This window comes from Dryobates pubescens, chromosome 12 (assembly GCF_014839835.1).
Source record: "Dryobates pubescens isolate bDryPub1 chromosome 12, bDryPub1.pri, whole genome shotgun sequence".
Taxonomy (NCBI): Eukaryota; Metazoa; Chordata; class Aves; order Piciformes; family Picidae; genus Dryobates; species Dryobates pubescens.
In genome coordinates, this window is record NC_071623.1 from 4,947,083 (window position 1) to 5,221,959 (window position 274,877).

The 274,877-nt window shown below is 56.1% G+C and overlaps 4 protein-coding genes across 6 annotated transcripts in view; all 4 read left to right on the top strand.

The window, feature by feature from the left end:
- The first annotated feature begins 13,873 nt into the window (after window positions 1–13,873).
- On the top strand, window positions 13,874–114,820 carry REPS2 (RALBP1 associated Eps domain containing 2). 3 transcript variants are annotated; one of them, XM_054165988.1, is made up of 18 exons: window positions 13,874–14,101; window positions 51,346–51,469; window positions 52,459–52,607; window positions 56,037–56,160; window positions 60,002–60,093; window positions 62,834–62,972; window positions 64,402–64,465; window positions 66,723–66,865; window positions 69,908–70,002; window positions 71,047–71,116; window positions 72,561–72,626; window positions 78,452–78,494; window positions 80,493–80,629; window positions 93,420–93,484; window positions 105,741–105,824; window positions 107,801–107,946; window positions 112,481–112,586; window positions 114,731–114,820. In XM_054165988.1, exons 1-18 carry the CDS (start codon window positions 13,889–13,891, stop codon window positions 114,797–114,799), a joined length of 1,929 nt encoding a protein of 642 aa, XP_054021963.1. In that variant the 5' UTR covers window positions 13,874–13,888; the 3' UTR covers window positions 114,800–114,820. The 3 variants fall into 3 exon arrangements, with proteins under 3 accessions (XP_054021963.1, XP_054021964.1, XP_054021965.1); XM_054165989.1 differs by having other exon boundaries at window positions 71,050–71,116; XM_054165990.1 differs by lacking the exon at window positions 105,741–105,824.
- A 47,090-nt stretch (window positions 114,821–161,910) lies between these two features.
- LOC128897632 (basic salivary proline-rich protein 2-like) lies at window positions 161,911–163,426 on the top strand. The gene is made up of 2 exons (XM_054166148.1): window positions 161,911–161,966; window positions 162,139–163,426. The coding sequence occupies exons 1-2, from the start codon at window positions 161,911–161,913 to the stop codon at window positions 163,424–163,426; spliced, it is 1,344 nt and encodes a 447-aa protein (XP_054022123.1).
- A 24,014-nt stretch (window positions 163,427–187,440) lies between these two features.
- On the top strand, window positions 187,441–188,826 carry LOC128897633 (actin remodeling regulator NHS-like). The gene is made up of 2 exons (XM_054166149.1): window positions 187,441–188,085; window positions 188,627–188,826. The coding sequence occupies exons 1-2, from the start codon at window positions 187,683–187,685 to the stop codon at window positions 188,824–188,826; spliced, it is 603 nt and encodes a 200-aa protein (XP_054022124.1). The 5' UTR covers window positions 187,441–187,682.
- A 1,846-nt stretch (window positions 188,827–190,672) lies between these two features.
- The window catches only part of LOC104304755 (actin remodeling regulator NHS), a 145,132-nt gene continuing 60,927 nt past the window's right edge, over window positions 190,673–274,877 (top strand). The window contains 1 exon segment of the mRNA XM_054166150.1: window positions 190,673–190,757. Coding sequence (XP_054022125.1) covers window positions 190,673–190,757 — 85 coding nt within the window.

The window sequence follows — 274,877 nt, forward strand, 5'->3', positions numbered from 1 at the left end:
AGCTCTGTGATTCTAAATCCTGATGGTTGATAGAATGCCAGGCTGGAAGGGAGCCCAGGCCTCAGCTGCTCATCATCTCCTTCTAAAATCTAGGCTTCATTCTTTCCTCCTAACCTGAAGAACACAAAGTTTTGAGCCTTTTTTTCCAGTTCTTCCATGCTCCTGACCCTCTCAAACAGCTCTGAACACTCAATTCCAATTCATGTAAGCCCCAAGACAGGAGCTGCCAGTACAACACTGGTCTCTCTCTCTTGTTAGTAGCAGTTAGGTTCTGATTTCTTTGCCTGGAAAACACTTTCTCACCTGGAATCTGGAACTTGTCAGCCTGGCCTCAATCCCTGCAGTGGAGCTCTGCCTCCTGCAAGTGCCTCTGGCCAAGCCATGAGAGAGTGTGGAGCCAAAAGGGAGCACTTGTCCCTTGATGGCTCTTCTAACTAATTGGTTCATTTGATGAGGTTCATTGGAGTGGCTTGCAAGCAGGTAGGAGCCTCTAGCATGACGCAGCACTGAAGCACAGGTTGGTGCTGCCACTGACCTGGTGCTCAGCTGCAGAGCTGCACCCTGCATTGCTTCCCTTTGGTGGTGTAGCTCAGGTCTCAGACCCACTTGCAGGCAAGAAATAGCTGCAACAGTACAGATTGTTAGCAGCCAAGCTGTTGTTGTTGCTGTGCTGCTGCCAGAGGTGAGCACAGCCACGTTTCCCACCTCCTCTTCTGCTGAATCAGCCAAGCAAAATGGGGCTTTAGCCAGGCTGCTGCAGTGCAGTAACAGAGCTGAAATCATAGACTCACAGAAGGGGCAGGGCTGGAAGGGACCTCAAGGAGCAGCCAGTCCCAACCCCCCTGCCATGGCCAGGGACACCTCACACTGCAGCAGGTTGCTCACAGCCACAGCCAGCCTGGCTGCAAACACCTCCAGGCAGGAGGCTTCCACCACCTCCCTGGGCAACCTCTGCCAGGCTCTCACCACCCTCATGGGCAACAACTTCTTCCTCACATCCAAGCTCAATCTCCCCACTTCTAGTTTTGCTCCATCCCCCCCAGTCCTATCCCTCCCTGACCCCCTCAAAAGTCCCTCCCCAGCTTTCTTGGAGCCCCCTTCAGATCCTGGAAGGCCACAGGAAGGTCTCCTGGGAGCCTTCTCCTCTCCAGCCTGCACAACCCCAACTCCCTCAGTCTGTCCTCACAGCAGAGCAGCTCCAGCCCTCTGCTCCTCCTCGTGGCCCTTCTCTGGACACCTTCCAGCACCTCCAGAGCCTTCCTGGCACAGAGGCTCCAGACCTGGCCCCAGAGCTCCAGCTGTGGTCTCAGCAGAGTGGAGCAGAGGGGCAGAATCCCCTCCCTGGCCCTGCTGGCCACACTTCTCTTGCTGCAGCCCAGGCTCTGCTTGGCTCTCTGGGCTGCAAGTGCTCCCTGCTGGCTCCTGTGGAGCTTCTCCTCCCCCAGCACCCCCAAGGCCTTTTCTTCAGGGCTGCCCTCAAAGGACTGTGGGGATCAGTTGATGCTGAGCTGCCAGACTTTGTGTGATGCTGGCTTAGGGATACTTAAACTTGTATGAGGTCATGAGATCACCCAGTGCACCCTCAGCAAGTTTGCCAATGACACCAAGCTGAGTGGTTCCATGGACTCACTGGAGAGAAGGGATCCACCCAGAAGGATCTTGACAGGCTTGAGAAGTGGGACAATGACAGCTGCATGAGGCTCAACAAGTCACAGTGTAAGGTCCTGCAGCTGGGTCAGGCTAGGCTCTTCTCCAGGCTGAACACCCCCAGCTCCCTCAGCCTGTCCTCAGAGCAGAGCTGCTCCAACCTTATCATCTTCATCTTCATTCTACAGCAGGTTCTGAGAATAGGATAGGATAGGAAAGGATAGGATGGGATAGGATAGAATAGAATAGAATAGAATTAACCAGGTTGGAAAACACCTTAGAGATCATCCAGTCCAACCTATCACCCAGCACCATCTGATCAACTCAACCATGGCACCAAGTGCCTCAGCCAGGCTCTTCCTAAACACCTCCAGGGATGGTGACTCCACCACCTCCCTGGGCAGCACATTCCCATGGCCAATCTCTCTTGCTGGGAAGAACTTCTTCCTCACCTCCAGCCTAAACCTCCCCTGGCACAACTTGAGACTGTGTCCTCTTGTTCTGGGGCTGGGTGCCTGGCAGAAGAGACCAGCCCCCACCTGGCTCCAACCTCCCTTCAGGGAGTTGCAGAGAGCAAGAAGGTCTCCCCTGAGCCTCCTCTTCTCCAGGCTCAGCAACCCCAGCTCCCTCAGCCTCTCCTCCCAGGGCTGTGCTCCAGACCCCTCCCCAGCTTTGTTGCCCTTCTCTGGACACCTTCCAGCAGCTCAACATCTTTCCTGACCTGAGGGGCCCAGAACTGGACACAGGACTCAAGGGGTGGCCTGAGCAGTGCTGAGCACAGGGCACAAGGACTTCCCTGCTCCTGCTGGCCACACTCTTCCTGATGCAGGCCAGGATGCCCTTGGCCTTCTTGGCCCCCTGGGCACACTGCTGGCTCCTGTTCAGCCTACTCTCACCCTGTCCCCCCAGGTCCCTCTCTGCCTGGCTGCTCTCAGCCACTCTGCCCCCAGCCTGCAGCACTGCCTGGGGTTGCTGTGGCCAATGTGTAGAACCTGGCACTTGGCTGTGTTCAATCTCCTGCCCTTGGCCTCTGCCCATCTGCCCAGCCTGGCAAGGTCCCTCTGCAGAGCTCTCCTGCCCTCTAACAGATCAACTCCTGCCCCCAGCTTGCTGTCATCTGCAAACTTACTTAGTTCTTCCCAGAGAGAGTTGTTGGCCATTGGGATGTGCTGCCCAGGGAGGTGGTGGAGTCCCCCTTCCTGGAGGTGTTTAGGAGGATACCTGATAGGGTGCTTGGTGCCATGGTTTAGTTGATTAGATGGTGTTGGGTGATAGGTTGGACTGGATGATCTCTGAGGTCTTTTCCAACCTGGTTAATTCTATTCTATTCCATTCTATTCTACTCTACTCTATTCTGGGTGCAACCTCAGGCCACTGGCAGGCCCTCCCCAGGTGCCCCTCAGTAGCACTTGTGAGGGCTTCCAGCACTACCTTGTACTACAAAAAGGGTAAAAGCCCCTGAACACTGCAGCAGGGGCTTGGAGCCATCTGTGTAAACAGCCACGGTCTGTTCTCTCCCACCAGCCAGAAGCATTTGTTACCTGCAGTCCTGCTGGAGTGGTATTGCTCTTTTGTTACTTTCCAGAGTACAAAACCTGAGTGATTTTTGTATTGAAGTTAGCTAAAGGGCAGTGATAAACAAAGAGCTGCACAATTAGGCAGACAGTAGTTTTCCACCTTGCCACCAACTGTCATTATCATGGAATCACAGAAGGGCTCAGGCTGGAAGGGAGCTCAGAGCTCAGCTCCCCCAAGCTCCCCACCGTGCCCCAGCTCCCTCGGCCTGTGCTCACAGCAGAGCTGCTCCAGCCCTGGGAGCATCTTGGTGGCCTCCTCTGGCCTCCCTCCAGCAGCTCTGTGTCCTTCTCCTGCTGGGGACCCCAGAGCTGGAGGCAGGATTGGAGGTGAGGTCTGAGCAGAGCAGAGCCCAGGGGCAGAATCCCCTCTGCTGCCCTGCTGCCCACACTGCTCTGGCTGCAGCCCAGGTTCCCGTTATTATCGGGGGTCTCAAGTGCAAACAACTTCACCTTCCTCCCCAAGCCCTCTCCCTGCCTTTGAGAGGCTGCAGATTACTTTAATGAAGACAGCTGACAGCCACACTTCAGCATAAAGGTGTCAGGTGAATTATTCATGAGCTCCTTTCTCTCCAAAGCATTCCAGCTGCTTTGCCTCCTTGTCAAAGGGGCAAAAGAAAGTCGCAGTGTTGTGTGGCAGTGCAGCTGTTGCTTTGGACAGCAGCTGTTTACCCCCTCACACTGGCAGCCAGGAAGATCCCCCAGCCCCTGCAGTCCAGTGGCAGAAGCAAAAGACCACCAGGACTGGGCAAAGAGCCACCCTGGAGGAAACAGAGGTAAGTGATACCATCAGCACTGTGAGGAAGTCAAGATTCAGATCTTTGTAGGTGCCTCACTTTCTGCAGTCAATGTCTTGGGGCAGCAGTGAGCAGATTGGGCAAGTTGAGCTTCCCTCACCACCACCACCACTGAATTCTCCTTCCTTTAACCCTTGGCTGGCCTTTGCTGGGCCTGCTTGCAGAGCAGCCCTGTCACTGGTGTCCTGTGTTGACACCCCTGCAGGCAGCACTGCTGCAGTGAGCACACCAGGCTGCACTGGAGCTTGTTTCAGAGCCCAGATCATAGAATGCTTTAGCTTAGAAGGGACCTTGAAGGTCTTCCAGTTCCAACCCCCCTGCCATGGGCAGGGACACCTCCCACCAGCCCAGGCTGCTCAAGGCCTCATCCAGCCTGGCCTTGAAGACCCCCAGGGAGGAGGCAGCCACAGCCTCCCTGGGCAACCTGTGCCAGAGTCTCCCCAGCCTCACTGGGAAGAATTTCTTCCTCCTCTCCAGTCTCCATCTGCCCTCCTCAAGCCTCAATCCATTCCCTCTCATCCTATCACTCCCAGCCCTTGGCAAAAGTCTCTTCCTGGCTTCCCTGTATCTCCCTTCAGGTCCTGGCAGGCTGCTCTGAGGTCTCCCTGCAGCCTTCTCTTCTCCAGGCTGAGCACCCTCAGCCCTTTGATCATCTTGGTGTCCCTCCTCTGGACTTGCTCCATCAGGTCCATGTCCCCCCTGTGCTGAGGGCTCCAGAGCAGGGTGCAGCCCTGCAGGTGAGCTCTCAGCAGTGCAGAGCAGAGGGGCAGGATCCCCTCCATTCCCTCACTATTTGGCAAGCCCAGATGAATGTGAAATAATTCACCTTACCTTTGATTTCTCAGCCTTTGTGCCCATCACTCTGTGGGCTGTCTTACCTGTGCCCTCAGTGGGCAGCACTTCACTGCAGATCTCAGTACCTATTTTGGGGGGGGCAGGCTGTTTTATCTGCAGCAGCCCTGACACACTGACCTCTGGCCTCAGCTACCCTCCTCAGCTATCAAAGCAAAGGATCCTTTAACCATGTGATCACAATCTTTAAGGCTGAAGCAGAAAGATGAGAAGATACATGATCATTAAAATATATGTATAAAATACTCTCTTCAGTGCAGAAGTAGATTGCAATTAGTCCTAATTAATTCTGGTGCTGCTGAGATTGGGCTCTGCTTCAATATAGCTCTGCCTTGCCAACTCGATGCTAATTTCTTCCTCCTGAGCATGAGAAGGTTTTGCTGAGTTTTGATTTACTGACACAGGACTGAGCTGATCACTGCTTGAGCAGCTGCAGTGATTCTGCTCTGCTGTGAGCACAGGCTGAGGGAGCTGGGGCTGTGCAGCCTGCAGGAGAGAAGGCTCCAGGGGCAGCTCAGAGCTGCCTGCCAGGAGCTGAAGGCATCCTGCAGGAAGGCTGCAGAGAGACTTTGGCTGAGGGGGGCTGGAGCCAGGCCCAGGGGGAATGGTTTGGAGCTGAGGCAGAGCAGGGGCAGAGTGGAGCTGAGGCAGAAGTTGTTGAGGGTGAGGGTGGTGAGAGTGTGGCACAGGCTGCCCAGGGAGGCTGTGGCTGCCTCCTGCCTGGGGGTGCTGAAGGCCAGGCTGGATGAGGCCTTGAGCAGCTGAGTGGAGCTGAGAGGTGTCCCTGGGCATGGTGGGGAGCTGAGCTCTGAGCTCCTTTCCAACCTGAGCCCTTCTGTGATTCCATGATTATGCTTGGTGCTAAACTCCATAGGTGATCTGAGGTCACAAGTGAGTGCTTCTTCAACTGGAGCAATACTTAGCTGCCCAGTTGGGAAGACAGTGCTTCAGGAAAGACAGACAGACAGATTCTGTTCCATCAGTAATCACTGGGCTACAGAGAACAGGACAAAGAAATTATGGAGCTACCAAGGAAGGAGAAGCCTCCTCTGGAGCTATCCACTCTGACCCCAGCCTGCAGCACTGCCTGGGGTTGCTGTGGCCAATGTGCAGAACCTGGCACTTGGATGTGTTCAATCTCCTGCCCTTGGCCTCTGCCCATCTGCCCAGCCTGGCAAGGTCCCTCTGCAGAGCTCTCCTGCCCTCTAACAGATCAACTCCTGCCCCCAGCTTGCTGTCAGCTGCAAACTTACTGCTGATGGACTCCATCCCCTCCTCCAGATCATCAATCAAGATATTGACCAGGCTGGGGCCCAGCACTGCTCCCTGGGGCACACCACTGGTGCCTGGCTGCCAGCTGGCTGTGGCACCATTCACCACCACTCTCTGGGCTCAGCCTGTTAAGCCCTGTAAAGCCTTTGGTCTCCAGCTGGGCTCTTTTAGGACAGACTAATCCTGAGTTTGACTGCAGTGTTCTTGCCCCTGAAGGAGGGGATTGCAGCTCTCAAGTCCTGAGCAGGAGGGGAGTGGTGGTGTCAGGAATATTTGCACACCACCCAGCTGCCCAAGCCCTGCAGAGTAGCTGCACATCCTCGTGGCCCAGCTCCAGCTGTTTTCCTCATGCTGGGGCCAGGAGCAGCTGATGTACCACACCCATGGGAGTAAACAGGAAAGGCTGCATCTCCAGCTTTGTTCTGCAGCCCTGCCTGACCAGGGGAGACACAGGACACCACCAGGCAGATCCATGCAGGCAGCTTCAGCTTCTCAGGGCTCCGCTCAGCGCTGACCAAGACAGCAGGCAGGAGAATCAGAATGGTCTGGGTTGGAAGGCACCTCCAAAGCTCCTCCTTTCCAACCCCCCTGCAGTCAGCAGGGACATCCTCCACTAGATCAGGCTGCCCAGAGCTCTGTCCAGCCTCACCTTGAATATCTTGTAGCAGGGCACCTGGGCAAGTTCCTGCTGACAACTACTTGTGTCCAGCTAACCTGAGGGGATTCCAGACCTTAACTCTGCCTGCTCCTCCATACATAGCCTGAGTGACTTCCTTTCTCATTCTCCTTCTTTCTCTCCTTCACTTATCTCTCTTTTCCTTTCTCTCCTGCCCTGGCTGATACCCAGTGTTAGAAATGTGCAGCAATTTAGAGCTGAACCTTGAGAAGTGGCACCTGTCTTAGGTTCCATGTGCCATGGGTTCCAAGTGCCATGGGTTCCAAGTGCCTTAGGTTCCATCTGCCTTAGGTTCCATCTGCCATAGGTTCCATCTGCCTTAGGTTCCATGTGCCATAGGTTCCATCTGTCTTAGGTTCCATGTGCCATAGGTTCCATCTGCCATAGGTTCCATCTGCCTTAGGTTCCATGTGCCATAGGTTCCATCTGTCTTAGGTTCCAAGTGCCATGGGTTCCAAGTGCCTTAGGTTCCAAGTGCCATGGGTTACATGTGCCTTAGGTTCCAAGTGCCATGGGTTCCAAGTGCCTTAGGTTCCATCTGCCATAGGTTCCATCTGCCTTAGGTTCCATGTGCCATAGGTTCCATCTGTCTTAGGTTCCAAGTGCCATGGGTTCCAAGTGCCTTAGGTTCCAAGTGCCATGGGTTCCATGTGCCTTAGGTTCCAAGTGCCATGGGTTCCAAGTGCCTTAGGTTCCATCTGCCATAGGTTCCATCTGCCTTAGGTTCCATGTGCCATAGGTTCCATCTGTCTTAGGTTCCATGTGCCATAGGTTCCATCTGCCATAGGTTCCATCTGCCTTAGGTTCCATGTGCCATAGGTTCCATCTGTCTTGGGTTCCAAGTGCCTTAGGTTCCAAGTGCCATGGGTTCCATGTGCCTTAGGTTCCAAGTGCCATGGGTTCCAAGTGCCTTAGGTTCCAAGTGCCATAGGTTCCAAGTGACTTAGGTTCCATCTGCCATAGGTTCCATCTGCCTTACGTTCCATGTGCCATAGGTTCCATCAGTCTTAGGTTCCATCAGTCTTAGGTTCCATGTGCCATAGGTTCCATCTGTCTTAGGTTGCAGGTGCCTTAGGTTCCATCTGCCTTAGGTTCCATCTGCCTTAGGTTCCATCTGATGTGCTCAGGCACAAGAAATGAGATTTTTTTAACCTAAGTGGTCTTGTCCTCTGATAGAATGAAGAGAATCTAGCAAAGAGAAGGAAGAAGAGGGAAGGTACCTGGCAGGAGGAGGTCCAGCAAGGGAAGACAGGGAACACAGTGGTGAGTCACTGGCAAGAAGGATAATAGAGGGATGGTAGGAAAAGCCCCTGGTCACACACAGGTTAGGGCAGGGAAGAGTGAGATCACTCAAAGAAAAGATTAAACAGGGCAGGGGCAGTTTGGGGAGAGCCTTTTCATCTCTTTTATTTGGAAGCAGCTTCTGAAACCTGACCTTTGCTTTTTACTGTGCCAGTGATCATTTTTCTCTCTAGAGCTCTCCTTCTGGGGATTATGTTAGAATCAGAGAATCACAGAATTGTCAGGGCTGGGAGGGACCTCAAGGCTCAGCCAGCCCCAACCCCCCTGCCATGGCCAGGGACACCTCACACTGCAGCAGGTTGCTCACAGCCACAGCCAGCCTGGCTGCAAACACCTCCAGGCAGGAGGCTTCCACCACCTCCCTGGGCAGCCTCTGCCAGGCTCTCACCACCCTCCTGGGCAACAACTTCTTCCTCACAGCCAAGATGAATCCACCCATTTCTAGGTTTTTTCCCATTCCCCTGTTCCCATGTTTCTCCAAGGGAAGATTCTCCCATGTGCAAACCACTCCTGATGCACATCTGTGTGACACTGCTGAGCTACTCTGCAAATCCTGGAGCCAATACCAAAGAGCAGAGAACTCATACAATCATAGAATCAACCAGGCTGGAAAAGACCTCAGAGATCATCAAGTGCAACCTATTACCTGATACCTAACACCTCCTGACAACTAAACCATGGCACCAAGTGCCACATCCAATCCCCTCTTGAACACCTCCAGGGATGGGGACTCCACCACCTCCTTGGGCAGCACATCCCAGTGGCCAATCTCTCTTGTTGGGAAGAACTTCTTCCTCACATCCAGCCTGAACCTCCCCTGGCACAGCTTGAGACTGTGTCCTCTTGTTCTGGTGCTGCTTGCCTGGGAGAAGAGACCAACCCCCACCTGGCTCCGACCTCCTTCCAGGGAGTTGTAGAGAGCAAGAAGGTCTCCCCTGAGCTTCCTCTTCTGCAGGCTAAGCAACCCCAGCTCCCTCAGCCTCTCCCCCCAGGGCTGTGCTCCAGACCCCTCCCCAGCTTTCTTGCAGCCCCCTTCAGGTACTAGAAGGCTGTTCTAAAGTCTCCTTGGAGTCTTAGTTGGTGAAGGCTTTGTGCAATTCCTGAGTTAAAGCCAAGTGACAGAGGAACCCTGCTGTCTCATCTTGAAGCCCAGCTGACAGGGGAACCCTGTTGTCTGATCTTGGTTTGTTGGCTTTTTGCAGCCATGTCATATAAAAGCAAAGGCAGAGTCTTGCTTCAGACCTAAGAGAGATAACAAATGAGCACATCCATTCTTTTCAAACTCCACAGGAAGCTGTTATTTCAGATGAAACACTGCCAGGGACTTTGATAGAACTTCATGGAAACCACCCTGGAAAATTCCCTTCCTGGTCACAGTGGAGTTGTGATCCTCATAGAATCATCATAGAATCAACCAGGGCGGAAAAGACCTCAGAGATCATCCAGTCCAACCTATTAGCTAACACCTAACACCTCCTTGACAACTAAACCATGGCTCCAAGTGCCACATCCAAGCCTTTCTTGAACACCTCCAGGGATGGGGACTCCACCACCTCCCTGGGCAGCACATTCCCATGGCCAATCTCTCTTGCTGGGAAGAACTTTCTCCATTACAGGTTAGGAAAGTTCTCTCTGACCAAGACATGCTGCACATCAGAAAGGAGAACAATTCAAGGATTTATTGTTTGCTGGGGGGAAACCAACAACAACAAGAAGTAATGTAAACTGTACTGAGATCTGACTTATCAGAGTGTGGTGGGGAATCTGTGTGTGGTCCTCCTGCCCTCCCCTCCCAAATAAGGCAGTGATTTACTCTCGAGCCAGGCAGCAGCAGTCCTGCAGACAATTGTGTGAGCCTGTGTGGGAGCAAGGCTGAAGCCCTTGGTGCAAGATATACTGTTTGCAGAGATGTGCCAGAAGGAACCACAGCATCATAGAGTGCCAGGGGTTGGAAGGGAGCTGCAGAGAGCAGGCAGCCCCAGCCCCCTGCCAGAGCAGCAGCCCCCAGGGCAGCTCCCACAGCAACACATCCAGCTGGCTTTGCAATGCCTCCACACAAGGAGACTCCACAGCCTCTCTGGCCAGCCTGCTCCAGCCCTCTGCCACCCTCCCAGCCAAAAAGCTTTCCCTCCTCTTCCCCTGCCACCTCCTCTGCTCCAGCTGCCACCCAGTGCCCCTTGGGCTGTCCTTGGCCATCCCTGATGGCCTGTGTTACCATGAAGTGCCCCCCAGGCCTGAGCTCACACTCCCTCACATGCACTGTGAAGGATGCAAGGACTGGCAGTGCCACTGCACCAGGCACCCTGCACTGCATGAAGAGGCTCTGGCACCTAGGGTGGATCTAAAGCCCCTCTTGTTCTGGGGTGGGCAGTGTAACTCGGTGTAGCTGGCACTGCTGCAGGACTCCTGCCATTCAGAGGTGGCCAGCAAGCACCTGAGCACCCTTGCCCCCCACAAAAGTCCACTCATGCCCACGGGCTGTTCAGCTCACCCCATTAATAAGCTCATATCACTTGGCAGAAATAAGAGGCATGGATTTCCCCTGCCCTCCTTCAGCTCGTGGGGCTTCACTTCTGTGGTGTCTTGAGGGGACAGAATGGGGGTGGACTGTGCAGACCACAGCCTCTGGGCTGTTTCAGAGGAGAGGGGGGTGTCCCTGGAGGTGTTTAGGAAGAGACTGGGATGAGGCACTCAGTGCCGTGGTCTAGCTGATTAGATGGGGCTGGGTGATGTGTTGGACTTGATGATCTTGGAGGGCTCTTCCCAACCTGGTTGATTCTGTGTGATTCTGAGAAAGGAGTGCAAGCTTTGCGTTTCCCAACCCCAAAGCAGATGGTTTTGTTTGCAGGAAGGTGTGGCTGGTAAACCAGATCAGTCTGTTCTGGGACACTGGGTGTTTCCAGGGTCTTCCTGCCATGCTTCACCCTGGGAGCACTTAGCGAGGGGGAAAGAGGATGCTGGAGAAAGGAGAATTGGTTGTGATGAGGCATTAGCATCCTAAGTACTGAGCTGGTCGGTTACTGATGAGCGTATTGATGGCCAGCTGCAGCAGAGGGGGTGCCAGGGGAAGAGGAGGGAAAACCTTCTCCCTGGGAGGGTGGCAGAGGGCTGGAGCAGGCTGCCCAGAGAGGCTGTGGAGTCTCCTTGTGTGGAGGCATTGCAAAGCCAGCTGGATGTGTTGCTGTGGGAGCTGCCCTGGGGGCTCCTGCTCTGGCAGGGGGCTTGGCCTGGCTGCTCTCTGGAGCTCCCTTCCAGCCCCTGACAACTCTGCAGTTGCTGCTGGAACTTTTCTGCTTTGTGCTGCTCTGTCCTGGTGTTTTAGATCAGTCCTGTGTTCAGGGAACTGCTTGGGAGAGTGGATCCCAGAGCCCCCAAGCTGCTGCAGGCAGTGGAAGATGTCCCTGTGAGGCCAGGCTGAGGCAGCTGGGGCTTGGAGCTTGGAGCAGAGGAGCCTGAGGGCTGCCCTCAGTGCTGGGGCTGAAGATGTGCAGGGCAGTGTGGGGAGGAGGCAGCCAGGCTCTGCTCAGGGCTGTGCAAGGCCAGCCCAAGGGGCACTGGGTGGCAGCTGGAGCAGAGGAGGTGGCAGGGGAAGAGGAGGGAAAGCTTTTTGGCTGGGAGGGTGGCAGAGGGCTGGAGCAGGCTGGCCAGAGAGGCTGTGGAGTCTCCTTGTGTGGAGGCATTGCAAAGCCAGCTGGATGTGTTGCTGTGGGAGCTGCCCTGGGGGCTGCTGCTCTGGCAGGGGGCTTGGCCTGGCTGCTCTCTGGAGCTCCCTTCCAGCCCCTCTCACCCTGTGGTGCTGTGTGAAGGTGCTGCAGAGCTGTGTTTTAAGGCAGCCTGCTCAAATCCTGCTGTTTGAGGACCGGGTGAGATCACACACAGCCCTGACCCCGCAGCTTCTCATCCTTCTCTGACAGCTGTTGTGTTTTTTCTCCCCATGATGTTGTGTGAAATGAACTTCTTCTTCCTTAACTGGCAGATGACCTGTGTAATTGTTTCACACCAGTGCTTAGTCCTTGCAGCAAATTTAGACTTGGGTTTGCTCCACTTTCCATCATGTCCTTGCCTTGGGGGGTTGGTCTCTTCTGCCAGGCACACAGCACCAGAACAAGAGGACACAGTCTCAAGCTGTGCCAGGGGAGGTTTAGGCTGGATGTTAGGAGAAAGTTCTTCCCAGAGAGAAAGAGATTGGCCATTGGGATGTGCTGCCCAGGGAGGTGGTGGAGTCCCCAGCCCTGGAGGTGTTCAAGAGATGTGGCACTTGGAGCCATGGTTTAGTTAGTCATGAGGTGTTGGGTGACAGGTTGGACTTGATGATCTCTGAGGTCTTTTCCAACCTTACTGATTCTATGATGTACCCAGCCCTCCCACCTTGGCTGATGAGCTGGCTGTTAAGGAAGTACTCAGCCTCCAAGGGGAAGATTCACAGTGTGATTCACTGCTGCCAGAGGAGTGAAAAAGAGGAGTCTTGTCTGCAGAAACAAGGGACTCTGTCCTCTCCCTGTTGAAGCACAAACTAGAGAGAACACAGGCAGATGCTTCTGTCTTAAACCAAGGTGGCTGACCCATTAGGACTCAATCCACAGGCGTCACACCGCTGCAGCATCCACCCTCCCCCTTGTATCTGGGGGGGAAATGGGTTCTGCCTCTGCACAGCCCCCAGAGAGGGGCAGGCTGGCAATCCCGGGAGGGCTGAGAGCGGCACGGCAAAGATGAGATGGGTGGCACCCACCTGGCTGAGAGCTTGCCATGCTGTCTCTGTGGTGCTGGGTGTCTGGGTGCCCATGGGTCTGCCCCGTGGCACAGTGGCACTGTGTCGCCACCCCGCAGCCAATGGTGGCAAGTGCAGGTGGTCCAGGCTGAAGCTTAGAACCGCATCACAGGATGCTAGGGGTTGGAGGGGACCTCCAAAGATCATCGAGTCCAACCCCCTGCCACAGCAGGACCAGAGAATCACGGAATTGTCAGGGTTGGAAAGCACCTCAAGGAGCTTCCAACCCCCCTGCCATGGCCAGGGACACCTCACACTGCAGCAAGTTGCTCACAGCCACAGCCAGCCTGGCCTTAAACATCCCCAGGGATGAGGCTTCCACCACCTCCCTGGGCAACCTCTGCCAGGCTCTCACCACGCTCCTGGACAACAACTTCTTCCTCACATCCAATCTCAATCTCCCCACTTTTAGTTTTGCTCCATTCCCCCCAGTCCTATCCCTCCCTGATCCCCTCAGAAGTCCCTCCCCAGCTTTCTTGGAGCCCCCTTCAGACACTGGAAGGCCACAAGAAAGTCTCCTTGGAGCCTTCTTCTCTGCAGACTGAATAGCTCGGACTCCCTCAGTCTGTCTCCTTAACAGAGGAGCTCCAGCCCTCTGCTCATCCCCGTGGCCCTTCTCTGGACAGGCTCCAGCAGGTCGCACAGGAATCAGCTGAAGAGGGAAAGGAGGGAGGGGAAAAAAAGAAGAAGAAAAGAACAAAACTAAAAAAAGACGACAAACACAACCGGCGAGGGCGCGGGGGAGCCGCGGCCGGCGGGGAGCCCGGGCAGGGCCGCTGGGTGCGGGGCGAGCAGGGGGCTGAGCAGGGCAGGCTGCGGGAGCGTCTCCCGGCGGCGGCGGCGGCGGCGCGGGGCCCGCACCGGCTGGGAGGTGGCGCCTGCACCTTCCCCGCCGCAGCGCGGTCCCGCCTCTCGCCCGCCCGCCCGTCCGCCGCCACCTCCCACCCCCCTCACCGGCGGCCGCTGCCCCGCTGCGCGGCTCTGCCTGCAGCACCCCGCCATGGAGCAGGGGCCGGCCGGGGGGGCCGGCGGCGGCGCCGCCAGCAGCGGCGGCAGCGGCGGAGTGCTCCTGGCGCTGAGCGAGAGCGAGCAGCAGCGCTACTCCGAGCTCTTCTCGCGGTGCTGCCCGCCCCCCGAGGCGGCGGCGGCGGGGGGCAGCAGCGTGGGCGAGCTGTTCCGGGCCTCCCAGCTGCCCCCGGACACGCTGCACCAGGTGGGGCAGGGGGCGGCCGGCCGCGCTTGCGGGGTGCGGAGGGTTGGGGCACGGAGGCGGGCCGGGAGCCGCTCCCTCACAGCCCCGAGGGGAGAGGGGCTGCGCCGGAAAGTTGGGGGCTGCGCGGCGGGCCGGGGCTCCGGCGCCCCCTGCGCTGCCCGCGGGGCCGGGACGAGCGGCGGCTCCGGGCGTAGTGCGGCGGCGTGCGGGCGGCGGAGCGGAGCGGGGCAGCGGCTCCTCACCGCGGCAGCCTGCATGGCGGTGCCTGGGGCCGCTTTGTGTCCGCTTGCCGTTGGCGAACAAGCTCCTAAGACCTACCGGCAGCGTTCGGTAGCCGCGCTCCTGCTTCCTGCCCCACCGCGCTGTCCGGGACCGGCGGCGTGCCGTTCGGGCAGGCTTCGACACCGGAGTCACCGGAGCGGGCGTGAGGCGGTGCGGCTGGATTGCGGTCTCCTGGGTCAGATGGGTAATGTCATTAACTTCCTCCAAAGGATCCCGGAATGCCGTGAAGGCAGCGGTGCTGGTGGAGAACGGGGGATGCCTATCGCTCCTGGCTTAGCACTGCTCACTGGGGAGGGGGCGCGGGGGTTGCTGGTGTATTTTTTCGGTGGAAAAACAACCCCGAAACGACCCAACCCTGTAGGTGAAATGACTCTGGGGCCTGTGGATGTCTGTGCTTGGGAGCAAAGCCGCTGGGGTACGAAAGGAGGAGGCTCTGGCACAGGCAGAGCAGCTGGGTAGTGTCAGAGGTGCGCGACGCAGGCTGCGAGGCTTGGCTCTGAGGAAGTGCTTGGTCAGGGTAAGGAGAAGGCTTTGTGCCGTCCAGGGCAGAACCGGATCTGTGGTCTGGGCTTCTCCACCTGTGGATTAGCAATGTGACTAACGTGCCGTAGTTGCATAATGCTTCAGACAATAAGCTACAGAGAAGGAGGCTGGCCCCAAGTTTACTTTTATTTGCAGGGATTCTGTCCTCCAGTAGTCTGCTTAATGAGGGAGGAAAAAAGTGAACCTCAAAAATTGGACCAAAGTTAGAGTTAAACCCAGGCGCTGCCCCAAGGTACTAAACTCTTCTCCTGCTTTTGTGATAGCTGCCAGGTCATATGGTCGGGATTTCTACATTCCCAGGTGACTGTGAGGGAAAGTAAGGCTATTCCAAGACCGTTTTACCTCTCTTGTGCTGTTTTACCCAGCCTGTGTTACCAAAAGTGTTAATGAGCACTGCAGCGCTGCTTCCTTTGGAGCCCCACTTGGGGCTGGGGCTTGCAGTTCGCTTGGGTGGTGGAAGCAGAGATTCCACACAGATCTGGCACCAAGAGTAGGTCTCTTGTGGAAACTGGGCACTTAACTTCAGGTAAAAAGGCATATTTAAGAAACTTGTTAAAAGCCTGGTTAGGAGCTGCCCTGCTGGAAAGCAGCTCCCTGGAGAAAGACCTTGGAGTGCTGGTGGGCAGCAAGTTCTGCATGGGACAGCAATGTGCCCTGGGGGCCAAGAAGACCAATGGGGTCCTGGGGAGCATCAAGATCAGTGTGGCCAGCAGGGTTAGGGAGGTTCTTCTCCCCCTCTGCTCTGCCCTGCTGAGACCTCACCTGCAATGCTATGTCCAGTTTGGGGCTCCCCAGGTCAAGAGAGACAGAGACCTGCTGGAGAGAGTCCAACAGAGGCTATGAGGGTGATTAGGGGACTTGATCATCTCTGCTGCAGAGAGAGGCTTGATGCTTTACTGACCTTGTGATTTCAGCTGGAAGCTCCCCAGCCGTTTCAGGGCAGCAGTCTTACCCAGCAGTGCTCCTCAAAAGCTTAACAACTCCCTACCTGTCTCTGATGGACTAAGGGGAAGTGGACAGCAAAGTCCTGAGTTGAAACAAACCTGCTGGAGAGGGTCCAAGGGAGAGCCATGAGGATGATCAGGGGACTTGAGCACCTCCCCTGTGAAGAGAGACTGAGAGCCCTGGGGCTGTTTAGTGTGGAGAAGGCTGAGAGGGGATCTGATCAATGCCTGTCAATATCTGAGGGGTGGGGGTCAAGTGGAGGGGGCCAAGCTCTTTTCAGTGGTGCACAATAATAAGGAACAAGAGGTTCAAGCTTGAACAAAGATTTCACCTCAACATGAGGAGAAACTTCTTGACAGTGAGGGTGGCAGAGGGCTGGAGCAGGCTGGCCAGAGAGGCTGTGGAGTCTCCTTGTGTGGAGGCATTGCAAAGCCAGCTGGATGTGTTGCTGTGGGAGCTGCCCTGGGGGCTGCTGCTCTGGCAGGGGGCTGGGGCTGGCTGCTCTCTGGAGCTCCCTTCCAAGCTCTAATGCACTGTGATGCTGTAATGTGTGTGACTTTGCTGTAAGTTACTTCATTCTCCAAAGAAATATGAACCAAAAACCCCCCTCCTTATTTTCACTGTGTAGTTCCTTACCCTCTCATTCAAGTGAAACTTATTATCATGCTGCTGTCACAGCCTCTTGGGATCATTTTGATGGTAATGTTTGACCTCAAGCCTGGAAGTGTTGGGTGGGTTCAGTGCTCATGCTGGGATTATTTTGGCTCTTGTGGATTATTTCCAGGTATATTTAGGCTGTGAGGAGAATGCTCCTGGGAGCCAAACCTGTCATTGGCTTCAGGAGTATTCAGGCTGTAAGGCCTGTGGGAGCTGGGGCTGTTTCTTTTCCTCCTTCCTGCCTTCCCTCTCTTGTCTATATGGCATTAAACTCAGTTGCATTCTCTTCTGTGGGCTGCAGTGCCTGTCCTCAAAGCCCACTGCTGACAGATGTTGTTCTATGGCTACAGTGCCTGTCTCTTCTCCCAGGCACCCAGCACCAGAACAAGAGGACACAGTCTCAAGCTGTGCCAGGGGAGGTTTAGGCTGGAGGGTAGGAAGAAGTTCTTCAGAGACAGAGAGATTGGCCATTGGAATGTGCTGCCCAGGGGGGTGGTGGAGTCACCATCCCTGGAGGTGTTTAGGAGGAGACTTGATAGGGTGCTTGGTGCCATGGTTTAGTTGATTAGATGGTGTTGGGTGATGGGTTGCACTTGATGATCTTGAAGGTCTCTTCCAACCTGGTTTATTCTATTCTATTCCTATTCTATTCTATTCTATTGTATTCTATTGTATTCTATTCTATTCTATTCTATTCTATTCTGTTCTGTTCTGTTCTGTTCTGTTCTAATCTGTTCTCTTCTGTTCTATTCTATTCTAATCTGTTCTCTTCTGTTCTCTGCTATTCCTCACAGCCCACTGCTGACAGATGTTCTTCTGTGGCTGCAGTGCCTGTCCTCACAGCCCACTGCTGACAGATGTTCTTGCTAACAGTGACTAGGACTTAAGAAGAGGGGAAAAACAGAGTGTGAATGTGTTTAAAACCCAAATGGGCAGTGTGGCTCTTCTGCTAGGGAAGCCCTGCAAGGTTGTTGGAGATATTTGCTGATGTTTTGTGTTTTATCCTCCCCCAGAAATGCAGTCTAATAGTTTCTGGTTAACCCTTTCCCCCCACCCACCCCCCATTCTAACAATCCTGGGAACAAGGCAGAGATTCACAGTCACAGGCTGCATTGGGTTGGAAGGCATCCTCCAAGGACATCTTGTCCACCCCCCCTGCAGGCAGCAGGGACACCTCCAGCCAGAGCAGGCTGCCCAGGCTGAGCTTGAGTGTCTCCAGGGGCCTCAAGCGCCTCCCTAGGCAGCCTGTTCCAGTATTTCACCACTCTCATAGTAAAGAACTTCCTCTTGATGTCCAACCTAAATGCCCTCTGCTCCAGTTTCAAGCCACTGCCCCTTGTTCTCTCCCTCCAAGCCCTTCTAAGCAGTCCCTCCCCAGCCTTCCTCTAGGTCCCTTTCAAATACTGAAATGTGGTCCCAGCTCTCTCAGCCTGTCCCCACAGGGGAGGTTCTTCAGCCCTCTGATCACTTGGGTGGCCTCCTCTGGACCCCTCTCCAGCATCTCATGTCCTTCTTCTGCTGGGGGGCAGCAGAACAGGAGGCAGTGCTGTAGGCTGGGTCTCAGGAGAGCAGAGTGCCTGCACACCTGGCAGTGAGTGCTTCCTGTACAGGCATCCCTACTGCCTGGCTGAGATGTGGTCATGCTGAGCTTTGCCATGCCACAGACAGGGAGATTTGGACACACATCAGTGTGCTTCCAGGACTGGCATTCAGTGCCATGGCAAAGTCTTGAACCTTCTGCTGTTGTACTTGTGCAATGGGTGGGATAAATCTTTGGGAAAGGAGGAGCCTTCCCTTTAAATGTTCTTGGAGATTTCTGGTTGATCAGGAGGACGCTTCCAAGCATCACAGGACACTTCCAAGCATCACAGGACATCTTCCATCCCCCTTAACTATAATGGCAGGGTTTGCAGTCTAGACTGAAGTCATGGGATCCTAGACTGGCTCAGGTTGGAAGGGAGCTCAGAGCTCATCCCCTCCAAGCTCCCCACCATGCCCAGGGACACCTCTCAGCTCCACTCAGCTGCTCAAGGCCTCAGCCAGCCTGGCCTTCAACACCCCCAGGCAGGAGGCAGCCACAGCCTCCCTGGGCAGCCTGTGCCACACTCTCACCAGCCTCACCCTCAACAACTCCTTCCCCAGCACCACTCTGACTGTGCTCTGCCTCAGCTCCAAACCATTCCCCCTGGGCCTGGCTCCAGCCCCCCTCAGCCAAAGTCTCTCTGCAGCCTTCCTGCAGGATGCCTTCAGCTCCTGGCAGGCAGCTCTGAGCTGCCCCTGGAGCCTTCTCTCCTGCAGGCTGCACAGCCCCAGCTCCCTCAGCCTGTGCTCACAGCAGAGCTGCTCCAGCCCTGGGAGCATCTTGGTGGCCTCCTCTGGCCTCCCTCCAGCAGCTCTGTGTCCTTCTCCTGCTGGGGACCCCAGAGCTGGAATCCACTCTGCACCCAGCCTGTATCTGTGCCTGGGACTGGCCAGACCCAGATGCAGGACCTTGCACTTCAGATACTGAAGGACAGGTCCTAAAGCAAATATCTCTGAGTCCCTCTGCAGTGGGTCCCTCCCTGCTGGAGGTCTGCTGTGGACTCTGTGAGTTCCTGGGGGAGCAGCAGTGCCCTGAGGAGCAAAGAAGCAAGGTTTAGGTTTGGTTTAAAGGCTGCCTGGCTTGGCCCAAGAGGTTCCTCACATGAAAGAGGCTAGGTGAGAGAGAGCAGAGAGGGAATGTGAGAGCCTGTGCCAGAGGAGGAAGTGCTGGGATCAGTGGAAGACATCCAAGAGCAGCCAGGTCAGTGGCAGCAGATGGTGTGCACCCGAGGGTCCTGGGTCTTGCTGAAGGATGCAGTGCTTGAAGACAGATTGCTCCCAGCCAGGCTCCTGAAGGCCTGCTCCAGCTTTTCTGCTGGGCAGCAGGCTGCAGCAGAGCTTGGACCTCTTCCATTTCCCTTAAAGAAGGGCTCAGAGAGTGAGCTCAGCAGGAGCTATCTGGAAAATGGCTGGAGTTAGCACTGAGGTTAAGAATGTCAGACACTTCAGAGCCTGCCAGGGAAGGGCCTGGCAGGGGCAGGGCAGGATGGTTGCTGATGGCTGTGGGGCCAGTTCCTCCCCTGTGCACTGAAAGCCTCTGACAAGCCCCAGAGCCTGATTAAAGGCAGAACCAAGCAGGTTTTGTTTAGCCTTGCACAAGGCCTGTGGCAGATTCAGTATTCAGTATCACTAAGGTTGGAAGAGACCTCAAAGAGTCCAACCTGATCTTTCACCAGGGGCTTTTGAAGACCCTTTTCAGAGGTCTGTAATCTCTTGCCTGAAAGATTTGTGCCAGGCTTTGGGTTTGCTTCCCTTTTCCTTAGTGTTTCTGACACAGAAGGAGCAGACTAGGCATGTGCCATGCACTTCACAGGTTCAGAGGGTGGTTTAGGTTGGAAGGGACCTTGAAGGTCATCCAGTTCCAACCTCCACCTCTCAGCTCCACTCAGCTGCTCAAGGCCTCATCCAGCCTGGCCTTGAACACTTCCAGGGAGGAGGCAGCCACAGCCTCCCTGGGCAACCTGTGCCAGAGTCTCCCCAGCCTCACTGGGAAGAGTAGACTAGACTAGACTAGAAAAGACCTTTGAGATCATCAAGTCCAACCTATCATCCCTTCTGGCATCAGCCAGATTCATGTTTACCTCTGCTGGGCAAGCTAAAAAGGGTGATCCCAGTGCTTTGGCTCCTAATAAAGGGAGTAGGGGGGAGGGAATAGGCATTTAAGGGTGGCAGAGCTCTGGAAGAGGTTGCCCAGAGGAGTTGAAGAGGTTGCCCAGAGGGGTTGAACAGGTTACTCAGAGGGGTTGAAGAGGATGCCCAGAGGGGTTGAGAAGGATGCCCAGAGGGGTTGAACAGGTTACTCAGAGGGGTTGAAGAGGTTGCCCAGAGGGGTTGAAGAGGTTGCCCAGAGGGGTTGAAGAGGATGCCCAGAGGGGTTGAACAGGTTACTCAGAGGGGTTGAAGAGGTTGCCCAGAGGGGTTGAACAGGTTACTCAGAGGGGTTGAAGAGGTTGCCCAGAGGGGTTGAAGAGGATGCCCAGAGGGGTTGAAGAGGTTGCCCAGAGGGGTTGAACAGGTTACTCAGAGGGGTTGAAGAGGTTGCCCAGAGGGGTTGAAGAGGATGCCCAGAGGGGTTGAAGAGGTTGCCCAGAGGGGTTGAAGAGGTTGCCCAGAGCGGTTGAAGAGGTTGCCCAGAGGGGTTGAAGAGGATGCCCAGAGGGGTTGAACAGGTTACTCAGAGGGGTTGAAGAGGTTGCCCAGAGGGGTTGAAGAGGATGCCCAGAGGGGTTGAAGAGGTTGCCCAGAGGGTTTGAAGAGGATGCCCAGAGGGGTTGAAGAGGATGCCCAGAGGGGTTGAACAGGTTACTCAGAGGGGTTGAAGAGGTTGCCCAGAGGGGTTGAAGAGGATGCCCAGAGGGGTTGAAGAGGTTGCCCAGAGGGGTTGAAGAGGTTGCCCAGAGGGGTTGAAGAGGATGCCCAGAGGGGTTGAAGAGGTTGCCCAGAGGGGTTGAAGAGGTTACTCAGAGGGGTTGAAGAGGATGCCCAGAGGGGTTGAAGAGGATGCCCAGAGGGGTTGAACAGGTTACTCAGAGGGGTTGAAGAGGTTGCCCAGAGGGGTTGAAGAGGATGCCCAGAGGGGTTGAAGAGGATGCCCAGAGGGGTTGAACAGGTTACTCAGAGGGGTTGAAGAGGTTGCCCAGAGGGGTTGAAGAGGATGCCCAGAGGGGTTGAAGAGGATGCCCAGAGGGGTTGAAGAGGTTGCCCAGAGGGGTTGAAGAGGTTGCCCAGAGGGGTTGAAGAGGTTGCCCAGAGGGTTTGAAGAGGATGCCCAGAGGGGTTGAAGAGGTTACTCAGAGGGGTTGAAGAGGTTGCCCAGAAGGGTTGAAGAGGTTGCCCAGAGGGGTTGAAGAGGTTGCCCAGAGGGGTTGAACAGGTTACTCAGAGGGGTTGAAGAGGTTGCCCAGAGGGGTTGAAGAGGTTGCCCAGAGGGGTTGAACAGGTTACTCAGAGGGGTTGAAGAGGTTGCCCAGAGGGGTTGAAGAGATTGCCCAGAGGGGTTGAAGAGGATGCCCAGAGGGGTTGAAGAGGATGCCCAGAGGGGTTGAACAGGTTACTCAGAGGGGTTGAAGAGGTTGCCCAGAGGGCTTGAAGAGGTTACTCAGAGGGGTTGCCCCAGGTGTTGACAGGGGCTGCTTTGCCTTGTCCCATTGTGGGCAATCAACTCGTGACTTCATTTTGAAGCCGGCCCCCAGCCAGCACAGCCTCTGCTCCTTGAGGAGGGGACTCCAGAGGGCATTCCTGGTGGGTGCCAGTCCCAGTGGGCTGCTGTCTGTGTGGATTGAGAGAGTCATCATCCACTGCCCAGCAAAGCAGAGGTCCCTACTGCTGCTTTTCAGCGTTGGTTGGCGTTGCTGTGCCCTCTGGAGAAGAGATTTCCTTCGCCTGGAGAAATTGGAGAGCAGGATTACCCTCAAGGTTTGCACTGCAGTGCTTGGCTCTTCTTTTATTCTTAGTGCCTTGATTAATTTTCACTTGATGTCACCTTTAATCCCCAGCTTTCCCAACCTTAAGGCTTACTTGTGGGGCTGGAGCTCTCAGCACAGGGATCCGGTTGGCTTGAGGAAACTCATCCTTCCCCCCGCCGACGAGCACACTGCCTTCATTCTGAAGGGGGGGACAAGCACTAATTGTGTGGTGCTGGAGCTGCACAGGCCCTGCATTGATTTAATTAATGAATTAATTAATGAATGTGAAGCTGGGACTCTCCTCCCAGCTCTGTGTGGAGGAGCAGAGCCATCCTGCTTTCCTTTCCCCGGGCTTCGTGAGTTCCGTCGTGCGTGTCGTGACTTTGTCTCTATAGTTACAACTCTGCAGCTGAGCTGGGGGCTTTGTGTGGAGCAGCCAGAGGTACTGAGAGGGGATGAAAACCAAGAATTGCTCAGTTGATGCTTCCCTGGAAAAGAACCAATGCTCCCTCTCTCTTGCTTTTAATCCCAGGAGCACAAATTAGTACCTGCGTGGTAGCTGGGGAGGGAAGATGCTCCCTGCCTGGCACAGGCTGAAGAGGTAGCTGGGGAGGGAAGATGCTCCCTGCCTGGCACAGGCAGAAAAGGTAGCTGGGGAGGGAAGATTCTCCCTGCCTGGCACAGGCAGAAAAGGTAGCTGGGGAGGGAAGGTTCTCCCTGCCTGGCACAAGCAGAAGAGTTAGCTGGGGAGGGAAGGTTCTCCCTGCCTGGCACAGGCAGAAGAGGTAGCTGGGGAGGGAAGATGCTCCCTGCCTGGCACAGGCAGAAGAGGTAGCTGGGGAGGGAAGATGCTCCCTGCCTGGCACAGGCAGAAGAGGTAGCTGGGGAGGGAAGATGCTCCCTGCCTGGCACAGGCAGAAGAGGTAGCTGGGGAGGGAAGATGCTCCCTGCCTGGCACAGGCAGAAAAGGTAGCTGGGGAGGGAAGGTTCTCCCTGCCTGGCACAGGCAGAAGAGGTAGCTGGGGAGGGAAGATGCTCCCTGCCTGGCACAGGCTGAAAAGGTAGCTGGGGAGGGAAGGTTCTCCCTGCCTGGCACAGGCAGAAAAGGTAGCTGGGGAGGGAAGGTTCTCCCTGCCTGGCACAGGCAGAAGAGGTAGCTGGGGAGGGAAGGTTCTCCCTGCCTGGCACAGGCAGAAGAGGTAGCTGGGGAGGGAAGATTCTCCCTGCCTGGCACAGGCAGAAGAGGTAGCTGGGGAGGGAAGATTCTCCCTGCCTGGCACAGGCAGAAGAGGTAGCTGGGGAGGGAAGATTCTCCCTGCCTGGCACAGGCAGAAGAGGTAGCTGGGGAGGGAAGATTCTCCCTGCCTGGCACAGGCAGAAGAGGTAGCTGGGGAGGGAAGGTTCTCCCTGCTTGGCACAGGCAGAAAAGGTAGCTGGGGAGGGAAGGTTCTCCCTGCCTGGCACAGGCAGAAAAGGTAGCTGGGGAGGGAAGGTTCTCCCTGCCTGGCACAGGCAGAAAAGGTAGCTGGGGAGGGAAGGTTCTCCCTGCCTGGCACAAGCAGAAGAGTTAGCTGGGGAGGGAAGGTTCTCCCTGCCTGGCAGAGGCAGAAAAGGTAGCTGGGGAGGGAAGATTCTCCCTGCCTGCAACAGGCTGTTGCAGTTCAGATGGTAACTTCTGCTGTGAGGAATCTGGCCTTGCATTGCTGAAGATCAGATTGGCTCAGTGGTGCCCTTTGGCTGAATTTGGCACTGTGCAGCTGCTGGCAGTATCACTTAGCTGGCTGCCTAACAGGAAGCCCAGCAAAAAGTGATCCCAGAATGGTTTGGGGTGGAAGGGATTGGCAAAGGGCATCCAGTCTGCAGTCAGCAGGGACATCCTCCACTAGGTCAGGCTGCCAACTGCCTTCTCCAGCCTCACCTTGACTAACTGCAGGCATGGAGCCTCAAGCACCTCCCTGGGCAAGCTGCTGCAGTGTTCCAGCACCCTCATGGTGCAGAACTTGTTCCTCACATCCAGTCTCCATCTGCTCTGCTCTTATTTGAAGCCATTGCCCCTGGTGCTGTCCCTGCAGGCCTTTGGGAACAGTCTCTCTGCAGCCTTCTTGTAGCCCCTTCAGGTACTGGAAGGCTGCTCTAGGGCCTTCTCTTCTCCAGGCTGAAGACCCCCAGCTCCCTCAGCCTGTGCTCACAGCAGAGCTGCTCCAACCCCCTCATCATTTCCCTGCCCTGGACCTGCTCCATCAGGTCCATCTCCTTCCTATGCTGAGGGCTCCAGAGCTGTACCCAGTGCTCCAGGTGAGGTCTCACCAGATCAAAGTGGCAGAATCACCTCTCTGGATCTGGATTTTTTTTGCAGTGATACTCTCTTAGAGTACCTATGGAGAGGTTACAACCTACTGACCTCTTTGAGTCAGGAAGGAACAAACCTGGGGATATGACTTAGTCCAGAGCAGGCCCCAAAGATGCTCCCAGGGCTGGAGCAGCTCTGCTGTGGGGACAGGCTGAGGGAGCTGGGCTCCAGTCTCACCATGTTGTGCAAGATCATACAACCATAGGGTGGTTTGGGTTGGAAGGGACCTTTACAGGTGATCCAGTGCAGCCCCCCTGCAGTCAGCAGGGGCATCCTCCACTGGAGCAGGTTGCTGAGGAAGTGGGGTAAGGAACCTCTTTGAATTGGAAATCTTGTGAGTTGAGAACTGTTCCTGTTGCAGTATGTGTAAAGCAAGCTGCTTTGATGTGCTAACATCTGAACACACAAAACAGGATGGCAAAAGAAAGCACTAATGAGCAGGGTCTGCTGGTTCCACTTCTGAAGGCACTCAAGCAGCTGAGCAGCTGAGTTAGTGGATAATTAACTTAGCAGAGATTGCTGGAGTAGAAACCCAACTGTGCTCAAGCAGCAATCTCCTCTGGAGAGGTAGAGGCTCTGAGGAGACCTTCTGGTGGCCTCCCAGGGTCTGAAGGGGGCTCCAGGAAAGCTGGGGAGGGACTTTTGAGGGGGTCAGGGAGGGATAGGACTGGGGGGGATGGAGCAAAACTAGAAGTGGGGAGATTGAGCTTGGATGTGAGGAAGAAGTTGCTGCCCAGGAGGGTGGTGAGAGCCTGGCAGAGGTTGCCCAGGGAGGTGGTGGAAGCCTCCTGCCTGGAGGTGTTTGCAGCCAGGCTGGCTGTGGCTGTGAGCAACCTGCTGCAGTGTGAGGTGTCCCTGGCCATGGCAGGGGGGTTGGGGCTGGCTGAGCCTTGAGGTCCCTTCCAGCCCTGACCATTCTATGGCTCTAATTCCCCTTCCTTAGCACAGGGAAGGTTTTTCTCTTTCCAGTGTGCTCAGGAGTGCTGTTTGGTGACCACTGTAGACAACTGGGGGATCTGCAGAGGGACCTTGCCAGGCTGGGCAGATGGGCAGAGGCCAAGGGCAGGAGATTAAACACATCCAAATGCCAGGTTCTGCACTTTGGCCACAGCAACCCCAGGCAGTGCTACAGGCTGGGGTCAGAGGGGCTGAGAGCAGCCAGGCAGAAAGGGACCTGGGGGGACTGGTTGAGAGTAGGCTGAACAGGAGCCTGCAGTGTGCTCAGGGGGCCAAGAAGGCCAAGGGCATCCTGGCCTGCATCAGGCAGAGTGTGGCCAGCAGGAGCAGGGAAGTCCTTGTGCCCTGTGCTCAGCACTGCTGAGGCCACCCCTTGAGTCCTGTGTCCAGTTCTGGGCCCCTCAGGTTAGGAAAGATGTTGAGCTGCTGGAAGGTGTCCAGAGAAGGGCAACAAAGCTGGGGAGGGGTCTGGAGCACAGCCTCTGGGAGGAGAGGCTGAGGGAGCTGGGGTTGCTTAGCCTGGCAGAAGAGGAGGCTCAGGGGAGACCTTCTTGCTCTCTGCAACTCCCTGAAGGGAGGTTGGAGCCAGGTGGGGGTTGGGCTCTGCTCCCAGGCACCCAGCCCCAGAACAAGAGGACACAGTCTCAAGCTGTGCCAGGGGAGGTTCAGGCTGGATGTTGGGAAGAAGTTCTTCCCAGAGAGAGAGATTGGCCATTGGAATGTGCTGCCCAGGGAGGTGGTGGAGTCCCCATCCCTGGAGGTGTTTAGGAGGGGGCTTGATAGGGTGCTTGGTGCCATGGTTGAGTTGATCAGATGGTGTTGGGTGATAGGTTGGACTCAATGATCTCAAAGGTCTCTTCCAACCTGGTTCCTCTTCTCTTCCTCTTCTCTTCCTCTTCTCTTCCTCTTCTCTTCCCTCTTCTCTTCCCTCTTCTCTTCCCTCTTCTCTTCCCTCTTCTCTTCCCTCTTCTCTTCCCTCTTCTCTTCCCTCTTCTCTTCCCTCTTCTCTTCCCTCTTCTCTTCCCTCTTCTCTTCCCTCTTCTCTTCCCTCTTCTCTTCCCTCTTCTCTTCCCTCTTCTCTTCCCTCTTCTCTTCCCTCTTCTCTTCCCTCTTCTCTTCCCTCTTCTCTTCCCTCTTCTCTTCCCTCTTCTCTTCCCTCTTCTCTTCCCTCTTCTCTTCTCTCTTCTCTTCTCTCTTCTCCTCTCTTCTCTCCTCTCTTCTCTCCTCTCTTCTCTCCTCTCTTCTCTCCTCTCTTCTCTCCTCTCTTCTCTCCTCTCTTCTCTCCTCTCTTCTCTCCTCTCTTCTCTCCTCTCTTCTCTCCTCTCTTCTCTCCTCTCTTCTCTCCTCTCTTCTCTCCTCTCTTCTCTCCTCTCTTCTCTCCTCTCTTCTCTCCTCTCTTCTCTCCTCTCTTCTCTCCTCTCTTCTCTCCTCTCTTCTCTCCTCTCTTCTCTCCTCTCTTCTCTCCTCTCTTCTCTCCTCTCTTCTCTCCTCTCTTCTCTCCTCTCTTCTCTCCTCTCTTCTCTCCTCTCTTCTCTCCTCTCTTCTCTCCTCTCTTCTCTCCTCTCTTCTCTCCTCTCTTCTCTCCTCTCTTCTCTCCTCTCTTCTCTCCTCTCTTCTCTCCTCTCTTCTCTTCTCTCTTCTCTTCTCTTCTCTCTTCTCTTCTCTCTTCTCTTCTCTCTTCTCTTCTCTCTTCTCTTCTCTCTTCTCTTCTCTCTTCTCTTCTTTCTCTTCCCTCTTCTCTTCCCTCTTCTCTTCCCTCTTCTCTTCCCTCTTCTCTTCCCTCTTCTCTTCCCTCTTCTCTTCCCTCTTCTCTTCCCTCTTCTCTTCCCTCTTCTCTTCCCTCTTCTCTTCCCTCTTCTCTTCCCTCTTCTCTTCCCTCTTCTCTTCCCTCTTCTCTTCCCTCTTCTCTTCCCTCTTCTCTTCCCATTCCATTCCAACTTGCTCCTCACAGCCAATCTCCATCTGCTCTGCTCTCCTTTCAACCCCTTGCCCCTGCTGCTGTCCCTGCAGGCCTTTGGGCACAGTGCTTGCAGGCCCCTGGTGTCTGCTGGCTCGCCATGCTGTCAGTCACAGAGCTGATTTCTCCCTTCCACAGCAAATGTCTGTGGCATTACTTACCATTATTACTATTCTTAATGCTGCTGCTGTTGTTACAAATTTCAAGTGGGTTTTGGCAGGAGCCTGCCAAATCCATCTACCTTGGGGGTTGGGTTTTTTTTGGCTTAATCCTTTTCCTTGAAGCCTCCCTTTCCCCAGCAGGAGAGGATGAGCTCAGCTTCGGCCCAGGTAGCATTGCACATCCTCCTGCATTATTTGCTCCTGCCATAACCTCTCCAACAAAGTCCTGGGGAAGCCAGGATGAGGGCCTTTCAGAGTGCAACCTTGTCTCATCATCTGCAGAGAGGATGGGGAGCTGTGGGCTGGCAGATGCAGGCAGAATGGGTTTGTTGCCCGCAGCAACAGCAGCGCAGCCCCGGAAAGGTGGAAGCCCCTGGAGATGACAAATGCCAGCAGTTAAAAGAAGTGGTGAGGGAAGCCCAACCATTTGACATGATTGGCTTCATGTGCTTTTGATTGACTTGTTTGAGGGTTTGTTGTTTTTTTTCTGTCCCCTCCACTTTGCCTCCCCTGAAAATGGCTGCCCTGGGGAGCACATCTGGATGGCTGAACGGCCACGGGCTGCTCTTCGCTCCGCTGCGTGCAGCTGGAAAGGCCAACCAAGTCAGGATGCCCACTGGGCTAGCACATGCTGCCATGCTGTGAGTGGGCACTGCAGACACTGTTGTCCTGCAGCCTGTCTGCTGCTGCTGTCAAGCCCTTTGGCTGAACTGAGGAGGAACACTTGGTTTGACTGCAGACAAGTTGGGGAATCACTGCCTGAATGATGCATTGGGATGTGCTGCCCAGGGAGGTGGTGGAGTCCCCATCCCTGGAGGTGTTCAAGAGGGGATTGGATGTGGCACTTGGAGCCATGGTGTAGTCATGGGGTCTGTGGTGACAGGTTGCATTGGTGATCTTTCAGGTCTCTTCCAACCTTGGTGGTTCTGTGACTCTGTGCTTTCAATGTGAGGTGCAAACATGTTGGGTCCAGGCTCTGGGGAGCCCAGCATAAGAGGGACATGGAGCTGCTAGAACAGATCCAGAGGAGGTCACCAAGATGACCAGAGGGCTGCAGATGGGGGACAGGCTGAGAGAGTTGGGGGTGTTCAGCCTGGAGAAGAGAAGGCTCCAGGGAGACCTCAGAGCAGCCTCCCAGTACCTGGAGAGGGCTGCAGGAAAGCCAGGAAGGGACTTTTGCCAAGGGCTGGGAGTGATAGGATGAGAGGGAATGGATTGAAGCTTGAGGAGGGCAGATTGAGACTGGAGAGGAGGAAGAAATTCTTCCCAGTGAGGCTGGGGAGACTCTGGCACAGGTTGCCCAGGGAGGCTGTGGCTACCTCCTGCCTGGAGGTGTTCAGCACCAGGCTGGATGAGGCCTTGAGCAAGCTGGGCTGGTGGGAGGTGTCCCTGCCCATGGCAGGAGGGTTGGAACTGGATGAGCTTTGAGGCCCTTTCCAACCTAAACCAATTTATGAATCAGTGAATTCTTGTGGAGATACCTTAAAAAATAACAGAGCTTGAAGTCAGGCCTGTGAAAGTGAGTTTGGAGTGTTGTGAGAGGAGTGGGGAGCATGGAGGTGATGATGTCCAGTTCTGGAGCCTCTGTTCCAGGCAGGATCTGGAGGTGCTGGAAGGTGTCCAGAGAAGGGCCAGGAGGATGAGCAGAGGGTTGGAGCTGCTCTGCTGTGAGGACAGACTGAGGGAGTTGGGGTTGTGCAGGCTGGAGAGGAGAAGGCTCCCAGGAGACCTTCTGGTGGCCTTCCAGGATCTGCAGGGGGCTCCAAGAAAGCTGGGGAGGGACTTTTGAGGGGGTCAGGGAGGGATAGGACTGGGGGGGATGGAGCACAACTAGAAGAGGGGAGATTGAGCTTGGATGTGAGGAAGAAGTTGTTGCCCAGGAGGGTGGTGAGAGCCTGGCAGAGGTTGCCCAGGGAGGTGGTGGAAGCCTCCTGCCTGGAGGTGTTTGCAGCCAGGCTGGCTGTGGCTGTGAGCAACCTGCTGCAGTGTGAGATGTCCCTGGCCATGGCAGGGGGGTTGGCACTGGCTGCTCCTTCCAGCTCTGACCATTCTGTGAGTCTGTGGTTTAGGCTCTGTTCTTGCACTGCAGCAGCCTGGCTAAAGGCTGTGACTCTATGTTAGACTACCTGGTACCAGGCAGTGTGACAGGTGCCAGGCTCAGTGGCCAGAGCAAACACTGCAGCACTCAGCAGTGCTGCTGCCAGCAGGGTAATAATGCTTCATGTCACATCAAGTTAGGAGTCCCTTCCTTCCCTCCTCTCCCTGCCCATCAATCTGCCCCAGCTATAGTGCAGTCATTACATCTTTTATTTGATGTGATCTAAATCAGGGCTGTCCTTGAGGAGGATATTCTTCAAAGGGATGGGTTGTTTTTTTCTCCTTGAGGATGTATTCATTAGCTGCTTTTGGACTGCATCATTTACTATGTACATATTTGAGTGCAGGGGAAGTGTTGCAAGAAGCAAAGCTTTATGTTAAGCCCAGCAAGGCTATTTCAGTGCAGCTGCTGAGCTCCAGCCCTGCAACAAAGCATCAGGCCTTCTGGAATTGGAGTGAAGGTCATAGATCAGAGAATGGCTCAGGCTGGAAGGGAGCTCAGAGCTCAGCTCCCCCAAGCTCCCCACCGTGCCCAGGGACACCTCTCAGCTCCACTCAGCTGCTCAAGGCCTCATCCAGCCTGGCCTTCAACACCCCCAGGCAGGAGGCAGCCACAGCCTCCCTGGGCAGCCTGTGCCACACTCTCACCAGCCTCACCCTCAACAACTTCTGCCTCAGCTCCTCTCTGCCCCTGCTCTGCCTCAGCTCCAAACCATTCCCCCTGGGCCTGGCTCCAGCCCCCCTCAGCCAAAGTCTCTCTGCAGCCTTCCTGCAGGATGCCTTCAGCTCCTGGCAGGCAGCTCTGAGCTGCCCCTGGAGCCTTCTCTCCTGCAGGCTGCACAGCCCCAGCTCCCTCAGCCTGTGCTCACAGCAGAGCTGCTCCAGCCCTGGGAGCATCTCTGGAGCCTCCTCTGGCCTCCCTCCAGCAGCTCTGTGTCCTTCTCCTGCTGGGGACCCCAGAGCTGGAATCCACTCTGCACCCAGCCTGTATCTGTGCCTGGGACTGGCCAGACTCAGATGCAGGACCTTGCACTTCAGATACTGGAGGACAGGTCCTAAAGCAAATATCTCTGAGTGCTGGAAACATCCCAGAGGGCAAAAGCAGAAGATAAGTTTTCAAGTCTACATACTTTAAATTATTTGGCAGTATCTAAGTGCAAATATTAGTGACAGGCAAATTAAGACATTCTTTGCAGTGAGGCTGGGGAGACTCTGGCACAGGTTGCCCAGGGAGGCTGTGGCTGCCTCCTGCCTGGGGGTGTTCAGCACCAGGCTGGATGAGGCCTTGAGCAAGCTGGGCTGGTGGGAGGTGTCCCTGCCCATGGCAGGGGGGTTGGAACTGGATGATCTTTAGGGTCTCTGCTGCAGTTTCAAACCCTTGTCCCGCATCCTATCCCCACAGGCCCTTCTGAACAGTCCCTCCCAGTCCCTCCCCAGCCTTCCTGTAGGTCCCCTTCAGATACTGAAATGCAGCTCTGAGGCCTGCCTGGAGCCTTCTCTTCTGCAGGCTGCATAGCCCCAGCTCCCTCAGCCTGGCCTCACAGCAGAGATTCTCCAACCCCTGATCATCTCTGTGTCCCTCCTCTGGAGCCTCTCCACCAGGTCCATGTCCTTCCTGTGCTGAGGGCTCCAGAGCTGGCCCCAGCCCTGCAGCTGAGGTCTCCCCAGAGCAGAGCAGAGGGGCAGGATCCTCTCTCTCCAGCTCTGGCCACACTGCTTTGGATGCAGCCCAGGCTGCCCTTGGCCTTCTGTGCTGCCAGTGCCCCTTGCTGCCTCCTGCCCAGCTTCTCCCCCACCAGCACCCCCAGGTCCTTCTCTGCAAGGGCTGCTCTCAGTCTCCTCATCCCCAGCCTGGGTTATGCTCATGGCATTCCTGTTTCCTTCATTGCTGTGTACATCCAGCTGATAGATGAGCACTAAACTGAGCTGGTCTCCCTTTAATAGTGGTTATTCCACTTCAGCTTTCATAATTTGATGTCAAATTAGCTAATTTCCTGTGTGACAGCTTGGGGGTTTCTTGTTGTGGCCTGGGTTTCAGAAGAAATGGGGCTTGTGCAATGCTGCTGTTAGCTCAGGCCAGGGATAACTTCTGAATCTCTTAACTGTTTCCACAGCATTTCAAGGAGATGGAAGCTTAGACTAGAAGTGGATTTAGGATGGAAGCTTAGACTAGAAGTGGATTTAGGCTGGAGATGAGGATGGGCTTCAAGGTCCATTATAATCCAACCCACTCCCTAGGGGAAAGCAGTGGCATAAAAGGAGCCCCAGTAGTGCAAGAGGCAGCAAATTGTCTTCAGCCTCCTGTGGAGGCAGAGGGAAATCAACAGGCCAGAGGCCAAAGGGTCCCAGGGCCCTGCAGTGGCCAAGTGTGAGCTGCAGCTCCCTGCAGGTCTGCAGGTGCAGGACACACTGCAACCTGTGCCTGGCAAGCCTCTGGGGGAACTCCCATCAAAGCTCTCCGAGGGCAGTGGCACCTTTACCAGCTGCATGAAGCAGAATCCACCTCCAGCACACCCTGAGGGAAGCAAGGGAGCCCCAGGATTCAGCTCCAGCTCTGAGGAAGGAGCCTGACTCCCCCAGGAGGACATTTGGGTAGGGTGTTTGAAAAGCCCTAAGTAAAGCTGACAGAGAGTGGTGGTGAATGGTGCCACAGCCAGCTGGCAGCCAGGCACCAGTGGTGTCCCCCAGGGATCAGTGCTGGGCCCCAGCCTGGTCAATATCTTCATTGATGATCTGGAGGAGGACATTGAGTCAGTCATCAGCAAGTTTGCAGATGACACCAAGTTAGGAGCAGCTGTTGGTCAGTTAGAGAGCAGAAGGGCTCTGCAGAGGGACCTTGACTGACTGGACAGATGGGCAGAGGCCAACAGGATGGCATTTAACAAGTCCAAGTGCCAGGGGCTGCACTTTGGCCACAGCAACCCCAGGCAGAGCTACAGGCTGGGGTCAGAGTGGCTGAGAGCAGCCAGGCAGAGAGGGACCTGGGGGGGCTGGTTGAGAGTAGGCTGAACAGGAGCCAGCAGTGTGCCCAGGGGGCCAAGAAGGCCAGTGGCATCCTGGCCACCCAGGAAGTGTGGCCAGCAGGAGCAGGGAGCTCATTGTGCCCTGTACTCTGCATTGGTCAGGCCACTCCTTGAGTCCTGTGTCCAGTTCTGGGCCCCTCAGGTCAGGAAAGAGGTTGAGCTGCTGGAAGGTGTCCAGAGAAGGGCAACAAAGCTGGGGAGGGGTCTGGAGCACAGCCCTGGGAGGAGAGGCTGAGGGAGCTGGGGTTGCTTAGCCTGGAGAAGAGGAGGCTCAGGGGAGACCTCCTTGCTCTCTGCAACTCCCTGAAGGTAGGTTGGAGCCAGGTGGGGGTTGGCCTCTGCTCCCAGGCACCCAGCCCCAGAACAAGAGGACACAGTCTCAAGCTGTGCCAGGGGAGGTTTAGGCTGGAGGTGAGGAGAAAGTTCTTCCCAGAGAGAGTTGTTAGCCATTGGGATGTGCTGCCCAGGGAGGTGGTGGAGTCCCCATCCCTGGAGGTGTTCAAGAGGGGATTGGATGTGGCACTTGGTGCCATGGTGTAGCCATGAGGTCTGAGGTGCCAGGTTGGACTCGATGATCCTTGGGGTCTCTTCCAACCTTAGTGATACTGTGACACTGTGAAGAGAGCAGCAGCAGCAGCACATCCCTTCCTCTGCTCTTCCCACTGGTTATTTATTTCCTGGCAGATGCAGAAGTGCTTCACCAGCAGCTTTCTTGGCTGGTGGAAGTGGCCAGCTGGGAGCAAGGGGAACAAAGAGCAGTGCAGGTGGAGCTGCGTGGGAAGAGGCGCGGAGGGGAGCGCAGGGAGGGGGCACAAAAATAGCCACACAGAGCAGAGAGGGAGAGGCTCAGCTTCCTCCCTAGCTCCTCTGCACTCCCTGCCAGGCTGCCTTTTCTCTCATGCCCATAGCACTGTTCACTAACTGCATCACTCCCAACAGGAAGCTGGCTTTGGGCAGCACAGCTGCCGGCAAATCCCAGCCCCCTCTGCACCTTTGCTTGGAGCTGAAGCTCCTCAGTGAATACTTCAATGTTTGACTCAGGCCAAGGGCCCTTTGGGTCCTTTCAGCAGGACAAGGGACAGCACTGCCTTTTACCACAGAGGCTTTCACATCACTCCTAAGAACCCTTCAGAGTCTCTCAGTTTTTCATAGATTCAGAGAAAGGTTTAAGGTTGGAAGGGACCTGGAAGGTCATCCAGCTCCAACTCCCCTGCCATGGGCAGGGACACCTCCCACCAGCCCAGCTTGCTCAAGGCCTCATCCAGCCTGGTGCTGAACACCCCCAGGCAGGAGGCAGCCACAGCCTCCCTGGGCAACCTGTGCCAGAGTCTCCCCAGCCTCACTCCAAAGAATTTCTTCCTCCTCTCCAGTCTCAATCTGCCTTCCTCAAGCTCCAATCCATTCCCTCTCATCCTATCACTCCCAGCCCTTGCCAAAAGTCCCTTCCTGGCTTTCCTGCAGCCCGCTCCAGGTACTGGGAGGCTGCTCTGAGGTCTCCCTGGAGCCTTTTCTTCTCCAGGCTGAACAGCCCCAACTCTCTCAGCCTGTCCCCTGTCTCCAGACCTCTGATCACCTTTGTGGCCTCCTCTGGAGCCTCTCCAGCAGCTCCAGGTCCCTCTTGTGCTGGGGGCCCCAGAGCTGGAGGCAGTGCTGCAGGTGGGGGCTGAGCAGAGCAGAGCAGAGGGGCAGAATCCCCTCCCTGTGCTGCTGCTCTCCCTGCTCTGGCTGCAGCCCTGCATGTCTGAGGTTTTTGCAGTGTCAGGGTCAGTCCAAGTGACTGTTTCTGTAGTGTTTTCATGCAGCAGCAACAGAAGCAGGGAGCAGTGCACACAGCCTTGTCTTACAGTTCTTAGGACTCTTAAGAGTGTCCCCTGAGGTGCTGTCCCTCCTTCCCTCCCTCCTGGGCTCTCACACAGCTTTTGTCAGCAGAGAAAGGCCAAGGGGCAGCATGAGCCCTGTGCAGCCCTATTCCTGGGCCCATGGTAGCATGAAGATGCACTGGCTGGGAAGCAGCCCATGGGCTGAGTGCTCCCTGCCTGCTGGGCCAGCATGGAGAAGAGGCTGGGCTGGGCCAGCAGTGCTGGTAAGACCTGGCAGAAATCAGAGGCTGGGAAGTGAAGCTCTCTGACACCTCTGCTCTGCTTCCCCACCACAGTGACACCAAAGCTAAGGGGCTATGAAGAGTACAGGGGAGAGGGCTTGGTGTGGTATGGTCACATCAGCCTCATCTTTACAGGAGTGGAGAGGACCTTAGAGCATGCCCAGGCATCCTCTCCTCTCCACAGCAAAATCCCAATGCAATTTGTTAATCCCTGGGGATAATGAGGCTGCAGCCAGAGGAGTGTGGGCAGCAGGGCAGCAGAGGGGATCCTGCCCCTGGGCTCTGCTCTGCTCAGACCTTACCTCCAATCCTGCCTCCAGCTCTGGGGTCCCCAGCAGGAGAAGGACACAGAGCTGCTGGAGGGAGGCCAGAGGAGGCCACAGAGATGCTCCCAGGGCTGGAGCAGCTCTGCTGTGAGCACAGGCTGAGGGAGCTGGGGGTGTGCAGCCTGCAGAAGAGAAGGCTCCAGGGGCAGCTCAGAGCTGCCTGCCAGGAGCTGAAGGCATCCTGCAGGAAGGCTGCAGAGAGACTTTGGCTGAGGGGGGCTGGAGCCAGGCCCAGGGGGAATGGTTTGGAGCTGAGGCAGAGCAGGGGCAGAGTGGAGCTGAGGCAGAAGTTGTTGAGGGTGAGGCTGGTGAGAGTGTGGCACAGGCTGCCCAGGGAGGCTGTGGCTGCCTCCTGCCTGGGGGTGCTGAAGGCCAGGCTGGCTGAGGCCTTGAGCAGCTGAGTGGAGCTGAGAGGTGTCCCTGGGCATGGTGGGGAGCTTGGGGGAGCTGAGCTCTGAGCTGCCTTCCAGCCTGAGGCAGGCTGTGAGAACTCATAACTTTTACAGGCACTGCTCCCTCCTGCTGCATTATCTTTAGATTTCAGAAGGTTGGGTTTCAGCCTTCTGTTGTTTATGGCCTGTCTGCAGAGCATATGAGGAACAGATTATTCCTCTCCCTTTTCAAGCCCACTCCTACCATGCCTCTTAATGCTGCAAGCTGTCACTTAAACGTTTCTGCTGCAAGCCTTGGGTAAATGAAAGATGAGACAAATTACCTTCAGGAGTCTGTGGGAGCATTTACTGCTGGGTTGGACTTGATCTGAAAGGTCTTTTCCAACCAGAGAAACTCTGTGACAAGGTAGAGAGCCATGCAAATGATGCATTGGACAAAGAATAAAGCCATATGGAGTGATTCTTAGGCAAGGGGGAGAAAAACTGTGTAAAGTCCAACAAGGCCAAGAGTCTGGCAGCTGGGAAAGAGCAACCCCATGGAGCAGGATGGGTTGGGGGCTGAGCTGCTGGAGAGCAGCACAGGGGAAAGGGAGCTGGGGGTGCTGGTGGGCAGGAGGATGCCCCTGAGCCAGCAAGGTGCCCTGCTGGCCAAGAAGCCCAAGGGCATCCTGGGCTGCATTAGAAGGGCTGTGGGCAGGAGGTCAGAGAGGTTCTCCTGCCCCTCTGCTCTGCCCTGGGGAGGCCACAGCTGGAATCTTGTGGCCAGGTCTGGGCCCCTCAGCTCAAGAAGGAGCTGAGGGAAGGGCTGGAGAGAGTCGATGGCAGAGCCCCCAGGCTGCTGCAGGCAGTGGAAGATGTCCCTGTGAGGCCAGGCTGAGGCAGCTGGGGCTTGGAGCTTGGAGCAGAGGAGCCTGAGGGCTGCCCTCAGTGCTGGGGCTGAAGATGTGCAGGGCAGTGTGGGGAGGAGGCAGCCAGGCTCTGCTGAGGGCTGTGCAAGGCCAGCCCAAGGGGCACTGGGTGGCAGCTGGAGCAGAGGAGGTGGCAGGGGAAGAGGAGGGAAAGCTTTTTGGCTGGGAGGGTGGCAGAGGGCTGGAGCAGGCTGGCCAGAGAGGCTGTGGAGTCTCCTTGTGTGGAGGCATTGCAAAGCCAGCTGGATGTGTTGCTGTGGGAGCTGCCCTGGGGGCTCCTGCTCTGGCAGGGGGCTGGGGCTGGCTGCTCTCTGGAGCTCCCTTCCAGCCCCTCACACTCAGATTTTGTGACCTGTTGGCTCCACTCTCTTCAAAACAACCAACCCCAACCCCCCCCAACCCAGCCCCTCTCCAAGGGAATGATTTCAGTCCATGTCTTGCTGAGGAGAAAGTGTTTCTTACTCCCTGAGCCACAGATGAAGGCCATGGGGGCAGGATGGTTGTGTGGTTGCCATGCTGCTGCCTGTCTGGGGCTGCAGGGGATCAGCACTTAACCTTGAGCACAATTTCATTACAGAATGCTTCATCAGGAGGCAAAGAGAGAAGTTGGACTCTTGAATGGCTGCTTCTGTCCTCTGGGACTTCCCCAGCTGCCCTTTGACTGCAGCCTGCTCAGTGTGCTGTGGCTTGGGCTCTGAGTGCCTGCAGCTAGCCCTGCACAGGAACCCCTCTCCAATCTTTGCCAGGGTTTTTACACAGAAAATCAATTTCCTATGGGCAGTGGCAAAAATGTGAAGGTTAATAGTCCATGCAGATGTCTCTCATCATTTTTAGCAAGCTGGGGGCAAAAAAACCAAACCTAACCTTCTTGTGGGAGCTGAAGTGAATCTGTCCTCTTGGTGTGCAGAAAGTACAGTTAGTTACCTCTGCAAAAGGCCAAAAGGGTTTAGAATCACAGAATTGTCAGGGCTGGAAGGGACCTCAAGGAGCAGCCAGTTCCAAGCCCCCTGCCATGGCCAGGGACAACTCACACTGCAGCAGGTTGCTCACAGCCACAGCCAGCCTGGCTGCAAACACCTCCAGGCAGGAGGCTTCCACCACCTCCCTGGGCAACCTCTGCCAGCCTCTCACCACCCTCCTGGGCAACAACTTCTTCCTAATGTCTAATCTCAACCTCCCCTCCTCTGGCTTGGATCCATCCCTCCCCCAGTCCTATCACTCCCTGACACCCTCAAAAGTCTGCACTGCACCCCAGGCTGCTTTTACAGCATTGAGCCTACCCATGGCTGCAGCCCCTCAGCAGCATCATCATCAGGAACAACAAAGAACCAACACAGAACCACAGAGTTGTCAGGGTTGGAAGGGAGCTCAAGCAGCAGCCAGTCCCAACCCCCTGCCATGGCCAGGGACACCTCACACTGCAGCAGGTTGCTCACAGCCACATCCAGCCTGGCTGCAAACACCTCCAGGCAGGAGGCTGCCACCACCTCCCTGGGCAACCTGAAGGTTCCCTGGGGAACCCTCTGTTCTTGCAAGGCTTAACTCACAGTGCCTCTGTGGGATCAAGTTGGTTGCAGGGGTCAAACACAGGGGATGCTGAAGCTCTCTGGGGAGGCTGTGGCTGCCTCCTCCCTGGGGGTGTTCAGGGCCAGGCTGGATGAGGCCTTGGGCAAGCTGGGCTGGTGGGAGGTGTCCCTGCCCATGGCAGGGGGGGTGTTGGACCTGGCTGCTCTTCAAGGTGCCTTCCAGCCCAACCCATTCCATGACTCTGTGAACTAAGAGTGAGGCACAGGGTGTTTTAAAAGTCATTTTTCCTTGCTGTAGCACTGCCTATAAAACCTGAGAGAGAGTCTGATAGATGATGTCAGAGAGCAGGAGCTCTCTGCTTTGGGTGAGGAATGAAATGTGCCTGTGGGTAAGCACTGAGCTTTCTTTCTCTCTCTCTCCAAACTATTTCTGTTTCCAGGGGCTGAAAATAATTTCTCTGTGTGTTACAGAACAATTTTCTTACAAGTCAGCAAGGCTAAGAAGTTGAAGAAACAGAGAAAGGAAAACCATCTGTGCTCATCAGCTGTGAGCCCACAGCAGTGCTGAGAAGCAGCTCACTGCTGGAGGGATTCTTTTAGTTACCTTGCACCATGGTGAGCCAGCAGACACCAGGGGCCTGCAAGGAGCCTGCAGAGGGACTGTGCCCAAAGGCCTGCAGGGACAGCAGCAGGGGCAAGGGTTTGAAAGGAGAGCAGAGCAGATGGAGATTGGAATAAAGGTATATGAAAATATGTCCCTGAAATACCTGGGTTGGAGCAGTCCTCATGATCAGTCCAGCCTGGGGATGAAGAGATTGAGAGCAGCCCTTGCAGAGAAGGACTTGGGGGTGCTGGTGGGGGAGAAGCTGGGCAGGAGGCAGCAAGGGGCACTGGCAGCACAGAAGGCCAAGGGCAGCCTGGGCTGCATCCAAAGCAGTGTGGCCAGAGCTGGAGAGAGAGGATCCTGCCCCTCTGCTCTGCTCTGGGGAGACCTCAGCTGCAGGGCTGGGGCCAGCTCTGGAGCCCTCAGCACAGCAAGGACATGGACCTGATGGAGCAGGTCCAGAGGAGGTCATGAAGATGATCCAAGGGCTGAAGAACCTCTGCTGTGAGGTCAGGCTGAGGGAGCTGGGGGTGTGCAGCCTGCAGAAGAGAAGGCTCCAGGCAGACCTCAGTGCAGCCTGCCAGGACCTGAAGGGGCTCCAAGAAGGCTGCAGAGGGACTGTGCCCAAAGGCCTGCAGGGACAGCAGCAGGGGCAAGGGTTTGAAAGGAGAGCAGAGCAGATGGAGATTGGCTGTGAGGAACAAGTTCTGCCCCAGGAGGCTGCTGCCACACTGCCACAGGTTGCCCAGGGAGGGAGCTGAGGCTCCATGGCTGGAGCTGTTGAAGGTGAGGCTGGAGAAGGCTGTGAGCAAGCTGCTCTGGTGGAGGATGTCCCTGCTGGGTGCAGGGGGTTGGACTGGATGCCCTTTGGAGCTCCCTTCCAACCCAACCCATTGCATGGTTGTGCTTGGTGGATGGGTCAGGCATGGCAGCAGACCTCAGACTGGTATCTTCCCCCTGCAGCTGTGCAAACCCCAGCAACATGGGAAGGAAAACTGAGTAAAATAAGCAGTATCTTAGCTCAACTCCCCTTTTGCCTCCCCTCTTGCCTCCCCTCTTGCCTCCCCTCTTGCCTCCCCTCTTGCCTCCCCTCTTGCCTCCCCTCTTGCCTCCCCTCTTGCCTCCCCTCTTGCCTCCCCTCTTGCCTCCCCTCTTGCCTCCCCTCTTGCCTCCCCTCTTGCCTCCCCTCTTGCCTCCCCTCTTGCCTCCCCTCTTGCCTCCCCTCTTGCCTCCCCTCAGCCAAGCCCAAAAGCAGGGCTGCAGTGCCACCTAAATAAGGCCTCAGACACATGAAACAAACACTGCTGCTTTTTGACTGAAGACCTGATTTCCACAGCCCCCTGGACCTGAGCCCCAGAGCAGAAGCACAGCAATAATGCCTCTTCTGTCTTAAATATTCCCCTGTTGGATTTCCTCATGCTTGTTTTGTCAGCTGTCAGTGAGAAGAGCAACTGAAATGCAGCTTTCTGCTGTGAAGTGAAGCTGAAGGCACCCCAAGCTGCCAGGGGTTTGTGTGGCAGCACCCTTGGCAGGTAGGGCACTGTTTGTTAGGTGGGACTGCAGGGGAGCACTGGGGACAGGGCTTCCCTTCTTACCTTGCTGCTTAGGCTTCACAAAGTGGCTGCTGCAAAGCTGCTAAGCCAACAGAGTCCTGTGCAGGAGCACTGAGGGAATTAAAAGCTTAAGGGTTTCTTGCACTCTTAGAGGTTTACATGATGGAGGCAAGGAAAATGGGGGAAAGACTCTCTAGTTAAGTACTCTTCTTCTTAGTTAGGCTCCAAGCTACCACAGGAGTTAAACCTGGGAGCTCTCAGCTTGTGAGCTTGCCTGCTGCATCTGCCTGGGGCTGCAGGATGTGAAGCTCAGAGAGAGAAACCTTTCTGAACCCTGCAGCTCTTGGACAGCATTTCCAGCTCAGCCATGCAAGGAGTCATAGAACTGTCAGGGTTGGGAGGGACCTCAAGGAGCAGCCAGTGCCAACCCCCCTGCCATGGCCAGGGACACCTCACACTGCAGCAGGTTGCTCACAGCCACAGCCAGCCTGGCTGCAAACACCTCCAGGCAGGAGGCTTCCACCACCTCCCTGGGCAACCTCTGCCAGGCTCTCACCACCCTCCTGGGCAACAACTTCTTCCTCACATCCAAGCTCAATCTCCCCCCTTCTAGTTCTGCTCCATGCCCCCCAGTCCTATCCCTCCCTGACCCCCTCAAAAGTCCCTCCCCAGCTTTCTTGGAGCCCCCTGCAGATCCTGGAAGGCCACCAGAAGGTCTCCTGGGAGCCTTCTCCTCTCCAGCCTGCACAACCCCAACTCCCTCAGTCTGTCCTCACAGCAGAGCAGCTCCAGCCCTCTGCTCCTCCTCGGGGCCCTTCTCTGGACACCTTCCAGCACCTCCAGACCCTTCCTGGCACAGAGGCTCCAGAGCTGGCCCCAGAGCTCCAGCTGTGGTCTCAGCAGAGTGGAGCAGAGGGGCAGAATCCCCTCCCTGCTGGCCACACTTCTCTTGCTGCAGCCCAGGCTCTGCTTGGCTCTCTGGGCTGCAAGTGCTCCCTGCTGGCTCCTGTGGAGCTTCTCCTCCCCCAGCACCCCCAAGGCCTTTCCTTCAGGGCTGCTCTCCAGCCAGTCCCTGCCCAGCCTGGATCAGTGCCTGGGATTGCCCTGAGCCAGCTGCAGGACCTTGCCCTCGGTCTTGCTGAACCTCCTGAGGTTGTCCTGGGCTCCAGCCTGTCAGTGATTCAGAGTTTCCTATTTCTTGGCTGTTAATGCCCCAACTCAGAGGCTGCTTCTTTTACTGCACCTCCATTATTAGGACAGCTCTCACAGCAGGCAAGGTGCTCCCAGATGTCAGCTGCAAGGCTTCTGTGACTTTCAGAGGACTTGGTGGAGTTACTGTAGCCAAAACCAGACAGACATCTGGGCACATTGCTACATGGGAGAGTGAAAAGGATCTGTAAGAGCTTGGCCCATGCAGCTTTGCTGCAGGATCTGCTCATTTCCAGCTGCAGTGCTGCCAATGGAGCCTGGGCACCAGGGCAGTGAAGGAACCCTTCAGCAGTCCCCTTTTTTATGTCCTTCTAAAGTGCTTGGTTTGCTTTCCTGTTCTGCTGCTCTGGTTAAGCTTTATATGGAGGCAGAAGCCTTGAAGTGAATGATTGCTTACAGTAAATGAAAGCAGGATAGCAAAAACTGAGCCTGTGTTGCATGTCAGCTCATGCCTTGGAGCCAGCAGCCTCTCTCTCTTCTCCAAGCTCCCTCTGCCTTATACACTGCACAGTGAGTCCTTGCAGAGCAAGGGTAGGTTGGCTTGAAAGGGACCTTAAAGATCATCCAGTTCCAACCCCCCTGCCATGGGCAGGGACACCTCCCACCAGCCCAGCTTGCTCAAGGCCTCATCCAGCCTGGTGCTGAACACCCCCAGGCAGGAGGCAGCCACAGCCTCCCTGGGCAATGTTTCTAGACAGCTTTAGGCATCCCCTGTGTTTGTCCTCCCCACCTGCAGCACTGCCTCCAGCTCTGGGGCCCCCAGCACAAGAGGGACCTGGAAGCTGCTGGAGAGGCTCCAGAGGAGGCCACAAAGGTGATCAGAGGGCTGCAGAACCTCCCCTGTGGGGACAGGCTGAGAGAGTTGGGGCTGTTGAGCCTGGAGAAGAGAAGGCTGCAGGGAGACCTCAGAGCAGCCTCCCAGTACCTGAAGGAGGCTACAAGAAAGCCTGGAAGGGACTTTTGCCAAGGGCTGGGAGTGATAGGATGAGAGGGAATGGATTGAAGCTTGAGGAGGGCAGACTGAGACTGGAGAGGGGGAAGAAATTCTTCCCAGTGAGGCTTGGGCAGACTCTGGCACAGGCTGCCCAGGGAGGCTGTGGCTGCCTCCTGCCTGGGGGTGTTCAGCACCAGGCTGGATGAGGCCTTGAGCAGCCTGGGCTGGTGGGAGGTGTCCCTGCCCATGGCAGGGGGGTTGGAACTGAGGCACTTGGAGCCATGGCTTAGTTGTCAGGAGGTGTTAGGTGTTAGGTCACAGGTTGGACTTGATGATCTCTGAGGTCTTTTCCAACCTGGTTGATTCTGTGATTCAGTTTGATCCCACAGATGCTCTGTGAGTTAAACCCTGGTCTGTGGGGCTCAGCATCTGAATGTCTCTGGGCAGCCTGATCCAGCTGAGGATGTCCTTGCTGACTGCAAGATGGGGTTGGGCTGGATGACCTTTGGGGGTCCCTTCCAGCCCAGTCCAGCCCATTCTGTGGCTGTGTGATTCTGTGTCTTGTCTCTGGCTGCTTATCATCTGAGATGAAGACCTGGTTCATGCCTAATTGGGCAGAGATGTGTGAGTGCAGGCAGTGCTGGCTGCAGGGCTTGCACCCCCTTAACAAGCTGCAGGGCACTTGCTGAGAAGGGGGGAAAAAAAGAAGTAGAGAAATGAGTGGTTTGGGGGGTTTTGTGACATGAATTGTCCTGAGGTTTGCTGTTTTGGGCACCCTTGGTGTGCTTTCAGCTGTGAAAATGCCTGCAAATGGGACAGGTCATGAAGTTCTGCTGGCACAGCATCTGAGAGTGAAGCTCCTGCACTGTTTCCTTCTTGTGGGTGCAGAGAAATGTGAAAATAATAAAGCAGCTGGTGTGGAGGCAGCAGCAGCCTGCTGCAGTCCTGGCTGTGGGCCCTCCTGGGGGCCTCTCAGTGGTGCCAGCAAGTGAGGATGGCCTTGGTTTGCCTGCTGCTCCCCCAGCCACGCAGTGTCCTGGGGCAGGGCCATCGAGTGAGAGCAGCCTTGCTTCAGGGCAGAGCTGGTCCGTGCCCCCAGTCACCCCCACAGCTCTCTGGTGGGCTCTGCAGCAGACCCCTGACTCTCTTAGAATCAGAGAGTCATCAACCAGGCTGGAAAAGACCTCAGGGATCATCAAGTCCAACCTTTTACCTAATACCAAACACCCCCTGACAACTAAACCATGGCACCAAGTGCCACATCCAATCCCCTCTTGAACACCTCCAGGGATGGGGACTCCACCACCTCCCTGGGCAGCACATCCCAATGGCCAATCTCTCTTGCTGGGAAGAACTTTCTCCTCACCTCCAGCCTAAATCTCCCCTGGCACAGCTTGAGACTGTGTCCTCTTGTTCTGGGGCTGGGTGCCTGGGAGCAGAGCCCAACCCCCACCTGGCTACAGCCTCCCTTCAGGGAGTTGCAGAGAGCAAGAAGGTCTCCCCTGAGCCTCCTCTTCTGCAGGCTAAGCAACCCCAGCTCCCTCAGCCTCTCCTCCCAGGGCTGTGCTCCAGACCCCTCCCCAGCTTTGTTGCCCTTCTCTGGACACCTTCCAGCAGCTCAACATCTTTCCTAACCTGAGGGGCCCAGAACTGGACACAGGACTCCAGGGGTGGCCTCAGCAGTGCTGAGCACAGGGCACAAGGACTTCCCTGCTCCTGCTGGCCACACTCTTCCTGCTGCAGGCCAGGATGCCCTTGGCCTTCTTGGCCCCCTGGGCACACTGCAGGCTCATGTTCAGCCTCCTGTCAACTCCTGTCCTAAGCTGGGGAGCCCAGGAAGAAGCTACCATGAGGCTGGAAGGCTCTTGCAGCTCAGCTGCCTCTGTGCTTTCAGGAGCATGTGGAGCAGCAGTGCCCTCAGCCAGTGCTCTCCTTGCCCAGCACTCTCTGGAGGACCATCAGCCCTCACACCACGCCTCAGACCTCAACCCCAGAGCAGCCTCAGGCACCCTTCTCCATCAGCTGAGCTCTCCTAACTGTTCCAGAGGCAAACACTTGCAGCAGAGGCTTTTATCAGCAGCTTATCTCAAGCCTGTCAAACACCTGACCCTCTTCACCCTGTGCTGTGTTGGGGGTTTTGTTTTCACCTGGTGTTTGCAGACTCTTTGATCTGCTGGCTGCAGACAAGTTCTGCTGCATTCCTGACCAGGTATTTCTGAGTGGATCGCTGTTCACAGGCCCTGTAACCCTACCTGGAGCCCAGGGCTCCCTGCCTATCCATTATTTAAAGAGAAGGAAGGCACAACATAGCCTGGATGCAGGAGGATTGCTGCCTGGGGGCGCAGCAGGAGGAGGAATGTGCTGGAGCTGCTATGTCCCAGCTGTGCAGAGCAAGAGGCTCTGCTATGGGTTGGGTTCTTCAGCTCTGCTCCTTCACACCAGTGGCAATTCCCAGAACCACAGAATGTTAGGGCTAGGGAGGACCTTGAGAGATCATCCAGTCCAACCCAGCTTTCTTGTAGCCTCCTGCAGGTACTGGCAGGCTGCTCTGAGGTCTCCCTGGAGCCTTCTCTCCTCCAGGCTGAGCATCCCCAGCTCTCCCAGCCTGGCCCCACAGGGGAGGTTCTCCAGAACCAGGAGAGAGGAGCTGCTCTCCTACTGACTGCTCCAAGCAGGTGGTGTGAAAGGCTGTCAGGAAGGACCCCAAGACCCTCTCCTGTAGCTGTACAAGGAAAGTGATCAGAGAAAAGGTCTGTGCCTGCAATTAATCTGCATTCCTAGATTCATAGGATGGGTTGGAAAGGATCTTAAACAGCCTCCAGTTCCAACCCCCTGCCATGGGCAGGGACACCTCCCACCAGCCCAGCTTGCTCAAGGCCTCATCCAGCCTGGTGCTGAACACCTCCAGGCAGGAGGCAGCCACAGCCTCCCTGGGCAACCTGTGCCAGAGTCTCCCCAGCCTCACTGGGAAGAATTTCTTCCTCCTCTCCAGCCTCAATCTGCCCTCCTCAAGCTTCAATCCATTCCCTCTCATCCTCTCACTCCCAGCCCTTGGCAAAAGTCACTCCCCAACTCCCCTGCAGCCCCTTCAGGCACTGGGAGGCTGCTCTGAGGTCTCCCTGGAGACTTCTCCAGGCAGAACAGCCCCCACTCTCTCAGCCTGTCCCCACAGGGGAGGTTCTGCAGCCCTCTGAGCATCTTGGTGGCCTCCTCTGGAGCCTCTCCAGCAGCTCCAGGTCCCTCTTGTGCTGGGGGCCCCAGAGCTGGAGGCAGTGCTGCAGGTGGGGTCTAGCAGCAGTAATAGCTAAATAAAAAAGCAGAAATGGCAGCTGTCTTTATCCCACAGCTGAGAACCTTCCCCCTGAGGCTGCAGAATGGTCATCTCAGCCCATCCAGAGGGTCACTGAATGGTTGTTTCTGATTTTACCTCTTTTTCTGCTTATGGGAAACAAACCAACTGTAGCTTTAGGGAGTGCTGCAGGCTGGGGGCAGAGTGGCTGAGAGCAGCCAGGCAGAAAGGGACCTGGGGGGACTGGGTGAGAGTAGGCTGAACAGGAGCCAGCAGTGTGCCCAGGGGGCCAAGAAGGCCAATGGCATCCTGGCCTGCATCAGGCAGAGTGTGGCCAGCAGGAGCAGGGAAGTCCTTGTGCCCTGTGCTCAGCACTGGTTAGGCCACCCCTTGAGTCCTGTGTCCAGTTCTGGGCCCCTCAGGTTAGGAAAGATGTTGAGCTGCTGGAAGGTGTCCAGAGAAGGGCAACAAAGCTGGGGAGGGGTCTGGAGCACAGCCCTGGGAGGAGAGGCTGAGGGAGCTGGGGTTGCTTAGCCTGCAGAAGAGGAGGCTCAGGGGAGACCTTCTTGCTCTCTGCAACTCCCTGAAGGGAGGTTGGAGCCAGCTGGGGGTTGGTCTCTTCTGCCAGGCACCCAGCCCCAGAACAAGAGGACACAGACTCAAGCTGTGCCAGGGGAGGTTTAGGCTGGAGGTGAGGAAGAAGTTCTTCCCAGCAAGAGAGATTGGCCATGGGAATGTGCTGCCCAGGGAGGTGGTGGAGTCCCCATCCCTGGAGGTGTTTAGGAAGAGCCTGGCTGAGGCACTTGGTGCCATGGTTGAGTTGATCAGATGGTGCTGGGTGATAGGTTGGACTGGATGATCTCTGAGGTCTCTTCCAGCCTGGTTTAGTTCCATTCTTTTTAATCAGGCACTAGCTCTGTGTTCAGTTCCTACACTTGCATTCTTGCAATGGAAATGAGACCTGCCCATGGTGTCTGAGAGGTCATTGCTCTTGGAGACTGCAGTGGAAACTTGTTTGGAGCGAGCTAGGGAGGGCTGGAACAAGGTCAGACTGTGCTGGGAAAAACTGCTTCATGTTGGGATGTCATGAAGGAGCAGGGACAAAAATAACACTGAGTGTCAGTCCACAGAGCAGAGCCTGGAGAATGAGCTCCAGGGTCTGCTTGGTGCTGCAGCATCTCCAGATGCAAAGCCTTTGTGCCTGGAGTTCACTGGGAGAGTGGGAATTGAAGCCAGGCAGTCCTCTGAACAATCCACATCTCCAGTGTTCAGTTGCAATGCTGCTGAGTTGGGGATCTGTTTGTTCTGCTGCTTGGGTTTGGGGGTTTGGGGTTGTTTGGGGTTAGTTGGTGGTTGGGTTTTTTAAAGCATCTATTTTTACAGTCAGAGAAAAACTTCTGGCCCTTCAGAAGGCTGAGCAGGCGTCTGGGGCTTGCTCTTTCTCCCTTTCTTGGGGAGATAAGGTTGACCTGTTGGGGAGCAGCACAGGGGAAAGGGACCTGGGGGTGCTGGGGGGCAGGAGGATGCCCCTGAGCCAGCAAGGTGCCCTGGTGGCCAAGCAGGCCAAGGGCAGCCTGGGCTGCATCAGAAGGGCTGTGGGCAGGAGGTCAGAGAGGTTCTCCTGCCCCTCTGCTCTGCCCTGGGGAGGCCACAGCTGGAATCTTGTGTCCAGGTCTGGGCCCCTCAGGTCAAGAAGGAGCTGAGGGAAGGGCTGGAGAGAGTCGATGGCAGAGCCCCCAGGCTGCTGCAGGCAGTGGAAGATGTCCCTGTGAGGCCAGGCTGAGGCAGCTGGGGCTTGGAGCTTGGAGCAGAGGAGCCTGAGGGCTGCCCTCAGTGCTGGGGCTGAAGATGTGCAGGGCAGTGTGGGGAGGAGGCAGCCAGGCTCTGCTCAGGGCTGTGCAAGGCCAGCCCAAGGGGCACTGGGTGGCAGCTGGAGCAGAGGAGGTGGCAGGGGAAGAGGAGGGAAAGCTTTTTGGCTGGGAGGGTGGCAGAGGGCTGGAGCAGGCTGGCCAGAGAGGCTGTGGAGTCTCCTTGTGTGGAGGCATTGCAAAGCCAGCTGGATGTGTTGCTGTGGGAGCTGCCCTGGGGGCTCCTGCTCTGGCAGGGGGCTGGGGCTGGCTGCTCTCTGGAGCTCCCTCCCAGCCCCTCTCACCCTGTGGTGCTGGGTGAAGGTGCTGCAGAGCTGTGTTTTAAGGCAGCCTGCTCAAATCCTGCTGTTTGAGGACCGGGTGAGATCACACACAGCCCTGACCCCGCAGCTTCTCATCCTTCTCTGACAGCTGTTGTGTTTTTTCTCCCCATGATGTTGTGTGAAATGAACTTCTTCTTCCTTAACTGGCAGATGACCTGTGTAATTGTTTCACACCAGTGCTTAGTCCTTGCAGCAAATTTAGACTTGGGTTTGCTCCACTTTCCATCATGTCCTTGCCTTGCAAGCTGTTAGCACATCCCATTTCTGCTAGCTCTGGTGCTCATCCTGAGGCTCCTCTTGGCAAGCAGGATCTGCAGCCTGCCACCACGAAGGCAATCCTTTCCAAGATGTTCTTCATCAGACTTCCCTCCTCTCTGTGGCTGTCCCTGGGGGGTTGCAGTTTGTCTGCTGAAGTATTGCAGTGGCAATTGAGTGTGAGGAGCTCTGGCTTCAAATCCCTGCAAGCTGTTTTGGTTTGCCTAGCAGTGTGTGAGCTGGAAGAAAAAGCCACAGCTCTTTCCTTGCCAGTCTGCTGACTGGGGTGAGACCCACACTGACAGCAGAGGACAGAAAGGATTTGGTTTCAAGCAGCAGTTGAATGAAAGCAGACCTGGTGGTTCCTCTACATTTCATGGGATGTTTTCATTTAACCTCCTTCCTGAGTGCTCTTTGTTGTATCAGAGAGACTCTAGTTTCAGTGTGAACAAATATCATAGGATCATGGAGTGGTCTGGGCTGGAAGGGAGCTCCAAAGGGCATCCCTGCCCCCAGCAGGGACATCCTCCACCAGAGCAGGCTGCTCACAGCCTTCTCCAGCCTCACCTTCAACAGCTCCAGCCATGGAGCCTCAGCTCCCTCCCTGGGCAACCTGTGGCAGTGTGGCAGCAGCCTCCTGGGGCAGAACTTGTTCCTCACAGCCAATCTCCATCTGCTCTGCTCTCCTTTCAAACCCTTGCCCCTGCTGCTGTCCCTGCAGGCCTTTGGGCACAGTCCCTCTGCAGCCTTCTTGGAGCCCCTTCAGGTCCTGGCAGGCTGCTGTGAGGTCTGCCTGGAGCCTTCTCTTCTGCAGGCTGCACACCCCCAGCTCCCTCAGCCTGTGCTCACAGCAGAGCTGCTCCAGCCCTTGGATCATCTTCATGACCTCCTCTGGAGCCTCTCCATCAGGTCCATGTCCTTGCCTTGCTGAGGGCTCCAGAGCTGGCCCCAGCCCTGCAGCTGAGGTCTCCCCAGAGCAGAGCAGAGGGGCAGGATCCTCTCTCTCCAGCTCTGGCCACACTGCTTTGGATGCAGCCCAGGCTGCCCTTGGCCTTCTGTGCTGCCAGTGCCCCTTGCTGCCTCCTGCCCAGCTTCTCCCCCACCAGCACCCCCAAGTCCTTCTCTGCAAGGGCTGCTCTCAATCTCCTCATCCCCCAGGCTGGACTGATACTGAGGACTGCTCCAACCCAGGTATTTCAGGGACATATTTTCATACAGCTTTCTTCCAAAGTGCTCTTTGTTGTATGAGATAAACAGTCCAGTTTCAGGCTGATCAAATACCCTGTCACAGGCAATGCCTTGAATTCAGATGGAGCTTGGAGACTTGATGGTGCAAGCTAGCTCCATTTCATCCCTGCATATCAGTGCCTGGAATCTGCCTGGGGGCAGGCTGTGTGCACTGACCCTGTGGAAAGCAAGCCCAGGCACCAGAACCAGGATACAGCATTCAGCTGAAGCTGCTGTGGAAGTCTGAGCAGGCAGCATGCTGTGGGGATTTCATTTTGGATAAAGCCTAATCTGCCACCTCCTTCTGTGCTTGCTGGAGAGAGGAGCTGCTCCTGCTGACAGCTCCAAGCAGGTGGTGTGAAAGGCTGTCAGGAAGGACCCCAAGACCCTCTCCTGTAGCTGTACAAGGGAAATGATCAGAGAAAAGGTCTGTGCCTGCAATTAATCTGCATTCACAGATTCATAGGATGGGTTGGAGAGGATCTTAAACACCCAGCAGTTCCCCCACCCCTGCCATGGGCAGGGACACCTCCCACCAGCCCAGCTTGCTCAAGGCCTCATCCAGCCTGGTGCTGAACACCTCCAGGCAGGATGCAGCCACAGCCTCCCTGGGCAGCCTGTGCCAGAGTCTCCCCAGCCTCACTGGGAAGAATTTCTTCCTCCTCTCCAGTCTCCATCTGCCCTCCTCAAGCTTCAATCCATTCCCTCTCATCCTATCACTCCCAGCCCTTGCCAAAAGTCAGTCACCAAAGCTTCTGCAGCCTCTTCAGGTACTGGGAGGCCGCTCTGAGGTCTCCCTGGAGCCTTCTCTTCTCCAGGCTGAACAGCCCCAACTCTCTCAGCCTGTCCCCACAGGGGAGGTCCTGCAGCCCTCTGATCATCTTTATGGCCTCCTCTCCAGCAGCTGCAGGTCCCTCTTGTGCTGGGGGCCCCAGAACTGGAGGCAGTGCTGCAGGTGGGGTACTGCCTGAACTGCCATTGTAAGGGCTCTTAGTAAGCACAGTTCCCTGTGAGTCCATAACCTCTGCTCCAGGCATGTTTTCCTTGATGCTCTACTGACCTTGTGATTTCAGCTGGAAGCTCCCCAGCCGTTTCAGGGCAGCAGTCTTGCCCAGCAGTGCTCCTCAAAAGCTTAACAACTCCCTACCTGTCTCTGATGGACTAAGGGGAAGTGGACAGCAAAGTCCTGAGTTGAAACAAACCTACTGGAGAGAGTCCAAGGGAGAGCCATGAGGATGATCAGGGGACTTGAGCATCTCCCCTGTGAAGAGAGACTGAGAGCCCTGGGGCTGTTTAGTGTGGAGAAGGCTGAGAGGGGATCTGATCAATGCCTGTCAATAGCTGAGGGCTGGGGGTCAAGTGGAGGGGGCCAAGCTCTTTTGGGTGGTGTGCAGTTACAGGACAAGGAACAACAGGTTCAAACTTGAACAGAGAAGCTTTCAGCTGAACATGAGGAGAAACTTTCCTGTGAGGGTGGCAGAGGGCTGGAGCAGGCTGGCCAGAGAGGCTGTGGAGTCTCCTTGTGTGGAGGCATTGCAAAGCCAGCTGGATGTGTTGCTGTGGGAGCTGCCCTGGGGGCTGCTGCTCTGGCAGGGGGCTGGGGCTGGCTGCTCTCTGGAGCTCCCTTCCAGCCCCTGCCACTCTGTGCCTCACACTGTAAAGGAGGAGGTTTCCCAAGGAGAGGATAACTTTTCACCAAACAGATGGAGAGAGGCCAACAGAGGCTACCAGGATGACTGTGGGACTTGAACATCTCTGCTGTGAAGAGAGACTGAGAGCCCTGGGGCTGTTTAGCATGGGGAGGAGAAGGCTGAGAGGGGATCTGATCAATGTCTATCAATAGCTGAGGGCTGGGGGTCAGGAGGCAGGACCCAGGCTCTGCTTGGTGGTGCCCAGTGCCAGGCCAAGGAGCAGCAGGGAGAAGCTGGAGCCCAGGAGGTGCCACCTCGAGAGGAGGAGACACTTGTGCATGGTGAGGCTGCTGGAGCCCTGGAGCAGGGAGGCTGTGGAGTCTCCTTGTGTGGAGGCATTGCAAAGCCAGCTGGATGTGTTGCTGTGGGAGCTGCCCTGGGGGCTCCTGCTCTGGCAGGGGGCTTGGCCTGGCTGCTCTCTGCAGCTCCCTTCCAGCCCCTCACACTCTGCGTCTCCCTGCAATCCAGCAAGCATTTGGCGCTCAGAAAGGAGTTGTTTTTCCCCCCCTCTGCTTGCAGGGAGCTGTTTCCATTCCCTGGGAGAGTGGAATTAACCCCCCTGGTGTGTGTTCTCCCTCAGATCACAGAGGTGTGTGGTGCCAAGCGTGTGGGATACTTTGGGCCTGCCCAGTTCTACCTTGCTTTGAAGCTAATTGCAGCAGCACAGTCTGGCTTCCCAGTGCGAATCGAGAGCATTAAGAATGGTAAGTAGCAAACCTCTGCTTGCAGTGCTCTGGGCACTTGTTCCTTACTTTCTTTAAGGCCTCTCAGCTCTCCCTGGTGGGAAGCTTTGTTTTTCCTTCTAGCATGCCTCTAAAGCAGATGGATTTCCAGCCCTTCCTCCTGCCATGCAGGCTGAATGCAGAAGGCTTGCCTGTGGCTTCGGTGGAGCTCAGGAATGTTGGCTGAGGCAGTCAGTGGCACTGGGCTGGAGCTCAGTCTTTGGGGTTCTTTGAGTTGAATCATAGAATCATAGAGTCAATAAGGTTGGAAGAGACCTCAAAGATCATCAAGTCCAACCTGTCACCCAAGACCTCATGACTAACTAAACCATGGCTTCAAGTGCCACGTCCAGTCCCCTTTTGAACACCTCCAGGGATGGGGACTCCACCACCTCCCTGGGCAGCACATTCCCATGGCCAATCTCTCTCTCTGGGAAGAACTTTCTCCTCACCTCCAGCCTAAACCTCCCCTGGCACAGCTTGAGACTGTGTCCTCTTGTTCTGGGGCTGGGTGCCTGGGAGCAGAGCCCAACCCCCACCTGGCTCCAACCTCCCTTCAGGGAGTTGCAGAGAGCAAGAAGGTCTCCCCTGAGCCTCCTCTTCTGCAGGCTAAGCAACCCCAGCTCCCTCAGCCTCTCCTCCCAGGGCTGTGCTCCAGACCCCTCCCCAGCTTTGTTGCCCTTCTCTGGACACCTTCCAGCAGCTCAACATCTTTCCTAACCTGAGGGGCCCAGAGCTGGACACAGGACTCAAGGGGTGGCCTGAGCAGTGCTGAGCACAGGGCACAAGGACTTCCCTGCTCCTGCTGGCCACACTCTTCCTGCTGCAGGCCAGGATGCCCTTGGCCTTCTTGGCCCCCTGGGCACACTGCTGGCTCCTGTTCAGCCTACTCTCACCCAGTCCCCCCAGGTCCCTTTCTGCCTGGCTGCTCTCAGCCACTCTGCCCCCAGCCTCTCCCTCTCTCCCTGCAGAGCTGCCCCTGCCGCGGTTCCCGGCGCTGAAAGCTGACGGCGAAGCCTGGTATGGGACCCCTGCAGAGCTCCATCCCGGGAAGTTTCAGCTCCCCCAGGCAGCCTTGGAGAAAAACTCCTACAAAAGGGCAGATGAAGGGGACAAGCAGGTAACAGGCTGCTCTGCTTCGGGCCAGGGTGGTGTTATTGGGGCTCCTTTTTGGGTCTGGCCCGGGAAATGATGCCTTCAGGTGTGCTGACTCAGTCGTGCAGACCTCAGCAGCAGAGGAGCTCCTGGCACTCAGCTCATGTCCACTGGGGCTGTGTTCTGCTTCTGATGCATCCCAGCTGCAGCCCTGAAGGAGAACTCTTCTATCTGAGCTTGCAGAAAGCTGTCAGCCTCTGGGTTGAGGGAGCTGGGGCTGTGCAGCCTGCAGAAGAGAAGGCTCCAGGGGCAGCTCAGAGCTGCCTGCCAGGAGCTGAAGGCATCCTGCAGGAAGGCTGCAGAGAGACTTTGGCTGAGGGGGGCTGGAGCCAGGCCCAGGGGGAATGGTTTGGAGCTGAGGCAGAGCAGGGGCAGAGTGGAGCTGAGGCAGAAGTTGTTGAGGGTGAGGGTGGTGAGAGTGTGGCACAGGCTGCCCAGGGAGGCTGTGGCTGCCTCCTGCCTGGGGGTGTTGAAGGCCAGGCTGGCTGAGGCCTTGAGCAGCTGAGTGGAGCTGAGAGGTGTCCCTGGGCATGGTGGGGAGCTTGGAGGAGATGAGCTCTAAGCTCTCTTCCAGCCTGAGCCCTTCTGTGTATATTCTAAGTTGTTTCAGTGTTGACCTCCTCCTTAGCCCAGCTCTGATTCTTGGAGAGGCCCTTGGGGTGGGAACAGCAGAGGAAAGTGAGTGATTGCTTGTGGCTAATGTGATCCTTAGTCACTACAGAAACACTCAGTTGGAGAAGAGGTTGAACCATGAGCCACTGTTTCTGGATGGGATAAGGGCCACCAGGAGGCTTCCTTCCAGTCCAATCTCCCCCAGAGGAAATCTGCTGCTCTTCTGTCCTCTGTGTAGCATCTCCCCAGGAGCCCCTGTTCTGAGCAGCCAATCTAATGGAGCTGGCTGAGGCAGCTTTGTGTTGCCTGAGTTGAGGGGAGCTGAGGGTGCTTACTCACAGCCAAGCAGCTTCCCAGCAGCACCTGGATGTGCATCCCTTTCCCCAGGCCTGGCAGCAGCTCCTCTGGTGTCACATCAGTGCCTGCTGGCAGGTGCTCTTATCTTCCCAGAACATTCATCACACAGAGTGTTGGTGTGAGCAGCAGTTCCAGCCTCAGCTCAGCCAGCAGGAAGGAGCTGATGAGGGGAACAACAGGAGGAGGAAGACAAGCATGAATGCCTCTCTGCCTGTGTCTGCTGCTGCTGAAGCAGAGCAGTGCCCTCAACCCCCTGCCTCATTGCAGGCTGTGTGCTGTGGTACAGTCTGCTTTTTATTCACTGAACTGTTGGAGGATCACTTCCTCTGCTTAATCTCTGCCAGGCAGGGGAGAGAGGAAGCTTCAGGATGGCTCCCCAGTAATGCCTGCAAATCCCCAGAGTGTTTGAAGTACTGATTCAGAGGTTTAGTTTAATGTCTTGGTAAGTTGTGTTTCTCTTTTTGGGGCATGAGGAATGCTCTCCCACCAGGACTGCAGACACACTTCATACATTCAAAGATGCCTGCTCACATGAGGCCTTCTCAAGCTAATTAATCAGAGAATCACAGGGTTGGAAGGGACCTCAAGGAGCATGGCCTTAAAAACCTCCAAGGATGAGGCTTCCACCACCTCCCTGGGCAACCTCTGCCAGGCTCTCACCACCCTCATGGGGAACAACTTCTTCCTAATGTCTAATCTAAACCTGCCCTCCTCTAGCTTGGATCCATCCCTCCCCCAGTACTATCACTCCCTGACACCCTCAAAAGTCTGTGCTGCACCCCAGGCTGCTCTTACAGCATGGAGCCTACCCATGGCTGCAGCCCCTCAGCAGCAGCAGCATCACCTCAGGAATAACAAAGCAAGCAACACAGAACCATAGAGTTGTCAGGGCTGGAAGGGACCTCAAGGAGCAGCCAGTCCCAACCCCCCTGCCATGGCCAGGGACACCTCACCCTGCAGCAGGTTGCTCACAGCCACAGCCAGCCTGGCTGCAAACACCTCCAGGCAGGAGGCTTCCACCACCTCCCTGGGCAACCTCTGCCAGGCTCTCACCACCCTCCTGGGCAACAACTTCTTCCTCACATCCAAGCTCAATCTCCCCACTTCTAGTTTTGCTCCATCCCCCCCTGAGACAGTGATGGAACCAGAGGGAACAGCCTCAAGCTGCACCAGGGGAGGGTTAGGCTGGAATTCAGGAAACTGTTTTTCACTGGTCAGGCTTTGGCACAGGCTGCCCAGGGAGGTGGGGGAGTTACCATCCCTAGAGGTGTTTAAAGGTCATTTAGATGTGGTGCCTGGGGGTATGGTTTAGTAGTGAACTTGGTGGAACAGGGTTCATGGTTGGACCTGGTGATCTCAAGGGTCTTTTCCAAGCTGAATGATTCCATGAGTCAGAAATGCTTCTTGAGGTGTCTTTGAAAGTGAAATAAGATCTTAAGCTGTTGACTGCAGGCTTTGCTGTGGCATTGCCATTCTTGATTGCCTGGCTCAGGGCAATCCCAGGCACTGATACAGGCTGGGCAGGGACTGGCTGGAGAGCAGCCCTGAAGGAAAGGCCTTGGGGGTGCTGGGGGAGGAGAAGCTCCACAGGAGCCAGCAGGGAGCACTTGCAGCCCAGAGAGCCAAGCAGAGCCTGGGCTGCAGCAAGAGAAGTGTGGCCAGCAGGGCCAGGGAGGGCATTCTGCCCCTCTGCTCCACTCTGCTGAGACCACAGCTGGAGCTCTGGGGCCAGCTCTGGAGCCTCTGTGCCAGGAAGGGTCTGGAGGTGCTGGAAGGTGTCCAGAGAAGGGCCATGAGGGTGAACAGAGGGCTGGAGCTGCTCTGCTGTGAGGACAGACTGAGGGAGTTGGGGTTGTGCAGGCTGGAGAGGAGAAGGCTCCCAGGAGACCTTCTGGTGGCCTTCCAGGATCTGCAGGGGGCTCCAAGAAAGCTGGGGAGGGACTTTGGAGGGGGTCAGGGAGGGATAGGACTGGGGGGGATGGAGCACAACCAGAAGTGGGGAGATTGAGCTTGGATGTGAGGAAGAAGTTGTTGCCCATGAGGGTGGTGAGAGCCTGGCAGAGGTTGCCCAGGGAGGTGGTGGAAGCCTCCTGCCTGGAGGTGTTTGCAGCCAGGCTGGCTGTGGCTGTGAGCAACCTGCTGCAGTGTGAGGTGTCCCTGGCCATGGCAGGGGGGTTGGGACTGGCTGCTCCTTGAGCTCCCTTCCAACCCTGACAGTTCTGTGAGTCTATCATTCCTGGAGGGCTTAATACCAAGTTCTCTCTTTTGGTTTGTGAGAAGCCCTTTGTGGGGAATAAGGAGCCCCAGGGAGGAGCAGCCTCTGGCCTGCCCTTTGTGCTGCTGTGGGCATTCAGGTTGCCATGCAGGGTTACCTGGTTGCCTTGCTGTCATCTCAGAGTTCCATTGTGTCTTGTGTCTGGCACAGGAAGCCAAGTCCCCACCGCTGTCTCCCATCTGCTCACCTCCTGCTTCTCCATCTACTTACCAGAGAATGGCCTTGACTTATGGATATGGCAAATCAAGAAGTGGGCTGGAGCAGCAGCATGGAGGTAGGGCAAAAACTGAGGTGTCCACCTTGGCTACTTCTGGGGTTTAGTTTTGGGGGTTGGGGGGGTTTTTTTTGGGCTCCTCAGAAGCATCCAAATTTGAGATGCAGCTGAGAGTCAACCTTCAGATTGGAGCAGTTCATTAGAGCTGTGTTTGGCAAAAGAGCTCAGGCACCTAAGTGTGTTTTCATTGCTCAGTCTTGGCTGCTCTCTGCTAAGTTGGATTTGTGTGGCCCTGCTCCCAGGCAAATGGGCACTCCCAGTCTCTGACAAGGCTGCCTGCAGTCAGCCCAGTGACAAAGCCTCTGTGAGGCATGAAGTGCAACAGGGCCTGCACCTGGGTCAGGGCAATCCCAAGCACAAATCCAGGCTGGAGGAGAAGGCTTTGGGGGTGTCACAGAGTCATAGAATCAGTAAGGTTGGAAAAGACCTCAGAGGTCATCAAGTCCAACCTGTCACCCAACACCTCATGACTGACTAAACCATGGCACCAAGTGCCACATCCAATCCCCTCTTGAACACCTCCAGGGATGGGGACTCCACCACCTCCCTGGGCAGCACATTCCCATGGCCAATTACTCTCTCTGGGAAGAACTTTCTCCTCACCTCCACCCTGAACCTTCCCTGGCACAGCTTGAGACTGTGTCCTCTTGTTCTGGGGCTGGGTGCCTGGGAGCAGAGCCCAACCCCCACCTGGCTCCAACCTCCCTTCAGGGAGTTGCAGAGAGCAAGAAGGTCTCCCCTGAGCCTCCTCTTCTCCAGGCTGAAATGGTTTGAGTCAGAAGGGAGCTCCAAAGCTCATCCAGTCCAACCCCCTGCACCCAGCAGGGACATCCTCCACCAGTGCAGGTTGCTCACAGCCTTCTCCAGCCTCACCTTGAATACCTGCAGGGATGGGGCCTCAGCTCCCTCCCTGGGCATCCTGTGGCAGTCTTTTTCTTGGAAGTGTTGGAAGCTTTTGCCCAGCAGTGTTGCCTCCCCTGCAAGGGCTCCTGGAGGCTTCCCAACTTCCTTCCTGTGTTGTGCTCTGAAGTGAGAAGTTACTTGCACAGCAATAAAAATGGGTATCAGTAGGGGATAAAACCTGTGAGGGGCTTAGGGGGGGATCATGTGTAAGGCCCTCCTCAGCTCACTTCTCATCAAGAGTCTTTCAGATCCTGTCTCATGCAGCCTGGCACTGCAGTGGTACATTCTAAGCAGACTGGCAGCAGAAGGCTTTCAGCTCCCTGAGAGTTTGCAAGTGATTTTCTTTGGTGTTTTGGCACTTGACCTATTTTTAATACCTTGTTGTTAAGTGTGCTGCTGTGTCACCACTCACTGTACTTGCTGCAGGGGAAGGCAAGAGACTCCACTTAGCAGAAGAAGGAATTGTTACTCTGCTTTCCTAACTGTACCCCAAGCACTGGTGGCTGTGGGGCAGGCTGTGGATGGAGTCTGCCTGCACTGCAGCAAGGCCTTTGACACCATCCCCCACAGCAAACTCCTGGCCAGGCTGTCAGCCCATGGCTTGGGCAGCAGCTCTCTGGGCTGGGTTAGGAACTGGCTGGAGGCTAAGCCCAGAGAGTGGTGGTGAATGGTGCCACAGCCAGCTGGCAGCCAGGCACCAGTGGTGTGCCCCAGGGAGCAGTGCTGGGCCCCAGCCTGGTCAGTATCTTCATTGATGATCTGGAGGAGGGGATGGAGTCCATCAGCAGTAAGTTTGCAGCTGACAGCAAGCTGGGGGCAGGAGTTGATCTGTTAGAGGGCAGGAGAGCTCTGCAGAGGGACCTTGCCAGGCTGGGCAGATGGGCAGAGGCCAAGGGCAGGAGATTGAACACATCCAAGTGCCAGGTTCTGCACATTGGCCACAGCAACCCCAGGCAGTGCTGCAGGCTGGGGGCAGAGTGGCTGAGAGCAGCCAGGCAGAGAGGGACCTGGGGGGACTGGTTGAGAGTAGGCTGAACATGAGCCAGCAGTGTGCCCAGGGGGCCAAGAAGGCCAAGGGCATCCTGGCCTGCATCAGCAGGAGCAGGGAAGTCCTTGTGCCCTGTGCTCAGCACTGCTTAGGCCACACCTGGAGTCCTGTGTCCAGTTCTGGGCCCCTCAGGTTAGGAAAGATGTTGAGCTGCTGGAAGGTGTCCAGAGAAGGGCAACAAAGCTGGGGAGGGGTCTGGAGCACAGCCCTGGGAGGAGAGGCTGAGGGAGCTGGGGTTGCTTAGCCTGGAGAAGAGGAGGCTCAGGGGAGACCTTCTTGCTCTCTGCAACTCCCTGAAGGGAGGTTGGAGCCAGGTGGGGGTTGGGCTCTTCTGCCGGGCAGCCAGCCCCAGAACAAGAGGACACAGTCCCAAGCTGTGCCAGGGGAGGTTCAGGCTGGATGTTAGGCAGAAGTTCTTCCCAGCAAGAGAGATTGGCCATGGGAATGTGCTGCCCAAGGAGGTGGTGGAGTCCCCATCCCTGGAGGTGTTCAGGAAGAACCTGGCTGAGGCCCTTGGTGCCATGGTGGAGTTGATCAGATGGTGCTGGGTGATAGGTTGGACTGGATGATCTTTGAGGTCTTTTCTAACCTGGTTAATTCTGTTCTGTTCTAAGGGGTGAGTCATGTGTTGGGATTGCCAGCAGGAATGAGGGAAAGGGGAGGAAGAGCATGTGGGAAGTTAGGGAGTTGCTGGTTGAGAGCAGTGGCAGAGGAAGGGGTTTTCATTGATTTAACTTTGTTCAGCTCAGCTGAATTGATTCATACTTGTGACTCATTCCTGTGCTTTATATGGCCATGAGGGTAGAAAATGTGTTCCTCTCTAAGGCACAGCATGATTCATATAGAATAACATGTGGAATTAATATGTAATACATGATAGGCACACACAATATGTCAGCATAGACTCCAGTGTGATGAGCAATGATTGCTGCCAGCTAGCACTGTGGAGCTGACAGCTTCTGCCAGCAGTGGCTGAAGAAGGGGATCCTGCCCCTCTGCTCTGCTCTGCTGAGGCCTCACCTGCAGGGCTGGGGCCAGCCCTGGAGCCCTCAACACAAGAGGGACATGGAGCTGCTGGAGCAGGTCCAGAGGAGGCCATGAAGGTGATCAGGGGCTGGAGAACCTCTGCTGTGAAGCCAGGCTGGGAGAGGTGGGGCTGGTCAGCCGGGAGAAGAGAAGGCTCCAGGGAGACCTTGGAGCTGGATTTCAGTGTCTGCAGGGGACCTGCAGGCAGGCTGGGGAGGGACTGTTCAGAAGGGGCTGTGGGGATAGGACCAGAGGCAGTGGTTTGGAACTGGAGCAGGGCAGAGTGAGGTTGGACATCAGGAGGAAGCTCTGCACAGGGAGGCTGGGGAGACACTGGAGCAGGCTGCCCAGGGAGTGCTTGAGGCTCCATCCCTGGAGCCATTCAAGCTCAGCCTGGCTGTGTCCCTGGGCAGCCTGCTGTGGCTGGAGCTGTCCCTGCTGCCTGCAGGGGGTGTTGGACAGGATGCCCTTGGAGAGTCCCTTCCATCCCTGGAGCCATTCAAGCTCAGCCTGGCTGTGTCCCTGGGCAGCCTGCTCTGGCTGGAGCTGTCCCTGCTGCCTGCAGGGGGGTTGGACAGGATGCCCTTGGAGGCTCCCTTCCACCCCAATGCCATCTGTGAAACATCTCTGGAGAGGAGTGATGTGATGTGAAGCAGAGTTGTGTGGCTGGAATTGTGTTGCAGAAGCTTTGGCACTGTGGTGGCAGAGTCCCTGCTGGGTGCTTGCCAAGGTGGCCTTGGAGGTGGTGGGGCTGGGGTCACAAGCTGGATTCTTAACCTTGTCATAGTTCATGCTCTCCTTTAGCCTGGCAGAGTCTTTTTTGTTGCTGTCTGACCATCTGTTCTTTGTCTTTAATGTCTGTAGCTCCTTATGAAGTCAGGCACTCTGCTCACCAGCAGGACGGACCAGGAAGCTATGGAGCCAAACCTGCCCTTGCCTGTTCAACTCTCAGCAGGGTAACCACTGCATGATTTACTTCTGCCACTAATAACAGGGAGGTTGTCTGGTTTACTCCTTCAGGAGGCAGGGGAAGTCTCACTTCAAAAGTGAACAGTGCTCCCTGGGGGTGCTTTTTGGACTTGGGGCAGAAGTGTGCTTTGTGGGGTGGGGAGACCAATCAAACCCCAAAGTGGATGGGAAGAGGACATTAGAGATTCCCATGAATTCAGCTGCTGAAGCAGAAGGAGAAGCACCCAAATAGGAAGTTCTTCACAGTGAGAGTGGTGAGATCCTGGAACAGGCTGCCCAGAGATGTGTTATAAGGTCCCTGGAGACATTCAAGCTCAGCCTGGATGTGTCCCTGGGCAGCCTGCTCTCGTTGCTGCCTGCAGGGGGTGGGGGGGTTGGACAGGATGCCCTTGCAGGGTCCCTTCCAACCCAATGCAGGCTGTGAAACAGCACAGAGAGGAAAAGCAGGCTGAGAATCTTCACTTCAAAAGGAAAGGATTTACAGCTGAGGCTATCCTAGCAAATGTAAACCATTTCCAGTTAACACAGCTGAGGATTCACAGAGGTTCCTGCCTGCTTCAGCATGCCAGCTGTAACCCAGGCACAGAGTTTATGGCCTGATAATCTGGGCTGGGTTGGTTGGTTTTCAGCCCAGTTGGTTAACTCACATCTCAAAGGCAGTTTTGGTTTGTTTGCTGTTATGTTTTCCTGCTGGCTGCACCAGCAGATCTTCCCAAGGCCTGCTGAGCACTGACTAGGCAGATGGGTAGTTTGCCCTCTGGAAGGACAAAGCTCTCCTTTAGGAGAGCTTCTCCTAGATGAGCAGGACTCAAAGACTCTGAGGTCCAGAGGGGCTGTGGGTGGCCCCTTCCTGGAGATAGGATAGGATAGGATAGGATAGGATAGGATAGGATAGGATAGGATAGGATAGGGTAGGATAGGGTAGGGTAGGATAGGATAGGATAGGATAGGGTAGGAGTAGAACAGAATAGAATAGAATAGAATAGAATAGAATAGAATAGAATAGAATAGAATAGAATAGAATAGAATAGACTTAACCAGGTTGGAAAGGACCTCAGAGATCATCCAGTCCAACCTATCACCCAGCACCATCTGATCAACTCAACCATGGCACCATGGCATCCAGGCTCTTCCTAAACACCACCAGGGATGGGGACTCCACCACCTCCCTGGGCAGCACATTCCCATGGCCAGTCTCTCTTGCTGGGAAGAACTTTCTCCTCACCTCCAGCCTGAACCTCCCCTGGCACAGCTTGAGACTGTGTCCTCTTGTTCTGGTGCTGGGTGCCTGGGAGAGGAGACCAGCCCCCACCTGGCTACAGCCTCCCTTCAGGGAGTTGCAGAGAGCAAGAAGGTCTCCCCTGAGCCTCCTCTTCTGCAGGCTAAGCAACCCCAGCTCCCTCAGCCTCTCCTCACAGGGCTGTGCTCCAGACCCCTCCCCAGCTTTGTTGCCCTTCTCTGGACACCTTCCAGCAGCTCAACCTCTTTCCTAACCTGAGGGGCCCAGAACTGGGCACAGGACTCAAGGGGTGGCCTGAGCAGTGCTGAGCACAGGGCACAAGGACTTCCCTGCTCCTGCTGGCCACACTCTTCCTGCTGCAGGCCAGGATGCCCTTGGCCTTCTTGGCCCCCTGGCCACACTGCAGGCTCCTGTTCAGCCTACTCTCAACCACTACCCCCAGGTCCCTCTCTGCCTGGCTGCTCTCAGCCACTCTGCCCCCAGCCTGCAGCACTGCCTGGGGTTGCTGTGGCCAATGTGCAGAACCTGGCACTTGGATGTGTTCAGTCTCCTGCCCTTGGCCTCTGCCCATCTGCCCAGCCTGGCAAGGTCCCTCTGCAGAGCTCTCCTGCCCTCTAACAGATCAACTCCTGCCCCCAGATGCTCAAGGCCAGGTTGGATGGGGCCTAGAGTAAGCTAGTGCTGCCATGCAGGCTTGCATCTTGAGTCACTGCAGTTTAACAAAGGCACTGCCTGCACTCTCAGCCCTCTCCTGGTTCCCACCCAACCTCTCTTAAGCAAGTGGGTCAGAAAGCAAAGTCATAAGAGGATCAAATGGTCTTCCCCTCCTGAAGCAGGATTTTAGTCTGAAGCATGAGGAGTGGCAGAAGGTTGAGGAGGTCTCTAGGGGCTTGCCTGGCTCAGCACAGTGTGTGCTGAGTCACCTGAGGGAGTGGAGGCTCCAGGGGCCACACAGCTCCCCTGGAGCCCCAGCACCACTGACAATCTGAACACCAAGCTGCTCAGCAAAGCTAAATCTTCATGCACCATGCTGCTTGAATCCCAGGATCACAGGGTGCTGGGGGTTGGAAGGGGCCTCTGGAGATCTGTGGGTCCAGCTCCCCTGCCAGAGCAGACCCTTCCCTGCTTCCACCCACTTGAGGTGGATGGTGGTTCAGGGCTGCAATGCATGGCAACCAAAATGAGCCCCCAGCAGGGAATCCAGAGGCAGCTGAGCATGTCTTGGACTTGCTCTTTTCTCTGCAGCCAGCAGGAGTAAGATTTCCTCTTGCTTTGAGCTTTGGTCATGCAAAACTTCCTTTCCTTGCCTGGGTAAGGATGGCAAGGGTTAGGCTCAGCTTCAGCAGCTGAGCAGTGGGGTGGTCATCGGCGTGGCCCTTCCTGCTTCTCACCTTCTATAAGTGTCCCTGCTCACAGCAGAGAGTGAAGCCTGGGTTCCTGAGCTTCCCAGTGCCAGCTGTGGCTGGTGCCAGTGTCCCTGCCTGCAGTCTCTTTCAGTGGAGCAGGAGCAGCAGGACAGCAGCAGCCACTACTCAGATGACCCTTGGAGGATAACGGAGGAGCAGAGAGATTACTACGTCAACCAGTTCAAGTCCCTGCAGCCTGACCTCAGCTCCTTCATTTCAGGTGAGCTTTCCCAAGTGCCATGGGTGGGACCAGGCAGACAGGCCAGAAATGCTGAGTAGATAAATTAACTCTTTGCTTAATCTCTGGAGGGAGTTTTTAAGGGAAGTTGGTTGTGTTTTCCTTCCTGGGGCTGAAGATGTGCAGGGCAGTGTGGGGAGGAGGCAGCCAGGCTCTGCTCAGGGCTGTGCAAGCACAGCCCAAGGGGCACTGGGTGGCAGCTGGAGCAGAGGAGGTGGCAGGGGAAGAGGAGGGAAAGCTTTTTGGCTGGGAGGGTGGCAGAGGGCTGGAGCAGGCTGGCCAGAGAGGCTGTGGAGTCTCCTTGTGTGGAGGCATTGCAAAGCCAGCTGGATGTGTTGCTGTGGGAGCTGCCCTGGGGGCTGCTGCTCTGGCAGGGGGCTTGGCCTGGCTGCTCTCTGCAGCTCCCTTCCAGCCCCTCACATTCTGTGATTCTGGGGTTGGTGATGCTAGTTCCAGTCACCAGTACTGAAGCATGGTTTCCTTTATTTATTTTTCCCATATGGAGGGAATGGGGAAATGAGGTCAACAGCTCTGCCTGCCTTTGTTGTTCAGCAAGAGACAAATGAGCTGACAGCTGTACCAGCATCCAGTTAATCAGAGAATCATTAAGGCTGGGGAAGACCTTGTAAGATCATCAAATCCAGCCATAACCCAATTCTCATGCTCACTAAACCATGTCCTGGAGCACCACAGCTGCAGCTTCCTGAGCACCTCCAGCCATGGGGACTCCACCTCCTCCCTGGGCAGCCTGTTCCAGCCCCTCCCCATCCTTCACTCAAGGAGTTTCTCCTCATGCCCAACCTGACCCTCCCCTGGCACAGCTTCACCTCATTGCCTCTCCTCCTGTCCCTGGGTGCTTGGGAGAAGAGGCCAACCCCAGCCTCACTCCAGCCTCCTTTCAGGGAGCTGCAGGGAGCAATAAGCTCTGCCCTCAGCCTTCTCCACACTGCACCCCCCCAGCTCCCTCAGCTGCTCCTCCTATGATGCCTCCAGCCCCCTCCCCAGCCTGGTTGCCCTTCTCTGGCCACTCTCCAGCCCCTCAATGTCTTTCCTGTGCTGTGGTGCCCAGAACTGAACCCAGTGCTCAGGCTGTGGCCTCCCCAGGGCTGAGTAGTGCTGCCCTGCTCCTGCTGGCCACACTGGTTGCCCTTAGCCTTCCTGGCCTCCCAGGCACACTGCTGGCTCATGTTCAGCCACCTGCCTGCCAGCATCCCCCAGATCCTTTGCCGCTGCTTTCCAACCACTCTGCCCCGAGCCCGGGGCGCTGCTTGGGGTTGCTGTGAGCGAAGTGAAGGACCTGGCCCTGGCTCTTGTGCCTCAGTGTCCTCTCAGGTGTGCTTCTGGCACAGCAGGCCTGGCCAGTGGTCAGTCATTGGAGGATCCATTTCCAACAGGTTTGCTTTCCCAACAGGTTCAGTGGCAAAGAACTTCTTCACCAAATCCAAGCTGCCCATCCCAGAGCTTTCTCACATCTGGTGAGTAGTGCTGGGGCCCTCTGGCCAGGCTGGGCTGATGGCTGGGCTTTTTTGGTTTCAAGAGGTGCTTAACTCAAAGAGTTGCTTCACTGTGCAAAGTGCCTTCAGTTGTAACCATTGCTCTTCCCTCCAGAGGGCCTTTCAGGCCCGAGCAGCAGGGGGCTCGCTGATCTCCCTGGCACAGTTGTTTCCTGGAGGGGTGTTCTGGGTGGAACAGGGCTAGAAGTGAGAGCTGCTCTTCAGTACATTGCAAGCAGCATCATTGGCTCAACCAGCTGGCTGTTATCCATGAAGTGACACAAGGGAGGAGCACCCCTGGAATGGTTTAGATGTGTTGCTGGTTTCATGTCTCTGGCTGGCTTGTGCCAGAAGAGGCCCAATTAAGCCCTAATTACTTTGGAGAGCACAAGTGCATAATTCATCAGTGCTTCCCTAAGGAACCAGCAGACCTGGATTTAATGAGCTTATTGAGCAAGCACTGCAGGTGAAAGTGACCATGAGGCAATGTGACAAAGGCTCCTATTCTGTGCACGTGGTGCTGGGTCATTCAGCCTCACGCTGGGAGCTTGGCCAGCAGCAGCAAAGAGCATTAACCACTGGTCAGAAATGCTGAGGGAGGCTGTATTTTGTGCCTGCTTTTTAGGGAGGGAGAGGAGAGCCAAAAGCTTGCAAGGGTCCCCCAGGGGTCAAAGAAATATGTCTGGAAGCTCTTCACAGTGGGTTGTCAGTTGTGAAAGTGATAATCATAGAGTGATAGAATCACAGGATGGGTTGGGTTGGAAGGGAGCTCCAAAGGGCCTCCAGCCCAACCCCCTGCACCCAGCAGGGACATCCTCCACCAGAGCAGGTTGCTCACAGCCTTCTCCAGCCTCACCTTCAACAGCTCCAGCCATGGAGCCTCAGCTCCCTCCCTGGGCAACCTGTGGCAGTGTGGCAGCAGCCTCCTGGGGCAGAACTTGTTCCTCACAGCCAATCTCCATCTGCTCTGCTCTCCTTTCAAACCCTTGCCCCTGGTGCTGTCCCTGCAGGCCTTTGGGCACAGTCCCTCTGCAGCCTTCTTGGAGCCCCTTCAGGCCCTGGCAGGCTGCTCTGAGGTCCCCCTGGAGCCTTCTAACCCAAACCAAAAGTGCTTGCATCCACTGCAAACTGAATTTTGCCCTTGGCAGTAGTGGTTGTGGGTTTCATGTTAAAATACAGATGGAATCAGAGAGTCATAGAAGGGTTTGGGTTGGAAGGACCCTCCAAAGGTCATGTTGTGTGGTATGACAGGCAACAATAAATGGACTTCACTAAAAGAAAAGGCAACCAACTCAGTATCCTAGAATCTGTAGTATCCACTGGCTTGAGAGCAGCCCTGAAGGAAAGGCCTTGGGGGTGCTGGGGGAGGAGAAGCTCCACAGGAGCCAGCAGGGAGCACTTGCAGCCCAGAGAGCCAAGCAGAGCCTGGGCTGCAGCAAGAGAAGTGTGGCCAGCAGGGCCAGGGAGGGGATTCTGCCCCTCTGCTCCACTCTGCTGAGACCACAGCTGGAGCTCTGGGGCCAGGTCTGGAGCCTCTGTGCCAGGAAGGGTCTGGAGGTGCTGGAAGGTGTCCAGAGAAGGGCCAGGAGGAGGAGCAGAGGGCTGGAGCTGCTCTGCTGTGAGGACAGACTGAGGGAGTTGGGGTTGTGCAGGCTGGAGAGGAGAAGGCTCCCAGGAGACCTTCTGGTGGCCTTCCAGGATCTGAAGGGGGCTCCAAGCAAGCTGGGGAGGGACTTTTGAGGGGGTCAGGGAGTGATAGGACTGGTGGGGATGGAGCAAAACTAGCAGTGGGGAGATTGAGCTTGGATGTGAGGAAGAAGTTGTTGCCCAGGAGGGTGGTGAGAGGCTGGCAGAGGTTGCCCAGGGAGGTGGTGGAAGCCTCCTGCCTGGAGGTGTTTGCAGCCAGGCTGGCTGTGAGCAACCTGCTGCAGTGTGAGGTGTCCCTGGCCATGGCAGGTGGGGTTGGGGCTGGCTGCTCCTTGAGGTCCCTTCCAGCCCTGCCAGCTCTGTGAATCACAGAGCCGTGGAATGGCCTCGGCTGGAAGGGGCCTCCGAAGGTCGTAGCGGGAAGTGAACTTGGCTCACGTTCCTCAGGAGGAATGCAGATGCTAGGATCCACTGCAGATGTCTGGTGTTAAAATATCCCTTCCTGAGGTGGTGCTGCTGCCTCCCTCGCTGTGCACACCTCTGCAACCCTGAGCTGATGCCTTGGGGGACCCTGTTCCTGTCGTGCCTGCAGGGAGCTGAGCGACGTGGACTGCGACGGGGCCCTGACGCTGCCCGAGTTCTGTGCTGCTTTCCACCTGGTGGTTGCCAGGAAGAATGGTTACCAGCTGCCAGAGAGGCTGCCAGAGACGCTGCTGCCTGAGTACCTGCAAGCAGGTAATGGCCCCGAGGCAGGCTGGGCTCCTGTAGCCACCTCAGCAGCCCATCCTGCCTGCGGGACAGGTTTCATGTCCCATCCTGCAGCAGGATGTGCTGAGGGCTGGGCCATGGCTCTTTGCAATGTCTGTCAATCTCTGGGGGGTGGGGGTCAGGAGGAGGCAGGGGCCAGGCTCTGCTTGGTGGTGCCCAGTGTCAGGCCAAGGGGCAGCAGGGAGAAGCTGGAGCCCAGGAGGTGTCACCTCGAGAGGAGGAGACACTTGTGCGTGGTGAGGCTGCTGGAGCCCTGGAGCAGAGAGGCTGTGGAGTCTCCTTCCAAAGCCAGCTGGATGTGTTGCTGTGGGAGCTGCCCTGGGGGCTCCTGCTCTGGCAGGGGGCTTGGCCTGGCTGCTCTCTGGAGCTCCCTTCCAACCCCTCACATCCTGTGATTCTGGGATAGTTAACTGACCATGAGCCAGCAGAGCCCAGGTGGCCAAGAAGGCTGAGGGCATCCTGGCTTGGATCAGAAGAGGGAGGGCAGAGGGACAGGAGGTGACCATCCCCCTGTGCTCAGCACTGCTGAGTGCTGTGTTCAGCTCTGGGCTCCTCACTGCAGGAAGGACACTGAGGGGCTGGAGCCTGTCCAGAGAAGGGCAACGAGGCTGGAGCAGGGCCTGGAGCCCCTGGGCTAGAGGAGGGGCTGAGGGAGCTGGAGGTGTTCAGGCTGGAGAAGAGGAGGCTGAAGGAGACCTCAGTGCTCTCTACAGCTCCCTGAAGGGAGGTTGGAGTGAGGAGGGGGCAGCCTCTGCTCCTGGGTGGCAAGGGACAGGAGCAGAGGAGATGGTTCCAAGCTGCAGCAGGGGAGGTTCAGGCTGGATCTCAGGAAATATTTCTTCCCTGGAAGGGCTCTCAAGCATTGGAATGCTCTGCCCAGGGCAGTGCTGGAGTCCCCATCCCTGGGGGTGTTGCAGCAGTGTGTGGAGCTGGTGCTGGGGGCCATGTTTGGTGCTGGGTGGAGGGTTGGACTGGATGAACTTGGAGCTCTGTGATACTCTGGGATAATCCAGCAAGGTTTACAAGGCTCTTCTGATGATTTCCAACCCCCCACCCCCCTCAGGTGTCTGTCTTTTGAGGGTGTGTTGAAAAGCCTGGATGAGACTGGCTAGGGCTGGGTGATAGGTTGGACTGGATGATCTTGGAGGTCTCTCCCAACCTGGCTGATTCTGGGACTCTGTTCTATGATGAAAATGCTGCTGGCCTGCTGTAGAATTTACTGTGCTCACAGATGCTGTTAGATGCAGCTGCTGCCTGTTTCAGAGGCTGAAGGCTTCTGTAATTCCACTTCAGGTAACCCCCAGGTCCTCCTGTCAGCAATTGCAGCAGGGGGGAGGGGATTACAGCAGTCTGTGCAGCACCAGGATGACTCAGGTCAAACTCTTCAGGCACCTCAGGAGCAATGTGCAGGGAGAAGCCTCTCCTCTGCCCTACCTTCTCCTCACTTAGGTCCCTTTTAATTAGACATGAGCTTTGAAACACCTCCTGCTCCAGCTCAAAGCTCTGCCTGGTTTGCTAGGGCAGGGAGGATTAATCCCAGCTGGTAACAACAGTGCTAAGGGGTAGTGTTTTAAGACCTAACCAAACCTCCACTCAGTTTGATGGCACAGAATCTGTTAAATAAAGACAGGGAGAGAAGAGCCAAATCAAGCTCCAGTTAGGGAAAATTAAGTGCTCAGCCTGGATCAGGTTGGGGAAGTCACTGCTGGTGGAGGCCAAAGTGAGAAGCTCCTGCAAGAGCTGCACTTCCCAAGGCCTCAGCACTTTCAGTCTCTCCACCTACCCTCTCTGACCATGATTACAGCCTCTCTTTTCCCTCCTGCACCACCAGCTTGTCCACTGCTCTCCCCCTGTTCTCAGGGAGAGTTAGCTTCTGAGTGCCTCCATGCAAGGAGCTTCTTGGGGTGTCTTCACATTAAGCCTTTTGGGGGAGACCTGCAATGGAAGTAAGGAGTTCTAGGAGTGGAGAATCAGGATGTCAATGAGAGAAGGAGCATGGGAAGCTGTGGTCTTTCCATGGGAGTCCTCTACTGGGTTTCTCCCCCCACCCCCCATTTGTCCCATTCACACTGGGGCTTTCACCATCTTCTTAGAATGGTTTGAGTCAGAAGGGAGCTCCAAAGGGCATCCAGTCCAACCCCCTGCACTCAGCAGGGACATCCTCCACCAGAGCAGCTTGCTCACAGCCTTCTTCAGCCTCACCTTCAACAGCTCCAGCCATGGAGCCTCAGCTCCCTCCCTGGGTAACCTGTGGCAGTGTGGCAGCAGCCTCCTGGGGCAGAACTTGTTCCTCTCAGCCAATCTCCATCTGCTCTGCTCTCCTTTCAAACCCTTGCCCCTGCTGCTGTCCCTGCAGGCCTTTGGGCACAGTCCCTCTGCAGCCTTCTTGGAGCCCCTTCAGGTCCTGGCAGGCTGCTGTGAGGTCTGCCTGGAGCCTTCTCTTCTGCAGGCTGCACACCCCCAGCTCCCTCAGCCTGTGCTCACAGCAGAGGTTCTTCAGCCCTCTAATCATCTTTGTGTCCCTCCTCTGGAGCCTCTCCATCAGGTCCATGTCCTTGCTGTGCTGAGGGCTCCAGAGCTGGCCCCAGCCCTGCAGCTGAGGTCTCCCCAGAGCAGAGCAGAGGGGCAGGATCCTCTCTCTCCAGCTCTGGCCATGCTGCTTTGGATGCAGCCCAGGCTGCCCTTGGCCTTCTGTGCTGCCAGTGCCCCTTGCTGCCTCCTGCCCAGCTTCTCCCCCCACCAGCACCCCCAGGTCCATTTCCTCTGGGCTTCTCCCAAAGGTCCCAACCCTCTCTACCCCAGAGGTGATCCCTATGCCCCTCTAATGGGATACCAGGTAGGATTATTGTCCCTGGGATGTTTGTCAGCCATGGCTCTGAGCCCAGGTTCTGCTCTGTCGAAGTGAAAGGCGAAATGATGCCGGAGTTGGTTTTTCAGCAGCGTGTATTGACCAGAGCCTTGGCACATCTCTGTCCTGATGGTTTGGTTTGGTTTCTTCTCTCTTTGCAGCTTCCTTGAAGCCCATCCATGACTGCACACTGTTTGATTCCTACTCTGAGGCGTTGCCAGGGGCTCAGCAGAGTCGGGACTTCAGCCGTGCGGAGGTGAGAAGGGGAGTGCAGAGCACTGGGACAGCTTCAGCCTGACACTGCCACAGGTGGCAGCAGAATTGTGAGTCTCTGAGAGGAGCCTGGAGAAGAGGAGGCTCAGGGGAGACCTTCTTGCTCTCCACAGCTCCCTGAAGGGAGGTTGTAGCCAGGAGGGGGTTGGTCTCTTCTCCCAGGCAGCCAGCACCAGAACAAGAGGACGCAGTCTCAAGCTGTGCCAGGGAAGGTTCAGGCTGGAGGTGAGGAAGAAGTTCTTCCTAGAGAGAGTTGTTAGCCATTGGAATGAGCTGCCCAGGGAGGTGGTGGAGTCACTATCCCTGGAGGTGTTCAAGAGGGGATTGGATGTGGCACTTGGAGCCATGGTTTAGTCATGAGGTGTTGGGTGACAGCTTGGACTCGATGATCTTTGAGGTCTGTTCCAACCTTATTGATTCTATGATTCTGTGACTTTAGGAGTCTCCAAGCTTCCCATTAAGCCATCTCCCAGCAGTTTGTTCAGAGTTTGGAAGGGGCTGACAGGCTTATGAAGGGCCTGGAGCACAGGAGCCATGAGGAGGGGCTGAGGGAGCTGGGGGTGTTCAGGCTGGAGAAGAGGAGGCTGAGGGAGACCTCAGTGCTCTCTACAGCTCCCTGAGGGGAGGTTGGAGTGAAGGGGGCAGCCTCTGCTCCTGGGTGGCAAGGGACAGGAGCAGAGGAGATGGTTCCAAGCTACACCAGGGGAGGTTCAGGCTGGATCTCAGGAAATATTTCTTCCCTGGAAGGGCTCTCAAGCATTGGAATGCTCTGCCCAGGGCAGTGCTGGAGTCCCCATCCCTGGGGGTGTTGCAGCAGTGTGTGGAGCTGGTGCTTGGGGACATGGTTTGGAGTTGACCCTGCAATGCTGTGTCAAAGGTTGGCCTGGATGGTCCTCTCTGGTGCTTTATCTGGCAAAGCAAACTGTGGTGCAGGATAGGATATCCCCTTCCTTTGTGCTGAGCTGTGTCCTTCAGTGTTTGACTGCAAACATGAGCTGGATCCATAAACAAATCTCCTTTCTTTAAGAAGCCATCAGCTGAAGAGGCTCCTGCTAGCCCTGCCCTGTTACAGGATGGAAAGAAAGATGACAAACAAGGTAAGCAAAGAAATCCATAACCTCTGGGGGTTTATTTCCCATGATGGGTTAAGCCTTGTGGCTCTGGTGGGGCTGCACATTTGCTGCCAGAAGCTGTGGTGTGCTTCACTTCTCAGCTGGTTGTGTGGTGCTGTGCATGTAGAGAGACAGCTCCCTGAGAGCAGCTAAGATTCAGGCAAAACAGTCTCTGAGTTGGCCTCCAAATGGCTTCTGCCAGATGTGAGTAATCACAGAACCAGGCAATGTTGCAAAGGCTCTCAGAGCTCACCTCCTCCAGCCTCCCCACCATGGGCAGGGGCACTCTCAACCAGACTGGGCTGCTCATGGCCTCTTCCAGCCTGGCCTTTGGAAAGGCCTTGGAGAGACAGGACAAGAAGGAATGTAAATCCTTCCCCCAAAAAGTCATCCTGTGAATGAAAAGTAGCATCCTGACTGGCAAGGGACCCCACTACTTAACTAAGGTCAGGAAGTTCAACCAGGCCAAGGGCAAGGTCCTGCAGCTGGGTCAGGGCAATCCCAAGCACAGAGCCAGGCTGGGTGAGGAGTGGCTGAGAGCAGCCTGGAGGAGAAGGCCTTGGGGGTGTCAGGTGGTGCCAAACTCCCCAGGAGCCAGCAGTGGTCCCTGGCAGCCCAGCAGGCAGCTGTGTGCTGAGCTGCAGCCAGAGCAGGGAGAGCAGCAGCACAGGGAGGGGATTCTGCCCCTCTGCTCTGCTCTGCTCAGCCCCCACCTGCAGCACTGCCTCCAGCTCTGGGGCCCCCAGCACAGGGAGGGGATTCTGCCCCTCTGCTCTGCTCTGCTCAGCCCCCACCTGCAGCACTGCCTCCAGCTCTGGGGCCCCCAGCACAGGGAGGGGATTCTGCCCCTCTGCTCTGCTCTGCTCAGCCCCCACCTGCAGCACTGCCTCCAGCTCTGGGGCCCCCAGCACAAGAGGGACCTGGAGCTGCTGGGTAGGCTCCAGAGGAGGCCACCAAGATGCTCAGAGTGCTGCAGAAGCTCCCCTGTGGGGACAGGCTGAGAGAGCTGGGGCTGTTGAGCCTGGAGAAGGCTCCAGGGAGACCTCAGAGCAGCCTCCCAGTACCTGAAGGGTAGTAGAGGAGGGCTGGGAAGGGACTTTTGCCAAGGGCTGGGAGTGATAGGATGAGAGGGAATGGCTTGAAGCTTGAGGAGGGCAGACTGAGGGTGCTCTCAAACTCCCAAATACTCAAACCCTGAGGCAACCTGGGCATAAACCTTCCTGTTCTTGACTGTCATGCTTTTAGAGACTTACTTTTTGAGTGCCTAAGTGTTCTGAGGGCGTTTGGTTCCTCTCCAAGCACGTTTGGCATCCTGAAGTGTTCTAACCCTGGCCTAAATGCTCCTTATTCCTCAGAGCTGATAACCTGCAGAATTTACCTGCAGATACCTGAAGTAACTCTCATGGTGTGCATTTTTGTCCCCTTGCAGCTCTTCAAGGAAGTGCTGCTCTCAAAACCATACCAAAGGAATTTCAGCACTTGACCATGAAAACAGGTAAAAAATAAACACCCCACCCCAACAATTCTGCTGCTCCCTTCAGAACTCTGCTAAAAGAGTTTTCTCTCTCAGTAGGCCCCACATTAGTGGCATTGGATTGATTCTTTAGCTTTTGCTCCCCTGCTGTTGCATTACTGAAACGGGGTTTTATCTCAGAATGGCTGTATCATGGGATCACAGAATGGGTTGGGCTGGAAGGGAGCTCCAAAGCTCCTCCAGTCCACCCCCCCTGCACTCAGCAGGGACATCCTCCACCAGAGCAGGTTGCTCAGAGCCTTCTCCAGCCTCACCTTGAACATCTCAGAATCACAGAATCACCAAGGTTGGAAGAGACCTCAGAGATCATCAAGTCCAACCTGTCACCCAATACCTCATGACTACTAAACCATGGCTCCAAGTGCCACATCCAATCCCCTCTTGAACACCTCCAGGGATGGGGACTCCACCTCCTCCTTGGGCAGCACATTCCCATGGCCAATCTCTCTCTCTGGGAAGAACTTTCTCCTTACCTCCACCCTGAACCTTCCCTGGCACAGCTTGAGACTGTGTCCTCTTGTTCTGGGGCTGGGTGCCTGGCAGAAGAGACCAACCCCCACCTGGCTCCAACCTCCCTTCAGGGAGTTGCAGAGAGCAAGAAGGTCTCCCCTGAGCCTCCTCTTCTGCAGGCTAAGCAACCCCAGCTCCCTCAGCCTCTCCTCACGGGGCTGTGCTCCAGACCCCTCCCCAGCTTTGTTGCCCTTCTCTGGACACCTTCCAGCAGCTCAACATCTTTCCTAACCTGAGGGGCCCAGAACTGGACACAGGATTCAAGGGTTGGCCTAACCAGTGCTGAGCACAGGGCACAAGGACTTCCCTGCTCCTCAGCTCCCTCCCTGGGCAACCTGTGGCAGTGTGGCAGCAGCCTCCTGGGGCAGAACTTGTTCCTCACAGCCAATCTCCATCTGCTCTGCTCTCCTTTCAAACCCTTGCCCCTGCTGCTGTCCCTGCAGGCCTTTGGGCACAGTCCCTCTGCAGCCTTCTTGGAGACCCTTCAGGTCCTGGCAGGCTGCTGTGAGGTCTGCCTGGAGCCTTCTCTTCTGCAGGCTGCACACCCCCAGCTCCCTCAGCCTGTGCTCACAGCAGAGCTGCTCCAGCCTCTGATAATTTTTTAAGTTTTATATTTAACTCCAACCCTCTGTCTGTCTAATTTTTGTTTTCCATTTTTTATATATTTTATTTTGATGTTTTTATTTCTAATTTTCTTACTTTTCAAAGGATTTCTTTATTTTCTTCCTAGTTATTTTCTTTCTAGTTCTTATTTTCCTTTTATTTTTTCTTTTCCTTTTCTTTCTTACTTTCTTTCTATTTCCTGTTTCCCTTCTCTTATTTTCTGTTTCTTATTTGCCTTCTATTTATTTTCTTTCTAGTTCTTATTTTCTATTTATTTTCCTTTTATTTCTTATTTTCCTTTTATTTATTTTCCTTTTATTTCTTCTTTTCCTTTTATTTCTTCTTTTCCTTTTATTTCTTATTGTCTTTCTATTTCTTATTTTCCTTCTATTTTTTATTTTCCTTTTATTTCCTACTTTCATTTCTTATTTTCCTTCTATTTGTTATTTTCCTTCTATTTCTTATTTTCTTTCTATTTCTTATTTGTCTTTCTATTTATTTCTTATTTGTCTTTCTATTTCTTTTATTTCTTATTTTCTTTCTATTTCTTTTCTTTCTCTTATTTTCTGTTTCTTATTTTCCTTTTATTACTTCTTTTATTTCTTACTTCCCTTTTATTTCTGATTTTCTTCTTATTTCTTATTTTCTTCTTATTTCTTATTGTCTTTCTATTTCTTATTGTCTTTCTATTTCTTATTTTCCTTTTATTTTACTTTCCTTGTTCTTATTTTCTTTCTATTTCTTATTTTCTTTCTATTTCTTATTTTCCTTTTATTTCTTATTTTCCTTTTATTTCTTATTTTCCTTTTATTTCTTATTTTATTTCTGTTTCTTATTTTCTTTCTCTTACTTTCTATTTCTTATTTTCCTTTTATTTTACTTTCCTTGTTCTTATTTTCTTTCTATTTCTTATTTTCTTTCTATTTCTTGTTTTCCTTTTATTTCTTGTTTTCCTTTTATTTCTTATTTTCCTTTTATTTCTTATTTTCCTTTTATTTCTTATTTTCCTTTTATTTCTTATTTTATTTCTGTTTCTTATTTTCTTTCTCTTACTTTCTATTTCTTATTTTCCTTTTATTTCTTATTTTCTTTCTATTTCTTATTTTCTTTCTCTTATTTTCTAGTCCTTATTTTCTTTCTATTTATTATTTTCCTTTTATTTCTTATTTTCTTTCTATTTCTTATTTTATTTCTCTTATTTTCTATTTCTTATTTTCCTTTTATTTCTTATTTTCTTTCCATTTCTTATTTTCTTTCTTATTTTCTTTCTCTTATTTTCTATTTCTTATTTTCCTCTTCTTTTCCTCTTATTTCTTATTTTCCTTTTATTTCTTACTGTCTTTCCATTTCTTACTCTCTCTCCATTTCTCATTGTCTCTCCATTTCTTACTGTCTTCCTATTTCTTATTTCCCTTTTATTTTGCTTTCCCAGTTCTTATTTTCTCTCTATGTCTTACTTCCTTTCTTATTTTCTTCCTAATTCTTATCTTCCTTTTATGCCTTATTTCCTTTTTATTTCTTATTTCCTGTACCACATCATCCCCAATAGCTGCATGTTTTGAGGGAATCCTCCCACAATTACTTGTGTGCCCTGCTGATGAGCTGCCTGCTTTCTAATACCCTTTCTTTCCCCTCTCCTATTATACCATCCCTTCAGAAAGGTGAAGCTGGAGCTGGATATTGTGTAGCTGTAGCCTTGAATTTCCTCACTGTTCCAAAGCCCTGAAGAAAATCCTCAGCAGCAGCAGCAGAATCCCATTTGGTCACCAGCAGTCAGCTCAGGATTCTCTCCTCCTGCTGTGCTGTTTCCCTCACCAAGATGTCCTTGGAGACTTGGAATGTCAGCTTTACCTGCAGCTTTGGAGGCCAAAGGCTTTCTGAGAGGAGGGATGAACAGAATTAACAGCCCCCATAAAAGGAGGAAAATGGGAAGGCTCTTAACCACAGCTCAGCCTGGGATCAACATGCAGACTTCCTGTTCCTAAGTGGCATGGAATTGTGGCTGTGGTTTAATAATGAGCAATTGCAGCTTTGGAAAGACCTGGGTGGTGTGGCTGGAGGGGGAAGCAGCAGCTGCAGTGGTGTTCTCTGGGAGCTTCACAGAGAGTCAGGAGGATTAGCACCACTGCAAGCTTTAATGGCAGTTCCCTCTCCCTCTCTTGGAGCTCCTTGGGAGAGTTTGCTGCACAAAAAGCTGGGATGGCTGTGAGGCAGTTTGGGGGTGACAGCAATCTACTAGATCTTAGAATCACAGAATGATAGGAGTTGGAAGGGAGCTCTGGAGATCATCCAGTCCAGCCCACCTGCCAGAGGAGGAGCACCTGGTAAAGTGACCATTTGTGTCACTGCCAGCTCAGTTTGAGGTGATTCCATCCAAATCATGAACTGCCTGACCCTGAAAGGACTTTCTTTTCATAAGTACTCTGTGCCTGTCCTTGTGCCACATGCTGCTCCTTGTCCTCTGTGAGCCTAAGCATGACACAAGGCATGTGGTTGGCATGCTAGAGGGCAGGGATCCATCCAGACAGACCTTGTCAGGCTTCAGAGGTGAGCCCAAGCCAACCTCATGAAGTTCAATAAGGCCAAGGGCAAGGTTCAGCAGCTGGGTCAGGGCAATCCCAAGCACAAAGCCAGGCTGGGTGAGGAGTGGCTGAGAGCAGCCTGGAGGAGAAGGCCTTGGGGGTGTCAGGTGGTGCCAAACTCCCCAGGAGCCAGCAGTGGTCCCTGGCAGCCCAGCAGGCAGCTGTGTGCTGAGCTGCAGCCAGAGCAGGGAGAGCAGCAGCACAGGGAGGGGATTCTGCCCCTCTGCTCTGCTCTGCTCAGCCCCCACCTGCAGCACTGCCTCCAGCTCTGGGGCCCCCAGCACAAGAGGGACCTGGAGCTGCTGGAGAGGCTCCAGAGGAGGCCACAAAGATGCTCAGAGGGCTGGAGGACCTCCCCTGTGGGGACAGGCTGTGAGAGTTGGGGCTGTTGAGCCTGGAGAAGAGAAGGCTCCAGGGAGACCTTAGAGCAGCCTCCCAGTACCTGAAGGGTAGTAGAGGAGGGCTGGGAAGGGACTTTTGCCAAGGGCTGGGAGTGATAGGATGAGAGGGAATGGACTGAAGCTTGAGGAGGGCAGATGGAGACTGAAGAGGAGGAAGAAATTCTTCCCAGTGAGGCTGGGGAGACTCTGGCACAGGCTGCCCAGGGAGGCTGTGGCTGCTTCCTGCCTGGAGGTGTTCAGCACCAGGCTGGATGAGGCCTTGAGCAAGCTGGGCTGGTGGGAGGTGTCCCTGCCCATGGCAGGGGGGTTGGAACTGGATGATCTTCAAGGTCCCTTCCAACCTAAAGCATTCTAGGAGTCTATGACTGTATGCAGCCCCCTGTGGAGGGGCCTGTGCAAGCTATGAAAAAGCATTTGCCAGCTGCTAGCACAGGTAGCTCCTGCTCTGTGTTCTGGAGGACCTTTGGCAGTCCCAGGCCTATGCTGTGTAGTAGTTGTGTCTGGTTTGGAAGCAGACATAAATGCAGGAACCTAGAAGCTCTCAGATTTACTTCTTTCTGTCTCTTTTTTGCCCCCCTCTCCCCTAACCTCTTTGCTTTACTGAAGGTTTGTGCCTTGATTGCCAGAAGAATGGGCAAAGTACCAGGATTCATTTCAGGTCTGCACTGGGATCCTTGATGTTGCTGCAGTGCCTTGAGGATGTCTCAGTGGACTGCACTGCAAAGCCATCACACAGAGATGCTTTCTCATACATCTCTGGTGTTAGGAAGGAGAGGAACAAAAAAAGGCACAAAAAGGCTGCTGTAAACCAAGGCACAGCCTCAAGGAGCTGCTCAGACCAGAGAGCTCAGCTCTGTTATTTTCCTGCTGCATGTGGCAGGATATTTGGATGTTTGGCATGCAGAAAAGAAGCCTTTTTTTATGTTGATAGAACTGGCTTTGATCAAAACTTAGCCTGTAGAGCTTTCTCTCTTCCCCTTGACTCTGCTCTGCTCAGACCTCACCTCCAGTCCTGCCTCCAGCTCTGGGGTCCCCAGCAGGAGAAGGACACAGAGCTGCTGGAGGGGGGCCAGAGGAGGCCACAAAGGGCTGGAGCAGCTCTGCTGTGAGCACAGGCTGAGGGAGCTGGGGCTGTGCAGCCTGCAGAAGAGAAGGCTCCAGGGGCAGCTCAGAGCTGCCTGCCAGGAGCTGAAGGCATCCTGCAGGAAGGCTGCAGAGAGACTTTGGCTGAGGGGGGCTGGAGCCAGGCCCAGGGGGAATGGTTTGGAGCTGAGGCAGAGCAGGGGCAGAGTGGAGCTGAGGCAGAAGTTGTTGAGGGTGAGGGTGGTGAGAGTGTGGCACAGGCTGCCCAGGGAGGCTGTGCCTGGGGGTGTTGAAGGCCATGCTGGCTGAGGCCTTGCTTTGTCACAGCAGCAGGCAGGAGTGCAGCTCTCAGACCCAGGGCTTATCCTGCCTTCTGGTGGCCAAATGCAAAGGTGAAGCTCCCTGCTTCTACCTGTGGGCTTCGCAGGCCTCAGGACATTGACAGACAACCGAAAGCGAAGGGGAAGGAGAAGTGAGAATGAGTCCTCGCTGCTCACATGAGATCAGCAGCCTCTCACATCCTCCTGTGTGATGAGCTCTGCCTCTGCAGCTCAGGGCTTTTGTTTCAAGGATGATACTTAAGCAGTTCTCTTTTCTTCTGTTCCAGCTGCTCAGGAATCCAGTGCACTCAGAGCCAGACCACGCTCCAGGTACTGCTTTTCCTTTCTCTTCCAGGAGAAGACTTAAGCTCCTCTGGGGTTGGACACAAGGTGTAACAACTGCTGCTTTGGGTTTTTGGGGGGGTTGGGATGGGTTTGGTGTTTTTACTTGGTGTTTAACTGCAAGTCCAGCTGGGATCAGACAGATGGACCAGGAGGGATCTGTCAGCACTGAACCCTGCAGAAACACTGCTCTAGGGCCCTCTGCTCTCTGGTGATAAGGGGCTTGGGACTGTTGCCTGCCTGCCTTGCCAGGGTGGTGGCTGCCTCTAGCCCAGCCCAGGAGTGTTGTGGTGGAGTGGTGGGGACCAGAGGGAGCACACTCAGCAGTTCTGTGCTGTGGAAGCCTGCAGAGTGGTTGCTTGTGGAGGCAGCCCCTGCACTAGCAATAGTAGCTCAGCTCACAGCTGGGGGTGGGGAGTGAATCTTTTCACTGCTGTGCTCATACCTGACTGCAGCTGGTTGAACTGTGGTGGAAGGAGCTATGGGCTTAGACTGGTGCACTGGAAGTGACACTGGCTGAATCTGAATGCTTGGAGGAGGGCTCTGTGCTAGAAAACACTGTGTAGAAATGGATTACATGTTGAGCCTGGCAGTGCAGAGCCCTGGTGAGTGCCATGTCAGGCACTCACTTTCAAAACTGGCTTTTTTGGTGCTAGCTAGGGAACATCAGGGAAGGGCTGGAGAGAGTCCATGGCAGAGCCCCCAGGCTGCTGCAGGCAGTGGAAGATGTCCCTGTGAGGCCAGGCTGAGGCAGCTGGGGCTTGGAGCTGGGAGCAGAGGAGCCTGAGGGCTGCCCTCAGTGCTGGGGCTGAAGATGTGCAGGGCAGTGTGGGGAGGAGGCAGCCAGGCTCTGCTGAGGGCTGTGCAAGGCCAGCCCAAGGGGCACTGGGTGGCAGCTGGAGCAGAGGAGGTGGCAGGGGAAGAGGAGGGAAAGCTTTTTGGCTGGGAGGGTGGCAGAGGGCTGGAGCAGGCTGGCCAGAGAGGCTGTGGAGTCTCCTTGTGTGGAGGCATTGCAAAGCCAGCTGGATGTGTTGCTGTGGGAGCTGCCCTGGGGGCTGCTGCTCTGGCAGGGGGCTTGGCTTGGCTGCTCTCTGCAGCTCCCCTCCAACTCCTCACACTGTCTCAGGGCTCTGTGTTGTCACTGCTGTGGTTTTTGCCCAAGAGCTGCTGTCTTGTCACTCATTCTGGTGAGCTCACTTACAATAAGGGCATGGCACTGAAAACTCTTCCAAGACAAGCAGCTCAGCACCAGCAGAGGTTCTGTGTCACATGTAGATTTTGAAGCAATGATGGCCTTTGCAAACAGTCCCTCTGCAGCCTTCCTGTGTCCCCCTTCAGCTCCTGGCAGGCAGCTCTGAGCTGCCCCTGGAGCCTTCTCTTCTGCAGGCTGCACAGCCCCAGCTCCCTCAGCCTGCCCTCGTAGCAGGGGGGCTCCATGCTCAGCCCTGTGTTTGCCCAGGTTTGGGCCCTTTGGAGCCATTCAGTTTTTTCTGGATTTTGTGGAATTTGGTGACTTTGGGAAGAAAAACTAACCAAATCTTCCTCTAACAGTCAGAATGTTCTACAGTACCAAATGTGAGAGGGGGCTTGAAGCCACACCTGTATAAACACTGCCCTTGCAGTTGGGAAAGGCAGCAGCAGCTGTGAGGAGCCAGGGGGGGGGAATTTGACTCAGATTAATTCAGAGTCCTTGCTCCAGTTCCTCTGTTCAGGTTGGATAAGCAAGGCTGAGGTTGTGACTTATGAGGCCTTAGAAACTCCCAGCCCTGGGAGCATGGCTTGTTCCTTTCTCCACAGGGCCCTCTGCTGCCAAATCAATCTCTCTTTTTATGAGGGGGGGAGCTCAAGAGTCATCAGGGCAGGGAGTTTCCCCTCTCACCCTGCCTCCTGGTCACTGTATTTGTAGCTGCTGTGCCCTGTGGCTGTTTGAAGGGAATTTCTCAGCTAAAATGTGCTCTGCTTTTTGTCCTCTCTGCTTTCCTTTAGGTCTTACTCCAGCACATCCCTAGAAGATGCCATGAAGAAGGGAGAGGAGCCCCCAACTCCGCCTCCAAGGCCACAGAAATCACATTCCAGAGCTTCCTCTCTGGATCTGAATAAGATATTTCAGCAAAACACCCAAGGTAAGGCTTGCTTGCTTGCTGCCCTTCTTCTCAGAGCCTTTAGGTTGAGCTGCATACTTGGCAGCTTGCTCTTGGCAGGCTGTGCAGCTGCCTGCCCCTGCTCTGAGCAGTCACACCCTGCAGCACAGGAGAAGCTGCACTGCCCTTGCAGTTGCACTTCTCTCCCCTCAGTTGCAGTGGGAGGACAACAGAAAATCACAGTTGCTGTAATTAAGGTGATTATAACCTTCTCTGGCACTATAATGGCTGAACATATGGCAGCCTGTCATCACTGCCTGGCTGGAGCTGCTCTGCCTCTTTGGGTTGGTCTCAGCAGGAGCTGCAATAGATTTGGGTTCTGTGGTAATGTTTATGTTGTGCTCATTCACAGAGTCACAGAGTGTGAGGGGTTGGAAGGGAGCTCCAGAGAGCAGCCAGCCCAAGGCCCCTGCCAGAGGAGGGGGGCCTGAGGTCTTTTCCAGCCTGGTTCATTCCATTCCATTCCATTCCATTCTCCTCTCCTCTCCTCTCCTCTCCTCTCCTCTCCTCTCCTCTCCTCTCCTCTCCGAACCTCTCCGAACCTCTCCGAACCTCTCCTCTCCTCTCCGAACCTCTCCTCTCCGAACCTCTCCTCTCCGAACCTCTCCTCTCCGAACCTCTCCGAACCTCTCCTCTCCGAACCTCTCCGAACCTCTCCTCTCCTCTCCGAACCTCTCCTCTCCTTTCCTCTCCGAACCTCTCCTCTCCTCTCCGAACCTCTCCTCTCCGAACCTCTCCTCTCCTCTCCTCTCCTCTCCGAACCTCTCCTCTCCGAACCTCTCCTCTCCGAACCGAACCTCTCCGAACCGAACCTCTCCGAACCTCTCCTCTCCGAACCTCTCCGAACCTCTCCTCTCCAAACCTCTCCTCTCCTCTCCGAACCTCTCCTCTCCTCTCCTCTCCCCTCCGAACCTCTCCCCTCCGAACCTCTCCGAACCTCTCCTCTCCGAACCTCTCCTCTCCGAACCTCTCCTCTCCGAACCTCTCCTCTCCGAACCTCTCCTCTCCTCTCCAAACCTCTCCTCTCCTCTCCAAACCTTTCCTCTCCTCTCCGAACCTCTCCTCTCCTCTCCGAACCTCTCCTCTCCAAACCTCTCCTCTCCTCTCTGAACCTCTCCTCTCCTCTCCGAACCTCTCCTCTCCTCTCCGAACCTCTCCTCTCCAAACCTCTCCTCTCCTCTCCTCTCCAAACCTTTCCTCTCCTCTCTGAACCTCTCCTCTCCTCTCCGAACCTCTCCTCTCCGAACCTCTCCTCTCCGAACCTCTCCTCTCCGAACCTCTCCTCTCCTCTCCGAACCTCTCCTCTCCGAACCTCTCCGAACCTCTCCTCTCCTCTCCGAACCTCTCCTCTCCGAACCTCTCCGAACCTCTCCTCTCCGAACCTCTCCTCTCCGAACCTCTCCGAACCTCTCCTCTCCGAACCTCTCCTCTCCAAACCTCTCCTCTCCAAACCTCTCCGAACCTCTCGTCTCCTCTCCGAACCTCTCGTCTCCTCTCCGAACGTCTCCTCTCCGAACCTCTCCTCTCCGAACCTCTCCGAACCTCTCCTCTCCTCTCCGAACCTCTCCTCTCCGAACCTCTCCTCTCCGAACCTCTCCTCTCCGAACCTCTCCGAACCTCTCCTCTCCAAACCTCTCCTCTCCGAACCTCTCCGAACCTCTCCTCTCCTCTCCGAACCTCTCCGAACCTCTCCTCTCCTCTCCTCTCCGAACCTCTCCTCTCCGAACCTCTCCGAGCCTCTCCTCTCCGAACCTCTCCTCTCCAAACCTCTCCTCTCCAAACCTCTCCGAACCTCTCCTCTCCTCTCCGAACCTCTCCTCTCCTCTCCGAACCTCTCCTCTCCAAACCTCTCCTCTCCTCTCCTCTCCAAACCTTTCCTCTCCTCTCTGAACCTCTCCTCTCCTCTCCGAACCTCTCCTCTCCGAACCTCTCCTCTCCGAACCTCTCCTCTCCTCTCCTCTCCTCTCCTCTCCGAACCTCTCCTCTCCGAACCTCTCCTCTCCGAACCTCTCCTCTCCTCTCCGAACCTCTCCTCTCCGAACCTCTCCTCTCCGAACCTCTCCGAACCTCTCCTCTCCTCTCCGAACCTCTCCTCTCCGAACCTCTCCTCTCCGAACCTCTCCTCTCCGAACCTCTCCGAACCTCTCCGAACCTCTCCTCTCCAAACCTCTCCGAACCTCTCGTCTCCTCTCCTCTCCTCTCCTCTCCTCTCCGAACCTCTCCTCTCCGAACCTCTCCTCTCCGAACCTCTCCGAACCTCTCCTCTCCTCTCCGAACCTCTCCTCTCCGAACCTCTCCTCTCCGAACCTCTCCTCTCCGAACCTCTCCGAACCTCTCGTCTCCTCTCCGAACCTCTCCTCTCCAAACCTCTCCTCTCCGAACCTCTCCGAACCTCTCGTCTCCTCTCCGAACCTCTCCGAACCTCTCCTCTCCTCTCCGAACCTCTCCTCTCCGAACCTCTCCTCTCCGAACCTCTCCGAACCTCTCCGAACCTCTCCTCTCCGAACCTCTCCGAACCTCTCCTCTCCTCTCCTCTCCGAACCTCTCCTCTCCTCTCCTCTCCGAACCTCTCCTCTCCGAACCTCTCCGAGCCTCTCCTCTCCGAACCTCTCCTCTCCAAACCTCTCCTCTCCAAACCTCTCCGAACCTCTCCTCTCCTCTCCGAACCTCTCCTCTCCTCTCCTCTCCTCTCCGAACCTCTCCTCTCCGAACCTCTCCTCTCCTCTCCGAACCTCTCCTCTCCTCTCCTCTCCGAACCGAACCTCTCCTCTCCTCTCCGAACCTCTCCGAACCTCTCCTCTCCGAACCTCTCCTCTCCTCTCCGAACCTCTCCTCTCCTCTCCGAACCTCTCCGAACCTCTCCTCTCCTCTCCGAACCTCTCCTCTCCTCTCCTCTCCTCTCCTCTCCGAACCTCTCCTCTCCTCTCCTCTCCTCTCCTCTCCTCTCCGAACCTCTCCGAACCTCTCCTCTCCTCTCCGAACCTCTCCTCTCCTTTCCTCTCCGAACCTCTCCTCTCCTCTCCGAACCTCTCCTCTCCTCTCCTCTCCGAACCTCTCCTCTCCGAACCTCTCCTCTCCGAACCGAACCTCTCCGAACCTCTCCTCTCCGAACCTCTCCGAACCTCTCCTCTCCAAACCTCTCCTCTCCTCTCCGAACCTCTCCTCTCCTCTCCTCTCCCCTCCGAACCTCTCCCCTCCGAACCTCTCCGAACCTCTCCTCTCCGAACCTCTCCTCTCCGAACCTCTCCTCTCCGAACCTCTCCTCTCCAAACCTCTCCTCTCCTCTCCAAACCTTTCCTCTCCTCTCCGAACCTCTCCTCTCCTCTCCGAACCTCTCCTCTCCAAACCTCTCCTCTCCTCTCTGAACCTCTCCTCTCCTCTCCGAACCTCTCCTCTCCTCTCCGAACCTCTCCTCTCCAAACCTCTCCTCTCCTCTCCTCTCCAAACCTTTCCTCTCCTCTCTGAACCTCTCCTCTCCTCTCCGAACCTCTCCTCTCCGAACCTCTCCTCTCCGAACCTCTCCTCTCCGAACCTCTCCTCTCCTCTCCGAACCTCTCCGAACCTCTCCTCTCCGAACCTCTCCTCTCCGAACCTCTCCGAACCTCTCCGAACCTCTCCTCTCCTCTCCGAACCTCTCCTCTCCGAACCTCTCCTCTCCGAACCTCTCCTCTCCGAACCTCTCCTCTCCGAACCTCTCCGAACCTCTCGTCTCCTCTCCGAACCTCTCCTCTCCAAACCTCTCCTCTCCGAACCTCTCCGAACCTCTCGTCTCCTCTCCGAACCTCTCCGAACCTCTCCTCTCCTCTCCGAACCTCTCCTCTCCGAACCTCTCCTCTCCTCTCCTCTCCGAACCTCTCCGAACCTCTCCTCTCCGAACCTCTCCGAACCTCTCCTCTCCGAACCTCTCCGAACCTCTCCTCTCCGAACCTCTCCGAGCCTCTCCTCTCCGAACCTCTCCTCTCCAAACCTCTCCTCTCCAAACCTCTCCGAACCTCTCCTCTCCTCTCCGAACCTCTCCTCTCCTCTCCGAACCTCTCCTCTCCGAACCTCTCCGAACCTCTCCGAACCTCTCTGAACCTCTCCGAACCTCTCCGAACCTCTCCGAACCTCTCCTCTCCGAACCTCTCCGAACCTCTCCGAACCTCTCCGAACCTCTCCTCTCCGAACCTCTCCTCTCCTCTCCGAACCTCTCCTCTCCTCTCCTCTCCGAACCGAACCTCTCCTCTCCTCTCCTCTCCTCTCCTCTCCTCTCCTCTCCGAACCTCTCCTCTCCTCTCCTAACCTCTCCTCTCCTCTCCGAACCTCTCCGAACCTCTCCTCTCCTCTCCGAACCTCTCCTCTCCTCTCCTCTCCTCTCCTCTCCGAACCTCTCCTCTCCGAACCTCTCCTCTCCGAACCTCTCCTCTCCGAACCTCTCCTCTCCGAACCTCTCCGAACCTCTCCGAACCTCTCCGAACCTCTCCTCTCCGAACCTCTCCGAACCTCTCCTCTCCGAACCTCTCCTCTCCTCTCCTCTCCTCTCCGAACCTCTCCTCTCCTCTCCTCTCCGAACCTCTCCTCTCCTCTCCTCTCCGAACCTCTCCTCTCCTCTCCTCTCCGAACCTCTCCTCTCCTCTCCGAACCTCTCCTCTCCTCTCCGAACCTCTCCTCTCCGAACCTCTCCGAACCTCTCCTCTCCTCTCCGAACCTCTCCTCTCCTCTCCTCTCCGAACCTCTCCTCTCCGAACCTCTCCTCTCCGAACCTCTCCGAACCTCTCCTCTCCGAACCTCTCCGAACCTCTCCTCTCCGAACCTCTCCGAACCTCTCCTCTCCGAACCTCTCCTCTCCAAACCTCTCCTCTCCAAACCTCTCCGAACCTCTCGTCTCCTCTCCGAACCTCTCCTCTCCTCTCCTCTCCGAACCTCTCCTCTCCGAACCTCTCCGAACCTCTCCTCTCCGAACCTCTCCTCTCCGAACCTCTCCTCTCCGAACCTCTCCTCTCCGAACCTCTCCTCTCCGAACCTCTCCTCTCCGAACCTCTCCGAACCTCTCCTCTCCGAACCTCTCCTCTCCTCTCCGAACCTCTCCTCTCCAAACCTCTCCTCTCCAAACCTCTCCGAACCTCTCGTCTCCTCTCCGAACCTCTCCGAACCTCTCCTCTCCTCTCCGAACCTCTCCTCTCCGAACCTCTCCTCTCCTCTCCTCTCCGAACCTCTCCGAACCTCTCCTCTCCGAACCTCTCCGAACCTCTCCTCTCCGAACCTCTCCTCTCCGAACCTCTCCGAGCCTCTCCTCTCCGAACCTCTCCTCTCCGAACCTCTCCTCTCCAAACCTCTCCGAACCTCTCCTCTCCGAACCTCTCCTCTCCAAACCTCTCCGAACCTCTCCTCTCCGAACCTCTCCTCTCCGAACCTCTCCTCTCCTCTCCTCTCCTCTCCGAACCTCTCCGAACCTCTCCGAACCTCTCCTCTCCGAACCTCTCCTCTCCTCTCCTCTCCTCTCCGAACCTCTCCTCTCCGAACCTCTCCTCTCCTCTCCTCTCCGAACCTCTCCTCTCCTCTCCTCTCCTCTCCTCTCCTCTCCGAACCTCTCCTCTCCGAACCTCTCCGAACCTCTCCTCTCCTCTCCTCTCCTCTCCGAACCTCTCCGAACCTCTCCTCTCCGAACCTCTCCGAACCTCTCCGAACCTCTCCGAACCTCTCCGAACCTCTCCTCTCCGAACCTCTCCTCTCCTCTCCGAACCTCTCCTCTCCTCTCCGAACCTCTCCTCTCCGAACCTCTCCTCTCCTCTCCGAACCTCTCCTCTCCTCTCCTCTCCGAACCTCTCCTCTCCTCTCCGAACCTCTCCTCTCCTCTCCTCTCCTCTCCTCTCCTCTCCGAACCTCTCCTCTCCTCTCCGAACCTCTCCTCTCCGAACCTCTCCGAACCTCTCCTCTCCTCTCCTCTCCTCTCCTCTCCTCTCCTCTCCGAACCTCTCCTCTCCTCTCTGAACCTCTCCTCTCCTCTCCTCTCCGAACCTCTCCTCTCCGAACCTCTCCTCTCCTCTCCTCTCCTCTCCTCTCCGAACCTCTCCTCTCCTCTCCTCTCCGAACCTCTCCTCTCCTCTCCTCTCCGAACCTCTCCTCTCCGAACCTCTCCTCTCCTCTTTCATTCCATTCCTATTCTATTCTCATTCTTTTTTCATTCTACTCTACTCTACTCTGCTCTGAGTACTCCCAGAGTCCAGGGTGTTTTTCTCCTGGGAGTGAAGGATGTGCATTAAGAGGACTGCAACATTGCCCCTCAGAAAACAGTCCACTTGCATTGTGCCCAGCCTGCAGCACAGCCTGCAGAGCATCCTGGGGGACCAGAAATAGAGTCACAAAGTCATACAGTCCCAGAATGTGAGGGGCTGGAAGGGAGCTCCAGAGAGCAGCCAGGCCAAGCCCCCTGCCAGAGCAGGAGCCCCCAGGGCAGCTCCCACAGCAGCACATCCAGCTGGCTTTGCAATGCCTCCACACAAGGAGACTCCACAGCCTCTCTGGCCAGCCTGCTCCAGCCCTCTGCCACCCTCCCAGCCAAAAAGCTTTCCCTCCTCTTCCCCTGCCACCTCCTCTGCTCCAGCTGCCACCCAGTGCCCCTTGGGCTGGCCTTGCACAGCCCTCAGCAGAGCCTGGCTGCCTCCTCCCCACACTGCCCTGCACATCTTCAGCCCCAGCACTGAGGGCAGCCCTCAGGCTCCTCTGCTGCAAGCTCCAAGCCCCAGCTGCCTCAGCCTGGCCTCACAGGGACATCTTCCACTGCCTGCAGCAGCTTGGGGGCTTTGTGCTGGAGTCTCTCCAGCAGCTCCTTGCAAGTTCAGAAGCAGGAAGCAAACTCCTCACTTTTAAAGGGGAAGCAAATGAAATTCCTCACGTGCAGAGCCTTTTTTGATGTTAAACTCTTCCATATGCCTTGGGGGCAAGGAGAAACCACTCTCTGAGTAAAAAGCAAGGGTGGTTTCTTTTGACAGGGGTGCATGGGGAGGGGAGGGAAAGAAAATGCAGGAGAGCAGCTGTGAGGAGTGAGCTGAAAGCAAAGCTGTCTGCAGCAGGTTAGTGTCTGAGTGGTCCCTGCCTGGCACAGTGAGGGGTGGATGGAGAGGGGAGCTGCTTGCTCAGGGCAGCAGTGCCATAGCAGTGCCCTTGACCCAGGCCAGGCCTTCCTGCAGTGCACACCAATCCTCTGAGCCAAGCACTGGCTTCAACCTGGAGGTGGTTGTGCTTCAGAAGACAGCCAGGGTTTGTCTGTGGCCAGGAATGTTTGAACTGGGCTCTCTGATGTGGTGGTTGGAGCAGAAAAGGAAAGAGTTTCACTTCATGCTTGTATGGGACTTGGGGTTTTTTTTGTGCACACAGCAGAGAGGATTCAGGAGGCCTGCTGTGTGTGCTGAAACCTGAGAGGAGTCCCTTTTGGTTTTGTTCTCCTTTTTGACTCAGGGAAGCAATTCCTGACTGCCACTGCAGCTCCTCTTTTTGCCTTCAGATTTTAGCTCTGGAATATTCTGAGCCAGCTCTGACAGAGAAAAGCAGCAGCTGTTCCTTGGCAGGGTAGGTGGAGCAAGGGGGTTGGAGCTAGATGGTCTGTAAGGTCCCTTCCAACCCAAACCACTCTATGGCTTTTGCTTTCATTGTAGAGCTAAATAAAACTCCACAGAGAGCCAAGTGCACATTTTCTAAGGCAGCAAATCCTCCCTGAATCCAGACTGAAAGTAGAACTGGAAGGAAAGAGGCTTGGAGTTAAGTTGCTCTTGGAACACAAATGAAAGAAGAATGTAAATCCTCCCCCCCCTCTCCCCCAAAAGTCATCCTGTGAATGAAAAGTAGCATCCTGACTGGCAAGGGACCCTTTGGGATGTCCCCACTACTTAACTAAGGTCAGGAGGTTCAACAAGGCCAAGGGCAAGGTCCTGCAGCTGGGTCAGGGCAATCCCAAGCACAAAGCCAGGCTGGGTGAGGAGTGGCTGAGAGCAGCCTGGAGGAGAAGGCCTTGGGGGTGTCAGCTGGTGCCAAACTCCCCAGGAGCCAGCAGTGGTCCCTGGCAGCCCAGCAGGCAGCTGTGTGCTGAGCTGCAGCCAGAGCAGGGAGAGCAGCAGCACAGGGAGGGGATTCTGCCCCTCTGCTCTGCTCTGCTCTGCCCCCACCTGCAGCACTGCCTCCAGCTCTGGGGCCCCCAGCACAAGAGGGACCTGGAAGCTGCTGGGGAGGGTCCAGAGGAGGCCACAAAGGTGATCAGAGGGCTGCAGAACCTCCCCTGTGGGGACAGGCTGAGAGAGTTGGGGCTGTTCAGCCTGGTGAAGAGAAGGCTCAAGGGAAATTTCAGAGCAGCCTCTCAGTACCTGAAGGGAGCCAGGAAGGGACTTTTGCCAAGGGCTGGGAGTGATAGGATGAGAGGGAATGGATTGGAGCTTGAGGAGGGCAGATTGAGATTGGAGAGGAGGAAGAAATTCTCCCCAGTGAGGCTGGGGAGACTCTGGCACAGGTTGCCCAGGGAGGCTGTGGCTGCCTCCTGCCTGGAGGTGTTCAGCACCAGGCTGGATGAGGCCTTGAGCAAGCTGGGCTGGTGGGAGGTGTCCCTGCCCATGGCAGGGGGGTTGGAACTGGATGATCTTTGGGGTCCCTTCCAACCCAAACCCTTCTATCAATCTCTGCATTACATTGTATTTCCCACTCAGTCTCACTTCTGAATGGCAGAACTCGTAGTGAAGAGCTCTGCTGAGCAGAGGCTGCTGGCTTAGCAAAGGGAATTTGCTGTGCTGAAATAACAGAGGGGCTGCAAGCAGTGGAGTTTGGTGTTGCTATGGAAGCAGATTGAGTGGCTCTGCACAGTTCAGCCACAGAGCCATTTACCTTCCTGCACATGAATTCTTGCCTGCAAGTTTTCAGCACTGATTTGCCTCTGAAGCTCCTCTCCTGCTGTGGCTGTGCCTGCTGTGAGGAGCTCATGGAATGCTGGCACCACTTCACAGAATCACCAAGGCTGGAAGAGACCTCAAAGATCATCAAGTCCAACCTGGCACCCAACACCTCATGACTAGACCATGGCTGCAAGTGCCACATCCAGTCCCCTCCTGAACATCTCCAGGGGTGGTGACTCCACCACCTCCCTGGGCAGCACATCCCAATGGCCAATCTCTCTTGCTGGCAAGAACTTTCTCCTCACTTCCAGCCTGAACCTCCCCTGGCACAGCCTGAGACTGTGTCCTCTTGTTCTGGTGCTGGCTGCCTGGGAGGAGAGACCAACCCCCTCCTGGCCACAACCTCCCTTCAGGGAGTTGTAGACAGCAATAAGGTCTGCCCTGAGCCTCTCTGTCTGCTTGTCAGCAAACTCTTACTGTAAGCTGGGTTGGCTCCTTCCAGGCTGCTGGCTTCAGCCAGCAATGTGGGGCTGATGTTCTGGGCCTTTCCTCCCTTGGCAAGGTCTTAAGCACCACCCTTGGCACAGGGCAGTCCCAGGCAGCATTTCATTCAAGGGCAGTGTTTTGTGCCAGGGATGATGTTCCCCTCACTGCAGGCAGGTCTGGAAGGCTCTGCTTGGCTCTGCTGGGATAGTTCTGGCTGCCAAATAAGGGAACATCTCCTCTGCTCCAAATGCAGTGCCCAGAGGAAAGGAGCAAGGGGAGAGCTGTGCTGGTGTGCATCAGCATGGCCACAAGGGATGTGTGGAGCAGGGCAGCCTGAGTGCCATCACAGGGCACACACAAGACAGCCAGCAGGGGTCAGGTCCACTCACAGGGGGTTATGAAGGCAGGTCCTGCCTGCCTGATCTGATCTCCTTCCACAGCCAGGTGGGGGAAGGGCTGTGGCCATTGTTTGTAAGGACTTGCTGCACTGTGGCCACAGCAACCCCAGGCAGTGCTCCAGGCTGGGGGCAGAGTGGCTGAGAGCAGCCAGGCACAAAGGGACCTGGGGGTAGTGGTTGAGAGTAGGTTGAACAGGAGCCAGCAGTGTGCCCAGGGGGCCAAGAAGGCCAAGGGCATCCTGGCCTGCATCAGGAAGAGTGTGGCCAGCAGGAGCAGGGAAGTCCTTGTGCCCTGTGCTCAGCACTGCTGAGGGCACCCCTTGAGTTCATGTGCTCCAAGCTCCCCACCATGGGCAGGGACACTTCTCAACTGGACTCAGCTGCTCAAGGGCCTTCAGAGATGCCATGCAGGAGCCAGACCTGCCAGCTTGCAAATCCAGGTGGTGCAGCTGCCCATGCCTGAGCTGGCAGGCTCAGGTGAAGCCTGGTGGCTGTTAGCCTTCTGGAGTCCAGGCTAGCAAGTGTGAGTGGCACTGGGCTGTGGTGGCTTGTGCCCAGTTCTGGGCCCCTCAACTGAAGGAGGACACTGAGACACTTGAATGTGTCCAGAGAAGGGCAACAAAGCTGGGGAGGGGTCTGGAGCACAGCCCTGTGAGGAGAGGCTGAGGGAGCTGGGGTTGCTTAGCCTGCAGAAGAGGAGGCTCAGGGGAGACCTTCTTGCTCTCTGCAACTCCCTGAAGGGAGGTTGGAGCCAGGTGGGGGTTGGGCTCTTCTCCCAGAACAAGAGGACACAGTCTCAAGCTGTGCCAGGGGAGGTTTAGGCTGGAGGTGAGGAGAAAGTTCTTCCCAGCAAGAGAGATTGGCCATGGGAATGTGCTGCCCAGGGAGGTGGTGGAGTCCCCATCCCTGGAGGTGTTCAAGAGGGGATTGGATGTGGCACTTGGAGCCAGGGTTTGGTAGCCATGAGGTGTTGGGTGACAGGTTGGACTTGGTGATCTCTGAGGTCTTTTCCACCCTTATTGATCCTATGCCTTCACTAAAGCCCCAAGTCTCCTGGCACTTGCCTCACAACATCCCCAAGGGATTTGGTTCAAAGGCTGTGGTGGTGCTAAGCTGATGCCTGCACTCAGTCATCTCAGAGGTCTTTTCCAGCCCCAAAGGTCATGTGAAAAATCATTTCTGTGTAAAAGGGTCACATTTAAAAACAAGCAAAAGGCAAAAAGAACCCCAACCCAAGGCCTCAGTCCCCTCTCTCCAAAGCCCTGCTTCCTCAGCTCTCCAAATGCAAGATCTATGGAGTCAGCACTACAGAAACTGGGTGCTTCCCCCCTCTGCATTTGACCTACTTTCCTCTTTTTAATCCTGCAGATTTCTGACTTAAGCTACACATGAAATATTTATTCCTCAGCTTCCTGCTGTGGCAGAGCCTCTGTGGCCTGGTGGTGGAGGGAGATGAAGCTGCTGGCAGCACAGGTGGTAGACAAGAGTCTGTTGGCTTTTCTGAGGACTCAGGACTGGGCCAGAAACCTCCCCCTGCAACAGGGCAATGAAAGGCTCTGACTGGTGCTGAATGCTCCTGTGGCCTTCTCTGGTGTCACTGCCCTAAGAGGACAGCAGCAGCAGCAGCTACCCACAGGATTTTCTATGGGTCAGCAGGAGGCTTGTGCCTGAGAGACAGCTGGGAAAGATGGCATCACTCTGTTGGCCCTGGGAGTGAACAAATACAGGGGCAAGTCTGTCTCCAAGGTGCAAGCAGGACCGCAGCCCCACGCTGAGGACTGAGCTGTTGGAGAGCAGCACAGGGGAAAGGGAGCTGGAAGTGCTGGGGGGCAGGAGGATGCCCCTGAGCCAGCAAGGTGCCCTGGTGGCCAAGCAGGCCAAGGGCATCCTGGGCTGCATCAGAAGGGCTGTGGGCTGGAGGTCAGAGAGGTTCTCCTGCCCCTCTGCTCTGCCCTGGGGAGGCCACAGCTGGAATCTTCTGGCCAGGTCTGGGCCCCTCAGGTCAAGAAGGGGCTGAGGGAAGTGCTGGAGAGAGTCGATGGCAGAGCCCCCAAGCTGCTGCAGGCAGTGGAAGATGTCCCTGTGAGGCCAGGCTGAGGCAGCTGGGGCTTGGAGCTTGGAGCAGAGGAGCCTGAGGGCTGCCCTCAGTGCTGGGGCTGAAGATGTGCAGGGCAGTGTGGGGAGGAGGCAGCCAGGCTCTGCTCAGGGATGTGCAAGGCCAGCCCAAGGGGCACTGGGTGGCAGCTGGAGCAGAGGAGGTGCCAGGGGAAGAGGAGGGAAAGCTTTTTGGCTGGGAGGGTGGCAGAGGGCTGGAGCAGGCTGGCCAGAGAGGCTGTGGAGTCTCCTTGTGTGGAGGCATTGCAAAGCCAGCTGGATGTGTTGCTGTGGGAGCTGCCCTGGGGGCTGCTGCTCTGGCAGGGGGCTGGGGCTGGCTGCTCTCTGCAGCTCCCTTCCAACCCCTGGCACTCTGTGACTCAGTGAAATGCCTCCCAACAGCAATGCCATACAAATACAAAACACAAAGCCAAAGAAACAGATTTCCTGCTGCTTGAGTTGGACTCCTGTGCCATGAATTCCATGGCAGATGTCTTTGTGCAAGCTTCAGTCCCTGCCATCCAGTGCTGGATCTGGGGTGGGCACTGGTGCCTGCATCAGATGCTAAAGCATCACTGCCACAGTGTGCAGTGCTGTTAATGGCAAGGAGCAGTCTCAAGGGCAAGAAAGTCTTGTTTCTGGGCTCTTCAACTGGAGCTAGGTTGCATTCTCTGCAGGTTGGTGTAGCTGACTGGCTTCCACCTCTGCTTTTTGTCCTAGCACTGTGGGGGCTTTGCAGCAATTAAGTCTCTGCTCATCAAGTCCTCTCAAAGGCGGCTTTGCTCAGTGCAGATCACATCTGCTTTCTGCTCAGAAGATGCTGACTGCTGCCCCTTCCCCAGGAGTCACACTGGGACTTAACCCAGCTGTTGTTGGGGCTGACTGTGGGTTTGCTGGGTTAGTGTTGGTGATCTTCTTCCTCTTCTCTTCCCTGCCCAGCTGCGAGGTCTGGCTGGCTGCCTCCACCGCCGCCTGCGCTGCCCCCTCGGCCTTCAGTCTCTCAGGTATGCACCAAGGGCTCAGCATCTCACCTTGTGGTCTTCTCCTGTCTGTGTTCCTGCTGCACAAGCTGGCTTGCCTGTGGCAGATGTGCTTCCTTCCAAGTTAATCTGAGCCTGCAGCTTGCTCTGCCCCCTCCACACGGCTCCTTCTCCATTGCCCTGCCCAGCCAGGGGTTGCAGTGCCTAATTCCATCCTAATCCCAACCCCCAGAGAGGTTGTGGAGTCTCCTTCTCTGGAGGCTATCATGACCCATCTGGATGTGTTCCTGTGTGAGCTGGGCTGGATTCTCTGCTCCTGCTCTGGCAGGGGGGGGTTGGACTGGATGATCTTCAGAGGTCCCTTCCAACCCCTTAACCTCCTGTGATCTGTGAGCCTTCTGTTTGTAGTGGAGCTGGCATGCACCCACTGGGCAAAGCTGTGCATGTGAGGCTAGGAAGGCTGGGAGGAGCTCCAAGCCTGAAGGGCAGGGATGGTGCTTGATGCCTGCTGTGTGCTCCTCAGGCTCCAACAGCTCAGAGGGCATCTGCTGAGGGAGCCACAGCATCTGAGAGGCTGTTTCACCTCTGGGTCTCACACAGATCACAGGAGGTTAGGGGTTGGAAGGGACCTCTGAAGATCATCCAGTCCACCCCACCCTGCCAGAGCAGGAGCAGGCAATGCAGCTCAACAGGAGGCTGTGCCAGCTGGGGAATGAGGTTTGCAGCCATTAGTGGTGTGCTTTGGGGATGAGTTTTGGTTTGGTTTGGGGTTTTTCCTTTGGTTGGTTGGGGGGATTTTTTAGAGCATCCCACAACCACAGCACAAAGCAAATTGGCTGCATCCTTTAGGTCTTCATCCAGAGACTGCTTCATGTTTTAGGAAGTGACAGAGGATCAACATCATCCTCTTTTGATGGTGTGGGCTCTGGGGAGTCCTAGGCAGCAAGTGGGCTTCAGATATTGCTCTTCAAGGTGAAGTGTGGAATAGAAAACAAGTCCCTAGGGGAGCTAGTGGCCCAGTTTCCACTCAGGCATACCCTCCCAGTTCCTCCCAGTGCCCCCCAAATCCCTTCCCAGTCCCTCACAGTATCCCTAAATCCCCTCCCAGTCCCTCCCTCAGGAGGACTGGCATGAAGAGGTGGCTCTAAAACTTCTGTGTGGACCCAGGGCTGCACATAAAGTCTGTTGCCTTGCCTTGGAGGTGACAGACTCAGGAGGAAGGGAGGAGGAGGTATTGAGCTGCTTTGCAGTGTCACAGATCTCAGAGAGGAAACAACTGCAGGTGCTCATTAATAAAACTCTACTGGACCCAATGGAATAGAATGGAATAGGATAGGGTAGGAGAGGAGAGGATAGGGTAGGAGAGGAGGGGAGGGGAAAGGGGAGGGGAGGGGAAAGGGGAGGGGAGGGGAAAGAGGAGGGGAGGGGAAAGAGGAGGGGAGGGGAAAGGGGAGGGGAGGGGAAAGGGGAGGGGAGGGGAAAGGGGAGGGGAGGGGAGGGGAGAGAGAAGATAGAGAAGAGAGGGGAAGGGAAGGGAAGAGAAGAGAAGAGGAGAAAAGGGAAGGGAAGAGAAGAAAAGAGGAGAAAAGGGAAGGGAAGGGAAGGGAAGGGAAGGGAAGGGAAGGGAAGGGAAGGGAAGGGAAGGGAAGGGAAGGGAAGGGAAGGGAAGGGAAGGGAAAAGAGAAGAGAAGGGGAGGGGAGGGGAGGGGAGGGGAGAGGGGAGGGGAGGGGAGGGAAGGGGAGGGGATTAACCAGGTTGGAAAAGACCTCAGAGATCATCAAGTCCAACCTATCACCCAGCACCATCTGATCAACTAAACCATGGCACCAAGTGCCTCATCCAGGCTCCTCTTACACACCTCCAGGGATGGTGACTCCACCACCTCCCAATGGCCAATCTCTCTGTGTGTGAAGAGCTTCTTCCTAACATCCAGCCTGAACCTCCCCTGGCTCATCTCAGCCTGCTCCACCTCACTTGAACGCTTCGCCTTCCCCCATAACTCTCTCAGAGCCTGTCAAGGCTGCCAGCATGGAAGCAGTGGGCAAAGCAGGTTCCCAGCAGCCCCAGAAAGAAAAGCCCAGCACAGAGCAGTGTGGATTTACAAAACCAACAGACTCTGGGAAAAGAGAGCAGGCCCAGCAGGCTCCCCAGCCAAGATACACAAGGTCTGCTTCCAGCCCCACTGTTTTCAGATCCCCTTGTGCAGCACAGGCAGGGCTGCAGCTCTGCCTTCATTAGCAGACAGGAAGGTACCAAAATAGAGCCATTTAAATAAAGCAGTGTTGATCTAATTGGGCAATGCTGCAGAGAGGGAGATGATGTTGGATAAGAGCCTAAAGCTGTATTTGCTCTTCAGTGTTCACCCCTAATTCCTATTAGCATAAATATGTTACTAAACCTCCCACAGCAAGCAGCTGTGGTGAATTACTTCTGTAGGCTTAAAAGCCAACACTAATAAGATATTATTCTCTTTTTCTGGTTAAAAGAGTAACAGCAGAGGCCTCTGTGAGAGATGCAGACAGGTTTGGGTCAGGAGCTGGCTGGAGGGCTGAGCCCAGAGGGTGGTGGGGAATGGTGCCACAGCCAGCTGGCAGCCAGGCACCAGTGGTGTGCCCCAGGGATCAGTGCTGGGCCCCAGCCTGGTCAATATCTTGATTGATGATCTGGAGGAGGGGATGGAGTCCATCAGCAGTGAGTTTGCAGCTGACAGCAAGCTGGGGGCAGGAGTTGATCTGTTAGAGGGCAGGAGAGCTCTGCAGAGGGACCTTGCCAGGCTGGGCAGATGGGCAGAGGCCAAGGGCAGGAGATTGAACACATCCAAGTGCCAGGTTCTGCACATTGGCCACAGCAACCCCAGGCAGTGCTGCAGGCTGGGGTCAGAGTGGCTGAGAGCAGCCAGGCAGAGAGGGACCTGGGGGGACTGGGTGAGAGTAGGCTGAACAGGAGCCAGCAGTGTGCCCAGGGGGCCAAGAAGGCCAAGGGCATCCTGGCCTGCATCAGGAAGAGTGTGGCCAGCAGGAGCAGGGAAGTCCTTGTGCCCTGTGCTCAGCACTGCTGAGGCCACCCCTTGAGTCCTGTGTCCAGTTCTGGGCCCCTCAGGTTAGGAAAGATGTTGAGCTGCTGGAAGGTGTCCAGAGAAGGGCAACAAAGCTGGGGAGGGGTCTGGAGCACAGCCCTGTGAGGAGAGGCTGAGGGAGCTGGGGTTGCTTAGCCTGCAGAAGAGGAGGCTCAGGGGAGACCTTCTTGCTCTCTGCAACTCCCTGAAGGGAGGTTGTAGCCAGGTGGGGGTTGGTCTCTTCTGCCAGGCACCCAGCACCAGAACAAGAGGACACAGTCTCAAGCTGCCATCATCTTTGGGACTTGAGCATCTCTGGTGTGAAGCAAGACTTAGTGCCCTGTTAGTCTGGAGAAGAGAAGGCTGAGAGGGGATCTGATCAATGTCTATCAATAGCTGAGGGCTGGGGGTCAGGAGGCAGCTGCCAGGCTCTGCTTGGTGGTGCCCAGTGCCAGGCCAAGGAGCAGCAGGGAGAGGCTGGAGCCCAGGAGGTGCCACCTCAAGAGGAGGAGACACTTGTGTGTGGTGAGGCTGCTGGAGCCCTGGAGCAGAGAGGTTGTGGAGTCTCCTTCCAAAGCCAGCTGGATGTGTTGCTGTGGGAGCTGCCCTGGGGGCTCCTGCTCTGGCAGGGGGCTTGGCCTGGCTGCTCTCTGGAGCTCCCCTCTAGCCCCTGACACTCTGTGACTCTGTAAAGCAGAGAGATACCTGGAGGATAAGGTTGGGTTTGCTCACCTCTGTTACAAGGCTGGGTGGAGAATATCCTGAGGCAGCTGAGGTGCTGCCTGGCTGTGTACAATGGGGTGAGGAGTTCCAAGGGCTGTGGAAAAGCAGCCAAGGCAACATGTGAAGCTTTTCCTTTTGGCAGCCACCCACTGGGTATGAAACCAAGGGACTACTTCTCTGCCTTGCATTTGTAACCACTGGGCAAGAGGAGGATGACTTCTTGGGGGGGGGATTTGGGGGGTTGTTGGTTTTGCTCTTCATGGGTTTGGCTGCAGACTGTCTTCTGTTGTGTCATCAGTGCAGTAGGTGCTGAAGAAGCCTGGAACTGAAACAAAGCTGAAAGTCTCCTGTGAGATGAAAGATTTTTGCCATCTGCCCCCTTAATGTGAGGCAAGTGGATTGTCTTCCTCTCAGGAAAATGATCCAGCAGTTCTGCAAGGGCCAGGCCAAACAGATGATGCTTTTAAGAAGTGGTGGGAAGCAGCACAGCTGACACTGAATTTTGGGGGAGCAGCTGAGGGTGGCTGCCATCAAATCCTTCCTGTGAAGAGGCTTGTGGCAGAGTGGCAGAAGGCCAAGTGTGCCTTAATTAAGATGTCTGGTGCTGATCTTTTTCATTTAGGCCCCCCCATCTCTCAGCAGAACAACAACAAAACCCTGTGCCTGGGTCTCATACCCCTTTGTGGCTGAGCTTAATCTGGTTTTGTGGAAGTGGGGCACTAAACCAGCTGGTTAATGCTTCCATCTGTGCCTTGCCCTTCCCCTGAGAAGGGGCTGAGCCTGGCAGCAGTCACACAATTGTGAGGCTTGGAAGGGGCCTCAAGGATCACCCAGTCAGCATGGCTTCACCAAGGGCAAGTCCTGCCTGACCAACCTGGTGGCCTTCTCTGAACAGGTGACAACATTCATAGCTGAGGGGTGAGCAACTGATATAGTTTCCCTGGAGCTGAGCAGAGCCTTCCACACTGTCCCACACCACAGCCTGGTCTCCAGGCTGGTGACACATGGGTGTGATGGGTGACCACTAGATGGACACAGAACTGGCTTGGTGGCCAAAGAGTGGCTGTCAATGGCTCCATGTCCCAGTGGAGGCCAGGGACAAGCAGAGTCCCTCAGGGATCAGTGCTGGGACCAGGCTTGTTCAACATCTTTGTGGGTGCCATGGACAGTGGCATTGAGTGCACCCTCAGCAGGTTTGCTGATGACACCAAGCTGTGTGGTGCAGCAGACAGGCTGGAGGGAAGGGATCTATCCAGAGGGACCTGGACAGGCTGGAGAGGTGGGCACAAGCTAACCTAAGGAGGTTCAACAAGGCCAAGGGCAGGGTCCTGCATCTGGGTCGAGGCAATCCCAGGCACAAATGCAGGCTGGGCAGGGACTGGCTGGAGAGCAGCCCTGAGGAGAGAGACTTGGGGGTGCTGGGGGAGGAGAAGCTCAGCAGGAGCCAGCAGGGAGCACTTGCAGCCCAGAGAGCCAAGCAGATCCTGGGCTGCAGCAAGAGAAGTGTGGCCAGCAGGGCCAGGGAGGGGATTCTCCCCCTCTGCTCAGCTCTGGGGAGACCCCACCTGGAGTACTGCCTCCAGCTCTGGAGCCCCTATTACAAGAGGGATCTGGAGGTGCTGGAAGGTGTCCAGAGAAGGGCCACGAGGATGAGCAGAGGGCTGGAGCTGCTCTGCTGTGAGGCCAGACTGAAGGAGTTGGGGCTGTTCAGTCTGGAGAAGAGAAGGCTCTGAGGTGACCTCATTGTGGCCTTCCAGTATCTGAAGGGGGCTCCAAGAAGGCTGGGGAGGGACTGCTCAGGATCTCAGGTAGTGATAGGACTAGGGGGAATGGAATGAAGCTGGAGGTGGGGAGATTCAGGCTGGAGGGGAGGAGGAAGTTCTTCCCCATGAGAGTGGTGAAGCCCTGGAATGGGTTGTCCAGGGAGGTGGTTGAGGCCCCAGCCCTGGAGGTGTTTAAGGCCAGGCTGGCTGAGGCTCTGGGCAGCCTGATCTAGTGTGGGGTGTCCCTGCCCATGGCAGGGGGGTTGGAACTAGATGATCTTTGTGGTCCCTTCCAACCCTGACTGAGTCTATGATACTATGATAGTTCCATGTGCAGGGACTACATGGGCAGTGTGTTTGTGTTTGCTGCCTGTTTGTTTTCTCCCACCTCAGCACAAGCCCTCAGATAGCTCAGGGAGGGAAGAAGCTGATCAAAAGCTCTGGGCTGCACAGTGCTGAGAAGCAGGCAGCACAGTCAGGCCTTGGCAGCTTGTGGCAGTTGCATCCCTGGGGGTTTCCTTCCTGTCTTCAGCATTTGCACTCTCTGTAATAAGCAGTGAGAAGAGTTTGAGGATTCAGTGTGGGATGCCCAAGGCTCACAGCAGCTGGAATGGAGGCATCTTGGCTTCTTAGAGATGGGCACTGGGAGCACAAAGAAGAATGTCCCTGGAGGTGTTCAAGAGGGGACTGGATGTGGCACTTGGTGCCATGGTTCAGCAGTCATGAGGTGTTGGGTGACAGATTGGACTTGATGATCTCTGAGGTCTTTTCCAACCTTATTGATTCTATGATCCTATGATTTCTGTGATTAGATGAGAGCAAAAATAGGGACTGTTCAGAGAGGAGCAAAACACCTCTTGAATGAGCTTAAGTGGAGATAGCAGAGGATTGCAGTCAGCCCATGCTGAGCCTTCAGCATATTTAGCAGCCTGCTTACTCTTGCAGCCTACTTTTTCTTCCTGGAGCTGTATGTCCAGGTCTGGAGTCTCTGTTCCAGAAAGGGTCTGGAGGTGCTGGAAGGTGCCCAGAGAAGGGCCAGGAGGATGAGCAGAGGGCTGGAGCTGCTCTGCTGTGAGGACAGACTGAGGGAGTTGGGGTTGTGCAGGCTGGAGAGGAGAAGGCTCCCAGGAGACCTTCTGGTGGCCTTCCAGGATCTGCAGGGGGCTCCAAGAACGCTGGGGAGGGACTTTTGAGGGGGTCAGGGAGGGATAGGACTGGGGGGGATGGAGCAAAACTAGAATTGGGGAGGTTGAGCTTGGCTGTGAGGAAGAAGTTGTTGCCCAGGAGGGTGGTGAGAGCCTGGCAGAGGTTGCCCAGGGAGGTGGTGGAAGCCTCCTGCCTGGAGGTGTTTGCAGCCAGGCTGGCTGTGGCTGTGAGCAACCTGCTGCAGTGTGAGGTGTCCCTGGCCATGGCAGGGGGGTTGGGACTGGCTGCTCCTTGAGCTGCCTTCCAGCCCTGACAGTTCTATGGCAGGGTCTCAGCCTAGCCAGGTTTATGTCTGTGCAGGTGAGGTACCTGCACAAGTACCTTCCTTTCACCACACACCCAGCTCAGCCTCCTTGCTTGTGTGCTGTCAGCTCTGAGAAGCAGGAGTGTGGCTGGCAGCATGCCCCAGAGCTGAGGAACAGCAACCTGCAGAGCCCCTGGGGGGACACACTTCACACCATGACATTTCTAGGGGTCAAGGGACCGATGGAATCAGGCATGAGCTGCCTCCTGAGCTGGCTCTGCTCACAGCTTCCCCAAGGGCAATGTCCACTCTCTGTGCTTCTGCTTCCTGCAGTGCCCTCCCTGCTGCACAGTCACAGTGTCAGCCACAGCAGCACCGTGGGGAAGTGACTGCCCTGACCTCAGTGTTGCTTCAGCACCTGTGGAGAATGAGGCAGAGGAGCAGCACAAAGGTTATCTCCTTGTCACAGAATTCTAGGATGGCTCAGGCTGGAAGGGAGCTCAGAGCTCAGCTCCCCCAAGCTCCCCACCATGCCCAGGGACACCTCTCAGCTCCACTCAGCTGCTCAGGGCCTCATCCAGCCTGGCCTTCAGCACCCCCAGGCAGGAGGCAGCCACAGCCTCCCTGGGCAGCCTGTGCCACACTCTCACCAGCCTCAGCCTCAACAACTTCTGCCTCAGCTCCACTCTGCCCCTGCTCTGCCTCAGCTCCAAACCATTCCCCCTGGGCCTGGCTCCAGCCCCCCTCAGCCAAAGTCTCTCTGCAGCCTTCCTGCAGGATGCCTTCAGCTCCTGGCAGGCAGCTCTGAGCTGCCCCTGGAGCCTTCTCTTCTGCAGGCTGCACAGCCCCAGCTCCCTCAGCCTCACCCTGCTCCATGCTACAGGGCCTGGCTTGCACCCCCTGCACAGAGCAGTGCAGGGAAGGAAATCTGAGAAGAATCCATCCCTCTGCCAAAGGAAAAAGTGGGATTTATTTTCCCTGTACAGTCTGTGTGGAGACATCAGCTTGCAGATGGATTTGTGCAGCCTCTGGGGCCATGCCTAAAGGGCTTTGCTGGGTTAGCTGAAGCAGCAGAAACCCTCTGTGCATCGGTGCATGCTGCTGTTAGCAAAAGGCTTTTGCCTGGGCTAAATGCTGCTGGTCCCTGAACAAAAGCCCCTGCAACTGCTTGCTGTGTTCCTGTGCTTGGGCACTTGTGTCAGAGGCAGATCACAGCACCACAGGTTCTTAGGGCTTGGAAGGGACCTCTGGAGAGCTTCCAGTCCAAGCCCCCTGCCAGGGCAGGAGCAGAGAATCCAGCACAGGTCCCACAGGAGCACATCCAGACAGGGCTGGAAAGGCTCCAGAGAAGGAGACTCCACAACCTCTCTGGGCAGCCTGCTCCAGGGCTCTGGGAGCCTCACAGGGAAGAAGTTCCTCCTCATGTTGAGCTGGAACCTCCTGTGCTGGAGTTTGTAGCCATTGCCCCTTGGCCTATCCCAGGGTGCAGCTGAGCAGAGCCTGTCCCTGTCCCCTCCCTCCTGCCCCCCAGCCCTCAGCTATTGATAGGCATTGATCAGATCCCCTCTCAGCCTTCTCCTCTCCAGACTAACCACCCCCAGGGCTCTCAGCCTCTCCTCCCCAGGCAGTCTCCAGTCCCTTCAGCATCCTTGCAGCCCTCCCTTGGACTCTCTCCAGCAGCTCCCTGTCCCTCCTGACCTGGGGAGCCCAACGGATCTCTCTGAGGATGGAGATCTTTGCTGGAGGAGAAGCTCTGCTGGCAGATGGCTGCTGTGCAGATGCTGGCTGCAGCAGGAGGGGGCCCGCAGGCTGTGCAAGGAGCCGAGGCTCTCCCGGCCCAGGCCGGGGCAGGCTGCGCAGGCTCCGAGCCCCGCGGGCAGCTGCTCGCTGGTCCTCTGCTGCGAGCGCGGCGCTCGGGTGGCTGTGCCCTGTGCCACTAGGTGGCACTTCAGGGACACGGCAGCCGCTGGAGGACATCCGCTCGGCATCAGCTGCGGCACACACGCCGCTTCAGGCCGGGGGTTAGCGGGTCCTTAGGATGGGACGGGATAGGGTAGGGTAGGGTAGGGTAGGATAGGATAGGATAGGATAGGATAGGGTAGGGTAGGGTAGGGTAGGGTAGGGTAGGGTAGGATAGGGTAGGGTAGGGTAGGGTAGGGTAGGATAGGATAGGATAGGATAGGATAGGATAGGATAGGATAGGATAGGATAGGATAGGGTAGGATAGGATAGGATAGGATAGGATAGGGTAGGGTAGGATAGGGTAGGGTAGAATAAGAATAGAGTAGAATAGGAATAGAATAAGAATAGAATAGGTTAGGCTAGGATAGAATAAGGATAGGATATGAATAGAATAGGTTAGGATAGAATAAGGGCAGGATAAGAATAGAATAGGATAGGATAGAATAGGGTAGAATAAGAATAGGATAGGATAGAATTAGAATAGGATAGAATAAGGACAGAATAGAATAGGATAGGATAGGATGGAATTAGAATAGGATAGGATAGAATTAGAATAGGATAGAATAAGGACAGAATAGGATAGGATAGAATTAGAATAGGATAGAATAGGATAGGATAGGATAGAATAGAATTAGAATAGAATAGAATAGAATAGGATAGAACAGAATAGGGATAGGATAGAATAGAGTAGGATAGAATAAGAATAGGATAGGATAGGATAGAATTAGAATAGAATAGACTTATAATAGACTAGAATAGAATAGAATAAGGATAGGATAGAATAGGATAGAATAGAATAAGGATAGGATAGAATAGAGTAGGACAGAATAAGAATAGGATAGGATAGAATTGAATTAGAATAGAATAGACTTAGAATAGAATAGAATAAGGATAGGATAGGATAGAATAGAATAAGGATAGGATAGGATAGGATAGAATAGAATAGAGTAGGATAGAATAAGAATAGGATAGGATAGAATTAGAATAGAATAGACTTAGAATATAATACAATAAGGATAGGATAGGATAGAATAGAATAAGGATAGGATAGGATAGAATAGAATAGAGTAGGATAGAATAAGAATAGGATAGGATAGAATTAGAATAGAATAGACTTAGAATATAATACAATAAGGATAGGATAGGATAGAATAGAATAAGGATAGGATAGGATAGGATAGGATAGAATAGAGTAGGATAGAATAAGGATAGGATAGGATAGAATTGAATTGAATTGAATTGAATTGAATTGAATTGACCAGGTTGGAAAAGACCTTGGAGGTCATCCAGTCCAACCTATCACCCAGCACTGTCTGATCAACTCAACCATGGCACCAAGTGCCTCAGCCAGGCTCTTCCTAAGCACCTTCAGGGATGGGGACTATCTTCTTCTGGTCAGAGGGAGTTCACTTCTCCCCCAGCTGCCTGCTCCAGCCAGCCCCTGCCCCACTTTGCCATCCTGGTGTGCTGGCAGCAGCGGGGGGCAGCCAGCCCGGCGGCACAGCCCCAGGCTGCCAGCCCCAGCCCGGCACTCAGCCCGGCAGCAGTGGCAGCAAACGCTTGGGAGTTTGGGGATCTCACCCTCTGGGGCAGCAGCACTGCAAGGTGCAGTCAGTTCCACCACCACCCCACACTTAGCCCCTTTCCCTCCTCCCCCCCATTTTCAGATCCCTTCAGTGTAAAATAATATTCTCCTCCAATGAGACCATGAGGAAAAAAGGGCTGGGGGGTGCTCTGCTTCTGCAGAGCTTGGGGGGGTTGGGGGGGCTTTATCTTATTGGTGTTCTTTTAGTGGTTTTTCTTCCTTTTTTGTTTTCTTCCTTATTTAGTGTATTTTCTGTTTGCTTTTCCCTTTTATTTTCTTTATTCCTTTCCCCCCCCTTTTTTCTTTTCACCTTTTTCCCCTTTTTTCTTTTTACTATTTTTTTTTCCTTTTTTCCTCTTTTTCCCATTTGCTTTTTCCTTTCCTTTCCTGTCCTTTCCCTTCCCTTCCTTTCCTTTCCCTTCCTTTCCCTTCCTTTCCCTTCCCTTTCCTTTCCCTCCCTTTCCCTTTCTTTTCCCTTTCTTTTCCCTTCCTTTCCCCTCCCATTCCCTTTCCCTTCCCTTCCCTCCCCTTCCCTCCCCTTCCCTCCCCTTCCCTCCCCTTCCCTCCCCTTCCCTCCCCTTCCCTTCCCTTCCCTTCCCTTCCCTTCCCTTCCCTTCCCTTCCCTTCCCTTCCCTTCCCTTCCCTTCCCTTCCCTTCCCTTCCCTTCCCTTCCCTTCCCTTCCCTTCCCCTTCCCCTTCCCCTTCCCCTTCCCCTTCCCCTTCCCCTTCCCCTTCCCCTTCCCCTTCCCCTTCCCCTTCCCCTTCCCCTTCCCCTTCCCCTTCCCCTTCCCCTTCCCCTTCCCCTTCCCCTTCCCCTTCCCCTTCCCCTTCCCCTTCCCCTTCCCCTTCCCCTTCCCTTTCCCCTTCCCTTTCCCCTCCCCTCCCCTCCCCTTTCCTCCCTTCCCCTCCCCTTTCCTTTCGTCCTTCCTTCCCCTTTCCTTCCCCTTCCCTTTGTCCCCTTCCCCTTATCCCCTTCCCCTTCCCCCACTCCTGGCATGTCAGTTCTGCTGCTTGTTTGCCATGGCCATTGTCCAACACCAGCCTGCTAACACAGTTGGACACTTTGGGCTCTTGAATATATAAATACTGTGGGGGGGTTGCTCTCCTGTTTCCTGCTGTGGAGTTAAGTTCAGATATTCTTGCTTTTGGTGCAAGAGTGTGAGCAGCAGAACCTGCCCAGCTGGTCAGTGCAGGGGGATGCAAAGTGCTCCCTGGGCAGGAAGTGTCACTGGGGAGCTGAGGGCTAAGGGCTCTCAGTCTGACTCCTGAAGGCCAAGGCCAACATCCAGCCCAGCCCCCTGCCAGAGCAGGAGCCCCCAGGGCAGCTCCCACAGCAACACATCCAGCTGGCTTTGCAATGCCTCCACACAAGGAGACTCCACAGCCTCTCTGGCCAGCCTGCTCCAGCCCTCTGCCAGCCTCACAGTGATTTAGGCCACGAGGGTGGCTGCCATAAATGCTGGCTGCTAGGTGCTTCACCTTCTGAGGTGTGCTTCTCCCATTCTTCACAGAGAGGCTTTGCTCTCCTCTTTTCCTAGCCCCATCAAAAGCAAGCAGAAGGCTTCATTTAAACTCTGCAGCTGTCATCCCTGCAGCTGTCACCCTATAGCTCTCCATTTCCCCTGCTGCTGAATTGCTAAAGTAACTTTTCTTTTGTGCTTAACGTTTCCTTTCATGGCCTTTATTGCATGTGACTGCTGGTCCTTCCCTGGGTGTAGCAGTGACTGATTTGTTGTTGCAGACAGAGCAGCCCTCTGAGGTTGAATTACATCCTCAGCTGAGCAGAGCCCCAGCACAGGCAGAAGAGAGCAGCCCAGCAAAAAAGGTGAGACCTGCTCAGCTTGTACCAGGGGGGGGTGATTTGCCTTCACCCCCAAATGGGGGGTGCTGTAGCTTTGAAAGCAGTTAAACTCTGTGGGAGAGGCTTATCCCAGAATGGCTCAGGTTGCAAGGGACCTCAGAGCTCAACTCCTCCAACCTCCCCTCCATGGGCAGGGACAGCTCTCAGTCTCCAGCTGCCTCTTTTTGTACCTGTCTGCCTCACTGTCATTTCCTCCAGATCACTTCCCATGAGCTACAGAGAAACAGATAGAGGAGGCCACAAAGGTGATCTCAGGGCTGGAGCAGCTCTGCTGTGAGCACAGGCTGAGGGAGCTGGGGCTGTGCAGCCTGCAGAAGAGAAGGCTCCAGGGGCAGCTCAGAGCTGCCTGCCAGGAGCTGAAGGCATCCTGCAGGAAGGCTGCAGAGAGACTTTGGCTGAGGGGGGCTGGAGCCAGGCCCAGGGGGAATGGTTTGGAGCTGAGGCAGAGCAGGGGCAGAGTGGAGCTGAGGCAGAAGTTGTTGAGGCTGAGGCTGGTGAGAGTGTGGCACAGGCTGCCCAGGGAGGCTGTGGCTGCCTCCTGCCTGGGGGTGCTGAAGGCCAGGCTGGATGAGGCCTTGAGCAGCTGAGTAGAGCTGAGAGGTGTCCCTGGGCCTGGTGGGGAGGAGATGAGCTCTGAGCTCCCTTCCAGCCTGAGCCATTCTGTGTTTCTGTGAGTTATTGATAGTTATAGGTTGGTTTCATTCTGTGTCACTCATAGGAGTCCCTTCTGCTGGTCAGGCTTTTTTTCTCCTGTTTTTTTTTGTGGTCATTAAATGCTTCCTCATGTACTTATTTCCCTCCATTTGTTAACATTTGGCCATTTCCAGTGCAGGTGGTGAGACTCTGGCACAGGTTGCCCAGGGAGGCTGTGGCTGCCCTCCTGCCTGGAGGTGTTCAAGGCCAGGCTGGATGAGGCCTTGAGCAAGCTGCGCTGGTGGGAGGTGTCCCTGCCCATGGCAGGGGGGTTGGAACTGGATGATCCTTGAGGTCCCTTCCAACCTAAACCATTCTGTGAACCTGTGCAGACCATGGTGAGGCCAGTGATGGTCTGGGCCAGTGAAAGGATTCCACATCATGGAATCACAGAGACTTTGCTCTCTGGTCCTGCCTGGGACACTAAATGTCCAACCTTTGCCACCTTGCTGCATCTCTTTTCTGAGTCAGCTTCCTCATTCATGAAATGGGGCAGCAGAAGTTCCATTTCTTGTTAAGAAAAGGGAAAGGTTTAAGAAGGAAATGCAGTGAGAAGGATCTCCTTCTGCTTCAGCTTGAGAGCAGCTCTCAGGCATCCAAAGTCCTTCTCCTTGCAAGGGGAAGGAAATCTTCATTTCCAACAAGCTTTTCCTACCGCTGGAACCACAAAGCTCCAACAGTCTTTGTTCTGCCTGCAAAGCACAGCACCAGCTGCTCTCCTACCCTTCTCACCTGTCAATTTTGCATGCATCACCTTCTACCTTTGTCTTTCTAAGCTGTTCTGAGTGTTGCTCCATGTAAGAGAGGAGGCTGGAAAGGGAGAGGCTCCGTGCCGGGCGGGTGAGGTAGTTCGGTTGGGCTGCAAGTGCTTGATCATTGATTCCTACCAACCAAGCATCGTGACAAATACACCTTGCTTTGCTTTAAATGCTTTTGGCTCAGCCAGGGGCTGCTGCTTGGGTTTACACCCCACCCCAACTGCAGAGAGAGCTCTTCCAGCCCAGTCCTGCCCTCCAGACGCAGGCGGAGCAGCGGCACGGTCGCTCCGCTGGCCGAGGAGGTCGCAGGAGGCATTGCTCCTTCCCTCCAGGAGTCAGAAACCTGAGAGGCTGTTACCACATTTGGGGGAAGCTCTGGACCTCTTGAAGCTCTGAGACCTTAGGCCAGCTGCCAGCAATTTCTGTGTCACAAGCCAGTGATGGGATGCAGATGGCCTGACTTAACGTTGCTGTGCTTGTCCCTTGCAGGAGGTGGTCCTCGCTCAGCCGCCCTCCAAACCTGCCCGCAGGAAGCTCCGGCCGGAGGCGCAGGGGCTGGAGACCCCCGAGCTTTCTCCCACTATCAGTGGGACTTCTGCCCTGCCAGCAGCCAAGGCTCACCTCCCAGCCCAAAAGTAAAGACCTGTGCCAAGCACACACACGCTGCCCCACCAGAGCTGATGTGGCAGGGTTTGCTCTTGGCCTAGTTTTGCACTCAGTGGTTTCCCGCTAGGCGCTGAAATCCACGGCTGAGTTCTCAAGGGCAGGCTTCAGACTGTGGTGACTCTCTTGAGGTGGTAATATTTGACTGACAGCCTCTTTGAAGGGCAACAAGGCTGGGGAGGGCTCTGGAGCACAAGCCCTGTGATGGGAACAGCGTGGCCAGCAGGAGCAGGGGAGTAATTCTGCCCTGTGCTCAGCACTGCTCAGGCCACACCTTGAGTTCATGTGCTCCAAGCTCCCCACCATGGGCAGGGACACTTCTCAACTGGACTCAGCTGCTCAAGGGCCTTCAGAGATGCCATGCAGGAGCCAGACCTGCCAGCTTGCAAATCCAGGTGGTGCAGCTGCCCATGCCTGAGCTGGCAGGCTCAGGTGAAGCCTGGTGGCTGTTAGCCTTCTGGAGTCCAGGCTACCAAGTGTGAGTGGCACTGGGCTGTGGTGACTTGTGCCCAGTTCTGGGCCCCTCAACTGCAGAAGGACACTGAGGTACTTGAATGTGTCCAGAGAAGGGCAACAAAGCTGGGGAGGGGTCTGGAGCACAGCCCTGGGAGGAGAGGCTGAGGGAGCTGGGGTTGCTTAGCCTGCAGAAGAGGAGGCTCAGGGCAGACCTTCTTGCTCTCTGCAACTCCCTGCAGGGAGGTTGGAGCCAGGTGGGGGTTGGTCTCTTCTCCCAGGCACCCAGCACCAGAACAAGAGGACACAGTCTCAAGCTGTGCCAGGGGAGGTTTAGGCTGGAGGTTAGAAAGAAGTTCTTCCCAGCAAGAGAGATTGGCCATGGGAATGTGCTGCCCAGGGAGGTGGTGGAGTCCCCATCCCTGGAGGTGTTCAAGAGGGGATTGGATGTGGCACTTGGAGCCATGGTTTAGCTAGTCAGGAGGTGTTGGGTGACAGGTTGGACTTGATGATCCTTGAGGTCTTTTCCACCCTTATTGATTCTATGATTCTATGACTAGTTAGGGTTGGGTGATTGGTTGGACTTGATGATCTTGGAGGTCTCTTCCAACCTGGGTGACTCTGTGATTGTGTGTCCTGTGTCTGTCTCTGGTCAGAGCAAGCCAGGCTGCTCATCCAGCATCCCTAAGACAACTCCTTGTAGCCCTGTGGGTCTCTGTCCTTTGCCTTGCATCTGCCTTCTGCAGTTTTGCTCATTCACATGGACAGATAGGACCAGACCAATGCCCAGGAAATGGAGTCACATCCTTGTGGGATTTCTTCCTCACCAGGCAGGTTGGAAATGAGCTTGCCACTGGTGAGAGCTGAGCCACAGACCACTGATGATAACCTACTAAGTGGCAGCCCCAGCAAGTGGTGTTTGCTGTCACAGAGCTGTCGAAGCTGTCAGCAACAAAGCCTTGCAGGGCTTTCACTGTAGCTTTATTTAATAACAGTGGAGAAAGGAGGTTACAAAGGGTAAGTGAAGGCACCTGAAACCCTGCTGGATCTGTACATCTCCCTCAGCTGAAACATTATAGCCCAGCTTCACCCACAGCCCTGCAGAGAGCTCTGAAACAAAGCCAGGCTGCCCCCATCGTGATCCTTGAGGTCCCTCCCAACCCTAACAGTTCTGGGATTCTATGATCAGCTGAGCAAGGCTTGGCAAGCTCTCTATCAGCAGGACTGACTGTGTGCTGTGTAACTGTAGAGAAGAGTAAGTAACAGGACTCCTAGGATGCCTTCAAAATGCTGCTTTGTGCTTTGGGGATGCATATTCTGTGGTGCCTCAGAGAAAGACAGTAGCATTTGGTTGCATCCCAGCTTCATCCTGGCTTGTCTGTAATCTTTGCTGCTGTGTCTGAGTGACCACTGAGGTGTATGGCCCTGCTGTGGTTTCAGGTTTAGAGTCACAGAACTGTCAGGGTTGGGAGGGACCTCAAGGCTCAGCCAGTCCCAACCCCCCTGCCATGGCCAGGGACACCTCACACTGCAGCAGGTTGCTCACAGCCACAGCCAGCCTGGCTGCAAACACCTCCAGGCAGGAGGCTTCCACCACCTCCCTGGGCAACCTCTGCCAGGCTCTCACCACCCTCATGGGCAACAATTTCTTCCTCACCTCCAAGCTCAATTTCCCCACTTCTAGTTTTGCTCCATCCCCCCCAGTCCTATCACTCCCTGACCCCCTCAAAAGTCCCTCCCCAGCTTTCTTGGAGCCCCCTGCAGATCCTGGAAGGCCACCAGAAGGTCTCCTGGGAGCCTTCTCCTCTCCAGCCTGCACAACCCCAACTCCCTCAGTCTGTCCCCATAGCAGAGGAGCTCCAGCCCCTCTGCTCACCCTCATGGTCCTGCTGTGAACATGCCCCAGCACCTCCAGATCCTTCCTGGCACAGGGGCTCCAGAACTGGCCCCAGAGCTCCAGGAGGGGTTTCCTACCATTGTTAATTTTCAGCCTATGGAGAGTAGTTTGAAGCAGAAAACCTGAGAGCTCAGTGGGGTGTAACAAACTCTCTGTGCTGATTCTGTGCAAGGATCAGTGCCCCCAGCTCTGCTCACAGGGACTGTGTCCCACTAAGGACCTCATTTAACAAGGGCCTATCTTCTAGATCAGGCTTGGTGATCAAAGAGCTCCTGAGGCCTCATGTGAAACTCTCAGGTGATTAGTTTGGCACAAGGTTTGGATATTCAGCTCCTGTTTCCTGTCTGTTCCTTCCCTTTTCCTGTTTTTGCCTGGATGGAAAAGACCATGGGGTCATCAAGCCCAACCATCACCTCCCATACAGAGCTGCCTCTTTTTGTACCTGTCTGCCTCACTGTCATTTCCTCCAGATCACTTCCCATGAGCTACAGAGAAACAGATAGAGGAGGCCACAAAGGTGATCCCAGGGCTGGAGCAGCTCTGCTGTGAGCACAGGCTGAGGGAGCTGGGGCTGTGCAGCCTGCAGAGGAGAAGGCTCCAGGGGCAGCTCAGAGCTGCCTGCCAGGAGCTGAAGGCATCCTGCAGGAAGGCTGCAGAGAGACTTTGGCTGAGGGGGGCTGGAGCCAGGCCCAGGGGGAAGGGTTTGGAGCTGAGGCAGAGCAGGGGCAGAGTGGAGCTGAGGAAGAAGTTGTTGAGGGTGAGGCTGGTGAGAGTGTGGCACAGGCTGCCCAGGGAGGCTGTGGCTGCCTCCTGCCTGGGGGTGCTGAAGGCCAGGCTGGATGAGGCCTTGAGCAGCTGAGTGGAGCTGAGAGGTGTCCCTGGGCACGGTGGGGAGCTTGGAGTGGATGACCTCTGAGCTCCCTTCCAGCCTGAGCCACTCTATGAGTCTATGAAGTAATAATAGTATCAGGAGAGAGATCTTTTACTTAAGCACCCAGAGAGATGAAGGAAGGCCATGAGCCATCTACCAGTTCATGCCATGGTTTTGGTGGAGGTGACTGCTCTGAATGAAAGAGAGCTGGACTTGTGAGGTAAAGAAGCCCCAGATCTGGGAGGCAGGATTTTCCTGCAGATGCCCTTTCTTTCCACATGGATTTTTGTCTTTGCTATGAACCACTTGTGAACCTTCCAGCTGCACAAGTGTCTGCAAGCAGCCAATGCAGAGACACTGCAGGAAGCACAGGGACTGTTCTTAACCTGAATCAGAGGGCAGTGATTTGGAAACAGCTGAGCCAGGCTGAAGTGTTCCTGTCAGGCAGGCTCACAAGTGTGCTTGGTTTGCTCTCCAACACTCACCTGGTGCAGCCAGCTCATTTCAGTGGTAGGTTTTGCTTCTCTTGAATGTGGAGTTCAGGCTCACAGGATGTAAGGAGTTGGAAGGGACCCTTGCAGATCATCCAGTCCAAGCCCCCTGCCAGAGCAGGAGCAGAGAATCCAGCACAGGTCCCACAGGAGCACAGCCAGACAGGGCTGGAAAGGCTCCAGAGAAGGAGACTCCACAACCTCTCTGGGCAGCCTGCTCCAGGGCTCTGGGAGCCTCACAGGGAAGAAGTTCCTCCTCATGTTGAGCTGGAACCTTCTGTGCTGGAGTTTGTATCCATTGCCCCTTGGCCTATCCCAGGGTGCAGCTGAGCACAGCCTGTCCCTGTCCCCTCCCTCCTGCCCCCCAGCCCTCAGCTATTGATAGACATTGATCAGATCCCCTCTCAGCCTTCTCCCCCAGGGCTCTCAGCCTCTCCTCCCCAGGCAGTCTCCAGTCCCTTCAGCATCCTTGCAGCCCTTCCTTGGACTCTCTCCAGCAGATCCCTGTCCCTCCTGACCTGGGGAGCCCAGAGCTGGATACAATATTCCAGGGGAGGTCTCAGCAGGGCAGAGCAGAGGGGGAGGAGAACCTCCCTGGCTCTGCTGGCCACACTCCTCCGAATGCCCCCCCAGGACCCCATTACCCCTTGTCCTACCACAGGGTGCCACTGAGCAGAGCCTGTCCCCTCCCTCAGGTCTTGACAAACCTCTGTAGCTCCTAGCTTGCCTTGGAGGTGTTCAGAGGGGCAGAAGGGGTGTGTGGAGCTGAAGGGCTGTGTCTGTGTGTCTGGCAGGCAGGCTTCCAAGCAGAAGAGGGCAATCCAGACAGCCATCCGCAAGAACAAGGAGGCCAACGCCGTGCTGGCCAGGCTCAACAGTGAGCTCCAGCAGCAGCTGAAGGTAAGCACTGCACCAGCACCACTGGGCAAAGCTCCTTACAGCCACTTCACTCTCACCCTCTCATGGATTGGATCCCTCCCTGGTAACCCTTTGAGTTTTGGGTTGGAAACCTGCCCCCCCACCCCCGCCCTGAGAGCAGCACACTCTCAACCTGGAAGTGAAAAAGAGACTAAAGAGAGAAGTCTAACAAACAATAGAGGTTTACAAAGTGCATTTCCATGTAGATACATGCAACTTCACAACAGCACAGCCCCTGTCCTGTGTCTTAATTTGGCTCCTCTGTCCCCAGGAATGTGCTGCCCATGGGAGGTGGTGGAGTCACCATCCCTGGAGGTGTTCAAGAAGAGCCTGGCTGAGGCACTGTAGTGCCATGGTCTGGTTGATCAGATGGTGTTGGGTGATTGGTTGGACTTGAAGATCTCTGAGGTCCCTTCCAACCTGGTTGACTGGTTCTGTGGTGCCAGGAGGGGACAGAAGGGTCCCAGAAGACCATACAGCCACACAGGCCCCCTCTCCACCTCCCTGTACCTCAGAGAAACCGAGGTCAGAGGGAGAATAGCATCAGCCCAAAACCCAGAGCAGAGCAGTGAGAAAGGGCAGCAAAAAGAGAGCAAGCAAACTGTGCTGCACAATATAAAGATCTCAATACAGCAGTGGGAACCTAGAATAGAATCACAGAATCAGCAAGGTTGGAAAAGACCTCAGAGATCATCAAGTCCAACCTGTCACCCAGCACCTCCTGACTACTAAACCATGGCTCCAAGTGCCACATCTAATCCCCTCTTGAACACCTCCAGGGATGGGGACTCCACCACCTCCCTGGGCAGCACATTCCCATGGCCAATCTCTCTTGCTGGGAAGAACTTTCTCCTCACCTCCAGCCTAAACCTCCCCTGGCACAGCTTGAGACTGTGTCCTCTTGTTCTGGGGCTGGGTGCCTGGCAGAAGAGCCCAACCCCCACCTGGCTCCAACCTCCCTTCAGGGAGTTGCAGAGAGCAAGAAGGTCTCCCCTGAGCCTCCTCTTCTGCAGGCTAAGCAACCCCAGCTCCCTCAGCCTCTCCTCACAGGGCTGTGCTCCAGACCCCTCCCCAGCTTTGTTGCCCTTCTCTGGACACCTTCCAGCAGCTCAACATCTTTCCTGACCTGAGGGGCCCAGAACTGGACACAGGACTCAAGGGGTGGCCTAACCAGTGCTGAGCACAGGGATCTTGACCTCTCTGATGTTACCCTTCTGTGTCCAGCCCCTGACTTTATTTATCTTTCACTCCAGGTCTCTGGACATTCCCTGCTTTACAAGCAGTGTCTGAGCTAGGGACCAGCTCAAACTCCCACACAGCTCCAGCAGAGAACCTTGCCCATCCCCTCACATGAGGCCTATTTTGTTACTGCCTGCTTGGACTGCTCTGTCTGAGGCTTTCTGGGGAGCATTGTAAGGTCTGGGCCCTCCAGCTCCTCCAGTTTGATGTGTGGGGGTGAACTTTGTGTTTCAGCAATGTGCTGGTGTCACCTGGCACAGGGGAGCGGCTCAGGCACAGCTTGCTTGTCTTCTGGTCAGTTGTGCTGCAGAGCTGGCTCCTGGAGTCAGGCACCTGGTAGAGCTATGGACTGTCTGAACCATGCTCTTCATCAACATCTCCTTGAAGAGCAGAGCCCTGAGCCTCCATCTCTCAGCAGAGAAGGGCAGCAGAGCTGGGGAGGGGTCTGGAGCACAGCCCTGGGAGGAGAGGCTGAGGGAGCTGGGGTTGCTTAGCCTGGAGAAGAGGAGGCTCAGGGGAGACCTTCTTGCTCTCTGCAACTCCCTGAAGGGAGGTTGGAGCCAGGTGGGGGTTGGTCTCTTCTCCCAGGCACCCAGCACCAGAACAAGAGGACACAGTCTCAAGCTGTGCCAGGGGAGGTTTAGGCTGGAGGTTGGGAAGTTCTTCCCAGCAAGAGAGATTGGCCATGGGAATGTGCTGCCCAGGGAGGTGGTGAGGTCACCATCCCTGGAGGTGTTTTAAGAGGAGCCTGGATGAGGCACTTTAGTGCCATGGTCTGGTTGATTTGATGGTGTTGGGTGATTGGTTGGACTTGATGATCTGTGAGGTCCCTTCCAACCTGGTTGAGTGGTTCTGTGGTGCCCTACCCACATCTCTCTGTGCTGCAGGAGGTGCACAAGGAGCGCATCGCCCTGGAGACCCAGCTGGAGCAGCTCCGACCTGTCACTGTCCTCTGACTCCCCACCCTGCAGCAGCAGCAGCAGCAGAGCCCATGGCCTGGCAGCATGCCCAGGAGAGGAGCACCAGGCAGGGCCTCTGCCAAGGCAGAGATGACCAGCTTGTGGGGTCTCCCTTGGCCCTGCCTCTTGCAGCTGAAAGAAGGTACAGAAAGCAACCAGCTGCCTGCAGGGCGTTCGTGAGCCGAGGGCTGCCCTGCCCTCTCTTCCTCCCTCCTCCCCACCTGGAAATGAAGGACCTGAGAGTGGTTTATTTATGTGGAGAGTTCCTGATTTCATCTGCATCCTGGCAGGACCTCCTGCCCACGGCCACAAAGAGCCTACAGCATTGCTGAACTCTTGCTTCCGTTTCCAGACTCATCCTCCTGAGGTGGGGCTTCTGGGTGGCGCTGCTGGCCAGAGGTGTTGGTGCCCTGGGGGAGAACTTTGGGGGCTGGATGTTGTGACAGGACCCAAACAGGAACACCTCACCAGACAGACAGACACACACACACACACACACACAGAGCCTGCATCTGCAGGCACTGCTCAGATGGTTATTTACTTAGGACTGTTTGGTATGGCACCGTGGCTGCCTTTTGGTGGCAGAGAGCTTTGGGTTGGAGAAGTGCAAATCACACCAGAGAGAGACAGCAGGGGGGGTGGAAGTAATAATAATAATGATTAAAAACAAACAAAACAAACAAGACTAAAATGTAATTCTTTTGGAAATTGCAAAACAGCAACAAAAAAGGAGACAAATCCTTTTGGTTTTGGAGCTAGAACTGTTTCCTATCCCCAGTGCTTGATCACCTGCTTGCAACTCCCACTGTCTCTGCATACCTTTAGTCTCTTGGAGATCACTGAGTTAGAGCTTTTATTATTATTACTTTTCTTGGGGGGGGGGTGTTTTATTCCTTGGTTGGGTTGGTTCTGTTTGGTTTGTGGTTGTGCTTTGGTTTGGTTCTGTTTTGATTTGGTTCTGTTCTGCTTTGGTTTGTTCTGGTTTGGTTTGATTTGGTTCTGTTCTGTTCTGTGTTGTTCTGGTTCTGGTCTGTTTTGGTTTGTTCTGTTCTGGTTCTGTTCTGTTGGCTTCTGTTCTGTTTTGTTCTGATGTGGTTTGGTTCTGGTTTGTTTGGTTTGGTTTTGTTCTGTTTTGTTCTTCTTGTGTTCTGGTTTGGTTTTGTTCTTCTTCTGTTCTGGTTTGGTTTTGTTCTGTTTTGTTCTGGTTCTGGTTCTATTCTGTGTTGTTCTGGTTCTGATTTGTTCTGGTTCTGTTCTGTTCTGCTTTGGTTTGGTTTTGTTCTGTTTTGTTCTGGTTCTATTCTGTGTTGTTCTGGTTCTGATTTGTTCTGGTTCTGTTGGGTTCTGTTCTGTTCTGCTTTGGTTTGGTTCTGTTTTGTTTTGATTTGGTTTGGTTTGGTTCTGTTCTGGTTCTGTACTGTGTTGTTCTGGTTCTATTTTGTTCTATTCTGGCTCTGTTGGGTTCTGTTCTCTTCTGCTTAGGTTTGGTTTTGTTCTGTGTTGTTTTGATTTCTTTTGGTTCTGTTTTGTTCTTGTTCTGTTCTGGTTCTGTTCTGTGTTGTTCTGTTCTGGTTCTGTTGGGTTCTGTTCTGCTTTGGTTTGGTTTTGTTCTGTGTTGATTTGGTTTGGTTCTGTTTTGTTCTTGTTTTGTTCTGTTCTGGTTCTGGTTTGTTCTGGTTCTGTTCTGTGTTGTTCTGGTTCTATTTTGTTCTGTTCTGTTGGGTTCTGTTTTGTTCTGTTCTGCTTTGGTTTGGTTTGGTTCTGTTTTGATTTGGTTTGGTTCTGTTTGGTTTGGTTTTGTTCTGGTTTGGTTTTGTTTTGTTCTGTTCTGGTTCTGTACTGTTGGGTTCTGTTCTGTTTTGTTCTGTTCTGCTTTGGTTTGGTTTTGTTCTGTGGTGTTTTGGTTTGGTTCTGTTTTGTTCTTGTTCTGTTCTGGTTCTGATTCTGTTCTGTGTTCTGGTTCTGTTGGGTTCTGTTTTGTTCTGTTCTGCTTTGGTTTGGTTTTGTTCTGTGGTGTTTTGGTTTGGTTCTGTTTTGTTCTTGTTCTGTTCTGGTTCTGATTCTGTTCTGTGTTCTGGTTCTGTTCTGTTGGGTTCTGTTTTGTTCTGTTCTGTTGGGTTCTGTTTTGTTCTGTTCTGCTTTGGTTTGGTTTTGTTCTGTGGTGTTTTGCTTTGGTTCTGTTTTGTTCTTGTTCTGTTCTGGTTCTGATTCTGTTCTGTGTTCTGGTTCTGGTTCTGTTGGGTTCTGTTTTGTTCTGTTCTGTTGGGTTCTGTTTTGTTCTGTTCTGCTTCCATTTGGTTTTGTTCTGTGGTGTTTTGGTTTGGTTCTGTTTTGTTCTTGTTCTGGTTCTGATTCTGTTCTGTGTTCTGTTTCTGTTCTGTGTTCTGGTTCTGTTCTGTTGGGTTCTGTTTTGTTCTGTTGGGTTCTGTTTGGTTCTGTTCTGTTGGGTTCTGTTCTGTTCTGCTTTGGTTTGGTTTTGTTCTGTGGTGGTTTGGTTTGGTTCTGTTTTGTTCTTGTTTTGTTCTGTTCTGGTTCTGATTCTGTTCTGTGTTGCTCTGGTTCTGTTCTGTTGGGTTCTGTTCTGTTCTGGTTTGGTTCTGTTTTGTTCTGTGTTGGTTTGATTTGGTTTGGTTCTGTTCTGGTTCTGTTCTGTTCTGGTTTGGTTTGGTTCTGTTCTGATTTGGTTTGGTTCTGTTCTGATTTGGTTTGGTTCTGTTCTTGTTTGGTTTGGTTCTGTTCTGTTTTGTTCTGATTTGGTTTGGTTCTGTTTTGCTTGTTTTGGTTTTGTTCTGTTCTGTTTCTGTTGTGTTTTGCTTTGGTTTTGTTTTGTTTGTCTACTGTTTTGGTTTGATTTGGGTTTGTTTGGTATTGTTTTGCCTTGCTTGGCTTTGCTTTTGCCTTTTTTTTCCCCCCACCAGCATATTTGTAACAAGAGGCTAAAAAAAGAAATGCATTGGGGGCACTTTTGATAAAAGCTGTTCTAAGTACTTGTGTCTTAAGCCTGCTTCTTGTTGCCTTCATAGCTGCTGCTTTGTTTCAGGTGTGTGGACCAGAGCTGTGCTGCCAAAAGGAGGAAGATAACAAGGAGGAGGTTATCAAATGTGTGATGGAAATGATTGCTCCCTACAGCAGCCTTTTGTTGAGGTTCCTGAGCACCTCGCTGCTGGGAGGGTGAAGCTGCTGGTGCCTTAAAGGAAGAGGCAGAAAGCAGCTTTTAACTTGGGTCTGATCCCAGGGCCAGCTGAATGCTGGGGGGGTTTATCCATGGGTGTTGGCTTTGGTCTCAGTTCTGCCAGTGGAAGCTGGCTGACTAAAAGCTCCATCCCTGGAGGTGTTTGCAGCCAGGCTGGCTGTGGCTGTGAGCAGTCTGCTGTAGTGTGAGGTGTTCCTGGCCATGGCAGGGGGGTTGGGACTGGGTGATCCCTGAGGTCCCTTCCAACCCTGACAGTTCTGTGATTCTTGGGCCAGTGCTCTTAGATTGGGTGAGTTCAGATGCCACCATGTCAGCCCTGCCTCCTCCATGGACACAGTGTGTGCTTCACCACAAGGGAATGTCATCTACCTGTTGCCCATCCTGAGCATGGCTCTGCTTCATATCAGAGAATCACTGAGGCTGGAAAGGACCTTTACAATCATGGAGTCCAACCCTAACCCAGCTGCCATGGCTGCTAAACCATGTCCTGGAGCACCACAGCTACAGCTTCCTGAACACCTCCAGCCATGGGGACTCCACCACCTGCCTGGGCAGCCTGTCCCAACCCCTCACCACTCTGGAAGTGGAGCTGGGTGCTACCTTAAAATAAAAGCATCCAGCTCCTTCAGATTGCTCTGGTTTGGGTTTCTTCAGGGTGTCAGATGTGCAGGTCTGCCAGGAGCACAGAAACTGTGACTTGCTGTGGAAAGATACCAGAGGGTTGCACAGGCTGAGAGAGTTGGGGCTCTTCAGCCTGGAGAAGAGAAGGCTGCAGGGAGACCTCAGAGCAGCCTCCCAGTACCTGAAGGGGGCTACAAGAAAGCCAGGAAGGGACTTTTGCCAAGGGCTGGGAGGGATAGGATGAGAGGGAATGGATTGAAGCTTGAGGAGGGCAGATTGAGACTGGAGAGGGGGAAGAAATTCTTCCCAGTGAGGCTGGGGAGACTCTGGCACAGGCTGCCCAGGGAGGCTGTGGCTGCCTCCTGCCTGGAGGTGTTCAGCACCAGGCTGGATGAGGCCTTGAGCAAGCTGGGCTGGTGGGAGGTGTCCCTGCCCATGGCAGTGGGGCTGGAACTGGATGATCTTCAGGGTCCCTTCCAACCCAAAGCATTCTGTGGATTTGTGAAACCCCTGCATGGGGAATGTGTGTGAGACCTGCTGAAAGAGGAAACTGATTTCCTTAGGCTTCACTGAAGTCAAAGCTTCAGCTTTTGCTTGGTCAGGCCTGGTTTTGTCAGAGTTCAGCCTCAGCTCCATGGTGAAGCCTGGAGAGCTGCTAACCTGAATGGCACCAAGATGAAGGCAAAGCCATTCCAAGCCTCCAGCAGAGCCTTGGTCAGAGGGTGCCCAGGCAGGAGCAGCACCAGGGCTGGAGCCATTCCTCCCACTGCTGTGGGCTCCTCCTCACCTGCAGCATGAGCTGCAGTGAAGGTGGGAAAAGGAAAAGACTTGGAGAGCTGCCCTGGGTGGGCAGAGAGCAGGAGGGGCCCCTGGGCTCCTGCTCTTTTAGCTGCTGTGATTTGCAAGAGCTCTGTCACAGCTATGCAAAGAGCAGAGCCTTAAAGGAGGAAATAATTAGTGATAAATTAATTCTAGCAGCATTAAGCCCTGACAAGGGATGTTTTATTGGCCTGGAAGTGTGTCTGTGGTGCACGTGAGGCACGGGGCCAAGGTGTTAACAACCTGTAAATAGCCTGCAGGGAGCTATCCTGCAGCAGCAGCAGGATGGATTTAGATGGCTCCTCCAGTCTTGGTTTTCACAAGCTGATGGCACTCTGGAGTGCCATCATCCAGGTCTGCATTGCCTTGCCACGTTTGAATTCCTGCCTGCAATTATCCCCCTGAACTGATACATCTCCCTGCTCTGGCACGTCCCTTCGTGGTGGACCTGGGGAAGAGAAGCTTCAAAACCATCTGCAGCCAGAGGAGTGCAGGCAGCAGGGCAGCAGAGGGGATCCTGCCCCTGGGCTCTGCTCTGCTCAGACCTCACCTCCAATCCTGCCTCCAGCTCTGGGGTCCCCAGCAGGAGAAGGACACAGAGCTGCTGGAGGGAGGCCAGAGGAGGCCACCAAGATGCTCCCAGGGCTGGAGCAGCTCTGCTGTGAGCACAGGCTGAGGGAGCTGGGGCTGTGCAGCCTGCAGAAGAGAAGGCTCCAGGGGCAGCTCAGAGCTGCCTGCCAGGAGCTGAAGGCATCCTGCAGGAAGGCTGCAGAGAGACTTTGGCTGAGGGGGGCTGGAGCCAGGCCCAGGGGGAATGGTTTGGAGCTGAGGCAGAGCAGGGGCAGAGTGGAGCTGAGGCAGAGCAGGGGCAGAGTGGAGCTGAGGCAGAAGTTGTTGAGGGTGAGGCTGGTGAGAGTGTGGCACAGGCTGCCCAGGGAGGCTGTGGCTGCCTCCTGCCTGGGGGTGTTGAAAGCCAGGCTGGATGAGACCTTGAGCAGCTGAGTGGAGCTGAGAGGTGTCCCTGGGCATGGTGGGGAGCTTGGGGGAGCTGAGCTCTGAGGTCACTTCCAGCCAGAATAGAATAGAATAGAATAGAATTGAATTGAATTGAATTGAATTGAATTGAATTGAATTGAATTGAATTGAATTGAATTGATCAGGTTGGAAGAGACCTTTGAGATCATGAAGTCCAACCTATCACCCAACACCATCTCATCAACTAAACCATGGCACCAAGCACCCCATCCAGTCTCCTCCTAAACACCTCCAGGGATGGGGACTCCACCACCTCCCAGGGCAGCACATTCCCATGGCCAATCTCTCTTTTTCTCTGTGAAGAACTTCTTCCTAACCTCCAGCCTAAACCTCCCCTGGCACAGCTTGAGACTGTGTCCTCTTGTTCTGGTGCTGGGTGCCTGGCAGAAGAGACCAACCCCCACCTGGCTCCAACCTCCCTTCAGGGAGTTGCAGAGAGCAAGAAGGTCTCCCCTGAGCCTCCTCTTCTCCAGGCTCAGCAACCCCAGCTCCCTCAGCCTCTCCTCCCAGGGCTGTGCTCCAGACCCCTCCCCAGCTTTGTTGCCCTTCTCTGGACACCTTCCAGCAGCTCAACCTCTTTCCTAACCTGAGGGGCCCAGAACTGGACACAGGACTCAAGGTGTGGCCTCAGGCAGTGCTGAGCACAGGGCACAAGGACTTCCCTGCTCCTGCTGGCCACACTCTTCCTGCTGCAGGCCAGGATGCCCTTGGCCTTCTTGGCCCCCTGGGCACACTGCAGGCTCCTGTTCAGCCTACTCTCAACCAGTCCCCCCAGGTCCCTCTCTGCCTGGCTGCTCTCAGCCCCTCTGACCCCAGCCTTAAATGAGAGCAGGGCAGATTTAGGTTGGACCTTGAGCCACTCTAAGATTCTGTGAACTGCATGGGAAGAGAGGAATCCTTCTGCCTTAGCTGACTGAGAACCTGCCTCTCCCTGAAAGCCAATGTCAGGGCAAAGATGTCTCTTCAGACAGATACAAGTTGTCCTGTGCCCTGGTGTGCTTTGCTTGCTGCTCCCTCAGACAGCAGCCCAGCTCTGGGTGTCCCCTGAGGATGCCAGCCTCAGGCTCAGGAGCTGCTCTGCAGCTTGTTCTATGGTAATGGCAACTGTGAGCCTGGGCAGCTGCCAAGGAGGAGGCCAATCTGGCAGGTGGTTTCCCCTCCTGAGGTGTCTCATTAGCAGTCTCATCCATTTAGTCTCAAGGAGAGGACGTGGGATCAAAGGCAGGAGAGGAGCTGAGCCACCAGCATTAGTTCTGATCAAACCAATAAACACCTCCAGGTTTATTTTTCCCCTCCCCCCCCCCAAACCAGGAATATTTAGGAGCTCCACTTTGAGCTAAGCCTTCAGAGAGCTGCTCTCATTTCTTGGTGTGGGCTCAGACACCACTGCCTGGTTTCTGCAGCTGTCTTTTATCATGGGGCACAGAAGTCCTGCAATGTGGCTCCTGGCTGAAGGGAATCAGGGTGGTTGTTTGCTGCCTGGCACGAGGGGATAGCAGCTCATCCTCTCATCTGATAGAGGGCCACAAGGTACTTGTGTTAATCCTCAGCCTGGATGTCTGGGGTGGTGGCTGCTGGGTTGTGACAAGGGTCTCATTCTGTGCCTCACAAGAGGGTGGAAGCTGGGGGAGACAGGAGAGGGGGAGCTGGCTTCTTGCGTGGCTCTGAGAGTGCTGGAGGCAGCAGCTCTGCTCTCAGCAGTCTGGTCTGGGAGAGAACAACCCCGTGGAGCAGGATGGGACCATGAGGAGAGGCTCCTGGGAGACCTCAGAGCAGCCTCCCAGTACCTGGAGGGGGCTACAAGAAAGCTGGGAAGGGACTTTTGCCAAGGGCTGGGAGGGATAGGATGAGAGGGAATGGATTGAAGCTTGAGGAGGGCAGATTGAGACTGGAGAGGAGGAAGAAATTCTTCCCAGTGAGGCTGGGGAGACTCTGGCACAGGCTGCCCAGGGAGGCTGTGGCTGCCTCCTGCCTGGGGGTGTTCAGCACCAGGCTGGATGAGGCCTTGAGCAAGCTGGGCTGGTGGGAGGTGTCCCTGCCCATGGCAGGGGGTTGGAACTGGATGAGCTTTGAGCTCCCTTCCAACCCAAACCATTCATTGAAGCTATGACTCTTAAGAACACTTCCAAATGCTTTCTTCCTGAGAGGTACAAAGCACTCAGGTGTGTGCTGAGCTTCCCAGGGTCCCTGCAGGGTTTGCCTCCTCATGTGCATGGACACAGCTGTCTGCCATTACTGATGATGAGCTCAGGTGGCCTCTTGTCTGCAAGCCCTGAGCTGCAGCTCTGTCGTGGGTAGAGCTGCAGCTCTGTCGTGGGTAGAGCTGCAGCTCTGTCGTGGGTAGAGCTGCAGCTCTGTCGTGGGTAGAGCTGCAGCTCTGTCGTGGGTAGAGCTGCATCCAGCTGGGGGTCTCTGCAGAGGGTTTCCAAGCAGTGGTTAGAGCATAGCTGCAGGTGAAGAGCAACAGGACCCCAGCTTGGGCTGCTAGGAAATGGCAGCAAGTCCCCTGGCAGCCCTGGCTGCTGATCCAGCTCTTACTGATGCAGTGCCTGGAGGTAAGCTGGGAAGGGACTTCTGGCAAGGGCTGGGAGTGATAGGATGAGAGGGAATGGATTGGAGCTTGAGGAGGGCAGATTGAGACTGGAGAGGAGGAAGAAATTCTTCCCAGTGAGGCTGGGGAGACTCTGGCACAGGTTGCCCAGGGAGGCTGTGGCTGCCTCCTGCCTGGGGGTGTTCAGCACCAGGCTGGATGAGGCCTTGAGCAAGCTGGGCTGGTGGGAGGTGTCCCTGCCCATGGCAGGGGGCTTGGAACTGGCTGATCTTCAAGGTCCCTTCCAACCCAAATCATTCATTGAAGCTATGACTCTTAAGAACACTTCCAAATGCTTTCTTCCTGAGAGGTACAAAGCACTCAGGTGTGTGCTGAGCTTCCCAGGGTCCCTGCAGGGTTTGCCTCCTCATGTGCATGGACACAGCTGTCTGCCATTACTGATGATGAGCTCAGGTGGCCTCTTGTCTGCAAGCCCTGAGCTGCAGCTTGGGCTGCTAGGAAATGGCAGCAAGTCCCCTGGCAGACCTGGCTGCTGCTCCAGCTCTTACTGATGCAGTGCCTGGAGGTAAGCTGGGAAGGGACTTTTGCCAAGGGCTGGGAGAGATAGGATGAGAGGGAATGGATTGGAGCTTGAGGAGGGCAGATGGAGACTGGAGAGTGGGTAGAAATTCTTTGCAGTGAGGCTGGTGAGAGACTGCAGCTCTCTCCTCCATCACAACCCTCAACCCCACAGCAGTGGGCAGTACCTGCAGCCTGCCTTGAGGCCAGCAGGGTGGCCCCAGCTCATAACCCACTTCTCTGAGCGCTGCCTTTTCAGGCAGGCTGTGTTGTTTAATCAGCAGTGACCTAATAACATGAGTGTGGCAGGTGCCACGGGGCTCAGGCAGCTGATCCAGCATGGATGGCCCTGGCTCAGGAGTCTAGGAGATGAAGGGGGCAAAGCTAATGCAGGATGAGCCCAGCCAAGGAGATTATTTTCTTGCACCAGGCAGTGGGGAGAGCTCCACAAAGCTGTCTGAAATCCTCCCTTCCTAGACATCCACTCCTTTAAGCTTGTGGGTTCTTTAGCCCCCCTAGAAGGCAGCCAGGACACCCTTCCCTTTCTCTTGAACCAAACCACAAGGACAGAGAGAGATCTGCACTTCATTCAGCACAGCCTTCCAGCACCTGAGGAGGGCCTGCAGGAAAGCTGGGGAGGGACTTGTGATGAGGGCTTGTAATGATAGGACCAGAGGAGATGGGTTGAAGCTTGGGGAGGGGAGACTGAGACTGGAGAGGAGGGAGACTTCTTTTTTAGGAGCTGGGAGGTGTTCAGCCTGCAGAAGAGAAGGCTCCAGGGGCAGCTCAGAGCTGCCTGCCAGGAGCTGAAGGCATCCTGCAGGAAGGCTGCAGAGAGACTTTGGCTGAGGGGGGCTGGAGCCAGGCCCAGGGGGAATGGTTTGGAGCTGAGGCAGAGCAGGGGCAGAGTGGAGCTGAGGAAGAAGTTGTTGAGGGTGAGGCTGGTGAGAGTGTGGCACAGGCTGCCCAGGGAGGCTGTGGCTGCCTCCTGCCTGGGGGTGCTGAAGGCCAGGCTGGCTGAGGCCTTGAGCAGCTGAGTGGAGCTGAGAGGTGTCCCTGGGCACGGTGGGGAGCTTGGGGGAGCTGAGCTCTGAGCTCCCTTCCAGCCTGAGCCCCTCTGTGACTTTGTGATGATTCTGTCATTCTCTGACTTTCCCTTCTCATGGAGGCTCCAGCCCTGGGAGCATCTCTGGGGCCTCCTCTGGCCTCCCTCCAGCAGCTCTGTGTCCTTCTCCTGCTGGGGACCCCAGAGCTGGAGGCAGGATTGGAGGTGAGGTCTGAGCAGAGCAGAGCCCAGGAGGAGCAGAGAGGAGAGGAGAGGTTTGGAGGGGAGAGGAGCAGAGAGGAGAGGAGAGGTTTGGAGGGGAGAGGAGCAGAGAGGTGAGGAGAGGTTTGGAGGGGAGAGGAGCGGAGAGGAGAGGTTTGGAGGGGAGAGGAGCGGAGAGGAGAGGTTTGGAGGGGAGAGGAGCAGAGAGGTGAGGAGAGGTTTGGAGGGGAGAGGAGCGGAGAGGTGAGGAGAGGTTTGGAGGGGAGAGGAGCGGAGAGGTGAGGAGAGGAGAGGTTTGGAGGGGAGAGGAGCGGAGAGGTGAGGAGAGGAGAGGTTTGGAGGGGAGAGGAGCGGAGAGCTGAGGAGAGGAGAGGTTTGGAGGGGAGAGGAGCGGAGAGGTGAGGAGAGGTTTGGAGGGGAGAGGAGCGGAGAGGTGAGGAGAGGTTTGGAGGGGAGAGGAGAGGTTTGGAGGGGAGAGGAGGGGAGAGGAGCGGAGAGGAGAGGAGAGGTTCAGAGCCCTTTGCTGCCAGGTTGTTGAGTCACAAATGTGAGAGGAAGAGACCCAAAGAGCAAAAGCTGACAGGAGTGGTTTGCAGTGGCTGTGTTGGGTTCATTTGCAAGCACGACCTTGTCTGTGAGGGTTCACATGCTGCCTGCTGGATGAGGAGCAGCTGGCACTGCGGTGGAGCTGGGAGCTGAGGCGGCAGCTGCGGCCGGGGCTCCTCCGCAGGCTCTCCGTCGGCAGCTGCGGAGCTCTCCTCGCAGCGCCCCCAGCCTCGGCGGCGTGTGAGGCACACGAGCTCCTGCCGGCCCTAAACGAAGGTGGCAGCGGCAGCAGCCCGGTGCTGCGGGCAGTGCCGGCTCAGATCAAGCTCTCTCTCTTGCTGGAGGGCAGCCCTGCTCCCTGGAAGCGCAAACCCACCCAGTTTGCACGGGAGCGTGGAAGGCAGACCGCCCCGAGGAGCTCAAACACAGCTCCCCGCTCCCGCCCCGGCTCTGCTGCTCCTCAGCTCCCTCCCTGCCGCAGCAGCCTGGCTTGGAGCCGTCTCAGCCGCACGGCTCGGTGCCGTTTGTTGAGCCAAACCTTGACAGGCTTGTGAACGTCCACACAGATGCTCAGATGTGACCCGGAGTGAGATTTCCTCACTTCTGTAGACTCAAGAGATGGGGGCAAGGAAAGGTGTCAGGCTCGGCTCCGTGCCCTCACAGCTTTGTCCTGGGTGTAGCTCCTCCTGCAAACAGCCTGTGAGCTGTCCTGGTTTGGGGTCAAGGAGAAGCTTCACTGCCTGGGCAAGGAAATGTTGCTTCTGAACAGCTTTACTGTGGCAACACAGATGGCAGCCACCACTGGCAGCTCACCCAGTGGCCACTGCCAGGGTTCACCTCTCCCACTGCTGGCTGCAGCCTGGGGAGACCTTGCTTCAAACACAGAAGGCAGCTTTGAACCAGAGAATCACAGACTGAGGGGCTGGAAGGGAGCTGCAGAGAGCAGCCAGGCCAAGCCCCCTGCCAGAGCAGGAGCCCCCAGGGCAGCTCCCACAGCAACACATCCAGCTGGCTTTGCAATGCCTCCACACAAGGAGACTCCACAGCCTCTCTGGCCAGCCTGCTCCAGCCCTCTGCCACCCTCCCAGCCAAAAAGCTTTCCCTCCTCTTCCCCTGCCACCTCCTCTGCTCCAGCTGCCACCCAGTGCCCCTTGGGCTGGCCTTGCACAGCCCTCAGCAGAGCCTGGCTGCCTCCTCCCCACACTGCCCTGCACATCTTCAGCCCCAGCACTGAGGGCAGCCCTCAGGCTCCTCTGCTCCAAGCTCCAAGCCCCAGCTGCCTCAGCCTGGCCTCACAGGGACATCTTCCACTGCCTGCAGCAGCCTGGGGGCTCTGGGATCCACTCTCCCAAGCAGTTCCCTGAACACAGCACTGATCTAAAACACCAGGACAGAGCAGCACAAAGCAGAAAAGATCCAGCAGCAACTGCAGAGTTGTCAGGGGCTGGAAGGGAGCTCCAGAGAGCAGCCAGGCCAAGCCCCCTGCCAGAGCAGCAGCCCCCAGGGCAGCTCCCACAGCAACACATCCAGCTGGCTTTGCAATGCCTCCACACAAGGAGACTCCACAGCCTCTCTGGCCAGCCTGCTCCAGCCCTCTGCCACCTTCACAGGGGAAAAGCTTTTGCTTTCTAAGCATTTGGGAGCATCAAGCTCACTGTTTATTGATTGGATGATTGTTGGTTCACTGGGCAGGGGAGATGCATGGCAGAGGGTGAGGGAAGGCACTCAGGTGCACCCTCCTCCTGCAGCACCCCATGAGTGGGTGACTGTGCAGCCCCTGGGGATCTCTTCCACAGGAGGGAGAGAGCTGTGCTGAGGTCAGAAAACACTTGCAGGGCTCAGATCCAGCCCACAATAAGTAAGACATCACTTTGAGCAAATACAGAGCTGAAAAGCAGGCAGATGGGGACATTACCTAAAAATAGTGAAGCAAAGAATGGGATGGAATGGGATAGGATGGAATAGAATTGAATTGAATTGAATTAACCAGGTTGGAAAAGACCTTTGAGATCATCCAGTCCAACCTCTCACCCAACACCACCTCATCAACTAAACCATGGCACCAAGTGCCTCAGCCAGGCTCCTCTTAATCACCTCTGCCCTGCTGGGACCTCCCCTGGAATATTGCATCCAGCTCTGGGCTCCCCAGGTCAGGAGGGACAGGGATCTGCTGGAGAGAGTCCAAGGGAGGGCTGCAAGGATGCTGAAGGGACTGGAGACTGCCTGGGGAGGAGAGGCTGAGAGCCCTGGGGGTGGTTAGTCTGGAGAGGAGAAGGCTGAGAGGGGATCTGATCAATGGCTATCAATAGCTGAGGGCTGGGGGTCAGGAGGGAGGGGACAGGGACAGGCTCTGCTCAGCTGCACCCTGGGACAGGCCAAGGGGCAGTGGCTACAAACTGCAGCACAGGAGGTTCCAGCTCAACAGGAGGAGGAACTTCTTCCCTGTGAGGCTCCCAGAGCCCTGGAGCAGGCTGCCCAGAGAGGTTGTGGAGTCTCCTTCTCTGGAGCCTTTCCAGCCCGGTCTGGCTGTGCTCCTGTGTGACCTGTGCTGGATTCTCTGCTCCTGCTCTGACCAAGGGGCTTGGACTGGAAGCTCTCCAGAGGTCCCTTCCCACCCCTAACCTCCTGTGAGCCTTTACCTTCCCCTCTTCAGACCCAGCTTAGCAATCCCACAGCTGCCCAATGAGTTCCCCTCGTACTTGCCTCTCTTCCCAACCTTTCCATGACCCTGTTGTAGGTTTTGTTTTGAAGGCATCATGCATTAGATGTTTGTTGCTTTATCAAGCCAACCTGGAGCACAAATGCAGATTTCCCTTGCTGCTGTTGTTGTTTCTCCCCCTCCTGTCCACATGCTGCTCATTAAAGCTTGCATCCCTGCTCCTAGGAGGATGATGCCAGCCTAATGCTGATGCTGTTGTGGGAGCTTGATAGCAGAGCTTGCCTTTGTTTTCTGCCCAGTAATGAGGCTTCCAAGCTGACACCTCTCCTGCAGCTGCTGTTTTGAGGCCTTACCACTTTAGCCTGAAGCACTGAACTTGCCAGGAGAGCTTTCAGCAGCTTTCCCCTGCAGTGGTAAAAGTGACTCAGCTGTCCAGGCTGTCTGATCTCTCTCTGGTCTGCAAGGAATGGCTTGTGGATGAGCTCAATTAGTAGCTGGCTGCTGCTGCTGCAGGAGGGCAGAGCCCCTTCTCCTCCACCCCTGGGTCCCCCATGCAGCCTCCTGCAGGCCCTGGTCCTCAGCACACACTCCTCACCTCCCTGGCTGTCCTTGCCCCTAGCCCTGCCACTTGTCTGGCTGCCAGAGGCAGCAGCTCTGGCCACTGAAGCAGCAGAGCCAGGAGTCATGAATTGCAGTGAAGGTTGTGAAACCATCCCCTGCAGCTCAAGGCACAGCTGTGCAGGAAGCTCTGCCTTGGGCACAGACCACACCATCCCCAGGACCACACAACCTTTCATTCCTTGAAGCTGGAATGACAGCTTTTGGAGGGTGTGGAGACACAGCAGTGGATCTGAAATCATTCTGCACTTGAGCAGCTGCTGTCTTGTGTGATCTCTAAGGACCAGCTTCAAAGTCTTTTCTCAGTGGGGCTCTCCTGAGCCTGCATTTCAGTGGCCCAGCTTGGGCAGCCACACCAAAGCAACCTGCCCCTTGCCAGCAGCCAGGCTGCTTCTGCTCTTGGTTTGTCCTGCAGCTCTGTCAGGCCTCCCATGGGCTTCTCAATGGTGCTTCTGGTGCTCTACCCTGGCTCAGTGCTTGCAGTTTCTGCAGCAAAAGGACATTGTTGGCTGCTTGTGCTCTGCTCTTCCCTGGAGGCATTGCAAAGCCAGCTGGATGTGTTGCTGTGGGAGCTGCCCTGGGGGCTCCTGCTCTGGCAGGGGGCTTGGCCTGGCTGCTCTCTGGAGCTCCCTTCCAGCCCCTGACAACTCTGCAGTTGCTGCTGGATCTTTTCTGCTTTGTGCTGCTCTGTCCTGGTGTTTTAGATCAGTCTTGTGTTCAGGGAACTGCTTGGGAGAGTGGATCCCAGAGCCCCCAGGCTGCTGGGGGCAGTGGAAGATGTCCCTGTGAGGCCAGGCTGAGGCAGCTGGGGCTTGGAGCTTGGAGCAGAGGAGCCTGAGGTCTGCCCTCAGTGCTGGGGCTGAAGATGTGCAGGGCAGTGTGGGGAGGAGGCAGCCAGGCTCTGCTCAGGGCTGTGCAAGGCCAGCCCAAGGGGCACTGGGTGGCAGCTGGAGCAGAGGAGGTGGCAGGGGAAGAGGAGGGAAAGCTTTTTGGCTGGGAGGGTGGCAGAGGGCTGGAGCAGGCTGGCCAGAGAGGCTGTGGAGTCTCCTTGTGTGGAGGCATTGCAAAGCCAGCTGGATGTGTTGCTGTGGGAGCTGCCCTGGGGGCTCCTGCTCTGGCAGGGGGCTTGGGCTGGCTGCTCTCTGGAGCTCCCTTCCAGCCCCTCACATTCTGGGACTGTATGACTTTGTGACTCTATTTCTGATCCCCCAGGATGCTCTGCAGGCTGTGCTGCAGGCTGGGCACAATGCAAGTGGACTGTTTTGTGAGGGGGCAATGTTGCAGTCCTCTTAATGCACATCCTTCACTCCCAGGAGAAAAACACCCTGGACTCTGGGAGTACTTAGAGTAGAATAGAATAGAATAGAATAGAATAGAATTAACCAGGTTGGAAGAGACCTTAGAGATCATCCAGTCCAACCTATCACCCAGCACCATCTGATCAACTCAACCATGGCACCAAGTGCCTCAGCCAGGCTCTTCCTCAACACCTCCAGGGATGGGGACTCCACCACCTCCCTGGGCAGCACATCCCAATGGCCAGTCACTCTTTCTGTGATAACTTCTCCCTAACATCCAGCCTGAACTTCCCCAAGAATCTTTTAGAATCTTTTTAGAACCATTAGGGCTGGAAGGGACCTCAAGGAGCAGCCAGTCCCAACCCCCCCTGCCATGGCCAGGGACACCTCACACTGCAGCAGGTTGCTCACAGCCACAGCCAGCTCTTATCTCAAAGCACTTTAAAGCTGACTCCCGCTTCTCCAGGCTGTGTTCTCACTGTTGTGACCACTCTTCCCGTCTACAAAGGAGCCATGGCACCTGCCAGGGCTTAGCCATCGCTCCCCCTGCCCAGCGATCCAAGCAGAGGAGGCAGCGAGCCGAGCGAGGCCGCGCTGGCAGGCGGTGCTGGGCGCGCTGGCAGGCGGTGCTGGGCGCGCTGGCAGGCGGTGCTGGGCGCGCTGGCAGGCGGTGCTGGCCGCGCTGGCAGGCGGTGCTGGGCGCGCTGGCAGGCGGTGCTGGGCGCGCTGGCAGGCGGTGCTGGGCGCGCTGGCAGGCGGTGCTGGGCGCGCTGGCAGGCGGTGCTGGGCGCGCTGGCAGGCGGTGCTGGGCGCGCTGACAGGCGGTGCTGGGCGCGCTGGCAGGCGGTGCTGGGCGCGCTGGCAGGCGGTGCTGGCCGCGCTGGCAGGCGGTGCTGGGCGCGCTGGCAGGCGGTGCTGGGCGCGCTGGCAGGCGGTGCTGGCCGCGCTGGCAGGCGGTGCTGGGCGCGCTGGCAGGCGGTGCTGGCCGCGCTGCCTGCGCCTTCCCCCGGCCGTGCCGGCCGAAGCCTCTCCCCTCCTCCGAGCGCAGCAGCTCCCTGCGGCTTGGCTGCTCGCTGCGGTCGGGGCCGGCCTCGTTAACACTGGCAAGCACCTGGATTACAGAGAGACAGGGCAGCCCTCAGCTCCAGATCGAAGAGCCGAGGGCAGGTTTGATTCGCCGCTCGCCGTCCGGCGGCAAGAAAGGGCTGAGCCGCCGTCCAGCAGAGGGGAGAGAGAGAGCCTCCAGCAGCTCGAAACGACGAGGAAGGCACAGAGCAAGGCTTTGCAGCGGGCCAGCTGGAACGCAATGAAAGAAGGGAAAGCAAAGGGAGGGGTGGAAGCCAACCCCCGAACATCTGTCTGTTTGTTTCCGACACTTTTTGCCCTCTCCTTGCAGAGGCTTTCAAAACAAAGCGAAACACTCCGGCAGGATAACATCGGGGGGTGGTGTAAAGGAAAGCGAAGGCAGCAAGGGCTTTCCCCTGCTCTAAGTGGTGCAGCGGTTGGGGGAAGGAGAGTCTGTGGTGAGCAGTTAATGACCGAGTCATAGCATGGCTTGGGGCAGAAGGGAGCTCCAAAGAGCATCCATCGCAGGGCAGGAGCAGCTTACAGCAGGCTCCTGGGCTGTCCCCATGAGTGCTGGGCTGGAGGCACCAGCAGCACTGCCCCAGCTGGCATCCTGCATGGTTTGCAGTTCTCTTCTCCTTGCTCAGAGAACCATAGGATCATAGAACCACAGAATGGGTTGGAAGGGAGCTCCAGAGGGCATCCAGTCCAACCCCCCTGCACCCAGCAGGGACATCCTCCACCAGAGCAGGTTGCTCACAGCCTTCTCCAGCCTCACCTTCAATGTCTCCAGGGATGAGGCCACAACTACCTCCCTGGGCAACCTGTTGCAGTGTCTCATTATAGAATGGTTTGGGTTGGAAGGGAGCTCCAAAACTCAGCAAGTCCACACCCCCTGCACCCAGCAGGGACATCCTCCACCAGAGCAGGCTGCCCAGAGCCCTGTCCAGCCTCCCCTTGAACATCTCCAGGGATGGAGCCACAACCACCTCCCTGGGCAGCCTGTGGCAGTGTCTCATCATAGAATCATAGAGTGGGTTGGGTTGGAAGGGAGCTCCAAAGCTCATCCAGCCCAAGCCCCTGCCCCCAGCAGGGACATCCTCCACCAGAGCAGGTTGCTCACAGCCTTCTCCAGCCTCACCTTCAACAGCTCCAGCCATGGAGCCTCAGCTCCCTCCCTGGGCAACCTGTGGCAGTGTGGCAGCAGCCTCCTGGGGCAGAACTTGTTCCTCACAGCCAATCTCCATCTGCTCTGCTCTCCTTTCAAACCCTTGCCCCTGCTGCTGTCCCTGCAGGCCTTTGGGCACAGTCCCTCTGCAGCCTTCTTGGAGCCCCTTCAGGTCCTGGCAGGCTGCTGTGAGGTCTGCCTGGAGCCTTCTCTTCTGCAGGCTGCACACCCCCAGCTCCCTCAGCCTGTGCTCAGAGCAGAGCTGCTCCAAGCCCCCTGAGCAAGAAACTCCTGGTGGTTCAGGCAGGGGGAAAGAAAGCACAAATCCATCTCTGCCTCCATTCCCTGCAGCCCTGACAGCCATCAAAGGTCATCAGTCCTGAAGCTGCTGATAGATTTCCTGGCTCCCCAGCAGCCTTCTGTGCTCTTCATGCCCCAGTGTCTCAGGTAAGCAGCTTCACATGGCACCATGTGCAGGCTGAGAGGTTTTACAGATCCCTCTGCTTAGCACACACTCACCACATCCCTGCAAGGTCAAGGAAGGGCATTCAGCCAGAGAGGAGTAAAAAGGGTGCAGAAAGGTAGGTCACAGGCACCCAGGGAGGGAGAAGAAGGAGCACAGAGCTTGCTGGGGAGGGAGCCCTGGCTGCCAGGGAGGGGTTCTGCCTCATTGACCTTGGAAGGGCAGGCATAGCCCCACCTGGGCTTGGGGCATGGGAAAGGGACTGTTTCCCACCTCCAGCACCATCCATCAGCGTGGGGTGATGAGTTTCTGGTTGGTAAGGTGCCTCAGCACACACCTGGTGAGCTGCTGCCTCCAAAGCACCCCCCTAAAGAGAGGATGGGGAGCTGGTCACGTAGGGCAGGGGCTGTAAATCAGAGCTGAGTGTCAAGGGAAGGGATTTTCCTCTCAGAGCAGCAGGGGGACACCCTGAAGCCTTGCTCTGTCAGGGAGCCCAGCCCACGGCAGCCTGCTGCAGTGCTCACAGAGCCGAGGGGCTGCGGCTCAGCGGGGCCAGGGCAGGGCACATTAAAGATCCTTGCAGAGGCACAGAGGCCAGGCAGGGGTGAAAGACAGCACTCAGAAAGTGTCCTGGAGTCACTCAGCAGATCCAGGAGGCTTGGTTTGGTTCAGTTGGTTAGAAAAGACTCTGAGCAAGCAGAGGGAAAGGGACCACCAACACAGTAAGTGGAAGTCAAGGACAGAAACGAGGGGGTTGTACTGCAGCAAACATTGGGGGGCTCAAAGGAGCCTCCCCTGGATCCAAACCCGCTCCTTAAGACAGCTGATGGAGGTCCAAACTCCCCCTGCTGGCCTTAGTGCCTCCGAAGGGCCAACCCAAAGCCCTGGGGCTGAGCAGTGGCAACGTGAGGACCATGAGGAGCACATCCAGCTCGGTGTGGCTTTGGCTCCTTCCCCAGCAGACACAGTGCAAGAGGCTGGGGAGGGTTGAGCCAGCAGTGAGGCTCCTCTCATCCAGCCAGAGCTGGGAGCAGGCTGTGCAGCTCTGCCTGCCTGCCTCAGCTCTCTTTATTGTGTCTGGGGCCACAAGAGCCTCCAAGGGAAGATTCATGCCAGCAGCCTGAGGTGCCTTTGTGCTGTCAAACCACATCCAGTTGGCAGTCAAGGCCAAACCCCCCCTGTCACCCATGCTGCTCACAGTGGTTCCTGCTGGGATCCCCCTCACTAGGAGGAATAGAGTAGAATCAGCAAGGTTGGAAGAGACCTCTGAGATCATCAAGTCCAAGCTGTCACCCAGCACCTCCTGACTAACCAAACCATGGCTCCAAGTGCCACATCCAGTCCCGTCCTGAACACCTCCAGGGATGGGGACTCCACCACCTGCCTGGCAGGAGGAGTTCCCAGAGGAGCACTGCTGGTGTGCCAGCTTGCCCCAGCACCTGCAGCTGTGCTTCCTCAGCTTTGCTGTGGCAGACCTGAGACTCTGCCATGCCTGCACAAGCCTTCCAGGCTGGCAGTACCCAGCCCTAGCATCCCACAGCTCAACCCTGCTCTCCTTCTGCCATAGTTCTGCTCTCCCTGCTCCCTCTCCAGGACACAGTGCTGGGGACCTCAGCATTGCTGACCTGTAGGATCCCTTCAGCCACTGCAGCTGGGGCTGTGCAGCCTGCAGAAGAGAAGGCTCCAGGGGCAGCTCAGAGCTGCCTGCCAGGAGCTGAAGGCATCCTGCAGGAAGGCTACAGAGAGACTGTGTAGGACACTGGCATCCCCAGCTGCACAGACTGCCTGAGCTGGGGGTGGCTGAGAGCCTCTGGGTTGGCTCAAGGTGAGCAAGGCAGAGCAGTAGGCTGAGCCTGAGAGACTTCCAAAGGCTGTGAGCTCTTAGTTCTGGTGGGATACAGAAGTGATGCAGAAGATGCTCCAAGCAGCAGGGCAGCAGAGGGGATTCTGCCCCTGGGCTCTGCTCTGCTCAGACCTCACCTCCAATCCTGCCTCCAGCTCTGGGGTCCCCAGCAGGAGAAGGACACAGAGCTGCTGGAGGGAGGCCAGAGGAGGCCCCAGAGATGCTCCCAGGGCTGGAGCAGCTCTGCTGGGAGCACAGGCTGAGGGAGCTGGGGCTGTGCAGCCTGCAGGAGAGAAGGCTCCAGGGGCAGCTCAGAGCTGCCTGCCAGGAGCTGAAGGCATCCTGCAGGAAGGCTGCAGAGAGACTTTGGCTGAGGGGGGCTGGAGCCAGGCCCAGGGGGAATGGTTTGGAGCTGAGGCAGAGCAGGGGCAGAGTGGAGCTGAGGCAGAAGTTGTTGAGGGTGAGGCTGGTGAGAGTGTGGCACAGGCTGCCAAGGGAGGCTGTGGCTGCCTCCTGCCTGGGGGTGCTGAAGGCCAGGCTGGATGAAGCCTTGAGCAGCTGAGTGGAGCTGAGAGGTGTCCCTGGGCACGGTGGGGAGCTTGGAGCTAGAGGATCTTTGAGGCCCCTTCCAACCTAAAGCATTCTATGAATCCACAAGACCAAGAGCAACCTCCTTTGGCTTTCAGGCCCTGGCAGCACTTGAATCAGTCTCTCCCATTCCCCAGACTCCTGTTCTTTGGAGTGCTTTGCCAGAGATGCTTTGCCACCCTCCTTGCACTCCTATCATTGTTCTGCAGCTGAGTATGAGTGGAGATGAATCAGATCATTCATCAGGGCTGGTTCTCTGCCTGGGAGCAGGAGGCACAGCACCTCTGAGCCAACAGATGCTGCCACAACCCAGAACTTGAGGACAAGAGCAAATTCTCTTTTACAGCACCAGGTGCCCCTGGGAGTGCTTTCCACCAGCATCCAAGGAGATTCATTTGCCTCTCTTTCTGCCCCCTTCCCCCCTAGAAAATCACTCTGTGTCATGAAAATCAGGTGAAAACACAGCTGACAGTGATCCCCTGGTGGGTGTCTCCCTGCCAAGGCTGAAACCTCCTTTATGGCCCTGGGATTGTTTGGCTTGAGAGAGAATCAACATGACTGATGGGACCAATGACACAGATCCCCTTTCAGCTAATAACCAGGTTGCAAATAGCCCCCCCTGGGTCTGCTCCAATCCGTGACTGGGAGCAGAGCTGCTCTGTGAAAACATAATTGTGGCTTCCCAGCTTCCCTTCCCACTTCTGGCTGACAGCTGGGAGAGGAAAAGCTTGGGCTCAGTTACAAATACCTGAGGTGGCCCTGCAAGCACCCAGCTCCTCAGCCTGCCTGCCACTGGCTGCCTCAGGGATGCTGCTGGCTGAGAGGCTGGGCACGAGCCAGCAATGGGCACTGGCAGCCCAAGAGGCCAGCGGCTGCCTGGGCTGCAGGAGGGCACTGCTGGCTCCTGGGGAGCACCCAGCACCCCCAAGGCTCTTTCTTCAGAGCTGCTCTCAACCCACTCTGCACCCAGCCTGGATTTGTGCCTGGGGTTGGCCCAGCCCAGCTGCAGGAGCTTGCTCTGTGGCTTGTTGCACCTCATGCAAGCTGGCACTGGCTCATAAGTTACATCATGGCATCAGAGAATGGCTTGAGTTAGAAGGGACCCTAAAGATCACAGCAGCATAGAATGGTCAGGGCTGGAAGGGACCTCAAGGAGCAGCCAGTGCCAACCCCCCTGCCATGGCCAGGGACACCTCACACTGCAGCAGGTTGCTCACAGCCACAGCCAGCCTGGCTGCAAACACCTCCAGGCAGGAGGCTTCCACCACCTCCCTGGGCAACCTCTGCCAGGCTCTCACCACCCTCCTGGGCAACAACTTCTTCCTCACATCCAAGCTCAGTCTCCCCACTTCTAGTTTTGCTCCATCCCCCCCCAGTCCTATCACTCTCTGCCAGTCTCAACCCCCCTGCCATGGCCAGGGACACCTCCCACTGGATCTCCCTGGGAGGAGAGGCTGAGGGAGCTGGGGTTGCTTAGCCTGGAGAAGAGGAGGCTCAGGGGAGACCTTCTTGCTCTCTGCAACTCCCTGAAGGGAGGTTGTAGCCAGGTGGGGGTTGGTCTCTTCTGCCAGGCACCCAGCCCCAGAACAAGAGGACACAGCCTCAAGCTGCACCAGGGGAGGTTTAGGCTGGAGGTTAGGAAGTTCTTCCCAGCCAGAGAGATTGGCCATGGGATGTGCTGCCCAGGGAGGTGGTGGAGTCCCCATCCCTGGAGGTGTTTAGGAAGAGCCTGGCTGAGGCACTTGGTGCCATGGTTTAGTTGATCAGATGGTGCTGGGTGATAGGTTGGACTGGATGATCTCTAAGGTCTTTTCCAACCTGGTTTATTCTATTCTATTCTATTCTATTCTATTCTATTCTATTCTATTCTAGTCCATCCCATCCCATCCCATCCCATCCCATCCCATCCCATCCCATCCCATCCTATCCTATCCTATCCTATCCTACCCTACCCTACCCTACCCTACCCTATCCTACCCTACCCTACCCTACCCTATCCTATCCTACCCTACCCTATCCTATCCTATCCTATCCTACAGCCATTGCTCCTTGTCTTTTCATCATCCCATGCCCTTGTAAGGAGCTCCCCCTCCAGCTTTCCTGTAGGTCCCCTTCAGGCCCTGAAGGAGGCCACTCTAAGCTCTCCCCAGAGCCTTTTCTTCTGCAGGCTGAAGAGACACAACTCCCTCAGCCTTGCCTTTGATTACAGCAAAGCCCAGCTGCTGAGGAGACAGCAGAGTGCTCAGGTGTGTTAACAGCTCCTCTGATTCATTTTTCCTCTCACAACCAGGAGGCTTGAAAGCACTCAGCAGCATTCATAGAAAGAGGATGGGGAAGCATCCCTGCCCTGTGTGCACACAGCTGCCTGCTGAAGTGCCTGTTTATGTATTTATAGGGCAAGGCACAGTGCAATGCACCCAGAGACACAGCCTTAATGAATTCATACTGCTGAAATCACACAGCCAGTCTGCAGATTAGGCCAGAAATAGCAGCCAGATCCCCTCATGCACTGCCTTCTGCTTTGCCCATTGGAGAAGGTGTCCTCCAGGCTGTCAGATTAAACACTGGGAGAGGGAAAAGAAGCAGAGAAACTTCAGATCAAAGCATGGGATTGCAAAGTCTCCTGTCAGGCCCCCAACATGGAGATTCTCTCCAAAGGACAGTTCTGGCAGGAGCACATTTATGGGGGGTAGGAGAAGCTCCACAGGAGCCAGCAGGGAGCACTTGCAGCCCAGAGAGCCAAGCAGAGCCTGGGCTGCAGCAAGAGAAGTGTGGCCAGCAGGGCCAGGGAGGGCATTCTGCCCCTCTGCTCCACTCTGCTGAGACCACAGCTGCAGCTCTGGGGCCAGCTCTGGAGCCTCTGTGCCAGGAAGGATCTGGAGGTGCTGGAAGGTGTCCAGAGAAGGGCCATGAGGAGGAGCAGAGGGCTGGAGCTGCTCTGCTGTGAGGACAGACTGAGGGAGTTGGGGTTGTGCAGGCTGGAGAGGAGAAGGCTCCCAGGAGACCTTCTGGTGGCCTTCCAGGGTCTGAAGGGGGCTCCAAGAAAGCTGGGGAGGGACTTTTGAGGGGGTCAGGGAGGGATAGGACTGGGGGGGATGGAGCAAAACTAGAAGTGGGGAGACTGAGCTTGGATGTGAGGAAGAAGTTGTTGCCCATGAGGGTGGTGAGAGCCTGGCAGAGGTTGCCCAGGGAGGTGGTGGAAGCCTCCTGCCTGGAGGTGTTTGCAGCCAGGCTGGCTGTGGCTGTGAGCAACCTGCTGCAGTGTGAGGTGTCCCTGGCCATGGCAGGGGGCTTGGAACTGGCTGCTCCTTGGGGTCCCTTCCAGCCCTGCCAGCTCTGTGATTCCCTTGAAATTGAAGCTGGAAATAAGGTCATTCTGGGGAGGAATAATAATAGGGGGTGGGGGTGGGGGTGGGGAATGCAACCCCCTGAGCATCAGTCCCTTCAGGAAGAGAGTCTGAAGCCTTCTGACAAGAACTGTGTCCAAGCCAAGGAAGCCCTGGGCTACATCTTCCTCCAGAGTCAGGCAACTTAAAGGGACATTGTCAGAGTTGTGGTGGAGCAAACATTTGAGCTGCTGGAGGCTGAGAGGAAGACAAGAAGGGTTCAGAGATTGCTCTACTGAAGAGAGCAGCTGGAAAGATCTTCCTGCAGGCCATTGGTGGTGGTGCTGCCTGCACCTTGGTGTTGCTGCTCAGCCTGAGAGGCTGCACAGCACTTTCTGCTGAGCTTCCTTCTGTGGGCTGAAAGGTTAATGAGTTAAAAGTTAGGCACTTCCTTCCCTTTGCTCAGACTCAGAGAGCTAGGGATGAAATACAGTGTTGGAAGGTGGGGGGGAGTTAAAATGGGACACAGGGGTAGGGGTAGGGGGGGAGAACTGTTTATTTTTAAGTGCAGCATGGCATCATTCTGTTAGCAAAAACTGGCACAGGCTCATCTGAGCCTCATCTCAGTGCTGAGAGCCTACAGCTCCTTTGAATCCAACAGGAGATCTGAGGGCTCAGCAGGCTCTGGGAAATCAGGGCACAAGGCTTCAGCTTCCCAAGGCTGCCAAAGAGCAGCCCCATGGAGCAGGATGGGCTGGGGGCTGAGCTGTTGGAGAGCAGCACAGGGGAAAGGGAGCTGGGGGTGCTGGGGGGCAGGAGGATGCCCCTGAGCCAGCAAGGTGCCCTGCTGGCCAAGAAGGGTATTCTGGGCTGCATTAGATGGGCTGTGGTCAGAGAGGTTCTCCTGCCCCTCTGCTCTGCCCTGGGGAGGCCACAGCTGGAATCTTGTGGCCAGGTCTGGGCCCCTCAGGTCAAGAAGAAGCTGAGGGAAGGGCTGGAGAGAGTCGATGGCAGAGCTCCCAGGCTGCTGCAGGCAGTGGAAGATGTCCCTGTGAGGCCAGGCTGAGGCAGCTGGGGCTTGGAGCTTGGAGCAGAGGAGCCTGAGGGCTGCCCTCAGTGCTGGGGCTGAAGATGTGCAGGGCAGTGTGGGGAGGAGGCAGCCAGGCTCTGCTCAGGGCTGTGCAAGGCCAGCCCAAGGGGCACTGGGTGGCAGCTGGAGCAGAGGAGGTGGCAGGGGAAGAGGAGGGAAAGCTTTTTGGCTGGGAGGGTGGCAGAGGGCTGGAGCAGGCTGGCCAGAGAGGCTGTGGAGTCTCCTTGTGTGGAGGCATTGCAAAGCCAGCTGGATGTGTTGCTGTGGGAGCTGCCCTGGGGGCTCCTGCTCTGGCAGGGGGCTTGGGCTGGGTGTTGGCCTTGGCCTTCAGGAGTCAGATTGAGACCCCTTAGCCCTTGTCCTAGCAATGAGTGCCTGGAAGTCCTTCTGCAAAGCTCCAGAAGGGATCATGCTCTCCATCAGTGCTGATCAGGATCTGAGCAGTGGCAAAGGAAGATCTTGCAGAGGCTGTGGGACTGCCTCCTGTCATGAAGAGCTTTGGACCTGGATAATATTGAATCAGTCAGGGAGAAAGTGCTCCCAAGGAAAGATCTCCCAAGCTTGGAGCTGTTCCCCTTTCATGTCATCAATAGAGATGAATTAGGTGAGGAGGAGAGGAAGAGAATATCCCTGCCACCATGGGGTGGCTGTGTCCTGGGGACAGGTACAGACCATGCTTGAAGCACAGCCTGGATTCTCTTTTACCTGGCCAGGCTTTCTGAGGTGAGCAGAGCTGTTCTCCCCTGTGTGGTCCATCCTAGGGCAGGAATAAAGCTGATTCCTTCTGAGGCCACAGCTGAAGGCAGCTTGCCAGTGTGTTGGGGATGGCTCCCCAGATGTGACCCTTTGCTCTCATCCCTCAGCTCCTGTGTGGGACACTGGCATCCCCAGCTGCACAGACTGCCTGAGCTGGGGGTGGCTGAGAGCCTCTGGGTTGGCTCAAGGTGAGCAAGGCAGAGCAGTAGGCTGAGCCTGAGAGACTTCCAAAGGCTGTGAGCTCTTAGTTCTGGTGGGATACAGAAGTGATGCAGAAGATGCTCCAAGCAGCAGGGCAGCAGAAGGGATTCTGCCCCTGGGTTCTGCTCTGCTCAGACCTCACCTCCAATCCTGCCTCCAGCTCTGGGGTCCCCAGCAGGAGAAGGACACAGAGCTGCTGGAGGGAGGCCAGAGGAGGCCCCAGAGATGCTCCCAGGGCTGGAGCAGCTCTGCTGTGAGCACAGGCTGAGGGAGCTGGGGCTGTGCAGCCTGCAGAAGAGAAGGCTCCAGGGGCAGCTCAGAGCTGCCTGCCAGGAGCTGAAGGCATCCTGCAGGAAGGCTGCAGAGAGACTTTGGCTGAGGGGGGCTGGAGCCAGGCCAAGGGGGAATGGTTTGGAGCTGAGGCAGAAGTTGTTGAGGGTGAGGGTGGTGAGAGTGTGGCACAGGCTGCCCAGGGAGGCTGTGGCTGCCTCCTGCCTGGGGGTGCTGAAGGCCAGGCTGGATGAGGCCTTGAGCAGCTGAGTAGAGCTGAGAGGTGTCCCTGGGCACGGTGGGGAGCTTGGGGGAGCTGAGCTCTGAGCTCCCTTCCAGCAAGCCTGAGCCTCTCTGTGATGAAGATGCAGCACTGGAAGGCTATGGGGACAGAGTCTCTGCCAGTCAATGGAGCAAACAATTCCACCATCAGTCCTGCAAGGAATTTCCATGAGCTCCTTCAGTGCTGGAACAGGGAGACTGCTGTGTGCACCTAGGGCAGCTGTGCTGTGGCTAAATGACAGCTTTGGGGAGATCTCTCTAGAAGGCAGCTTCTAGAAGGCTGGCTGAGGCCCTGAGCAGCTGAGTGGAGCTGAGAGGTGTCCCTGGGCACGGTGGGGAGCTTGGGGGAGCTGAGCTCTGAGCTCCCTTCCAGCCTCAGCCCCTCTGTCATTCCCTGTCCTGCTGTAGCTGTCAGACTTAGCAGCTCACTACCCAGCTCTGGGATCTTTGCAGGAATCCCTGACCTCTCTGCATGTGATTCCCCCCAGGGGAGCTCTGGCTTGGCAGGGATCAGCTGTGAGCTCCCTTCGGCGGCACCGGGCTCTCTTGAACCCCTTCACGAAACACAAGCAGGAGTGGGAAAGCTGCTCTTCGAGGAGTGAAGTTTCAGTTTGATTCTTCCAGGAGATTATGGCAAATGACTGTGGGAAAAGGAGAGGGGTTGGGTGGGGGGTGGAAGTAATGCATCTGGAGTGCTGTCGTAATCCTTGTGCTGAGAACTGCAACAAAAGGCAGAGACCTCCCCTTTTGTCTCCCTTGCCTTGCACAATCCTTGGTGTTAAAGCTGTGATGGTATCTCTGAGCCCTTCTCTTAACAATGGCTGGCTGCTGAGCTCCAGCCAGGTTTGCTCACATCCTAGGCTCAGATCCTGGGCTCAGATCTGGCTGTGCAGAGCTTTCACAGGCTGCCTCCTCCACTCGCCTCCCAGGCCAGCAAGGCTCAGCCCGTGCTTGGAGAAGTCCTGCAAGCCAAGAGCCTTCCACACAGCCTCCCCCAGCCCGTGCAGCTGGTGGAGCAGGTCCAGAGGAGGCCATGAAGCCCTTCTGGTGAGCTGAGGAGCAGCTCTGCAACCCAGCAAATGTTCCAAGAGATGTCAGCACCTTTGGTTTCACAAGAGGAAGAGCAGAGAATGAGTTCTGCTCTCTGAATGTGTGTCTCCTCTTGCTGCACCCCAGGGATACCCCCACAGGCATCCTGGGGAGTCTGTCAGCAGAGAAGCTTTGCAGGAAAACCACTTCCAGCCTAAGCTGGGCAGGGACTGGCTGGAGAGCAGCCCTGAAGGAAAGGCCTTGGGGGTGCTGGGGGAGGAGAAGCTCCCCAGGAGCCAGCAGGGAGCACTTGCAGCCCAGAGAGCCAAGCAGAGCCTGGGCTGCAGCAAGAGAAGTGTGGCCAGCAGGGCCAGGGAGGGGATTCTGCCCCTCTGCTCCACTCTGCTGAGACCACAGCTGGAGCTCTGGGGCCAGCTCTGGAGCCTCTGTGCCAGGAAGGCTCTGGAGGTGCTGGAAGGTGTCCAGAGAAGGGCCCCGAGGAGGAGCAGAGGGCTGGAGCTGCTCTGCTGTGAGGACAGACTGAGGGAGTTGGGGTTGTGCAGTCTGGAGAGGAGAAGGCTCCCAGGAGACCTTCTGGTGGCCTTCCAGGATCTGAAGGGGGCTCCAAGAAAGCTGGGGAGGGACTTTTGAGGGGGTCAGGGAGTGATAGGACTGGGGGGGATGGAGCAGAACTAGAAGTGGGGAGATTGAGCTTGGCTGTGAGGAAGAAGTTGTTGCCCAGGAGGGTGGTGAGAGCCTGGCAGAGGTTGCCCAGGGAGGTGGTGGAAGCCTCCTGCCTGGAGGTGTTTGCAGCCAGGCTGGCTGTGGCTGTGAGCAACCTGCTGCAGTGTGAGGTGTCCCTGGCCATGGCAGGGGGGTTGGGACTGGCTGCTCCTTGAGCTCCCTCCCAACCCTGACAGTTCTGTGGCTCTCTGACTGTGATTCTGTGGTCAGGCAAACTGTGTTCCTGCTGAGCAGCCTCACTGACTGCTGAGTGATCAGCAGGTTGAGAGCAGCACATGGACCTTGGAGTCTTTCTTCAAAGAATAATAAACTACAGGCAGATGACAACGCTCAGACCCTGCAAGGCACATAAACAGCTTCTCCCTCCCTCCCTTGGGAGACAAAGCAAAGCAAAGCTGTGGTCAGCAGACTTCAATCCCCCCAGGCAAGGATCCCTTCCCCCAGGGACAAAAATGCTAAAGGCTCAAAAAGCTGAAATGGTTCTAAACTCCCCAGCTTCATACAGCAGGTTTGCTCTTATGCCTTGTGTCTGGGAGGTGATCTTAATTACCGCGAGATAATTGTGTCAGAATGAATCCCTGGGCAGCCTGTGCCACACTCTCACCAGCCTCACCCTCAACAACTTCTGCCTCAGCTCCACTCTGCCCCTGCTCTGCCTCAGCTCCAAACCATTCCCCCTGGGCCTGGCTCCAGCCCCCCTCAGCCAAAGTCTCTCTGCAGCCTTCCTGCAGGATGCCTTCAGCTCCTGGCAGGCAGCTCTGAGCTGCCCCTGGAGCCTTCTCTTCTGCAGGCTGCACAGCCCCAGCTCCCTCAGCCTGTGCTCACAGCAGAGCTGCTCCAGCCCTGGGAGCATCTTTGGGGCCTCCTCTGGGTGATCTTAAAAGACAGTTTGGAGCTAGGCATGGAATTTGTGCCTGGAAAGATTCAGGGAAAGGCTCTGCAGAGGCAGGCAGAGCAGATGCAGAAGGGCTAAGGAGCATTTCACTCCTGGCACCTCTGTGATGAGCAACCAGCAGCTGCTTGGACCTTTCAGAAGGAGCTCCCAGAGCAGGAGACCTGATGGATCCCTGGAGGGATCCTGCAGTCAGCCAGGCCCCACTGCAGAGAGCCTCCCTCCAGCAGCTCTGTGTCCTTCTCCTGCTGGGGACCCCAGAGCTGGAGGCAGGATTGGAGGTGAGGTCTGAGCAGAGCAGAGCCCAGGGGCAGAATCCCCTCTGCTGCCCTGCTGCCCACACTCCTCTGGCTGCAGCTTGGCACACAGCTGCCTGCTGGGCTGCAGGAGGGCACTGCTGGCTCCTGGGGAGCTGCTCAGCACCCAGCACCCCCAAAGCTCTTTCTTCAGAGCTGCTCTCAACCCACTCTGCACCCAGGCTGGATTTGTGCCTGGGGCTGGCCCCTCTACATCAGACTAAAGCCTGAAATATGGCTTTTAAAATCACCTAAGGCTGGTGGGGGGTGGGAAGAAAAGCAGTGGCATGGTTGTAGGGATGGGTCAGAAACCCTCAGGAGCTGGAGGGGTTTCTCCTCATCATTTTGAGGGCAGTGCAGTTCAGCAATGGGAGCCTGGTTCAGCATACAGCCAAAGAATCAACCAGGTTGGAAGAGACCTCTGAGATCATCCAGTCCAACCTATCACCCAGTTCTCCTCCAGCCTTTTTGTTAGGGACTCTGCACACAGCCAGCTCCAAACAGCCTCCAGATCTCTCTCAGTCTGTCTGAAATGTCCCTCCCTAAGTGCTTCCTTGTGCCAGGGGTGATGACAGCCTCGATGAGATGGGGCTGGCACTGCACACCCTCTGTCACTCCTCACCAGCTGACCAGAGCCCCTGCTAGAGGCAGGTGCTGGGCAGGGAGAGATGAGAGGCAGTGCCTGAAGTCAGCCCCAGCCTGTTCAGTGTCTGTATTGATGATCTGGAGGAGGGGATGGAGTCCATCAGCAGTAAGTTTGCAGCTGACAGCAAGCTGGGGGCAGGAGTTGATCTGTTAGAGGGCAGGAGAGCTCTGCAGAGGGACCTTGCCAGGCTGGGCAGATGGGCAGAGGCCAAGGGCAGGAGATTGAACACATCCAAGTGCCAGGTTCTGCACATTGGCCACAGCAACCCCAGGCAGTGCTACAGGCTGGGGTCAGAGTGGCTGAGAGCAGTCAGGCAGAGAGGCACCTGGGGGGACTGGGTGAGAATAGGCTGAACATGAGCCAGCAGTGTGCCCAGGGGGCCAAGAAGGCCAAGGGCATCCTGGCCTGCATCAGGAAGAGTGTGGCCAGCAGGAGCAGGGAAGTCCTTGTGCCCTGTGCTCAGCACTGCTGAGGCCACCCCTTGAGTCCTGTGTCCAGCTCTGGGCCCCTCAGGTCAGGAAAGATGTTGAGCTGCTGGAAGGTGTCCAGAGAAGGGCAACAAAGCTGGGGAGGGGTCTGGAGCACAGCCCTGGGAGGAGAGGCTGAGGGAGCTGGGGTTGCTTAGCCTGCAGAAGAGGAGGCTCAGGGGAGACCTTCTTGCTCTCTACAACTCCCTGAAGGGAGGCTGTAGCCAGGTGGGGGTTGGTCTCTTCTCCCAGGCACCCAGCCCCAGAACAAGAGGACACAGTCTCAAGCTGTGCCAGGGGAGGTTTAGGCTGGAGGTGAGGAGAAAGTTCTTCCCAGAGAGAGAGATTGGCCATTGGGATGTGCTGCCCAGGGAGGTGGTGGAGTCCCCATCCCTGGAGGTGTTTAGGAAGAGCCTGGCTGAGGCACTTGGTGCCATGGTTTAGTTGATAAGATGGTGTTGGGTGATAGGTTGGACTGGATGATCTCAAAGGTCTTTTCCAACCTGGTTAATTCTATTCTATTCTATTCTATTCTATTCTATTCTATTCTATTCTATTCTATTCTATTCTATCCTATTCTGTTCTATCCTATTCTGTTCTATCCTACCCTATCCTATCCTATCCTATCCTATCCTATCCTATCCTATCCTATCCTATCCTATCCTATCCTATCCTATCCTACCCTATCCTACCCTACCCTGCCCTGCCCTACCCTACCCTATCCTACCCTATCCTACCCTACCCACCCTACCCTATCCTATCCTATCCTATCCTATCCTATCCTATCCTATCCTATCCTATCCTATCCTATCCTAAATCCCTCTTTCCTCCCCTCAGGGATAACCAAGTGCCTCTGGCTCTCCCCTTGCCACGTCTCATTCCCTGCCTGTGCCGTGCTCAGGAGCCTGCAGGCTGAAATTACCCTCACCCTGGCTGAGAAGCCACATGATGGAGCTCAGCACTTCCAGCACTGGATTGGTTCTGGACCACAGGCTTGGATTGCAGGCACCCTCTGCTCTCCAAGGAGCCTGCTCAGCCCTAATTCTGCAGCCTTAAACCAACGTGCAGCAGCTTCCCCTCCCTGCCTCCCTCCCTTCCTTCTGTGCAGATGCTTTAGCTTTCCTTCCTCAGCCTCAGCAGATCCTGAAGGCTCTCCCACTCCCCACAAGTAAGCAAGTGGGCTTTGGCAGGTGAGTGAGCCAGGATGGCAAAGCAAGGTGTGAGGCTTGGCAGCACAGGCTGCCTTTGGACCCTTGCTGCCCGAGCTTTACCGCTCCTTAACGCGCCCCGAGCCCACGTCCAGCAGTGTGGCTGTTAGCAGTGAAGCCCCAGTAATGAGCTCTAGCAAGCCTGGTGAGAAGCAGACAAGCCATGGGGGTGTTTTTGGTGCCAATTACCAGTGAGAAGTGCCTGGGCTTTCTGCAGGCTTGCAGAGACAAATTGCTCCTTGGATGTGAGGTGAGAGCGGCTCCTGGGTTGTTGGGAGGCAGCCAGGCCACGCTGGGGGAGACTCAGACACCTGGCTGGGGTAAATGATTCATGCCTGCTGGCCACAGGAAAGCAAACACACAGCTAGCTGGAAGGGAGGAAGCATCTACCCCTTGCTGCCCTCCTGGGCTGGCCCAGAGAGAGCTGCTCTGCAGTTAGACTCAGGTGGGAAGCCAGAGAGGAGGCAGCTGCTGGCCAAGCAAGGGAAATTACAGACCCTGGTTAGAGGCTGAAGCATTCAGTGCCTGCCAGGGGGCAATGGATTCAAGTCAGAGCTGGTGAAGTGGCAAGCTCCATGTTTGACTGAAGGGCCAGGGCATGGATGGGGCAGAACAGCAGAAAACAGCCCTGTGCCCTGTGCCTGCCAAATGGAATAGGCTCAGAGTGGGTTGGGCTGGAAGGGAGCTCCAGAGGGCATCCAGCCCAACCCCCTGCACCCAGCAGGGACATCCTCCACCTGAGCCATGCAAGGCCCTCTCTGGGGATGGGGAGGAGCATTGCCTCTGGTGAGAGTGAGCCCTGTGAAGAGGGCAGGAGCAGCTTACAGCAGGCTCCTGGGCTGTCCCCATGAGTGCTGGGCTGGAGGCACCAGCAGCACTGCCCCAGCTGGCATCCTGCATGGTTTGCAGTTCTCTTCTCCTTGTTCAGAGAACCATAGGATCATAGAACCACAGAATGGGTTGGAAGGGAGCTCCAGAGGGCGTCCAGTCCAACCCCCTGCACTCAGCAGGGACATCCTCCACCAGAGCAGGTTGCTCACAGCCTTCTCCAGCCTCACCTTCAGCAGCTCCAGCCATGGAGCCTCAGCTCCCTCCCTGGGCAACCTGTGGCAGTGTGGCAGCAGCCTCCTGGGGTGAACTTGTTCCTCACAGCCAATCTCCATCTGCTCTGCTCTCCTTTCAAACCCTTGCCCCTGCTGCTGTCCCTGCAGGCCTTTGGGCACAGTCCCTCTGCAGCCTTCTTGGAGCCCCTTCAGCTCCTGGCAGGCTGCTGTGAGGTCTGCCTGGAGCCTTCTCTTCTGCAGGCTGCACACCCCCAGCTCCCTCAGCCTGTGCTCAGAGCAGAGCTGCTCCAAGCCCCCTGAGCAAGAAACTCCTGGTGGTTCAGGCAGGGGGAAAGAAAGCACAAATCCATCTCTGCCTCCATTCCCTGCAGCCCTGACAGCCATCAAAGGTCATCAGTCCTGAAGCTGCTGATAGATTTCCTGGCTCCCCAGCAGCCTTCTGTGCTCTTCATGCCCCAGTGTCTCAGGTAAGCAGCTTCACATGGCATTCCCATGGCAGGCTGAGCACACAGAATCACCAAGGTTGGAAGAGACCTCAAAGATCCTCAAGTCTGACCACCCCCCACTTCTCTCAGCCTGTCCTCACAGCAGAGCTGCTCCAGCCCTTCCCTTATCTGGGTAGCCCTCCTCTGGACCCCCTGGCAGGGAAAGTGAGTCCTGCAGAGAGGTAAATAACTGCACTGCTGCAAACATTCCCCAGGCCCTGGGGGTGGTGGGGGGGGAAAGATTTACTCATCACACACACAAAAGTCATCCCATTTGGTTGCTTCATACTTCAACTGCTGCCCTCTGAAGCTGGGAAGTTGATTTGGAGGTGGGGGGGGGAGGGGAAAAAAGATGATAGAGTAAGGAGAAGATGGAGAAATAGGGGAGGGGTAAGGGGGGGAGAAGCTGGGCAGGAGCCAGCAATGGGCACTGGCAGCCCAGAAGGCCAAGGGCAGCCCCAAAGGGCTGCCCTTGGCCTTCTGGGCTGCCAGTGCCCATTGCCAGAGCTGGAGAGAGAGGCTCCTACCCCTCTGCTCTGGGGAGACCTCACCTGCAGGGCTGTGTCCCCCCCCCCTACACACACACAGGAGAGGCAGGGGGGAGAATGATGGAGCAGGGATGTGTGAGTGAGGCAAGGCAGCTGGAAGGGGCTTGCTGACTCCCTGTGCACCACCAACTGTGCTGGGAGGGCATCAGCACAGTGCAGGGCTGCAGGGCTTGCCTGTTTCTCATCCCAGCTTGCTTCAGAGCTTGTTTATTTGGGGGGGGATGTTCTAATCGTTGCCATGGCAACCCTGCCCCCCCCACACACACATCCCAAACCTTACCTTGTCCTAACCTGCTCCTTGTCTAGACAGCCCTTGCTGGAGGACAGAAATCAGCCATGCTTAGAGGAGTTGCAGCCTGGATGGCTGCTTGGCTTTTTGGGGGGGTGGGTTTTTGGGCTGTGTGTCTGTCTCTGTGTGTCAGAAACAGGCAGCCCAGGAAGGGCTTGTCCTACTTTTCCAGGCAGTGAGCTGCAATTGGGGATGTTTAATTATAAATCAAATCATTGACTACAAAGCCATTGTGCCCTGGCCCTTCCATGCTGTTGATGGTTTTAATTGCAAGCTGCTCCAGTGATGTGCTGCAGTGACAAAAGGGATGAGCCCTGGAGTGGCACAGGAGATGGCCTACTTTGACTCTATTTTTGCAGGCAGGATGCAGGAGATTTTCTGGCCTGTCATTCCTCTCTGTGAAGGAAGGGGATCAAGGGGGGAGGCTGGAGCACCTCTGCTGTGAGGCCAGGCTGAGGGAGCTGGGGGTGTGCAGCCTGCAGAAGAGAAGGCTCCAGGCAGACCTCACAGCAGCCTGCCAGGACCTGAAGGGAGCTCCAAGAAGGCTGCAGAGGGACTGTGCCCAAAGGCCTGCAGGGACAGCAGCAGGGGCAAGGGTTTGAAAGGAGAGCAGAGCAGATGGAGATTGGCTGTGAGGAACAAGTTCTGCCCCAGGAGGCTGCTGCCACACTGCCACAGGTTGCCCAGGGAGGGAGCTGAGGCTCCATGGCTGGAGCTGCTGAAGGTGAGGCTGGAGAAGGCTGTGAGCAACCTGCTCTGGTGGAGGATGTCCCTGCTGGGGGCAGGGGCTTGGTCTGGATGAGCTTTGGAGCTCCCTTCCAACCCAACCCACTCTATGATTCTATGATGAGACACTGCCACAGGCACTGCCTTGAGCACAGCCCTGTGAGGAGAGGCTGAGGGAGCTGGGGTTGCTTAGCCTGGAGAAGAGGAGGCTCAGGGGTGACCTCATTGCCCTCTACAACTACCTGAAAGGTGGTTGTAGCCAGGAGGGGGTTGGTCTCTTCTCCCAGGCAACCAGCACCAGAACAAGGGGACACAGTCTCAAGCTGTGCCAGGGGAGGTTTAGACTCGAGGTGAGGAGAAAGTTCTTCACTGAGCGAGTCGTTCGTCATTGGGATGTGCTGCCCAGGGAGGTGGTGGAGTCACCGTCCCTGGAGGTGTTCAAGGGGAGATTGGACGTGGCACTTGGTGCCATGGTCTAGTTGTGAGGTCTGTTGGGACAGGTTGGACTTGATGATCCTTGGGGTCTCTTCCAACCTTAGTTACTGTGATACTGTGCCTGCTGCCTCTGCTACCTTCTTGCTGGAGCAGTTTTATGTTCTTGGGCAAGGGCTAGGGAGGTGGCTCCTTAAGAAGAGGGAGATGCTGCTTGCTTGTCTCTCTTGGCCTTACTCTGCTGAGGGCACTTCTGTGCTCAGGGAATGGCCTTGGTCTTGCATTTCTTTAAGTGAGGTCTGTGGTGACAGGTTGGACTCGATGATCTTTGAGGTCTCTTCCAACCTTAGTGATACTGAATACCTACTGAAAATGAGGAGAGAGAGAGATATCCCTTTCCTCTAGTGTGCAACAGCAGTTTCTAGGCAGTGCTGACTTGCAGCCCTCTGTTTTTATGTGACTATAGCAGCACAAAGCTAAAGGGTTGAGGCCACAGTGAGAACTGAAGTCCAGCCTCTGCTGCCTTTTGAGCCCAGCTGCAGGGTGTCTGTGTGTGACAACAGCACACCCAGGGGGGTGCAGTCAGCAGCACCAGCCAGATGGCAGATGTGTGGTTTAAGGCTGATAGGGAGCAGTGCAAAAGCTCCCTGAGCTGTTGTGTTGTTCCAGCAGGAAGCCTCCGTGGAGAGCTGCTTTTCCCTGCTGCCACCCTGCCCAGCAGGCAGGGGGCTGTGCATGCACCACAGCAGTGCCACTCCAGCTGGCACAGTGTGGGCAGATGGACCTGCACCAGTGAGCAATGAGGGGGGGATCTGGGGTTTGTCACCATAGACTGGCTCAGGCTGGAAGGGAGCTCAGAGCTCAGCTCCCCCAAGCTCCCCACCATGCCCAGGGACACCTCTCAGCTCCACTCAGCTGCTCTAAGGCCTCATCCAGCCTGGCCTTCAACACCCCCAGGCAGGAGGCAGCCACAGCCTCCCTGGGCAGCCTGTGCCACACTCTCACCAGCCTCACCCTCAACAACTTCTGCCTCAGCTCCACTCTGCCCCTGCTCTGCCTCAGCTCCAAACCATTCCCCCTTGGCCTGGCTCCAGACCTGTGAGGAGAGGCTGAGGGAGCTGGGGTTGCTTAGCCTGCAGAAGAGGAGGCTCAGGGGAGACCTTCTTGCTCTCTGCAACTCCCTGCAGGGAGGTTGGAGCCAGGTGGGGGTTGGGCTCTTCTCCCAGGCACCCAGCAGCAGAACAAGAGGACACAGTCTCAAGCTGTGCCAGGGGAGGTTTAGGCTGGAGGTGAGGAGAAAGTTCTTCACTGAGAGAGTCATTTGTCATTGGGATGTGCTGCCCAGGGAGGTGGTGGAGTCCCCATCCCGGGAGGTGGTGGAGTCCCCATCCCTGGAGGTGTTCCAGAGGGGATTGGATGTGGCACTTGGAGCCATGGTCTAGTCGTGAGGTCTGTGGTGCCAGGTTGGACTCGATGACCTTTGAGGTCTCTTCCAGCCTTGGTGACACTGTGGGTCTGGCCCCGGCTGGAGGGAGAGCTGCGCGGGGAGCAGCTGGCTGCAGCGCAGCCCCGGGCTCGGCCGTCCCGGCCGCGCCGCTCCGCAGCCCCGGGAGCCGCCGCCGCCTCCTGCGCCGCTCTGTCCCCGCGATCTGCAGGAACAGCGATGGAAACCTTTTGTTTGTTAATCTCTGGTGACGAGCCTGGGTAATTCAGATGCAAATCGCCTGCTTTGCTGATGATCCTGGCGAGTGGCCGAGCTGGCAGGGCTGGCTTCTCCTCCCTGGCAGCTCTGCCACTCTCTACCCCGGCAAACACTGCTAAGAGCTCTTCAGCCGTGTGCTGAGCCCCTGCAAGGTGCGGAGCAAGCCCGAGTCACTGAGGGGCAGGTGGGACTGGAGGGCTCTTTGGCAGGGAGGGCTGGGTGAAACCGTTCCCTGATCGGGTAGGGCCAGGCATCCTTCCCCACCTGCCCCAGAACCAGCCCCGGTGCTCAGCTGCTGCACTGCACCCTAACCTATCCTATTCGAGGGACTGCAGACCTGGCCCCAGGTGCTTGAGGATTTCTGAAGGATGCTCTTGGTGCAGTGACAGGGGTGGGATCACATCTCACAGGAGCTTAGGGGTTGGAAGGGACCTTCAAAGATCTTTCAGTCCCCCATGCCAGAGCAGGACCACAGAACCCAGCACAGGCCACACAGGAACACATCCAGATGGGGCTGGAAAGTCTCTAGAGAAGGAGACTCTGGGGAGCCTATTCCAGTGCTCTGTGACCCCCACAGTGAAGAAGTTTCTCCTCCTGTTGAGGTGGAACCTCCTCTTTATCTTCTTTGGCAGGGCAGGGGTTGGACTCAATGATCTTAACCTGGAGAAGAGGAGGCTCAGGGGAGACCTTCTTGCTGTCTACAGCTCCCTGAAGGGAGGTTGGAGCCAGGTGGGGGTTGGGCTCTTCTGCCAGGCAGCCAGCCCCAGAACAAGAGGACACAGTCTCAAGCTGTGCCAGGGGAGGTTTAGGCTGGAGGTGAGGAGAAAGTTCTTCCCAGAGAGAGTTGTTAGCCATTGGGATGTGCTGCCCAGGGAGGTGGTGGAGTCCCCATCCCTGGAGGTGTTCAAGAGGGGATTGGATGTGGCACTTGGTGCCATGGTCTAGTAGTCAGGAGGTGTTGGTGACAGGTTGGATCAGGAGGTGTTGGTGACAGGTTGGACTTGATGATCTTTCAGATCTCTTCCAACCTTATTGGTTGTATGATCTCTGGAGGTCCCTTCCAACCCTTCACATCCTGGACAGTGAGTTGCCACTTGGCCAATGCTCTCAGCCACGGAGGAGGGTGGGTAGCCAGCCCAGCTCCTCCTCTTCCTCCTCCTCCTCCTCTGTGTGCAGTGAAGCTCAAGCTAGAGCCTCCTGAAGGCAAAAGAATCTCTTTGCTGAGTAAGTCCTTACACTCGTGGCTGATGTGGGAGAAGCTGTTGTACCGCAGGAGAAAGCTGCAGAGCTCTCTCTGGGCAATCTTTTCCATCTGTTGGTGCCCTCAGGACCCAAGCAGGCTGCTCCAAAGCTGTGCAGCAGGATGCTGAGGCAGCCAGGGGCTCTCCCTCCTGCCCCACTTGAAAGGGATTTCTCGGTGGCTGAGGCTGAGGCGCTTCCTCCGCAGCTCCTCTAGGGTTTCATTTGCTGTGGGTCTCTCCCCTCCCCACCCTCTGCCATTTCCAGCTCCCTCTGAGCTGTGTGGTCTGAACTGAGATCTCCAAACCACAGAGCTGATCTGGGGAGTGCACAAGCTCTTGGCTGCTCTGCATGGCTCCAGAACCAATCCTCTGGGGTTTCTGTCTGTGTGTGTGTGTGCTTTTCTGGTTTGATTGGGGTGTGCTCAAGCCTCCCTGGTTGTGCTTCTCATCCATGTATGCAAGCCACATTTCCTGCTGCCTGTTTCCCTCCCTGCTCCCTCTTACAGCAAGCATCTCTTATTAAGGAGGCTGCTGAAGTCCTGCCCCAAACTCTGCTGGAAGAAAGAAAACTGGGAAGCAGAGGAGATGAGTGACTCAGGCTGCCCAAGAGGAGCAACCTCTGAGAGTCTGAAAGCCTTTCCTCCTTCTTCTTCATTGAGTAGAATAGGATAGACCAGGTTGGAAGAGACCTTGGAGATCATCAAGTCCAACCTATCACCCAACATCATCTCATCAACTCAACCATGGCACCAAGCACCCCATCCAGTCTCCTTCTAAACCCCTGCAGGGATGGGGACTCCACCACCTCCCTGGGCAGCACATTCTCATGGCCAATCTCTCTTGCTGGGAAGAACTTTCTCCTCACCTCCAGCCTAAACCTCCCCTGGCACAGCTTGAGACTGTGTCCTCTTGTTCTGGGGCTGGGTGCCTGGCAGAAGAGCCCAACCCCCACCTGGCTCCAACCTCCCTTCAGGGAGTTGCAGACAGCAAGAAGGTCTCCCCTGAGCCTCCTCTTCTCCAGGCTAAGCAACCCCAGCTCCCTCAGCCTCTCCTCCCAGGGCTGTGCTCCAGACCCCTCCCCAGCTTTGTTGCCCTTCTCTGGACACCTTCCAGCAGCTCAACATCTTTCCTAACCTGAGGGGCCCAGAACTGGACACAGGACTCAAGGGGTGGCCTCAGCAGTGCTGAGCACAGGGCACAAGGACTTCCCTGCTCCTGCTGGCCACACTCTTCCTGATGCAGGCCAGGATGCCCTTGGCCTTCTTGGCTGCTTCCTTCAGATTCTGAACAAAGCTCCAGACTGCACCAAACTTGAGAATAGAAATAGAATTAACCAGGTTGGAAAAGACCTCAGAGGTCATCAAGTCCAACCTATCACCTAACACCATCTGATCAACTCAACCATGGCACCAAGCACCCCACCAAAGCACTTTGAAGCACTGAGAGTCACCAGTGGCTTCCTCCAGCAGGCATGCACAGTGAGGGCCCCTAGCTAGCACAGAGTGGCTCAGGTTGGAAGGACCTCCCAGATCTGGGGCTTCTTTGCCTCACAAGTCCAGCTCTCTTTCATTCAGAGCAGTCACCTCCACCAAAACCATCTCATGGCATGAACTGGTAGGTGGCTCATGGCCTTCCTTCATCTCTCTGGATGCTTAAGTAAAAGATCTCTCTCCTGTTATTATTACTTCATAGACTCACACAGTGGCTCAGGCTGGAAGGGAGCTCAGAGCTCAGCTCCCCCAAGCTCCCCACCATGCCCAGGGACACCTCTCAGCTCCACTCAGCTGCTCAAGGCCTCAGCCAGCCTGGCCTTCAACACCCCCAGGCAGGAGGCAGCCACAGCCTCCCTGGGCAGCCTGTGCCACACTCTCACCAGCCTCACCCTCAACAACTTCTGCCTCAGCTCCACTCTGCCCCTGCTCTGCCTCAGCTCCACTCTGCCCCTGCTCTGCCTCAGCTCCACTCTGCCCCTGCTCTGCATCAGCTCCACTCTGCCCCTGCTCTGCATCAGCTCCAAACCATTCTCTCCTATTATTATTATTACTTCATAGAGTCATAGAGTGCCTCAGGAAGGAAAGGACCTCAGAGCTCATCTCCTCCAAGCTCCCCACCAAGCCCAGGGACACCTCTCAACTAGACTCAGCTGCTCAAGACCTGAGCACCCCCAGGCAGGAGGCAGCAGAAGGAGAGGAGGTTCAGGTCTGTGCTGCATGGGGTTGGCCACACCACTTCAGGGAGGACAAAGCAGCTCTTGTCACACCATTGGGGGTGTTTTTGACTGTGCTGCCTGAGAGGAAGAGGAGAGAGAGAAAGGCTGATGAGGTGGTGAAGAAGAGGGCAGCCCTGGGACACTGTGGGGCAGTTCTCTGGCAGGCTGGGGCGAGCTAGCCTGTGGCCATAAGGAAGATGCTGTGATCTTGGGTGAGGGGCTGAAGGGTTTCTCTCTGTCCAAGGGGTAATGCTTGCAGCCCTTGCCCCACAGCACAGAATCTGCATGGTTGGTTGGGCAGGGAGAGAGGAGAATAGAACAGAAGTAACCAGGTTGGAAGAGACCTTTGAGATCATCAAGTCCAACCCATCACCCAACACCTTGTGACTAACTAAACCATGGCACCCAGAAGGTTTGCTGCAGGACCAGGCAGGTCCTTCAGTGGACCAACAAGTCAGAAGCTTGTCCACAGGTCTGCTGAAGAGCTTCTCCTGCCTGCAGCAGATCTCCCCTTCCTTTGCTGCCCTCACAGTCCTGGGGTTCCCCAGGGCTGGCTGAAGGACACTCACTGCAGTTCTTGGATGCCTTCTCACCCTCCTGCTCATGCTGTGCTTCTGATGGATGGGGTTCCAGGTGCTGGAACTTAGTGTGACAAGTCTGATGCATTTGGAAGGTGTTGTGCAAGTGTGACAGCCTTGCTGTGGTCACTCTTGTCTTGGCCTGGCAGCTGGGAAGGGAAAAGGCTTAGCCTGCTCCAGGTCAAAGCTGGCAAAGGGTGCCTTGCTGAGGGGGTGCTTGCAGGGATGCTGAGCAAGATCTCCTCCTTGGAGGGGGCTGCAAGGGCTGCAGCCTGAGCTAGGGCAATGCTGCAGAGGGGAGGCAAAAGGGAAGGGCTCAATTTGCAGAGGTGCTGCAGGAACAGAAGCAAAGAAACCTTTAGAGGTCTCTGGAAAGGGGAATTATGGAGGGTAAGGAAGAGCCATGCTGGGATGTTTGTTCAGCATGAGAGCAGGCAGGATGCTGTGCTTGCTGGCTACCCTGCAGCACCTTGGGGAATGGTGGGAAGCTTCCATCTCAGTTGCAGGGCCAGAGCTCACTGCTCCTGGAGGAGCCTGGGCTGGGGAACTCATCCCTCAGTTGCAGGGCCAGAGCTCACTGCTCCTGGAAGAGCCTGGGCTGGGGATCTCATCCCTCAGTTGCAGGGCCAGAGCTCACTGCTCCTGGAAGAGCCTGGGCTGGGGATCTCATCCCTCAGTTGCAGGGCCAGAGCTCACTGCTCCTGGAAGAGCCTGGGCTGGGGATCTCATCCCTCAGTGGCAGGGCCAGAGCTCACTGCTCCTGGAGGAGCCTGGGCTGGGGCAGCTCTTGCCTCTCAGCCCTGGAGGAGCCTGGGCTGGGGCAACTCTTCTGTACCATGGCTGGAGCATTAGGAGCCCAGGAGGGATTTTGTTGCCTGCAGTCTGGCTGCTGTCCTGTGAGGCTTGTGCTGCTTGCTGTGTGTGGCTGTGAGGCTAGCAGCAGTCCCTGTGTGCTGGAGCTCTTGTCACTGCCCACTCAGCTGTAAAGAAATGAGAGGCTGATGCTGTGCCAGGCAGGGGTCACTGAAGTAGCAAAAAGAGGGGAAAATCCCAGCCAGCAATCCACACGCTCCAGAGGAATGGCATCCAGTGATCCTGAACTGGCAAGGGCCTGGAAGCTTTGTTAAAGCTGATAGAGGAGCTGGCAGGGAGGCCACTGCCAGAGCAGATCTGAGGGTGAGGACACAAGCCAGCCACCTCCCATGGAATACTGAGAAAACCCAAAGACACACAGCAATTAACAGGATCCAGGCACAAACCCAGGCTGGGTGCAGAGTGAGTTGAGAGCAGCTCTGAAGAGAGCCTTGGGGGTGCTGGGTGCTGAGCAGCTCCCCAGCAGCCAGCAGTGCCCTCCTGCAGCCCAGCAGGCAGCTGTGTGTCAAGCTGCAGCCAGAGGAGTGTGGGCAGCAGGGCAGCAGAGGGGATCCTGCCCCTGGGCTCTGCTCTGCTCAGACCTCACCTCCAATCCTGCCTCCAGCTCTGGGGTCCCCAGCAGGAGAAGGACACAGAGCTGCTGGAGGGAGGCCAGAGGAGGCCCCAGAGATGCTCCCAGGGCTGGAGCAGCTCTGCTGTGAGCACAGGCTGAGGGAGCTGGGGCTGTGCAGCCTGCAGAAGAGAAGGCTCCAGGGGCAGCTCAGAGCTGCCTGCCAGGAGCTGAAGGCATCCTGCAGGAAGGCTGCAGAGAGACTTTGGCTGAGGGGGGCTGGAGCCAGGCCCAGGGGGAATGGTTTGGAGCTGAGGCAGAGCAGGGGCAGAGTGGAGCTGAGGCAGAAGTTGTTGAGGGTGAGGCTGGTGAGAGTGTGGCACAGGCTGCCCAGGGAGGCTGTGGCTGCCTCCTGCCTGGGGGTGCTGAAGGCCAGGCTGGCTGAGGCCTTGAGCAGCTGAGTGGAGCTGAGAGGTGTCCCTGGGCATGGTGGGGAGCTTGGGGGAGCTGAGCTCTGAGCTCCCTTCCAGCAAGCCTGAGCCTCTCTGTGATGAAGATGCAGCACTGGAAGGCTATGGGGACAGAGTCTCTGCCAGTCAATGGAGCAAACAATTCCACCATCAGTCCTGCAAGGAATTTCCATGAGCTCCTTCAGTGCTGGAACAGGGAGACTGCTGTGTGCATCTAGGGCAGCTGTGCTGTGGCTAAATGACAGCTTTGGGGAGATCTCTCTAGAAGGCAGCTTCTAGAAGGCTGGCTGAGGCCCTGAGCAGCTGAGTGGAGCTGAGAGGTGTCCCTGGGCACGGTGGGGAGCCTGGGGGAGCTGAGCCCTGAGCTCCCTTCCAGCCTGAGCCCCTCTGTGATCCCAAGCCAGTCGCTTACTTCGCGTTCTCCGGTGAGCCCTTCAGAGGGAAATATTTACAGCCCTCAGCTGTGTTCCCATAGGAACAAAGGGAGCAGCAAGGCGAGTTTTCGGCCTTTTCAGCTCTGCATTGCCTTGCTGAGCCTGGAGGATGATCTGATAAGGTCTGACACGGCCCTCCCCTGCTCTGTGGCAGCCACCGCTCCTCACCGCGGCTCGTGGAGCGGCGCGGCTCGTCCGCTGCAGCCCCCCGACTTCCCCGGTGCAGATGGATGGGGGCCATGGAGAAAAATGCATTATGATGTGCCTCAAATAGCTTAAACCTCCCTGTACCCAGTGCCCTAGGAGCCTGTACCATTAATCTTCCAACACAAGCATGGTGACCACCCAGCTGTACTGCAGATAAATCTGCTGGGCAGCCTGCGCGCTCAGCCTGCCAGCAGCGGTAAATAACTGCTGCTTACTGACCTTTGGCAGTGAATCAAAGCCACACACACACACAACACCAACCCCAAACCCCCAATCGACTTTTTAGCCCCCCTCTATTGCTTCTGGGATATGTCCCCAAACGCTCATAGAAACATGGAGTGGCTCCAGGCTGGAAGGGAGCTCAGAGCTCAGCTGCCCCAAGCTCCCCACCATGCCCAGGGACACCTCTCAGCTCCACTCAGCTGCTCAAGGCCTCAGCCAGCCTGGCCTTCAGCACCCCCAGGCATCTTCCTTGTGAGGAGAGCCTGAGGGAGCTGAGGGTTCTGTAGCTTGGAGCAGAGGAGCCTGAGGATTGACCTCATTCATGTTGATAAAGAGGTGCAGGGTGAGTGCCCAGAGGATGGAGAGTCCATGGCAGAGTCCCCAAGCTGCTGCAGGCAGTGGGAGGATAGGATAGGATAGGATAGGATAGGATAGGATAGGATAGGATAGGATAGGATAGGATAGGATAGGATAGGATAGGATAGGATAGACCAGACCAGGTTGGAAGAGACCCTCAAGATCATCATGTCCAGCCCATCACCCAACACCACCTAATCAACTAAACCATGCAACCAAGCACCCTATCAAGTCTCCTCCTGAACACCACCAATGCTGGTGACTCCACCACCTCCCTGGGCAGCCCATTCCAATGGGCAATCACTCTCTCTGTGTAGAACTTCTTCCTAACCTCCAGCCTAAACCTCCCCTAGCACAGCTTGAGACTGTGTCCAGTTCTGGGCTCCTCAGGTTAGGAAAGATGTTGAGCTGCTGGAAGGTGTCCAGAGAAGGGCAACAAAGCTGGGGAGGGGTCTGGAGCACAGCCCTGGGAGGAGAGGCTGAGGGAGCTGGGGTTGCTTAGCCTGGAGAAGAGGAGGCTCAGGGGAGACCTTCTTGCTCTCTGCAACTCCCTGAAGGGAGGTTGGAGCCAGGTGGGGGTTGGTCTCTTCTCCCAGGCACCCAGCCCCAGAACAAGAAGACACAGTCTCAGGCTGTGCCAGGGGAGGTTTAGACTTGATGTTAGCAAGAAGTTCTTCCCAGCAAGAGAGATTGGCCATGGGAATGTGCTGCCCAGGGAGGTGGTGGACTCCCCATCCCTGGAGGTGTTTAGGAGACTGGCTGAGGCACTTGGTGCCATGGTTTAGTTGATTAGATGGTGTTGGGCAATAGGTTGGACTTGATCTCCAAGGTCTTTTCCAACCTGGTTTACTCTACTCTACTCACCTCCAGTCAGGAGGCTTCCAGCACCTCCCTGGGCAACCTCTGCCAGTCCCTCACCACTCTCATGGGCAACAACTTCTTCCTCACATCCTATCTACTAATTTCTAGTTTTGCTCCATCCCCCCCCCAGTCCTATCCCTCCCTGTCACCCTCAAAAGTCCCTCCCCAGCTTTCTTGTAGCCTCCTTCAGATCCTGCAAGGCCACAAGAAGGTCTCCTCAGAGCCTTTTCCTCTCCAGCCTGCACAACCCCAACTCTCTCAGTCTGTCTCCATGCTGCTTCTTGCTGCAAACCCAGGGACTCTGCTGAACCTCCACATCCTCTCTGGAGGTATTCAAGACCAGCCTGGATGTGTTGCTGTGTGAGCTGCCCTGGGGGCTCCTGCTCTGGCAGGGGGCTTGGCCTGGCTGCTCTCTGGAGCTCCCTTCCAGCCCCTGGCCCTCTGTGATGCTGTGTTTTGGCCTCATCCATGGGCTGGGCTGGGAGCCTGGGTGGGATTCCCTGTGGTCCCACTGTTGTCTTTGGCAGCCTGGCACTCCCTGCATGGATTGATGGCTCTCCTTGTTGACCTGGCTCCGGATCCCTCCTCTCAGCTGTCATCATCTGCATTCCCCTGGGGCTGGGTGGGCTTGGGCTGAGCAGTAAATCCAGCAAGGAGAGCAGGGAGGTATGCTGAACCTTTCCTTTTATCATCAGCAGTGTAAGGTCATTTATCTACCTGGAGAGGCTTAGCTCATGCTAAGCATCTGCTGCTGCTGCCTTAGTTTGGGGTTTTTCCTCTTTCTCTTTAACCCAGTTTTCCAGCTGAGTAGACCAGAGGAACAACCCAGGAGCCAAGTGTTTTCCAGAGGTCACTCAGGGAGTCACTGCCTCATGCAGGATTTATAGGGAGCTCTGCCCTGCTTTCAGTCAGCAATTCCCTTTGCCCCCTCTGACGTGAGGGGCTCCTGGCTCTGCCTGGCCGGTGCAGAAGACTTTCTCATGGCTCTGCTCATGTTTAGTGTCTCTTAGAAAGCCAGCTAATTGCTCAGGAATTTCAGACTTGACTTGGGAGCTTCTGGCTGTGCTGCCAGCAGAGCAGAAAATAGCTTGGAAGAAAAGAAGGCTGGGGTGGGGGTTGGGGGGGAGGTGTCTTCTCCAGGCTTAGGAGCCTGGGATAGAAGTTGCTCCTCTTTTAAAGACCTCAGCATTTCCTGGCCTGACTCTTCAGGTTTGGAAAGCAGCCTCAGGTTTTGTGGCTCTGTGGGTCCCTCTTGCAGCTGAGTTGCTGAGACCTAAGAGTTTGCCTGTACCTTGTGGCCTCAGGGCTGTGAGTTGCTGTCTCCTGTACCTTGTGGCCTCAGGGCTGTGAGTTGCTGTCTCCACCTTTCCCTTGGCACCTGACTCAGGGCTGCTGCTCTACCACTTGTTTTGTCTTTTAATCTCTTCTTCAGTTCTGGGTTGAACTTTACTTGGTACCTTGAAGAAATAGGGGAAAGCACCTTCTGATGTCAGCTTCATGTTAGCTCATTTCTGCCCTCCATCTTCCTCCTTCACTCAGAGGTGCCAGGCAAAGCTGTCCTGGGATTCAGGGACACCAGGGACTTGTTCATCCCTTGCTGTCTGAGGAACACAGATGCTCAGAACATCTGAAAGTGAGACACTGAGCATCACAGAGTGTGAGGGGCTGGAAGGGAGCTCCAGAGAGCAGCCAGGCCAAGCCCCCTGCCAGAGCAGCAGCCCCCAGGGCAGCTCCCACAGCAACACATCCAGCTGGCTTTGCAATGCCTCCACACAAGGAGACTCCACAGCCTCTCTGGCCAGCCTGCTCCAGCCCTCTGCCACCCTCCCAGCCAAAAAGCTTTCCCTCCTCTTCCCCTGCCACCTCCTCTGCTCCAGCTGCCACCCAGTGCCCCTTGGGCTGGCCTTGCACATCCCTGAGCAGAGCCTGGCTGCCTCCTCCCCACACTGCCCTGCACATCTTCAGCCCCAGCACTGAGGGCAGCCCTCAGGCTCCTCTGCTCCAAGCTCCAAGCCCCAGCTGCCTCAGCCTGGCCTCACAGGGACATCTTCCACTGCCTGCAGCAGCCTGGGGGCTCTGCCATCGACTCTCTCCAGCCCTTCCCTCAGCTCCTTCTTGAGCTGAGGGGCCCAGACCTGGCCACAAGATTCCAGCTGTGGCCTCCCCAGAGCAGAGCAGAGGGGCAGGAGAACCTCTCTGACCTCCTGCCCACAGCCCTTCTAATGCAGCCCAGGAGGCTCTTGGGCTTCTTGGCCAGCAGGGCACCTTGCTGGCTCAGGGGCATCCTCCTGCCCACAGAAGCTGGTGTGTAGGACCAGGTTTAGTAACAATCCAGCAGGCCAGGCAGCATCAGCTCTCAGCATGGTGGAGATCCCTGTGCAGAGGCCTCCTGCAGTGCTGGGCTTGGGGGACTGGAGGTGGGCAGCCCTTTGGACTCATCCTTCCATTGGCTTTTCTGAACCCCTTCAACAGGAAACAGTGTCCCCAGAGATGGAAGCTGGGGAGTCTGGGGAGAAATGAGGACTCTGCTTTTCCCAGGAAGGGATCAACCCAGTGACCCTTGAGGTCCCTTCCCACCTGTGGTCACAGAATCATAGAAACACTCAGGTTGGGAGAGCCCCTCAGGCTCCCCAAGCCCGAGGGAGAGCCCCTCAGGCTCCCCAAGCCCGAGGGAGAGAGCCTCAGGCTCCCCAAGCCCGAGGGAGAGCCCCTCAGGCTCCCCAAGCCCGAGGGAGGGAGCCTCAGGCTCCCCAAGCCCGAGGGAGAGCGCCTCAGGCTCCCCAAGCCCGAGGGAGAGCGCCTCAGGCTCCCCAAGCCCGAGGGAGAGCCCCTCAGGCTCCCCAAGCCCGAGGGAGAGCCCCTCAGGCTCCCCAAGCCCGAGGGAGAGCCCCTCAGGCTCCCCAAGCCCGAGGGAGGGAGCCTCAGGCTCCCCAAGCCCGAGGGAGAGCGCCTCAGGCTCCCCAAGCCCGAGGGAGAGCCCCTCAGGCTCCCCAAGCCCGAGGGAGGGAGCCTCAGGCTCCCCAAGCCCGAGGGAGAGCCCCTCAGGCTCCCCAAGCCCGAGGGAGAGCCCCTCAGGCTCCCCAAGCCCGAGGGAGGGAGCCTCAGGCTCCCCAAGCCCGAGGGAGAGCCCCTCAGGCTCCCCAAGCCCGAGGGAGGGAGCCTCAGGCTCCCCAAGCCCGAGGGAGAGCCCCTCAGGCTCCCCAAGCCCGAGGGAGGGAGCCTCAGGCTCCCCAAGCCCGAGGGAGAGCGCCTCAGGCTCCCCAAGCCCGAGGGAGAGAGCCTCAGGCTCCCCAAGCCCGAGGGAGAGCCCCTCAGGCTCCCCAAGCCCGAGGGAGGGAGCCTCAGGCTCCCCAAGCCCGAGGGAGAGCCCCTCAGGCTCCCCAAGCCCGAGGGAGAGAGCCTCAGGCTCGCCAAGCCCGAGGGAGAGCCCCTCAGGCTCCCCAAGCCCGAGGGAGAGCCCCTCAGGCTCCCCAAGCCCGAGGGAGAGCCCCTCAGGCTCCCCAAGCCCGAGGGAGGGAGCCTCAGGCTCCCCAAGCCCGAGGGAGAGCGCCTCAGGCTCCCCAAGCCCGAGGGAGAGCCCCTCAGGCTCCCCAAGCCCGAGGGAGAGCCCCTCAGGCTCCCCAAGCCCGAGGGAGAGAGCCTCAGGCTCGCCAAGCCCGAGGGAGAGCCCCTCAGGCTCCCCAAGCCCGAGGGAGAGCCCCTCAGGCTCCCCAAGCCCGAGGGAGAGCGCCTCAGGCTCCCCAAGCCCGAGGGAGGGAGCCTCAGGCTCCCCAAGCCCGAGGGAGAGCGCCTCAGGCTCCCCAAGCCCGAGGGAGAGCCCCTCAGGCTCCCCAAGCCCGAGGGAGAGAGCCTCAGGCTCGCCAAGCCCAACCACTAACCCTACTCTGCAAGGGTCACCCCTAAACCATATCCCCAAGCACCACATCCAAACCACCTCGGAACCCTTCCAGGGTTGGTGACTCAAGGATTCAAAGAGAGAAGCTCTGGACAAAGAGAAGAGGACAGAGTCTGACCTGAATCTTCCCAGCAGCAGCTCCTTTTTGCTTTGAAGCAAGGACCGCGCTGAGCCGGAGCCAGCTTTCAGCTCAGTGCCTGGGCAAAACCCGGCAGCAGCAGGTCTGGAACTGCCCTTTTTGCCCTGCCAACCGCGGGTAATACCCTTCCAGCCCCCTTCCTCCCCGCAAGCAGCCCTCTCGCCCTCCCCGCGGCGCTGCCCGAGCATCGCGGCCGCGCTTAGCCGGGCGCCTCCCTCGGCATGCCGCTGCCGGCTGCCCTTCGTGCTGCCGCGGGGAAAGGCTGGCGGCCGCTCTGCGCTCCCGGGGCTGCTCCCGGGGCTCCCTCCAGGAGGGACCTTGCCAGGCTGGAAGCAGCGCTGCTCGCATCCTTCCCGCCTCTTGCCGGGGAGAGGAGCTGAAGCTGGAGCTGGCTGCGGGGGGTGAGCAGCTCTGTGAGCGCAGAGAGGGACCTGGGGGTGCTGGTTGATAGTGGGCTGAACATGAGCCTGCAGTGTGCCCAGGGGGCCAAGAAGGCCAAGGGCATCCTGGCCTGCAGCAGGAAGAGTGTGGCCAGCAGGAGCAGGGAAGTCCTTGTGCCCTGTGCTCAGCACTGGTTAGGCCACATCTTGAGTTCTGTGTCCAGTTCTGGGCCCCTCAGTTTAAGAAGGACATTGAGACTCTTGAAGGTGTCCAGAGAAGGGCAACAGAGCTGGGGAGGGGTCTGGAGCACAGCCCTGTGAGGAGAGGCTGAGGGAGCTGGGGTTGCTTAGCCTGCAGAAGAGGAGGCTCAGGGGAGACCTTCTTGCTCTCTGCAACTCCCTGAAGGGAGGTTGGAGCCAGGTGGGGGTTGGGCTCTTCTCCCAGGCACCCAGCATCAGAACAAGAGGACACAGTCTCAGGCTGTGCTAGGGGAGGTTTAGGCTGGAGGTGAGGAGAAAGTTCTTCACTGAGAGAGTTGTTAACCATTGGAATGTGCTGCCCAGGGAGGTGGTGGAGTCCCCATCCCTGGAGGTGTTCAAGAGGGGATTGGATGTGGCACTTGGAGCCATGGTTTAGTCAGGAGGTGTTGGGTGACAGGTTGGACTCAATGATCTTTGAGGTCTCTTCCAACCTTGGTGATTCTGTGAGCTCTCTGAGCACCAGGAGCTCTCTGGCAGAGGCTGCATCGAATCATAGGATGGTCCAGGCTGGAAGGGGCCCCCAAAGCTCATCCAGTCCAACCTCCCTGCAGTCAGCAGGGACATCCCCAACTAGATCAGGTTGCCCTGTTGAGCCTTACCTTGAATATCCCCAGGGAAGGGGCCTCAACCACCTGCCTGGGCATCCTCTTCTAGTGTTTCACCACCCTCATAGTGAACTTCTTCCTCATATCCAGTCTCAATCTGCCCTTCTCTAGCTTGAAGCCCCTTGTTCTGGCCCTGCAGGCCTTGGGCAACAGTCTCTCTCCACCCTTCCTGTAGTCCCTCTGCAGCCTTCTTGTAACCCCCTTCAGCTCCTGGCAGGCAGCTCTGAGCTGCCCCTGGAGCCTTCTCTCCTGCAGGCTGCACACCCCCAGCTCCCTCAGCCTGTGCTCACAGCAGAGCTGCTCCAACCCCCTGATCATTTTCTTGGCCCCCCTCTGGACCTGCTGCATCATGTCCATGTCCTCCCTACACTGAGGGCTCCAGACCTGCACACAGCACTCCAGGTGAGGTCTCAGCAGAGCAGAGTGGCAGAATCACCTCTCTGGCTCTGCTGCTTTGGATGCAGCCCAGGCTGTGATTTGCCTCCCGTGCTGCAAGCTCACGTCGCGTTGCTGCTTAGAGGAGGGTGATGTGGACCAAGCAACTCTTGTTCTTCTTAGCCCATAAACATGGAAGGCTGTCCTGGTGCTGCTGGCTTTGCTTCTGCTGGAGCTCTGTAACTCCAGGTGGCTCTGCATGAACAAGCCCAAGGAGCCAAACCTTCATTAGGGTGCTGAAAGCCTTGCACTAGTCCCAAGCAAGCTGCAGGGCTGATGTAAAATTTCCCCTCTCAGTGGTTTTCCTTCCCTTAGGTCTCTTCCTTTCTGTGGTTGTGAGGCTGGGGTTCAGCTTGGAAGGTTGTTAAAAACCATGAAGTGTAATTTTCTGCTGCATTCATGTCTTTGGGGAGAGAGGGAGAGAGGGTGCAGGAGGTGGCATGCCACGTGAAGTGTGAACACAAGAGGAGAGGGTGAGCCCTAAATGATGTGCCTGGGGGTCATGTCTTGGAGTTAAAAGCACTTCTCTTTATTATTAGTCTTCTCTTCTTTCTGGTCCAGCCTTACCTAATTAGCAGCCTAACCACCAGCAGGCAGCAATTACAGGAGCAGAGGGGGGGAAAAGAGGAAGCTTGTAGGCTTCAGACCTATCAGCCAGAGCTGTGCAGCTTGGTTGGTCTGGAAACAAATTCAGATGCCAGCAAAGGTGCTGAGTGTGCAAACACAGCTCTGGATCTGTTGCTGAAGGCTCCAGTGGTGCAGGCAGGGCAGAGCTTTGCAGCCAGAGCAAAGAAATGCTCCCTGAGTCAAAGCTTTCCTTCTGTGCCAGCTCACTTAGGATGGCATCCTTGTGGGGGGGTTTAGGCTGGAGGTGAGGAGAAAGTTCTTCACTCAGAGAGTTGTTGGCCATTGGAATGTGCTGCCCAGGGAGGTGGTGGAGTCCCCATCCCTGGGGACTGGATGTGGCACTTGGAGCCATGGTTTAGTTTGTCCTCCTCTTCTCCAGGCTAAGCAACCCCAGCTCCCTCAGCCTCTCCTCACAGGGCTGTGCTCCAGACCCCTCCCCAGCTTTGTTTGCCCTTCTCTGGACACCTTCCAGCAGCTCAACATCTTTCCTAAGCTGAGGGGCCCAGAACTGGACACAGGACTCCAGGTGTGGCCTAAGCAGTGCTGAGCACAGGGCTGGGAGTGTGACCCAGCCTGGCAGCCTCCCCACCCCTGCGCCTCGCTGATGGTTCCAGAATGAATTAGGGCAATAAAGCAGAGGAGATTCAGCTCATTTGATCTCCCAGTTTGCCAGGGCAGGGTGGCTGTGCCTCCATCTGATCTGCATACCTCAGGACTCAAGTGCTCTCCAGGAATACATTAAAACCAGCTGCAAAAGGCAGCCCTGCCATAAAGCAAATTCGAGGGGGAAAAGGCTCTTTTGAAACCTTAGCCTAGAAAAGCATTAGGAGATCATCAGGTTCTGCTTCACAGGAGGCTATTTATGTGAGCTGTCAGAAGCATAAGCTGTGTGGAATCAGCAATCCAGGCTTGAGGACAAGGAGGAGGACCCCTGAGCTGCTCCTTCCTTGCTGGGAGCAGCTGCAGGGATGTCCACTGCTGGGCTGGAGGATGAGCTCACCCCCCGAGCTTCTCAGGGAAGCAGCTTCAAATGAAGCTCTTTGGACTTGCTGGAGCACTGTGCTGCTGCCAGGGTGGCAATTCCTTGCCAGCACAGCACTGCTGCAGCAAAGGGTGCTCAAAGCTGCCTCCTCCAGTCCAACAGGGCAGCCCCTTGCTAGTGGCAATTGTTGTTGCTCTGTCAACAACAGGAGCTAAACTTTGGAGTGCTGGTGGGCAGCAAGTTCTGCATGGGACAGCAATGTGCCCCAGAGAGCCAATGGGATCCTGGGGTGCAGCAAGCAAAGTGTGGCCAGCAGGGCTAGGGAGGTTCTTCTCCTCTGCTCTGCCCTGCTGAGACCTCACCTGCAATGCTGTGTCCAGTTTGGGGCTCCCCAGTTCAAGGAGACAGAGACCTGATGGAGAGAGTCCAATAGAGAGCCATGAGGATGCTTAGGGGCCTTGAGCATCTCCCCTGTGAAGAGAGACTGAGAGCCCTGGGGCTGTTTAGTGTGGAGAAGAGAAGGCTGAGAGGGGATCTGATCAATGCCTATCAATAGCTGAGGGCTGGGGGTCAAGTGGAGGGGGCCAAGCTCTTGTGGGTGGTGCCCAGCAATAAGCCAAGGAACAATGGAGCCAAACTTGAACAGAGAAGGTTTCAGCTCAACAGGAGGAGAAACTTCTTGACAGTGAGGGTGGCAGAGGGCTGGAGCAGGCTGCCCAGGGAGGTTGTGGAGTCTCCTCCTCTGGAGACATTGCAAAGCCAGCTGGATGTGTTCCTAAATGGTGCTGCTCTGGCAGAGGGGTTGGCCTGGCTGCTCTCTGGAGGTCCCTTCCAACCTCTCATTCCTGTGGTGCTGTGATATTGTACAATGCTCTTTTCAGCACCAGCTAGATCCCTACCAGTCTCTAAGGTCCCTTCCAGCCTAAGGCACTCTATGATTCTGGGAGTGAGCTTGGCAGTGACTGATGCAGGGCCTTCCCCTGACCCCAGCAGCACAGAGGGCTAGCAGGAGGTGTACAAGCATGTCTCTGAGGAGTCTTCTCCTTGCAGTGGAGATCTGTAGCACACCTGGGGAGGGAAGGTACATGGGCTGGGGTGCCACTTCCTTTTGCTCCTTCCAAGCATCTTTTCACAGCATGCAGGCACTCCTGCCCCCTGCATCCCGAGCTCTGGGGTAGCCAGGAGCTGCTGCCATCTCCTCTGTTGGCTTCCCTTTGGCCTTTCAGCCAGGCAGTGCTTCCCAAAGGTGGACTTGATCACAACCTGCCCCTGGGAGGCAGGACTCTGGGGAGGACAGGCAGGCATCTGCCAATCCCTGACCAAAGAGGTTTGCAAGTGATGCTTCTGCAGCTAGATCAAGACCTTTGGCTTTGCAAGGGGCAGGCTGGAGAGCAGTGGACAGGGACTGCTACACATCCCACCCCTACAGCACACTGACCTGAGTTATGCAGTTATACAAGCCCTGCCTTGGTGGCAAGTTTGGGGAATGTCTGAAAGGACCTCAGGGTCTGCAGGATGTGTTGGGCACCTGCAGCAGATGAGAGTCTGCTTCAGGAGGCTCAGTGGAAAGGATAGGTAAGGATAGGTAAGACCTGAGGGCTGAGGTGAAACAACAGCCTCTGCTGAGTACCCACTTTAGACTTCCAAGTGGTTCAGCTTCTCTGTGAGGCTGCAGGGAAATGTTAACAAATCAATTGCATCCCCTGCTGAAAGAGATCCTGAGACCTGCTCTCAGGCATCTGCTCCCAGTCATACAGACCTCGTGTGTAGGAGGCTGTGCTGTTTACTACCAGCTACTGCCTCCACTGCCATAGCACCTACAAGACTGGGAAGTAGAGCAGGCTCCATAGCAGGGAGGCACAAACACAGAAAGGGCTGCACAGACTCAAAACTCCTCTGAGATCACAGAATCAAAGAGTGTGAGGGGCTGGAAGCTGCTGCAGGCAGTGGAAGATGTCCCTGTGAGGCCAGGCTGAGGCAGCTGGGGCTTGGAGCTGGGAGCAGAGGAGCCTGAGGGCTGCCCTCAGTGCTGGGGCTGAAGATGTGCAGGGCAGTGTGGGGAGGAGGCAGCCAGGCTCTGCTCAGGGCTGTGCAAGGCCAGCCCAAGGGGCACTGGGTGGCAGCTGGAGCAGAGGAGGTGGCAGGGGAAGAGGAGGGAAAGCTTTTTGGCTGGGAGGGTGGCAGAGGGCTGGAGCAGGCTGGCCAGAGAGGCTGTGGAGTCTCCTTGTGTGGAGGCATTGCAAAGCCAGCTGGATGTGTTGCTGTGGGAGCTGCCCTGGGGGCTGCTGCTCTGGCAGGGGGCTTGGCCTGGCTGCTCTCTGCAGCTCCCTTCCAACCCCTCACACTGTGTGGTTCAGTTTCAAGGATCAGATTCTGGCTGGTCTGGCAGAGATGAGCAGTGCTGGGGAGAACAGAGGGGAAGCTCTCCCTTGCTGCTCCCTAACATCATCTGGTCCCATGCTCTCCTTTCTGGCACAGGCAGGCTGTTAAGTGTGGCTGTTGGGAAGGCAGCACCTTGCACTTTCAGAACTGGGTAGCCAAAGAGATCAAAGCTGGGGAGGGACTTTTGAGGGGGTCAGGGAGTGATAGGACTGGCATCCTGTGACTTTGTGCCTGGGCAGGTTGCTAACCTCCTGCTGAGGCCAGGCTCCTGCCCTGCTGAGGCCAGGCTCCTACCTTGCTCATTCTGCTCTCCCTGCTCTGCCAACCACCTGCCTTGACCTTTCCACCTTTCCTAGCACACCTCCATTCTTGCTCTCGCTCCTCCTTGCTTGTGGCAACAAATGGAACACGAGGCAGCAGCCTTGCCCCCTTTTCACAAGGGGAAAAAACTGAGAGCCCAAAGTGATCTCATGACTCCAAACTGAATCAGATGATAAGTCTGGGAAGCTTAGCCAGCTCTAGTGGTGCCTTGTACCAATCAACAGCTCAGGATTAGCAGGATTAAAACAAATCTTATTTCTGGCCATCCATGCCTGGCTTGCAGCTTGGCATCTTGTCAACAAAGCCACTGCCTCCTGCCAAGGTACTGTGACAAATGGCTTTGTCCACAAACTTTCTCTGGGGAGGGGTTTAAATGGGGGGGAGGGAGGGGAGGAAGGTGTTCTGGAAATGTCTGTGAAGTGCTCTGCATTGTCTGGAGGAAGGCTGCTGGAAGTGGAGCAGGAGGAAGTGTTCAACCTGCAGTTACAGGAGGGAAGCAGGTTGTGAAGCCCCGCGCTGGCCTCTGCTGAGGTGAGGCAGCAGGTGGCTTTGTCTTTTGGCTCTGCCAGAAACAACAACTCCTGATTTCTAGACTCAGAGAAGGGTAGAGCTTGGAAGGGAGCTCAAAGCTCCAGAATGCCAGAATGGAGCAGGTTCAGTACAGGAATCTTGATGCCAGCAGTGCATAGCAGGACACATCCTTTCAAGGAGTGAGATTCAGAGCTGAAGTGATCCCAAAGCAAGGGCAGCTGGCACAGGAGCAGTGGAGCTGTACATGAAGGCATGAGGACCAGATCAGTTCCTTGCTCCTTGTTGTTCAACTCAGCCATTAAGCCACCAGGGACCTCCAGCACTTCCCCTGCAGTGCTTGTGGCTGGCTACCAGCTCCTAATACCCAGGGCTTGATACAGACACCTCAGGATGAATCACAGAATGCTTTGGGTTGGAAGGGAGCTCAAGGATCATCCAGTTCCAACCCCCCTGCCATGGGCAGAGACACCTCCCACCAGCCCAGCTTGCTCAAGGCCTCATCCAGCCTGGTGCTGAACACCTCCAGGCAGGAGGCAGCCACAGCCTCCCTGGGCAACCTGTGCCAGAGTCTCCCCAGCCTCACTGGGAAGAATTTCTTCCCCCTCTCCAGTCTCCATCTGCCCTCCTCAAGCCTCAATCCATTCCCTCTCATCCTCTCACTCCCAGCCCTTGGCAAAAGGTCCCTCCTCTAGCTCATCCAACCTAGCCTTGAACACCTCCAGGGAAGGGACATCCACCACCTCCCTGGGCACCCTCCTTGCAGGGAATGTGAAGCAGTTTGGTGCCTGCTCCCTGCCAGGAGGGAACACCTCTTTCCCAACACCCCAACCCCCTCTTCTAATCAAGCTGATTTGGTTCTGGCAAGCCCAACCACTACCTTGACTCTCCCTTTCCCTCGGGAGGTGTCCTGGAATGGGGTTTTATTTGCACAGCCCTTCTCTCCTTTCCCTTCAGACATTGCTCAGGGATGCCTCCACATGCCCCAGACCCTCTCACAGCGGTGTCCACCGCTGTGAGAGGGTCTGGGGCATGTGGAGGCATCTCCAAACTCCCCCTCCCCCCCCCCCCCCCCCCCCCGAAGGTCCTCTGCTTTTCCTCTTCAGCTAAAAGCAAAGCCTTTGCAGCTGTGAAAGGAGATAACCAGGACCCGAAGGCTGCTCGGTGTGGTCCTGGTGGGAAGGAAGGATGCTGCCTGACCTCGGCGCATCCTTAATCCCCGCCCCAGAGCGTTCTGGCCAAGCCTCATCTGAGGTCCGACGCTTTCCCCTACCCCCCACCCCCTTCCCCTCCCTGTCTTTTTGTTTCCCTCCTTTCCTTTCGCACCTGGAGAGTTAATGACCGGATCGTTTGCTTCCCCTAGTCCCCCCAGAGAGGACTGCTGATGCGGGGGGGAGCTGCTTCAATCAAATCCCACCGGGAGCCGGAGGGATTACTCCTGGAGGGCTGTTGGTTGGGGTTGTTTTTTTTGGAGGAGGGGTTTGAACATCCCGAGGGGGAAAATTAGAGGCTGTGCCTTCAAGAGCGACCCCCCCCCCCCCCGCGGCAGAGTGAGCCCTTAACCTTTGCTCTGCTCATCTGAAGCAGCACATTAATTGTGGAGAGCAAGGTAAGTAGGCTCTCAAGAACAATTGGTGCCCCAGCAGCTCCTTTTGGTGGAACCTAAGACCTTGCACTTGACCAGGGATGTTGCAGTGAGTGTTTAATGCCTTCTGCACAGGGATTTTTCCTCAAGGTTTGGGTTCCCCCCTCTCCCCCAAACTGCCACTACTTAGGTTTGGATCTCACTTTGCAATGCTCAGCTTTCTCTGCTTGGCAAGGCAGACTCACAGAACATGTCCAGAGAAGGGCCACGAGCATCAGCAGAGGGCTGGAGCTGCTCTGCTGTGGGGATAGGCTGAGAGAGTTGGGGCTGTTCAGTCTGGAGAGGAGAAGGCTGCAGGGAGACCTTAGAGCACCTTTGACACCGTCCCCCCACAGCAAACTCCTGGCCAAGCTGTCAGCCCCTGGCTTGGGCAGCAGCTCTCTGAGCTGGGTTAGGAACTGGCTGGAGGCTGAGCCCAGAGAGTGGTGGTGAATGGTGCCACAGCCAGCTGGCAGCCAGGCACCAGTGGTGTGCCCCAGGGATCAGTGCTGGGCCCCAGCCTGATCAATATCTTTATTGATGATCTGGAGGAGGGGATGGAGTCCATCAGCAGTAAGTTTGCAGCTGACAGCAAGCTGGGGGCAGGAGTTGATCTGTTAGAGGGCAGGAGAGCTCTGCAGAGGGACCTTGCCAGGCTGGGCAGATGGGCAGAGGCCAAGGGCAGGAGATTGAACACATCCAAGTGCCAGGTGCTGCACATTGGCCACAGCAACCCCAGGCAGTGCTGCAGGCTGGGGTCAGAGTGGCTGAGAGCAGCCAGGCAGAGAGGGACCTGGGGGGAGTGGTTGAGTAGGCTGAACAGGAGCCAGCAGTGTGCCCAGGGGGCCAAGAAGGCCAAGGGCATCCTGGCCTGCATCAGGAAGAGTGTGGCCAGCAGGAGCAGGGAAGTCCTTGTGCCCTGTGCTCAGCACTGCTCAGGCCACCCCTGGAGTCCTGTGTCCAGTTCTGGGCCCCTCAGGTTAGGAAAGAGGTTGAGCTGCTGGAAGGTGTCCAGAGAAGGGCAACAAAGCTGGGGAGGGGTCTGGAGCACAGCCCTGGGAGGAGAGGCTGAGGGAGCTGGGGCTGCTTAGCCTGGAGAAGAGGAGGCTCAGGGGAGACCTTCTTGCTCTCTGCAACTCCCTGAAGGGAGGTTGGAGCCAGGTGGGGGTTGGGCTCTTCTCTCAGGCAAGCAGCACCAGAACAAGAGGACACAGTCTCAAGCTGTGCCAGGAAAGGTTTATGCTGGAGGTGAGGAGAAAGTTCTTCCCAGAGAGAGTTGTTAGCCATTGGGATGTGCTGCCCAGGGAGGTGGTGGAGTCCCCATCCCTGGAGGTGTTCAAGAGGGGATTGGATGTGGCACTTGGAGCCATGGGTTAGTCATGAGGTCTGTGGTGCCAGGTTGGACTGGATGATCTTTGAGATCTCTTCCAACCTTGGTGATACTGTGTGATACTGTGAAGTGGGCTACAAGAAAGCTGGGAAGGGATTTTTGAGGGTGTCAGGGAGTGATAGGATGAGAGGGAATGGATTGGAGCTTGAGGAGGGCAGATTGAGACTGGAGAGGAGGAAGAAATTCTTCCCAGTGAGGCTGGGGAGACTCTGGCACAGGTTGCCCAGGGAGGCTGTGGCTGCCTCCTGCCTGGGGGTGCTCAGCACCAGGCTGGATGAGGCCTTGAGCAAGCTGGGCTGGTGGGAGGTGTCCCTGCCCATGGCAGGGGGGTGGAACTGGATGAGCTTTGAGCTCCCTTCCAACCCAAACCATTCATTGAAGCTGTGACTCTTAAGAACACTTCCAAATGCTTTCTTCCTGAGAGGTACAAAGCACTCAGGTGTGTGCTGAGCTTCCCAGGGTCCCTGCAGGGTTTGCCTCCTCATGTGCATGGACACAGCTGTCTGCCATTACTGATGATGAGCTCAGGTGGCCTCTTGTCTGCAAGCCCTGAGCTGCAGCTCTGTCGTGGGTAGAGCTGCAGCTCTGTCGTGGGTAGAGCTGCATCCAGCTGGGGGTCTCTGCAGAGGGTTTCCAAGCAGTGGTTAGAGCATAGCTGCAGGTGAAGAGCAACAGGACCCCAGCTTGGGCTGCTAGGAAATGGCAGCAAGTCCCCTGGCAGCCCTGGCTGCTGCTCCAGCTCTTATTGATTCAGGTGCTCCTCTTCAGGTTGCTAACTACTAAGAGCATCTTAAAGCCAGTTGTTTGACTTCAAGCAGTTGGTTGCCACGGAGACAGCAAGCCATAGCTTGGGGCATCTGTTGGGCCAAATTTCAGGTGAAAGTCTCTGTGGGAAAATTGTCGTTGTGAGGCAGCCAAGTTCTAAATCAAAGCCAAAGCCTCTCAGCTTAACAAAGGCCTGAGAGAGCTGTGGCTGGCCTTGTCTCTTCTGATAAGCAGGCACTTGTAAGCAGCAGAGGAGCAGGGCTCAGCCAGGAACAAAGCAGCCAAAAGCACTCAGAAGGGGCCTTGCAAAGAAGATCCTGAAAGAGACAAGGTGTCAGAGCAGCTCCACGCTGATGGGAGCAGGGAGGTGCTGGGGAGGGAGGGTTTGCTTGCGTGCTCCTGCTGCTGGAGCAGTGCAGTTGTTAACCTGTGTGCAGGCACTGCTGCTGCTCTGTTAGCTCCCCTAGGAGTGCTGACAGCAGCAGGAAGGAAGGCATTGGGGGTTCTTCTTCAGGAATAAATGATGTATATGTATCTAAGATATAGGTAATATATATAAGTGTTATATATATATAGAGAGAGAGCATAGCTATATAACTATACCAATATTTAGTAGAGGTATATACTATATATGTATTTATATATATATATAAGTATAGAATAGAATAAAAAGGATAGGAGAGAATAGAACAGAATTAACCAGGTTGGAAGAGACCTTTGAGATCATTAAGCCCAACCTATCACCCAACACCATCTAATCAACTAAACCATGGCACCAAGTGCCTCAGCCAGGCTCTTCCTAAACACCTCCAGGGATGATGACTCCAACACCTCCCTGGGCAGCACATCCCAATGGCCAATCTCTCTTGCTGGGAAGAATTTTTTCCTCACCTCCAGCCTAAACCTCCCCTGGCACAGCTTGAGACTGTGTCCTCTTGTTCTGGGGCTGGGTGCCTGGGAGAAGAGACCAACCCCCACCTGGCTCCAACCTCCCTTCAGGGAGTTGCAGACAGCAAGAAGGTCTCCCCTGAGCCTCCTCTTCTCCAGGCTAAGCAACCCCAGCTCCCTCAGCCTCTCCTGCCAGGGCTGTGCTCCAGACCCCTCCCCAGCTTTGTTGCCCTTCTCTGGACACCTTCCAGCAGCTCAACATCTTCCCTAACCTGAGGGGCCCAGAACTGGACACAGGACTCAAGGGGTGGCCTGAGCAGTGCTGAGCACAGGGCACAAGGACTTCCCTGCTCCTGCTGGCCACACTCTTCCTGATGCAGGTCAGGATGCCCTTGGCCTTCTTGGCCCCCTGGGCACACTGCTGGCTCCTGTTCAGCCTACTCTCACCCAGTCCCCCCCAGGTCCCTCTCTGCCTGGCTGCTCTCAGCCACTCTGACCCCAGCCTGCAGCACTGCCTGGGGTTGCTGTGGCCAATGTGCAGCACCTGGCACTTGGATGTGTTCAATCTCCTGCCCTTGGCCTCTGCCCATCTGTCCAGCCTGGCAAGGTCCCTCTGCAGAGCTCTCCTGCCCTCTAACAGATCAACTCCTGCCCCCAGCTTGCTGTCAGCTGCAAACTTACTGCTGATGGACTCCATCCCCTCCTCCAGATCATCACTCAAGATATTGACCAGGCTGGGGCCCAGCACTGCTCCCTGGGGCACACCACTGGTGCCTGGCTGCCAGCTGGCTGTGGCACCATTCACCACCACTCTCTGGGCTCAGCCCTAAATAGGTGTATGATACAAATTACATACAGAGAGAATATGGGCAACATCTATAATGTAGGTAATGTAAATAAATACATATAACATAGGTGTTTTATATATTTATCTGTTGTTTTATATATGTATATACACACATTTGTTTATATATATATATATATATCTGATTTGCTTTCTCAGTAGAGGACACAGCTAGCTCCTGAAATGGTCATGTTCTTAGGCCTTTGAAGCAAGACTCAGCCTTATGTTCCCTCTCCACACAGTGCCTAGCACAGCAGGGCTCTGATCCATGATTAAGGATCCTAAATGGAATGGCAGGAAAAGTAGCAGTGTTTCAGAGAACCATAGAATGGGTTGGGTTGGGAGGGAGCTCCAAAGCTCATCCAGTCCAACCCCCTGCACCCAGCAGGGACATCCTCCACCAGAGCAGCTTGCTCACAGCCTTCTCCAGCCTCACCTTCAACAGCTCCAGCCATGGAGCCTCAGCTCCCTCCCTGGGCAACCTGTGGCAGTGTGGCAGCAGCCTCCTGGGGCAGAACTTGTTCCTCACAGCCAATCTCCATCTGCTCTGCTCTCCTTTCAAACCCTTGCCCCTGCTGCTGTCCCTGCAGGCCTTTGGGCACAGTCCCTCTGCAGCCTTCCTGCAGGATCCCTTCAGGTCCTGGCAGGCTGCTGTGAGGTCTGCCTGGAGCCTTCTCTTCTGCAGGCTGCACACCCCCAGCTCCCTCAGCCTGAACTCAGATCAAAGCTTCTTCAACCCCTGATCATCTTCATGGCCTCCTCTGGAGCCTCTCCATCAGGTCCATGTCCTTGCTGTGCTGAGGGCTCCAGAGCTGGCCCCAGCCCTGCAGCTGAGGTCTCCCCAGCGCAGAGCAGAGGGGCAGGATCCTCTCTCTCCAGCTCTGGCCACCCTGCTTTGGATGCAGCCCAGGCTGCCCTTGGCCTTCTGTGCTGCCAGTGCCCCTTGCTGCCTCCTGCCCAGCTTCTCCCCCACCAGCACCCCCAAGCTGAACAGAGCTTGCCCCAGCTGCTCCATCAGCTCCCTGCCCTTCTTACACTGAGGGCTCCAATACAGGTCCAAGGGCTCAGGGAGTTCATGCAGGGTGACTTGAAGAGCTGAAGCCCTGAGTGCAGTTTGGGAGTTCTGTGCATTACCAGAACTCTTTCATTTCAGCACAGCCTTGTTTCTGCACCTGCAGGAAATCCTGTGTCATCTGCCAGAACCCAAATTTCAAGGCTTAGCTAATAACATTTCCTTTGAAAACAAAAACCAACCAAAAAGAGAGAGCTGATTCTTAACCAGGAGCCTGACTCTTTGAAGTCTTCCTAATCTATTTTCCCTGGCTGCTTTTAATGAGCCTTTGAATGTTACTCTGCAATTCCTCTCTCTTTCTCCTCTCCTCCCTCCCTCTCTGTCTCTCTCTCTCTTTGTGTTGAGTGGGGGGAAGGGAATGTGCTTTCACTTTTCTCCAAAGCATTAACACCCAAACAAACAAAAAGCCATTCCTGCTTGCAAGGAACTTCCACAGGGCTGCCACCCCAGGTGGTGCAGCATAGTTTGAGCACAGCTCTGGCAAATAAACCACAGCTTGGCTGCAGTCTCCATCCCAGGGGTTAGGATCATAGAATCAATAAGGTTGGAAAAGACCTCAGAGATCATCAAGTCCAACCTGTCACCCAAGACCTCATGAATACTAAAGCATGGCTCCAAGTGCCACATCCAATCCCCTCTTGAACACCTCCAGGGATGGGGACTCCACCACCTCCCTGGGCAGCACATTCCCATGGCTAACAAGTCTCTATGGAAAGAGAGAGGCTGGGGGCAGAGTGGCTGGGAGCTGCCAAACAGAGAGGGACCTGGGGGAACTGGATCAGTGCTGGGCCCCATCCTCCTTAATATCTCCATTCATCATCTGGATGAGGGGATTGAGTCAGTCATCAGTAAATTTGCAGATGACACCAAGTTGGGAGCAGATGTTGGTCAGTTAGAGGGCAGAAGGGCTCTGCACAGGGACCTCGACCGACTGGACAGATGGGCAGAGGCCAACAGGATGGCATTCAACAAGTCCAAGTGCCAGGGGCTGCACTTTGGCCACAGCAACCCCATGCAGAGCTACAGGCTGGGGTCAGAGTGGCTGAGAGCAGCCAGGCAGAGAGGGACCTGGGGGAACTGGTTGATGGTAGGCAGAACATGAGCCAGCAGTGTGCCCAGGTGGCCAAGAAGGCCAAGGGCATCCTGGCCTGCATCAGGCAGAGTGTGGCCAGCAGGAGCAGGGAAGTCCTTGTGCCCTGTGCTCAGCACTGGTCAGGCCACCCCTTGAGTCCTGTGTCCAGTTCTGGGCCCCTCAGGTTAGGAAAGATGTTGAGCTGCTGGAAGGTGTCCAGAGAAGGGCAACAAAGCTGGGGAGGGGTCTGGAGCACAGCCCTGGGAGGAGAGGCTGAGGGAGCTGGGGTTGCTTAGCCTGGAGAAGAGGAGGCTCAGGGGGAGACCTTCTTGCTCTCTGCAACTCCCTGAAGGGAGGTTGGAGCCAGGTGGGGGTTGGGCTCTTCTGCCAGGCACCCAGCACCAGAACAAGAGGACACAGTCTCAAGTTGTGCCAGGGGAGGTTTAGGCTGGAGGTGAGGAAGAAGTTCTTCCCAGCAAGAGAGATTGGCCATGGGAATGTGCTGCCCAGGGAGGTGGTGGAGTCCCCATCCCTGGAGGTGTTTAGGAAGAGCCTGGCTGAGACACTTGGTGCCATGGTTTAACACCAGATGGTGCTGGGTGACAGGTTGGACTTGATGATCCCTGAGGTCTTTTCCGAGCTGGTTAATTCTGTGATTCTATGACACCCCATTCTTCACATTCTGGCTTCACCTAGGTCCATGCCATTGTTTCAACCACTTGGGACAAAACCAGCACAGCTCACCCTGTTCAGTTCTGGGGATCTGTAACAGGTCAGGAATGGCAGCGTGGAGCAGGTTCAGCAGCTGAATTGCTGATCATATTAAACCAGCAAGATCCCTGATGTCCATGCCATGCCTCTGGTCTTGCTGTGAGGGCATGCACTGAGTCTGCACTGACCTTGCCTTGCTTTGCATGGGTGTATGCAGCTCCTTTGATTCCCCAGGATGCATGCTTGAGTCTGCACTCACCTTGCCTTGCTCTGCATGGAAGGTGTCCAGAGAAGGGCCACGAGGAGGAGCAGAGGGCTGGAGCTGCTCTGCTGTGAGGACAGACTGAGGGAGTTGGGGTTGTGCAGGCTGGAGAGGAGAAGGCTCCCAGGAGACCTTCTGGTGGCCTTCCAGGGTCTGAAAGGGGCTCCAAGAAAGCTGGGGAGGGACTTTGGAGGGGGTCAGGGAGTGATAGGACTGGGGGGGATGGAGCAAAACTAGAAGTGGGGAGATTGAGCTTGGCTGTGAGGAAGAAGTTGTTGCCCAGGAGGGTGGTGAGAGCCTGGCAGAGGTTGCCCAGGGAGGTGGTGGAAGCCTCCTGCCTGGAGGTGTTTGCAGCCAGGCTGGCTGTGGCTGTGAGCAACCTGCTGCAGTGTGAGGTGTCCCTGGCCATGGCAGGGGGGTTGGGACTGGCTGCTCCTTGAGGTCCCTTCCAACCCTGACAATTCTATGGTTGTATGACCTTACCTCCCCCAGCCCTGGGTGCTGCTTGTGGCACTGGGCACCCCGAGCAAGCTGCAGTCTCCTTCTAGGGAGAGGAGGGCAGGTCCACCCTGCAGGCTTCTTTGCAGTGCCTCATGCCAGCCATCTCCCATAGGTTTTAGCAAGCTCCTGCTGCTGGGCTGGCTGATGTGGATTCCAGTAGAGGAGGAGCAAGAGCAAACTGGGCAGGTTTCACCTTCCCAGGTTCCCGAGGGAGAGCTGGTTAGGGCGTTTAAGGCTGTGGCACGTGGTGTGTGCGTGTGTGGGCCATGTTCCAGCCCACTGTGGCACAAATTCAAACCTTCAGAAAGTCCATGGCTCCAGGGGGTCCAAAACAGCACAAAGACAAAGGGAACAAATCAGGTTTGAAGACCCATTGGGGCAAGGAGATTGCAAAGCTCGTGCTGCCCTGCACGTAATCCTTCCAGCTGTACGCTTTCCATTCCCAACCAAAGTTTGTCTGCCAGGAGCCACTCTTTGATTTGGGTGGGGGGTTTTTTTCCCCACCCTCACCTCCCCCCCACTCAAAGAAATCACAAAATAATGGAAGATAAATAATTGCTCAGTAGGTGGGCTAATTCCTTCTTCCACCTCCCTGTCCACAAAGGAGAGAAAAAAGAGAGCAGCTTTAACACCCAGTGGTTTGGCAGGCAGCGCTTCCAACCCTCTGCCAGCAGAAGGCAAGGCACCCCAAAAACCATTTTAACTCAGTTAAAGCAGTGGAAGCTGCCTCCTGCCCCTTTGAGAAGGCCCAAGAGTTCTGCCCTGTGGCCCAGCTTTTCAGAGGAGCCTCCCCCTGATGGAACTCAGGTCGAGTTCAGAAGCCATTTGTGGCCAGTCAGATTTGGCTTCCTTCTTTGTAACTAACCAGAAGTGCTTTAAGTGGCTCCCCAAAAGGTGCACCCTGATGAAGTGCTTTAGAGAGCTACAGGAATGTGTTAAATAATGGAACATCATTAGAGCCTGCATTGATTTTAAGGCTCAACAGAGCTGCTGCACAGCTCCCTGCAGTTGGATCTCCTCTGCGCTCTGCCTAAAGGGCTCTGCTCCTCTTGCAGGCAAAGCAACCCCAGCCCTCTCCTGTTTGTGGCTGAGCTGCAATGCACTCCAGCTTTTGCACATGAAGCCTGTCTGCTGGCAAGAGGAAAACCCTCACAGCTTATCTAATTATGGCTTCCAGCAGCACTAATGAAGAAGCTGCACAGGCTGGGGCCTGTTCTCTCCTCTCCGGAGGCGTCGACAGGGAGCCTGCGGTTGTGGTTGCGCAGCATCGGGGAAGAAGGTTGGGGCTGCTAGGCAGAGGGAAGCTCAGCACTCCAGAGTGCAAACAGAGGTGGGGCCACATCCCTAGAGCAGCCTGGATTCATGAGGCTGAGCTCATCCATATCTCCTTCCCCCTCCACCCTGGTAGCCTTGGCTAGGATGCGTTTCAGAGGTGGCCGGGGATGGAGCCTTTCACGCTGCGGAGAGAAGAGCTGTGGGGCTGTGCCAGCACAAGGGCAGGCTGTGCCAGCTCACATATTTCTGGCAGCAGGCTGGGAGCCAGGGCAAGGAGTTGCTGCCCAGCTTTGGGAAAGTCATGTCTGGCCAGGGGTGAGACTTGAGCATGCATCCTGTGGAATCAAAGGAGCTGCATACACCCATGTAAAGCAAGGCAAGGGCAGTGCAGACTCAAACATCCATCCTGGGGAACAAAAAGAGCTACACAGAATCACAGAACTGTCAGGGCTGGAAGGGACCTCAAGGAGCAGCCAGTGCCAACCCCCCTGCCATGGCCAGGGACACCTCACACTGCAGCAGGTTGCTCACAGCCACAGCCAGCCTGGCTGCAAACACCTCCAGGCAGGAGGCTTCCACCACCTCCCTGGGCAACCTCTGCCAGGCTCTCACCACCCTCATGGGCAACAACTTCTTCCTCACATCCAAGCTCAATCTCCCCACTTCTAGTTTTGCTCCATCCCCCCCAGTCCTATCCCTCCCTGACCCCCTCAAAAGTCCCTCCCCAGCTTTCTTGGAGCCCCCTTCAGATCCTGGAAGGCCACCAGAAGGTCTCCTGGGAGCCTTCTCCTCTCCAGCCTGCACAACCCCAACTCCCTCAGTCTGTCCTCACAGCAGAGCAGCTCCAGCCCTCTGCTCATCCTCATGGCCCTTCTCTGGACACCTTCCAGCACCTCCAGACCCTTCCTGGCACAGAGGCTCCAGACCTGGCCCCAGAGCTGCAGCTGTGGTCTCAGCAGAGTGGAGCAGAGGGGCAGAATGCCCTCCCTGGCCCTGCTGGCCACACTTCTCTTGCTGCAGCCCAGAGAGCCAAGCAGAACCTGGGCTGCAAGTGCTCCCTGCTGGCTCCTGTGGAGCTTCTCCTCCCCCAGCACCCCCAAGTTCTTTCCTTCAGGGCTGCTCTCCAGCCACTCCCTGCCCAGCCTATATCAGTGCCTGGGGTTGCCCTGAGCCAGCTGCAGGACCTTGCCCTTGGTCTTGTTGAACCTCCTGACGTTGTCATGGGCCCAGCTCTGCAGCCCGTCAGGTCCCCCTGGATGGCCTCCCTTCCCACCAGGCAGAAAGGCACAGGCAAGGCAAACATCCACCCAGCCAAACTGAAGGTTCTGCCCTTTGTGGGGAAGCAGTGGGAACTGTGGAGGCACTGACCTGGCCTGGCCTTTCCCAGGGTAGCTCCTCCTGCAGTTCCTCTCCGCCGAGCGTGGGGAGTGGAAGGGACATGCCGCTGGCCTGCCTTGGCTGGGTGACATGAACTGCAAGCTGGGATTGACACCAGAGCACAGCAGCTCCAAATTGCTTCCACGTTTAGATGTTGGGAGGCTGAGTCAGGACACGTTCAGTGTGCAAGCAGCACGTGCCAGATTGCTCTGGGAAGGGCAAAACCACCCTGTGAGTGCTGAACAAAGGGTCACCCTTGGATGATGGGGGTCTTACCTGCTGTGCCAAAACCACTGTCCTTTCTCTGCTCCAGTGTGGCTCCCACTGTCCTGAGAACAGGCAAAATGTCAGCTCAGGGCAGCTGAATCCTGAACCAAGACTGAAGGCTTGGCTTGATCACAGGCTCACAGGATGCTAGGGGTTGGAAGGAACCTCCAAAGATCTCTGAGTCCAAACCCCTCTGCCAGAGCTGCACCATAGAATCCAGCACAGGTCCCACAGGAACACAGCCAGACAGGGCTGGAAAGGCTCCAGAGAAGGAGACTCCACAACCTCTCTGGGCAGCCTGCTCCAGGGCTCTGGGAGCCTCACAGGGAAGAAGTTCCTCCTCCTGTTGAGCTGGAACCTCCTGTGCTGCAGTTTGTAGCCATTGCCCCTTGGCCTGTCCCAGGGTGCAGCTGAGCAGAGCCTGTCCCTGTCCCCTCCCTCCTGACCCCCAGCCCTCAGCTATTGATAGACATTGATCAGATTCCCTCTCAGCCTTCTCCTCTCCAGACTAACCACCCCCAGGGCTCTCAGCCTCTCCTCCCCAGGCAGTGCTGCAGTCCCTTCAGCATCCTTGCAGCCCTCCCTTGGACTCTCTCCAGCAGATCCCTGTCCCTCCTGAACTAGAGAGCCCAGAACTGGATGCAATAATCCAGGTGAGGTCTCAGCAGGGCAGAGTAGAGGGGGGAGGAGAACCTCCCTGGCTCTGCTGGCCACAATCCTCTGAATGCATCCCAGGGTACCACAAACTGCCTGCTGCCAGCAGGAGATGTTAAAGAGAAGAGTGAAAATGCAACATGCAGCTCAAACCCCCACTGCTAGCAAATCAAGTGCAGGGAAGGAGCCAGCAGCCCAGAGGGTGGATGGATCTCACACTGGAAGTCAAACATCTCCCTGCTTCCCCTTTCCCTCGAGCAGATCATATTCATTCAGCACCAGAACAGGAGGACACAGTCTCAAGCTGTGCCAGGGGAGGTTTAGGCTGGAGGTGAGGAAGAAGTTCTTCATAGAAAGAGAGATTGGCCATGGGAATGTGCTGCCCAGGGAGGTGGTGGAGTCCCCATCCCTGGAGGTGTTCAGAAAGAGCCTGGCTGAGGCACTTGGTGCCATGGTTGAGTTGATTAGATGGTGCTGGGTGATAAGTTAGACCTGATGATCTCTGAGGTCTTTTCCAACCTGGTCTGCTGTGGTCTATTCTATTCTATTCTATTCTATTCTATTCTATTCTATTCTATTCCATTCCATTCCATTCCATTCCAAAAGAACCCCACAGAGTTTCTTTCTGCCAGCCTCTCCTTTGATTGTGCTTTCTTGACATGCAGCCATCTTTTAACTTCTTCTTGTCCTGAATATTCCCACTTGGACCTGTAGAGGAGATAAAGTCATAGAAAGGTTTAAGTTGGAAGAGACCTTGAAGCTCATCCAGTTCCAACCCCCCTGCCATGGGCAGGGACACCTCCCACCAGCCCAGCTTGCTGAAGGCCTCATCCAGCCTGGTGCTGAACACCTCCAGGCAGGAGGCAGCCACAGCCTCCCTGGGCAACCTGTGCCAGAGTCTCCCCAGCCTCACTGGGAAGAATGTCTTCCTCCTCTCCAGTCTCAATCTGCCCTCCTCAAGCTCCAATCCATTCCCTCTCATCCTATCACTACAAACCTTTGATCAAGGTCCCCTCCTGGCTTTCCTGTTGCCTCCTTCAGGTACTGGGAGGCTGCTCTGAGGTCTCCCTGGAGCCTTCTCTTCTCCAGGCTGAACAGCCCCAGCTCTCTCAGCCTGTCCCCATGGGGGAGGTTCTGCAGCCCTCTGAGCATCTTCATGGCCCTCCTCTGGACTCTCTCCAGCAGCTCCATGCCTCTCTGCAGCAGATCCCTGGGGAGCCCAAAACTGGACAAAGTATTCCAGCAGCTGGTTCCTCCTCAGAAAATCCAAGCTGAAGGAAACCTCTGAAGGAGGTTTCAATTCAGTGCTCACTCTCCAGTTTGAAATCTCATCCCTGCTCTGACTGCAAGCACACTCTCTAGCAAGCATGACTAAGAGAGTTTGGAGAGAGGGAGTTAGCTGGCAGCTTCCTGACTCCGTTTTGCCTGCACTGTGTGATCTGTAGCACCATGTGGAGTCCACTTATTGCCTTTTGCTACGAGCTCAGGCACTCCTGCAGGCCCTGCATTCTGCTCCCTTAAGCCAGTGATGGAAACAGTGGGGTCAGAGTTTAAGAGTGAGGAGGTTTATGGCAATACAAACATTAACAAATAGCAGCAAGAGCAGTAGCAGGCTGGATCAGAGCAAGCTGGTGACAGCACATGAGTGCCTGGGGAAATTCAGTCAGACAGGAGGGAGAGATTAATGCAGGGAAACACTCAGTGCTCGGCTGCCTGTACGTGTCCTCACCAGCAGGAGCCAGGGAAATGCAGCAAGCTTCTCACAGTGCAGTGGGGAGAAAGGGTGCACAGGCTCACAGAATGTGAGGGGCTGGAAGGGAGCTGCAGAGAGCAGCCAGGCCAAGCCCCCTGCCAGAGCAGCAGCCCCCAGGGCAGCTCCCACAGCAACACATCCAGCTGGCTTTGCAATGCCTCCACACAAGGAGACTCCACAGCCTCTCTGGCCAGCCTGCTCCAGCCCTCTGCCACCCTCCCAGCCAAAAAGCTTTCCCTCCTCTTCCCCTGCCACCTCCTCTGCTCCAGCTGCCACCCAGTGCCCCTTGGGCTGGCCTTGCACAGCCCTCAGCAGAGCCTGGCTGCCTCCTCCCCACACTGCCCTGCACATCTTCAGCCCCAGCACTGAGGGCAGCCCTCAGGCTCCTCTGCTCCAAGCTCCAAGCCCCAGCTGCCTCAGCCTGGCCTCACAGGGACATCTTCCACTGCCTGCAGCAGCCTGGCGACTCTGCCATCGACTCTCTCCAGCCCTTCCCTCAGCTCCTTCTTGACCTGAGGGGCCCAGACCTGGCCACAAGATTCCAGCTGTGGCCTCCCCAGGGCAGAGCAGAGGGGCAGGAGAACCTCTCTGACCTCCTGCCCACAGCCCTTCTAATGCAGCCCAGGCTGCCCTAGGCCTTCTTGGCCAGCAGGGCACCTTGCTGGCTCAGGGGCATCCTCCTGCCCACCAGCACCCCCAGGCCCCTTTCCCCTACACTCAGAGGACAGGAGAAAATTCAGACTGCACAGCATCAGTGATGATGACAGACAGCAACCCTGTGTTAGCACTGGCACAGCTCATGAGGGCAATGATAAACGGGGATTAGTCACACCTGGACCTATCCATGGAGCAGCTCCAAGGCTGTGGTTCAGCATTGGGGCTACTCCCCACTTACTACACCTGTTAGTGAACAGACAAGCCCTGGGGGCAGCCAAGAAGCTGCTGGATTTGGGGTTGCACCACTAGCTATTACTGATGGGTAACACAGAGCAGGTGTGTGAGTGGAGCATGGCAGGGGCTGACCCCTCAGTGGCTGCAGCATTCAGACCAAAGGAACCTCAGATGCCATCTCCACCTGCCCACTGGAAAGTGCTGGCAGCCCTCACCCAGGCTGTGTGTGGAGTCTATGCTGTCTGCAACGAAACACTAAGGACTGTGGCACCATCTCTGCACCCATGGAGGGAAGGACCTCTCCAAGATGCAGGCCTGCTCCCTGTGATGCACAGACTTGGCAGGATCTGCCTGCTTTAAACAAGTTCCCTCACGTGTGGCTTTGGCAGTGGCTGCATCTGGTGCTGCTGCACACAGCTCTCGTGGGACTAGCAGTGCAACCACAGCGAGCTGCACCTTCCCAAACCCAGGACAAAGAAGAGACAGACAGTGGAGCCTAAGGTGATGCAGAGCAGTAATAGCAGGCTGGGGAAAGGAAAGGGAAGAGCAAGCAGTGGCTTTCTGGCAGCTCAGCTGAGGATAAGCAGGGATAAGCTGCAGGAAGCAAGGTGTTGCTTCCAAGGGGAGGAGGAGAGTTGCAAAGCTCCTGTCCTATCCAAGCTGGTCAGACATTACCTGCAAGCAGGAGGGGCCATCTGAAATCCTGTGTCTTGAAGCTTTTACCTGTTATGAACTGACTCAGCCAGTGTCCAAGGGAGGTAGGACAAGGGCCTGAGCTGCTCTCCTCAGAGGTAGCTCCAGTCCCTGCCTGTAACGCTGTTTCCAACAGGTTTGACTCCTGAGGTCCTCTTCCTGTGATCCCACACCAGCTCGGATTGCTGCTGCTCTTTCTGGGGCATGACAACTTAACTATTCCCTTCCCCCTTCAGGAATCTCAAGTGAAACGTTGAAAGGCTTCCAGTAGCTTACAAATGTTGTGCCATGGCTCCCACAGGTAGGCAGAAGCCAGCAGTGGGGGCAGCAAAGTTGATCAGCTCAGACTTGGAGCTCTGTGCCCGTCCTGCAGACCTCAGCTCACCCCAGCAGCACATTGCTGTGCCCACAGAGCCCCAGGGCACGCACATCTCCAGCAGCCCAGCGATCAAGGCTGTCTGACCAGAGGTGCTTGAAAGCTGCCTGTTCGAGTTCATGTCACGACAGACCGTACTAGTAGCAACACGTGTGCAAGGACCGGCAAGATAAGGTCAGGTGGGCAAACTTCAGCTAAGGTGGAACGGGGGCGTTCGCAGCTGCTCCTCTCTCCTTTTGCGGTTCGCTCGTCCTGTGGTGTCTGCTCCTGAGCCTTTCCCACCGATAATTGACAGTTTCCCTTCGGCTTTCATGCCTGCTCGTTAGACACGTCGGATTCCCGCTGCCTCGCCTCAGAAACCGCTCTCCTCCTCTGACTGGGACCCAGTTTCCCTCGACACCTTCTAAGAAACTGGGTCCCTGCAGCACCTGTCCCCTGCAGCAGCCGAGCCTTAGCTGACTTGGGCTCCCTTCTGCCCCTCTCGGTATCTGTTTCTCCTCCTCCTTCATCCTGGCACCTGAGCAGCGCTCCCGCGGGAGGAAGGCAGGGGAGGGAAGGAGGGTTGAGGCTGGGGGACGTAGCGGAAGAGTCGCCCGGAGGAGCTGCTGCTGTCGCCACCGACTCACAGCGACCCCCGACGCCTGCCCGCGGCCGGGCGCGCCGAGGCCGCGGCTCCAGCGCCGCTCGGCGCCGGGCCCTGCAGCGCCTCCCCGCGGCGGCCGCCCGGCGCCGCCCCCGCCTCCGCCGCTGCTGCCGCCGGGCGGGAGGTTTCGGTGGCTCGCTCCTCCTCGCCGGCCGCGGGATTCCTCTCTCCGGGTTTTCGAGCCCCCCCTTCACACCCGCCGCCGGAGCGGGACGGCGTGCGAGGGAGCGAGCGAGAGCCAGCGAGGCGGCGCGGATGCGCCCCGGCTCCCCGCGGCGGCGGCGGCGGCAGCAGCGGATGCTCGGCGGTGCGGCGGCCGCCGCTTCGCAGCCCGGGAGCCCGGCGCAGGGAGGGAGCTGAGGCGATGAGCCGCCCGCCGGCGGCCGCCCGCGAGTGACGGCGGCGGGGCAAGGAGCGGCGGCGAGGAGAGGAGGAGGAACAACAACAACAACATCGGGAGGGCAGCGAACCCTGCCAGTGCCCGCCGGAGCCCGGGGGAGCCCCGGCCGAGGGCTCGGCCATGCCCTTCGCCAAGCGGACCGTGGAGCCGCAGCGGCTGTGCCGGCGGCAGCCCGCCGCCTCCGTGCTGGAGGAGAGCTGGGGAGCGGAGCCGCCGCCGCCGCCGCTGCGGGACGCGCCGCCCGAGGAGCCGGGGACGGCGGGCGAGGGCGCGGAGGCAGCCGGCGGCGGGGAGAGGGAGTCGGCGGCGGTGCTGATGGTGCTGGACCTCTGCTCGGTCAGCAACGTGGCCTTGTCACGGATCCTCCGGCAGCTTTCCGACGTGGCCCGGCACGCCTGCACCCTCTTCCAGGAGGTGGAGGCTGACATCCAGGGCACCCACCGCCGCGTCCGGGCGCTCCACGGCCGCATCGCCGGGCTGCAGGGAGCTGTGCGCGGCCTCGACCCCAAGCAGGAGGCAGTGCGTAAGTACCGCGGAGATGGGGCGGACCGCAGCCCGGGCTGGCGGGGGAAGCCGCCCCTCGGTAACCCTCCTTGCAAAGTTTGGGGCCGGAGCCGGTGCGGAGGGAGCCCCGGCGGCAGGGTGGGGAAGGGCCGTGCCGCGGGCGGGCGGGTCGGGTCGGTGGGTGCCGCTGGGCGCCGCGGCGATGCCGGCGGGAGGGATGATGTCAGTGGTTTGTGCCTTACGTAAGGAGCTGGCTGGCGGGGCTCTCGGGGCGCATCTTCTGCAAGCCAAGGGTTTGGCCGGCAGACGTCTGTCAGCCGGGCTCCGAGGGGGCTGGCGGGGATGAGCCCCCCCGGCCCCGGGCATCTTTGGAGCTTATCCCCTTTGCCAGCCTCTCCCCCTTCGCCGGGCGGATTTGTCTTCCCCTTTCAATGCGTCTCTGACTTCCCGGTCGAAATTTTTAAGCTCTCTAGTAGAAATAATGAAGCTATTCTGTCGTCGGCCAACTTTCGGGGCCATAAAGCAAGCAAGTTCAGTTAATTACTTCTTTCTGTTTAAAGAGCGGCCCCGAAGAACCGGCAGTCGGGGGCGAGAGGGGAGGGAAGGAAAAAGATCTAAGGCAGTGTGCGACTTGTGCTGGGAGCAGTTAAGTGCTCGAATGCTGCTTCTCCACCCAAACATGAAAAGCGGTGACAGGCTCCGCAGCCCCTACCAGCTGCTGATTTGTGCTGGCTGCGGCTTCGCCTCCACAGCAGCCTGATGGTTTCGTGCTCTCACGGCCGCGTACGCTTCCCAGGGTGGTTTTTGGATAGCTGAGGCAGCGGCTTGGAAGTCTGGAGTAGCAAAGATTGCTGCCTGGCTTTTGATGTCTCGCTCAGGGAAAAGCAGTGGCTTCGAAGGGGGCATTCGGCTTACTTTGTGCCTTCTGCTGTTCCCCTCTAAACCCCGAGTACCTCCAGTGGATGCAGTGGAGTGAATTTGGCTTACTTGGTGCCTTCTGCTGTTCCCCCCTAAACCCCGAGTACCTCCAGTGGATGCAGTGGAGTGAATTTGGCTTACTTGGTGCCTTCTGCTGTTCCCCTCTAAACCCCGAGTACCTCCAGTGGAGTGAATTTGGCTTACTTGGTGCCTTCTGCCGTTCCCCTCTAAACCCCGAGTACCTCCAGTGGATGCAGTGGAGTGAATTTGGCTTACTTGGTGCCTTCTGCTGTTCCCCTCTAAACCCCAAGTACCTCCAGTGGATTGAATTTGGCTTACTTTGTGCCTTCTGCTGTTCCCCTCTAAACCCCGAGTACCTCCAGTGGATTGAATTTGGCTTACTTTGTGCCTTCTGCTCTTCCCCCCTAAACCCCGAGTACCTCCAGTGGATGCAGTGGATTGAATTTGGCTTACTTTGTGCCTTCTGCTCTTCCCCCCTAAACCCCAAGTACCTCCAGTGGATTGAATTTGGCTTACTTTGTGCCTTCTGCTCTTCCCCCCTAAACCCCAAGTACCTCCAGTGGATGCAGTGGAGTGAATTTGGCTTACTTGGTGCCTTCTTGCTCTTCCCCTCTAAACCCCCAGTACCTCCAGTGGATGCAGTGAAGTGAATTTGGCTTACTTGGTGCCTTCTGCTGTTCCCCTCTAAACCCCAAGTACCTCCAGTGGATTGAATTTGGCTTACTTTGTGCCTTCTGCTGTTCCCCTCTAAACCCCGAGTACCTCCAGTGGATTGAATTTGGCTTACTTTGTGCCTTCTGCTCTTCCCTCCTAAACCCCGAGTACCTCCAGTACCTCCAGTGGATTGAATTTGGCTTACTTTGTGCCTTCTGCTCTTCCCCCCTAAACCCCAAGTACCTCCAGTGGATTGAATTTGGCTTACTTTGTGCCTTCTGCTCTTCCCCCCTAAACCCCAAGTACCTCCAGTGGATGCAGTGGAGTGAATTTGGCTTACTTTGTGCCTTCTGCTCTTCCCCCCTAAACCCCAAGTACCTCCAGTGGATTGAATTTGGCTTACTTTGTGCCTTCTGCTCTTCCCCCCTAAACCCCCAGTACCCCCAGTGGATGCAGTGGAGTGAATTTGGCTTACTTGGTGCCTTCTTGCTCTTCCCCTCTAAATCCCCAGTACCTCCAGTGGATGCAGTGGATTGAATTTGGCTTACTTTGTGCCTTCTTGCTGTTCCCCCCTAAACCCCAAGTACCCCCAGTGGATGCAGTGAAGTGAATTTACCCCGAGTGTGCCCTCCTCTAGGTGTTTTTAACGACTTAAGAAAAGAAAGTCGTGCTCTGCGTTTCTTCCCCTTTGGGACGGTGTGGGACATGAGCAACTCCTCGCGGATCAGCGAAGCCCTGCTGATTCACGGAGTCAAGCCTTAAAGTCAGCGAAGCTGCGCTGATTAACAGAATCAAGCCTCAAGTGTTCGGCGGCATTTAAACTACATCGTCGGCAGCTGTGGAGTGGCTTTGCTGGTGATGCATTAATATACATCAGCTGTGGAGCAGACCCGAGGCGGCGGGGAGGCTCTGTGCGGTTTGAGGACGGGTGTGTAATCAGAGCAGGGTGCTGGGGCTGCGTTTGGGAGCCGCGGTGAGAGGGAGGGAGGGAGGGAAGGAAGGAGGCTTGGCCGATGCGGCGAGGAAACGAAACTCCGCGCACGGCGTTCCCCTCGCTGGGAGTCTCCGGAGCTGAGCAACTGTGGGTATGTCGTGTGGGTAAGTGAGAGCAGAGCTTAGCCCTTCTAATCCCTCCGGCTTTTCCCTTTCTGGATTGTGCAAGTGCAGCTTGTTTTCGGTGCACGCTGCAAACCCTTGAAATTACAGCACAGTTATGTCATCTGCTTAATTAGAGAGTCTGGCTCTCCCCTTCTGATGATAAATGCAGGCTCCGCTGCTCTGGTGGTGTTCTTTCTGCTTGCACTTAAAGCCTCCTCTCTTTAGGAAAGGCAGAGACTTTCGGTCATGGTCTTCCTGCCACCCTCCCTTCTTGCTGCCTCCTCCTCCTCCCCCTCCCTGTGCCGCTCAGCGCCGCTTGTAGGGTTGCAGATGTCCCAGGGCTGGCCGGCCGAGGGCTGTTCCACAACGCAGGGCTCTGCCGCTACCTGTCCTCCGGGAGGTGTGCGCCTTGCCTCCGGCCATACAGCTGCTCTCAGGCACATCACCCCAGCCCTCGTCGCTCCTCTCTGTGCAGTGCTGTGCCACACGTGCTTCAAAGGTGAAAGGAGGTTGTGGAGAGGCTGCTGCTGGTCTCTCCTCCCAGGTAATTAGAGACAGAACAAGAGGGGATGGCCTCAAGCTGTGACTGGGTAGGGTTAGACTGGACAGTAGGAAACACTTTTCCTAGCAGGAGTGGTCAGGGATTGGCACAGGCTGGCCAGGGAGGTGGTGGAGTCACCAAGCCTGGATGTGTGTAAAGGTGGTTTAAATGTGGCGCTTGGGGACATGGTTTTGGGGTGAGCTTTGTAAAGTAGGGTTAATAGATGGACTTGGTGATCCTGAGGGTCTGTTCCAACCTGTTTCTGTGACTCTATCTCCATACCACCCCGAGGTGCAGGAGCAGTCAGCTCCAGCTGCTTTTATTCCCCATCCTCAGTGCTGTCCCAGCACAGCTGTGTTTGCAGAGTGCTGCATCTGACCATCTCAAACAGAACCTGGAGCTGAACTGCACTACTCTGCACATCATCTCCTCACCCCCCCACCCCCCAAATCCATGCACACCCACAGCAGCCTCTCCCTTTGGCCTCCAGAATGCTCAGTGTTCCCAAGGCATGGTTAGAAGCTGCCTGGCAGGAGGCTGCCCATCCTTGCTGTAGTGTTTAATGACAGTGTGGCTTCTCCTTGCTGGGCTGGCACCTCCTCCTCCATTATGACTTGCAGCAAGACTATGCTAATGTTTGTGTTAGGCATGAAGTGCCTACACAATTCCCTCCTGATGCTATTACACTCAAGTCACACTGCACCCAGTTGTGAGCAGATGGTCACAGGCCTGCCCCAGACCTTACCAGCATCACATTAAGGCATGCTGAGAGCAATCATGGGGATGCTGAGGTGGCTTCTCTGCTCTCTTTTGGCAGTCCAGTGCTAAATGGCACCTTTCAGCCTTAACTCAGGACTGGCTGGAGGTTTGGACTTGCACCAGGAAGAACAAGCTGGTGACAGGCATGGAGTCACAGCATCCAAGCCATGCCCCTGATGGTCACATTGCATTTGCTGTGCAGCAGCAGTGGAGGTGCTGAGCTGCATCCAAGCCATGCCTGTGATGGTCACATTGCATTTGCTGTGCAGCAGGAGTGGAGGTGCTGAGCTGCATCCAAGCCATGCCTGTGATGGTCACACTGCATTTGCTGTGCAGCAGGAGTGGAGGTGCTGAGCTGCATCCAAGCCATGCCTGTGATGGTCACACTGCATTTGCTGTGCAGCAGGAGTGGAGGTGCTGAGCTGCATCCAAGCCATGCCTGTGATGGTTACATTGCATTTGCTGTGCAGCAGCAGTGGAGGTGCTGAGCTGCATCCAAGCCATGCCTGTGATGGTCACATTGCATTTGCTGTGCAGCAGGAGTGGAGGTGCTGAGCTGCATCCAAGCCATGCCTGTGATGGTCACACTGCATTTGCTGTGCAGCAGGAGTGGAGGTGCTGAGCTGCATCCAAGCCATGCCTGTGATGGTCACATTGCATTTGCTGTGCAGCAGGAGTGGAGGTGCTGAGCTGCATCCAAGCCATGCCCGTGATGGTCACATTGCATTTGCTGTGCAGCAGGAGTGGAGGTGCTGAGCTGCATCCAAGCCATGCCTGTGATGGTCATACTGCATTTGCTGTGCAGCAGCAGTGGAGGTGCTGAGCTGCATCCAAGCCATGCCTGTGATGGTCACATTGCATTTGCTGTGCAGCAGGAGTGGAGGTGCTGAGCTGCATCCAAGCCATGCCTGTGATGGTCACATTGCATTTGCTGTGCAGCAGGAGTGGAGGTGCTGAGCTGCATCCAAGCCATGCCTGTGATGGTCACATTGCATTTGCTGTGCAGCAGGAGTGGAGGTGCTGAGCTGCATCCAAGCCATGCCTGTGATGGTCACATTGCATTTGCTGTGCAGCAGGAGTGGAGGTGCTGAGCTGCATCCAAGCCATGCCTGTGATGGTCACACTGCATTTGCTGTGCAGCAGGAGTGGAGGTGCTGAGCTGCCTGGTATGTTAGTGCCCTGACCGCTTTGTAAGCCCTCAGTTTGAACCTGCTGGGCTCTCTTGCCACAGTGAGGCATTCTTGGTGTTTTAACATCCAGCACAACATAGTGGTTTGAGCATAATGCTACCAGACATGCCCTAGATACTGAGCTGTGCCACTGGAAGGCCTTTTTTTCTCCATGCTTCACAAGCCAGCTGGATTCTGAGATGTGTTTTGAAGGCACAGCCTGGGTGAGGAAGAGGAATAAAGGGCTGGCACCCTCTCAGGAGCTGCTGGAGCCAGTGGTTACAGAGGGCCTTCCCTGTCCCCTGCCCAGAATGTGATTCCTTGGCAGTCACAGAGGTGATGCAGGAGGGGAGGGCAGGAGGAAAGGAGATCTCTTGGAAGTAGCATGGTCTGGGATTTCACCCAAGAATGGGGGATTTTACACTGAGAAATTAATTCCAGTGGCCTTTTTTCCACCCCCAGTGATGTTTATCACTGCCACTGTTATTTCCTCAAGCCCTGAAGGTTCTGAGCTGTGTTGCTGTGGAAGTGGTGAACATGACTTGCAGCACTGGCTCTGCTTTACTGTAAGGAAAGGACTTCAGCTCCTCTCTGAGCTCCTCCTGGAGGTATTTGCCTGTGTGGTGCTCTTTGGGTGTTGCCACTGTTCAGGAAGTGTGGAAAAGCTGCTTGCAGCTGCCCAGATTCAGTCCTTCACTGGGCCCAGCCAGGTCACCTTCAGAAACTCCAGGCACCTCGCCTCTGCCTTCCCAGGTGCTGCTTGTGCTTTCATCTGTGCTCTGAGCCTCTGGCCAGCTAACCTCTTGCAAATCTGAAGCCTTTCCCACCCTCTGAGTGGAAGTGAAACAAGGGTGAGAAATGTTTTCCTGCTCAGCTCCTTGAACTAACTGCTTTGCCCTCCTGCCACTCCAAGTGCTTTACTGCTTTTCATCATGAGCAAGCTCCAGGGGCTGCTCCTAAAGCAGAACCATGTGGGAGTGACAGGGTTGTTGTCAGGCTGCCTGCTGCTCAGGGTTTTCCTGACTGCCAAGCAAGAGAGCTGAGTGGTGTGGTGCTGCCCTGTTCTGTTATCAGGTGCTTGATTATCTTGGGTGATACAGGGAAAGATTGGAGAAGGGGTGGTGGAAGCCTCATCCCTGGAGGTTTTGAAGGCCAGGCTGGAGGTGGCTGTGAGCAACCTGCTGTAGGGTGAGGTGTCCCTGGCCATGGCAGGGGGTTGGAACTGGATGATCCTTGAGGTCCCTTCCAACCCCTCCCACTGTGTGATTCAGTTTCAAGGATCAGATTCTGGCTGGTCTGGCAGAGATGTGCAGTGCTGGGGAGAACAGAGGGGAAGCTCTCCCTTGCTGCTCCCTAACATCATCTGGTCCCATGCTCTCCTTTCTGGCACAGGCAGGCTGTTAAGTGTGGCTGTTGGGAAGGCAGCACCTTGCACTTTCTCTCTCAGAACTGGGTAGCCAAAGAGATCAAAGCTGGGGAGGGACTTTTGAGGGGGTCAAGGAGTGATAGGACTGGGGGGGGTGGAGCAGAACCAGAAGTGGGGAGGTTGAGATTGGATGTGTGGGAGAAGTTGTTGCCCATGAGGGTGGTGAGAGCCTGGCAGAGGTTGCCCAGGGAGGTGGTGGAAGGTTTTTGCAGCCAGGCTGGCTGTGGCTGTGAGCAACCTGCTGCAGTGTGAGGTGTCCCTGGCCACGGCAGGGGGGTTGGAACTGGCTGCTCCTTGAGGTCCCTTCCAGCCCTGACCATTCTGTGTTTCTCTGAGTGCTGGATTTGTGTGCAGACCTGGGGCTGGCTGCCTCTGCTGTCCTCTGGAAGGATGACTCCTCAGTTCAGGGCCCCACAAGTGGAACATTGTCCCTCTCAGAAACCGATGATGTAAAACCATCTTGCTTGCCGAATCAATTGGCAGTGAGCAGGCAGCAGCAGCGGACTTTGAAAGGCCTCATTAACAAGATCCTCTTTGCACCCTGGCATCCCAGAGAATTCCACACATTCCAGGCTTGCCTTTTTCCCCCTCCTCCCCCCCCCCCCCCCCCTTTTTCCTTTCTCTTTGGAAAGCATCAATGTGTTACCCAGCAGCCAGGCTTCCTAGAAGCTGTGTGGTTTGCCTGCTCTGTATCTCCGCTGCTCCACTTCTCCTCCCTGTGCTTGCAGTTAGCCACAGAGCCGCTTAGGAGCGTGGAGATCTCTGCCCTTCAGAGGGTCCCCCTCTGCTGCAGTGAGCTTTGCTTCTTCCCTGAGGTGTCAGGATTGAGATGAGAAAAGGCAGCTGTGCATAGATTGAGCACTGGTTTAGGCTCCACCTGAATTTGGGCCGTTTGAAGTCAAGTTCCAGGCACCAGTGGTGTCCCCCAGGGATCAGTGCTGGGCCCCATCCTCTTTAATATCTCCATTGATCATCTGGATGAGGGGATTGAGTCAGCCATCAGTAAATTTGCAGATGACACCAAGTTGGGAGCAGATGTTGGTCAGTTAGAGGGCAGAAGGGCTCTGCAGAGGGACCTTGACCGACTGGACGGATGGGCAGAGTCCAACAGGATGGCATTCAACAAGTCCAAGTGCCAGGGGCTGCACTTTGGCCACAGCAACCCCATGCAGAGCTACAGGCTGGGGTCAGAGTGGCTGAGAGCAGCCAGGCAGAGAGGGACCTGGGGGAACTGGTTGATGGTAGGCTGAACATGAGCCAGCAGTGTGCCCAGGGGGCCAAGAAGGCCAAGGGCATCCTGGCCTGCATCAGGAAGAGTGTGGCCAGCAGGAGCAGGGAAGTCCTTGTGCCCTGTGCTCAGCACTGGTTAGGCCACCCCTTGAGTCCTGTGTCCAGTTCTGAGCCCTTCAGGTTAGGAAAGATGTTGAGCTGCTGGAAGGTGTCCAGAGAAGGGCAACAAAGCTGGGGAGGGGTCTGGAGCACAGCCCTGGGAGGAGAGGCTGAGGGAGCTGGGGTTGCTTAGCCTGCAGAAGAGGAGGCTCAGGGGAGACCTTCTTGCTGTCTGCAACTCCCTGAAGGGAGGTTGTAGCCAGGTGGGGGTTGGTCTCTTCTGCCAGGCACCCAGCCCCAGAACAAGAGGACACAGTCTCAAGCTGTGCCAGGGGAGGTTTAGGCTGGAGGTGAGGAAGAAGTTCTTCCCAGCAAGAGAGATTGGCCATGGGAATGTGCTGCCCAGGGAGGTGGTGGAGTCCCCATCCCTGGAGGTGTTCAAGAGGGGACTGGATGTGGCACTTGGTGCCATGGTCTAGTCATGAGGTCTGTGGTGCCAGGTTGGACTGGATGATCTTTGAGGTCTCTTCCAACCTTGTTGATTCTGTGAAGTTACCTAGAAGAGCCCTGGCATAGTTCCACTTTTGCTTTCAGTCTCTTTCCCTGGGAGTTTGGGTTGGTTTGGTTATTTTGTTGCAGTGATGTTGGGTTTGGGTTTGCTCTTTTGGTTTGTTTGGTGTAGAGGGTTTTCTTTGTGTGTGTTTGTTGTGGTTTCTTTACACACTGTTTGGGTTTTGAGCGCTGCAGGGAAAGGTTGAGTCCATTGTAAGGTTTCTCTGTGCCTTCTGCCAGGCTCCTGCAAAACATAGGCTCATCAGGTGATGCCTCTCCTCCTCTTTGACTCCATGTGCTGAAGTCTCAACTGTGGCTAAAATGGAATCTAGAGATCATAGAATCACAGAATGGTCAGGGCTGGAAGGGACCTCAAGGCTCAGCCAGTCCCAACCCACCTGCCATGGCCAGGGACACCTCACACTGCAGCAGGTTGCTCACAGCCACAGCCAGCCTGGCTGCAAACACCTCCAGGCAGGAGGCTTCCACCACCTCCCTGGGCAACCTCTGCCAGGCTCTCACCACCCTCCTGGGCAACAACTTCTTCCTCACATCCAAGCTCAATCTCCCCACTTCTAGTTTTGCTCCATCCCCCCCAGTCCTATCACTCCCTGACCCCCTCAAAAGTCCCTCCCCAGCTTTCTTGGAGCCCCCTTCAGACCCTGGAAGGCCACCAGAAGGTCTCCTGGGAGCCTTCTCCTCTCCAGCCTGCACAACCCCAACTCCCTCAGTCTGTCCTCACAGCAGAGCAGCTCCAGCCCTCTGCTCCTCCTCCTGGCCCTTCTCTGGGCACCTTCCAGCTCTGCTTCCATCTAGGGCTAAAGCTGCACCTTCAGGCTGTGCCAGGCTGTCTGTTGGTGAGCATCCTTGCAGAGATCCTCAGGCAGGTTTGTAAGACCTTGAGAGTAGGTGGCAAGAGAAAAGGAGCAGGTTGAGCAGATAAGTGTTGTGCTGTATCACAGCTCCACAAAGTCCCTAGAGAATTGAAAGTGCAGTTTTCACTCTCTGGATTTTCTGTGGCACTGAGGTGCAAGTGCAAGCCTCCATGGCTCTGCCATATCTATGTAAAGGTATCTCAGGTACTTCTCTACAGCTCCCTGAGGGCAGGTTGGAGTGAGGAGGGGGCAGCCTCTGCTCCTTGGTGGCAAGGGACAGGAGCAGAGGAGATGGTTCCAAGCTGCACCAAGGGAGGTTCAGGCTGGATCTCAGGAAATATTTCTTCCCTGGAAGGGCTCTCAAGCATTGGAGTGCTCTGCCCAGGGCAGTGCTGGAGTCCCCATCCCTGGGGGTGTTGCAGCAGTGTGTGGAGCTGGTGCTGGGGGACATGGTTTGGTGCTGACCCTGCAGTGCTGGGTCAAAAGTTGGGCTGGATGAGCTTGGAGCTTTCTTCCAACCAGACAGATTCTGTGGTTCTGGACACAGATTTCTAGCTGGCCTTAACTCTGTGGTGGTGCTCTCTAGTGTGTGAAAGCAGTGTAAGGGCAGTCACACTGCAGAGGTAGCCACTAATGTAGCCTGGGGAACGTGAGGCACAAGGATGCACTCAGAGCTCCCTTTGTACATTCAAGGCCTCTTCCCTGTCCAATCCTTGCTGTCTGCAGAGTAAAACCCTCCACAGAACAAGCAGAGCTGGATGCTGGCTGAGGCAATCCATGGCTTTCAGCTTTGTGCCTTGCACCTGCCCAAGTGGAAATGCCCCGGGGTCTCCACTTGTCCTTGTGGAAGAGGAGAAAGGCTTTGGGCTTTGCTTGCCGGGTGTGAGGTGGTTTGGGGTCGGGCTGGCTGCTGCACGCTGCTCTGTGTTAGAGGACTCTCACCCCTGCGGTGCACTCCACTGCAGCTTGCCCAGGAATGCAAACAGCCCGAGTTGTGGGTGTGGGAAAGCAGGAGAGTTTCCTCGGTGCTTGGGGTCTGAATGCAGAGGGCTGACAGCAAATTAGCAGCCGAAAAGAGCAGGAGGCCAAAGCTTTCTTCCTTACTTCTCCTCTTGTCAGGACAACAAAGGATCAGAGGAAGAAAAACCTGCTCCTGTGAGGATCCCCATCCCCACCTTACCATAGCTAGAGCACCATTAGCTGGAGTGTCCCCATGCAGGAGGAAGAGTCCAGGTCTTTGTTTACAGACCAGCAACAGGAGCCCTTTTACCCATGAGCTGGACCAGTCAGGGGCTGGCCTGGTCTTGGTCATCCACTTAGCAGGTGATCTAGGAGGGGAGGGGATGGGATTTGTCAGGTGGCTTTGGCAGGGATGTAGTGCTTTGGGAGCTGGCTGGCTGGAAAGCAGGCTCTGGGCTCTTTGCAGGTGCAAGCAGAGTGTCAGCTCCTTTGTCCTGCCCAGGTCAGTGAGGCTCTCAGCGTGCCCAGTGCTCAGGGGGGTTCCCCAGCCCTTACCTGGCACAGCCTGCCTGGGAACAGATGACCAGCAGGCAGAAGTGGTTTTAGAGTCATAGAATTGTCAGGGTTGGAAGGGATCCTCAAGGATCATCCACAGAATCACAGAAACCTTCAGGTTGGAGCAGAGCCTCAGGATCACCAAGCCCAACCATTCACCCTGCTCTGCAAGGGTCACCCCTAAAACAGAGCCCCAAGCACCACATCCAAACCACCCTGAAACACAGCCAGGCTTGGGGACTCCACCACCTCCCTGGGCAGCACATTCCAGACCCTGACCACTCTTGCTGGGGAAAAGGTTTCCTACTGCCCAGTCTAACCCTACCCAGCCACAGCTTGAGGCCATTCCCTCTTGTTCTGGCACTAATCACCTGTGGGAAGAGACCAGCAGCAGCCAGTCCCAACCCCCCTGCCATGGGCCAGGGACACCTCACGCTGCAGCAGGTTGCTCACAGCCACATCCAGCCTGGCCTTAAAACCAACCCCCCCAGGGATGAGGCTTCCACCACCTGCCAGGGCAACCTGTTCCAGTGTCTCACCACCCTCCTGGTTTTCCTCTGAAGCCATTCCCAAACTTTGTGGATGCTGCCAAATCTCTTGCATTTGGTCTTCCACTGGTGGAGTATGGAAAGCCTTTGCTGTTCTGTTCCTTGCTTTTCATCCCACATCCCACACTAATGCAACAGGTTTGGACTGTTTGGGTTTGGGGGTGCTGGGTTGTTTGGGGGGGGTGGTTTGTTGTCTTTTTTTTGCCAGGCAAAAGCCCTCATATCCCAAAGTATTCCAAGCTGGATTCCCACCTCACTCTGTAATCTCAGAATCAGGGGTGGAACCTCACACTCAAGAGCCAAGCAAAAGGTTTTCCAGTGCCTTTATTAGGAATCCTGCTGGAAGCAGCTTCAATCTTTTCAGACCACCGAGGTCTCCTTTGCACAGGAGTCAGAAACTGCAGAGGAGAAATAGGCTCAGGGCTGTAAACAGCTCACACTTGCTGGGAATCCCGTGGCTTTAGCAGAGATGCTTCCCTCAGCCCCTTTAAAGTCCCATGGTTCTGCTTAGGAGCCCCTTTACAATGTCAAGAAACCCGAGAGGAGCCTTTCCAGGGAGACAATGGATTCCTTCCCTGGCTGACAGGGGGGAGCTCTGGAGAGCAAGATGCAAGCAGGCTCTGATAGCTTCCTGAGGGCACGGGGAGGTCATTCACCTGTTGATTCACATGCATGGCTTCACGGTGAACAGAAGGAAGAACCTCTGTAATTAACTGGGAACTGCTTGGGAGAGTGGATCCCAGAGCCCCCAAGCTGCTGCAGGCAGTGGAAGATGTCCCTGTGAGGCCAGGCTGAGGCAGCTGGGGCTTGGAGCTTGGAGCAGAGGAGCCTGAGGGCTGCCCTCAGTGCTGGGGCTGAAGATGTGCAGGGCAGTGTGGGGAGGAGGCAGCCAGGCTCTGCTGAGGGCTGTGCAAGGCCAGCCCAAGGGGCACTGGGTGGCAGCTGGAGCAGAGGAGGTGGCAGGGGAAGAGGAGGGAAAGCTTTTTGGCTGGGAGGGTGGCAGAGGGCTGGAGCAGGCTGGCCAGAGAGGCTGTGGAGTCTCCTTGTGTGGAGGCATTGCAAAGCCAGCTGGATGTGTTGCTGTGGGAGCTGCCCTGGGGGCTGCTGCTCTGGCAGGGGGCTTGGCCTGGCTGCTCTCTGCAGCTCCCTTCCAGCCCCTCACACTGTGTGGTTCAGTTTCAAGGGTCAGATTCTGGCTGGTCTGGCAGAGATGTGCAGTGCTGGGGAGAACAGAGGGGAAGCTCTCCCTTGCTGCTCCCTAACATCATCTGGTCCCATGCTCTCCTTTCTGGCACAGGCAGGCTGTTAAGTGTGGCTGTTGGGAAGGCAGCACCTTGCACTTTCTCTCTCAGAACTGGGTAGCCAAAGAGATCAAAGCTGGGGAGGGACTTTTGAGGGGGTCAGGGAGTGATAGGACTGGGGGGGATGGAGCAGAACCAGAAGTGGGGAGGTTGAGATTGGATGTGAGGAAGAAGTTGTTGCCCATGAGGGTGGTGAGAGCCTGGCAGAGGTTGCTCAGGGAGGTGGTGGAAGGTTTTTGCAGCCAGGCTGGCTGTGGCTGTGAGCAACCTGCTGCAGTGTGAGGTGTCCCTGGCCATGGCAGGGGAGGTTGGGACTGGCTGCTCCTTGAGGTCCCTTCCAGCCCTGACAATTCTAAGCTGAGGGGAGCACAGCTGCTTGGGGAAACAAAAGCCCTGCTCTCACACATTTCCTTCACACACCACTGGACGTGCACCCAAAGCAGGCAGAGATCCCCAGGGAGCTCTCGGAAGCGATGCTACAGTGCCCAGAGCGGGGTTAAAAATAGGCCTGGCTGCTGGGAATCATGCACACAAGCCTCTGAAAAGCTTCCTTGCAGGCCTCTGTGGTCTGAGTCAGAGAGCTGGGGCTCTCACAGGCTGCTCCTTCCAAGCACCAGGCATCTCCACGTAATCAGAGGCTGACATCAGACTCTGGGTTGGAACTCCTTGAGCTGCGAGGCTGTGAAGAGGAGCAGCAGCAGCAGCTCTCTGTGTTACTCACTGTGGATGCTGGGGGAAGGCTTTTCCCCCACCCCATTTCCTTTGATGTATTAGCAGCAAGAGAAGGGAGCCTTGTGCTTCAGCCCTAATTGCTTCTCCTCTTTGAATTTCTATACCAATGTGTGAGGAACTGCAAAGGGAGATAGGGGAATGTATAAGGAGTTCAAAAAGGCAGGGCTCAGAGCATGATTAAAATAAGAGATAGCAGGCAGTGTGGTGCTGGCTGGGGCTGAAATCCCTGCCTCAAATGCTTTCCACTTCCATTCTCATCACATCTGACTGCCTCCAGTGCAGGGCTCCCTTCAGCAGCTGGCATGGTTTTAGGGGAGACTTTACAGCAGATCCATTCCCAACCTCTTCTAAACTCAAGACTCACACTGGGCAGTCTTTCCTCTTGGACAATCTTTTTCTGTGTCCAGTTCTGGGCCCCTCAGGTTAGGAAAGATGTTGAGCTGCTGGAAGGTGTCCAGAGAAGGGCAACAAAGCTGGGGAGGGGTCTGGAGCACAGCCCTGGGAGGAGAGGCTGAGGGAGCTGGGGTTGCTTAGCCTGCAGAAGAGGAGGCTCAGGGGAGACCTTCTTGCTCTCTGCAACTCCCTGAAGGGAGGTTGGAGCCAGGTGGGGGTTGGTCTCTTCTGCCAGGCACCCAGCCCCAGAACAAGAGGACACAGTCTCAAGCTGTGCCAGGGGAGGTTCAGGCTGGGTGTTAGGAAGTTCTTCCCAGCAAGAGAGATTGGCCATGGGAATGTGCTGCCCAGGGAGGTGGTGGAGTCCCCATCCCTGGAGGTGTTTAGGAAGAACCTGGATGAGGCACTTGGTGCCATGGTTGAGTTGATCAGATGGTGCTGGGTGATAGGTTGGACTGGATGATCTCCAAGGTCTTTTCCAACCTGGTTAATTCTATTCCTATTCTATTCTAATGCTTTCTTGGCTGAAGGCAGGAAGAAAGACATAGAGATGGGAAGCTAATGAAGTGAAGGGGAAAAAGACCTGGGGGTCCTGGTGGATGGGAGGATGCCCCTGAGCCAGCAAGGTGCCCTGGTGGCCAAGAATGCCAAGGACAGCCTGGGCTGCATTAGAAGGGCTGTGGGCAGGAGGTCAGAGAGGTTCTGCTGCCCCTCTGCTCTGCCCTGGGGAGGCCACAGCTGGAATCTTGTGTCCAGGTCTGGGCCCCTCAGGTCAAGAAGGAGCTCAGGGAACAGCTTCAGAGAGTCCAGCCCAGAGCCACAAAAATGATTAGAGGAGTAGAACATCTCCTTATGAGGAGATCCTGAGGGAGCTGAGGGCTCTGTAGCTCGGAGCAGAGGAGCCTGGGGGTGACCTCATTGCTGTTGATAAAGAGGTGCAGGGTGAGTGCCCAGGGGATGGAGCCAGGCTCTGCTGGGTGCTGCCCAATGCCAGCACTAGGGGCAGTGGTGGAAGCTGAGGCATAGGAAGTGCCATGGAATCAGGAGGAAATATTTTATCCCCTGTGAGGGTGGCAGAGGGCTGGAGCAGGCTGGCCAGAGAGGCTGTGGAGTCTCCTTGTGTGGAGGCATTGCAAAGCCAGCTGGATGTGTTGCTGTGGGAGCTGCCCTGGGGGCTCCTGCTCTGGCAGGGGGCTTGGCCTGGCTGCTCTCTGGAGCTCCCTTCCAGCCCCTGGCACTCTGTGATTTAACCACAGCAGGAACTGTGCTTCGTGGCACTGCCTTGTGGATTCCCAGCTCAGGATGACCTCCCCTTGTTCCTCCTAAACAGGATCACTGTAATTCTTCCAAAGCCACTGTGGTTTTCTCCTCCTTTTCAGCTGCCAGGGCAGCAGGACTTTGAACTGCAGCCCCTCAGACTGAGTGCCTTGAGGACGTTTGGAGGAGCTGTCTTGCTGCTGTGTGGCTGTGAGGAAGGAGAAGGAGCATAGGGTGGTGTGTTTGGGCTGGCAATGTGCACAGCTCCATCAGGGTTCTGCAGCTTGCCCCCTCCTCTTGGCTTCTCAAAGTTGGCTTTGTGCTGCTTTTGCTTAGCCTGACAATGTTTGAACAGAGCTTTAAGTGGGCCTGGATGGGAGGGCAAGCTGTGGGGGTGGAGGGGAGGTGCTGCTCCAACTGGATGTGAGGAAGAAGTTGTTGCCCATGAGGGTGGGGAGAGGCTGGCAGAGGTTGCCCAGGGAGGTGGTGGAAGCCTCCTGCCTGGAGGTGTTTGCAGCCAGGCTGGCTGTGGCTGTGAGCAACCTGCTGCAGTGTGAGGTGTCCCTGGAGGTGTCCAAGAGGGGATTGGATGTGGCACTTGGTGCCATTGTTTAGTTAGTCCTGAGGTGTTGGGTGACAGGTTGGACTTGATGATCTTTGAGGTCTTTTCCAACCTTATTGATTCTGTGACTCTATGTCCCTGGCCATGGCAGGGGGGTTGGGACTGGCTGAGCCTTGAGGTCCCTTCCAACCCTGACAACTCCATGGTTCTGTGTTGCTTGCTTTGTTATTCCTGAGATGCTGCTGATGCTGCTGAGGGGCTGCAGCCATGGGTAGGCTCAGTGCTGTAGGAGCAGCCTGGGGTGCAGTGCAGACTTTTGAGGGGGTCAGGGAGTGATAGGACTGGGGGAGGGATGGAGCAAAACTAGAAGTGGAGAGATTGAGCTTGGATGTGAGGAAGAAGTTGTTGCCCAGGAGGGTGGTGAGAGCCTGGCAGAGGTTGCCCAGGGAGGTGGTGGAAGCCTCCTGGCTGGAGGTGTTTGCAGCCAGGCTGGCTGTGGCTGTGAGCAACCTGCTGCAGTGTGAGGTGTCCCTGGCCATGGCAGGTGGGTTGGGACTGGCTGAGCCTTGAGGTCCCTTCCAGCCCTGCCAATTCCATGGTTCTGTGTGTCCATGGCTGCAGGATTTGGGCATTTTTAGGGCTGAAATGCACAGACTGAAAAGTTGCTCTTCATGCACTGGCCCTGGGTTGCTTTAAAGGCAAATGTGGACTCTGTCTGTGTGTGCACTCAGTTTTGCTTAGTGTTTTTGTTGCTGTGGCTTGCAGGATAAAGAGGTCCAGTTCCTGGCATGGGAATGATCCTGGCTTTCTGGTGGGGTAGCTTTTTGGGGGTGGCTTTTTAGTGATGTTTTGTGCACAGGAGGATGCTCAAGAGATGAGTACCAGCTCAGTGCTCCAAAGCCAAAGGAGGGTCTCATGGCTTGAAGCACTTCCACGTGCCCAGAGTCTTATCCTGGGGGTTACATTGCTCTGCTCAGTCCAGGGTCTGAGCACAAACATCTATTTGTTCTTTCCCTCTTTGGTTTTCCTCTGTCTGGGAGTTTTGTCATCCTTGTCCTAAAAGACTTCTGGCTGCACAGCACAGATCCTGCTGCTTTGGGCTGGGCTTTAACACAGCTCCCCTGACCTTCCTGTACCCCAGCATGCTGAAGAGCTTCAGCCTTCCCTATCCACTCTGTTCCCTTGCAACAAGCATTGCTGCAGGGACCTGAAGTCTTGGTCTCTACATCCAGTTCCCTGGGGTCTTGCAGGCACTGAGCAAGCCAAAGCTCAGCTTGCCCTATAAAATGGATTAAGGACTAGGCTGAATCAAGAGGATTGTGGCCAGCAGGGCATTTGATAAGCTTGGAGGCCCTGGGGAAACCTACCTGAGGTTTCCTTTCCCTCTTTCTGCTGTGGAGCTGTGGGGCTCAGTTGGCAGTGCCACGTGGAACCCTGCAAGGCCCCTGCCAGCCCAGTCCTGGCCAAGCACAACATGGACACTGGAATGTGGCTTTGCAACTCTCATTGTGAGCTTGGGGAGTGAGGCTCCTGGTTTCATCCTGACCAGGAAACCACATCAGAGGTCTGTCTGCTGTCCTGCAGCCCTCTTCCTTCCTGCTTTCCTATGCCATTTATAGCAGCAAGTGAGCTGTGTCTCCCACCTCCCCTTCTCCCCTTCCCTGACAGCCTGCTTAGCAGTTTTGGAGACACAGAGTGGCTGAGGCTTTGTCTTCTGCTCTCTCTTTGAGACCTAGCTGCTGTCCAAGGCAACACCTTCCCTTGCATAATGTTGGTGTGCAGCTCATGCTGCCCTGCCCGTGGCCTGTGCAGCCTCCAGGAGGATGGTGTTGCTGTGTGGGACAGGAGTTGGCAACAGGATGGGAGTGGATGAGGAAGCACTTTGGCCTTCCTCAGTGTGTGGATTGCTGAGCAGCTCCCCAGCAGCCAGCAGTGCCCTCCTGCAGCCCAGCACACAGCTGCCTGCTGGGCTGCAGCCAGAGGAGTGTGGGCAGCAGGGCAGCAGAGGGGATTCTGCCCCTGGGCTCTGCTCTGCTCAGACCTCACCTCCAATCCTGCCTCCAGCTCTGGGGTCCCCAGCAGGAGAAGGACACAGAGCTGCTGGAGGGAGGCCAGAGGAGGCCACCAAGATGCTCCCAGGGCTGGAGCAGCTCTGCTGTGAGCACAGGCTGAGGGAGCTGGGGCTGTGCAGCCTGCAGAGAAGGCTCCAGGGGCAGCTCAGAGCTGCCTGCCAGGAGCTGAAGGCATCCTGCAGGAAGGCTGCAGAGAGACTTTGGCTGAGGGGGGCTGGAGCCAGGCCCAGGGGGAATGGTTTGGAGCTGAGGCAGAGCAGGGGCAGAGTGGAGCTGAGGCAGAAGTTGTTGAGGGTGAGGGTGGTGAGAGTGTGGCACAGGCTGCCCAGGGAGGCTGTGGCTGCCTCCTGCCTGGGGGTGCTGAAGGCCAGGCTGGCTGAGGCCTTGAGCAGCTGAGTGGAGCTGAGAGGTGTCCCTGGGCATGGTGGGGAGCTTGGGGGAGCTGAGCTCTGAGCTCCCTTCCAGCCTGAGCCATCCTAGAATTCTGTGACAAGGAGATAACCTTTGTGCTGCTCCTCTGCCTCATTCTCCACAGGTGCTGAAGCAACACTGAGGTCAGGGCAGTCACTTCCCCACGGTGCTGCTGTGGCTGACACTGTGACTGTGCAGCAGGGAGGGCACTGCAGGAAGCAGAAGCACAGAGAGTGGGCATTGCCCTTGGGGAAGCTGTGAGCAGAGCCAGCTCAGGAGGCAGCTCATGCCTGATTCCATCGGTCCCTTGACCCCTAGAAATGTCATGGTGTGAAGTGTGTCCCCCCAGGGGCTCTGCAGGTTGCTGTTCCTCAGCTCTGGGGCATGCTGCCAGCCACACTCCTGCTTCTCAGAGCTGACAGCACACAAGCAAGGAGGCTGAGCTGGGTGTGTGGTGAAAGGAAGGTACTTGTGCAGGTACCTCACCTGCACAGACATAAACCTGGCTAGGCTGAGACCCTGCCATAGAACTGTCAGGGCTGGAAGGCAGCTCAAGGAGCAGCCAGTGCCAACCCCCCTGCCATGGCCAGGGACACCTCACACTGCAGCAGGTTGCTCACAGCCACAGCCAGCCTGGCTGCAAACACCTCCAGGCAGGAGGCTTCCACCACCTCCCTGGGCAACCTCTGCCAGGCTCTCACCACCCTCATGGGCAACAACTTCTTCCCCACATCCAATCTCAATCTCCCCACTTCTGGTTGTGCTCCATCCCCCCCAGTCCTATCACTCCCTGACCCCCTCAGAAGTCCCTCCCCAGCTTTCTTGGAGCCCCCTTCAGACCCTGGAAGGCCACCAGAAGGTCTCCTGGGAGCCTTCTCTCCAGCCTGCACAACCCCAACTCCCTCAGTCTGTCCTCACAGCAGAGCAGCTCCAGCCCTCTGCTCCTCCTCATGGCCCTTCTCTGGACACCTTCCAGCACCTCCAGACCCTTCCTGGCACAGAGGCTCCAGAGCTGGCCCCAGAGCTCCAGCTGTGGTCTCAGCAGAGTGGAGCAGAGGGGCAGAATGCCCTCCCTGGCCCTGCTGGCCACACTTCTCTTGCTGCAGGCTCTGCTTGGCTCTCTGGGCTGCAAGTGCTCCCTGCTGGCTCCTGTGGAGCTTCTCCTCCCCCAGCACCCCCAATCCCATTTCTTCAGGGTTGCTCTATCACACCAAGAGTGCTTCTGTCCTTCGTGGGGCCCTGTGCTTCTTCCTGGTGCAGGCAGGACCCCCTGGGTGAGGTTCCTCAGCCCCCCTTCAGCAGGCAGCATTTCCCCTTGGAGAGCTGCAGCTGACCTGAGGCTGGGCTGACTTGTGTGGCTGCCAATCCATCCTTGGAGGCCTGGCTGAGAGAGGAGCTTTGAGCCTTCCTTACCCCTCCAGACGATGTGTCCTGGTTAATTACAGTCGTGTCAGGATGGGGCTGTACCTTGGGACTGCCTCTAATTAAAAACCAGTGCTGGGAAGTGTAATAAACCTCTGCTGTCTGGCTGCTGAGTGCTCAGGCTGTGCTTGCTCCTCAGCTGCTCTACCCAGCTTCAGCCAGAGAAGGGCCTCCTGAGCTTCCCACCTGCACTGGTGCAGGATGGATACCGGGGAGGGGGTGGAAGCCTCCTGCCTGGAGGTACTTGCAGCCAGGCTGGCTGTGGCTGTGAGCAACCTGCTGCAGTGTGAGGTGTCCCTGGCCATGGCAGGGGGGTTGGGACTGGCTGAGCCTTGAGCTCCCTTCCAGCCCTGACCATTCTGTGCTTGGGGTTCCCTCTTCTGCCAGCCTGGGCTTGGCCTCTTTGCTTGTCACAGCTTGCCCTTGATGCCAGGCTTTGGGAAGAGGTTTGTGTGAGTGCTGGTGTGGGAGGAACTCCTGCAAGTGGTGGAGCTGAGGCTGGGCTTGGGGCAGGGGGAAGGCTGAGGCTGGGCTTGGGGCAAGGGGAAGGCTGGTGGGGTGAGGCTGAGGCTGGGCTTGGGGCAGGGGATGGCTGAGGCTGGGCTTGGGGTGGGGGAAGGCTGAGGCTGGGCTTGGGGTGGGGGAAGGCTGAGGCTGGGCTTGGGGTGGGGAGGTGTAGGCTGAGGCTGGGCTTGGTTTGGGGATGGCTGAGGCTGGGGATGGCTGAGGCTGGGCTTGGGGCAGGGGATGGCTGAGGCTGGGCTAGCTGAAGCTGGGCTTGGGGCAATGGAAGGCTGAGGCTGGGCTTGCTTGGGGTGGGGATGGCTGAGGCTGGGCTTGCTTGGGGTGGGGATGGCTGAGGCTGGGCTTGCTTGGGGTGGGGATGGCTGAGGCTGGGGAAGCTGAGGCTGGGCTTGGGGCAGGGGATGGCTGAGGCTGGGCTTGGGGCAGGGGATGGCTGAGGCTGGGCTTGGGGCAGGGGATGGCTGAGGCTGGGCTTGGGGCAGGGGATGGCTGAGGCTGGGCTTGGGAAGCTGAGGCTGGGCTTGGGGCAGGGGATGGCTGAGGCTGGGCCTGCTTGGGGTGGGGATGGCTGAGGCTGGGGAAGCTGAGGCTGGGCTTGGGGCAGGGGATGGCTGAGGCTGGGGAAGCTGAGGCTGGGCTTGGGGCAATGGAAGGCTGAGGCTGGGCTTGCTTGGGGTGGGGATGGCTGAGGAAGCTGAGGCTGGGCTTGGGGTGGGGGAGGCTGAGGCTGCCCCAGTCTTGTGGCAAAGCCCTGACCATCCCTGTGCAATGTTGAACTGAGAAGACCTTTGGGTGGGGTGGTCTTGTTTTGATTCTTTCTGCTCCCCCCTGCCCCTTTGCCCTGCCCACTCACCTGGGCTGCAGTCTGTCACCTGTTGCCCTGGAGCTTTCCTGGGACTCTCAGATCACAGCAGCAGCAAAGTGCCTGCATGGCCAATCTCTGGGCTGCAGCAGCAGCAGCCAGGAGCTCTGCCAGCCACGCTCTGGGCTGGCAGTGGCTGGGGGGGTGCAGGTGGGGGGAGCCCCAGCCCTCCGTGGTGCCCATCTGTTAGCAGCCTGTTTCAAGGTGATTAATGGGAGAGCTGCAAGAACTGCAGTGGCTTTTGCTGCTCCACAGCTGAATCTGTCACTGTTAATCTCTTGCAGCATTAAAAGCTTAATGCAGTAAATCTGATGTTATGGGAAGCTGCAGCTTTGCTTTTGCTGCCATCACCTTAGTGCCTTACTGACCTCAGTGCCAGGGAAAGTGATGGAGCAGATCATCCTGGGGGCAATCACTGCACACCTGAAGGATGGCCAAGGGATCAGGCCCAGCCAGCAGGGATTTAGGAAGGGCAGGGTCTGCCTCACCAACCTGGAGTCCTGTGTCCAGTTCTGGGCCCCTCAGGTTAGGAAAGATGTTGAGCTGCTGGAAGGTGTCCAGAGAAGGGCAACAAAGCTGGGGAGGGGTCTGGAGCACAGCCCTGGGAGGAGAGGCTGAGGGAGCTGGGGTTGCTTAGCCTGCAGAAGAGGAGGCTCAGGGGAGACCTCATTGCTGTCTACAACTACCTGAAGGGAGGTTGGAGCCAGGTGGGGGTTGGTCTCTTCTGCTAGGCACCCAGCCCCAGAACAAGAGGACACAGTCTCAAGCTGTGCCAGGGGAGGTTTAGGCTGGAGGTGAGGAAGAAGTTCTTCCCAGCCAGAGAGATTGGCCATGGGAATGTGCTGCCCAGGGAGGTGGTGGAGTCCCCATCCCTGGAGGTGTTCAAGAGGAGACTGGATTTGGCATTGGAGCCATGGTTTAGTAGTCAGGAGGTGTTGGGTGCCAGGTTGGACTTGATGATCTCTGAGGTCTGTTCCAACCTTATTGGTTCTATGGTTATTAACCTGATGTTTCCTGCTCCTCCCCAAGCACAGCTGAGGCCCTGCAGGTAGCATTCACCTGCAGAATCACTGAGTGCAAGGGGCTGGAAGGGCCCTGGAGAGATCATCCAGTGCCAACCCCCCCTCCCTGGCCAAAGCAGCCTCACCTAGGGCAGGCCGCAGACTCTTTCAATGGCAAGAGTGAAACCTCTTCAAGGAAGAGGTGCTCCAGCATAAAGGGCTTTGGGGAGGCTTGAAGTTGAGTTGGGATTCTGGAGGGGATATGAGCAGAGCAAGGTGTGTTAGGAGACAAACCTTTCCCAGACTGCTAACAGAGGCTGGGAAAGGCACAAGCAGGGTCTGGAGGTGGAAGTTCTTTGCTGTGCCTTGGGGGGACATCAGCAGACCTGCCTCAGCAGTGCTGCTGGCATGTACCAGGGTAGAGTGGCTCAGGTTGGAAGAGACCTCAGAGCTCATCTCCCCCAAGCTCCCCACCATGCCCAGGGACACCTCTCAGCTCCACTCAGCTGCTCAAGGCCTCAGCCAGCCTGGCCTTCAGCACCCCCAGGCAGGAGGCAGCCACAGCCTCCCTGGGCAGCCTGTGCCACACTCTCACCACCCTCACCCTCACCAACTTCTGCCTCAGCTCCACTCTGCCCCTGCTCTGCCTCAGCTCCAAACCATTCCCCCTGGGCCTGGCTCCAGCCCCCCTCAGCCAAAGTCTCTCTGCAGCCTTCCTGCAGGATGCCTTCAGCTCCTGGCAGGCAGCTCTGAGCTGCCCCTGGAGCCTTCTCTTCTGCAGGCTGCACAGCCCCAGCTCCCTCAGCCTGTGCTCACAGCAGAGCTGCTCCAGCCCTGGGAGGATCTTGGTGGCCTCCTTTGGCCTCCCTCCAGCAGCTCTGTGTCCTTCTCCTGCTGGGGACCCCAGAGCTGGAGGCAGGATTGGAGGTGAGGTCTGAGCAGAGCAGAGCCCAGGGGCAGAATCCCCTCTGCTGCCCTGCTGCCCACACTCCTCTGGCTGCAGCCCAGCAGGCTGAATGTCATGGCAGGAGTGGGGACTGTGTGCTGCAGCAGGCTGACACTCTGGGAAACAAACAGGTGAGCAGCCAGGGAAGGAAAATTGCTTTCTTAATCCAGCTGCTGGTGTTGGAAAGGATCAAAGAAACCATAATGAGTGAGGATCTTCCTTTCACCAAAGGAAATTTCAGAAGAATGAGTCAATGAAGCAGCAGTTTACTCAAGATCTGTAGGAGGCTTGTAAAATGGTATTAATCTGCCTCACCTTTCTAATCCAGGTCTGCAGCTTTGATCCTTTCAGTGGAGGTGGAGATCCCCATTCTTGCATGTGCAGTGGGAGATGGGGACAGAGCAGGGCTTGCCATCCACCTTCTGCAGCAAGAGAAGTGTGGCCAGCAGGGCCAGGGAGGGGATTCTGCCCCTCTGCTCCGCTCTGCTGAGACCACAGCTGCAGCTCTGGGGCCAGGTCTGGAGCCTCTGTGCCAGGAAGGATCTGGAGGTGCTGGAAGGTGTCCAGAGAAGGGCCATGAGGATGAGCAGAGGGCTGGAGCTGCTGTGCTGTGAGGACAGACTGAGAGAGTTGGGGTTGTGCAGGCTGGAGAGGAGAAGGCTCCCAGGAGACCTTCTGGTGGCCTTCCAGGATCTGCAGGGGGCTCCAAGAAAGCTGGGGAGGGACTTTTGAGGAGGTCAGGGAGTGATAGGACTGGGGAGGATGGAGCAAAACTAGAAGTGGGGAGATTGAGCTTGGCTGTGAGGAAGAAGTTGTTGCCCAGGAGGGTGGTGAGAGACTGGCAGAGGTTGCCCAGGGAGGTGGTGGCAGCCTCCTGCCTGGAGGTGTTTGCAGCCAGGCTGGCTGTGGCTGTGAGCAACCTGCTGCAGTGTGAGGTGTCCCTGGTCATGGCAGGGGGGTTGGGACTGGCTGCTCCTTGAGCTCCCTTCCAACCCTGACACTTCTGTGGCTCTATGACTCTCAGCTTGGGCCATGGTTGTTCGCAGCAGGCACAGCAGTCCTGCTTTGGGCAGGCGTTCCAGAACTGCTTTGAATGGCTGCTTGTGAGACCAGCAGACACTGCAGGGCAAATTGGGGCTTGCCTTTCAGTGCAGCCACCCCTTGCTGCCTCACACACAGCATCTGCACAGCTTGCCCACGCCTGCTCCTTGCAGAGAGGCGAAATCAGGTCAGGCAGAGCAGTTAGAGAGTGCACCGCTGCAGAAACCAGGCTGAGCTCTCTGGCATTCTCTGCTTTCCTTGTGTACCCCTCTCTAATCCAGTCCTTGAAGCATTTCAGTGCTTGAGGTGCCCTGATCAAAGGCTTCCAGGTCTATGCCCTTGTTATTGTTTCATTTGTAGGCACCAGTGCCACTGCTCTGAGCCACTGGGAGGACCTGCAGGGCAGCCAGGCCCCACTTGCCTTTAGCAGGCTGACCGTGGCTGCCCACCAGTGGTGCTCCCCAGGGCTCAGCTTTGGGGCCTGCCCTGCTGAATCTCTTGCTCAGTGATCTGGGTGAGGGCACTGGAGAGCATCCTCAGGATGTTTGCAGGTGACACCAATTTGGATGGCAGTGCTGATCTGCTCAGGGTCTGCAGAGGGATCTGGATAGGCTGGATCCATGGGCCAAGGGCAGATGTGTGAGGTTTAACAAGTCCTAGTGCCCAGATCCTGCACAACCCCAAGCAGTGCTCCAGGCCTGGGCCAGAGTGCATGGAAAGCAGCCTGGGGAGGGAAAGGACCTGGGGATGGAGGTGGATGGGTGAATATGAACCAGCAGTGTGCACAGGTGGCCAACATGAGGAGGAACTTCCTCACTGTGAGGGTCACAGGCTGCCCAGAGAGGTTGGGGAGTCTTCTTCTCTGGAGCCATTCAAGCCCCATCTGGATGTGTTGCTGTGTAACCTGTGCTGGATGCTCTGCTCCTGCTCTGGATGAGTTCCTGTGTGACCTGTGCTGGATGCTCTGCTCCTGCTCTGGATGGGTTCCTGTGTGACCTGTGCTGGATGCTCTGGATGAGTTCCTGTGTGACCTGTGCTGGATGCTCTGCTCCTGCTCTGGATGGGTTGCTGTGTGACCTGTGCTGGATGCTCTGGATGAGTTCCTGTGTGACCTGTGCTGGATGCTCTGGATGAGTTCCTGTGTGACCTGTGCTGGATGCTCTGGATGAGTTCCTGTGTGACCTGTGCTGGATGCTCTGCTCCTGCTCTGGATGTGTTGCTGTGTGACCTGTGCTGGATGCTCTGCTCCTGCTCTGGATGTGTTGCTGTGTGACCTGTGCTGGATGCTCTGCTCCTGCTCTGGATGTGTTGCTGTGTGACCTGTGCTGGATGCTCTGCTCCTGCTCTGGATGTGTTGCTGTGTGACCTGTGCTGGATGCTCTGCTCCTGCTCTGGATGGGTTGCTGTGTGACCTGTGCTGGATGCTCTGCTCCTGCTCTGGATGGGTTCCTGTGTGACCTGTGCTGGATGCTCTGCTCCTGCTCTGGATGGGTTGCTGTGTGACCTGTGCTGGATGCTCTGCTCCTGCTCTGGATGTGTTCCCTGTGTGACCTGTGCTGGATGCTGTGCTCCTGCTCTGGATGTGTTGCTGTGTGACCTGTGCTGGATGCTCTGCTCCTGCTCTGGATGTGTTCCCTGTGTGACCTGTGCTGGATGCTCTGCTCCTGCTCTGGATGAGTTCCTGTGTGACCTGTGCTGGATGCTCTGCTCCTGCTCTGGATGAGTTCCATGTGTGACCTGTGCTGGATGCTCTGCTCCTGCTCTGGATGTGTTCCATGTGTGACCTGTGCTGGATGCTCTGCTCCTGCTCTGGATGTGTTCCATGTGTGACCTGTGCTGGATGCTCTGCTCCTGCTCTGGATGTGTTGCTGTGTGACCTGTGCTGGATGCTCTGCTCCTGCTCTGGATGTGTTCCCTGTGTGACCTGTGCTGGATGCTCTGCTCCTGCTCTGGATGTGTTGCTGTGTGACCTGTGCTGGATGCTCTGCTCCTGCTCTGGATGTGTTGCTGTGTGACCTGTGCTGGATGCTCTGCTCCTGCTCTGGATGAGTTCCTGTGTGACCTGTGCTGGATGCTCTGCTCCTGCTCTGGATGTGTTGCTGTGTGACCTGTGCTGGATGCTCTGCTCCTGCTCTGGATGTGTTCCCTGTGTGACCTGTGCTGGATGCTCTGCTCCTGCTCTGGATGAGTTCCTGTGTGACCTGTGCTGGATGCTGTGCTCCTGCTCTGGATGTGTTGCTGTGTGACCTGTGCTGGATGCTCTGCTCCTGCTCTGGATGAGTTCCTGTGTGACCTGTGCTGGATGCTCTGCTCCTGCTCTGGATGAGTTCCTGTGTGACCTGTGCTGGATGCTGTGCTCCTGCTCTGGATGTGTTGCTGTGTGACCTGTGCTGGATGCTGTGCTCCTGCTCTGGATGTGTTGCTGTGTGACCTGTGCTGGATGCTCTGCTCCTGCTCTGGATGTGTTGCTGTGTGACCTGTGCTGGATGCTCTGCTCCTGCTCTGGATGTGTTGCTGTGTGACCTGTGCTGGATGCTCTGCTCCTGCTCTGGATGTGTTGCTGTGTGACCTGTGCTGGATACTCTGCTCCTGCTCTGGATGTGTTGCTGTGTGACCTGTGCTGGATGCTCTGCTCCTGCTCTGGATGTGTTCCCTGTGTGACCTGTGCTGGATGCTCTGCTCCTGCTCTGGATGGGTTCCTGTGTGACCTGTGCTGGATGCTCTGGATGAGTTCCTGTGTGACCTGTGCTGGATGCTCTGCTCCTGCTCTGGATGAGTTCCTGTGTGACCTGTGCTGGATGCTCTGCTCCTGCTCTGGATGTGTTCCCTGTGTGACCTGTGCTGGATGCTCTGCTCCTGCTCTGGATGGGTTGCTGTGTGACCTGTGCTGGATGCTCTGCTCCTGCTCTGGATGGGTTCCTGTGTGACCTGTGCTGGATGCTCTGGATGAGTTCCTGTGTGACCTGTGCTGGATGCTCTGCTCCTGCTCTGGATGAGTTCCTGTGTGACCTGTGCTGGATGCTCTGCTCCTGCTCTGGATGTGTTCCCTGTGTGACCTGTGCTGGATGCTCTGCCCCTGCTCTGGATGTGTTGCTGTGTGACCTGTGCTGGATGCTCTGCTCCTGCTCTGGATGAGTTCCTGTGTGACCTGTGCTGGATGCTCTGCTCCTGCTCTGGATGTGTTGCTGTGTGACCTGTGCTGGATGCTCTGCTCCTGCTCTGGATGTGTTGCTGTGTGACCTGTGCTGGATGCTCTGCTCCTGCTCTGGATGAGTTCCTGTGTGACCTGTGCTGGATGCTCTGCCCCTGCTCTGGATGTGTTCCCTGTGTGACCTGTGCTGGATGCTCTGCTCCTGCTCTGGATGCTCTGCTCCTGCTCTGGATGGGTTCCTGTGTGACCTGTGCTGGATGCTCTGCTCCTGCTCTGGATGTGTTCCATGTGTGACCTGTGCTGGATGCTCTGCTCCTGCTCTGGATGTGTTCCATGTGTGACCTGTGCTGGATGCTGTGCTCCTGCTCTGGATGTGTTGCTGTGTGACCTGTGCTGGATGCTCTGCTCCTGCTCTGGATGTGTTGCTGTGTGACCTGTGCTGGATGCTCTGCTCCTGCTCTGGATGTGTTCCATGTGTGACCTGTGCTGGATGCTCTGCTCCTGCTCTGGATGTGTTCCATGTGTGACCTGTGCTGGATGCTCTGCTCCTGCTCTGGATGTGTTGCTGTGTGACCTGTGCTGGATGCTCTGCTCCTGCTCTGGATGGGTTCCTGTGTGACCTGTGCTGGATGCTCTGCTCCTGCTCTGGATGTGTTGCTGTGTGACCTGTGCTGGATGCTCTGCTCCTGCTCTGGATGTGTTGCTGTGTGACCTGTGCTGGATGCTCTGCTCCTGCTCTGGATGTGTTCCATGTGTGACCTGTGCTGGATGCTCTGCTCCTGCTCTGGATGTGTTCCATGTGTGACCTGTGCTGGATGCTCTGCTCCTGCTCTGGATGTGTTGCTGTGTGACCTGTGCTGGATGCTCTGCTCCTGCTCTGGATGGGTTCCTGTGTGACCTGTGCTGGATGCTCTGCTCCTGCTCTGGATGTGTTCCTGTGTGACCTGTGCTGGATGCTCTGCTCCTGCTCTGGATGAGTTCCTGTGTGACCTGTGCTGGATGCTCTGCTCCTGCTCTGAATGTGTTCCCTGTGTGACCTGTGCTGGATGCTCTAATGAGTTCCTGTGTGACCTGTGCTGGATGCTCTGCTCCTGCTCTGGATGTGTTGCTGTGTGACCTGTGCTGGATGCTCTGCTCCTGCTCTGGATGGGTTCCTGTGTGACCTGTGCTGGATGCTCTGCTCCTGCTCTGGATGTGTTCCCTGTGTGACCTGTGCTGGATGCTCTGCTCCTGCTCTGGATGTGTTCCATGTGTGACCTGTGCTGGATGCTCTGCTCCTGCTCTGGATGTGTTGCTGTGTGACCTGTGCTGGATGCTCTGCTCCTGCTCTGGATGTGTTGCTGTGTGACCTGTGCTGGATGCTCTGCTCCTGCTCTGGATGTGTTGCTGTGTGACCTGTGCTGGATGCTGTGCTCCTGCTCTGGATGGGTTCCCTGTGTGACCTGTGCTGGATCCTCTGGATGAGTTCCTGTGTGACCTGTGCTGGATGCTCTGGATGGGTTCCTGTGTGACCTGTGCTGGATGCTCTGGATGGGTTCCTGTGTGACCTGTGCTGGATGCTCTGGATGAGTTCCTGTGTGACCTGTGCTGGATGCTCTGCTCCTGCTCTGGATGAGTTCCTGTGTGACCTGTGCTGGATGCTCTGCTCCTGCTCTGGATGGGTTCCCTGTGTGACCTGTGCTGGATGCTCTGCTCCTGCTCTGGATGGGTTCCCTGTGTGACCTGTGCTGGATGCTCTGCTCCTGCTCTGGATGTGTTGCTGTGTGACCTGTGCTGGATGCTCTGCTCCTGCTCTGGATGTGTTGCTGTGTGACCTGTGCTGGATGCTCTGCTCCTGCTCTGGATGGGTTCCCTGTGTGACCTGTGCTGGATGCTCTGCTCCTGCTCTGGATGTGTTGCTGTGTGACCTGTGCTGGATGCTCTGCTCCTGCTCTGGATGTGTTGCTGTGTGACCTGTGCTGGATGCTCTGCTCCTGCTCTGGATGTGTTGCTGTGTGACCTGTGCTGGATGCTCTGCTCCTGCTCTGGAAGTGTTGCTGTGTGACCTGTGCTGGATGCTCTGCTCCTGCTCTGGATGTGTTGCTGTGTGACCTGTGCTGGATGCTCTGCTCCTGCTCTGGATGGGTTCCCTGTGTGACCTGTGCTGGATGCTCTGCTCCTGCTCTGGATGAGTTCCTGTGTGACCTGTGCTGGATGCTCTGCTCCTGCTCTGGATGTGTTGCTCTGTGACCTGTGCTGGATGCTCTGCTCCTGCTCTGGATGAGTTCCTGTGTGACCTGTGCTGGATGCTTTGTTCCTGCTCTGGATGTGTTGCTGTGTGACCTGTGCTGGATGCTCTGCTCCTGCTCTGGATGTGTTGCTGTGTGACCTGTGCTGGATGCTCTGCTCCTGCTCTGGATGTTTTCCCTGTGTGACCTGTGCTGGCTGCTCTGCTCCTGCTCTGGATGTGTTGCTGTGTGACCTGTGCTGGATGCTCTGCTCCTGCTCTGGATGGGTTCCCTGTGTGACCTGTGCTGAATGCTCTGCTCCTGCTCTGGATGTGTTTGCTGTGTGACCTGTGCTGGATGCTCTGCTCCTGCTCTGGATGGGTTCCCTGTGTGACCTGTGCTGGATGCTCTGCTCCTGCTCTGGATGGGTTCCCTGTGTGATCTGTGCTGGATGCTCTGCTCCTGCTCTGGATGAGTTCCTGTGTGACCTGTGCTGGATGCTGTGCTCCTGCTCTGGATGTGTTGCTGTGTGACCTGTGCTGGATGCTCTGCTCCTGCTCTGGATGGGTTCCCTGTGTGACCTGTGCTGGATGCTCTGCTCCTGCTCTGGATGGGTTCCCTGTGTGACCTGTGCTGGATGCTGTGCTCCTGCTCTGGATGTGTTGCTGTGTGACCTGTGCTGGATGCTCTGCTCCTGCTCTGGATGTGTTGCTGTGTGACCTGTGCTGGATGCTCTGCTCCTGCTCTGGTGGGACTGGATGGTCTTTGGAGGTCCTTTCCAACCCCTAACACCCTGTGAGTGATGAGCAGCATTCAGCTACCGGTTAGTGCTGCTGGAGCAGAACTGGCAAGCACTGAGGGTTTCTGCTCCTGGCTCTGCCTCAGCGGCTTGGTGCACAGTGCTGAGCAGTTGAACATTCAGCTGTGCTGCTGCACAGACAATTAAGTCACTAAGAGGCAGCTGATTGTGGTGCTGTACCCTGCAGACACTCCAAGCAGCTCTGAGATGCTTTCCAAGCAGATGTTCTTGTCTGGGGACTCTTAGAAATGGAAGGAGGTCTTGGGGGGAAGGAAATCCCCAACAGAATAATAGACAGGACCCAAATCCTGCCTTCTCCTTAAATGATTTCTTGGGGAGGGCTTTTGGAATCACAGAATCAATAATGTTGGCAAAGACCTCCGAGATCCTGAAGTCCAACCTGTCACCCAGCACCTCAGGACTGACTAAACCGTGGCTCCCAGGAGAGCTTTTCTCTTTGAAAGCTTAGCCCAGGTCTGAGTTTGACTCTGAACTTGGCTTGGGGTTCTCTCACTGATGGTTGGAGCTGTGCTGGCATTCTCCAGCCAGAGGATTAAGTGGTGGGGGGAAGGTGGTTTTTTGGTGGTGGTTTTGCATTTTCAAGGGGTTGCAGTGGAGAGAGAGAGAGAGAGAAAGGCTCTGTGCAAAGTGGAGTTGCCCGAACCCAGCTGCCTGGCCTCCCCTGTACAATGGCAGTGGCCTTTTATACCTCGGTGTTAAAGAGGTGTTTAACCCTTGCTGGCGCAGTGCTGAGGCAGAGGAACTTCCTCAGCTGATGGCTGAGCAGGGCCTGAGAACAAAGCAGGAGCTGAAGGGGTGGTGGGAGGCGGCGGGGGGCTGCCCCGACCGTTAGCTCATTATTCAGCAGGACAAAGCTGCTGCGCCCTCATGAATCACTTCTGGGCCTTTTCTTTCTTTGTCTCTGCCTCTCCGAGGGAGCTCACCACAAGGAGTGGGCATGTGGAGCAGTCACAGCAAGCTGGATCCTTTCCCATTGACAGTTGTGGGGTTTTTTTCCCTCCCCCCCTGCCCTCTTGTCCCGTTGTTTGTGGCCTGCGTTGTGCCAGAGGTGCCCCTAGTGCCCCAGGCTCCCTGCTGCCCAGGGGCTGGCTCTGCTCCACACTTCCAACCCCTTCTATTCTGCAGCTCTGAGGTTAGAATCATAGAATCAACCAGGTTGGAAAAGACCTCAGAGATCATCAAGTCCAACCTGTCACCCAACAATTCAGGACTAACTAAGCCATGGCACCAAGTGCCACATCCAATCCCCTCTTGAACACCTCCAGGGATGGGGACTCCACCACCTCCCTGGGCAGCACATTCCAATGGCTGACAACTCTCTCTGGGAAGAACTTTCTCCTCACTTCCAGCCTAAACCTCCCCTGGCACAGCTTGGGACTGTGTCCTCTTGTTCTGGGGCTGGGTGCCAGGCAGAAGAGACCAACCCCCACCTGGCTCCAACCTCCCCTCAGGGAGTTGCAGAGAGCAAGAAGGTCTCCCCTGAGCCTCCTCTTCTGCAGGCTAAGCAACCCCAGCTCCCTCAGCCTCTCCTCCCAGGGCTGTGCTCCAGACCCCTCCCCAGCTTTCTTGCCCTTCTCTGGACATGTTCAAGTGTCTCTATGTCCTTCTTAAAGTGGGGGGCCCAGAACTGGTCTTAAGTCAGAAGCTCTGCTTATAGGCACCACAAAGAGGCATGGATATGTCAGCTCCTTTGGGAGGCATCATCTCCCTTTACAGTCCAAGGCTGGTGATGCAAGAGCATGGTTAAAATAAAGCAGGTCACTGTGCCCAGCAGCTTACATTGGCCTTTGTCCCCTACTAAGCCCCTGTGAGCCCATGCAGTCCTAGCTCTCACTTTCCTCATCTGCAGGAGAGAGAAAGGACATCAGTGTTGGCTCATCATGGCCAAGAGCCACTTTGGGATCATGACAGAACCACAGAACCATTCAGGTTGGAGCAGACCCTCAGGGTCACCAAGCCCAACCATTCATCCTGCTCTGCAATCATAGACTCAGTCAGGGTTGGAAGGGACCACAAGGGTCATCTAGTTCCAACCCCCCTGCCATGGGCAGGGACACCCCACACTAGATCAGGCTGCCCAGAGCCTCATCCAGCCTGGGCTTAAACACCTCCAGGGCTGGGCTCTCAACCACCTCCCTGGACAACCCATTCCAGGGCTTCACCACTCTCATGGGGAAGAACTTCCTCCTCCCCTCCAGCCTGAATCTCCCCACCTCCAGCTTCATTCCATTCCCCCTAGTCCTATCACTCCCTGAGATCCTGACAAGTCCCTCCCCAGCTTTCTTGGAGCCCCCTTCAGATACTGGAAGGCCACAATGAGGTCACCACAGAGCCTTCTCTTCTCCAGACTGAAAGGTTCACCTCTAAACCATAGCCCCAAGCACCACATCCAAACCACCTTGAAACACAGCCAGGCTTGGGGACTCCACCACCTCCCTGGGCAGCACATTCCAGTGCTTGACCACTCTTTGCTGGGAAAAAGGTTTCCTGCTGTCCAGTCTAACCCTACCCAGTCAGAGCAGGAGCACCTAGAGCAGATCACACAGGGAACACATCCAGGTGGGAGTGGAATATCTCCAGAGAAGGAGACTGCCCAACAACTCCCCTGGGCAGCCTCACACTCCTCTGCCACCCTCCCAGTGAAGAGATTTTCCCCTCCTGATTCCATGGCACTTCCTCTGCCTCAGCTCCCACCACTGCCCCTGGTGCTGGCATTGGGCAGCCCCCAGCAGAGCCTGGCTCCAGCCCCTTGGCTCTCACCCTGCACATCTTTAGCAACTCCAGTCCTCAAGCAGTCAGGAAAAGAGTTGGGATCAGAAAAGCCCTGGCTGGTACCAGCTGGTGCAAGCAAAGTGTGAGGAGTGCTGTAGTAAGAAGTAGTAGCAGCTGCCCACACATGAAGCTTTCTGCTGGAGAAGGAAGGTTGGGTTTTGACAGCTTCCTTCAAGCATCACTTTCTCACATGGGTTATTTCCCCCCTCCTTCCCCCCACTCTGTGTGTTGTCATTGTTTGTGCTACTGTGAGTAGTGCTGGCGGTGTTTGCTTGGGTGGGTTTGCTTGGTTTGGTTTGTTGATTGGTTTGAAATTCCTCCTAAATTCTTGGCCTCAGTGCTGAAACGTAGCCAGCAGCCCCCATGGATGAGCTGTGCATTGCCTGGGAGCTCCCTGGGGTTGGTTTCATTGCTCTGAATCTAAAGGTCTCTGAATTTCTCCTGTCCTGGGCTGCAGCCAGAGGAGTGTGGGCAGCAGGGCAGCAGAGGGGATTCTGCCCCTGGGCTCTGCTCTGCTCAGACCTCACCTCCAATCCTGCCTCCAGCTCTGGGGTCCCCAGCAGGAGAAGGACACAGAGCTGCTGGAGGGAGGCCAGAGGAGGCCACCAAGATGCTCCCAGGGCTGGAGCAGCTCTGCTGTGAGCACAGGCTGAGGGAGCTGGGGCTGTGCAGCCTGCAGAAGAGAAGGCTCCAGGGGCAGCTCAGAGCTGCCTGCCAGGAGCTGAAGGCATCCTGCAGGAAGGCTGCAGAGAGACTTTGGCTGAGGGGGGCTGAAGCCAGGCCAAGGGGGAATGGTTTGGAGCTGAGGCAGAAGTTGTTGAGGGTGAGGGTGGTGAGAGTGTGGCACAGGCTGCCCAGGGAGGCTGTGGCTGCCTCCTGCCTGGGGGTGTTGAAGGCCAGGCTGGATGAAGCCTTGAGCAGCTGAGTGGAGCTGAGAGGTGTCCCTGGGCATGATGGGGAGCTTGGGGGAGCTGAGCTCTGAGCTCCCTTCCAGTTTGAGCCATTCTGTGATTCTCTCCTCCCCTTTGTAAGCCTTTGTAGCAAAAGCCTTCACCCTAATTCCTGGGCTCTCTGTGAAGGCACCTGAGGAGTCAGCTACCTTTAGCAGTAGGAGTTTCATCTCTGAGCTGTGCCCTACCCCTAAATTGTGGCCCAACAGCAGGAGCTGGGTTGGCTTTTGTATGGAGAGCTGTGAAACGTTCCCTTTTTTGCTTCTGTGTGTGGCTGTTCCTCTCAGGGTGCCAGGTGAGGGAGGCTGCACCCTGGGTCAAGGCTTTGCTGGCTGTGGCTTCTCTTTCCCATGCAAAGCTGCAGGGAATTGGAGGAGTTTTTGCTGACAGTTGGAGGGGTCCTAAGGTGAGGGATTGGGGTGGGGGGAGCAAAGCACAGCAGTTTGGCTTAGTCTCCTCTTCTCCTCTGGGCTTTTTGCTCCATGAGGCCATGAGCTGTGATGCCTTTGGAGCATTGTGAAGAGGCTGTGGGGAGGTGTCACAGAGGAACAATGAAATGAGGTGTTGGAAGGCACAGCAGAGGAAGGGCAGGAGGAGGGAACAGGCACAGGTCTGGCAGGGGGCAGGTACCTTGTCCTAAACAGAGGCTGCATTTTTTCCCCACAGGGGCAGCCTGGGCTGATCTTTGTGCTGAGGTCTGGCTGAACATAGTGCTGGTCCTGACACAGCACCCCCTGAGAGGTTTAATCAGGTTCCCATGCTGGGCCCTGGGTCCCGAGGGAAAGGCCAGAAGGGGATTCAGAACTCCAGAGGATGTGATGAGAGATGTGACTAATGGTGAGGAGGGAATAAAATCTGCCTCTTGCTCTGTCTCTGGAGTGCAAGGGCTGGGGGTGGGGGGGAAATTCACTGCTGGTGGTGGAGTGACCTGGTTTTGTCTCCCCCTTGCACCACACAGCCTCTTGTAAGGAAACCACCAGGCTTAAATACATCCATAATTGCACAGCAGGGGGGAGGCTGAGCTGGGGAAAAGAAATGCAGATTTGGGAGTGTTAAGCAGCCAGAAATCTGTTTTGAACCCTTGAACTTCCTTTGCTGCTTTAAACAGCCACCTCCAGAAGCCCTCAGCAGAGAGCTGCTGAAGCACCGCTGGCTGCTTTGAGGTGGGGAAAAACATCTTCCCCCCCGCCTTCTTCTTCTCCTCTCCATGAATGTAGCCCTGCAGCACAGGACAGGGGAAGGAAGAACAAACTGCAGCAGGACAGGCTGGGAGGGGATCTGCTGGAGAGCAGCCCCAAGGACAAGGACCTGGGAGTGCTGGTGGGCAGCAAGTTCTGCATGGGACAGCAATGTGCCCTGGGGGCCAATGGGGTCCTGGGGGGCATTAGGAGGAGTGAGGCCAGCAGAGCCAGGGAGGTTCTCCTCCCCCTCTGCTCTGCCCTGCTGAGACCTCCCCTGGAATACTGCATCCAGCTCTGGGCTCCCCAGGTAAAGGGGGACAGGGATCTGCTGCAGAGAGTCCAAGGGAGGGCTGCAAAGATGCTGAAGGGACTGGAGACTGCCTGGGGAGGAGAGGCTGAGAGCCCTGGGGGTGGTTAGACTGGAGAGGAGAAGGCTGAGAGGGGATCTGATCAATGTCTATAGCCTCCCTTCAGGGAGTTGCAGAGAGCAAGAAGGTCTCCCCTGAGCCTCCTCTTCTGCAGGCTAAGCAACCCCAGCTCCCTCAGCCTCTCCTCCCAGGGCTGTGCTCCAGACCCCTCTCCAGCTTTGTTGCCCTTCTCTGGACACCTTCCAGCAACTCAACATCTTTCCTAACCTGAGGGGCCCAGAACTGGACACAGGACTCCAGGTGTGGCCTAAGCAGTGCTGAGCACAGGGCACAAGGACTTCTCTGCTCCTGCTGGCCACACTCTGCCTGATGCAGGCCAGGAAGGAATTTCTCTTGGAAAGGGGAAGTAGACCCTGGGATGGGCTGCTGGGGGAGGTGGTGGAGTCTCTGTCCCTGGAGGTGCTGAAGGCAAGGTTGGATGTGGCACTCAGTGCCTTGGTGGGGTGGATTTAGTGGTGTTAGGTCATAGGCTGAACTTGGAGTGATTTGCCTTTGGGATGTGCTGCCCAGGGAGGTGGTGGAGTTGCTGTCCCTGGAGATCTTCATGGAAAGCCTGGCTGAGGCACTTGGTGCCATGGTTTAGTTGATCAGATGGTGTTGGGTGATAGGTTGGACTTGGTGATCTCAAAGGCCACTTCCAACCTGGTTTATTCCATTCCTATTCTATTCCATTCCATTCCTATTCTATCCTATTCCATTCCTATTCCATTCCTATTCCCATTCCATTTCCATTCCTATTCTATTCCACTCTGTTGGATAGGGCTGGGTGATATCTTGGACTGGGTGATCTCAAAGGTCCTTCCAACCTGGTTTATTCCATTCCTATTCTATTCCCATTCCATTCCTATTCTATTCCCATTCCTATTATGTTCCACTCTGTTGGATAGGGCTGGGTGATAGCTTGGACTGGGTGATCTCAAAGGTCACTTCCAACCTGGTTTATTCCATTCCTATTCTATTCCCATTCCATTCCTATTCTATTCCCATTCCTATTATGTTCCACTCTGTTGGATAGGGCTGGGTGATAGCTTGGACTTGGTGATCTCAAAGGTCACTTCCAACCTGGTTTATTCCATTCCTATTCTATTCCCATTCCATTCCCATTCCTATTCTATTCCACTCTATTGGATAGGGCTGGGTGATAGCTTGGACTGGGTGATCTCAAAGGTCACTTCCAACCTGGTTTATTCCATTCCTATTCTATTCCATTCCTATTCTGTTCCACTCTGTTGGATAGGGCTGGGTGATAGCTTGGACTTGGTGATCTCAAAGGTCACTTCCAACCTGGTTTATTCCATTCCTATTCTATTCCCATTCCATTCCCATTCCTATTCTATTCCACTCTATTGGATAGGGCTGGGTGATAGCTTGGACTGGGTGATCTCAAAGGTCACTTCCAACCTGGTTTATTCCATTCCTATTCTATTCCATTCCTATTCTGTTCCACTCTGTTGGATAGGGCTGGGTGATAGCTTGGACTTGGTGATCTCAAAGGTCACTTCCAACCTGGTTTATTCCATTCCTACTCCATTCCCATTCCTATTCCATTCCCATTCCTATTCCATTCCATTCCACTCTGTTGGGTAGGGCTGGGTGATAGGTTGGCCTGGGTGATCTTGGAGCTCTCTTCCAAGCTGGCTGATTCTGTGATTCTTTGGTGATCTCAGAGGCTGATCCCAGCCTCAGTAATCCTGTGTGAGTAAGCTGAGGCTTTAGAAAGGTGATGATGAGGAGGAAATCATCGGAGCCAGGGCTCCTCTGTGAGGTTTTCTGCTGCCATCGAAGCGAGAGGAGTGGAAGCTGGCCGTGCCAAGGACGCCGAAGCGCTTGGTCCTCCTCTTCTTTGTCTGCCAGCTGGAGTGCAATTAACAGCCAGTTGATTCATCTGCTTTAGCTTTGTGCCTAGCAGGGGTTGGAAGGTTGGAGAGCTGCTCTGGGTAGCTCTGTGGAAGCACCTCGATGGGGGGGAGGAGACCTTGTGACAACAGCAGAGAAGCCTCAGCTCATGGCTCGCTGGCAGCGTGGGCAGCCCTGCCGGCTTCTCTGGCTTCATTCACCACCTCAGGCTGCCAGCAGTCAAAGCCTGAGGTGGTCAAAGTCAAAGTCACAGTGTGTTCCTTCCTGCCTGGTTAAGAAGAAGAGAGTTATTGGCTTGCCTGGCCTGAAACATCAGGCTTCTGAGCTGTGGAGCCCCGAAGTTGAGTGAAAAGCTCTAAACCACCACGTAGGAAACAACACACAGAGCCCTGGCTGTGCTTAGTTTCTTTTCTGTTGATTTTCTGGTTGGTTTCCATTTTAGTCTCCTGTTTTATATGTGGGATTTTATGTTCTAGTTGTTTTGCTCCTTTCTGTTGTACTTTTGCTCCTTTCTGTTGTACTTTTGCTCCTTTCTGTTGTACTTTTGCTCCTTTCTGTTGTACTTTTGCTCCTTTCTGTTGTACTTTTGCTCCTTTCTGTTGTACTTTTGCTCCTTTCTGTTGTACTTTCGCTCTTTGGTTTGCTTCCCCTCTCTCCCCCCCCTTCCTCCTTGCTTCCCCTCTCTCCCCCCACCTTCCTCCTTGCTTCCCCTCTCTATCCCCACCTTCCTCCTTGCTTCCCCTCTCTCCCCCCCTTCCTTCTTGCTTCCCCTCTCTCCCCCCCCCTTCCTCCTTGCTTCCCCTCTCTCCCCCCCCCTTCCTCCTTGCTTCCCCTCTCTCCCCCCCCTTCCTCCTTGCTTCCCCTCTCTCCCCCCACCTTCCTCCTTGCTTCCCCTCTCTCCCCCCCCTTCCTCCTTGCTTCCCCTCTCTCCCCCCCCCTTCCTCCTTGCTTCCCCTCTCTCCCCCCCTTCCTCCTTGCTTCCCCTTTCTCCCCCCCCTTCCTCCTTGCTTCCCCTCTCTCCCCCCCCCTTCCTCCTTGCTTCCCCTCTCTCCCCCCCCTTCCTCCTTGCCTCCTTTCCCCTTGTAACCTCTGAAGCTGCTGAAGGGACTAACTTTAAAACCTGTCTTAACCTGATGATTCAGAGGCTGGCTGGTTTGGAGCAGCATTTCAGATCCTGCCATGCTACCTTTCTGCCACCAGTGTGATGAAGGAAGTGAGGAAGTGTTTTTGACAGGCACAAATTTACTCTTCATTTACTCTTACTCTTGTAGCCCTCTCCACCTGAATGTGGCTCAGTGAAGCATTAGGAGCAGCACCAGCACTGATGGTGGTACTCTTGTAGCTCTCTCCACCTGAATGTGTCCCAGTGAAGCATTAGGAGCAGTACCAGCACCGATGGTGGTACTCTTGTAGCTCTCTCCACCTGAATGTGGCTCAGTGAAGCAGCAGGAGCAGTACCAGCACCGATGGTGGTACTCTTGTAGCTCTCTCCACCTGAATGTGGCTCAGTGAAGCAGTAGGGGCAGTACCAGCACTGATGGTGGTACTCTTGTAGCCCTCTCCACCTGAATGTAGCTCAGTGAAGCAGTAGGAGCAGTACCAGCACTGATGGTGGTACTCTTGTAGCTCTCTCCACCTGAATGTGGCTCAGTGAAGCAGTAGGAGCAGTACCAGCACTGATGGTGGTACTCTTGTAGCTCTCTCCATCTGAATGTGGCTCAGTGAAGCAGTAGGAGCAGCACCAGCACTGATGGTGGTACTCTTGTAGCTCTCTCCATCTGAATGTGGCTCAGTGAAGCAGTAGGAGCAGCACCAGCACTGATGGTGGTACTCTTGTAGCTCTCTCCACCTGAATGTGGCTCAGTGAAGCAGTAGGAGCAGTACCAGCACTGATGGTGGTACTCTTGTAGCCCTCTCCACCTGAATGTGGCTCAGTGAAGCAGGTGGAGCAGTACCAGCACTGATGGTGGTACTCTTGTAGCCCTCTCCACCTGAATGTGGCTCAGTGAAGCAGCAGGAGCAGTACCAGCACTGATGGTGGTACTCTTGTAGCTCTCTCCACCTGAATGTGGCTCAGTGAAGCAGTAGGAGCAGTACCAGCACTGATGGTGGTACTCTTGTAGCTCTCTCCACCTGAATGTGTCTCAGTGAAGCAGGTGGAGCAGTACCAGCACTGATGGTGGTACTCTTGTAGCTCTCTCCACCTGAATGTGGCTCAGTGAAGCAGTAGGGGCAGTACCAGCACTGATGGTGGTACTCTTGTAGCTCTCTCCATCTGAATGTGGCTCAGTGAAGCAGTAGGAGCAGCACCAGCACTGATGGTGGTACTCTTGTAGCTCTCTCCATCTGAATGTGGCTCAGTGAAGCAGTAGGAGCAGCACCAGCACTGATGGTGGTACTCTTGTAGCTCTCTCCACCTGAATGTGGCTCAGTGAAGCAGTAGGAGCAGTACCAGCACTGATGGTGGTACTCTTGTAGCCCTCTCCACCTGAATGTGGCTCAGTGAAGCAGGTGGAGCAGTACCAGCACTGATGGTGGTACTCTTGTAGCCCTCTCCACCTGAATGTGGCTCAGTGAAGCAGCAGGAGCAGTACCAGCACTGATGGTGGTACTCTTGTAGCTCTCTCCACCTGAATGTGGCTCAGTGAAGCAGTAGGAGCAGTACCAGCACTGATGGTGGTACTCTTGTAGCTCTCTCCATCTGAATGTGGCTCAGTGAAGCAGTAGGAGCAGCACCAGCACTGATGGTGGTACTCTTGTAGCTCTCTCCATCTGAATGTGGCTCAGTGAAGCAGTAGGAGCAGCACCAGCACTGATGGTGGTACTCTTGTAGCTCTCTCCACCTGAATGTGGCTCAGTGAAGCAGTAGGAGCAGTACCAGCACTGATGGTGGTACTCTTGTAGCCCTCTCCACCTGAATGTGGCTCAGTGAAGCAGGTGGAGCAGTACCAGCACTGATGGTGGTACTCTTGTAGCCCTCTCCACCTGAATGTGGCTCAGTGAAGCAGCAGGAGCAGTACCAGCACTGATGGTGGTACTCTTGTAGCTCTCTCCACCTGAATGTGGCTCAGTGAAGCAGTAGGAGCAGTACCAGCACTGATGGTGGTACTCTTGTAGCTCTCTCCACCTGAATGTGTCTCAGTGAAGCAGGTGGAGCAGTACCAGCACTGATGGTGGTACTCTTGTAGCTCTCTCCACCTGAATGTGGCTCAGTGAAGCAGTAGGGGCAGTACCAGCACTGATGGTGGTACTCTTGTAGCTCTCTCCATCTGAATGTGGCTCAGTGAAGCAGTAGGAGCAGCACCAGCACTGATGGTGGTACTCTTGTAGCTCTCTCCATCTGAATGTGGCTCAGTGAAGCAGTAGGAGCAGCACCAGCACTGATGGTGGTACTCTTGTAGCTCTCTCCACCTGAATGTGGCTCAGTGAAGCAGTAGGAGCAGTACCAGCACTGATGGTGGTACTCTTGTAGCCCTCTCCACCTGAATGTGGCTCAGTGAAGCAGGTGGAGCAGTACCAGCACTGATGGTGGTACTCTTGTAGCCCTCTCCACCTGAATGTGGCTCAGTGAAGCAGCAGGAGCAGTACCAGCACTGATGGTGGTACTCTTGTAGCTCTCTCCACCTGAATGTGGCTCAGTGAAGCAGTAGGAGCAGTACCAGCACTGATGGTGGTACTCTTGTAGCCCTCTCCACCTGAATGTGGCTCAGTGAAGCAGTAGGGGCAGTACCAGCACTGATGGTGGTACTCTTGTAGCTCTCTCCACCTGAATGTGTCTCAGTGAAGCAGTAGGAGCAGCACCAGCACTGATGGTGGTACTCTTGTAGCCCTCTCCACCTCAATGTGGCTCAGTGAAACAGTAGGGGCAGTACCAGCACTGATGGTGGTACTCTTGTACCCCTCTCCACCTGAATGTGGCTCAGTGAAGCAGTAGGGGCAGCACCAGCACTGATGGTGGTACTCTTGTAGCTCTCTCCACCTGAATGTGTCCTAGTGAAGCATTAGGAGCAGTACCAGCACTGATGGTGGTACTCTTGTAGCTCTCTCCACCTGAATGTGGCTCAGTGAAGCAGTAGGAGCAGTACCAGCACTGATGCCATTGGTTATGTACAGGAGGAGTAATGCCCTCAATGCCTGAAGGGTTTAGGCCAGTAAATAGATCTCTTTGGGCCTCTCCTTAAATCTCTGTTTCCCTGCAAACCACTTCCTTTGGGCTAATGAATCTTCAGGGTTGGGAGCTTGGCTCCAGGCTTCCAAGCACAGAAGGCTCCCAGCACAGGAGTTGGTAGTGGAAGAGCAGTAACTGCTTTGGATTGGGTTGAACCCCTCTGCTCCTCAGCATTAACACTAACCTCATTCTGCTTTTGTGGTGCTTTTGGGTGGGTTTCTTTTTTGGGGCCCTGGTAGAGCTGTGGTTATTAAACCCAAGTCAGCCCTACCCTCCCCTCTTCAGATGAGGCTGCATCTCCCCCTGCCAAACAGAGATGTCTCTGGTTCTGGTCCTTCTGTTCCACCTCCCCCATTCAGCTCAGCTGTGGTGGGCTTGGCTCTGAGTGTTGCTGCCCATTCCTTCCCCTGCCCTCAGCTCAGGACCCTGCCTTAACTCCCCAGGGCTCCCCCTGACTCTGCCTGCATCCCAGAGCCCCGTGTCAAGCCCCTGGCACTGCCCCTACCCTGAAGCAGGGTGCAGGATGCCCTGTCAGCCTCCCAGGCCTCCAGCAGCACTGCAGCAATGCCAGGCTCCAGCTGCCCACAGCCCTGTCCCACCCTGCCATGAGCCTGGCCTCCATCTCTCCCCATCCCCTGGAGGGGGGAGCCCAGGGCTGGGGCTGCCCCACAGCTGTCACCAGCTGGCTCAGAGGGCTCTCTGTGCTGTCACTGATCTCCCCTTCCATTATGTGCAGGAGCACAGACTTGGCACTATTCACATTTGGGGTTGGTTCTACCAGGCCCTGCAAGAGGAGAAGGCAGGATCATAGAATCATGGAACTGTCAGGGCTGGAAGGGACCTCAAGGAGCAGCCAGTCCCAAGCCCCCTGCCATGGCCAGGGACACCTCACACTACAGCAGGTTGCTCACAGACACAGCCAGCCTGGCTGCAAACACCTCCAGGCAGGAGGCTTCCACCACCTCCCTGGGCAACCTCTGCCAGGCTCTCACCACCCTCCTGGGCAACAACTTCTTCCTCACATCCAAGCTCAATCTCCCCACTTCTAGTTTTGCTCTGTTCCCCCCAGTCCTATCCCTCCCTGACCCCTCAAAAGTCCCTCCCCAGCTTTCTTGCAGCCCCCTTCAGATCCTGGAAGGCCACCAGAAGGTCTCCTGGGAGCCTTCTCCTCTCCAGCCTGCACAACCCCAACTCCCTCAGTCTGCCTGCATGCTGCTTCTTGCTGCTGAAGCAGGGACTCTGCTTCCCCTCCTTCCCCCAATCTCCTCAGCAGTGTTGTTTATATTTCTCAGTGTTATTACTCCTGTTATGAGCTGCCTAAGGCAGCCACATCAAAGTGCTGCAGAAGCCATGTGGTGCCAGCTCGAATAATAGCAACAAATGCTGGGCTCCCAAACCTGAGTTTGATTTCATTGTTGCAGTAGGAAATGAGCTGGTGTGATCCCTCTGTCTTGTGAGAGCCTTTTGACTGCAGATCATTGTTCTGGCCCTCAAATCCCTGCTTCAATTAGAAAAGGAGGAAACACTTTGAGCTGATGCTCAGATAAAAGCTGTGAATGATATTTATCACTCTCTTAAGGAGTTCTCTTCTCATTGAGAACTTCACAGCACAGTCTCCCTTTCAGTCTGATATTGGTTGTTGGCATCTCCCATTCTCTGTGGGGTGGCTGAAGTGATGGCAGCATTGTCTTGGCTCCCACCAGCTCCCCAGCACGATGGCCTGGCCTCCCTGGCATCCTTGGGGGTTATGCCCTTGATGGGGGAGTGTGCCCAAGCCAAACTCATGAGGTTCAACAAGACCAAGGTCAAGGTTCTGAAGCTGGGTTGGGGGCAATCTCTGGGCAGGGACTGGCTGGAGAGCAGCCCTGAAGGAAAGGCCTTGGGGGTGCTGGGGGAGGAGAAGCTCCACAGGAGCCAGCAGGGAGCACTTGCAGCCCAGAGAGCCAAGCAGAGCCTGGGCTGCAGCAAGAGAAGTGTGGCCAGCAGGGCCAGGGAGGGGATTCTGCCCCTCTGCTCCACTCTGCTGAGACCACAGCTGCAGCTCTGGGGCCAGCTCTGGAGCCTCTGTGCCAGGAAGGAGCTGGAGGTGCTGGAAGGTGTCCAGAGAAGGGCCAGGAGGATGAGCAGAGGGCTGGAGCTGCTCTGCTGTGAGGACAGACTGAGGGAGTTGGGGTTGTGCAGGCTGGAGAGGAGAAGGCTCCCAGGAGACCTTCTGGTGGCCTTCCAGGATCTGAAGGGGGCTCCAAGAAAGCTGGGGAGGGACTTTTGAGGGGGTCAGGGAGGGATAGGACTGGGGGGGATGGAGCAAAACTAGAAGTGGGGAGATTGAGCTTGGATGTGAGGAAGAAGTTGTTGCCCAGGAGGGTGGTGAGAGCCTGGCAGAGGTTGCCCAGGGAGGTGGTGGAAGCCTCCTGCCTGGAGGTGTTTGCAGCCAGGCTGGCTGTGGCTGTGAGCAACCTGCTGCAGTGTGAGGTGTCCCTGGCCATGGCAGGGGGGTTGGCACTGGCTGAGCCTTGAGGTGCCTTCCAACCCTGCCAAGTCTGTGCCTCAGGGGGGATGCCATTGGAGCCACTGTTCACACACAGGTGTTTAAGGAGCTGTCCCACAAGGGCTGGTTGGGTGGCTGAGTCCTCTGCTGCCAGGCTTTGGGTGTCATGGGGGTAGAGCAGCACACTGAGGTCGTCATCTTCGTCCTTGGTCTCCTGCAGCCATTCCCAGCTTGGGAGGGAAGGTTTCAGTCTGTCCCTTATCTGCCCTGGAGCCCTTTGCTTTGCCCTCACAATGGCAGGAAGTGCCAGATTTAGGTCCCGACAGTGTGGAAGAATGAGGGGCTGGGAAGCCTAGCTTCTGCAAGGAGACACTGACCTGGTTCTGAAGGAGCTCTGTGCCTGTTTCAGCCTCTTATTTCCACTGCTGCCTAAAGGATGGCTCAGACAGGGGCTGGGATTTTGTGGCTTTTCCTTACCCTGGTGGTTTCCACCCCCCTAGTTTTCCCTGTTTTGGAAGCTGGTTTGTGTTGTCCTGTGTAGGAGAGTCTGGAAGCAGATTGAGACTGGAGATGAGGAAGAAACTCTTCCAAGTGAGGGAAGTGAGACTCTGGCACAGGTTGCCCAGGGAGGCTGTGGCTGCCTCCTCCCTGGGGGTGCTCAAGGCCAGGTTGAAGCCTTGAGCAAGCTGGGCTGGTGGGAGGTGTCCCTGCCCATGGCTGGAGGGGTTGGAACTGGCTGAGCTTCGAGGTCCCTTCCAACTTAAACCATTCTGTGCATCTATGGAGCTATGAATCTTGAGTGAAGCACTCTACAGCATCCCCCCAAACCTGCCTGGGAGTGCTTTGGGCTGAGCTGAGCTCATGCCCTGCCCAGCTGATGGAAAGCTGGCAGCCCTCCCCTCCCATTGAACTTTTATGGTGGTAAACTCACACTGAAGCATTCTGGAACCCTCAGCTGCCTCTGCCTGCATGCCTGCAGGGTGCTGACACCCACCCAGAGGTCCAAGCCTGATTTGTAGCTGCAGGACACCCATACCTTAGGGAGGAAGGTGAAACTCAAGTCTTCTTCCCTCTCTCTTCCCACCTCTCCTTGCTGAGACTTCCTCACATTTGGTTTGCCCCAGAGCTTGAGAACAAATGGCTGTGTCCTTCCTGCTCAAATGTCTTCTCCATTCTTCTGTTTATCTTCTCTTTATGTCTTGTTGAGCACTTGCAGAGGTCCCTGACAGCACTGGCCTGGGAGTGTGATTAAATCATGATTTACTGAGCCCTGCCAAAGCTGAAGTGAAAGATGTTTCACATTCCCCAGCCCTTCATCATGCATCAGCCTTGACTTAGTTGTTTGGTGTTTTTCCTAACACTGAGCCAGTCTCTGCTAAAAACACTCCTGGGAAAGCTGCTCATCTGCTTCTGAGCCAGCAAAACCCTCTTCACCTGCTCAGGTCCTGGGCTGCAGCCAGGGGAGTGTGGGCAGCAGGGCAGCAGAGGGGATTGTGCCCCTGGGCTCTGCTCTGCTCAGACCTCACCTCCAATCCTGCCTCCAGCTCTGGGGTCCCCAGCAGGAGAAGGACACAGAGCTGCTGGAGGGAGGCCAGAGGAGGCCACAGAGATGCTCCCAGGGCTGGAGCAGCTCTGCTGTGAGCACAGACTGAGGGAGCTGGGGCTGTGCAGCCTGCAGAAGAGAAGGCTCCAGGGGCAGCTCAGAGCTGCCTGCCAGGAGCTGAAGGCATCCTGCAGGAAGGCTGCAGAGAGACTTTGGCTGAGGGGGGCTGGAGCCAGGCCCAGGGGGAATGGTTTGGAGCTGAGGCAGAAGTTGTTGAGGGTGAGGCTGGTGAGAGTGTGGCACAGGCTGCCCAGGGAGGCTGTGGCTGCCTCCTGCCTGGGGGTGCTGAAGGCCAGGCTGGCTGAGGCCTTGAGCAACTGAGTGGAGCTGAGAGGTGTCCCTGGGCATGGTGGGGAGCTTGGGGGAGCTGAGCTCTGAGCTCCCTTCCAGCAAGCCTGAGCCTCTCTGTGATGAAGATGCAGCACTGGAAGGCTATGGGGACAGAGTCTCTGCCAGTCAATGGAGCAAACAATTCCACCATCAGTCCTGCAAGGAATTTCCATGAGCTCCTTCAGTGCTGGAACAGGGAGACTGCTGTGTGCATCTAGGGCAGCTGTGCTGTGGCTAAATGACAGCTTTGGGGAGATCTCTCTAGAAGGCAGCTTCTAGAAGGCTGGCTGAGGCCCTGAGCAGCTGAGTGGAGCTGAGAGGTGTCCCTGGGCATGGTGGGGAGCTTGGGGGAGCTGAGCTCTGAGCTCCCTTCCCCTCTGAGCCATCCTAGGAGTCCATGGTTTGATGAAGGGGCAGCTTCATGTGCTTGGCACCTTGGTCCTGGTGGGTAACAAACTGCAGCTGGCAGCTTCCCAGGGCACAGAGTGATGGCAGGATGGAGAGGTGAGCTCAGCCTTACGTAGCAGTGCTTGCAACACACACAAAAGGAGGCCTGGAAAGCTGTGGTGCTGGTGTGCAGACTCTCTGGCTCCAGGAGCCAAGGGAAGGAAAGGTGTTCAGTAATTGCAGTGCACAGAGGTAATTTTGTCATTCCTTCAAAGTTAGGAAATGCTTTCACTGAGGCAGAGCATTGGATTTCTCTCCTGGGAGACCACACCTGGGCTGCTGTGTCCAGTTTCGGGCTCCCAATTCAAGAGAGACAGGGATCTGCTGGAGAGAGCCCAAGGGAGAGCTGTGAGGGTGATGGAGGGACACCTCCCACCAGCCCAGCTTGCTCAAGGCTTCATCCTGCCTGGCCTTGAACACTTCCAGGCAGGAGGCAGCCACAGCCTCCCTGGGCAAACTGTTCCAGTCTCTCACCAGCCTCACCGGGAAGAATTTCTTCCCCCTCTCCAGTCTCAATCTGCCCTCCTCAAGCTCCACTCCATTCCCTCTCATCCTATCACTCCCAGCCCTTGGCAAAAGTCCCTTCCCAGTTTTCTTGCAGCCCCCTTCAGGTACTGGGAGGCTGCTCTGAGGTCTCCCTGCAGCCTTCTCTTCTCCAGGCTAAGCAGCCCCAGCTCCCCCAGCCTGTCCCCACAGGGGAGCTTCTGCAGCCCTCTGCTCACCTTGGTGGCCTCCTCTGGAGCCTCTCCAGCAGCTCCAGGTCCCTCTTGTGCTGGGGGCCCCAGAGCTGGAGGCAGTGCTGCAGGTGGGGGCTGAGCAGAGCAGAGCAGAGGGGCAGAATCCCCTCCCTGTGCTGCTGCTCTCCCTGCTCTGGCTGCAGCTCAGCACACAGCTGCCTGCTGGGCTGCCAGCACAGGGAGGGATGGATGGATGGGGAGGGTAGGTGGAGGGATGGATGGATGGATGGGGAGGGTAGGTGGAGGGATGGATGGGGAGGGTAGGTGGAGGGATGGAGGGATGGATGGGGAGGGTAGGTGGAGGGATGGAGGGATGGATGGGGAGGGTAGGTGGAGGGATGGGTGGGGAGGGTAGGTGCAGGGATGTAAACCTCCTTTAAGCTCATACACCTAACCTCTGAAGAAGCTCTGTGTAGTTATTTGGGGTCCACCTTGAAGGCACACTACTCACTTGAAGGCTGCATGACTTGAAGTCAGGGAGGGCCTTCTGTCATCCCCGTGAGGGTTCCAGTTGGTGCTGAAGTAGCTGGAAGGCCCTGGGAGCAGCAGAGCATGCAGCACTGCAGCCTGTTTGCAGAGCCCCAAGTGCAGCCATCTCTCCAGATGCCACAGAGAGCTCTCAGTTCCTTCACTTGCTCATAGCATGGATGATTAATTTGAGGGCAAATCTCTGCTGAGGTTAAAACAAGGACCTGCTGCTTCTCATCAGCTGCTGTTTTAATGGAGGGGGGGTGGGGGTGAAAGCTGGGGCTTGGCTGACTTGGCAGCCAGCAGGACAGCCTTGCTTCTCACATCTGAAGAACTTCAAAGAGAGCAAGCAGCAAAGAGCAGAAGCCTGAGCAGGGTACTGAGAGCCTCTTCCAGCAGCACCAAGCAGCGCAGGGATATGCAGCAGCCTTGCCGAGCCTGTGAGCCGGGAGGGGGGCTGCTGATGGCTTTGCTTGGTACCAATCACCTGGTGGCTTTCCGATGAGCTTCCCTGAGCTCCATCCCTGCTTCAGCTGCCTCCTCAGCAGGGTGCTGCAAACCCCGACCACACCACGTGCGAGCTCAGCGGCATTGCGATGGCCTGGGGGTGTAAGCGAGCTGCCTTTGCTCCCCGGTGGAGCTGCTGCGGCACCGCCGGCTGCAGCAGGACAGGGCTGGAGAGCTAAGTGGCCTCTTGCCTGGCTGCTCACCACAGCCATTGGGACTGGGGGTGGGTGGGTGTTTTTTTTTTGCTAGCAGAGAATAAAAGAGAGAGAGATTCCCCTCCCCATGCTTGCAGCAGAGCTAAGCTTTAATGTTCTTGCTGATGAGCAGTGACCCAAAAAAGGCTGCCTGGCGTGGCGCTGCGATGGAGGATGTGTCAGGGAAGCTTAAAGTCTCTTCTCCTCCCCTAGGCTTCACTCTGCACTCAGGCAGCTGAAATGCCAGGCCTCATTCGCTGGGCTGGGGAGGGAAAGGTTTGAGCTAATCAGGGCTGAATATTTTCGAAGGTTTTCCACTGCAGAGGGCTAAAAATGGGCTTTAGAAGAGGGCTGCCAGCAGCCCTCCCAAGCCTCTGCCTGGCGTGGAGAGCTCTGCCTCTGCTCTCTCCCAAAGGATTTCCTCTTTCCCATTGTCATCAGAAGACCTTGCTGGAGTGCTCCTTGAGTGTCTAGTGCTCCTTGTGGGTTTAGTTGTGTCATTGCCATTGTTACTGCCACTACTACTATCAATCTTGCTGCTGCTGCCCCTCTGGCTGCTGCTGCTGCCCCTCTGGCTGCTGCTGCTGCCCCTCTGGCTGCTGCTGCTGCCCCTCTGGCTGCTGCTGCTGCCCCTCTGGCTGCTGCTGCTGCTGCCCCTCTGGCTGCCCCTCTGGTTGCTGCTGCCCCTCTGGCTGCCCCTCTGGCTGCTGCTGCCCCTCTGGCTGCCCCTCTGGCTCTGTGGAGCTGGCCAAAGGAATCAGAGAATCACGCAGAACCCCAGGGTCAGGGGGTTGAAAGGGACCTCCAGGGATCATCTGATTCAGTTTGGAGTCATGAGATCACTTTGGGCTCTCAGTTTTTTCCCCTTGTGAAAAGGGGGCAAGGCTGCTGCCTCGTGTTCCATTTGCTGCCACAAGCAAGGAGGAGCAAGAGCAAGAATGGAGTTGTGCTAGGAAAGGTGGAAAGGTCAAGGCAGGAGGTTGGCAGAGCAGGGAGAGCAGAATGAGCAAGGTAGGAGCCTGGCCTCAGCAGGGCAGGAGCCTGGCCTCAGCAGGAGGTTAGCAACCTGCCCAGGCACAAAGTCACAGGATGTGAGGGGCTGGAAGGGAGCTCCAGAGAGCATCCAGGCCAAGCCCCCTGCCAGAGCAGCAGCCCCCAGGGCAGCTCCCACAGCAACACATCCAGCTGGCTTTGCAATGCCTCCACACAAGGAGACTCCACAGCCTCTCTGGCCAGCCTGCTCCAGCCCTCTGCCACCCTCCCAGCCAAAAAGCTTTCCCTCCTCTTCCCCTGCCACCTCCTCTGCTCCAGCTGCCACCCAGTGCCCCTTGGGCTGGCCTTGCACAGCCCTCAGCAGAGCCTGGCTGCCTCCTCCCCACACTGCCCTGCACATCTTCAGCCCCAGCACTGAGGGCAGCCCTCAGGCTCCTCTGCTCCCAGCTCCAAGCCCCAGCTGCCTCAGCCTGGCCTCACAGGGAGCTGGATGGTCAAGAAGGGAGGGGAAGGAGCTGGGCAGAGACCTTGCCGTCTGCAGTCAGCTTGCCAGCCCTTCTGTGAGCCAGCTAAGGGGAGGGTGTTTAGTCAGTGCAAGGTGCTGCAGGGTGAGCAAGGCACCTCTTTGATGCTTTTTATGCCCTGTGATGGCAGAGGGTCGTTGGCAATGGTGTTGGGGCAGGGGGGGGTCCACGCAGCCCTTAGAGGCAGAGGGATTCCTCTGGCGAGGAATCACACGGTGCACAGCCCCCGACGGTGCCAGGCTGCCAACGGCTCCAGGCATCCACTGCAGCAGGATGCCTCTGCTTGCTGCTGAGCTAGGCATGGAGGAACTGATAAATGGTTAAATATGTCTGAAGAAGGAGGAAGAGGAGAAGGAGGAGGAGGAGGAGGAAGGTGGAGCCCGGCGGAGAGCGCTTCGGTGCCCCCGCGGAGCAGCCTGGCTCCCGCAGCAGAGCTGCTCGGCTGTCACAGTGCTTTCATGTTTCATTCCCTTTGATTTGCTCTGCAGCAGGGCTCAAGATTTCCTGCAGGCAGAGCTGAGGAGCACTGCTGGGAGTGAAGCTCTGGGAAAGGACCTTCAGAGCCATTAGGCAAGGGGGCGCTCGACAGGTTGGCGTTGCAGTCCCGCCGGTGTGCCCTGGGTTGGGTTTGGGGTTCCCCACCCCCCCTTTAGAGGAGGTTGTGGGGCAGAGATTGCTGTTAATACAGTGCCCTCCTTCCTCTGTGTGACCTTTGGAGGCTGTTGTGACAGCAAGGGCAGGAAAAAAAGGCAAGCAAATGGTTCATTGGGTGAGGGGGAGCAGGAGGCATGCAAAGGTCTCACTGCTGCTGGAGGAGATGGCTGCTGGGTGCACTGAAATTAGGAACTGGTAATTAGCCAGTTAGGAACTGGCTGGAGGCTGAGCCCAGAGGGTGGTGGGGAATGGTGCCACAGCCAGCTGGCAGCCAGGCACCAGTGGTGTGCCCCAGGGATCAGTGCTGGGCCCCAGCCTGATCAATATCTTGATTGATGATCTGGAGGAGGGGATGGAGTCCATCAGCAGTAAGTTTGCAGCTGACAGCAAGCTGGGGGCAGGAGTTGATCTGTTAGAGGGCAGGAGAGCTCTGCAGAGGGACCTTGCCAGGCTGGGCAGATGGGCAGAGGCCAACAGGATGGCATTCAACAAGTCCAAGTGCCAGGGTCTGCACTTTGGTCACAGCAACCCCGTGCAGAGCTACAGGCTGGGGTCAGAGTGGCTGAGAGCAGCCACGCAGAGAGGGAGCTGGGGGTGCTGATTGACAGCTACCTAAACATGAGCCAGCAGTGTGGCCAGGGGGCCAAGAAGGCCAAGGGCATCCTGGCCTGCATCAGGAAGAGTGTGGCCAGCAGGAGCAGGGAAGTCCTTGTGCCCTGTGCTCAGCACTGCTTAGGCCACCCCTTGAGTCCTGTGTCCAGTTCTGGGCCCCTCAGGTTAGGAAAGATGTTGAGCTGCTGGAAGGTGTCCAGAGAAGGGCAACAAAGCTGGGGAGGGGTCTGGAGCACAGCCCTGGGAGGAGAGGCTGAGGGAGCTGGGGTTGCTTAGCCTGCAGAAGAGGAGGCTCAGGGGAGACCTTCTTGCTCTCTGCAACTCCCTGAAAGGAGGTTGTAGCCAGGTGGGGGTTGGTCTCCCAGGCACCCAGCCCCAGAACAAGAGGACACAGTCTCAAGCTGTGCCAGGGGAGGTTTGCCCTGGGCACAGTCCCTCTGCAGCCTTCTTGGAGCCCCTTCAGGTCCTGGCAGGCTGCTGTGAGGTCTGCCTGGAGCCTTCTCTTCTGCAGGCTGAACACCCCCAGCTCCCTCAGCCTGACCTCACAGCAAAGGTTCTCCAGCCCTCTGATCATCTTTGTGTCCAATCCCCAATCTCCAACCTCAGGCTGCTGTTTGATGTGCTGCATGTGGGGCTCACCCAGGGCAAGAATTAGTCATGCAATGGCATTTTTAGCCTCCTGCAGGGATGCAGAATGCCCTTCAGAGCGTCAGGTTGGAGGAGGACTCACCTTGCTGAGAAGATGCTGCATGAGAACACCTCTGACCTGAGCTGAGCCCCTTTGAACACCTCTCCAGTGAGGCCAGGCTGAGGGAGCTGGGGTTGTTCAGCCTGGAAAGGAGGAGAGCTTTGCAAACAGTCCCTCTGCAGCTTTCTTGGAGCCCCTTCAGGTCCTGGTAGACAGCTCTGAGGTCTGCTTGGAGCCTTCTCTTCTGCAGGCTGCACACCCCCAGCTCCCTTAGCCTGAACACAGAGCAAAGCTTCTTCAACCCCTGATCATCTTCATGGTCTCCTCTGGAGCCTCTCCATCAGGTCCACGTCCTTCCTGTGCTGAGGGCTCCAGAGCTGGCCCCAGCCCTGCAGCTGAGGTCTCCCCAGAGCAGAGCAGAGGGGCAGGATCCTCTCTCTCCAGCTCTGGCCACACTGCTTTGGATGCAGCCCAGGCTGCCCTTGGCCTTCTGTGCTGCCAGTGCCCCTTGCTGCCTCCTGCCCAGCTTCTCCCCCCACCAGCACCCCCAAGCTGAACAGAGCTGGTCCCAGTGTGGACCCCTGAGGCTCACCACTGTCACTGCTCTCTGCCTGGACTCTGAGCCATTGAGCTCTACCCTCTGCCTGTGACCTTCCAGGCAATTCCTGATGCCCTGAGCAGCCCACCCAGCAAACCCCCATCTCTCCAGCTTGTTGAGTAGGATGTTTGAGGGGGACTGGCAGCTCTAGGAAGGCTTGAGGGGGGAAATTGGCTTCTGAGGAGCTTTAGGGCATTAGGTAAAAAGGAAATTGGAAGCTGATCCAAGTGTGGTGGGTGGTATAGGGGGGGGAAAAAATGAAAGAGGGCCCAGAGCTGAGAGTGGGAGAACACCACAGCTGTAACAACTGAACTCAGAATGTCTGTTTGTGTTCTGAAGCACAGGAAGTTGCCTTTCCACTTCTGATCTTGCCCTGTGATGAAGGCATACAGCACAGCACAAGGAGAGAGGCTGCTTTCTGCTCCCTCCTCACCTGCACTGCAGGTCTGCCAGCCTGGAGCTGTGTACAGCACAGAGAGTGAGCTGTTGGCCAGGAGCAGCTGCTGCTTTGCTTCAGAGGAGTGGAGGTGAAATTTGCCCCACAGAAAGTGCTGCTGGCCTCTGAGCTCCACATCAGAGCCAGGCATAAGCCAGGTGTTTGGTACCAGCTTGGGACCTGGAGGTGTAGTTTGTGTCTGACCACTTTGCAGCCTTCAGCCTTTCTGTCTTTGATTAGCTGCTTCTGTTCATGGGCCATGGAGTCCCAGAATGGGTTGGGTTGGAAGGGAGCTCCAGAGGGCATCCAGCCCAACCCCCTGCCCCCAGCAGGGACATCCTCCACCAGAGCAGGTTGCTCACAGCCTTCTCCAGCCTCACCTTCAACAGCTCCAGCCATGGAGCCTCAGCTCCCTCCCTGGGCAACCTGTGGCAGTGTGGCAGCAGCCTCCTGGGGCAGAACTTGTTCCTCACAGCCAATCTCCATCTGCTCTGCTCTCCTTTCAAACCCTTGCCCCTGGTGAATTGGAATCATTGGTTCTGCTGAGACCTCACCTCCAATCCTGCCTCCAGCTCTGGGGTCCCCAGCAGGAGGAGGACACAGAGCTGCTGGAGGGAGGCCAGAGGAGGCCACCAAGATGCTGCCAGGGCTGGAGCAGCTCTGCTGTGAGCACAGGCTGAGGGAGCTGGGGCTGTGCAGCCTGCAGAAGAGAAGGCTCCAGGGGCAGCTCAGAGCTGCCTGCCAGGAGCTGAAGGCATCCTGCAGGAAGGCTGCAGAGAGACTTTGGCTGAGGGGGGCTGGAGCCAGGCCAAGGGGGAATGGTTTGGAGCTGAGGCAGAGCAGGGGCAGAGTGGAGCTGAGGCAGAAGTTGTTGAGGGTGAGGGTGGTGAGAGTGTGGCACAGGCTGCCCAGGGAGGCTGTGGCTGCCTCCTGCCTGGGGGTGCTGAAGGCCAGGCTGGCTGAGGCCCTGAGCATCTGAGTGGAGCTGAGAGGTGTCCCTGGGCATGGTGGGGAGCTTGGGGGAGCTGAGCTCTGAGCTCCCTTCCCCTCTGAGCCATCCTAGGATTCCAACAGACAGCTCCTTGAGCGTTCCTGTGTCTGGCAGCCCCTGGAGAAGCCAAACTAGAGAGCAGAGGGAGAGAGAGGAAGCTCTTTGCTGTGTGTGCAGGAGCAGGCAGGGAGGCAAAGCTTGCACCAGGGGCATCACTCCTGAAAGCCTTTCAGAACCTGGGAGGATTTTCTGCTTGTCTTTGTGCACTTAATTGGCAGCTGCCTGCCCTCTGCTTTGGCAGCAGGGTCCCAGAGGAAATGGCCTCCAGTGATGGAGCTGAAAGTGGATTTGGGGACTTTTTTCCCCTTCTCTTTGAACAGGGAGAGAGGGGAGGTGGAAAGCAGGAGCCCTGTGGCTGCTGCAGGACTGATCTGAGCCCTGCCCATGTTGGACAGCTGGTTTCTCTGCAGCTCCAGGCATTTCTGGTGATGGGTTTGGAGTTCCTCTGTGCATTAGCCTGATCTCCTCTTCACTGAGAGCTTCAGCTGAGATTTGTTGGCACCTGGTGGAAAGCTTAGGGCAAAAGGGGAGCAAGGGTGGGCAGCAACCCTCCTGCCTTCCCCCAAACTGTGCAGGCAGCACAGCTGCTGGAAAGGGTGAGGAAGAGGCTTGCTCTGGCTCTCCCATGCTGCCCAACAGAGCATTTTGCTGCTGTGCAGGAGGGTGAGGTGAAACACTGCTTGAGGTTTCTCACAGAGAGATGCCAGAGGGATGGTGCAGGAGGGAGACCCAGGGACATGGAAGAACAGCAAGAGAGAGCTGCACAGTCTCAAGCTGTGCCAGGGGAGGTTTAGGCTGGAGGTGAGGAAGAAGTTCTTCCCAGCAAGAGAGATTGGCCATGGGAATGTGCTGCCCAGGGAGGTGGTGGAGTCCCCATCCCTGGAGGTGTTCCAGAGGGGATTGGATGTGGCACTTGGTGCCATGGTTTGGTTAGTCAGGAGGTGCTGGGTGACAGGTTGGGCTTGATGATCTCTGAGGTCTTTTCCAACCTGATTGATTCTATGATTCTGTGCTTCCTCCTCCATCAGAGGATGGTTTGGAAGGGATCTCCAAAGCTCAACCAGTCCAACCCCCCTGCAGTCAGCAGGGACATCCTCATCTAGATGAGATTGCCCAGAGCCTCCTTGAGCCTCACCTTGCATTTCTGTAAGGATGGGGCCTCAACTACCTTCAGTTCTCATCCTGTGTGACTGCCCTGACTGTCCCCAGTCCTATCACTCCCTGACCCCCTCAAAAGTCCCTCCCCAGCTTTCTTGGAGCCCCCTTCAGATCCTGGAAGGCCACCAGAAGGTCTCCTGGGAGCCTTCTCCTCTCCAGCCTGCACAACCCCAACTCCCTCAGTCTGTCCTCACAGCAGAGCAGCTCCAGCCCTCTGCTCCTCCTCATGGCCCTTCTCTGGACACCTTCCAGCCCCTCCAGACCCTTCCTGGCACAGAGGCTCCAGAGCTGGCCCCAGAGCTCCAGCTGTGGTCTCAGCAGAGTGGAGCAGAGGGGCAGAATCCCCTCCCTGGCCCTGCTGGCCACACTTCTCTTGCTGCAGCCCAGGCTCTGCTTGGCTCTCTGGGCTGCAAGTGCTCCCTGCTGGCTCCTGTGGAGCTTCTCCTCCCCCAGCACCCCCAAGGCCTTTCCTTCAGGGCTGCTCTCCAGCCAGTCCTTCCTGTAATAAAGGCTCCAGATCTGGGTGTAGTACTCCAGGTGTGCATCCTGTCCAACCCCTCTGCAGGCAGCAGGGACAGCTCCAGCCAGAGCAGGCTGCCCAGGGACACATCCAGGCTGATCCTGAATGGCTCCAGGGCTGAACCCTCTATTGCAGGGCTGTGGTGGAATCCCTGTGATGCTGCAGAGCTAGCCTCAGCTTAGGGGGGGAGGGAGGTTTTCACATTCCTTTCTTTGCTAGGTCTTGTGGAGGAGAAGAGCAATCTTGTGAAGGGAGACCTGGCCAGCTGTGAGGAGTTTTGCTGCACCCTGCCATTGGCTCCTGCAACTCTTGGCAAGAGCTGCTGCATGCTAGGCTGAGTCATGAGTGCAGAGCACTGCCTGGGCTTGAGCATTGTGGCATTTCCTGACTGCCTCCTTGGCAGTGGGATGAGGCTGGGGCCTGTGTCCAGAGAAGGGCAACGAGGCTGGGGAGGGGTCTGGAGCACAGCCCTGGGAGGAGAGGCTGAGGGAGCTGGGGTTGCTTAGCCTGCAGAAGAGGAGGCTCAGGGGAGACCTTCTTGCTGTCTACAACTACCTGAAGGGAGGTTGTAGCCAGGTGGGGGTTGGGCTCTTCTCCCAGGCACCCAGCCCCAGAACAAGAGGACACAGTCTCAAGCTGTGCCAGGGGAGGTTTAGGCTGGAGGTGAGGAGAAAGTTCTTCTCAGAGTTGTTAGCCATTGGGATGTGCTGCCCAGGGAGGTGGTGGAGTCCCCATCCCTGGAGGTGTTTAGGAAGAGCCTGGCTGAGGCCCTTGGTGCCATGGTTGAGTTGATCAGATGGTGCTGGGTGATAGGTTGGACTGGATGATCTCCAAGGTCTTTTCCAACCTGGTTAATTCTGTCTTCTGAGCAGTGCTGTCCCCTTTGTAAAGCAAGGAGTGTGTGACAGGCATGGCCTTACAGACTGCAGGGAGGCTCTGCTGCTCCTGCTGATCTTTGCAGGGGGAGGTTTAGGCTGGAGGTGAGGAAGAAGTTCTTCCCAGCAAGAGAGATTGGCCATGGGAATGTGCTGCCCAGGGAGGTGGTGGAGTCCCCATCCCTGGAGGTGTTCAAGAGGGGATTGGATGTGGCACTTGGAGCCATGGTTTAGTTGTCAGGAGGTGTTAGGTCACAGGTTGCACTTGATGACCTCTGAGGTCTTTTCCAACCTGGCTGATTCTGTGATTCTGTTTCCCTCCTGAAATCTCAGTCAGCACTGCCTGCATGATCTCTTTCTCTTCTACTCCTTTCTGTCCAGACAAGCAGACTCTAGAGAGAGTGTTTTAGGGAGAGGGTTCCTCAGCCCTCAGGTGTGGGGATGGGGGCAAGGTCAGCTACACCTGCAAGGGAGACATCTTTGCTCCATCAGAGTGCAGCAGAGAGGTGGAACTGAAACCTGGGTGAGGATGTTCCTTGTAGGGTAACTGCTGTGGGAATGAGGAGCTTCTGAGGGCAGAGCAGGCAAGACATCCACAAGTGACCTGAGAAACAGAGAGAGGATTGCTTGTGCACCTGGGGTGCCATGGGCTTGTTTGTCCCCTCCCTGGGGGTGTTCAGGGCCAGGCTGGAGGAAGCCTTGAGCAAGCTGGGCTGGTGGGAGGTGTCCCTGCCCATGCCCCTCTGCTCTGCCCTGGGGAGGCCACAGCTGGAATCTTGGGTCCAGGTCTGGGCCCCTCAGCTCAAGAAGGAACTGAGGGAAGGGCTGGAGAGAGTCGATGGCAGAGCCCCCAGGCTGCTGCAGGCAGTGGAAGATGTCCCTGTGAGGCCAGGCTGAGGCTGCTGGGGCTTGGAGCTTCGAGCAGAGGAGCCTGAGGGCTGCCCTCAGTGCTGGGGCTGAAGATGTGCAGGTTGCCCAGGGAGGCTGTGGCTGCCTCCTCCCTGCAGGTGTTCAGCACCAGGCTGGATGAGGCCTTGAGCAAGCTGGGCTGGTGGGAGGTGTCCCTGCCCATGCCAGGGGGGGTTGGAACTGGATGAGCTTGAAGGTCCCTTCCAACCCAACCCATTCTCTGAGCCTGTTTCACCTTTCTTCCCTCTCTCCTGTACACCTTGCTCACTCCTGCAAGCAGCAGTGGGGCTGCCCCTGCTTGGGCACATCCAGGTGCCCAGGGATTCCACTCTTATCCCCACACAGCAGAGAGGCAGGGAAGGGGAGCAGCAAGCAGGGGTGCCCAAGCTTGCCTTCCCCTCTTCCAAAGGTCAGCACTCCCTCTGAATCCCTGAATCACTCCAGCAGCTTATTAAGCAGCTGTCCCAGAGAGCTGCTCCCATTCTCCCATTAGTTTAACAGCACTGATGGGTTGGGGTTAGGGGCTCCTTGGAGCACAATTTCATTCTGAATGAACAAATGCTCCCTGGATTAAAAGCTGACCCTCTTGGACTCCCCAAGGCAGCCTGTGAGGCTGTTGATAACACTCCCCCCCATGGTTAGGAGGGATTTTGACACTCTTAATATGTTTTTAAGTTCCCCTCCAGCATTCTGTGGATCAGTGAACAGGGAGACCAGGAGCCAGCAGTGTGCCCCTGTGGCCAAGAGCATCCCTGGGGTGGGTTCCTCAAGGGGAGTGTGGCCAGCAGGTCAAAGGAGGTTCTGCTCTCCCTCTGTTCTTCCCTGGTGAGGCTATGTCTGGAGTGCTGTGTGCAGTCCTGGGCTTCCAAGTTCAAGAAGGACAGAGGGGATACAACAAAGGGCTGCAAAGATGCTGAGGGCACTGAAACCTCTCTGTGATGAGGAAAGGCTGAGAGAATTGGGGCTGTTCAGACTCTCTCTGCTCAGGGATGTGCAAGGCCAGCCCAAGGGGCACTGGGTGGCAGCTGGAGCAGAGGAGGTGCCAGGGGAAGAGGAGGGAAAGCTTTTTGGCTGGGAGGGTGGCAGAGGGCTGGAGCAGGCTGGCCAGAGAGGCTGTGGAGTCTCCTTGTGTGGAGGCATTGCAAAGCCAGCTGGATGTGTTGCTGTGGGAGCTGCCCTGGGGGCTCCTGCTCTGGCAGGGGGCTGGGGCTGCCTGCTCTCTGGAGCTCCCTTCCAGCCCCTGGCACTCTGTGGCTGTGCTCTCAGAGCAGGGCCCTGCTGTTAATGTTTGACTGAGGCATGTGGGGCTGAATATTTATGTCAGGAAGCCCACTCATGTCTGTCCATCCTCCCTCAGCTGTGAAGCCAGCAGAGGCAATAATCCTGGAAGGGTTAACCAGGGCTTTGACTCCTAAAAACCTGCTCCCTGTGACCTTGGGAAGGAAGCAGGCAAGAAACTCAGAGCTTTGTTGGGGTTTTTGGGGTGTTTTTTATAAAGCAAGGTCCCTCTGGATGGAGGGAAGGGATGCCATCCAGAGGGAACTGGGCAGGCTGCAGAGGTGGGCACAAGCCAACCTCATGAGGTTCAACAAGACCAAGGGCAGGGTCCTGCAGCTGGGTGGAGGCAATCCCAGGCACAAATCCAGGCTGGGCAGGGACTGGCTGGAAAGCAGCCCTGAGGAGAGAGACTTGGGGGGGGGTGCTGGGGGAGGAGAAGCTCAACAGGAGCTCTCAGTGTGCACTTGCAGCCTGGAAAGCAAATCAGATCCTGGGCTGCAGCAAGAGAAGTGTGGCCAGCAGGGCAAGGGAGGGGATTCTCCCCCTCTGCTCAGCTCTGCTGAGACCCCACCTGGAGTACTGCCTCCAGTTCTGGAGCCCCTAGGACAAGAGGGACCTGGAGGTGCTGGAAGGTGTCCAGAGAAGGGCCACGAGGATGAGCAGAGGGCTGGAGCACCTCTCCTGTGAGGCCAGACTGAAGGAGTTGGGGCTGTTCAGGCTGGAGAAGAGAAGGCTCTGAGGTGACCTCATTGTGGCCTTCCAGTATCTGAAGGGGGCTCCAAGAAGGCTGGGGAGGGACTGCTCAGGGTCTCAGGGAGTGATAGGACTAGGGGGAATGGAATGAAGCTGGAGGTGAGGAGGAAGTTCTTCCCCATGAGAGTGGTGAAGCCCTGGAATGGGTTGTCCAGGGAGGTGGTTGGGGCCCCATCCCTGGAGGTGTTTAAGCCCAGGCTGGATGAGGCTCTGGCCAGGCTGATGTAGTGTGGGGTGTCCCTGCCCATGGCAGGAGGGTTGGAACTAGATGATCCTTGTGGTGCCTTCCAACCCTGACTGATGCTGTGATACTGTGATAACCAGACTCTTTTGGATCCTGACATGGTTTGGGGAAGTTAATGTCTGATGGACCAACTGAGTGCTAACTGCTTTCCTTTGCTTTCTTTTCTTTCCTTTTTTGAGTGTTGGTTGGGGTTTGAGGGTTGGGGTTTGGGGTAGGGGTTTGGTTTGGGGTTGGGTTGGGTTGGTTTGGGGTTGGGTTGGGGTTTGGGCTGAGTTAGGGTTGGGTGTGGGGTTTGGTTTGGGTTTGTTAGGGGTTGGGTGTGGGGTTTGGTTTGGGTTTTGGATGGGTTTGGGTTAGGGTTGGGTGTTGGGTTGGGTTGGGTTTGGGGTGAGGGTGAGGGTTGGGTGTTGTTTTGGGGTTTGGTTTGGGGTTGTTTTGGGGTTTGGTTTGGGTTTTGGGTTGGGGGTTTAGGTTAGGATTGGATTTTGGATTAGGGTTGGGCATTGGGTTGGGGCTTGGGGTTGGGTTTGGGGTTTGTTTGGGGCTTGGAGTTGGGTTTGGGGTTTGTTTGGGGTTGGTTTGGGGTTTGGGTTTTGGTTGGGTTTGGGGTTTGGGTTAGGGTTGGATGTTGGGTTGGGGTTTGGTTTGGGGCTTGGGGTTTGGGTTTGAGGTTGGTTTTGGGGTTGGGTTTGGGTTTTGGGTTAGGGTTGGGCATTGGGTTGGGTTTGGGGTTTGTTTGGGGCTTGGGTTTGGATTCGGGGTTGGGGTTTGGGTGGGCTTGGTGTTGGGTTTGGGGGTTGGGGTTTGGGTTGGCTTGGGGTTTGGGTTGGTGGTTAGGGGTTTGGTTGGGGTTTGGCTGGGTTTGGGGGTTGGGTTTTGGGTTGGCTTGGGGTTTGGGGTTGGGTTTGGGGTTTGGTTGGGGTTTGGCTGGGTTTGGGGGTTGGGTTTTGTGTTGGCTTGGGGTTTGGGGTTGGGTTTGGGGTTTAGGGTTGGGGGATGGGTTTGGGGTTTGGTTGGGTTAGTTTGGGGGTTGGGGTTTGGGTTGGCTTGGGGTTCAGGTTGGGGGTTTGGGTTTGGGTTGGGGTTTGGATTGGGTTTTGGTTGGGGTTTGGGGTTTTGGTTGGGGTTTAGTTGGGTTTGGGTTGGGGTTTAGTTGGGGTTTGGTTCTGGTTGGCTTTCTGTTTGGTTCTGGTTGGGTTTGTGTTTGGGTTGAGTTTCTGCTTGGTTTTGTTTGGGCTTTGCTTTGGTTTGGTCTGAGTTTTGCTTTGGTTTGCTTTTATTCTTGGGTTGGTTTGGGTTTCTTTAGCCCATGTGTATGTTTCTTTTCTCTTTTTGTTGCTTGTTTGTTAGTTTTTGTCTCTGCTTTTGGTATTCATTCCCCCTACTGAAGCTAAAGTGTCAGTGCTGTCGTTCTGCTCTGTGCTCCTGACCACCCTCTTAGTGTTCCCGGTCAGCCAGCGCTGCTGAACCAGGGCTGCGACAGCCTTGCTCCATTAGCTCTTGCAGTTAATGTAAACGAGGGCAATCAGGAGGAGAAAAGCAAAGGGAAATTGACTGTTCCTCCCCTTACAGCTGTGCCCAGCACTCCGTATTTCAGTGGAAGTCCAGCGCTGGGGGAGGGAGGTTGATCATCTAAGGACACAAGAGGACTCAAGCTGTGCCAGGGGAGGTTGGGGCTGGATGTTAGGAAGAGCCTGGCTGAGGCACTTGGTGCCATGGTTGAGTTGATCAGATGGTGTTGGGTGATAGGTTGGACTGGATGATCTTAAAGGTCTCTTCCAACCTGGTTTGTTCTGTTCTGTTCTATTCTGTTCTGTTCTGTTCTAAAATGAAACCTGTGTGTGATAGCCTGGAGAAGAGGAGGCTCAGGGGAGACCTCATTGCTCTCTCCAGCTCCCTGAAGGGAGGTTGGAGCCAGGTGGGGGTTGGTCTCTGCTCCCAGGCAAGCAGCACCAGAACAAGAGGACACAGTCTCAAGCTGTGCCAGGAGAGGTTCAGGCTGGATGTTAGCAAGAAGTTCTTCCCAGCAAGAGAGATTGGCCATTGGGATGTGCTGCCCAGGGAGGTGGTGGAGTCCCCATCCCTGGAGGTGTTTAGGAAGAGCCTGGCTGAGGCACTTGGTGCCATGGTTTAGTTGATCAGATGGTGCTGGGTGATGGGTTGGAGTTGATCATCTCTGAGGTCTTTTCCAACCTGGTTCATGCTGTGCTCTGTAATAATGACTGAGGGACCACTTCTTTCCTTCCCCCATGCTCCCAGCCTGAATCCCATGTTCTTCCTTTCAGAGCAGTGTTTAAAGCCCTCAGGCTTGGCCTTCTTTACAAACCTTTTTCTCCCCTCCCCTCCTTTTCTCACTTGTGGTGCAGTTGGGTCTGATTGAAACCACATTGTTTTTTCCTGTGTGTCCAAAGCAGTTCAGCACTTAAGAAAGGGAATCCTGGTATTGATTGGATCATGTTTGCTAAGTGGATGTCACTGGCTAATGCTTTTGTTAGGCTGCTGAGCTCCCCAAGATTAAGTGAGTGGTTGCCATTAAGCACTTGCAGCTGGCTCCTATTAATTCCCACACTCTGGCCCTTGCTTTGTGACTAATGTCAACCAGGTTAGGATTTCAAACTGTTGTTACAGGGCTGGAGCACCTCTGCTGTGAGGACAGGCTGAGGGAGTTGGGGTGGGTCAGTCTGGAGAGGAGAAGGCTCCCAGGAGACCTTCTGGTGGCCTTGCAGGATCTGTATGGGGCTCCAAGAAAGCTGGGGAGGGACTTTTGAGGGGGTCAGGGAGGGATAGGACTTGGGGGGGGGGGATGGAGCAAAACTAGAGGTGGGGAGAGAGTGGCTCAGTCCCGGGCCACAGACTCTGGAAGGAGGAAATTTATCTTGGACACTGTGTGTTCTTCAGAAGGATAAAGTTCATGGGCACAACAGAGCAGGCTCCAAGCTTGCTCTCAGTTGTTTTTTAACTGTGTGCTCCTTTTAAAACAAAGAAGTTAACGATTTGCCCCTTCTGCCCTCCCAGCAATCCGTTACCTATTAGCCTCCTGCTGGAGCAGAAGTGCAAGCTGCTGCAGGGGATGGGAGGCAGGGCAAGGGAAATCAGCTGTCTGTTGGTGCTCTCTGCTCTTACCTGCCAGCAGAGCACAAGGGCTCAGCCCTGTGGTGTGGCCATTCCAACGGCAAGGAAGAGAAATAGATGTGGGGAGACTGAGCTTGGATGTGAGGAAGAAGTTGTTGCCCAGGAGGGTGGTGAGAGGCTGGCAGAGGTTGCCCAGGGAGGTGGTGGAAGCCTCCTGCCTGGAGGTGTTTGCAGCCAGGCTGGCTGTGGCTGTGAGCAACCTGCTGCAGTGTGAGGTGTCCCTGGCCATGGCAGGGGGCTTGGGACTGGAAGAGCCTTGAGGATCCCTTCCAACCCTGACAATTCTATGATTCTATATCTTTAAAGCCATCCAGGTCCAGGATCCCTTCATTTCCAAGGCAACATCTGAGTCACTTAGGGGCTGCACAGGTGAGAGCAGTGTTGTTAGCTGAACGACTGCTGTAGGGGCCAGAGGAGAGGCAGTGGTTTGAAATGAGAGCAGAGCAGAGCAGATTAAGATTGGACTCCAGACACTCAGATAAATTATTGCATCTAAAAGCTTCCTTTGAAAATGCCATCCTGGTTTTTGGGATGGTTGGTTTTTTAAGAGAGCAGAGGAGCAGATGATGAAGTCCCCAGCAGCAGCATTTCCTCCTCATTGCTGTCTGGACAAAATGCTCTCAACCTGCTGTGTTTTCATACTGAAAGGGGAGACCAAAAGTTGGCTCTTTCAAAACAAATGGACTTTGGGAAGCTAATGAATCAAGCTGCAGTTGTTGGTTGGTTGTGTTCAGTTTGGTTTTGGTTTGTGCACCCTGAGCTTCAAAACTCCAGAGCCTCCTTACCATGGGGGTGGTGGAACACAGCAACAGGTTGCCCAGGGAGGTGGTTGAGGCCCCATCCCTGGAGATCCTCAAGGTGAGGCTGGAGCAGGATCTGGGCAACCTGATCTAGTGGAGGATGTCCCTGCTGAGTGGATGACCTTTGGAGCTCCCTTCCAACTCAAACCATTCTGTGGCTCTGTGTGAGGAGCAAGTTCTGTTCCAGGAGGCTGCTGCAACACTGCAACAGGTTGCCCAGGGAGGGAGCTGAGGCTCCATGGCTGGAGCTGTTGAAGGTGAGGCTGGAGAAGGCTGTGAGCAACCTGCTGTGGTGGAGGATGTCCCTGCTGGGGGCAGGGGGTTGGACTGGAGGAGCTTTGAAGATCCCTTCCAACCCCTAGCATCCTGTGGTCCTCCACAGGCCTCTGTTGTAGCTCTTTGTCCTGCAAGGACAACACTTCTTTGGAGAGTCAAGAGCTCAGGCAGAGTGTGGCCAGCTCACAGCCCTGGCACCTGGCACCTCTGTGTAGTGAGAAAAGAGCTTCAGCTCTGCCTGTGGGGTGCTGCTGCTGCCAAAAACCTGCTGACAGCAAGATAAGGATCTTGCAGCCATGGTAGGCAGTGGGAGAAGACATCCTGAATGAATTAGGGGAATGAAATGACACTGGCCCAGGACAGGGCTCAGCCTGGGGAAGAGGAGGCTCAGGGGAGAGCTCATTGCTCTCTGCAACTCCCTGAAGGGAGGTTGGAGCCAGGTGGGGGTTGGTCTCTTCTCCCAGGTACCCAGCCCCAGAACAAGAGGACACAGTCTCAAGCTGTGCCAGGGGAGGTTCAGGCTGGAGGTGAGGAAGAAGTTCTTCCCAGCAAGAGAGATTGGCCATGGGAATGTGCTGCCCAGGGAGGTGGTGGAGTCCCCATCGCTGGAGGTGTTTGGGAAGAGCCTGGCTGAGGCACTTGGTGCCATGGTTGAGTTGATCAGATGGTGCTGGGTGATAGGTTGGACTGGATGATCTCCAGAGTCTTCTCCAACCTTATTAATTCTGTCTTCTGGGCAGTGCTGTCCCCTTTGTAAAGCAAGGAGTGTGTGACAGGCATGGCTTTACAGACTGCAGGGAGGCTCTGCTGCTCTTCTGAGTCACTCTTGGGCTTCGTTCTGTCGTGAGCTGTTGGTGGGGCTGGGCTGGAGTTCATTTTCTCCTCTTGGCTGGCTCTGTAGAGCAGAGAGCTGCACTGCCTTTGCTCTTGGGCAGCAGGAAGCTTTGCTTTTCCCTCTCTCTCTCTCTGTTGGTTTTGGGTTGTTGGGGTTGTGTGGTTGGCTTGTTTGGGGTGGGTTTTTTTTTGGTAACCAAGCCATGTTGCAACAGAACAAGCCAATGAAAGTCAAAACTTCCTCTTCTCTCCAGTCTGTAAACATTTCCTGGAACAATATTGCTCAGCTTTGAAATCCTTTCCAAGGAGTATCTGAAGAGCTCCCTCCCTCTGCCTATGAGTCACTGGATCAGGGCAGCACTCCCTTCCCTTCTCTTCTCTTCAAGCCACTTCCAGGCAGCCTTGTTAAAGCAAGGGAGGATTCAGTGCCAGGTTCCAGCCATTCCCTCAGGACACACAGCTGCTTAGTGGCTGCTGGAGCTTCTTGGGAGTCTTTGGGCTCCAGTCCCAGGCCACAGACTCTGGAAGGAGGAAATTTATCTTGGACACTGTGTGTTCTTCAGAAGGATAAAGTTCATGGGCACAACAGAGCAGGCTCCAAGCTTGCTCTCAGTTGTTTTTTAACTGTGTGCTCCTTTTAAAACAAAGAAGTTAACGATTTGCCCCTTCTGCCCTCCCAGCAATCCGTTACCTATTAGCCTCCTGCTGGAGCAGAAGTGCAAGCTGCTGCAGGGGATGGGAGGCAGGGCAAGGGAAATCAGCTGTCTGTTGGTGCTCTCTGCTCTTACCTGCCAGCAGAGCACAAGGGCTCAGCCCTGTGGTGTGGCCATTCCAACGGCAAGGAAGAGAAATAGATGTGGGGAGACTGAGCTTGGATGTGAGGAAGAAGTTGTTGCCCATGAGGGTGGGGAGAGGCTGGCAGAGGTTGCCCAGGGAGGTGGTGGAAGCCTCCTGCCTGGAGGTGTTTGCAGCCAGGCTGGCTGTGGCTGTGAGCAACCTGCTGCAGTGTGAGGTGTCCCTGGCCATGGCAGGGGGCTTGGGACTGGATGATCTTGAAGGTCCTTTCCAACCCAACCCATCTCATGACTCTCTGAACACACTCCCACCTTTAGGGGAGCTGTGCAGCAGTTGGCAGCAGCTTTGTGAGTCACATTCTGTGGCTGTCAGGGTTGGAAGGGACCTCAAGGCTCAGCCAGCCCCAACCCCCCTGCCATGGCCAGGGACACCTCACACTGCAGCAGGTTGCTCACAGCCACAGCCAGCCTGGCTGCAAACACCTCCAGGCAGGAGGCTTCCACCACCTCCCTGGGCAACCTCTGCCAGCCTCTCACCACCCTCATGGGCAACAACTTCTTCCTCACATCCAAGCTCAATCTCTCCACTTCTAGTTTTGCTCCATGCCCCCCAGTCCTATCCCTCCCTGACCCCCTCAAAAGCTGCAGCTAAGAAGTGAAGCTCCCTGTGTCCATCTCTTCTCCCTGAACCATCACTTTCCATGTTTATTCCTTCTTGATTTAAGAAGGAAGGATGCTTCCCCCCCACCTTTCCCACCCCCCTTCCTTTCTCCTCATGGTCACTTCAAGCTGACAGGTGGTGCTGGCACCACATTGCCTTCTGGGGGAGGGCTGGAATTGATTTCCCTCCTTTGGTCTCAGCCCAGGTCTGTGCATGTTGGTGCAGGAGGCATCCATTGGAGAGAGCTGGAGCTGTGCTTCCCACACCAATTAAAGGAGAGAAAAGATCTCCTTCTTTCTTTCTTGGTTTGTTTCCCTCCCCCCCCCCCCCCCCCCCCCCCCCTTGCTTCATTCCAGGGTCATCATTTCTTCCTAATGATGATTTGAAGGCTCCTGGGGCTGGGTTGGATGATTAATTATGCTTTCAGATGCCTAGGGCTTCCAAGAAGCACACAATTATTATTTATTAAAGGCAGAGCACCAGTAAATACCAGGGAGAGGAGCTTTGAATAAGCATGGAAGAGGGGAAAGTAGGGAAGGATGTTTTCTGCTGCACACAAGCAGCTTTGCTTTGGACTGAGGCTGTGTGGAAGAGTGGAAGCTCTAAAGGGAGCTCGTCAAGCACCTCAGATCACCGAAGATCAAGAGACAGCAGGATGGGAAGAGAGAGAGGAGAGGTCTCAGAGCCTGGAGCTGGACTTTAGCAGCCCCAGTTCCCCCCCAGGTAGATGCCAGTCCTTGTGACTATCCCTCACAGGGTGATAAATGTTGGAAGGGACCTTCAAAGACTATAGAATCACAGAAGTGTCAGGGTTGGAATGGACCTCAAGGCTCAGCCAGTCCCAACCCCCCTGCCATGGGCAGGGACACCTCACACTGCAGCAGGTTGCTCACAGCCACAGCCAGCCTGGCTGCAAACACCCCCAGCCAGGAGGCTTCCACCACCTCCCTGGGCAACCTCTGCCAGGCTCTCACCACCCTCATGGGCAACAACTTCTTCCTCACATCCAAGCTCAATCTCCCCACTTCTAGTTCTGCTCCATCCCCCCCAGTCCTATCCCTCCCTGACCCCCTCAAAAGTCCCTCCCCAGCTTTCTTGGAGCCCCCTTCAGACCCTGGAAGGCCACAAGAAGGTCTCCTGGGAGCCTTCTCCTCTCCAGCCTGCACAACCCGAACTCCCTCAGTCTGTCCTCACAGCAGAGCAGCTCCAGCCCTCTGCTCCTCCTCATGGCCCTCTCTTGGACACCACCCTCCTCTTTCCACAGCTGCACAAACCTCTCCTATCCACCTCAGCCCCAACTTGAAGCTCACACAGAGCTTGGGTGCTAGGAACAGCTGAGCTGCTGAAAGGGTGCCGAGGTCTGCAAGCAGGAAAGAAGAGGGCCCAGAGATGAAAGGGGCTCCAAAGGCAGGCAGCCTGCACTGGCAAGCACTCCAGCAAGGAATCCCAGCAGCGAAGCTCAGGAGGGGGAGGTCAGATGAGAGGAGGTGCTGTTACTCTTCAGGTCTCTAATCACAAGCCTGTGGTTCCAATTAGGGAAGCAAGCTGCCTGCCCAACATGCTGTTACCAGCTTTTTGGCAGGCAGAGCCACTCACAGCAACCAGGCTCTTGCCTCCCTTGCACTCCACTGTTTGTTGTTGTTTTAACATCCCGGGCTTCTCAGAGTCTCCAGCTCTTGGAACGGACTCCAGCCAGGCTTGCAGAGGGCTGAGTCCCTCTGGGATGGCTCTCCTCAAGCAGAACAAAGCGTTAGCGCTTTCTCCGGGGCTGCTGTTCAGTCACACAGCCCTCCTGGGGCTGCTGCGAAGACCATGGAGAGATTCCAGTTGTTATGTATGGGAAGACAAAGAGACTGAAAGCGGCAGGAGAGGAGCAGTTAGGAGCCTTTTATAACCTTCAGGGCCAATAGTTCATAGTAGAGCTCCCCAGCAGCAGGCAGAGCACTTTCCTTTGGGCTGTGCGTTTCTACCTGCTGAGCTTTGGGATGGGGCTGGGAGCAGCCACAGAGCTGGGCAGGCTGGGGAGGGTCAGAGATGCTTGGTTGGACTGGAGCAGAAAGGAGGGAAAGGAGTTCTCCTTCTCTGGAGCCTTTCCAGCCCCCTCTGGCTGTGTTCCTGTGTGACCTGTGCTGGGTTCTATGCTCCTGCTCTGGCAGGGGGCTGGGACTGGATGATCCAGGGAGGTGGTGGAAGCCTCCTGCCTGGAGGTGTTTGCAGCCAGGCTGGCTGTGGCTGGGAGCAACCTGCTGTAGTGTGAGGTGTCCCTGGTCATGGCAGGGGGGTTGGACAAGATACCCTTTGAGGGTCCCTTATGTGGCTGCCTCCTGCCTGGGGGTGTTGAAGGCCAGGCTGGATGAGGCCTTGAGCAGCTGAGTGGAGCTGAGAGGTGTCCCTGGGCATGGTGGGGAGCTTGGGGGAGCTGAGCTCTGAGCTCCCTTCCACCCTGAGCCCCTCTGTGATCCTGTGAATTTTAAGCTGGTCTCGCATGCTGAAGGTGCAGTGCAGCTTGTGTTGAAAGAAGTGGTCCAAACCTGCTGGCAGATTTGAAGTGCATCAGGAGAGGAGGTGAGGCAGCAGCTGGGAGACTTCTCATAGATCCCTCTGATGTTTGCAGGATAAAGAACCTTGCCCGGGAGGTGCCGTAGGCTACGAGAAAGGGGGCTGGGGGGAGGGGGAAAATCAAAAGCCACTTGTTCTGGAGGCTGTCTGCACCTCATCGCCCACCGCAGGGCTTCCCCAGCCTTGCGGGACCTGCGGAGCGGGGAGCGGAGCGCACGAACGGGAGGCGGCACAGCCGCAGCCGCCGCCGCCGGGCGCCTTGGCGCGGAGCTCGCCCGCTGCTTGCCGCCCGCTGCCGTTGGGTGGGCGAAGGGAAACGAGCAGGAATTAGGTCAATTTAGCTGCTTGGGAGAGCGAAGAGCAGCTGCTGAGGGGGGCTGCAGCAAGAGATTCCCTCTGGGAAGAGCCAGACCAAAAATTGCCAGCCTGGAGGCGGGGGGTGGGGTGGGATGGGTTAGGACGGCGGCGACCGCCGCCGTCCTAACCCATCCCTCCCCACCCCCCGCCTCCAGGCTGGCAATTTTGGGGGGTGAAGGAGACCACCGAGGGCACTGCCTCGGTGTTGGCATCATAGAAACAGCTCTGGAGCAAGGAAAAGGAAGAATATTTAGTCCCCCCACTCCCAACATCCCTCCGTTATTATCGCCCTAATTCCCTTCCCCTCCTCCGGCTGTTATCCGCAGCGTCGCGGTGGGGCTGAAGTCGGCGTTCGTGGAGGGGAAGCAACGCGCTGGGTTGGTCCCGGTGGCTGGGGTTTGGCAGCCACGGAGAGACAGAGGGGGTCGGGTTTCTTGCCTGCTAGCTGGCGCACAGGGCAAAGCTCCGCGGGCCGAGCTCCCTGCCAGGATGCTTAGGTGAGGGGAAGGAGTAGGTCCCCGGAGCGAAAGGGCGAAGAGGCTGCGCTTGCTTTCGGCTTGGGGGTGCTTCGCTGTTTTGTTTGGTTGTTTGCGGGGGGGGGTTGTCCTCTTCCCCCCCCTTAAGCCATCCAGATGAGTTCCTTGGTTCGTGCTCAGCGAGCCTGCAGAGCCAGCCGGGGCAGCAGGACTGGAAGGGCACTGCAGGCGGTGGGAGAGCGGGCAGAGACTGTGGCAGCACAGGGAGCAGACTGGGGAGGGGGGAGGGGGCTGTCCATCTCTCCTCAGAAACCAGAACTGAAGGGGGAAAGGGTGGCTGGAGTGAATGTGAGGTTTCCCTCTCTTGCCTCCCTTTAGATACAGCATCTAACAAAAAGAGGAGAAGTGCTGTGTCCAGCAGGGGCAGGCAGGGCATTGTCCCCTGGCACTCAGCCCTGGGGAGTGCTGTGCCCAGTTTTGGGCACCTCAGCACAAGAGAGATGTGGAGGTGCTGGAGCCAGGGCAGAGCAGGGCAAGGAAGCTGGGAAGGGCCTGGGGAATAAATCTGATGGAGACAGACTGAAGGAGCTGGGGATGGTCAGTGTGAAACAGAGGAGGCTGAGGGGAGAGAGACCTTATGGCTGTCTGCAGCTACCTGCAAGGAGGTTGTGGAGAGGTTGGTGCTGGTCTCTTCTGACAGGTGATTAGTGCCAGAACAAGAGGGAATGGCCTCAAGCTGTGACTGGGGAGGGTTAGGCTGGGCAGTAGGAAACCTTTTTCCCAGCAAGAGTGGTCAGGCACTGGCAGAGGCTGCCCAGGGAGGTGGTGGAGTCCCCAAGCCTGGCTGTGTTTCAGGGTGGTTTGGATGTGGTGCTTGGGGCTATGGTTTAGGGGTGACACCTGCAGAGACTCTTGCAGAGTCACACATCCAAGTGCCAGGTTCTACACATTGGCCACAGCAACCCCAGGCAGAGCTACAGGCTGGGGTCAGAGTGGCTGAGAGCAGCCAGGCAGAGAGGGACCTGGGGGTAGTGGTTGAGAGTAGGCTGAACAGGAGCCAGCAGTGTGCCCAGGGGGCCAAGAAGGCCAAGGGCATCCTGGCCTGCATCAGGAAGAGTGTGGCCAGCAGGAGCAGGGAAGTCCTTGTGCCCTGTGCTCAGCACTGCTTAGGCCACCCCTTGAGTCCTGTGTCCAGTTCTGGGCCCCTCAGGTTAGGAAAGATGTTGAGCTGCTGGAAGGTGTCCAGAGAAGGGCAACAAAGCTGGGGAGGGGTCTGGAGCACAGCCCTGGGAGGAGAGGCTGAGGGAGCTGGGGTTGCTTAGCCTGGAGAAGAGGAGGCTCAGGGGAGACCTTCTTGATCTCTGCAACTCCCTGAAGGGAGGTTGGAGCCAGGTGGGGGTTGGGCTCTTCTGCCAGGCAGCCAGCCCCAGAACAAGAGGACACATTCTCAAGCTGTGCCAGGGGAGGTTCAGGCTGGATGTTGGGAAGAAGTTCTTCCCAGCAAGAGAGATTGGCCATTGGAATGTGCTGCCCAGGGAGGTGGTGGAGTCCCCATCCCTGGAGGTGTTTGGGAAGAGCCTGGCTGAGGCACTTGGTGCCATGGTTTAGTTGATGAGATGGTGCTGGGTGATAGGTTGGACTGGATGACCTCCAAGGTCTCTTCCAGCCTGGTTTCTTCCATTCCATTCTATTCCATTCCATTCCAGCAGGGCTCTGGGTTGGACTTAGTGATCCTGAGGGTCTCTTCCAACCTCTTTCTGTGGCTCTGTGATATGCAGAGCCCCAGAGGCAGGCTTCAGTGGGGTGCTCCTGACAGCAGGAAGGGAAGGCAGAGAACTTGGCTCTTGTGTTTTGCCATCTCTTGACTTCCAGACACAGCAAATTGGTAAAGCTTAAAAACCAAAAAAACCAATCCCTGAGGGGCAGGTCAGGCTTCCCAGGAGGTGAAAAACCTGCCCCCAGGCAGGGTGAAGTTGTTTTCATGCTGCCTGGAGCCTGACTGAGGGAGGTGGGCAGCCTGCCCTGCGCCGCGCTCCGGGGCTCGGGGCCTGCCCCGCGGCGCTCTCTTTGGACCCCTTCCCTGCTTCCACCGCCTGCCAGGCAGCAAGGAACTTACATCTGAGTCACTGCTTCCCAAAGGGATGACAGGGAGGTTGTGTGCAGCTGAATAGGGCAGTGCTGGTCCTCCCATGGGGCTGCCAGCTCGGGTCTGGAGGAGTGCCATAAGCGCGTGGCAAAGGCGAGCGAGGGCTGCTGGCTGGGGAAGCGAGCTGGGGGCAGGGGGGCAGCTGAAAAGAGGGCTGGGATGGCAGCAGGAAAGCGTGTGTGGGCTCTCAGCAGACAGGATGGGTCACTGCAAAGGCACACTGAGCCTTGCTTGCAGCTGGGGGATGCCTGTTTGGGAAGCCATGCTGGGATGGTAGCTGCTGATGCAGGTCCCAGAATGGGTTGGGTTGGAAGGGAGCTCCAGAGGGCCTCCATCCAACTCCCTGCACCCAGCAGGGACATCCTCCACCAGAGCAGGTTGCTCATAGCCTTCTCCAGCCTCACCTTCAACAGCTCCAGCCATGGAGCCTCAGCTCCCTCCCTGGGCAACCTGTGGCAGTGTGGCAGCAGCCTCCTGGGGCAGAACTTGTTCCTCACAGCCAATCTCCATCTGCTCTGCTCTCCTTTCAAACCCTTGCCCCTGCTGCTGTCCCTGCAGGCCTTTGGGCACAGTCCCTCTGCAGCCTTCTTGGAGCCCCTTCAGGTCCTGGCAGGCTGCTGTGAGGTCTGCCTGGAGCCTTCTCTTCTGCAGGCTGCACACCCCCAGCTCCCTCAGCCTGTCCCCATAGCAAAGCTTCTTCAACCCCTGATTATCTTCATGGCTTCCTATGGAGCCTCTCCACCAGGTCCATGTCCTTCCTCTGCTGAGGGCTCCACACAGCCCTGCAGCTGAGGTCTCCCCAGAGCAGAGCAGAGGGGCAGGATCCTCTCTCTCCAGCTCTGGCCACACTGCTTTGGATGCAGCCCAGGCTGCCCTTGGCCTTCTGTGCTGCCAGTGCCCCTTGCTGCCTCCTGCCCAGCTTCTCCCCCACCAGCACCCCCAAGCTGAACAGAGCTGGTCCCAGCATTGCCCCCTGAGGCTCACCACTGTCACTGCTCTCTGCCTGGACTCTGAACCACTGAACTCTACCCTCTTAGGTCTGCCTGGAGCCTTCTCCTCTCCAGGCTGCACACCCCCAGCTCCCTCTGCCTGTGCTCACAGCAGAGCTGCTCCAGCCCTTGGATCATCTTCGTGGCCTCCTCTGGACCCTCTCCATCAGGTCCACACCACCAGGTTCTGTGTGCTTTGGTGTCCTGTTGACACCATGGTGTTTAGCACCCCTGGAACTCTCTGCTCTGCTGTGCACACATGGAAGGGTGAGGTGGGGGGTTGGGTTGCTTTGGGTTGGGGATTTTTTTTGGGGGGGTTCTTTTCTGGGTTTGTCCTTTTAGTTTGCTTGGATGAGGCAATGCTGCTGTTACAGGGGAAACCTAGCATCAGTGCAGCCAGTGAGACACACACAAGCATCCCTGGAGCTGAGCCTGGCCCTGGCTCTGGTCCCTCCTGAGGGAGTGCTTTCGAGGCTGGCTTAATTCTTGTGGGGGAAGGCAGCCTGCACCTGTGGCTGCTCTCAAAAGCCTGCTGGTGGCAAGCCCAGGGAAGCCTCTGCTCAGGTCCATGCAGTTCCTAGTGAGTGTGCATCCCATAGGCAGCAAGGGGGTGCCTGCATGTCCTGGCATCTCAGACTGCTGTGGGGATGGCTTTTGATTGTTCTCCTTAGCAGCCCTTCCCCCAGGGGGATCACAGAATCACACACAGAATCACCAAGGTTGGAAGAGACTTCAGAGATCATCGAGTCCAGCCTGTCACCCAGCACCTCATGACTAAACCATGGCACCAAGTGCCACATCCAATCCCCTCTTGAACACCTCCAGGGATGGGGACTCCACCACCTCCCTGGGCAGCACATTCCAATGGCTAACAACTGTCCCAGTGAAGAACTTTCTCCTCACCTCTAGCCTAAACCTCCCCTGGCACAGCCTGAGACTGTGTCCTCTTGTTCTGGGGCTGGGTGCCTGGCAGAAGAGCCCAACCCCCACCTGGCTACAGCCTCCCCTCAGGTAGTTGGAGAGAGCAAGAAGGTCTCCCCTGAGCCTCCTCTTCTGCAGGCTAAGCAACCCCAGCTCCCTCAGCCTCTCCTCCCAGGGCTGTGCTCCAGACCCCTCCCCAGCTTTGTTGCCCTTCTCTGGACACCTTCCAGCAGCTCAACATCTTTCCTAACCTGAGGGGCCCAGAGCTGGACACAGGACTCAAGGGGTGGCCTGAGCAGTGCTGAGCACAGGGCACAAGGACTTCCCTGCTCCTGCTGGCCACACTCTTCCTGCTGCAGGCCAGGATGCCCTTGGCCTTCTTGGCCCCCTGGGCACACTGCAGGCTCCTGTTCAGCCTACTCTCAACCATTACCCCCAGGTCCCTTTCTGCCTGGCTGCTCTCAGCCACTCTGCCCCCAGCCTGTAGCTCTGCATGGGGTTGCTGTGGCCAAAGCGCAGCCCCTAGCACTTGGACTTGTTGAATGCCATCCTGTTGGCCTCTGCCCACCTGTCCAGTCGGTCTCAGGCTGCTGTGGAGATGGCTCTTGATTGTTTTCCTAGCAGCCCTTCCCCCAGGGAGATGTCTGGGCTTCACTCCTCCTGCCCGAGCTGCAGACTGCTGAGTGTTCTGCCTCCTTGGCTTGCCTTCCACACAGGAGCTGAGCTCCAGAGCTCAAGCCCAGAGCTGCTCCTTCCTTCGGGCTTGCTGCTGCCCTGTTTGTTTGCTTGCTGCTCCCAGCTAGGCTGTGTGTGCACCAAAGCAACCCGGGGGAGAGCCTCCTGATCTGCTGCTGTTATCTTTTCCCCCTCAGGGGCTAGATTTGGTTGCAGTCCAAACACCAGGGTTTGCCTCCAGCTGAGCCAGGGCTGCTTGCCTCCAGCTTGCTTTCATTTGGACTTCTTTATAGGAGAGTGCATTCAAATCTCTTGCACTGATTTATGGTAAAGGTTTGCAGAGCAGTATTTGGTAGTCAAGTGGGTCAAAGTCTGGAAGGACAGAAAAGTATCTGATGGAATGTTTAATGAAAAAGGAGCCCAGGAAAACAAGAGAAGAAAACAGCAGGGGCAGGATTTGCATCCACTGTTTGCTGCACAGCCAGCACAAGCTGCCTCCTGCCTTTGGATTTGGCCAAGCAAAGGCAGCTCTGGCTTGGATTTGGCAAAGCAAAAGTAGCTCTGGCTTAGATTTCATGAAGCAAAAGTAGCTCTGGTTTAGATTTCATGAAGCAAAAGTAGCTCTGGTTTAGATTTCATGAAGCAAAAGTAGCTCTGGCTTGGATTTGGCAAAGCAAAAGTAGCTCTGGCTTGGATTTGGCAAAGCAAAAGTAGCTCTGGCTTGGATTTGGCAAAGCAAAAGTAGCTCTGGCTTAGATTTCATGAAGCAAAAGCAGCTCTGGATTGGATTTGGCCAAGCAGAGGCAGCTCTGGATTGGATTTGGCCAAGCAGAGGCAGCTCTGGATTGGATTTGGCCAAGCAGAGGCAGCTCTGGTTTGGATTTGGCCAAGCAGAGGCAGCTCTGGATTGGATTTGGCCAAGCAGAGGCAGCTGCAGCTCTGGTTTGGATCTGGCCAAGCAGAGGCAGCTCTGGCTTAGATTTCATGAAGTAAAAGTAGCTCTGGTTTGGATTTGGCAAAGCAAAAGCAGCTCTGGATTGGATTTGGCAAAGCAAAAGCAGATCTGACTTGGATTTGGCAAAGCAAAGGCAGCTCTGGTTTGGATTTGATGAAGCAAAAGTAGTTCTGGTTTGGATTGGCAAAGCAGAGGCAGCTCTGGTTTGGATTTGATGAAGCAAAAGTAGTTCTGGTTTGGATTGGCAAAGCAGAGGCAGCTCTGGTTTGGATTTGATGAAGCAAAAGTAGTTCTGGTTTGGATTGGCAAAGCAGAGGCAGCTCTGTTTTAGATTTGATGAACCAGAAGTAGCTCTGGTTTGGATTTGACAAAGCAGAGGCAGCTCTGGTTTGGCTTTGATGAACCAGAAGTAGCTTTGGTTTGGCTTTGATGAACCAGAAGTAGCTTTGGTTTGGCTTTGATGAACCAGAAGTAGCTCTGGTTTGGCTTTGATGAACCAGAAGTAGCTCTGGTTTGGCTTTGATGAACCAGAAGTAGCTCTGGTTTGGCTTTGGCCAAGCAGAGGCAGCTCTGGTTTGGCTTTGATGAACCAGAAGTAGCTCTGGCCGGGATCTGGCCAAGCAGAGGCAGCTCTGGCTGGGATCTGGCCAGGCAGAGGCATTTTGGCCTTGCAGGCAGGAGCTGGAGAGCTGAGTGCTGCCTGGTGGTTTGCAGTGCTTGGCCCAGGCTGTGGGAACTGGTCCATTCGCTGGGTGTGACAGAAGGAGGTTGAATGATCAAGGCTGTGCCATCAGGAGGGTTAGTTGGGTGAACCAGGAGAGGTGTGGAACCAGCTCATTAGGGGGAAGGGCCACACTAATTCTGCCTTCCACTAACCTCCCTCAGAGCTCCTGCACACACAAAGTGAGCAGCAAAAGGTGCCACAGCCAAGGAGCCCCAGGGCTCAGCACCACACATCAAAGGGATACACAAATCAGTGTTTTGAGGGGGTTGGCTTTCAGCTCCTTCCAAAGCTCTGCACTGCAAGGAGCACCTTCCACATCCCCTCACAGCTCTTGGTCTCATCTGTTTTTATCTGTGGTCCTGAAAGCAGCATCCTTCCCTTGCTGCCTGCAGTTAGGAGCTGCCATCAGGTGCAGCTGGATGCACAGGAATGGGATAGGAGAGGATAGGATAGGATAGGATAGGATAGGATAGGATAGGATAGGATAGGATAGGATAGGATAGGATAGGATAGGAATAACCAGGTTGGAAAAGACCTTTGAGATCACCAAGTCCAACCTATCACCCAGCACCATCTGATCAACTCAACCATGTCACCAAGTGCCTCAGCCAGGCTCTTCCTAAACACCTCCAGGGATGGGGACTCCACCACCTCCCTGGGCAGCACATTCCCATGGCCAATCTTTCTTGCTGGGAAGAACTTCTTCCTCACCTCCAGCCTGAACCTCCCCTGGCACAGCTTGAGACTGTGTCTTCTTGTTCTGGTGCTGGGTGCCTGGCAGAAGAGCCCAACCCCCACCTGGCTCCAACCTCCCTGCAGGGAGTTGCAGAGAGCAAGAAGGTCTCCCCTGAGCCTCCTCTTCTGCAGGCTATGCAACCCCAGCTCCCTCAGCCTCTCCTCCCAGGGCTGTGCTCCAGAGCCCTCCCCAGCTTTGTTGCCCTTCTCTGGACACCTTCCAGCAGCTCAAAGAGTCAAGGTCCTGCTGCAGGAAGTGTCAAGGGTAATTTCTACCCAGCAAAACTGGAAGAGCTTTGAAGCAGTGACTGACAGGCTCCCCAGCCAGGCTGAACTGGTTTGCTCCAGCAGTGGCACCAGGCACAGGCAGCAACTCTGGACAGCACCAGGGTATTGGCAGTGCCAAGATGGGTATGGGTAGCAGAAGGGAGAGGAGAGCTGAGGAGCTGGGGTCAGGTGTGCTTTGCGGAGGGGCTGCAGCCTGCCCTTGCCTTTTCCTCTTGCCCAGTACAGCTGAGGCCACTTTGATGTTTGCTGTGGTAGTGAGGAGCTGCACAGTGAGTGACAGAAGTATTTTTGGCATGCTGTGTGAAAAAAAAATCTCTCTGGAAGTGCAAACAGTCCCTCTGCAGCCTGCCTGTGGCCCCCTTCAGGTCCTGGCAGGCTGCTGTGAGGTCTGCCTGGAGCCTTCTCTTCTCCAGGCTGAACACCCCCAGCTCCCTCAGCCTGTCCCCATAGGGACGGTGTCCCAGAAGCAGCAGTGTTGCTCATCAGCCCTTCTCTTCCCAGGAAGCTGCCTAGATCAGTCCTACTACTCCTTCAGTGTGGTGGGGAGTTGGAGAAGAGAGGAACTGGAGGCTTAAGGCTTTTGAGGAGGAGGTCAGCAGTGAGCACTTGCAGCCCAGAGAGCCAAGCAGAGCCTGGGCTGCAGCAAGAGAAGTGTGGCCAGCAGGGCCAGGGAGGGGATTCTGCCCCTCTGCTCCACTCTGCTGAGACCACAGCTGGAGCTCTGGGGCCAGGTCTGGAGCCTCTGTGCCAGGAAGGCTCTGGAGGTGCTGGAAGGTGTCCAGGGAAGGGCTGCCTAGGAGGGAGCCCAGCAGTGCCTGGCAGCTGAGCTGGACCTGCTCTGGGTCCCTGCCGATGCTGCTCCACCGACTTCTGCAGAACTGCTGTGGCATCAAATGAGGATGAATCAGACCTGCAGTCTTGCTTCTGAGAGATGAAATGTCACTGCTAGCCTGGAGAAAAACAGTTCACAGGCTGATGTGGTTTGACACCAGAGTCTGCAGCAGAGAGACTGGCCAGCTCCAGGACTGCCTGTTCCAGGAAGGGTCTGGAGGTGCTGGAAGGTGTCCAGAGAAGGGCCAGGAGGATGAGCAGAGGGCTGGAGCTGCTCTGCTGTGAGGACAGACTGAGGGAGTTGGGGTTGTGCAGGCTGGAGAGGAGAAGGCTCCCAGGAGACCTTCTTGTAGCCTTCCAGGATCTGAAGGGGGCTCCTAGAAAGCTGGGGAGGGACTTTTGAGGGGGTCAGGGAGTGATAGGACTGGGGGGGATGGAGCAGAACTAGAAGTGGGGAGATTGAGGTTGGATGTGAGGAAGAAGTTGTTGCCCAGGAGGGTGGTGAGAGCCTGGCAGAGGTTGCCCAGGGAGGTGGTGGAAGCCTCCTGCCTGGAGGTGTTTGCAGCCAGGCTGGCTGTGGCTGTGAGCAACCTGCTGCGGTGTGAGGTGTCCCTGGCCATGGCAGGGGGGTTGGCACTGGCTGAGCCTTGAGGGCCCTTCCAGCCCTGATAGTTCTGTGATTCTGTGCCTGGGCTTGCTCCCAAGGGACAGGGATGAGTAATTGGCAGCTGCTTTGTTGGTACATGGAGGCTCGGCAACATCCAGACCCCACTGATCATCAGAAGCAGTTGCAGTTTGGGCTCAATGCCCCTAAAATCCTTCCCTTTACTCTCTTGCATTACTCATCTTCCCTAGGGCCTTTTGCTCTAAGGTTTGCTGCTGCTGTTTCTGGAAATCATCTTCCTTACGAGGCCAGGCTGAGGCAGCTGGGGCTTGGAGCTTGGAGCAGAGGAGCCTGAGGGCTGCCCTCAGTGCTGGGGCTGAAGATGTGCAGGGCAGTGTGGGGAGGAGGCAGCCAGGCTCTGCTGAGGGCTGTGCAAGGCCAGCCCAAGGGGCACTGGGTGGCAGCTGGAGCAGAGGAGGTGGCAGGGGAAGAGGAGGGAAAGCTTTTTGGCTGGGAGGGTGGCAGAGGGCTGGAGCAGGCTGGCCAGAGAGGCTGTGGAGTCTCCTTGTGTGGAGGCATTGCAAAGCCAGCTGGATGTGTTGCTGTGGGAGCTGCCCTGGGGGCTGCTGCTCTGGCAGGGGGCTTGGCCTGGCTGCTCTCTGGAGCTCCCTTCCAGCCCCCCACATCCTGTGATGCTGTTGAGTCCTGCTCCCAGCACTCCAGGCTAACCAGAAGTTAACACTTGGAGAGCTCTCCTTTGGGATTAACTCTTTGCCAGGGTTGCTTATGCTTCAGAAATAATCAACCCCTCAAGGGTTAAAGAGTGAAAGTCTGTTGAGAGTTGTCAGGGCAGGAAGGGACCTCAAGGCTCATCCAGTCCCAACCCCCCTGCCATGGCCAGGGACACCTCACACTGCAGCAGGTTGCTCACAGCCAGCCTGTAGCAGCTGTGGGTTCTGCAGGAGTTGGTGAGCATGTGTGGGACAAAGCTCCTTCTTCAAGCCCTGTTTAACGCAAGGAAACAAACAAAGTATAGTCGTTTGCAAAAAGCATGGGGAAGCAACAGTTGTGAGAGTGTCTGAGGCTCCTCAGGAGGTGCAGTGGTGGCAGCAGCACAGACAGGCAGCAAATCTATACAGGTAATTAAGAAATTATCCACCTGGGACCTTGACTCTCTTTAGCTTCTCCTCCCTGCAAGCCAATGCATGCAGCTCCTTCTCTTCCTTCTCACATCTTCCCCACCTCCTGTTATTTAACAGTAACATAGACTCACAGAACTGTCAGGGTTGGAAGGGACCTCAAGGCTCAGCCAGCCCCAACCCCCCTGCCATGGCCAGGGACACCTCACACTGCAGCAGGTTGCTCACAGCCACAGCCAGCCTGGCTGCAAACACCTCCAGGCAGGAGGCTTCCACCACCTCCCTGGGCAACCTCTGCCAGGCTCTCACCACCCTCATGGGCAACAACTCCTTCCTCACATCCAAGCTCAATCTCCCCACTCCTAGTTTTGCTCCATCCCCCCCAGTCCTATCACTCCCTGACCCCCTCAAAAGTCCCTCCCCAGCTTTCTGGGAGCCCCCTTCAGATCCTGGAAGGCCACCAGAAGGTCTCCTGGGAGCCTTCTCCTCTCCAGACTGAAGAGGAATCACTGTAGTGCAAAGAGGTGTCTGGGAATCTAGCAGAGGAGCCCAAGGGGTGGTTAACTCACTGTCTGGCTGACTGTGCTGTTGGCACAGCTGAAAATCCCAGCACAAAATATTAGCCCCAGGGGTAAACAGACTGAGAGAAAGACCTCAGGAACATTTTTCAGCACTGAGGCTGTAGTGCACACAATGGACAAGGAAGGCAGAACTAGTGCCAGCAAACTCCTCAGTCTTGTCCTGATTTGATTTGCACTGTGCCTGGAACTGGCTTTGCCTACTCTTTCCCTTCTTTCCTCCTAGTACGGAGCCCTGTGGCTTCACAGAGTCACAGGTTGCATTGGGTTGGAAGGGACCCTCAAAGGGTATCTTTTCCAACCCCCCTGCCATGGCAAGGGACACCTCACACTGCAGCAGGTTGCTCACAGCCACAGCCAGCCTGGCTGCAAACACCTCCAGGCAGGAGGCTTCCACCACCTCCCTGGGCAACCTCTGCCAGGCTCTCACCACCCTCCTGGGCAACAACTTCTTCCTCACATCCAATCTCAATCTCCCCCCTTCTAGTTGTGCTCCATCCCCCTCAGTCCTGTCACTCCCTGACCTCCTCAAAAGTCCCTCCCCAGCTTTCTTGGAGCCCCCTTCAGATCCTGGAAGGCCACCAGAAGGTCTCCTGGGAGCCTTCTCCTCTCCAGCCTGCACAACCCCAACTCCCTCAGGCTGTGCTCACAGCAGAGCAGCTCCAGCCCTCTGCTCCATCCTCCTGGCCCTTCTCTGGACACCTTCCAGCACCTCCAGATCCTTCCTGGCACAGAGGCTCCAGAGCTGGCCCCAGAGCTCCAGCTGTGGTCTCAGCAGAGTGGAGCAGAGGGGCAGAATCCCCTCCCTGGCCCTGCTGGCCACACTTCTCTTGCTGCAGCCCAGGCTCTGCTTGGCTCTCTGGATGTCTGGATAAACAAAAACCAACCCAACCCAACCCAAACAAAACCCCAAAGCCATTTTCTTGTGGAAGAATGAATCTCATCGTGGTCCTCTTCTTCCTTCTTGTCCTTCTCTTTCCCCAAGCTCTCCCAGAGCTGAGGGATCCAGGAGCTGATGTGAAGATTCCAGTCTTGCATCACTTCTGTGGGTGTTGGATTCCTCCCTCCCAGCACAGAGGGGGGAATCAGAGCCCTGCAGTGGGCTGCATCTCCCTGGCCATTGCACAATGAGCCCTAAATTGCCCTGCTGATGGAAACGGGAATGTGTAAATGATGTCACCCCCCATGAATGGGAGGCTGAGCCAAGCAAGGGGGGAGAGTGCCAGTGAAATGCTAAGAGGCCTTTTTTTTCCCCCCAGGGTGATTAAGACTTGTTAATTTGCCTGCAGTTTTAGGAAGCAAGAGGGAGAGAGAGAGTGACTGCAGTGACACAGGCACCCTTCAGTGGAAGTGCTTCTTCCTCACCTCTAATTATGCTGAGGGTTGGTCTCCTGCAGCCTGACCTCAGGAGGGTGAAGGCTTTTGGTTTCTCTAAGGAGAGGCCAGAAGGATGGGATGGGATGGGATGGGATGGGATGGAATGGAATGGAATGGAATGGAATGGAATGGAATGGAATGGAATAGAATAGAATAGAATCAACCAGGTTGGAAAAGACCTTGGAGATCATCCAGTCCAACCTATCACCCAACTCCATCTGATCAACTAAACCATGGCACCAAGCACCCCAATCCAGGCTCTTCCCAAACACCTCCAGGGATGGTGACTCCACCACCTCCCTGGGCAGCACATTCAATTCCAGCCCATCCACTCCCAAGCAAAGGAGTGTTGTGGTAATGTGGTGGAGTGAATGAGTGGAGGGATCCTGCCTGAGATTTCAGAGTTCAGCTCCTTCCTCTGCTTTCAGAGGCAGGGCTGAGTTCTTGGTGAGCAGCTCCACAGTACTGGATTCATAGAATGGTTGAGGTTGGAAGGGACCTCAAAGCTCATCCAGTTCCAACCCCCCTGCCGTGGGCAGGGACACCTCCCACCAGCCCAGCTTGCTCAAGGCCTCATCCAGCCTGGTGCTGAACACCTGCAGGGAGGAGGCAGCCACAGCCTCCCTGGGCAACCTGTGCCAGAGTCTCCCCAGCCTCACTGGGAAGATTCTTTTTCCTCCTCTCCAGTCTCAGTCTGCCCTCCTCAAGCTCCAATCCATTCCCTCTCATCCTATCACTCCCAGCCCTTGGTAAAAGTCCCTTCTCAGCTCTCCTTTAGCTCCCTTCACGTCCTGGGAGGCTGCTCTGAGGTCTCCCTGGAGCCTTCTCTTCTCCAGGCTGAACAGCCCCAACTCTCTCAGCCTGTCCCCACAGGGGAGGTTCTGCAGCCCTCTGATCACCTTGGTGGCCTCCTCTGGAGCCTCTCCAGCAGCTCCAGGTCCCTCTTGTGCTGAGGGCATGAAAACACTGAACTTGCTCACCTGTCACTGACCTAAAATTAATGAAGCAACTTTCTGAGCCAGCTCTACCAAGTCTCTAAATGTTGCTAACAAAGGAACAGTGGAATACTGCTTATGCTGGCTGTGCACAGCTTTAGCCTTTCCCTTGGTGCCTTGTGGATCATTTCAGCTGGGTGAGAAAGGGGAGCAGTGTGGCTGTGCCTGTTGCATTGTGGAAGTGACTTAACTTTGTCTGCACAGTGATGGAAAGTGGAGACCTGCAGAAGAGAAGGCTCCAGGCAGACCTCAGAGCAGCCTGCCAGGAGCTGAAGGGGCTCCAAGAAGGCTGCAGAGGGACTGTGCCCAAAGGCCTGCAGGGACAGCAGCAGGGGCAAGGGTTTGAAAGGAGAGCAGAGCAGATGGAGATTGGCTGTGAGGAACAAGTTCTGCCCCAGGAGGCTGCTGCCACACTGCCACAGGTTGCCCAGGGAGGGAGCTGAGGCTCCATGGCTGGAGCTGTTGAAGGTGAGGCTGGAGAAGGCTGTGAGCAACCTGCTGTGGTGGAGGATGTCCCTGCTGAGTGCAGGGGGTTGGGCTGGGTGAGCTTTGGAGCTCCCTTCCAGCCCAACCCATTCTGTGGTTCTCTGGTCCTCAGGCTGCTGGGAGGGTCATGGTTTTTGACTGATGAATGAAGTGCTCCATGTGAGGCAGCTCTTAGTTTTTGCCTGGACTTTGCTGGTAAGGGATCAGTTTGCACTGCAAGCACCCAGGCAATTTCAGTCCCTGTTCTGTGGTATGTGAAGGCTGGGCCCACACTGAGGTGTGGTGGGAAGTGAGTTGCCAGTCTCTGCAGGGCCATACCTTGAGCCCTGCATGTGTCACTGCAGTCTTGTTTCCAGCAGCTCCTCAGGATCCCTGCCTGCTGCCTTGCTCCTCTGTAATTATCTTCCCCTTAGCCTACTGAGGCCACTTGAGGCTTGGGAAAAGTCTTGCAGATCACCTCAGTGCCTTCAGGCTATGTCTGCATCACTCCTGACAGTTGCTTGTCTATATGCTTCCTATGAACCTGTGGTGACAGATCCCTCATTCCCCTAGGGAATGTATTCAGGGACTTTCCTGCTCTTATTGCTTCCCCTCCCCCACCCCCCCCCCAACCTTACACCTAAGCCAAATATCTTCTGTTCAAACTTAATTATTCCTTAATTGCTCCTGTTACTTCTTGTCACAGAATCACAGCCTGTAAGAGGTTTGAAGGGACCTCCAGAGATCACCCAGTCCAAAAGCAGGAGCACCTTTGTCCTGTCCTCTCTGTTCCTGGGGCAGAGTTGCTCTCTCTTTGCTGTAAGCTTTTACACACTTTGGGCTTTCCCGTGGTGAAAGGTGCATGGAATGTCCCAGTTCAGTTCTCCTAATCCTTCAGTGTGGTGGGGAGTTGGAGAAGAGAGGAACTGGAGGCTTAAGGCTTTTGAGGAGGAGGTCAGCAGGGAGCACTTGCAGCCCAGAGAGCCAAGCAGAGCCTGGGCTGCAGCAAGAGAAGTGTGGCCAGCAGGGCCAGGGAGGGGATTCTGCCCCTCTGCTCCACTCTGCTGAGACCACAGCTGGAGCTCTGGGGCCAGGTCTGGAGCCTCTGTGCCAGGAAAGGTCTGGAGGTGCTGGAAGGTGTCCAGAGAAGGGCTGCCTAGGAGGGAGCCCAGCAGTGCCTGGCAGCTGAGCTGGACCTGCTCTGGGTCCCTGCCGATGCTGCTCCACCGACTTCTGCGGAGCTGCTGTGGCATCAAATGAGGATGAATCAGACCTGCAGTCTTGCTTCTGAGAGATGAAATGTCACTGCTAGCCTGGAGAAAAACAGTTCACAGGCTGATGTGGTTTGACACCAGAGTCTGCAGCAGAGAGACTGCCCAGCTCCCGGACTGCCTGTTCCAGGAAGGGTCTGGAGGTGCTGGAAGGTGTCCAGAGAAGGGCCCCAAGGAGGAGCAGAGGGCTGGAGCTGCTCTGCTGTGAGGACAGACTGAGGGAGTTGGGGTTGTGCAGGCTGGAGAGGAGAAGGCTCCCAGGAGACCTTCTGGTGGCCTTCCTGGGTCTGAAAGGGGCTCTAAGAAAGCTGGGGAGGGACTTTTGAGGGGGTCAGGGAGGGATAGGACTGGGGGGGATGGAGCAAAACTAGAAGTGGGGAGATTGAGATTGGATGTGAGGAAGAAGTTGTTGCCCAGGAGGGTGGTGAGAGCCTGGCAGAGGTTGCCCAGGGAGGTGGTGGAAGCCTCCTGCCTGGAGGTGTTTGCAGCCAGGCTGGCTGTGGCTGTGAGCAACCTGCTGCAGTGTGAGGTGTCCCTGGCCATGGCAGGGGGGTTGGGACTGGCTGCTCCTTGAGGTCCCTTCCAGCCCTGACAGTTCTGTGATTCTATGAGAAAATCATCTTCAGCCACTGACAGGCTCTTGATCTCTTCTCTGAACTTTTAAAAGGTAAATATTTTAGACCTGGTTCCTGTCTGATGATGATTTTAGACAGAAAAAAAAAACCCAGACTGTTCAGTGGAATCATGGAATCACTAAGGCTGGAAAAGACCTTCAAGATCATTGAGTCCAAGCCTAACCCAACACTCATGGCCAATAAACCATGTCCTGGATCACCACAGCTACATCTTCCTGAGCACCTCCAGGCATGGGGACTCCACCACCTCCCTGGGCAGCCTGTTCCAACCCCTCACCACTCTCTCACTCAAGAAGTTTTTCCTCCTTCCCAACCTAACCCTCCCCTGGCACAGCTTCAATCCATTGCTTCTCATCCTGTTGCTGGGTGCTTGGGAGAAGAGACCAACCCCAGCCTCACTCCAGCCTCCTTTCAGGGAGCTGCAGAGGGTATTAACCTCTCCCCTCAGCCTTCTTTTACTCCAGGAGGTGAATGACAAGGTTTGAGATGGTGATGCCCCTGGTTCTTTGCCACTGCAGACTGGGAAGTGGTTGTGTTCCCAGTGCTAAGCAGTAACAGCAGCGGTGATGATTAAATGCTCTACTCCCTGGCCTGTGGTTTGAAGTTATGTCTGGAGCTGTGCTTTCCAGAGTTTTGAGTTATGGTGTGGCTTTCAAAGAGACCCAAGTCCTGCAGGAGTGGAAACAGAGGGTCTCAAAAAAATCCCTGTCTGCCTCACTGCTGTGTGAACAGGACCTGGTGTTAGGCCAGCCCTAGAAAATGATGAGTGTGCAGGGGCTGGGGAGACGATTGGATCCATGGCCAGCCAGGAGGAGCTTCAACAAAGCCCAGTGCCAGGGCCTGCACCTGGGGCACAACAACCCCAAGCAAGGCTACAGGCTTGGGGCAGTGTGGCTGGAAAGCTGCTGGCAGAAAGGGACCTGGAGGTGCTAATGGACAAGCAGCTGAAGAGGAGCCAGCAGTGTGCCCAGGGGGGCAAGAAAGCCAAAGGCATCCTGGCTGGGCTCAGCAATGCTGTGTCCAGCAGGAGCAGGGAGGGGATTGTCCCCTGGCACTCAGCTCTGGGGAGGCCACACCTTGAGTGCTGTGCCCAGTTTTGGGCACCTCAAGACAAGAGAGGTGTGGAGGTGCTGGAGCCAGGGAGGAGCAGGGCAAGGAAGCTGTGGAGGGCCTGGGGAATAAATCTGATGGAGAGAGACTGAAGGAGCTGGGGATGGTTAGTGTGAAACAGAGGAGGCTGAGGGGAGAGAGACCTCCTGGCTGTCTACAGCTACCTGAAAAGAGGTTGTGGAGAGGTTGGTGCTGGTCTCTTCTGACAGGTGATTAGTGCCAGAACAAGAGGGAATGGCCTCAAGCTGTGACTGGGTAGGGTTAGACTGGACAGCAGGAAACCTTTTTCCCAGCAAGAGTGGTCAGGGACTGACAGAGGCTGCCCAGGGAGGTGGTGGAGTCCCCAAGCCTGGCTGTGTTTCAGGGTGGTTTGGATGTGGTGCTTGGGGCTGTGGTTTAGGGGTGACCCTTGCAGAGCAGGGTGAATGGTTGGGCTTGGTGATCCTGTTGAGGGTCTGCTCCAACCTGAATGGTTCTGTGGCTCTCTGGGATGGAGATGGGAGCCTAAGGCTGCAAGGAGATGGGACAATGAAGCCTGAAGCCAGAGCTGCCACCCTGCCCTGATTAACTCACCGATAATTAAAGCCCCTGAGCGGAGCTCAGCGTCGTGGCGGTTCCCAGCCGCGCCGGGGAGGATGAGCTTGCAACGGTAACCAGCCCCCATTCATCCCAGCCAGCAGCACGCAGCAATTACCCAGGGCTGCCTGGAAACTGAAGCAGTCTCTTGCATTCATTGATTTACTGGGACCTTTTTATTCCCCCCCTCCCTGCCCCTTCCTCTTTTGTTTCCCTCCTTTCATCTCTCTGTTTCCATCTGAAGGGCTGCTTCGCCGGGGAGTGCCTGACCGTGGGGGACCTGTCCCTGGGACGCAGGGTGGAGCTGCCTGGCTTGCAGACAATGTGCTCTGTGACACTGCCAGCCCCCCTGCCTGAGCCTGTGTTTCCCAGGGTGC

Coding starts and splice junctions, on each gene's coding strand:
- REPS2 (XM_054165988.1), top strand. CDS start 13,889: ATGGAGCAGGGGCCGGCCGGGGGGGCCGGCGGCGGCGCCGCCAGCAGC. Junction 70,003..71,046: donor GGGACTTCAGCCGTGCGGAG/GTGAGAAGGGGA, acceptor CCTTTCTTTAAG/AAGCCATCAGCTGAAGAGGC. Junction 71,117..72,560: donor AAAGAAAGATGACAAACAAG/GTAAGCAAAGAA, acceptor GTCCCCTTGCAG/CTCTTCAAGGAAGTGCTGCT.
- LOC128897632 (XM_054166148.1), top strand. CDS start 161,911: ATGGTGGAGATCCCTGTGCAGAGGCCTCCTGCAGTGCTGGGCTTGGGG. Junction 161,967..162,138: donor CTGGGCTTGGGGGACTGGAG/GTGGGCAGCCCT, acceptor CTGTGGTCACAG/AATCATAGAAACACTCAGGT.
- LOC128897633 (XM_054166149.1), top strand. CDS start 187,683: ATGCCCTTCGCCAAGCGGACCGTGGAGCCGCAGCGGCTGTGCCGGCGG. Junction 188,086..188,626: donor CCCCAAGCAGGAGGCAGTGC/GTAAGTACCGCG, acceptor TTCTGTTTAAAG/AGCGGCCCCGAAGAACCGGC.